At 36.6% G+C, this 288,358-nt stretch overlaps 1 long non-coding RNA gene across 1 annotated transcript; it reads right to left on the bottom strand.

The window, feature by feature from the left end:
* Window positions 1–92,247: 92,247 nt before the first annotated feature.
* Window positions 92,248–204,718, bottom strand: LOC147823516 (uncharacterized). Its single transcript, XR_015443714.1, has 10 exons — window positions 204,625–204,718; window positions 193,848–194,010; window positions 168,572–168,673; window positions 167,209–167,384; window positions 164,271–164,328; window positions 155,978–156,057; window positions 154,192–154,252; window positions 112,572–112,675; window positions 112,190–112,437; window positions 92,248–95,225 (listed from the first exon to the last, which is right to left on the bottom strand). It is a non-coding gene; the product is annotated as an uncharacterized LOC147823516 (long non-coding RNA).
* Between the last annotated feature and the right edge of the window lie 83,640 nt (window positions 204,719–288,358).

The raw sequence follows: 288,358 nt of genomic DNA, 5'->3' as shown, positions 1-288,358 counted from the left end.
TTATTTGCATTTTTTCCATTTCTCATCATTTTTCCTTTCCCTTCTTTCCTTTCTCCTGACCCTCCCACTGCCCCTAACCCTTTGGACCTTTTCTTCCTATTTTGCATTATCGATTATTCATTCTAATCATTGGTACATTTTAGATATACAATATGACATTCATCATTGGAAATTTGCACCTTTACATAGTCTCTCTTGGTTCTTATTTTTCACCCTTGCCCAGCCCTCCCTTCAACCCCTCCATTCCTCCCTATTTACAAAGATTTTGTTCGTATTTTTCCATTTTCTCATATTAATCCCAATCCCTTCTATCCTTTCCCCTAGCCCTCCCACTTCCTTCCCCTTTGCCCCTTTTCTTCCTATTTCATATTACCTATTATACATTTAGTCCTTATTTACACTTTCAGTTTCTCACACCAGAGAAACTATTCGGTATTTACACATGTGTGTCCTATTTATTTCACTAAGAGTATTGCCTCAATGTGCATCCACTTAGCTATAAATGTCTCTAATTTCTCATTTTTTGTGGCTGAGTAGTACTCCATTTTATAAAAAAACCACATTTTCTTTATCCAGTCTCCAGTTGATGGGCATTTGGGCTGTTTCCAAGTTTTAGTTATTACAAACTGTGCTGCTATGACCATGGGTGCACATATATCACTATGGTATCATTCTTTTAATTCTTTGGGGATGATCCCCAGCAGTGGAATTGCTGAAGTCTAATGGGACTTCTAGTCCTAGTTCTTTGAGGTATCTCCATACTGATTTCCACAGTGCTTGCACCAGACTACACTCCCACCAGCAGTGGAGCAGGGTTCCTCTTTCCCCACAGCCCTGCCAGCATTTGTTATTGGTTGATTTCATGATAGCAGCCATTCTTTGTGGAGTGAAGTGGAATCTCAGCATTGTTTTCATTTGCATCTCTCAAATGACCAGTGATGTTGAACATTTTTTCATGTATTTATTTGCTATTTCTACTTCTTTGTCTGAGAAATGTCTGTTCATTTCAGATGCCCATTTTCGGATTGGGTCTTTAAATTTGGGAGGTCTGATCTTTTTAAGTTCTTTATAGATTCGAGATAGTAGACCTTTGTCTGAGGAAGAGCAGGTGAAGATTTTTTCCCACATTGTGGGTTGTCTCTTCACACTGCTGGTGGTTTCTCTTGTGGTGCAGAAGCCTTTTAATAAGAAGAGATCCCACTTGTTGATTGTTTGTGCTAGTTTACGGGCAACTGAGGTTTTGTTCATAAAATCTTTTCCTACACTGATGTCTTCAAGGGTTCTACCTAACCTCTGTTCCAACTGGTTCAGAGTTTCTATTTTAATATTTAGATCTTTAATCCATTTTGATTTTAGTTTAGTGCATGGTGAGAGACATAGGTCTAGTTTTAATCTTTGGCAAGTTGAAGCCCAATTTTTTCAGCACCATTTATTAAAGAGGCTATCTTTCCTCCAGTGAGGGTGTTTGGCTCCTTTATCAAAGATGAGATGGCTGAGTGGGTCTGGAGTTGTTTATGCATCTTCTAATCTGTTCCACTGGTGCTCAGGTCTGTTTCTTTGCCAGTACCATGCTGTTTTTATCACAGTAGCTTTGCAGTATGGTTGCAGGTTGGGGACTGTGATACCCCCTGCCATGTCTCTGTTACCTAGAATTGCTGTTGCTATTCTGGGTCTCTTCTTGTTCCAAATGAATTTTTGTATTGTTTTCTCAAGGTCCATGAAGTATGCTGCTGGGATCTCAATTGGAATTGCATTAAATCTATATAGCAGTTTTGGAAGTATGGCCATTTTCACTATATTAGTCCTTCCTACCCAGGAGCAGGGGATGTCTGTCCATTTTCTGATATCATCTTCAATCTCTCTTTTCAGAGTGCCATAGTTTCCATAGAAGAGGTCTTTGATTTCTTTTGTTAGGTTGATTCCTAGGTATTTCAGTTTTTTGGATGCTATTGTAAAAGGAATTATTTGCCCTATTTCTCTCTCAGTGAGTCTGTCATTCATGTAGAGAAAAGCTGTTGATTTTTGTGTGTTGACCTTGTAACCAGCTACTTGACTGACTTTGGTTATTAAGTCTAGAAGACTTTTGGTGGAGTTCTTGGGGTCTTTTATATAGAGTATCATGTCATCTCCAAATAATGACAATTTGACTTCTTCATTACCTATCTTTATTCCTTTTATTTCTTTCTCTTGTCTAATTGCCATAGCTAATGTTTCCAGAACTATATTGAACAAGAGTGGTGATAGTGGACATCCTTGTCTTGTTCCTGATTTGAGTGGGAAAGATTTCAGTTTTTGACCATTTAGTATGATATTGGCTGTTGGTTTTTCATAGATGGCTTTTATCAGTTTGAGGTAGAGACCATCTATTCTAATTTTTTGTAGGGTTTTTATCAAAAATGCATGTTGGATTTTGTCAAATGCTTTTTCTGCATCTATGGAGAGAATCATATGGTTTTTGTCCTTGGCTCTTTTGATATAGTGTATTACATTGATTTATTTGTGTATATTGAACCCTCCCTGCATCCCTGGGATGAATCCCACTTGATCAGGGTGTATGATCTTTTTGATGATCTACTGCATTCTGTTTGCCAGTATCTTATTAAGGATTTTTGCATCTATGTTCATTAGTGAGATTGGCCTATAGTTCTCTTTTTGGGTTGGGTCTTTCTCTGCTTTGGGGATCAAGGTAATGCTTGCTTCCAGGAATGAATTTGGGAGTATTGCTTCCCTTTCAATTTCACTGAAGAGTTTAAACAGTAGTGGCAGCAGTTCCTCTCTAAATGTCTTGTAGAATTCAGCAGTGAAGCCATCAGGGCCCAGGCTTTTCTTAGTTGATAAGTTTTTAATTACATTTTCAATTTCATTGGTTGATATTGGGTTGCTCAGTATTTTTAGGTCTTCTTTGTTCAACTTTGGTAATTCATATGTATCTAGGAATCTGTCCATTTCTTCTGTGCTGTCCATCTTATTGGTGTATAGGTTCTGGAAGTAGGTATTGATGATCCTCTGGATTTCTGCTGGGTCTGTTGTAATTTCACCCTTCTCATTCCTAATTGCTTGGATTTGGGCCTTTTCTTTCCTTTTTCTGACAAGGTTGGCTAAAGGTTTGTCAATTTTGTTGATTCTTTCAAAGAACCAGCTCTTGGCTTCATTGATTTTTTTGTATCGTTCTCTTAGTCTCCATTGCATTGATTTCTCCTCCGATCTTTATAATTTCCTCCCTTGTATGAGCTTTGGGGTTGTCCTGCTCTTCTTTTTCTAGAAGCTTGAGGTTCAGCATCAGGTGGTTTAATTGGGCTCATTCTGTTTTCCTAATATGCATATTCACTGCTATGAATTTCCCTCATAAGACTGCTTTCATTGTGTCCCATAGATTCTGATATGTTGCATTGTCATTGTCATTTAATTGAAGGAACTGTCTGATTCCTTCAATTTCCTCTGTGACCCATTGGTTATTCACAAGTGTGTTGTTCAATTTCCAAGTGTTTATGAAATTTTTTGAGTTTCTTTTGCTATGGATCTCCAATTTCATCGCACTATGGTCTGATAATATACAGGGGATCACTTCAATTCTTTTGCACTTACTTAAACATGTTCTATGTGTGAGTATGTGGTCTATTTTTGAGAATGACCCATGTGCAGCTGAGAAGAATGTGTATTCTGATTTTGTGGGGTGGAAGACTCTGTAAACATCTGTTAAGTTTATTTGTTCAAGAGTGGGATTGAGCTCCAGTATTTCATTCCTTACTTTTTTTCTAGTTGATCTATCTATTTGTGACAGTGGGGTGTTGAGGTCCCCCACTACAATTGTATTAGTGCATATATAACTTTTCACGTCTGTTAGTATTTGTTTTATATAGTTGGGTGCACTAGTGTTTGGTGCATAGATATTTATGATTGCCATCACTTCCTCTTGGATTCTTCCCTTTACAAGGATGTAGTGTCCTTCTTCGTCTCTCTTAATCAGTGTTGGTTTGAAATCTACTTGATCTGCAAAGAGGATAGCTACTCCTGCTTTTTTTTCTGGTTCCTGTCTCATGGAGTATTGTTTTCCACCCTTTAACTTTCATTTTATGAGTTTCCTTTTGAATGAAGTGTGTTTCTTGTATGCAGCATATTGTTGGATTTTGCTTCTTGGCCCATTCTGCCAGTCTATTTCTTTTGATTGCTGAATTGAGACCATTAGTGTTGATGGTTATAACTGAAACGTATTGACTTGTCATTGCCATGACCTTTTCTTTTTGTTGGGTTCTCCCCCTTTACATTTAATTTCTTGTCATGCCAGATGGGTTCATTCTGCTTTGCTTCCTGGGGTTGTGATTCTCATTGTCTTTTCCTAGTCTATTATGTAAAATTCTTTGGAGTGCTGGTTTGGTATTCACGAAGTTCCTGAGGTGCTCTTTGTCATAAAAGTATCTTATTTCTCCATCAATTTTGAAAGATAGTTTTGCAGGGTACATCAATTTGGGTTGGAGGCTGTTTTCTTTTGGGGCTTGGAATTACTCCAAGCTCTTCTTGCCTTGATGGTTTATGTTGAGAAGTCCGCTGTGACACTGATGGGCCTTCCTTTGTATGTGATTTATTTCTTTTCTCTAACTGCTTGGAGAACTTTGTTCTTCTGTTGAGTTTCTGGAATCTTAACAATTATATGCCTATGTGTAGATTTTTTTTGATCAAGGCTATTTGGAGTCCTATATGCCTCACTTATCTGTATGTCAAGCTCTTTTCCTCTGCTTGGGAAGTTTTCTGCCATTATTTCTGTGAAGAGATTTTTTATGTCATCGCCACTCTCTCCTGTTTCTTCATTGACTCCCGTCAGTCTTATGTTATTCTTCTTTGCATCATCTAGCAGCTGCTGGATTGATTTCTCATGTTCCCTTAGAATTTTGGAGCAATTTTTCTTTTCCTGGTCACTAATTGCAATCTTATCTTCTATATCGAAAGTCTGTCCTCACATTGGCTCATTCTGTTGTGTAGACTTTCAGTGGAGTTCTTCATGTCCTGGAAATCTATTTGCACCTGTTTTATGGATTCCATTTGTTTCTTATGTTGGGATTCCATGATGTTCCTGAGCTCCTCTCTAGATTTATGAATCATGTCTTGCACTAGGGCACAATTTCTCCTGTTATCTGAGAAATTATTTGTGATTTCATTTTTTCCAGATCCCCTTTTGTTGCCAGTTCAATGGGTCCAGGTGGTTGAGTATCAGAGTGTTCCATCTCATTTCCCTTTAGGGTTGCTTTAGGTGATCTGGAAGTCTGGTTTTGAGACTTATTTACATGTTTTCTCATTTTAACTGGGGGTGGGGGCTGTTAGCGCCTGCACAGATTACCTCCTCTGAGCTGGGAGAGGTGGGACAGGGGCCGGGAGCAACAGTAGGGATGGTGGCCCAAAAGCCCTTTCCTGTGGGGTGGGAGCAGTGAGAGGGATGGTCTCCGGGATGTCCCTTCCTCTGGTCCAGGAGCAGTGGGATGGTGGCTCAGAAGCCCCTACTTCTGGGCCAGGAGTGGTGGGAGAGTTGGTGGGCCTGAAGCCCTTTCCTCTGAGCCAGGAGCGGTGGGACAGAAGGTGGCCCAAAAGCCCTATCATCTGGGCTGTGAGCAGCGGGTGGGATGGTGGCCAGGAAGCCCCTTCCTCTGGACCAGGAGCAGTGAGACGATGGCTCAGAAGCCCCTACCTCTGGGCCAGGAGCAGTGGGTCTCAGCACCATGGTCTGGTGATCTGGTCCAGTGTCCTCTGCGTCTTTGTTGTGTGGAACTAGGTGGCTGCCTGTCTGCAGAGGGCTGATTCAGTTTGTTCCGAGTGACTTGGGACCTCCGTAGGGCTTGCGCAGACCTTCCTGTCTGCAGTGGGCTGATTCAGCGTCTTCTGCCTGTTTTTCCATTTTATTAAGCTTGTCTAAATGAACTTTGTTGTAAACTACTACAGATTCCAATTATTATTTTAATCCATCCTTTTTGGGCTATAAATAAATATGGTAATCTAAATTACTATCAACTCCATTAATGACTTATAGATTAACTTATCACATACTCTCACCATAATAGCCTAATTTTTATCTACTTGACATAAAAATAAGTTAATTATTTTGGTGCCAATTTTTTTTTTTGGTACTGGGGATCAAAATCCAGTCCTTCTACTTGAGAGGCAGGTGGCAGAATCACTGAGCTAAATCCCCGGACCTTGGTGCCAAATTTTGAACTCATGTGTTTTCTAATTTTGATTGTAGAACTAAAATCAAAGATGTTATTGGATCATTTATGTTTTTCATTTGCCTATATGCATAATTTCTTATATTCCTTATAATCCATTTCTTTATTTTCTTTTTGATGGTTTCTATGTATACTAGAAAGACCTATTTTCCATTTACACTTTTTTAAAAATCCAAAATGGATGCATCTGGTCTGTTATCATCAGTTCAAGAGTAATTATTTTTTAGGCAGCAGATTGGAGAAAAGGAAGAAAAACATTATAACTTTGTTTTAAAGTTGGGTGTGGCTATGTGACTAAGTTGGAAGAGCACGGAAGTGAAATTACTGAGTGAAAACTTTTGAAAACATTTTTTAAAAAGGAAGACTATCCATATCTTTAGCCAATGTTTTTCTTTCTTTTCTCCAACCTGCTGCATAGATTTGATGGCAGGAGCACTGGTTTCCATTTCAGTCAATTAGTAAGAACCTGCTGTCAGGCACAGCCAAGAGGAAAGGTTAAACTCTGTCAGTCCTAAAGACCATTGCAAACAGTGTGGCCACATCAACCCTGACCTGTCTCAGATTTATATAAAAGAAACAAATTTGCATCTTATCTTTTTCAAGTCACTGTGATTTGGTGACCCTGTTATTCATACGGGGACCTGGTACCAACTTACACTGAAAAGTACCCATTAAACTCAGGAAAGTCCATGTGATTTAAGTCTAAGTCACACAGTTGTTCACACTCTTTATCAGCACTAGACACTCACTATATCACTGCCCTGCACACTCACCATTCCCTCAAGATTATTTCTGTGGCAGAAAAAATTTAGTAAATGAGGGACCAAGATGCTGTAATTTTGAATTCCAAAATCTTTAGCATATTTTATTTTAAAAATAAAAACCCATGTGAACATGGAACAAAGTAAAATCTTCATGAGAAGACTGCATATGGTTTTAAGAGATAGCCCTGAACAAGCTCAGGTTTATACAGTTAAAACAGATATTAAAGAACCATATTTGTTTTGCAGGTTTCAACATAATTACAATATTTTGATGTATGCCTAATAAATGCTGAAGTTTCTAGAAAAAAAGAGTAATTATTTTTTGGCTAAGGTTACAATTTAATCTATTTTATTATGAACTGAATCACATTTCCCAGGCAGTGTATTTATTTGGGGACTTAATGTGTGCCATTGACTGCTAGTGTAAGATTCAATAGTTAATTTATTCCTTTTGAGGAATTGCATGTCTACAGCCATTGGGGTTTGCACTTCGTTTAAGAAGGGCTAATGTGGGAAGACTTTTAAAGGTAAGATAGATTCACAGAGCTGGAGTTTCATTGTAACATCAATTAGATTAAAAAGTATTTTATAAGCAAAGTTTATTTGCATGGCTCCCAGTGACAAGAATAAGCATTATTCTGAAATTCTCTTTTTTGGTTTGTTCAGCAGAGTTCCCTTCAGGGAATGAGCATTAGTGGAGACTAGATTTAGTGTAGGAATCCTTTAATGAGAGATGGGAATTTTCCTGAGATTGATGTAAAATTTAGAATACTTAAAAAAATTGATGGAAGAGTAATTTGCCTTGTTAAAGACTTTCCTGATTAAAGACAAGTATGGACAAAAGTGACAAAATTGCAAGACCCCATACAAAGAGGATGCTTCAAAGAAATCTCCTAAAATGTGAATATGGAAATTCTTGCATAGATCTTTTGTCTCTATCTCTGTATGGGATGAGATGAACATAATTGTTTGTGATTCCAAGGCCCATCAGATTTCCAGTTATGCACATTCATTATTTAAATACATTATTTTAGAAATAAAAGTCCTGGACCCCATTCATATGATCAGTTCTTTGTTTCATATGGGTCTAAGTCCCCCTTCACTGGCACGCTCGCTCCTCTGTTCCAAGTCCCAGTCCTATGCATCAAGGACTCTTTCCACTGAACAACATTATTATAACCCAGGTATCTCTGGTATTTCTTGGGAACAAGGAGAAAATAATTCAGTATGTGTACTGTTTACTGTATTAATTAGAATTCATTGCAGTGATGTTTCCCAGTTTGCCTACTGTTGCAAATAAAAATTCAATATGGGAACCCCAAATTTAAAGCTGAGCTACTTTAGCTGAAAATAAAACATATATTCACAGAGTAGGGAAAGGAGACAACAGAACCTATTTTGCTTCTCACCTGGCTTTTTTATGCTCCTGATTATATGTAATCATGGACAAGAGAAGTGTTTAGGCCTGGAGTTGGAGACCTAAATTTAAGCCTGACTCTGAGACTTCTTATTCCGATGACCTTTGTTGTATCACTCAAAGGCTCTGAGTCTCATTGTCCTGACCTGTAACATGGAGACTAAAAGTCTTATAGCCTTGGATGACTTGAAGATGAAATGTGTACAAGTTTTTGTAAGTTCTAATGTGGGCTGGTTCTATGAAGAATATTAATAATTATTACATAATGCCATGATTTATGTCTTATAAGATATTCTGATAAAATTTTGGAAAGCAACCGATCAGATTTATTTCTTTCAGAGGTGTTCTGGGTGCCTATAGTGGTAAATAAGTAATGATGATAATAAATAAATCCCAGAATTAAGTATTTATGTATAATACTTTACAACTTCATTTGGTGGAGCATCTTTCATGCCAACTATATCCCCAAACAGATTACATTCAATAAAGACTCACAGTGATAAGCAATAAATACTCACAGTGAGAGACAGACATTGAGATAAACAGGCAAGGGGAAAGTGCTTTTCAGCTAAATTCTGAAAAGATATGAAGAAGTTAGAGGTGAAGAGACCCAGGAGGGATGTCACAACAGACAGACTCTATTGGAGATCAAGTTCTCACACTGCATTTTCTTAGTGAAAGCCCTGAGGCACAAAATACCAAGGTCTTGAACCTCTGCCTGGGTCATCTTGGAGGCAGCAAGTCTTCACTGTGGGAAAAAAGAAGATATTAAGTCTGAGAGAGATGAATTCCAACTTCATGAAAATTATGAAGCAGGAAAAGCCTTTTGTAAATGGTGTTACTCTGATCTGTATGGATGGGAAGGGAACTTGGTGTTAGTATTTTATTGTCTGTAACATACTAAGATGTGCAACCATGAAGTACATCACTGAAAATCAGCTAGAAATCTGATTTGCGGACTACAGGAAAGATTTTCAAATTAATTTAGAATAAACTAATTTCTTCCTCTTTTTCTTGCTTTGGTGCAGGTGATTGAACCCAGGGCCTTGACTGCTGAGCTACACCCCAAGCCCCCAGAACAAATTGATTTCTAAACCTTCCATATGTTTGCCTTTAGCTCAGCTAGTTTTGACAATGCATAAGAGGGATTTTCCTTTATATTAAGTAGGCTTTTAGCAGTCATGCAGATAGCATGAACTCTTTGAGTAACACTGTGTTGCATGTTGTATTGTGTGTGTGTGTGTTTGTGTGTGAAGTGTAAAGTGGGGAGTATATAGAAAAGAAAGGAAACAGAAGGAATTGTCACTAAAGTCTTGTTTTTAACATGCCTGTAGTCCTAGCTGCTCAGGAGGCTAAGGCAGGAAGATAGCTTGAAGCCGAGAGTTTGAGACCAGCCTCGGCAATATAGCTAAAAACATGTCAAACAAAATAAAACAAAAGGAAGGAAAAAAAAAAAAGAAAATATTGTGATCTATTTTTTAAAAGACTAATTTTGTTCTGCTCTGATTTGGACCCTTCCACACATAGACGATTTTAATTTTCACTGATTGATCTCACATAATTTAGAAAATACAAAAGAGAACATGTTCATATGCTTTTATTGTGTAATTTTAAATTATAATATGTTTGGTTTAATAAAGATATAAAATCATAAAGAAAAACTCATTATAGGAATATCTATGTGATTTAATTGTAATGTGCTCTCTTTTTATATGGGAGATTAAATTTATCTTCATGAAAGAATTATGGTTGTTCTCCTTTATCTGCAGTTTTGATTTTTCCCATTTTGGTTAACCACAGTCAATAGCAGTATGAAAATATTAAATGAAAATTTTGAGAAATAATTAATAAATTTCCAATTGTGCATCATTCTGAGTAGTGTAATGAAATTTCACCTTTCCTGCTTTATTCCACTGGGAATATTATCTCTTTGTCCAGAGTATCCACACTGTATACACCACCTGCCTACTAATTACTTATTAAATGTCTTACCAGATTGACTGTCCTGTAATATGCTTATGATTAAGTGACTTTTGCCGAATAACCTAATGCTACCTCACAGTGGGTATGACATTCACTTCATTTCATCACTCAGGGATTATATCATTTTACATCATCACAAAATGGGTGAGTACAATATGATAATATAAAAAATTAAAATGTGTTATATACACATACCAACTCCCCATAATGAATGTAATCATTATGAACTGCAAACATACTAATAAAAAATACAATAAAATTTTTTGAGAGGACTGCATTCACATCAATTTTATTACAGTATTTATTACAGTATATTATTATACAGTAATTGTTATATTTCTTTATTATTATTAGTCTTACTGTGCATAATTTAAAATTAAACTTTATCATCGGTGTGTATGTATAGGAAAAAGTAATATATATACAATTTGGTGCTATCTTTGCTTTCAGGTGTCCACTGGAGGGTCTTGGACTATGTTTTCTTTTTTTTGGGGGGGGTGTTGGTACTGGGGATCGAACTTGGGTCCTTGCGCTTGCACAACAGGCGGCAAAACCACTGAGCTAAATCCCCGGCCCTTGGACTATGTTTTCTAAAGATAAGAGGGAACTCCTACATTTGAGTTCCTCAATATTCTAAGACATTTACATTCTTAATGCAGTTTATTTTCTTTCACTTAATGGAAGGTATGCTTATTTTTGAAGTCCTTACATTAACCTACTTATTGCAACCTTAATTTTAAATAATATCAATATACAAAATTTTACCAACAAATAATGAATTTTACCAAGGAATAATGGATTACAATTCAGGACTATCATATACTTGAGGTGGTTAAAAGAAAATGCCCTTGACTATTGCTTGAACTTCAGAGTTTAAGGTCACTTTTTTTGTACAAGAAAGTAAGAGAATATTGTGCTAAATAAAATTAGGACAATAAATCAGATTATTTATTTATTTATTTAATGAATGCAAATCAACTAGCACCATTGGTGCTTTTCAACCATTGTGCTCATCAGCACAAGTGTTATGTAAAGTGGCACAGTAATTGATATATATGCACAGAGAATCAATGCCTTTGAAAAAATTTCTGCAGTCTGTGAAATTGTTCTTGTTTGGCAAATGGAGACCAGAAGAATAATGTAGGAAAAGTTGAGGGCACATTGGACTCATAAAGGTCTCTAAAAGATAAAGCATTTAATAAGCATTAGTGCTCATCTTCATTAGTCTGAATGTGCTGTTGCCTTGGGACTCAGAAGGAACAAGAAAGAAGCCTCTTCTTTTTATCAACAGTTATTCTTTAGATGTTTTTATTTTAGAAAATATTTTATATTACAGAAAGAACTATACTACTGAAAAAATTTAGAATAGACAATTTAAAAATCTCTTACATTTGATCTGAAAATGCATTTCAAGATTTTTTTTTTCAGTGTACTTTTCTCTGTTAGGATAGGCTGGTACTAAACTGAGGGTATTTCTATAATTTACAGACTGAGCTTGGTGGGGTAGGGAGGTAGGACTGGGGACAGTTGGGCAAATAACTGAATACTTTTCATATCAGGGAATCTTTACTTTGTTTTTCTTAACCAAACTCAAGATGTAACCATGAAATAATCTGAAAGTGTACTGTTGGTTTGGACTTTTGATTTTGTTTCCAAGTAGAAATGTTTGTTACTTCCATGAAAATTTAAGATCATCAATTGATTCCAATATGTACATCTGACAGGCTATATCTGAAGTGTTCCCTTCTTTTTATTGTACCTTTAAGCCAACTGAATGAAAATCATTCGTGCTGTTATTGGTTTATAAAAGGTTATTAAAATTGAAAAAGTTTTCATTTTGATTATTTTATTGTGGTGAAAATGCAAAACATAAAATCTTAACCAGTTATTTCACTTTTTTATTATTACTTAAATTCTTTTATTGTACATTTTAGGCATACCACACATTCACATTTCTCATTGGGATCTTGTACTTTTACATGATGCATCTTGGTTCTTATTTTTTCCCCATTCCTAGACCTCCCTTCACCCCCTCCACCCTTCCCTATTTACAAAGACTTTGTTTCCATTTTTTCCATTTCTCATCATTTTTCCTTTCCCTTCTTTCCTTTTCCCTGCCCCTCCCACTGCCCCTCCCCCTTTGGACCTTTTCTTCCTATTTTGCATTATCGATTATTCATTCTAATCATTGGTACATTTTAGGTATACAACATAATAACTTTTATCATTAGAAATTTGCACCTTTACATATTCTCTCTTGGTTCTTATTTTTCCCCCTTCCCCTGCCCTCCCTTCAACCCCTCCATTCCTCCCTATTTACAAAGGTTTTGTTCCTATTTTTCCATTTTCTCATATTAATTCCAAACCCTTCTTTCCTTTCCCCTAGCCCTCCCACTTCCCCTTCCCTTTTGCCCCCTTTCTTTCTATTTCGCATGACCTATTATACATCTTAGTCCTTATTTACACTTTCAGTTTCTCACACCAGAGAAACTATTCAGTATTTACACATGTGTGTAGTCATCATGCTCTCATTCATCCCTGAAATTATTTCCTACGTGTTCTTCAAAAATGTTCTCTTTCTATTCTTATGTTTTGTTCAGCCTTCTAGAACATCTCTCACTTCTTATTTTTACAAGAAAAAAATCATCTTTCTGACACATGTGAGTCTTCTTTTTTCCTTTTTTATTGAGTGTGGACCATCAAGCACTATTCCATCTAATCCCCAAATACTTATGGAACATCTCTTGATGTCAGACTGGCAATACAACAACTCAGACACTGCTTGGGTTCTGGAGGAGTAGGGAAATATGTACATTCCAAGGAAACATGGAAATGGGAGGAGTAGAGCCTGTGGCCTTTCTGGAGGGCAAAGGTGAGGAAGAAACTTTCCATATGTGGAAAAACGGAAACATAATTTATCAACAAGGCAACATTTAAAGTCAATCTTCAGGCATAACTATAAGTCAGCTGGAAATATATTCCTTTTTTTGTTTTTATTTTTGTTGTTATTGTTGTTATTGTTGTTTTGGTACCGGCGATCGAACTCAGGTCCTTGCGCTTGCACAGCAGGTGGCGAAACCGCTATGCTAAATCCCCGGCCCTGGAAATACATTCTTTACCTACTTTCTTTTCAACTCTTTACATATTTTGGTAAAAATATTCTTTAAAATTGATAGACTTTAGGTTCCTTTTCACCACATAGACTCGTTAGATAAAATCAGTTACTTTTCTTGGGTGCACTTGTTATATCTGGTTACCCCAGTGCCATTGCTTTTCCACAAGACATTGAGTTTGTTTCTTAGTTCTTCTGAGTCTGCTATGTTAAAGAATTCCATTATGAGTCATTTATACTAGGTGTGAAATAAAGCAAACAAAAGAAGTCTTGGCTGGGTCAGGGAAGACAGTAAGGGAATAGAGGAGTTTAAGAAAAGGATGGCTGGAGATTCACAATTGGAGAGGTGAGTTTGCAGAACAAGGACCTTGAAGAGGCTCAAGAGCTGATTATCTCCAGAAGTAACCTTGTTGATTGAAGAATGTCCTCTCAGTCATATTTTGTTTGAACAATGAAGATTTAAGAGATCTTCATGGTGGTCTCTAATAAGTAGCTACTCTCCCACTTGGTTTACAAGTAAGTGAGAAATTAAACAAAGAATAAACATGGAAGACAATCTGGTTGTAACTGATAAAGTTCAGGTTCAATGACATTTTAGACCTGTTGATCTAGTGAGCTTGCTGATTTGAATCCAAAACTGAACAAACTCACTTCCCATTCCCGTCTTGGTAGCACTAGACTGGGACAGGCCCCTCTACAGGGTGAGTTCTCAAACTCTTCCCCAGATTTACCAAGAACATGTAGCATTCCTTCTCCCCTAGACTGGAGTGAGGAAGGGGGCAGAGAGAAGCTGGATTGATGCTAATATGTTGGTTTTATGGGAAGGAAAGAAGAGAAATAAGCAGAGCATTCCCCTCTAACAAGTCACCCTACTTAATTTTTTCATCTTTTTCTTGAGAGTGGAACTCATTATTAGTATGGATGGCATTGTCTTTCAGTTCTTTTTACCATCAAAGTTTGTTATTGTGGTTGTTGTTTTTTGGTACTGAAACTTTCTGTTTTCACAGAATAAATCCATTCCTTTTCGTAAAAGTCTCTTCTCAGTTCTCCCAGATATTTTTCATTTTCTTCCCCTTCTTGTCCCTCCCTCCCTCCCTCCCTTCCTTCCCATAGAGACATGTCATTCTTTAAAGCACAATAGAGAAGAGTGTTAAAATTAGACCTATATAGGCCTTGATACTGCTGTTGCTGTCTTCCTCACAGGCATTTTCTAGCTCTTTGGTACTCAGAGCAGGTAGATTCTGTCAGTTGCAATGCTGATGCACCCAGCTCTTAACACAGTAAATGTGAGAGCAGTGGCCTGTTTACCTGTTCCAGTATTGTGGTGCAGCTGCGGTGTGGCCGATTGTTATGAGAGACTTAATCCAGGTTTTACACTTATTTTAGGAAGTTACTTCCTTTTTCTTTTTAGTTCCCTCTATATAAGCATTGCCTCTGTGAGATTTATGGGAGCTGCAGCAACCAAAAAGTGGAGTAAATGGCTGTCCAAAAAAAATCCCCCTAGGAGGTGTGAACAATTGGACTCTGTGAATGCTTTGAAGTTTGATTGTCATTATAAAATATAAATCAATGTAAGATAGTCACCTTGTTCCCATGAGTAATGTCAAATTGGTGACAATTGGGTATTCTGATAGTAAAGTTTCATAATCTGGATTGATTTGTAAAGAAATTTAAAAATCATCAATTGTTACAATGCTATGAATATGTAAAAGCACCAGGAGAGGTGATTCTAATCTAAATGAAAGCCAGTGCCATCAATGCTAATTTGCTTTCTGTTTCGTACATGACAGAACAAAGCATCTGAAGATACCTTTTACTGTTGTCACTCATCATTTAAATGAAAGGATACTGGTAGTTTCAGTATTATGTTTTTAAAAAGTAATTTCTGCATAGATGGTATATTCAATATTTGTAAAGCACACAGAGCAGATAGTGAGTACAGTTTGAGGATTTAGTTAAATAAATAAACTACACTTACCCAAATTCACAAATGAATTGGCATTATTTAGGTAATCATCTTAATAGGAAGGCCTCTTCTGTTACTGCTGGGTTAGAGACTCTTCTACATTATCAATTAAACATCCACAAATAGTCTCCTCAGAATGACTCAAACTTAGAAATATTGTAAATAAAAGGAAATTATAGAAAAGACTAATGAAGGTTTGTATATTGATTAATAAAGGATTAGAGTAAATTACCCAAAGGCAAAGTGATTTAACTTGTAAACACAGACCAACATGTGGAAAGAGGAAATCATTTCTAATCTAATGTGTCTTGTGAAAATTTTTAATTTTGGCTTGAACAATGATTAGAACTGCTTTACAAAATCTGTTCATTTATAGCATGTCTAATTGGTCCTTTAAATCTCTTCTTAGGAAGTCCTGAAATTTGAGGTAAAGGGAATGTTTTCATTTACTGTGGACAAAGCCTGGTTCTATGATAAGAGGAGTCATTTAGAGATGTTTGCAGAAGGTGATAAAGATACAATGAGAGAAGATGGAAGAATGAAGGGATATGAAAGGTGAGTTGCAATGTCTTACACTGGAGAACTTTGATCTGGTAAGAGCACGTTAGAGGCTCAAATCAAATTTGGGAATACTTGGCATATATAAATATTTAGACCCCTTGATCAGAATGGCTTATAAAATCTTTTTGGATATTTGACAAAAATACTTGTTTAGCTTTTGGATCTAAGATAGGGCATGTTCTTGTCCTAGGCAAATTTGAAGTTGGTTTTCATAACCTTAAGCTAATAGAATTTATTTACTTTTTATTAGAATTTAGGTTACCCAAACCTATTTTATCCCCATCTTTATGAAACCTGGTGTCTTTTGGTAGCCCACTACTTCACACTTGTATCCACCCCCTGGAAAGGAAAAAAATAGTAGCTAAGAGATTTTAAGTGTTTTTTTTTCTGTGCCTATCACCTCCATGTATATTATCTCATAATTTTCATATCCCCCTCATGGGAGAATTCTATCATTTCCAGTTTGCCTGTGAAGAAACAGGAAGTCAGTGACATGAAATGTGAATTTGGCAGTGATGGGTGATGGTGATGCTGCGAATCAACACACGTGCTCACGTCTAGACTCCACGTGTGTGCTCTTTCTGCAGTTCCATTCCCCGCATACCATTCACCATTATCTCCATGTTGCCTGGTGCTCTGTCATGCTGCTGGTAGCCAGCAACGCTGACTTCTCTTCCTTAGCACATCTCTTTCTGTTGGCATTTCTAGTAATCAAAATTATGTTATCTTATTAGTAAATATCAATGACTTTTAACAAAAGTCTATGTCTTGACCCTGATGAAAACTTGACCCTGATGACAGAAATGCAAAACCTATCATCACTGTTTACATTGCCTGTATAATGCTTGTGCATTGGAAAACTTTTGGTGTATTTTATTTTAAGAGTCTAAGGCTAAACCACACTGTAGAATCTGTGTATATAGCAGATTTTAAAATGAATGAATGTGTTGATGAATAGCATTCAACCTCAACAGAGAAGCGATTGAAGTAGATTTCTGCTTGTTATACCTTTCTTTTTACTCTTCATGAATAACAATGTTACCTGTACAAATACAAGTTTTGAGCTAATTAGAACAAGATGGAATCTAAGAAATCACACATGGTGAATGTGTTCAGTGCTTCTTAAACTCTGACCAATTTATAAAGCTGTATTTTGCTGATTGTAGATACATTTTTTGTCTTTAGAGTGCATTTTGATATTTGAATGAAGATCTTAATGTAAGGTGGTTGTCGACCTTAAACTATGTTAAACTGCCTGACCGTCCTGCTTTATTGTTTGTGATGAGTGGTGAAGCTGGGTGATAGCAAAATAAAATATTGATGAAAATGCACTGAGACTGTGTTAAAGTAACATATTTTGAAATACATATATAGAGCTCTTTGAAGTGAAATAATGGTTTTAAGTGAATTCATAAAGATGTTAGCACATCTCTTTAGTGATAAAATTGTGGTGACATTGAAATTTCTAGCATCACCCAAGAGCATAGATTAACTATATGGTTTATTAATTTTACAAATTTAAGAATAATTTAATAATAACAATGTAAGAAATATACACTATAAGGACTGAATTTTTTGTAAATCTCTTTAATATTGGCATGACCTAATAAAGATGCATGTGGCTACCACAAGAATTACACAATGCTAAATATTTTTAGATTGATTTCCACAAGAGAGATTGGAGAACATTCCTTCAGAAGTCTCAGGAGAAGCGTTTTAGCATTTTTTTGATAAAGATCCATATGCACACAATAGACAACCCCAAAATATAATGTCATTTCAACACTTAATCTGGTTATCTTTTGACCTTCATGAAATGTTAAACCTAGATTTCACCATTGTGTGTGTGTGTGTGTGTGTTTGTGCGTATATATATGAAGTATGTATATCTGTGTATGTTTTAATATAATGGCAATCTGAATCTTTCCTCAGAATAATTCCATCTATTTTCAAATAAGACAAAAAGGAAACATATGATAGAAACAAATGAACATGTATCAATATCTTTAAAAGTATTTATGCATGAGGTCTCAGATCTATCCATTTGGCAAGGTTCTACTTTAGAAGAAATTGGATTTTGATGATAGCTCGTCCACACTGTTTTATGTTAATGAACGTGGACAGAGGAATGGTACAAGATGGGCAGCTAGATGGAGCTGGCTTTCTGTTAGTCACAAGCTTTTTCACTTCTGGAAAAAGCAGATTCTGATGGTTAAGATTTGTTCTGAAGAGAAAAATAAAGAGAACTCTTAAGGGTTCTCCTTGGTGGACCAGTAATGACGGTAAATGATGAGTCTCATTACAAACAAAAACAATAAATTGTCACTTAAGTGAACACAGTGGTGCGAAGATTGCCAAGGGGCTTGCTTTCCCCCAGGAAGTATTTTGTGAGCAGCACTGGAAGATCACAACTGAACCCTAAATTTCCATCAACCCTAAATTTTCAGTGTGTAATTGCCTTACTACTAAGTAACTAGACTGAGTTGGTGAAATACTTTAACTAGAATATCTAGGGAAAATTCTAGTTAAAATATATATATATATATATATTTATATATATCATACTCAGTTTCCTTTATTAAATTAATTTATTTCTGGTTGTCTTCTATTTCAATAGAGCATCTATACATTTCTTTTTATACATATTAATAGTGAGATATATTTTCTGAACTTAGACCCAGAACTGCTATATTTAGATTTAGAGAGCAAAGACCTTACATGTTTTTGCTAAAGATGAAATTACCGGTAAAATTTCCTATCTCCACTTCCTCTCTGTCCCCAAATTTGAATTATATTGGGTTTCAGGTTCTAATGATTTCTGTAGGTTTGATAATTTAGCACAGATGATAACATTTCCATGGTTTTCCCCTGAACCCACACTGCTTCTAACCCTAGAGGAGAATCTCAAACACGTGAGGACTTTCTCTGGAAAACCTACAAAGGCAATCCCTTTGAGAGAGGAAAACAATGAGGATAATTGCATAATTTAATACTTCAGGACACTTGCATAATTTAATACATTTCTCATGAGTAGTTTAGGAGGGAAATACAGTGTCAAGTGTACAAGAAGTTCAATGGGCTCTTAACTCAGGTGTCCAGTTTATCACAGTGACTTTCTCTGCCTGCCCGTGCTGGGTTTTGGCTATCTCTTAGGTGTTGTCAAAGCTTGGTCTGTGAGCTGCTGGGGGTTCCTTGAGATCCTCTCAGGTGTCCATATGGTCAAAAGGCTTGACATAACAATACTAAAACATCATTTGCCCTTGTTAATGTGTCGATATCTGCAGTGATGGTGAAAAAACAGAACAAAACAAAATCATGGTGTGTCAAAATGCAGTTGTCTCAGCACAGATACACTCAGCATTATCAACTGTGGAGCGGTCTTTGTGTTCTCCACTGTCCCTCACTTGCAGGATGTCATTTATGAAGAAGTAAAATTACCTATATTATTGTCTTAGTAACTTTCTCATTGCTGAGACACAATACCGAACAAGCACAAGTTAAAAGAGGAAAGGTTTATTTTACCTCACAATTCGTACAGGTTTCAGTCTATAGTTGGCTTGCTCCAAGGCAGGGCAGCATGGCAGAGAGGCATGGAAGAGGAGAAAGAGCTCATGGGGTGGCAAGGAGGATACAACAGTGCTCAAGGGAGTAGATGATATATATATATATATCTCCGGGCCACGCCTACAGTGACCCACCTCTTTCCACCAGGCTTCACTTCACAGCATTACACCCAACTATAAACACATCAGTGGACTAATCCAGTATCACACATCCATGATCCAATCACCTCCTAAAAGCCCCACCTATGACTGCATGAGGCTTTGGAGAGACATCTAAATATAAAGCATAACAATCATTAAACCTTAATCCTAAGTATTCATTACTATTCTATTGATGAGGTGGGAAGCACTCATAAAAGCCTTGATGCTGTAAGTCAAAGTATAATGGGCATCTCAAGAAAAATCACAGCTGTGATGGTGATGATTTGCCTTGAGAGCTGAATTAGCTCCTTTTACATGAAATACCATTTCACTTGCAAGAATTAGTGACAGATGCACCATGGCTATTGGGACTTGGCTATCTGGCAGACATTTCTTGAAAATAAATAAAATGAACCTATGCCTTTAAGCACAATAATTGATTATTTTTGTTTCCAATGATAGAATTCAAGTCTTAAAGCAAAAAACAAAACAAAAACCTTACAATTTTGGAAAACTTGCATGTGCCACCCTTAGCTTGACAGTTTTCTAAAATTTAAAAACTTTTCTGAAGAGATTTGTAGGAACATTCACAAACATAATATTCTGATATATTACCGCATAGGTAATAGGTTTATACTGTTAATTGAAAACAGCTGATAAATATTTTAAAATTTTATGTTTAATTTCTTTTAAGAGAAATAAAATTCATATTAACATTCCACAAGGGTCCTCTATAGCTTTTAAGAGTGGAGGAAGATCTTGAGACCAAAAGGCTTGAGCCCTGGAATTTGTCTTTAAACAGAGAGATAGTGATCTTGTATCTGCAGATCATTTACATGTGGGTCACTGTGATACACTGCCCAGATTCTCATTCAAGGGAGGGCAAATTGCCCAAGTTTCTGGGAGTGCTGCCTGGTGAGAGCTTTCAGTTGTCAGTCCCTTCAGAGGGTGTCTCTGCCATAGAGTCACCTTTCTGAGGTCACATCCCATATATGATGTGGGCCCCACATGTGATGATGGATGGAAACAAGAGTAAAAGTCATGACCTTCTGCATCCAACCCAGTACAACTCTGGAGTCTAGCTTCATAGCTCCCTGTAGGGTCTGCTGAAATGTGAATTGGCTTATGTCAATTCTTGACTTCTCCCTTTGCCCACCTTTATTTTCTTTCTCTTTCTTCCTCATGTGTTAATCCGGAAAGCTTTCCTTGGTAAACATCTGCACAACCAACTCTAGCTGAGAGCTACTTCTCAGGAAACTCAATCTGCAACACCATGGAAGCTTGGAAATAGGTTCAAGTTAATTTTCTTTACAGCACTGAGTAAATAGGGCTCCTGATGTACTACTTCAAACAGGTCCTAAATTCCTTGTTGACAAGCCACACAGATCTGTTGGCCTATAAAGAGCTTCATGCAGCTGGAGTACTGAGAGTTTGCAATGCTCCCAAAATGCATATGCATCTGGTCTGAAACAGCTAGTTCTGAATCCAGTTGGGCTAGTTCAGGGATGTGTGAACAGGAAAGGTAACTTTAGCTCCTGGAGGACACAGATGAGAAAATTCGATGCCCTATCTTATTTTATGCTCTGCATTTTAGTTATGTGATGAGGAGATGAGATGAATAGAGTAAGAAGCCAGCAGAACCAATTATCTGTTCACTTAGCCAATCTTCACATTTGGTAAATGCTAAGGGGCAAAGCTAGATCACTTTAGTAGTGGTCTGGAAGATTGTTATTGTTACTTAAAGTGAATGTTTGTTCCCTGTCTGTCTTTCTCTCAGGCCTCACTACCTGATCTAGCAAACGGAACCTGAGAATCTGCTTCAACTGGACTAGGGAGTATTTCAACTTTAACTTTCTAAGAATAAGGAAGCTTGGGTGACCTTTCTGGAGCTCCATCTACAATGTGAATTGATCACAACAGAACATTTGTTTCAACTTTGATAAGGTTAACTTTCATACCGTAGCTAATGAAAACTGTAGATCCTGTATCTACAAAGGGCCCATGAGTTAAAAAAGAAGGCAAGTTTTACATTGTACCATTTGGAAATGACCCTGTATTTACATGAGCTAAATAATTAATTGTTGATTTCACAAACACATATTCAGCACCTACCGTGTGCCTTAGAACCGTAGATTCTGGAGAATATATTGATGACTAAAATGGAGTCCCTGTCATGAAGGGGCCTCTTAACACAGTGTTTCGTTGTCTGGATCTTAACCAGTCCATTTGCCTTGGAGGCATAATTGATACACTGAAGAACAGAAAAGGGTTAAAGAATTTAAAAGTGGAAAAAAGTTTTTCTGCACAGAGTGTATGGACACAGCTTGACCTGACTGCCGCCATCTTAAATTGCAACTGCTATGACTATGCCTGAGTAACTCCGGTCTGTTTTCCTCACATGCTTTCCCAGCATAGTATAGATTAACAAAACCATTTGAGTGGAATGGCACAACTGAAGCCTAGAGCTATTCCTGCCAAGAATATATTTGCTCTCTGGTTAGCTTGAGATAAACCAGATACGTTCTGGTTTGGATGAAACTCACTTTTGTCCTGGTTGCTATGTAAGTGCCCTTTCTCTGACCCAAATAGTGAAGATTCACTGATCTAGCTGCTCCCTTTGACCATACTTCTGCCAGTAAGTCTCCAATAAATCGCACTCTCTGCAACTCCTCTTTCTTCAGTTTCATGATATTTCAAGGTCAGTTCACATTCACTAGCGCTGAATTTTCCCAGAACAGAGAGAAAAATGTTGAATGTAAGTCACATGGTTTGCATACTGAAGGCACTGCAGATACAGTGGTGAAGAAGATATTTTGTCCCTGCCCTATATTTTATGGGAGGAAGTAAAAAATTAGGACAGTGTAAAATAGATATTTCTCTAAAACGTCAATAGATCCAGAAAATAAAAAACAAGAAAATGAAATGTTTGAATAATAATAAAATAATTGATTTATTTTATATTTATATGAAGGCAGCATATACATTCTTTCAAAGAATATTCTATACAAAGAATATTCCATGCATTTATCACATATTACAAAACAAGGAAAAGCATGAAATGTTCTCCAAAGTTGAAATCATATGGGTCATTGTATTTTTCCACAGTGCAAATAATACCAGGAATAGATAACAAAAAGTTATTGTTTAAAAAATCTTAAAACTTTTTAAAGAGGGAACCAAAATTTTAGTTATAAATAATTTAGATATAAAAACAGTAAGTGGATTGTATATCAAACCTGTGAGATACAGCCAAAATTGTACTTAGCAAATTTTATAGACATAAATGCATCAATTAGGAGATACAAGTTTTAAAGTAAATACGCAAGTTTGGAGAAAGGAAAACATACTAAAGAAAGTATAAAAAAGACAATGAATGCATTTGACATATAAAAGTAAGCAAATATAATAAAATGTTACAATTAATACAACCTAAAATTTGTTCTTTAAAATAATCAATAAAATAGTTTAAAGCATTTGACAAGTTATATGAAGCAATAAGAAAAGAGAAGACACAAATAACACCAGAGATAGGAAAATGTGATAAAATCACAGATACAGTAGAGATTTGAAATTTTTAAGAGACTCCAATGTATAACATTATATAAATAAATATGAAAGTCACATAAATTAAATGATTTTCATAGACTAAGAATGACTGAAGAGATCAGAAATGTAAACATCCCAGTAAAGACAGAAGAAAATGAGGTTTGGATGAAAAAAACCTTACTCATTAAAAAAGTACTTGAAGAGGATAATTTAGTATCTGAAGTCTACCAATCCTTCATGAAAAAGATAATTCCTAAGTTCAAATAAAAAGACATTCTTTTCCAGAGAAAGTTAATAGATGAAACACTTTCCACCTAACTATGTGAGGATAGCAAAGCCTTGGTGCCAAATTATACAGATAAAGCTCCTAAAAGAAAATTGTGATAATTTGACTTATGAATACAGAACAAACAATTACATTTTAAAAATGCCAAATTCTGTTGGTGGGAATGGAAATTAGTCATGAAAAATCATATAGAAGTTCTTTTAAAAATTAAAGACAGGAGTATTATATCGCTCATGAATCCCACTACTGGTTGTTTTTCCAAAAGACAGGAAATCATCACATTCAAGAGATGAGAATGCACTCCCATGTTCATTGTAGCACTATTCACAACAGCTAGGACCTGAAATCAGCCTAATGTCCATCAATGGATGAATGGATAAACAAAATGTGCTGAATATACACAGTGGAATACTATTCAGCTATAAAAATGAGGAAATTCTATCATTTCTAAAAATATAGATAATCCTAGAGGATATTTTGTGAATTATCAGGCACAGAAAGATTAATACATGATTTGTATGGGGAATCTAAAAAAGTTGATCTAATAGAAGTAGAGTAGAATGGTGGTTACAGGAACTGAGCTGGTTCAGGGAGCCCTGGGAAATGTTGGTAGAAGAATACAAACTTTCAACCAGATGGGAGGAACAAGTTAAAATCTATTGTATAACATGGTAGTTATGGGTAATATTATATTCTTAAGAATGCTAAGTGGATGTAAAGTGTTCTCACACAAAACTGACTATGTAAGGTGATACATGTACTAATTAGGTAGATTTAGTCATTCCATAATATCTAAATACTTCAAAACATCATGTTGTACACAGAAAATACATATACTCTTTTTTGGTACTGGGGATTGAACTCAGGACCTTGCAGTTGAGAGGCAGGCATGGTGCCACTGGGCTAAATCCCTGGCATACATATAATTTTATCTATTACTACAAAAAATTTTAAAAGTGCTACATTAAATTTAGCAACGTGTCAAAAACCATACAGCATAACCATTAGGAGTTGTCCTAGATATGCAGATATGAGTTGCCAAAAGAGCTTTATCAATATAATTAATCACAATCAATAAATACTTTATTCATTAGTATTTATGTACTTATGTAATATTTTTAAAATGCCAGTAATGAGGAAGAGACTATTCTATGTATTAAGGTAAAAGTGTAAACCAGACAGGTAGGATCATATATAACTTGCATGAGATGAGTTTAAAAATCCATATAAATCATCTTGATAGATGTCCCAAAAATATCCAAACATGATAAAGTTCAATATTCATTCTTTTTTTTTCTTTTGGTACTGGGGAATTGAACTCCTGACCTTGCACTTGCGAGGCAGGCGCCGGAACCACTGAGCTAAATCCCTAGCCCTCAATATTCATTCTTGATAAAAGTCTTTAGCAAGAGAAGAAATGTCTTCAGTGCAGAGAGGAATGGCATGATAAGGTCAAACATCACCCTTAATTGAGAAACATTAGTAATGCCTCCTTTAAATTTCAGTAAAATTAGTAATGCTCCTAATGTTCCAGAGAACAACTGATGTCTAACCAGATCAAATAAAAGAAGGTAAGACAAGGGAGTGTGTGTATGGCTAAAAATACACTGTTAAGATACAATAATAAAAAGGCGTGATCCATGCGTTCTGGTTATTTTTCTGCCATTCCTGTCTTCCAACCTTCTTCCTTTCTCTGCTCTTCTCTGTTCCCTGGGAGGCATCATTTGGGCTCTCTTTCAAGTTACATGCAACAGTCCACAATGGGAGGCACTAGCAGGAGGTCAGAGGGCAGGAGGAGAAAAATGTCAGGGCATTCTTGCTCTCTTCCTCACTAGTTCTGGCTCTGTCAGCAGTTCAGTTCCTCTACAACCTCAGTTCTGACAAAAGTGTCTTGACATTCCATGGTTCCAGCTCTCACCGTGTTCCAGGAAGTGTGTGTTCCACTCTCCCATAAGAGCTTCCTGGTTTATGGATGTCTCCCTTTTTTCTTGCCTTGGCTCTGCTCATACGTCTGAAATATCTTTACTCCAAACATCTGTGTGAATTCTCTTTTCTTCTAGGATTCTAATAATGTAGTTGGTAACAGCAATACTGTGGTCTCACTTAGAGAAGCTTTACGTCTAGTCTCTGTGATTTGGAGTTCAACAGTTTTGAAGTTCTAGTTCTCAAAGGAGAAACTTTCCATTTAGTACAGGGATGCTCTAATAATACAGAAGTTGAGTCTACTCCCTTGATATTTTTAGTTTCTTATTGCATGAAATCCTCAGGCAGAGAAAGTGGGGCTTGCTCTTCTTTCCGGGTGCTTGATCCTTATTATCTAGGGAATTTTGATTGCTGTTATGTTATGAAAATGGACCATTATCTCTACAACTCAGAGGATTCATTAAGGCATTTCTTACTATCACAATCCCCAGTGATACCCTTCAGTGGGAAATTTTGGAAACCATTAGATACTTAGGACTCAGCTCCTAAGATAGTGAAGGTTTGGTTTGCTTTGTGGCCAAAATAGTAACAGAGAAAATGAGTGATGTGAAGGGGAAGTAGCATTGGTCAGCTTTAGCCTGATGATCAGATACAGAGTAGGGACAAAAGCAGCTATGAATGCTTGCACTACTGATGATTTCTCTTTTAATCTCCTTTCTTGCTATTTGTTTTTTAAATTAAGCAAACAAATGGAGTCTAAGTTAGGTTTGCTTTGGTCAATCAGCAAGAAGCAAGAATAAAAGTTGAGTGGCAAAAGAGGGCTGTGATGCTGAAGCCCACCCCATTTTCCATTCTCCATCTACCTTCCACGTAGCTTTATGCTTTGGGAAGCTGATATCTCCGGACTGTCTTACCCGGCTCCCTAATGTCTGGCTTCAGTTTGGGCCTAACTGATGGTTGGTGCCTCCAGACAATCAGGAGGTGGGAAGAGATAAGGGATTGAGTAGTAGGAGGCAGCAGTCTGGCTTCTCTATGGTTGTAGCTTTTACTGGGCACCCCTCCTTCCTTACTGTGCTTTCAGTAAGATCCCAAAACATCACTAGTTCTTTCTCTTTTCCCTTCAGTGCTGAGATGGAAAGGACTTCTTGCTGCCCTGTGGTGCCTTTACTTCCCTGTTCATTTTTCTACCACTGCCCTTGTCCCATTGTTTTATCCCCCTTATTAAAGATTTACTTAAACCATCAGAGCAATAAAATTGTCAACATTTTACCATGTCCTGAGAATTTTCAGAAGACTTACATTAAAGGTGGTGAAAAAATTATTCTGGTAGAGGAAATTTCAAGGCAGCCCAACATTCAGGCTGCTTTTAGCCAGATTTATTGGAGAATTAGGGACAAAAGGCCCAGAAGAAAAATTGGAAAAACTTAAATTTTAGCCCTAAAGGAACCACATATAAAATTGGGGCAAAAGTAGGTGTGATTGCCAAAGAGATTCACACCACTCAAAAGAAACGAAGTAGTTTGCATTAGGATAATACATGTTAGGAAACGGCTACATTCTACCAGTCACAGGCCAAGGAGGTAAAAGTTAAAACTCTTTTGAAAGATGTTGGTTTTAGAAGAAAGTTTCAGGGTACTCTGTTTACTCAAAACCACGAAGGAAATTGTTTTCCCAAGTTCAGCCATCCAGACACTCAGAGATCTTTGCAGCCATGGTCCAAATAGGCCAGGCTACTGCCAGAGCTGGTGGTATAGTTTAATATCATCCATGAGGTGCTGTTTTTTCAGGCATGTAGAATGCAAGAGTTGTGGGTTCATAGAAACTTCCACCCGGAATTCAAAAGAAAGCCTGGGAGACCAAGCAATGTGCCTGAAAGGGCACTGCATGAAACTGTGAGAATGAAGCCAAAAGTGCACTGCAGACCCTAGGACACTGGTGATGCTAAGCATATGAATTATTGGCTGAGGAAACCTGCAGGCATTGAGTGGAGCCAGCTCAAGAGCGAGGCCATGTGGGCTGCAACTAGAAGGGCATAGCAGCAGGGTTTGCCCAAGCCCTGTGGAGTTCACATCTGGCCACAACCTGCTTTGTGTGCTGTACATGGAGCTGCAGGATTTAATGTTTACCCTGCTGGTTTTGATCTTGAATTTGGTCTGATTACTTTCTATTTCACTGTCTTTCCCTTTTGGAATGGAAATGTTCACCCTGTGCCATTGTATGCTGGACCTCTTTAACTTTCTTTTTGAGTTTTATAGGGGCTTCCAGCTAGGAGTTTGCCTTGAGACTAAGAGAAGACTTCGGGCTTGGACTTTTCAGCACTGATGGAATGTTAAGACCTTGGTGCTTCCTAGAAGTGGACTAAATACATTTTACACAGTGAGATGGGTGTAAGCCTTTGGGGTATAGGGATAAGATGTTATGGCTTGGATCTAGAATGTCCTTTCAAAGTCTCATATATTCAGAGGTGGGACTTTTGGGAGCTTTAAAAGTGATTGGATCATGAGAGTGCTCTAATCATCAGTGGATTGACCCATCAATGAGTTCATAGCTAAATGTGCTATTAAGAGGTAGGACCTGATTGGAAGAGGTGTGTCACTGGGAGTATGCCTTTGGAGAGTATATTTTCCTCCTTGGATCCTTTCTTCTCTCTTTGTTTCCTGGCTGCTGTGAGGTCAGCAGCTTTCCTCCACTGCGTCCATCCACCATGTTTTTGCCTTGGAGCCGGCTGACCTTGAGCTGACTTCCCTTCACTGTGAGCTAAATTAAACATCTCTCCCTTTAAATTGTAGGTGTAGGCTAATAGAGAACTTTTAAAAAAGAAAGTTAGAGAACTATGATAAAGTCAGAAAACTCCTTACCTACTATGACAGGAAGTTAAGTCGGGAATGTCTGATAAATAATAAATTAGCTTATTATCATGTTAAATCATCTTTTTTCCCCCAAGACTTATAATCTTCATTTCCAGGTGTCTTCATACCTCAAAACTATGGTTTTTCTCTTCTAAGATTCATGAAAATGCTTAATGCTCCAAGTCCCTGCTTTTTACTCAGGCCTCGGAACTTATGTCACAAATCAGCAAATATTTCAAGGGAAAAGGTAGCAGAAATCACTACCCTCTTGTAGGGACTGAATTGTTCTCTCCTACCAGTCCATAGGTTGAAATCTTAGTGTATAATGTAATTATATTTGGAGATTGGCTTTTAAGAGATAATTAAGATTGAATTGGGTTATAACGCTGAGGCTCTAATCTTTAGGATTGGTAGCCTTATAACCCTCTCTCTTATTACATTATGTATACCCTTGGTGATGTTTCTTCTTATTTGTTAGAGCTTTCTGTTGCCTTTTTGACAACTTTTTGTTGTTTCTTTACATTGTACAATGAATGTATTTATAGGGACATATTAATTTTGACAAGTAACATATTATCATCAACTTGTAAATATTTTGTAAATTCTCTTATTTTATTTTTAGTTGTAGCTAAATATATTAATATCTTAATTTCCAAATATAGAAGATATTTTAGATGTTTATCTGCTGTTCTAATTTTATTATATTATGGTCAGAGAACCTGGCTTATGAGATATTCCATTTTGAAAACTTTTTAAAGTTTCTTTGTGGCCTGTACAAATCACACTTTTGGAAATATTTCTGTGTGCTCAGAAACAACATATCTAACATTTTTCCAAAATAAGAAGGTAGAAAGAGTCAAGACTTTATAACTAAAACAAAAACAAAAGATTCACATAATAGTGAAATCAAGGGATAATATGCTTTAATTATATAGGAAATAAAAGGAAACTTATTTAATATTGTGGACAGCAAGTGTTCAAATTTTTAAACTAGGGGATGGCAGGGGTTGAAAATATAAATGGATATAGGAATAGTGTAGACAAATTCATAGATGATTAATTCACAAATTATATATAAAAATGGTGTCTGGGGTATAACTCTGATAATTTCCAAAGATAAAATATGCCACTAGGTAAAAATACTAGATAAAAATGGGATCTGTTATTTACTATGGTAGTCTTATCAAAATTTAGAAATAGTGTCAGGTGTGGAATGAGGTCTGGAGATAGGAACCTGGGTTTGAATCTAGCTCAATAGCTACTAAATTATTTCATTTCTCTGGACTTGATTTCCTCACTGAAAAATGAAGATAGTAGTTATATCTACACAATAGGTTTCAGGTGAAGATTAAATGAGAAAAGGTATATAAACCAGGACTTCTTATGAAATTTGGAATATTTGTCTTTCTGTGCTTAGCTTATTTCACTTATCACAATGTACGCTTTTTAAAAATTCTTTTTCCAGTTCCCTCTTAAAAGATAAACAAATTAGGACCTTCCAGCTTCCTTTTCTTTCTTTTTTTTTTTTTTTATTAAATTCTTTTATTGGTACATTGTAGGTATACAACACAATTACATTTCTCATTGGAGATTGTACCTTTACATAATGCATCTTGGTTCTTATTTTTTCCCCATTCCTAGCCCTCCCTTCACACCCTTCACCCTTCTCTATTTACAAAGACTTTATTTCCATTTCTCAGCATTGTTCCTTTCCCTTCTTTCCTTTCCCCTGCCCCTCCCACTACCCCTATCCCTTTGAACCTTTTCTTCCTATTTTGCATTATCGATTATTCATTCTAATCATTGGTACATTTTAGGGATACAATATAATGACATTCATCATTGGAAATTTGCACCTTTACATAGTCTCTCTTGGTTCTTATTTTTCACCCTTGCCCAGCCCTCCCTTCAACCCCTCCAGTCCTCCCTATTTAAAAAGATTTTGTTCTTAATTTTCCATTTTCACATATTGATCCCATTCCCTTCTATCCTTTCCCCTAGCCCTCCCACTTCCTTCCCCTTTGCCCCTTTTCTTCCTATTTCATATTACCTATTATACATTTAGTTCTTATTTACACTTTCAGTTTCTCACACCAGAGAAACTATTTGGTATTTACACATGTGTGTCCTATTTATTTCACTTAAGAGTATTGCCTCAATGTGCATCCACTTAGCTATAAATGTCTCTAATTTCTCATTTTTTATGGCTGAGTAGTACTCCATTTTATAAAAAACCCCCACATTTTCTTTATCCAGTCTCCAGTTGATGGGCATTTGGGCTGTTTCCAAGTTTTAGCTATTACAAACTGTGCTGCTATGAACATGGGTGCACATATATCAGTGTGCTATGATTCTTTTAATTCTTTGGGGAAGATGCCCAGCAGTGGAATAGCGGGGTCAAATGGAACTTCTAGTCCTAGTTCTTTGAGGTATCTCCATACTGATTTCCACAGTGGTTGCACCAGTCTACACTCCCACCAGCAGTGGAGCAGTGTTCCTCTTTCCCCACAGACCTGCCAGCATTTGTTATTGGTTTATCTCATGATAGCAGCCATTCTTTCCAGAGTGAGGTAGAATCTCAGCATTGTTTTCATTTGCATCTCTCAAATGACCAGTGAGGTTGAACATTTTTTTATGTATTTATTTGCTATTTCTACTTCTTTGTCTGGGAAATGTCTGTTGATTTCAGATGCCCATTTTCAGATTGGGTCTTTAGATTTGGGAGGTCTGATCTTTTTAAGTTCTTTATAGATTCGAGATAGTAGACCTTTGTCTGAGGAAAAGCAGGTGAAGATTTTTTCCCACATTGTGGGTTGTCTCTTCACACTGCTGGTGGTTTCTCTTGTGGTGCAGAAGCCTTTTAATAAGAAGAGATCCCACTTGTTGATGGTTTGTGCTAGTTCATGGGCAACTGAGGTTTTGTTCATAAAATCTTTTCCTACACCGATGTCTTCAAGGGTTCTACCTAACCTCTGTTCCAACTGGTTCAGAGTTGTTATTTTAATATTTAGATCTTTAATCCATTTTGATTTTAGTTTAGTGCATGGTGAGAGATACAGGTCTAGTTTTAATCTTTGGCAAGTTGAAGCCCAATTTTTCCAGCACCATTTATTAAAGAGGCTATCTTTCCTCCAGTGAGGGTGTTTGGCCCCTTTGTCAAAGATGAGATGACATCCTTTAACTTTCATTCTATGAGTTTCCTTTTGAATGAAGTGTATTTCTTGTATGCAGCATATTGTTGGATTTTCCTTCTTGGCCCATTCTGCCAGTCTATTTCTTTTGATTGGTGAATTCAGACTATTAACTTTGATGGTTATAACTGAAACGTATTGACTTGTCATTGCCATGACTTTTTCTTTTTGTTGTGTTCTCCCCCTTTACATTTAATTTCTTGTCATGCCAGATGGGTTCATTCTGCTTTGCTTCCTGGGGTTGTGATTCTCAATGTCTGTTCCTAGGATATTGTGTAAAATTTCTTTGAGTGCTGGTTTGGTATTCACGAAGTTCCTAAGGCTGTCTTTGTCATGAAAGTATCTTATTTCTCCATCCATTTTGAAAGATAGTTTTGTAGGGTACATCAATCTGGGTTGGAGGCTGTTTTCTTTTAGGGCTTGGAATCTGTCACTCCAAGCTCTTCTTGCCTTGATGGTTTGTGTTGAGAAGTCTGCTGTGACTCTGATGGGCTTTCTTTTGTATGTGATTTGTTTCTTTTCTCTAACTGCTTGTAAAACTTTCTTCTTCTGTTGAGTTTCTGGAATCTTAACATTTATATGCCTATGTGTAGATGTTTTTTGATCAAGGCTATTTGGAGTCCTATATGCCTCACTTATCTGTATGTCAAGCTCTTTTCCCCTGCTTGAGAAGTTTTCTGCCATTATTTCTCTGAAGAGATTTTTTATGTCATCTGCACTCTCTCCTGTTTCTTCATCGACTCCAATCAGTCTTATGTTATTCTTCTTTGCATCATCTAGTGGCTGATGGATTGATTTCTCATGTTCCCTTACAATTTTGAATCAATTTTTCTTTTCCTGGTCACTAATTGCAATCTTATCTTTTATATCTGAAATTCTGTCCTCACATTGGCTCATTCTGCTGTGTAAACTTTCAATGGAGTTTTTCACATCCTGGAAATCTATTTGCATCTGTTTTATGAATTCCATTTGTTTCCTATGTTGGGATTCCATGATGTTCCTGAGCTCCTCTCTAGATTTATTAATCATGTCTTGCACTAGGGGCACAATTTCTCCTGTTATCTGAGAAATTATTTCTGATTTCATTTTTTCCAGATCCCCTTTTGTTGCCAGTTCAGTGGGTCCAGGTGGTTGAGTATCAGAGTGTTCCATCTCCTTTCCCTTTGGGGTTGCTGTAGTTGATCTGGAAGTCTGGTTTTGAGACTTATTTACATGTTTTCTCATTTCAACTGGGCAGGGGGGCTGTTGGCGCCTGTACGGATTACTTCCTGTGAGCTGGGAGAGGTGGGACAGGGGCTGGGAGCAGAGGTAGGGATAGTGGCCCAAAATCCCTTTCCCGTGGGCTGGGAGCAGCGGGAGGGATGGTGGCCATGAAGCCCCTTCCTCTGGACCAGGAACAATGGGATGGTGGCTCAGAAGCCCCTACCTCTGGGCCAGGAGTGGTGAGAGGGATGGTGGCCCAGAACCCCCTTCCTTTGGGCCAGGAGTGATGGGACAGAAGGTGGCCCAAAAGCCCTTTCCTGTGGGCTGGGAGCAGCAGGAGTGATGGTGGCTGGGAAGCCCCTTCCTCTGGACCAGGAGCAGTGGGACGGCAGGTCAGAAGCCTGTACCTCTGGGCCAGGAGCAGCATGACTCAGTACCATGATCTGGTGGTCCGGTGTCCTCTGTGTTTTTGTAGTGTGGAACCAGGTGGCTGAACAGAGGAGTGGGGGGTGGGGGTGGGGCCCAGCTTCCTTTTCTTAGAGCACTTGCTTATTTCTTTGCAAATTCTCTACCATTAGTTGCTGACTTCCTTCTCAGTGGGAAATTTTCATTTTCAGAGGTCAGCTGCTAGGGCAGGGGAGCTAGTCTTTGTAGCACCTATAGTGGGTCTTGAGAAATACTGTTCAAAAATACACTTGAAAGGTAAAATGTTGGCTTTAATTGCTGAGCCAAGGAATTTTGTGAACTGAGGCTGTGCAAAGGATGAAAATCTTGTAGGGACTTGGCATATGGAGCTTTTAAAAATTATGTACATCTGTGATGAAGATGTAGCATACGTGTACTGAATAGCATGACCCACAGGTGGACATCATAAATGTTGTCTGACTATATCTTTAACTTTGAGCTATGACTCATTTCTTATTTTTCTGAGTCCTCGAGTTTGGTTTTGCATTTGTTGGGGATAGAAAAAAATTATGATTTTTTTCTAGAGAACTCTGTTGATTAATGATTTTTTTTAAAGTTCCATTAAAGTTTTACACACTTATAATTGTTAAGAATTCAACAAAATAGAAAATTTAGACTTTTATGTACATTTTCTAAATTGTATTTATGATGGGAGGATTGAAAACAAGTGGCTTGGTGGCAGTGTGGCAAGTGTATTCACAGTGCTTAGTCTCTTGTTTACTTTGTGATCAGTTGATAAAATATGAGTAAATATTGAACATAATGCCATAAAAAAATCTCTAAAATGCAACTTCTCTAACTATGTGAAAAGCTGTTTACACTTTAGCCAATAAATGACCTAAAAGAAGAGTTGCTTAGTTTGGGTTTTTAAAGCTGTGTTCATTTGGAAATTGGTACCTGAAGAACAGATTTTACTCATATGTACTACTGCCTCAGGACTCTGCCAAATTGGAGTTTCCTACTTAGCCACCAGAAATGTCATAGTTTTGCTAAGTATGGAGAAAGTTACAGGTTTGTTTTCGGAGTGTTATTTGTATTTTGTAAATTTAGTTGACAAATGATTTGAAATTGAAATAGTGCTTTCATAATTCAAAAATATTTTATTTCTATTTTGTATTTACATTTAATTGACCACTAATAATTGTATACATGTGCAAGCTATGTTGTGATGTTTTGATCTATGTATGCATTACAGAAGATTCAATCACTAACATATCCATTACCTTCCTAGCAGCATTTTGTTTTGATGAGGAGGTTAAAATTCTATTTTCTTAGTAAAGTAAAAATATACAATAAGTATATTACCATTAATAACTGTGGTCACTATGAAATATAGTAAGTCACTAAAACTTGTTCCTCCATTGCAAATGTAATTTTGTAACCTTTTGAGTAATATCTTCCCTTTTCCCATTTGTTTTTCTTCCTGCCAGCCTCTGTCTTTCTACTCTTTGTTCTATGAGATCACTGTTGTTAGGTTCCACATATAAGTGAGATGATATAATATTCGTCTAGAGAACTGTATGCTAACTGATATAAGGCAAGCACAGTAAGTACTTCACATGGATTCTCTACTCATTATGAATGCATGGCAGGTTAAGTTTACCCACATTGACTTAAATGACTGTGTTTTCTTCTTTTTAAAGGTTGAATAATATTCTATTGTGTGTGTACACCTATACTCCTATGTATATACATACATGTCACATGTATAGCACACATATGTATATGCACACATCACATCACATTTTACCCATTCATCCACTGGTGGACACTTAGGTTGATTTCATAACACTGAAGAAAGGTGTTTGGAAAACTGAATATTCACAGAAGAATGAAATTGGACCCTTACTTATATCATATACAAAATCAACTCATAATGGATTAGATCTACTTATAAGACCTAGAACTATAAAACTACTAAAATAAAACATAAGGGAAAACATTATGACATTAATCCGGGCAATGATGTTTTGGATATGACCCCAGAAACACATACAACAAAAGCAAAAATAGAGAAATGGGATTGTAGCAAATTACAACTTCCAGCCAGCAAAAGCAATAACAGAGAGAAGAGACAATCCATGGATTGGGAAAAATATATGTGAATGACACTTCTGATAAGAGGCTAATATTAAAAATATATAAGAAAAAAGTATAGGGAATTCAAACAATTCAATAGCACAGTAAAATTGGGCAAATGATCCAAACCAACATTTCTCAAAAGAACAGAAATGATCAATAGATAGATAAAATATGCTTATCATTTCTAATCATTGGCAAAATGAAAATTAAAGCCACAGAGAGTATTATCTTACCCTGTTATTATAAATAAGACAATGATAGCAAAGATACAGAGAAAAGTGAACCCTTGTAGATACACTGTTGATAGGAATGTGAATTACTATAGCCATTCTGGAAAATCATCTGGTGGTTTCTCAAAAGACTGAAAATAGAATTACTGTATGATTCAGCAATCATACTTATGAGTATATATCCAAAGGAACTGAAATTAAATGTCAAAGAGATATCTGAATGCCATGTTCTTTTCAGTAGTATTCATAATGGCTAAGATATAAAAACATCCTGAGTTTTCATCAATAGGTGAGAGGCTAAAGAAAATGTGGAACATATCCATCTCTCTCTCTGTATATATCTATATGACTATCTCTCTATATCTATATGATTGAATACTGTTTAGCATTTTAATTCATATTTATTTTGTGATTATGAACTTATTCATAATTACTATCAGGTAAAAATATTCTCAAAGAAAATACAAAAGAAAAAGGAAGAGGATGAAGGGATGGGTGGAGGGGGAGTGAAGGAAGAGAAAAGATATGAGAAAAGGAATTAAGATGTGTTATGTACATGTACCAACTTCCCACAAGGAATGTACACATTATGAATTACACACATATACTAAAAAACTAAATTTTAAAGAAGACTTAAAGTAAAAAAATGTCAATATTTCCCTGAAAACAATACTTTCATTTTTGGTATTATTTGAAATTAAATTATTTCTAAGTAATTTTAGCAAGCCTCTCCACTCTGATTTGATATTGTATAACATACTAGCCAAAGGTATTGTATTGCATATATTGTAAATGCCATGGATAGTAATTAATTTAAAGGACTAAATGCTAAGCATTTATAATAGTAGGCTTATTTTTTTAAGTTGAAATGTGTTCAAAGTAAATTCAAAAGTTTTCAACAAACTGACATATAAGAAGAGACAGAAAGATAAAACAAAAAAGATGATACTCATAGATTACAAAAATCAGTTTATATTTTAAAATCATATTTGAGATGAAGAAGAAATACATAACATAAGATTGACTTTTATTGAGGTTAAAAAGTAAAGCAATCATTTGGAATCACGAGCATCTTTTTGAGTCAGAAAACACATAATTTATGAATCACTTGGTGGTGGAAAAGGAGTCCTTACTTATTTGCCTTGCCCCTAGGCTGTGAGAAAAGTGCTGCAAAGTAGAAAAGATGAGCCAGAAAGACAAATGGAAGCAGAGCACTAAGTTCTTTTCAGATCTGGTCTTGATTTTTGTTTCTTTGGAATATGTTGACTCAAGGTATCTGATACTTTTCATATTTTTGCTTATATGAACCAATATAATGCCGAGTGTTTTCCTGATTCCTTCTTTCTGCCCTCCTCTCTCCCACTAAATCTGGCATAAATAGTTTGGGGCAGTTATTTCCTTCATTATCATCCTTGATTCCCCAAACTTCAATTTTCATAAAGATCTATAATAATGGCAATGCTGAAGACATAACAAGGGCCACTCACATGCTATGTTAAAAATTGCTCTATATTCACTTTGATTACAGGCATAAAAAGTAATCTGCTAAACAGTTCCATATCTAATTATTATATCACAAATGAATTCCAGAGTTTCATATTTGTTTATTTGACGTGAAGATATACCATTTAGCAGGACAGCATCCATGAACTGAAGAAACTGATTTACAATATGTATTCCCAAAATCAAACACCATTTTCTTTTGAACAAATAAAATTTCTCACCTTTTGCTTTATTTTTATATTTAGATGATATTCATTTTTGTTTTCAATATGGCATGTCCCCTTGATGTTTTATCTATAGTTATAAGCATAATATATAAATTGTGATGTTAATAAATTTTTATTTTATTTTCATTTAAAAAGAAACTATTTTAGAGCAGTTTTAGATTTATAGAAAAATCACAAGAATAGTATAACACAGTGCTCCCATATCCCATGTCCAACTTCCCTTTTTAACATCTTATGTTAATGTGGTATCGTTCTGGCTTGTGTCTAGATATCCCCCCAAAGCCTCATGTGGTCACAGATGGAGCTTTTTCAGAGGTGGTTGGATCTAGGGTGTGTGATGCTGGAGTCAATTCATGGTGCAATGCTAGGATCAAGGGCACTAGGATTAAAAGTGTGATTGTTGGGGCCGGGGATTTAGCTCAGTGGTTCCGCTGCCTGCCTTGCAAGTGCAAGGACCTGAGTTCGATCTCCAGTACCAAAAAAAAAAAAAAAAAGTGTGAGTGTTACTCACCCTAAGTAGCCTGGATAAGATATAAGGGATAAAAAGAGCTGTGGTCGACCCTAGTTGCTTTGCTACCTTCTGCCCACCATGAACAGTTTCTCCTCTGAGATGTCTGACTGCCATGACACCTTGCCTTGGAGCCAGCCAATTATAGATTGAAACCTCTACAAACTACAAGCTAAATAAATCTTTCCTCCTTTAACTTTGGGTGTTGGGTATTTTGTCTCAGCAATGAGAAAAGTAACTAACGCAGAATTATTTATTATACTAAATGAATCAATATTGTTATATTATTATTACGTGAAACCAACCTATATTTTATCCAGATTTCCTTCATTTTTTCCTAATGGGCTTTTTCTGTCCAGGATCCTATTCAAGGATACCATATCACAATTGTAGTATTTTGTTAAGGTCCTTTTAACTGTGACAGTTTCTCAGACTTTCCTTATATCTGATGATCTGGACACTTTTGAAAAGTACTGGCCAGATATTTTGCACAAGGTTTTAACTTGGCTTGTTTGATGTTTTTCTCATCATTAGATTTAGGTTATGTGTTTTGAGGAGGACATAGATGTGGAATGCATTTATATCACCCCATATCAAAGGTTCATACTGACAACTTGACTTATTGTTGCTTTTGGCCCCAAAAGTAGTGTTTGTCAGTTTTCTTCACTGTAAACTTCTTCAGTCCCATACTGCATGTATTGGAAGGAAGTCACTGAAGCTCACACTGAAGGTCTAGCAGAACTTGGGAGTTACACTTCTCCTCCTTGAGTGAGGAGTGGTTACATAAATTATTTTTAATTCTCCTGGCCAGAAAACTGACATTAACAAAATTTTTGGTGCTTAACTACTTTTCCATACATTTAATCATCACTCTGGATTAAGAAGCATATGACTATGATTACAGGTCATATTCAGCCTGAAAGATAAACGTTCCAGTATGTTAGTAACAAATATTCCACTAGCATTCTGAAAATCAAACTACTTATTTGATGTCTATTTTAAACAGAAAATACAGGCAACAAAACAGTAGAATTGATAATCTCTATCTAATATTAATTATTCTCTAAGCAAAGCTGGGTGATTAAACAGTAAAAGAGTCAGTTCATGGTTTCTGTATTATCTGCTTAAATACAAAAGTGAAACAGAGCTGCTATACACCACCCTTTAGGCTCTGTACTGAACAACTCCAGTACAATGGAGCATCATTTCTATAAGCAGTAGTGTAAATGGCATGCCCAGAATTTGGACGTGATGGTGTCCTGAGTTAGAGGTTTGAATAGAATGACCAATAAAGAACTTGCTTCCCAGGAAAAATTATAGAGCTGTATTCCTTTAAACTCAGATATAAAGTTGATTTTTGGTAGTTTTAATATGACATATTTAGGGCTTTTGTTTATGTTTTAGTTATTCTTTTTGTTTCTAGGAGATTTTGTGTCAGTGGTTTGATATGTTTTATTATTTTTAGAAAACTCTCAGCTACCATCTCTTCAAATTTTTTTTTTACTTCATTCTCTCTTCCTTCCTCTTGTATGATAGCTCCATCTTTCCCCCATGATCTGCTACCAGAAAGCCAGGACTATTGTACCAGGTTTCTTGGAGATATCTATCTTTCCTTAGATTTCAGGCTAGTTGATGCCCTCCATATTCTGTTCTCTGATAGAAGTAAGTAAAATTATGATTTGTATATTAGCTAGCTTTTCTTAGGTAGGAGGGAAACTCTTTCCCATTTTTAATCTCTTAGATTAAAGCTGAAATCTCTTTAAGTGAATTTGGGGAGGTTATGACAATAAGGATATTTCCCTTAGATGACCTGGAATCCACTGTGAATATTTTGTCAGAATTTTGATTGCTATCTGTGGAGAAAAAGGTCTGGTTGGTGTGCTACTCTGGCATCTACTACAGCTACTTACTGGTTTTCCTTCCACATCATTACCAATTACATGTCAGCAAACTCAACAGCTAGTGGCTGCTCAGTTATTTTTTTCCTAAGTTAAACCTCAGATATTTTGCATATAGTGTGGTCAAAAAACATGACAAATACCTTTCAGAATGACTACATGACTTCTCCATTTACAAATACTGCTCAGTGCAAATACTGAGCAGTACACATACTGCTCATGCAGTATTTTATCTCTCAATACCTTCTAACAATGGAAGAAATTTCCACTTGAATTCATCTGGAAGAAGCTCAATTTATTGTTATTATTAGTTCCTATGTAGAAGAGGATTGTATTTAGGGTCTTGAAAAGGTGTCTTGAAAAGGGTGTCTTGAAAAGGGTGACCTTATAGTAGGTTTTGAGGAAGTGCAGTGTAAAGATTTGCTGACATTCAGGAGTACTGAGGAGAATATATGCCTGATAAATTTTTCTGTGGTTACTTTTTTAGGACTTGGATTAAGGACAAAGAAAAGTTTATCATGTGCTTTCATTCTTGAGCTTGGAATATAAAAAGTTCTTATTCTCTCTACTTATTAAGATGAAAACAATTTATTAGACAGCTAATTATTTGATTGCTTTTACTCAGTTGAGAAAGTTCTGGAAGATCAATGTTGTACAAAAAAATGTGGAGGTAAGTAGTGACAGAAAGCACAGTCCATTATTGTATTGTTGTCTCTTCTTTCCTGGAATTTTCTTTCATGGCTTCAAGTTACTCACTGTGGTCAAGCCTAGTCCAAAAATTTTAAATGGAATATTCTATGCCCATTTTTTTTTGAGTCAGGATCTTGTTGTGTAGTCCAGGCTGCCCTTGGACTCAGTATGTAGCCCAGGTTGGTCTCAAACTCATGGTGATCCTACTGCCTCAGCCTCCCAAGTGCTGGGATTACAGGACAAATGGAATATTCTAGAAATAAACAATTCATAAGTTCTAAAGTGCATGCTATTCTGCTTAGCATGATGAAATCTTGTTCTGCCCTGTTCCATGTTATCTGGGATATAAATATCCTTGTGTTCCATGTATCCATGCTATAGGCTACCCACTCCTTAGTGACTTAGTAGATGTCTTGGTTGTCAGATTGACTATCATGGCATTGCAATTCTTGTGTTCAAGTAATGATTTATAAGTTCAATGGAATACCAACCATAATCTCAACAAATTATTTTGTGGATTTCAATCAATGGATTCTAAAGTTCATATGAAGAAGAAAGAGGCCCAGAATATTTATACCACATTGTTGGAGAAGAATAAAGTTGCAGGCTTGATATTATCTGATTTCAAGACTTAATGTGAGGTACGATAATCGAAAGTATAGTTTTGGTGAATGAACAGGTAGGTAGAGCCATAGAATAGAAGAGAGAGCCCAGAAGTAGATATGCATACATGTTTTCAACTGGTTGTTGATGAAAAACAAAGGCAACAAAAAGGAGAAATGCACTTTTCAGCAAATGGTGCTGGAGTAATTGTGCATCCACATTCCAAATAAACAAACAACCCCTCCAAATCAAAGAAACAAAGAAACAAAAAACAAAAAGAGAAGAAAAATGACTCTAGATAGACATTGTACCTTTCATAGGAATTAACTGAAAATGGGCCATATACTAAATGTAAAACATGAAAACTATAAAGCTTCTAGAAAATGACACAAAAATATAGATTATCTCAGTATGGCAGTTAAGTTTTAGATTAAATTCTAAAAAATCCAAGAAAGCAGTAATTGATAAATGGAACTTCATTAAAATAAAAACTTCTACTTGTGAAACACAATGTCAAAAGAATGAAGAAAAGCCACAGACTTCAAGAAAATATTTATGAAATATATATTTGACATGACTTTTTACCCCAAATATAAAAAGTAATAAAACTGAGCAAGAAGGTAAAAAGGAACGTGATTAAAAATAGCCAAAAGATCTGAACCTTATCAAAGAAAACAAATAGATGCCAAATAAACATATGAAAAAATGCTCATATCATATGCTAGTAGAGAAACAATAAAGAGATGCTGCTATGCACTATCAGAATGATCAAAATTGAAAACACTGATAACACCAGATACTGCCGAGTATGTGGAACAACAGAAACTCTGCCATTGCTTGCAGGAATGCAAAGTGTGCAACCCCTTTGGGAGACAATTTGGTGGTTTCTCAAACATACTAATTCACATAATCAAGTGGTCACATCCCTGGATAATTTATGTTTATAGCAGCTTTATTCATAATTGCCAAAACTTGGAAGCAAACAAAGTGTCCTTTAATAGGTGAACACATAATAAGTAAACTATGGGACATGCTGTCAACCCAGTATTCAACGCTAAAAAGAAATGTGTTATTGAGTCTCATGAAAAAAAGGAAACAAAGTCTTTGTAAATAGGAAGGGATGGAGGGGTTGAAGGGAGGGCAGGGGAAGGGGTAAAAAATAAGAACCAATGATGTAAAGGTACAAATTCCCAATGATGAATGTCAGCATATTGTATAATAATGCAATGCAAGTGATTAAACCCATAGAACTGATTGCATCACAAAGGGATTACCCTAGTCCCATTCTAGGAATGAAACCTACAGACAAGAAGCAGACAACTGGGTGTCCTGCATCAATTTGACACTGGTTATTCACTGCAGACACTAGCAAATAGTGGCCACAGTAGAACCGCAAACATTCTAGCTATATTTTCAAGACCTTGTTTTAAAAATATTAACATTCTTCAGTAGGCTTTAAGTACTCAATAATACAATTAAATTCACAACTGAAAATATAGAAGGAAAACAATAAAAGTAGAAGGGCTTTGAATTTTAAAAGACCTGTGGTTGGTAAGTCTGAAGCTTGCAGACCCTGAAGTGAATCTTGACAAAATCTGAAAATGTTGTCTATAGTCTTGTACCTGCTCAGCCTAAGAACTTTTTCCTTTCCTATAATTATCATTTGTAAAAATTGATTCTGTTAAAATTGGAATTGTGGTAAACAACATCACTATTTTTACTTCTATTTCCTGGTTGTCTCATAAGTATTTGAACAGAAATTCATCTATTGAAGGGTTTCTGCTTTGGAAATATAATAACCAAAGGGAAGATTTTCAGATCTGGTCCTACTTCATGTGATCAGAATTTAGCAAATTTACACATTTGCATACAAATATTAAAGCAAAGTTTTAAGATATTTTTGTTTTTGTCCAGTGTGAGACTCTAAACTTCTGAAATGCTGTCAATTCCATGCCTTTCCAAGGTGCTGCATCTATGTGCTTTAATCACTTTTCAGATTTAGGGTTTTTTGAACCTCCTTGTCAAGTGGGATTATATATTCAAAAGGGCTACATTTGAAATGCCTTTCCAAAATAACACAATTTGATGGAGCCCATGATATGCCTGGCAGCTAAACACGAATCTTATTTCAATTGAACTCTATTTAGGCCTGTATTCAGGATGTTACACAATTTGACTTTAACACAATCAGTCAAATTAGCCTAGTCCTAGAGGCAGGACTTGATAGATATTGGGTGAGAAAGAAAGTAAATCATGTTAAGAATAGCAATAATAATGTGAACAGATAATTACACTTAAGTTCTGGAGTGAATTTAGATAGTCTAAAATAACTGTAGACATAACTTAGACCTAAGTTAGGCAGTGCACATTATTTGTGACATTGATAAACAAAGAAATAAATTTTGAAGACTAAGTCCAATAAAACTTTTCCTGGGGCTGAATGAAGATCTTTTGAAAACTAGATAAGCCTAAGGCTAATTTAAGACCCGTATCAAAGGAGAGTATTGAATATTTCATTAAGAGTTTGTTAGAATTTTTTAGCACAGGTAGTGAACATAAACTGATTAAAGATATTAAGTTTTATTTGTGATATAAAAGACATTCTGGAAAAAAAGACAAACATGCACTTTAGTGATAATGTCATACCAATAATATCAAGTGCAATTTTTCTTTTATTTCCCAGAATTCCTTTACTTTGTCTTGGTTGTAAGGGATGGTCCTCAATTAGTTGTGCTATGTTTCCTCTTGCTTGGTAAGCATTTTTGGTCAAACAAGGAATGGCAGAGTTCCACAATTAGATCAAAAGATCAATCCTAATGTACCATTTTCTCCTCACCCTCCTGCTGTAATAAAGTGGCTGCAGTTCTCCAGGGGACAACTCAAAATCCTAGGACTGATATTTCTAAATTAGCTGACTCTCTGACCTTGTTGGTAATTGCGTTAGTTTATCAATGTTCAACACAATTTATTACTCTCCAATATGCACCAAAGTGTTTATCTCTCTACACTAACAATATTAAAAAATCTAAACTATCTATTGCAGCACAAAGAGACATCCTTTCATTAAGGAAAAAAATAAATAAGTAGGAAACATTACAAGACCTGGCTTAGCACAGAAGAGGTGCAACTCCTGGAAGGAAGAGGGCAGCTGCCTCCTGCTCTGAATTAACAGCCTTATGTTACTAAAATCTGGAAGAAGAGAAATTAAGCTTTATTTAATTTGCATGTGTGATGCAGGAATAGAATGATTTTTCTGCATTACTAAAGTAAATGGCTTTTCTCCAAGCCTTATCAAAGCATTGGAGGGTAATCTGGATACTGATAGCATCTCACTCCTACTCTAAGCCTGATGCTCTTTGATGAGGAAAAGCAGTAAGTTCCTGGGTCCTATTTGGGAGGAAGAAAATCAGTAGTCTTCGTTCACTTCCTTCATCTTAATCATTTTATTATCCATTATTTAAAATTTATGTTTGATTATGGTGGTGATTTACTAAAAGTTGTGACATTGCAGTTTTGCCAAAGAAATGTGTGGTTTTAACCTACTGTGGACAAGAATATGTGGATGTGAACAATGCTAATAACCTGCTGGGCAGAAGTAAGGTGATAAAGATCATGATGTCCAACTTTAAATAATGAGTTGCTTTTTATCTACCTTATTCCTTCCCCAGTGCTGGGCTGTTTTGTACCATTTCTTCACAAATGATAGAGAAGTTAGAATGAATGCAGCACACGATCGTCCACTCACCCATCTACCATATTATATCCCTTTAAACTGAATCCTTGTGGTCATTCTTTACTCACGAGGAATGAGTTTCAGAAGCAGCCTGTATGCAAGTAACATTAGTCCTAAGACTTGTAAAGCACTTTGTATCCTCATTTTAAAGTCCCAGAATTAAAAAATTATAGATCAAATGATTATTACTGTTATTATTATTTTGCTTTATAAATAATCATCAGGCAATGTTCTTTCAAAGGTGGATATATTTTCACTTCTTTTGTTTACCAGATGCTCATATCAGTGCAAAACATAACATTTCTTTGGTAAGGAAACTGTTAGATTTGAATCTTCTACCACTTTAGAGCTTTCTACAGTTTTCCAAAATTCATTTTTGGAAAATATCATTGTTTTAATTACATAGCAAAGTCATGGAAATTCATGTAGTTTTAAAAAGTCCTCAATGTTTCAGATAGCCTCCTAGTGTTTGGATGTTATTTATGTACTTTAACATTGCAACCCCAAATAAGAGACCTCCCAAAGTTTTTTTTTTTTCCTTTAAAAACTCAGTTTGTAGAAGCTTTCCCTGTATTAGGGATATCAATCTTTGATACTGGTTAGGGCTTCCATTGGTAAGAGTAGAAATTGGCTGGGTTAGATAGTCAGGAATTTGTTGAAGGATGCTGAGCAGCTGACAGAATTGGTGGACAGAGACCAGTAAGAACAAAAGTCTCCAGAAAGAACACACGGAGCAGCTTAGAAGAAGCAGTCAGAGAATGCTCACCAGTACATCTACACTGAGTTGCTGTCCTTCAGGGACATGAACCTAGGTAGCTCTTCTCTCAGCTGGTTTAGACTTGAATTCTGTAGCTGTGCAAGTGGCTACACTTGGGCACCAGGGCTGTTCCCTTTCTGCTAGGGCGATTAGGGGCACTGCTTTCTGCCTTCTGCTGTGGGAAGGTGGGATCCAGAATGCTGTAAGCAATCAAACTGTAGGGTGAATGTTCAAAAGAGTTCATACACCACCAAATACAGATGTTCATTGTGTCTTCTACTTGTTTTGTGAGTGGCAAATAGTTTTCCCTAGTGTATGTTTTGACTTTGTTTATGATGTCACTGTCATGTTATCACCAAAAAGGTTCATGTTTCTCTTTTTCTACAGCTTTGGAGTTTTCTGTCTTAAGTTCCCTACCACACCAAGATTTTACAAATAATTTCCTAAATTTTCTTGTATTATTACTTTGCTGTTTTACACTTAGATCTTGAATTCATATGAAATTTATTTTTGTGTATAAATTAGCCTTTAAGTGTTCTTTTTCAGATTAATATCAGCACTAAAAGAAACCTTTCTCCCGGTGAGTGGAAATGCCAATCGTGATCCATTAAGTTCCCTTATGAACTTGGGTATATTTCTTCACTCTTTTCTTTCCTTCTTTTTTCTATGATATTGTTGAATTATAAGTTTTTAATACCATTTATGTCATGTAAGATGCTCTTCCTTGCTCAAGGCAGAAATGTGGAGTTTTCTTGATTCCTCTACTTGCTCCCTTACCTCTCATTCCCATGTTCTAAAATATTCCTCAGAGCCATCCATTACACCCATCTCCAGTGATGCATCTCTATTTTTTAGGAACATTCATAAGACCATCCTTTTAGTAAGGAGTTACTTCTTTGAAAATGCAAATGTAATGACCCAAGGTTGTTAGTGCAGAATAATTTTTTGTCTCAACCTTCTAACTTGTCCTGTAGCTATGGTGAATCACTCCTAGTTCTTTGAACACACCATACTCTCCCTTGAGTGTATTTTTGTATACTAGAATCCTAATTGGAACACTTTCTCTTGTTTATTGCCAACCTTTCTGCTGTACATCTTTCAAGTCTCTGCTGAAGAGAAGCAGTATTAGCAATAACATCAAAAAAAAACAATGATAAGAGCAACAAACTGTTTCTATGTACTTACCATGTGCCAGGTACTCTGCTACATTTTATTTTCATGATAACTCACAAGTTAGGAACTCTTATTATCCTGTTCTCACACATAAAATCTGAGCCTCAGAGAGTTTAAGTAAATTTCCTAAGGTCAGAGAGACCTGTATGTGGAGATGGCATGGTTTCAGTCTAGGTGTTTCTTACTCTGGGACTTGTTCTCTTAGATATCATCTACTCCAGCAGGCATTCCTACCTAAGTGTCTTTTCTCCTTTATGTTCATCTGTGCATTATACAATTCTATTCTCATACTTACCACAGTATAATGTAATCATTGTTCTATTTCACATTTCCCACTAGTTTGAAATGCTGTAAAATAACGAACTGTTTGTCTTTGTGTTCCTAGCACCAAGCACAGTGCCTGGCATGTGGTAGGTGCTTAAAGAATATTTGATAAATAACTGCCAGGGAATGAATGTTTATGTCTATCCAAAAATCATTTGTTGAAATCCTAGCCCTCTAGATGGCAGTATTAAGAGGTGGAGCTTTTGGAACAGAGTCTTGTGAATGAAATCAATGGCTTCATAGAAGAGATCAGAGAGCCCTGGCCTCTTCTCTCATGTCAGGACGCAGTGGAAAGAAAGAGTCAACCATGAACCAGAAAGTGAGGCCTCACCAGACACCTGATCTGCTAACACCAGCCTCCAGCACTGAGATAAATAAATTCTTGTTGTTTATAAGCCACAAAATTTATAGTATTTTGTTATAGCAGCTGTAACAACTAAGACAGCAACCTACATACCATTGGGGACTCAATGTTCCGTTGACCATCCTTGGAGTTTGGAGATCTAGCGCTCTTCCTGGAGCTCCTTCTAATCCTAGTCCTTTTTATTTGTGGTCTCTTCTCTCTGTGTGTCTGCACTGTAGCTTGCCTTGTTGGTTAAGTTTTTCCTATCATTTGCAATTTTCTCCTAAATGCTTTTACCTTACTTTATGACTTCACGAGCATGTCAACTTTATTGAAGTCTTGACTTGTGGGGAGGCACCTGATGCTCACTCATAGCCTTCCAACTTCTGTCTTTATAGTTTTCTTCTTTGGTATGACCTGCTGCCTAGAATCCCTGGATGCTTAGCATCCAGGTAGGTATTTCTTTCTCCAATCTTGGAATTCTGGTAATAAACACTTAACCATTTCATTCCATTTGAATGAGTAAAGGTGTAAATTAGTGAATAAGTTTAGGGTGAAGAGTTGAGCTTTATGATTTTAACCTTCCTTATGAAACTCCCTCTAAGGCTGAGTCCTTGAATATATTGGCATATTTGGTAAAAACATGCCTTTCATGAGTGATTCTATTTAGCTATCTTTTAGATATCATACTTGTGTAATAAGAGAGAATTTTTTGTTTTTTTTAAAGTGTATGTTTATTTACTTTGAGCTTTGAAACTGTGAAGGAAGGTGTCCTCTACTTTGAGTCTATGGCAGGATTTAGCAAAATGCCCTGTGCAGAGTAGGCACTCACTTAATGTGGAGTTGATTGATTGAATAATTATTACACCTATAAACACTCTGTAGTACATTACCTTGTGAGTGTCTATTTCAATATGACCATGGCTATGACCTTCGTGTAGTTCATTAGCACATGAAAAGTATGTTCATTTCCAGGGAAGGAAATGAGAATGTAAAAAATGTGGTTCTATTTGTAGTGCCATTACTGTCTTACTATTTGATTAAGAACAAATTCTTAACCTTTTAATGCTACCACTTACCTATGACTAGGATCTCAAGGGCCATTGCAATACCCAAATCCTGGGGAGAATAATATAATAATGCTGACCTATTTGAAGGGATAAAAATAGGCCACAAATGAAGGAGCTCATTGACCAGAATTAGTTAGTAGTAAAGGAGAGATGATGTCTTTGGAAACAAAGAAACAAATAAGAAGTTTCACAGTCATTTTGTAATCATAACAATTCCCAGTGAAAGTATCACCATTTTGCTGATTAGAACATTGGGGCTGAGAAATTTTAAGTAACGTGAGCCCTGATATGTAACTAGGAGAGGCAACCTTTCCAGCTCCAATATGTCTCCTCCCCTGCACCCCTCCCCACATCAACTCACTGTTCACTGTCACCATTTCAGTTTTTATTTTTTTTGCAACACTAGAATCAGAAAAACACTAATCAATATAATAACAAGATAATATTATACACTCATTAGGGAGATGAAGTTAAAAGTTTTAAAAGAACAAATGTCAGCTTAGGTTTGAATACTGTTAATGCAAATATAGAATGATAAAACCATTTTGGAAAACAATATAGAAATTACTTGTATTACTGTTAAGAACCAACAGTTCTGTTCTTAAGTTTTTACTTAAGAGGAATGAAAATACATGTTCACAACATATTTGTACATACAAGTTGACTATCCCTTATCTGAAATTCTTGGGACTGGAAGTGTTTCAGATTTTGGTTTGAAATCCACTTGATCAGCAAAAAGGATAACTGCTCCTGCTTTTTTTCAGGTTCCTGTCACATGGAGTATTGTTTTCCACCTTTCAACTTTCAGTCTATGAGTTTCTTTTTGAATTAAGTGTGTTTCTTGTATGCAACGTATTGTTGGATCTTGCTTCTTGACCCATTCTGCCACTCTATTTTTTTGGGATGGTAAATTGAGATCATTAACATTGATGATTGTAACTGATACATACTGACTTATTGTCCTGACTTTTTCTTTTTGTTGGATTCTTCCTCTTTGTGTTTCACGCCCAACAGATTCATTCTGCTGGGCTTCCTGGGGTTGTGATCCTCATTGTCTTTTCCTACGATATTGTCAAAAACTTTTTGGAGTGCTGGTTTGGTATTCATGAAGTTCCTAAGGTGCTCTTTGTCATGAGAGTATCTTATTTCTCCATCAATTTTGAAAGATAGTTTTGCAGGGTACATCAATCTGGGTTGGAGGCTGTTTTCCTTTAGGGCTTGGAATACATCACTCCAAGGTCTTCTTGCATTAAGGGTTTGCATTGAGAAGTCTGCTGTGATTCTGATGGGCTTTCCTTTGTATGTGATTTGTTTCTTTTCTCTCACTGCTTGCAGAATTTTGTTCTCTGTTGGGTTTCTGGAATCTTAACTATGATATACCTCTGTGTAGATTTTTTTTGATCATGGCTAGTTGGAGTCTGATATGCCTCATTTATCTGTATGTCAAGTTCTTTTCCCCTGCTTGGGAAGTTTTCTGCCATCACTTCTGTGAACATTTTTTTTATGTCATCTGCACTCTCTCCAGTTTCTTCATTGACTCTGATCAGTCTTATGTTATTCTTCTTTGCATTGTCTAGCAGCTGCTGTACTGATTTCTCATGGTCCCTTAAAATTTTAAAACAATTTTTCTTTTCCTCATCACTAATTGGAATCTTATCTTCTATATCTGAAATTCTGTCCTCATATTGGCTCATTCTGCTGTGTAGACTTTCAATGGAGTTTTTAATCTCCTGGAAATTAGTTTGTATCTGTTTTATGGATTCCATTTGTTTCCTATGTTGGGATTCCATCATGTTCCTCAGCTCTTCTATTTTTTTTATCTGTGTTCTCTCTAAATTTATTAATCATGTCTTGCACCATGGGCACAATCTCTGCTGTTATCTGAGAAATTATTTCTGATTTCATTTTTTCCAGATCCTCTTTTGTTGCCAGTTCAGGGAGTCCAGGTGGTTGAGTATCAGATTGTTCCATCGTGTTTCCCTTTGGGGTTGCTGCAGATGATCTGGAAGTCTGTTGTTGAGGCTTGTTTATCTGTCTTCTCATTTCAATGGGAGGAGGCTGTGTGTTTGCTGCTGGCACCAGCACAGCTCACCTCCTCTGTGCTGGGAGCAGTGCTATGGTGGCCTGGGAGCCTCCTCTTGGGTGCTGGGATTGGCTCACCTCTTCTGCTGGGAGTGGTGCTATGGCATCAAGGCACCATTTCAGTTTTGAAATGCCTGTGGTAGGATGTTTAAAGCTATCTCATCCTAGTTCTTTATGAAAAAAGGAAAACATAATTAACTGAATGGAAGTGGCAGCTGAAACTAAAAAACCTATTAATAAAGTCTTTGAACATTACTTGTGGTCATGCATCTGATGTAGGATTATTGATGCCTTTTCTGTGTCAGGCACCTTGGTGTGCCTAGTGGTGTGCAAAGAAATGAAAAGCAAAGTTTTGCCTTTAGAAGTCTCTGAGTCATGAAAGGTGAGAAGATTCCCATGTAGACAAATGGGTGAAGGATGTTCTAGGAAGGAAGAAAGAAAAGCAGTTACAAAGGCAGAGAAGCTCCTGTAATTTAGGGGTTATGAATATTTCAGTTTAGCTGGAGGGCCAGGAGCCACTGCAGAAGAAAAGCAAAGTAGGGCAGAAAGGCAAATAGAAGCAAAATCAAGAAAAACCTTAAGTTGAAGAATTTAGCTCCACTGAGGTTTTGACTTTGGACAATGGAGATGCAGCTAAAAATTTTAATCAGGAGACTCTTAGGACCAAATTTGGGTTTTACAAACAATTTGCCGATATTACAAAGGAAACAAATTAGATATAGGTAGGAGTAGGGAAGAGAAAATGGAGACTGCATGTAAAATGCTGTTGCTGTGAACTGGTGACTACAGCCATTCCTCCTTTGGCAGGTGAGTGGGAAATTCTCATTGTTAGCTTTGCTTAATGATTTAATTTGAGTTGTAGTTATATGAAATTTGGTACATTGATATTTTAAAGTTATCACTGAGTAGTAATTCCAGTTGTTCTTTCTTCTAAATTAAAGCTCAGGCCAGTGATTTTATAGCTGTTTTTGTTTTATGGTGTAATGTTTCTTTTCACTAATGCCTTTTCCTTATTTGCTTCCACTGACTTTTAAATCCTTTTTTGCCCACTTACCATTTATATCGTAACCCTCCTGTGTTTGCTCTTAATGTGTTATACTTCTTCATAATCTGGTCCTCACCTGATCCTAATTCCCTCTAATATTTCTTTTTCTTCCCTTGAGGAAAGTATATCCATTTTTGGTTTCAAATGTTCATCACCTTTTGTAAATATTAAGGCACCAATTCAATTTAATTTTAAAAATAATGTTTTTCTATTTCTTTTTCTGTCAATAAATTACTTTTGTCATCTTTTAAAAGCTGTATCATCTCGTAATTTTCTTCTGTGCTCTTGTTGTTTCGTTTTGTTGTTCCCTAGAGGATGCAAGAATATATATTGATATAATGAATAATGTGGAAATAAAAAAAATACAAGAAGAATTTAGGGTCATATTCATACTCTATAGTGTTTACCAGTGATCTATTTCAAAATAAGACATATATATCAGTCCTGATGAATCAAATATTTAAGAAACATTCTTTAAGTGGGGAAATATACATGGAAAAAATCACTACTGACCCTGAGAGGCCTCCTTGAAAGATTCGAGCTGTGGATGATTTAACTTCAATTTTAGTCCTGCTTCTTCTACCAATGTTATGATAGCGAACATTGCTCATGAGGGTTCTGGGAGTATAAATGGGGGTCAGAGATCAAAAAACATAAGGTGTAATATTAGATAAAATATTAGCAGCACTGGAAATATTCACAAAGTCATACATTATGTTAGAGCTGCCGTATTCCATGTAGGAAAATAAAAATAGGAAATTGCTCAAGCCATTTTCTTTTTTATTACAGAAATTAAAGGTTTAATTTAGAATTGTGAATTTATGTAAATAGCCATTAATACCACTTTACTGGTTCAGGTACTTGGGATATGAACATATAAATATAACGGGATTTTTATGCAGTTGTAGTAGTAATTAGTAATTCAGTATATATATATATATATATATATGTTAAAAAAATTTATAGAACTACAAAGATGCTCTGAGCAGCCCTTCAAGTTCATATTACATGTTTCTGAAAGTTCTTTAATAAACGCATTGTCTTCATTCTCTCTGCTGATCACGTGATAATATGTGATGATATTGATGATAATAAAGGTGATGATAAAGACTATCAATTTTTTGTATCTTATAAGTACTTTGGCACTTTCTGCCATGTATATATTGTGGCACTGAACCTTCCTAAGCCCTGCACTTTAGACATGATCCTCACTTTATAGATGAGACTCATGGGAAGAAAGAGGCACTTGGTCAAGGTTGCATAAACATATAATAGAACTGAGAATAAAAGTTGCATAGTTATTCTGGAGCCCTGAGAGTGATCAGGAGTAGAGAGTGACTGGATTAAATGCATAGTAAGATAGTAGTTTTTTTCCACTGGGAGCATTCACATTCACAAAGAATCCTGGAGGTCATTGTGGATAATTTCCTTCTGTTATAACCTGAGGTGCAGTTTTATATATTTTGTAAGTACCTAAGTCTTGAACAAAATGTAACAATTTTTTTCTTTCCTTTTAACATCTTCCTTGAGCTTGTTTGGGAATTATGCCTCTATTTGTAAAGAAGAAAAATTAAACCTTTATTGATTCAGTAAACTTGATCAACCAGAATTCATTAATGATTTTCTTTCCTTGTTGTACTTGTATGTTTAACCTCAAAAATTGATAAATGTAATATATATAAACAAAAATTATAAATAATCTAAAGTAATTTTAAAAAGAGGAACATTCATATACTTGCCAACCCAGTTTACCAAATAGGAAATACTGATACCTTCAAGGCACTGTAAAGCCACTTTTTGTTATCTTCCTTGTACAGATAACCTTATCCCGTGGTGTGTACTTAACACTTTCTTGCTTTCCTTCAAGGCTTTATCATATGTATAGTTATTCTTCCTTTATTATGCTTATTCATTTGGTCATACAGGGAATTGAACTCAGGGTCTCCTGTACGCTAAGCAAATACTCTCCTACTGAGGTACACTACTTGTCATTCTATTTCTTTCTTTCCTTTTTTTTTTTTTTGGTACTGGGGATAGAACTCAGGACCTTGTGCTTGCAAGGCAAGCAGCGGCACCACTGAGCTAAATCCCCGGCCCCTTGTCATTCTATTTTTAAATTCAACATTAGTGTGAAGCTGATGGTATGTTTAATGACTTAAAAACACTGTGGAGGGCTATAAGATTAGGGGGTGAACAAAGTAAGTACTATTGCTCTGCTGAAGCTCGCTGTCTGGTGTGGATCAGAATAACTTTGGGAAAGAGAACATGATTGCCTAATTTTCTTTTCAGGTACTTGGTAGAAATTTGGCAATGTTGATTGTGGGGAATATGGTTTAAAAGACTGGTCACCTTAGTCTAAATTTATTTGAGAGTAAACATAGAAAGAAGGCTAATGTGGTCTTCTATGTCTCCCATATCTGCAAATTATACTTCTCTGTAAATGAAGGAAATGAACCAATTGAATGTGAATTTATTCACTATCACATACTGATACGGCTAGTTTTAGCTGCATCATAAGTTCATATGTTAAAGATCTCACTAGAATTGTGGCAATAGAATGAATATGTAACTACTCAATTTTCAGAAGCTAATCATTCAATATCAGTGAGCATGGCTCTTCCTGATACTCATGTTTTAATTTCAAAAGAATACTAACAGAATTAAATGGAAAACAAATAATAGTTTGCCACTTACAAATTAGTATGGAGATAAAGTAATTTAAAAGTATCTATAAGGAGAAATTATTTATAAATTAGGATAATTAAAGTCCTGAAAGGTAAAATTATGGTAGCATCAACATTAGTGAAACAATGCAGTTAGGTGTGTACTGTCTGAAATCCCTTTGGAGGTGAGTTCAATCAGAATATTAAATTGATGTTTTGAGCCAGATACCAAATTACAATATTTACTACATCTTGTGGATGTGCAAGGCCATATGCAGAAATTACAAAGGAGGCATCAGAACACTGGTTAGAGGTCCCTTGAATTACTTCACCCACTGAAGACATGAAAGTACTAAGAGATACTATATAGAGATAGTGAAAATCACTTCAGAAGTATTTGTTTGTTCATTTAGAGCTGTTCAGTGTATCCTACGTGCTGTAAATGGGAGGAATGTGGCTGAGCCCAAGCCTGAGAAGACCCTAGCAGTTAGCTGTGCGCTCTGAAGTCTGGAACTGCAGAGGGCAGAAGAGGTGGACCATGGAGCTGTTTGGGCAGCAGATTGAAGAAGAGTGTTTTAGGGTAGGTTGGTAAAGATACAGGGTTTTTTGCCAGATGAAGTCATTTTAGAGAAAGAGCTGATCTGGAGCTATTTTAAATTCTAGTCAGTGAAATATGGAAAAATCTTGGTGGAAAAGCATTGAGTATTGCTGAAGCTGGTTGATAAGTGCAGGGAAGTTCACTATATCATTTTCTCTGTTGATAATGATCACCCTTATAGAAAGTTTTAAAATTCTGCTCAAGAGGATGTCTATGTAAAGGCAATGGGACTCTAATGGAGAAAATCTGGCACGTACCACGCAGCCAGCTACAGGAGCACAGTAGCTGGATATGAATGTGAGGTCCTTGTCAAGGGAATTTTAGGAGAGGTACCAAGGGCTGGCAAGTTCTGTAGAAAGTGTGGTGCTACCCAACACAGCAAAGTGCCCTTCAGACACTTCATGACTCAGGCACCGAGAGACATCATCAATAGGTAAATAATAACTATCCTAACCCCCATTCAATTTTCCTTTGTGTAATTCAAAAACAGATCTGGCAAATGGAGGAGATCAGCAAAAGAGAATGAGAGAAAACATGAGAAAGGAAGGAAGATAGAAGCAGAAGGTGAAAGAGAAGGTGAGCAAAGCAGAGAGAGAAGCTACCTGGCTCATTTCAGTGGAAGAGAATACTTATGCGTGGTCAGCTCCACTTAGGAAAAGTGAAAACATATGACAGTAAGGACCCACATGATCACATCCTTCTACTGCTTCAATAACTTGCTGCTACAGTGTCTTACTGGAGAGAGGAAAAATGTTCAATTCTGAATCAAGTTCTAAGTTTTGATTAGTAAAGGGAGCTACATACTTCATACTTCATGAACTGACATTTTGTTTGTGAGTTAAAGTGTTTTCAAGATAGTTTTTTGTATTATCTAGGAGTGACCTGCAAAGTCATGAAGTTTGTCTAAATTTCAGCCAATGACAGGGAATGAGCTACTTTCATTGTTCATTGAGAGGTTTCAAAGGGGTAGATTGAAAACAAACACATAAGAATGAAGCAGATGCTTTTGGCTTACATTGCAAGTTTCTGCTTGTCCAGTTCATTGTACACATGTATTCTCATTCTCTCTCTCTCTCTCTCTCTCTCTCTCTCTCTCTCTCTCTCTCTGGTTTTTTGAGACAGAGTCCTGTAGTTCAGGCTGGCCTTGAACTTACTATGTAGCCCAGGCTGGACTTAAACTCACAGCAATCCTCCTGTCTCAGCCTCCAGTGCTGGAATTAGAGGCATATGCCACTATGCCCTGTCCCCATTTTGATTTTATAGTATAGTATCACTATGGATGACCAAGGGAAGTATTAGTGCTGCATTTTACCAGTAAAGAAATTAAAGTAGAAAGACAGTTGAATGATTTGCCCAGGAGTACATGTTATTAAGTGATTGAAGAAAAGCTAGAACTTGAGTCTTTACTTACTTTTCTGTTACAAGATTTTGAAACATTATATGTAAATCCACATTTGGAGGAATTCTGATGAACAGAGTGAAAGAGTTAAGGACTAGGACTAAGACTCTCCTAGGCTAATGGAGAAGCACTGAGGGTGATGTGGGTTCACTTGTCCTGGGACCTGTCTCCACCCTCCACCCCTGCCCTGGTCCAGACACCAGGGGCCTTGTGTTTCCTCCAGGGGACTCACTGACCAAGAGTTGATTCATGTTCAGAAGTGTTGAAGTAACAAACCTTGTCTTTATTCCCGATATTAAACATCTGAGGAGGCCTTTCAAGTTTGTAATTTCCTCCTAATGGCCCAGGATTGATCAGTGAATCAATCAATCAATTATACAAGGTGCATTAATTAAACATTTCACATAGTCAGTATTCTACTAGGCTGTGAATGTGTATATGGGCTGTGTAGTGACTCCCCTTTTTATGAATTTATTTAGGTTTTCAAGGTGGAGACACTGACATTCATTAGTTAATTAATATGTGTATAATTTTGGATATATTAATCATTACCCACAATATACTACAACTCTGGTTGGCATTGAATATGGAAAAAAGAAAAGAAAGGATGAAAGGGGGAAGAAAAGAAAAAAAGTGCAGACTCTGTTCCCATGGTTCTTCTAGTGGGAGGAGGAGACGATAAAGTTAAATATCATCCGGGATGCTGGGAGAGCAGAGGAGGAGGGGGTGCGGTACGAGTCCAACACAGGGCCGTGTCTCGGTTTTGGAGTCAGGCAAGCTGAAGGAAGCTAACACTTCACTGACAGAGATGAACTTACTACTTTCTGTTGGAGTTGGGGAGGGAGAAAGGGAGATGGTTTTCTGAGACTTCCCTTCTAGAAGTGTTATTTTTTTCTTCCCTGAGAAAAATAGACTATTAATATAAATAGAGTTAAAATTGAATTAATTTCCGTGGGGAGAGTGTCTTACTTTCATTGATCTAGGAAACGTGACAACCCTGAACTTAGTGCTTTTGTAACTTCTGTGCTTTTAATTTTTGTAGAATAAGCTCTTTGTTATGCTCTAGGCTTTAAGGGAGCAGGAATGAAGTCTTGGACTTAATTTCTTTTTAATGAACATGGTGACAAAAAGAAACTTTAACAGGGCTCAGTAGAGTCTCCCCTTCCTGAGGCATTGGAGGGTTGGCGGGGGAACAAGAGGGTTGTGAGTCAGGTGGTGAAAAGTGGGTTGCCCACTGCAGCCTCCCTGGCCCAGAGATGGTAGGGAGTGGGCAGAGCGGCAGTAAATCAGGGGACAGGGAGAGGCAGGTCTCTGGAAAGAGGCTAGAGCACAAAAAGACCATTAAAAGAGCATTAAAAGGGATACTGGTGACCCAGGGGCAAAACTTCAACACCGGGATCTTCAATGTTTTCTGTTATTTATCTCTATGCTTAGCACAGTGCATTCTGGGACACAAACATATTTACTAAATGAATGATGAAATTATTTTTAAAAGGCTGGAAACCAAGAATTCATATAAAGTGAAGTCATTAATAGAAAGTAAGGGCCTTGGGAAGAATGGAGAGGAGCGATCAAGTTGCACAGTCTCAAATCTGGAGTTTCGATTCAGGGCTGCCGTGAGCTGGTGAGTCTCTGTCCTTCCTTTGCAATAGTGTACATAGTACTCATGCGGTGGGTTTTGGAGATCTGGAAAACTCAGCTCAGTCCTCAGAGTGGGCAGAGTGTCCCGAAGACATCAGATGACGGCTGTCAGCTCTGAAGGGTCAGGGTGGGGAGCTGTGTTGGGTTGCTGCCCTGGAGACACAGTGTGGCTGGTCATTCTCTTCCACTCCAGCTAGAGGGGAAAAGGAGGGAAGGCCACAAAGGGGGAAGGTTGAGAGCATTATGTTCTTCTTTTGGTGTGGGTAGGAGGAGTGATAACTTAGCTTCATCACTTCCACTTTTGGTATGTGTTCATTATATTTTTAATTATGAGTAGCTGTCACACAGTGGTACCATTCAGTGACGTGTCATATGTACTCTGACCCAATATCATTATATCAAATCACTTATTTTACTCAGAATATTCCTGACTGTGCTGTAGCCTCACATCAGATGCATTAATCAAATCATAAAAATATATTGTGATAAATCAAAAGGCAAATTGAAAAAATAACAATGTAACTATGAAAAAGAGGGAGAGAATTGTTGCTCATTCAAAAGTTTGCAACAAACCAGAATCTCTCAATTCGTTGTTGCCACTTGAGATAATGTTGATGCCTAGGATGGTGCCTGACATATTTTTGTATTCAATAAATATTTATTTAATGAAGGAATGCATTTTCAGGTCACACCAACACTCATTCTGTGCCCTTGTATGCATTATTATAATTATTTTATTGGAGGAATAATGAATTCATGGAAAATAACTTCTAATTTGTAAATCTAGTAAAGGCCATAGGTGGCTTGCTAAAAGTGGTGAATGGAATAAGTACTCGAGGTGCTTGATTTCTTTGTTCTTTATTTACTCTCATTTTTGTTTAGTGGATTTGGTTGAGGCTAGTTTGAGTATTAGAAGAAAAAATTCATGATATCAAAAAGTTACTTGAATGCATGTATCTGGGCCACTAAGATAAGCAACTAGAACAATCTACTTCTGATCCTGATCTAAAAGTTGGGTGGACAGGCTCACCCACTAGGTGAATGCCAGACTACTGGGTCACCCTATTCCACATCCATATTTTTTTCCCCATTAAGTTTATTGGTACATTTCAGGTATAAAATACAGTTACATACATCACTGGGATCTTCTACCTTTACATGAGTATCTTGGTTCTTATTTTTTCCACATCCATATTTAATTGCAGATGGATTATGGGGCTTTGGGATGACCAGGTGGAAAGAGTAGCTACACTGAAGGGGTCCTCACAATTTGCCTCCATTGCTGTGTCTGAAAAGAAACTTTCAGAGAAGTGAGGGAATTTGTTTCCCTAAGGTGACATAAATCCACTAAAGCCCACTTTATCAGGTAAAACTGAACATGACATAAAAATATCTGGCAAAGGCCTAAGGGTTGAAATAAACCAGAAGAGGCACATTGTGAAAGGACAACTGAAAGAGGGAAGGGACAATGAACTACAGTATTTTCCTCTTTTTTTTTCTTTTCCCTTCTTTTCTTTTTTCTCTCATAGGTTTGCCTGGAGAATAAACCTCAATTGTAGAACCACTTGGAAGAACTGGGTGAAACTCTGGCAAACACCCTGTGTTACTGGCTAAGAAAAAGTGTGAGGAGAATTTCAGAGAAGAGAGCATAGACGAAACTATCCCCTGGGTCTGTGTATGAACCCATGCTCATCTCAGAGTAACCTCTAAGCTGCACATGCATGGTTCAGACCCCAGCTGGTGTAACACAAGCTCTGAGACCTAACTGAAATTGAACAGATGCTCATGGAAGATGGGACAGAATTTTTAACACGTACCTAAGTGAGTTGGTTGTCTGCTAAATCAGAAACATTAACACTCTTCAGGCAATTATAATAGGACTTAGAGTGTACAGAACATAATGTTCAAAAAGTACAGCCTGCTGTTGTAGTCAGTGTTTTGGCAAGGGAATACTTTTAATACAGGACACATAATTTAGAGGATTATTTTATGATATTTACTCAAGAAGCCAAATAGAGGACTATAAGAGATTAGCCACACACTAGAGGCCTAAAGAATCCAGCCAAGTGCCTGGATCCTTCAGCAGTGTCCCACACAAGTCCAGCTAAAGGCCTAGATTCTAAGGCAATGTCCTCCACCAGTCCAGCCAGTGGCCTAGGGCCCACTGTAATGTCTCATGCTTGTCCGTATTGAGGATCTGCACCTGGAAGGCCCAAAGACCAGTGGTGGAAGCCAGAAAATCTACACTGGTGAGATGGAGGATTTCTGCCACCAAGCTTATGGATCCACATTGGAGCCAGGAAGTGATCCTCATGGTGAAGATCAGAGCTCCTTTGATGAGAACAGCAGCCATTCCCAAAGACAGTGAGGCCCAAGATCCTCCTCCCATGAGAACAGCCAAGTTTGCATCAGGAAAACCATCCCCAGCATGTTTCTCCTAGAAAATCAATAGCCCACCTCATCTGCATGAGTCTTTGGGGGAACATCTAAACACAAACCATAACACCTGTTATCCACAATTACTCAAAACACAAACAAACAACAGAAAAATGTAACCAATTTCCAAGGGAAGGGACAATGAACCAATGACAAAAACAAGAAGATTCAGATGTTGAACTATTAGACAAAGACTTTAAAGAAGTTAGCACATCTGTGACCTACAAGGGAAGGGAAAATAAACATTTCAGCAGAAAATAGAAAGTACAAAAGAGAACTAAGTAGATATTTTAGAACTGAAAATTTAATATCTGAATTAAACATGTAACTGAGTTGACTCTGTAGCGCAATGAAAATGACAAAGGAAAGAATCAGTAAATTTGAATATTGATAAAAGTTATCTAGACTAAAGAACAGAGAACAGAATAAATTGAAAGAAACAAACAGAAATTCAGGCACCCAGGGGAGAATATAACCAAGTCCAACAAGTAAAGAATAGAGTTCCAAAGGTGAGGACAAATATTGAGGCAAAAAACTGAATAAATTAGAGCCAAAGCCAATTTAGTGAAAGGCAGAAATATACAAAATCGGGCTCAGTAAGACTAAACGAACTGAGCCCAAAGAAAACAATGCTTAAACACATCATAATTGAACTACTGAAAATCAAGAATAAATAAAAAACCCTAGAAACAGCTAGAAGAAATAATACCTTGTATAGAGGTAGGCAGTGATTTGCACTATCATGGATATCTCATCTGAATCTAGGGAACTTTGCCCACTGCACAGGAAGTACTGTGAACACTACGTACTTCAAACATGCACAAAAAAAGGAAGGGGCTCAAGGGATGGGGGGCAGGAAGAAAAGGGGAGAAAAAAAGGAATGAAGATGGGTTATGTGCGTGTACCTACTCTCCACAGGGAAAGTAAATATTACGTGCTACATACATGTACTAATAAAGAAAATAATTTGAAGAACACTTTTTTTAAAGTGTTGAAAGAGAAGAACTCTTCGCACCAAATTCTAAGTCCTGTAAAGGGTCTCTTAAAGTTTAAGGGGAACATTTTTGGGTGAAGAAAACTAAATAAATTTGTCTTAAGCATACTTGGTCTATAAGAAATGCTTAGATTTTTTTTTTAGGCTCAAGGGAAATGAGAGAAGATCAGTAGGAATGGTATATAGCTAGATAATTAAAAAGGACTATCGTTTTTCCTCTTAGATCTTTAAAATATATATGAATGATCAAAGCAAAATTTACAGTGTTGGGTGGGGTTTTCAGGGTAGGTAATATACATAGCGAATTGTTTTTTTATTTATATATTTATTGGTACATTTTAGGTACACAATATGTTTACATTTATCATTGGGTGCTTGCACCTGTACATGATGTATCTTAGTTCTTATTTTTTCCCCATTACCTGTGCGCCCTTCACCCCCTCCACCCTTCCCTATTTACATAGATTTTGTCTCCATTTTTTTTTCTTTCTCATACTTTTTCCTTTCCCTTCTTCCCTTTCCCTTCCCCTCCCACCACCCCTCCACCTTTGGACCTTTTCCTATTTCAAATTATCAATTATTCATTTTAATCATTTTCATCCTTATTTACACTTTCAGTTTCTCACCCTATTCAGTATTTACACATGTGTGTCCTATTTATTTCACTTAAGAGTATGGCCTCGATATGCATCCATTTAGCTATAAATGTCTCTAATTTCTCATTGTTTATGGCTGAGTAGTACTCCATTTTATTAAAAAAACCCACATCTTCTTTATCCAGTTTCCAGTTGATGGGCACTTGGGCTGTTTCCAAGCTTTAGCTATTACAAACTGTGCCACTATAAACATAGGTGCACATATATTGCTGTGGTATGATTCTTTTAATTCTTTTGGGAAGATACCCAGCAAGGGAACAGCTGGGTCAAATGGGACTTTCAGTCTTAGTTCTTTGAGGTAACTCCACACTGACTTCCACAGTGGTTGCACCAGTCTGCACTCCCATCAACAATGGAGAAGGGTTCCTTTCTCTCCACTCCCCTGCCAGGATTTGTTATTGGTTGATGTCTTGATAGCAGCCGTTCTTTGTGGGGTGAGGTGGAATCTCAGTGTTGTTTTCATCTGCATCTCTCAAATGACCAGTGATGTTGAACATTTTTTCATATATTTGTTTGCTGCTTTTACTTCTTTGTCTGAGGAATGTCTGTTCATTTCAGATGCCCATTTTTGAATTGGGTCTTTGAATTTGGGGGGGTCTGATTTTTTTCAATTCTTTATATATTCTCGATAGTAGACCTTTGTCTGAGTTACAGTTGCTAAAAATTTCTTCCCACATTGTAGGTTGTCTCTTAGCTCTGTTGGTGGTTTCTCTTGCAATGCAGAAGCTTTTTAATAAGATGAGATCCCAGTTGTTGATTCTTTGTGTTAGTTCCTGTGCTACTGAGGTTTTGTTCATAAAGTCTTTTTCTAAGCCAATGTCTTCAAGAGTTCTACCTAACTTATCTTCCAGCAAGTTTAGTGTTTCTGTCTTAATATTTAGATCTTTAATCCACTTCTATCTTAGTTTGGTGCGTGGTGATAGGTATGGGTCTAGTTTTAATCTTTGGCAGGTTGAAATCCAGTTTTTCCAACACCATTTATTAAATAGGCTATCTTTCCTCCAATGAGGGTGGTTGGCTCCTTTGACAAAGATGAGGTGGCTGAGTATGTCTGGAGTTGTTTTGTGCATCTTCTAATCTATTCCACTGATACTTGGGTCTGTTTCTTTGCCAGTACCATGCTGTTTTTCTCACTGTAGCTTTGGGGATTGTGATAACCCCAGCCATGTCTCTGTTGCCCAGAATTGCTTTTGCTATTCTAAGTGTCTTCTGCTTCCAAATGAATTTTTGGATTGTTTTCTCTAGTTCTGTGAAATCTATATTGTTGGAGTTTCAATTGGCATTGCATTAAATCTATATAGTAGTTTTGGAAGTATGGCCATTTTCACCATTTTCACTATATTGGTTCTTCCTACCCAGGAACAAGGGATATCTTTCCATTTTCTTATATCCTCTTTGATCTCCTTCTTCAGAGTTCTGTAGTTTTCAGTTTAGAGGTCTTTTGCTTCCTTTATTAGGTTGATTCCTAGATATTTCATTTTTTTAGATGCTATTTTAAAAGGAATTATTTCTCGAATTTCTCTCTCAATGGGTCTGCTATTTGTGTATAAGAAGGCTATTGTTTTTTGAGTGTTAACTTGTATCCAGCTACTCTATTGAATCTGTCTATTAGGTCTAGAAGACTTTTGACCGAGTTTTTTGGGTCTTTTAACACATAGCAAATTTAATATAAACTTCAGTTAGGGGGTAATGGTAAAGGGACTATTTGATTTCAAGACTTTTCTACTTTATAGGAAGTAATATAATATTAATTCTGTATAGACTGTTAAAGTTTGGATAACTATGTTATAACCCATAGAGTAACTCCTAAGTGTAAAGCAAAAAGATACAGCTGAAAAGCTAATAGAGAAATTAAAATGAAATATTAAAATATTAAAATAAAATAAGAAAGAGGAACACAGAAACAAGAAGGGAGAAATAAAATAAAGTAAAATTGTAGGCCTAAATCTAATCATTTAATACTAATAAATAATTACATTACATAAATAACTACATTACATTTAATAAAAAGAAATAATTCCATTAAATGTTAATGGCTGAGAAACTAAAATTGAAAGGAAGGCATTGACTGTTCCTATTACATACTCCTTAATAAGAGCTATACATTAAATATGAAGACAAAAATAGGTTGAATTTAATCAATGAAATAATGTGTATCATGAAAATGATAAGCATATCAAGGCTATAGTGACTTTTAAATTTTCAAATTAAAGAGACTTCAAGACTTACAATATTAAACATAAAGAGATATTATAATGGCAAAAGAGATAATTTATCAGGAAGACAAGGTATATGCATCCAACAATAGAGCTCCGAAGGTACTTCCAGATCCCCTTGTCACCTGGGAAAGATGATACCAAACTTACTTTCTTCCTGCAAGACATCATTGCTCAGCATGGCTTCGGTGACAATAGTTGTGGCTCCTAAGTCACAATTGGGTCTGGTATAAAGGCTTGGTGTTCTCTCACCATTTACTGAACCATGGTCTACATTTTAATTTTCAAGTGTTTTAAAGTGATGACTACCAACACAATACAAATAATTTTTGTGATAAATTAAAATCTATGATAAATAAATAAGAACCTTTGAGTCCATTCTGCATTATTTTATATACTCAGTAGGTTTTGTGTTTTTTTTGAAAAAAACACTGTGCCAAGTGACCTAAAGACAAACAATATAATTTCCAGCTGTTATGGACTGGTTTATGTTCCTCTAAGATTCCCTTGTTGAAGTCCTAGCTCCCAGTATCTCAGAATGTGTTTGGGACAGCATCCTTAAATAGATAAGCTAACACAGGATCACTGGGGTGAGGCCCTAAGCTGATAGATTGGTAACCTTCTGAGAAGAGGAATTTGGAACACAGACCTCACAGAAGGAAGACAATGTGAAGACACTGGAGATGATGGCCATCTATAAACCAAAGGGAGAGGCCAGAGGAGAAACCAACCCTGGTGACAACTGATGTTCTAGCTTCCAAGAGAAAATAAATTTCTGTTATTTAAGGCACCCAATCTTTGGTACTTTGTTATGGAGATACTAGTGAACTGATGCATTTGCTGATTAAGGCAAATACCAGGGATTAAAGTGGGGTCTTTGGGGATTAAGTGACATCTAAACAGCCTGCAGCACAAAGCATTTTATGCTCTGCAAAGATGGTCACGCATATGCCAGGATTTTATTATTAATATTTGTGAAGTTTTTCAACACAATGTACATATACAGGACTTGCTTGGGTAATGAGAATAATAGAAGTAATAGTAAATGTTGGAGTGGATGTAATTGTAGCTGAAAGGATGATTCTGTTATGTGGAAAGGATACTGTTGGCTGGAGCCAATTCATTAGGGTTATCTGGCAGTCTGTTATGATTATTATTATTATTATTCCTAGATTTCATTCTTTTAGATAAAAACATGCATATCAGCTTTGGAGTTTGATTGCCTTATGGGCATAAAGCTTTGCATATTTACTGCCCATGAATCATACCGGTATGTGAAATCTGGAGAAGATTCAATCTTTCCTGCTAGATGCACCTCCAGCCGTTTAATTAAAATATGTATTATTAATAAAACTATATTTAAGTCATACTTTTAAAGATATGACTGAAACATTAAGTGCAAATTGTTTCATACTTTCACAGTAATTTGCTTTTAACGTTTTGTGCCTTAATCAAGGTAGCACACTAGTTGAAGGTTAGTAGTGCTGCAGACTTCTCAATAGTGAAATTGAGGAAAAAGCAAGTGGAAAGTGGTGATTAATGAAGAGGGATATTTGCTTTTCAGAAAGATTTTATGCTTTTATTGCAAAAGGAATCTGTAGGATTTCCACTTAGGAAAGTGTAATCAAAATAGCAGAAAAAGAGAATTTGGTCTTTATTTTAGTGCACAGCAATAACATTTGCCTTTTGCCCAAGTTCTTTGCATGTTTCTGAGCTGATGCTGTGTTTCAGCCTGGCTGTCGGCCTTTAGATGTCACAGTTGTTCTTCTGCTGAGCTGGATGTACTTTAGCTCTGTGCTTTCACAATTCTTCCACTTTCCAGGAACCTTGTATCACCAGTAACACTGCGTAGAGGGACTGTAGCTCACTTACCTAATGCTTAGCACCGGAGTTCTGGTAAAATAGGTAAAGAAACTAAAAACTGGGTGACTCTATTAGATGCAAGCATGTGCTACAGAAATGTGCCCATGGTCTGTAGAGTTTATTAACACTCAAGATAAAGTTTCCAGACTCTGGCATTTGGTACAAGTGGTTCTGAAGGTAAGTGAGGTAGAGGAAACAGAAAGAAAGTTAATGTGCCAGGGACACTAACTGTGTGTCAGGCACTGTGCTGGTCCAATTGCCAAGTTTGGTATTTAGTATTCACAACAAAGTTTCAAGGAAAAAAATGTACAATTTGTGTGTTTCACATGAGTGAATATAGGCCCTACAAAGTGAAGTGACTGGCCCAGCTCTGAGCGTGACAAGTGAATTGAGTTTGAGTTTGAACCTTCAGCTCTTTATCTCTGAAGCTCAATCGAGACTACTATATATTCTCTTGGATTCTGGGTCTCTACAAATGAATGCTTTTATGTCTGTCTCTAACATACTAAATGAACATCAGGACCACAACTCCTACTAGAAGCTCTCTGAACAACCAACGCAATCCTTTTCCTTCTGCTTTATTATACTTGTTCTTTTATAATCTTTTATAATCCTGTAAACCTTTTGCATGTCTCTCTATCCATGCCTGGGAATTCTGAGGTACTCTGAGGCAGAGTAATGATGAACCCTCTGTTTTGACATATTCCTTAACATAAGAATCTCACACCCATCATGCTGTTTAATAATTTCAATTAAATTCCATTATAATAATTCTTTTCTAAGTGGGCTCACTGCTAAAATTTATTATTTTAAATTAATTTATTTGTGACACTAGAGACTGTAAGTACAAAGTTCAAATTAATAAACTCTGTCCTTTAAATTGAGCTAGATTAGAAGTTATTAATTTAGCTAAGCAGGAAGAGGAAGAGGAAGAGACAAGATTTTAGTGTTTTTCCTTTCCTTAGGAGGCTTATACATGTATTATATGATCCTGACTCCAAAACATCATTTAGGTGGTATTTGCCTGGAAAGTTCTTAAAAAAGAAAGAACAATTTGGAGCTGATTTAGACCATGAATAAAAACTCTTCCTGAAACGTGTTTGCTGTGGTATAGAAACTTTCTCTGACACTAAGTTCACAGTATAGAGATACTTACATATGCCTTTTGCCTTCAATTTTCCCATTCTTTATACTAACCATAGAAATTGAACTAACATCATATTGCCAGAAAAGTGGACACTTCCCTCTTTTTCCCTAATCAATGGGAGAGCTAACTCATATTTAAAATAACAATGATAACCCTTCTTGGAATCCAAGGGAAGCCAAGCAAAATCAGATCTAGTGTCCAACAATTGCAAAAGAACGCTAAGGCAAAGAAACGGAGCACTCCCCAAACTCAAGACGAAGTAAATTCCAAGAAACAAGAGGCCATTTCTGAGTCTGGTTTTGCAGGGTTCTGGTGAGTTTTGATGTGCTTTCTGTCTCTATGTAAATATATATATATATGTGTGTGTGTGTGTGTGTGTGTATATACGCACACATCACATGTATGTATGTATGTATGTATTTATTTATTTATTTATTGTCTTTCACTGAGTGTCCTTGGAGAAAATTCCTGTGGCTTCCCAGAGGAGGTGCTGCTGTTGACTCTTCAGAGCTCTTGACATTGGAAATGAGCCAAACTCCAAAAGCCCTTTGTGTTCTGGAAAACAAACAAAACACACTCTAAGGGAGTTATTATTTGGAATACTCAAATTCCAAACACATGTGCATGCACGTGCACATCCTTATACATATTTCAAAGTGTGATAACATATCCTGAGAATGTTGTAACAAGTCCCCCAAAGCAGCATGATCCCTCTCAAGCTAGCCTAACGCACACAAAGTAGAAAATATTTAAAGTACATAAAATTAACTGGACACCAGAGCTGCATGAACACCAGTCTTCAAAGAAGAAAAGTCTGAAAGGAAATAGCTACAGAAAGCCTTGACTCTGTCAGAAAAGGGCAACGGAGAAGCCCTTGATAGGACAGCAGCTGTTAAAACACCAAATCTGCCAGATGGGCCAGTTGAGTAAGGGTTGGCCTCTAAAAGTATTGCAGACTTACGTGATGTTGTTTTCAATGTGCCACATAATTTTTCAGTATTAAAAATGCCCCAGGAGCCATGGAAGCAAAGTGACTGAGATTTGTTAAAATAATGTGTTGTCTATGGGTCCTCTTATTTATTATTTCATTTTGGTTTTGGAGCAAGGGGAAGTTTAGAAAGACTCATTAAGGAACAGATACGAATGAGATGAGATACAGAAAATTTACTTGAGTGAATTTAATCAGTTTTTGTTGTTAAAATTACAAACGGTTCGATAAAAATTCAAATGCCTTAGTCACTTTCTTTTGCCTTGTAACACTCAACCCTGAGTTCTTGATCATTTTCTATTTGTACTCTCCAGGTGCCTACCATTGTGCTTAAACTGAGGAACAAGGTACAAAAGACATTGTAACATTAACCTACAAAACTCTTCTTTCCAGTAGGAGAGTTAGAATACTAATGTTTTGGATTGGAAAAAAAAAATATTGTGCTCTCTTATGCTGGTGCTTACCTGACAGGGGTGTTTCCAAGATCTCTATTCAGTTTTAGGAAAAGCCTTATAAGAGATAGCGCTGTTCAATTCTTATATTAGTTTTATGGCTATTACTGTAAGTGACTCTAATTTTTTTCAAATATTATTTTATTGGTACATCTTAGGTATACAATATAATGACATTCATCATTGGAAATTTGCACCTGTACATACTCTCTCTCGGTTCTTATTTTTCCACCGTTCCCCTGCCCTCCCTATTTACAAAGACTTTGTTTCCATTTTTTCATTTTCTCATATTAATTCCATTCCCTTCTTTCCTTTTCCCTACCCCTCCCACATCTCCTTCCCCTTTGCCCCTTTTCTTCCTTTTTCACATTATCTATTATGCCTTTTAGTCCTTATTTACACTTTCAGTTTCTCACACTAGAGAAACTATTCAGTATTTACACATGTGTATCCTATTTATTTCACACAAGAGTATTGCCTCAATGTGCATTCATTTAGCTATAAATGTCTCTAATTCTCATTTTTTATGGCTCAGCAGTACTCCATTTTATTAAAAAAACCCACATTTTCTTTATCTAGTCTCCAGTTGATGGGCAACTGGGTTGTTTCCAAGTTTTAGCTATTACAAATTGTGCTGCTATGAACATAGGTGAACATAAATTGCTGTGGTATGATTCTTTTAATTCTTTGGGGAAGATACCCATCAAGAGAATAGCCGGGTCAAATGGGACTTCCAGTCCCAGTTCTTTGAGGTATCTCCATCCTGATGTCCCCAGTGGTTGCACCAGTTGACACTCCCAACAGCAGTGGAGTAGGGTACCTCTTTCCCCACAGTCCCGCCAGCATTTGTTATTGGTTGATTTTATGATAGCAGTCATTCTTTCTGGAGTGAGGTGGAATCTCAGTGTTCTTTTCATTTGCATGTCTCAAATGACCAGTTAGGTTGAACATTTTTTCATATGTTTATTGGCTATTACTACTTCTTTGTCTAAGAAATGTCTGTTCATTTCAGATGCCCATTTTTGGATTGGGTCTTTAAATTTGGGAGATCTGATTTTTTTAGGTTCTTTATAGATTTGAGATAGTAGACTTTTGTCTGAGGAAGAGCAGGTGAAAAGTTTTTCCCAAATTGTGCGCTGTCTGTTCACTCTGTTGGTGGTTTCTCTTGCTGTGCAGATGCTTTTTAATAAGAAGAGATCCCACTTGATGATTGTTAGTGCTAGTTCATGGGAACTGAGGTTTTGTTCATAAAACCTTTTCCTACCCCAATGTCTTCAAGAGTTCTACCTAATCTCTGTTCTAGCCGGTTCAGCGTTTCTGTTTTAATATTTAGATCTTTAATCCATTTCGATTTTAGTTGAGTGCATGGTGAGAAATATAAGTCTAGTTTTAATGTTTGGCAAGTTGAAACCCAACTTTTCTGGCACCATTTATTAAAGAGGCTATCTTTCCTCCAGTGAGGGTATTTGGCTCCTTTGTCAAAGATGAGGTGTCTGAGTATGTCTGGAGTTGTTTCTGCATCTTCTAATCTGTTTCACTGGTGCTCAGGTCTGTTTTTTTTCCAGTACCATGCTGTTTTTATCACAGTAGCTTTGTAGTATAGTTTCAAGTTGGGGGTTGTGATACCCCCTGCCATGTCTCTGTTATCTAGAATTGTTTTTGGTATTCTGGGTCTCTTCTTGTTCCAAATGAATTTTTGGATTATTTTCTCAAGGTCCGTGAAGTATGCTGCTGCGATTTCAATTGGGATTGCATTAAATCTATATAGCAGTTTTGGAAGTATGGCTATTTTCACTATGTTGATCTTTCCTACCCAGGAACAGGGGATGTCTTTCCATTTTCTGATATCTTCTTCAATCTCTCTTTTCAGGATGCTATCATTTTCAGAGAAGAGGTCTTTGATTTCTTTTGTTAGGTTGAGTCCTAGGTATTTCAGTTTTTGGGATACTATTGTGAAAGGAATTGTTTGCCCTGTTTCTCTCTCAGTGAGTCTGTCGTTCATGTAGAGGAAAGCTATTGATTTTTGTGTGTTGACCTTGTAACAGCTACTTTACTGAATTTGGTTATTAAGTCTAGAAGACTTTTGGTGGAGTTCTTGGGGTCTTCTATATAGAGTATCATGTCATCTCCAAATAATGACAATTTGACTTCTTCATTTCCTATCTTTATTCCTTTGATTTCTTTCTCTTGTCTAATTGTTGTGGCTAATGTTTCCAAAACTAAATTGAACAGGAGTGGTGATAGTGGACATCCTTGTCTTGTTCCTGATTTTAGAGTGAAGGATTTCAGGTTTTGACCATTTAGTATGATACTGGCTGTTGGTTTTTCATGATGGCTTTTATCAGATTGAGGTAGAGACCATTTATTCCAGTTTTTTAATCATAAGTGCATGTTGTATTTTGTCAAATGCTTTTTCTGCATCTATTGAGATGATCATATGTTATTTGCCCTTGCCTCTATTGATACACTGTATTACATTGATTGATTTGCGTGTGTTGAACCATTCGTGAAACCCTGGGATGAATCCCCCTTGGTCAGCATGTATGAACTTCTTGATGATCTTCTGCATTCTATTTGCCAGTATCTTATTAATAATTTTTCCATCTATGTTCATTCATTAGTGAGATTGGCCTCTAGTTTCTCTTTTTCTAGTTCACTATTTCCCTGCTGGGTATCTTCCCCCAAGAATTAAAAGAATCATACCACAGTGATATATGTGCACCCATGTTCATAGCAGCACAGTTTGTAATAGCTAAAACTTGGAAACAGTCCAAATGCCCATCAACTGGAGACTGGATCAAGAAAATGTGGGGTTATTTTTTTATAAAATGGAGTACTACTCAGCTATAAAATATGAGCAATTAGACATTTATATCTTCCAATTTTAGTATATGTGCTGCCAAAGTGAGCACATAGACATTTGTATCTAAATGAATGAACATTGAGGCAATATTCTTAAGTTAAATAAATAGGACACACATGTGTAAATACCAAATAGTTCTCTAGTAGGAGAAACTGAAAGTGTAAATGAGGGACTGAAAGGTATAATAGATAATGTGAAATAGAAGAAAAAGGAGCAATGGGGGAGGGGAAGTGGGAGAGGTAGGAGAAAGGAAAGAATGGAATGAAATTAATATGAGAAAATGAAAAAATGGAAACAAAGTCTTTGTAAATAGGGCGGGATGGAGGGATTGAAGGGAGAGTAGAGGAAGGGTGAAAAATAAGAACCAGGAGAGCTTATGTAAAGGTACAAATTTCCAATGATGAATGTCATTATATTGTATACCTAAAATGTACAAATAAAATGAAATTTTAAAAAATCAAATACAAAAAAAGATCTAATGCCACTACTGTTCAAATTCTTTAAGAAAATTTAAAGGTAAGCAATACTCCTAAATTCATTGCTGGAAGCAAGCACTACTGTGATACCAAAACCAGAGAAGGATCCAACAAAAAAAAGAACTACAGGTCAATCCCTTTAATGAACATAGATGTGAAAATCCTCAATAAGATACTGGCAAACAGAAAGAAGTATATCATCAAAGAGGTAATACAGCATGACCAAGTAGGATTCATCTCAGGAATGCAAGGATGTTTCATCATATGCAAATGAATAAATCTAACACACTAAATTAACAGAATCTAGGACAAAAACCACATGATCATCTCAATATACAAAGAAAAAGCATTTGAAAAAATCCACAACACATTCATGATGAAAATCCTAAAGAAAATTGGAATAGAAAGTCTTTATCTTTTTTTTTTTTTGGTACTGGGGATCGAACTTGGGTCCTTGATCTTGTGCAGCAGGTGGCGAAACCACTGAGCTAAATCCGAAGCCCTAGAAAGTCTTTATCTTAAGCTGATGAAATCCATCTATGACCAAACAACAGCAAACAACTAATAGTCAAAATCTAAAAGCTTTCACTATAAAATCAGGAACAAGACAAGGATGCCCACTATCACCACTCCTGTTCAGACCAATTAGACAAGAGAAAAAAAATAAAAGGAATGTGTATAGGAAAGGAAGAAGTCAAATTATCATTATTTGCTGATAACATGATGCTCTACATAGAACACTCCAGAAACACTAAAGAACTTCCAAATTTAACAACCAAATTCAGTATCACAGAAGTATACAAAGTCAATTCTCAAAAATCAATAGCATTCCCATACATAAATAACAAAATCACTGAAAGAGAAATCAGGCATACACTTTTCACAGTAGCATCAAAAACAAAATATTTAAGAATCAATTAAATGAAGGAAGTGAAAGACCTATACATTGAAAACTATAGTACTTTGGGCAGAAAAGCCCAGCCGGTCCCAGAACCCAGAAGGAAGCTCCCCACCTCCATCCCAGGCTCCTAGGGCAGAGAAGGTGAGCCGGTCCCAGCACCTGGGCGGAAGCTCCCCCACTGCCATCCCAAGCTCCTAGGGCAGAGAAGGTGAGCCGCATGGGCGCCAGAAACACCCCTCCCCCGTGGAAATGAGAAAACACATAAACAAGCCTCAAAAACAGAGTTCCAGATCACCTACAGCAACCCCAAAGGGAAATGAGATGGAGCACTCTGATACTCAACCACCTGGACTCTCTGAACTGGCAACAAAAGAGGATCTGGGAAAAATGAAATCAGAAATAATTACTCAGATAACAGCAAAGATTGTGCTCATGGTGCAAGACATGATTAATAAATCTAGAGAGGACACAGATAAAAAAATAGAGGATCTGAGGAACATGATGGAATCCCAACATAGAAAACAAATGGAATTCATAAAACAGATACAAACAGATTTCCAAGAGATTAAAAACTCCATTGAAAGTCTGTGCAGCAGAATGAACCAGTGTGAGGATAGAATTTGACATATAGAAGATAAGATTGCAATTAGTGAGGAGGAAAAGAAAAATTGCTTTAAAATTGTAAGGGAACACGAGAAATCAATCCAGCAGCTGCTAGATGATGCAAAGAAGAATAACATAAGACTGATTGGAGTCAATGAAGAAAGAGGAGAGAGTGCAGATGACATAAAAAAACTCTTCACAGAAGTGATGGCAGAAAAATTCCCAAGGAGGGGAAAAGAACTTGACATACAGATAAGTGAGGCATATAGGACTCCAGCTAGCCTTAATCAAAAAAAATCTACACATAGGCATATAATAGTTAGGATTCCAGAAATCCAACAGAAGAACAAAATGCTACAAGCAGTGAGAGAAGAGAAACAAATCACATACAAAGGAAGGCCCATCAGAATCACAGAAGACTTCTCAATGCAAACCCCCAAGGCAAGAAGAGCTTGGAGTGATGTATTTCAAGCCCTAAAGGAAAACAGCCTCCAACCCAGATTGATGTACCCTGCAAAACTATCTTTCAAAATTGATGGAGAAATAAGATACTTTCATGATAAAGAGCACCTCAGGAACCTCATGAATACCAACCTGGCACTCCAAAAAATTGTAGACAATACCCTAGGAAAAGACAATGAGGATCACAACCTCAGGAAACCCAGCAGAATGAATCCACTGGGCCTGACAAATTAAATGCAAAGGGGGAGAATCCAACAAAAAGAAAAAGTCATGGCAAGGCTTTTAAAACTTTTAACTTCTTCTCCCTAATGAGTGTATAATTCAATCTTATTATTGTACTGATCAGTATTTTTCTGATTCTAGAGTTGCACACCATTCCTTGTGGTATACTGTCTATTTATCATCTTCTTATGTCTACATTTTAATTGGGTTGTCTATTAATGAGCTCTAAGAATTCTTTATATATTCTGCTCATAGGTTATATGCATTGTAAATATGGTCTGTTTAAGGACTACTTTTCATTTTAATGATGTCATTTAAAGTTCTAAATTTTGATGGAATCTCATTTATCATATTTTTTCTTTTATACATCATGTTTTTTATATCCTAGGTAGTTCTTGCCTACCCTGAATTCAGAAATATTTTCCCTTATAATTTCTTCTTAAAGTTTTATACTTTTAGGCTTTCATATTTAGATTCATAGATCCCTTCAAGTTATTTTCATGTACAGAAAAAAAGGGTTGAGGTTAATTTTTTATATACAGATATCAGGTGTTCTAGTGCCATTTGCTGAAAACACTATCTCTTCCTTGGTTCTTGAATTGAGTTTATATTCTATAAAATGCTAATGTTAAATAATCTTTCAAAACTCAGTGGACCATATATGTGTGGTTCTATTTCTAGATTCTCTGTTTTATTCCAGTGATCTATATGTCTTTCCTTACATCAACACTGCCTTCATTACTGTAGCTTTAGAAGAAGTCTTAAAATTGGGTGCTAAACGTCTTCCAACACTGTTTTTGTTTTTGTTTTTGGCTTTTCTGGGTCCTTTGTACTCCTACATAACTTTTAAATTTCAACATCCAGTTCTTCATTTATAGAAAGTATACACAGACCTGAAGTTTTATATATACCTTGTGTTTTCTAATCCTGATAAATTCAAGTACAAGTTCTAGGGGCTCCTAGAGATTTCTTAATATTTTCTCTGTAGATGATCATTTCATCTACATATAAACATTTTGCTTCTACCTTGACAATCCTATCCTAGTTGTGTCATTTTATTGCCAGACTATTTTGGTGGGGACTAGGTTTCAAAGTTTAATGGGCAGATAAAGAGTAAGCAGATCTGCCCTTGTTCCCCACCTTAAGGAGAAAGCATTCTATCTTCTCCATTCATATAAGGCCTTCTTGCTGGAAGTATGGAGTACATGCCTTTAATCTGTTGAGAAGTTTCTGTTCTACTTCTAGTCTCCTGATAGCTTTTACCATGAACAGCTGTAGAATTTGGTCCAATACTTTTTCTCCAACTAGTGACAGGATCATATGGCTTTTTCCTTTCCTCTGTTAAAATGATGACTTTTGGGGGCGGATCTTCCAATGCTGAACCATCACTGCCATCCCTATAACAAAACCACTTTCTACGTCCTGCCAGATCTGACTTCTAATAGTTTGTTTTGTTAAACAAATTTCTATCTATGTTCATACTTTTTTCTTCTATTGTCTTTATCCAATTTTAGGATTAGCACAATGTTGAGTTCCTAAAATGAGGGGAGAAGTGTTCCTTCTTTTTTCTGCTTTAACTGTTTGATATAATGTATCAGTTAAAATGTTTATGAGCCTGCTGTTGTCATATAGGTAGGTTTTCAAGCTAGGAATATACTTTCTTTAATAGGTGCTATTCAAATTTTATATTTCCTCCAGAGTTAGTTTCATTAATTTGTCTTCTAAGTTACTTCTTAGAAGTTGTCAAATTTATTTCAAAAAAGATTTTTGTAATGTGCTTTCTATATCTTTTTAAATTCTGTAAAATCTGTGGTAATGTCTCCTAGATCTTAATATTGTAATTTAAAAAATGTATAACTGATATTGTGTAACAGGAAGAAAAGGTCTAAAAGAGCAGGGGAATTGTGAGGGGTAGGGGAAGGGAAAAAAGGAAAAGGAAAAAATATGAGAAGAGGAAAAAAAGTGGAAACAAGGTCTTTGCAAATAGGGAAGGGTGGAGGGGGTGAAGGGAGGGCAAGGGAAGGGGAAAAAAAATAAGAACCAAGAGACTCATGTAATGGTACAAGATCCCAATGATGAATGTAACTGTATTTTATACCTAAAATGTACCAATAAAGTTAATGGGGGGAAAAAAAGAAAACTATAGTACTTTGAAAAAAGAGATCAAAGTGGATATCAGAAAACAGAAAAATATTCCCTGTTCTTGGATAGGTAGAATCAATATAGGGAAAATGACCAAATTTTCAAAAACTGTTACATGTATTTAATGCAATCCTAATCAAAATACCAATAGCATGCCTCACAGAACTAAAGAAAACAATCCTAAAATGCATATGGGTACAGAAGAGGCCTAGAAAAGCAAAAGCAATTCTGGGCAACAAGGACAAGGCAGGGGCATCACAATCTCTGATTTAAAGTTATACTACAAAGCTATTGTGATAAAAACAGCATGGTGCTAGCAAAGAAACAGACTCAAGGGCCAGTGAAACAGAATAGAGGATGGAGAAACAACTTGAAGCACACTCAGCTACCTCATCTTTGACAAAGGGACCAAAAACCTTTAGTAGAAGAAAGATAATAAATGATGCTTTGAAAACTGGCTTTCCACATCCTAAAGACTGAATGTAAACTTATATCTCTCATCATGCACTAAACTAAAATTGAAATGGATTAAAGATCTAAATATGAAAATAGAAACAAGCTGCTGGCACAGTTTGTAATAACTAAAACTTGGAAACAGCCCAAATGCCCATCAACTGGAGACTGGATCAAGAAAAAGGTTTTTTAATAAAATGGAGTACTACTCAGCCATGAAAAATGAGAAATTAGAGACATTTATTGCTAAATGGATGCACATTGAGGTGATACTCTTGTGTGAAATAAATAGGACACACATGTGTAAATATCAAACAGTTTCTCTAGTGTGAGAAACTGAAAGTGTAAATAAAGACTAAAAGGTATAATAGATAATGTGAAATAGGAAGAAAAGGGGCAAAGGGGAAGTGGGAGGGGTAGGGGATTGAAAGAAGGGATTGAAATTAATATGAGTAAATGAAAAAAAGGAAGCAAAGTCTTCGTAAATAGGGAGGGATGCAGGGGTTGAAGGGAGGACAGGAGAAGGGGGAAAAATAAGAACCTGGAGAGATTATGTAAAGGTGCAGATCTCCAATGATGAATGTCATTATATTGTACACCTAAAATGTACCAATAAAAGGATATACACACACACAAAAAAGAAACAAGCTGCTGGAAGATAAAACAGATAAAATTCTTGAAGACAAAGGTGTAGGCCAGTGATAGTGAACCTTTTAGAGCTTTCAATTGTAACAAAAAGTTGGCTGTGGCATGTGTGCCATGTGTTCACCATTAGTTTGGCAAAGACTTTATAAGCAAAACCCTAATCACACAGGAGGAAATTCTTCAAAGAATCAACATCTGGAAACACACTAAATTAAAAAGCTTTTGCATAGTACAAGAAACCACCAACCGAATGAATAGACAACCCATAGAATAGGAAAAAATTTTTACCAGCTAGTTTTCAGACAAAGGACTCACATCTAGAATACATAGAGAACTTTTTAAAAAAGAGACCTTCCCAAATTTAAAGACCCAGTCCAAAAATGGACATCTGAAATGAATAGATACTTCTCAGATGAAGAAGTACAAACAGTAAATAAATGCAATATGAAAAAATGTTCAACATCTCTGGTCATTTGAGAAATGCAAATTAAAACAACACAGATATTCCACTACACTCCAGAAAGAATGGAAATCAGTATGGAGATACCTCAAAGAGCTAGGACTGAAAGTCCCATTTGACCCAGCTATTCCTCTGCTGGGTATCTTCCCAAAAGAATTAAACGAATCATACCACGGCATTATATGTGAACCCATGTTCATAGCAGCACAGTTTTAAATAGCTAAAACTTGGAAACAGCTCAATTGCTCATCAACTGGAGACTGGATAAAGAAAATGTATGTGTGTGTGTGTGTGTGTGTGTGTGTGTGTGGTGTGTGTGTGTTTATAAAATGGAGAACTACTTAGCCATAAAAGATGAGAAATCAGTGGCATTTATAGCTAAATGGATGCACATTGAGGTGATACTCTTACGTGAAATAAATAGGACACACATGTCTATATACTGAATAGTTTCTCTAGTATGAGAAACTGAAAGTATAAATAAGGACTAAAAGGTAGAATAGATAATGTGAAATAGGAAGAAGAGGGCCAAAGGGGAAGTGGGAGGGGTAGGGGAAAGTAAAGAAGGGAATGGAATTAATGTGAGAAAATGAAAAAATGGAAACAAAATCTTTGTACGTAGGGGAGAGGTGGAAGGGTTGAAGGGAGGGCAGGAGAATGGGGAAAAAAATAAGAACCAAGATAGATTATGTAAAAGTACAAATTTCCAATAAAGAATGTCATTATATTGTATACCTAAAGTGTACCAATAAAATTAATTTAAAAAGAATGACTATTATTAAGAAATCAACCAATAACAAAAGCTGGCAAGTCTGTGAGGAAAAAGGGATCCTTCTCCATTGTTGACGGGAAATTAAATTTGTATAACCACTATGGAAATCAGTGTGGAGATTCCTCAATAAACTAAAACAAGAGATTCCATTTGATCCAGCTCTATCCCTTCTAGTTATCTTCCTAAAAGAGCTAAAAAGTCATACCACAGTGATAAATGCATACCCATGTTTATAGCATCACAATTTGTTATAGCTAAATCTTAGAAAAAGCCCATATGTCTATCAACAGATGAATGAATAAAAAATATAGTATTTATATACAATGGAGTACTATTCTGCCATAAAGATGGACAAACTTGAATCATTTTTAGGTAAATGGATATGCTTTGAGACATGTTAAGTGAAAGAAATCAGACATACTAGTTTAATTATCATATTGTTTCTCTTGTGTGACAAACCCAAAGGATACATTAGATGCAAAATGGAAGCTAGATATCAGGAAGTAGAAAGAACATATTGAAATGGGAAAGGGAACAAGGGATGGAGGAAGGAAAGAAATCAAATAGGAGAAAAGAGAGAGAATGGAAGGGAAAAGATGGAAACAAAACTTTTGTAAATGAGGAGGGGAAGAAAGGTTGAAGGGCAGGGAGGGAAATAGGAAAAAAGAAGAATTAAGACTTATAATGTAGGAGTAAAACTTCCCTATGATAAATTTGATCAGTATAGCTATAGTAAGGCAAATATGTACTAATAAAAAATAAAAAATAAAATGGTATTTTGATCTGAGTAGAAGTAGGAAAAAGTAAAACATGATTGATTATCTCAGTAAACTATCAAACTTGTAAGGTGAATAAGAAAAGAATGAATAAAATATATTCATTACAATAAAAAGAAGACTAACAAAATATTTGGAACTCATATATTTCTTTCAATAATAACCCTAAATATAAATATCTGAATTCTCCAATTAGAAGATTAGACTAGCTGATTAGATTTAAAAACAAGCATTTTCTATCTATAAGAAACTTACCTCATTGGCAAAGACATATGCAGACTAACAGTGGAAGGATGGGTAATGATATTCCAATCAAGTGGAATCTGAAAGCCAGCAGGAATAGTTATACTCATTTCCCACTAAATAGTCCTTAAGTGAAAATTGGTCAGAAGGGATAAAAAAGGTGATTACTTATTAATAAAAAATACATCAAAAAAGTATAATGATGGTGAATATACATTCACTTCACATAGGAACACTGAATTCTATAAAATAAACACTGAAGATAGGCTATAGTACAATAACAGGGGTTGAGCTCAATACCCACCTCTTGTCAATAGACATCTTTTCCAGACAAAAAAGCACTAAAACACTGAAGTTAAATTACACTATAGATCAAATGGACACACCCAACAATTGCAGAATATACATGCTTTTCATAATCACATGGAACTGTTTCCAAAATAGATCTAATTTTAGGTCATAAAGTAGATGTTAACAAATACAAAAAAAACAGTTTTTTGTCTTCAGATTTTAACTAGAAATTTAAACTGGAAATTTAACTAGACATCAACAGGATTCAACTCGAAATGAAGCAGAATGTAACTAGAAATCAACAGGAAGAGAAAATACAGAAATCATACATAGAGATTGAACAAAGATTAAACAAAGAGTGGATCATTGAATAAATAAGATGTGAAATTAAAATAATTAAAAAATTCCTAGATCAAATGAAAATGAAAACACAGACTATCATAACTTATGGGGTGCAGCAAGACTAGTTATAAGAGGAATATTTATAAGGACACATGCATATATTAGAAAAAAATAGAGGTTCCTAATAAATAACCTGATAATACATCACAAGGCCTTGGGAAAATAAGAACAAATCAAACCCTAAATCAGGAGAAAGAAAGAAATACTAAGTATTCTGAGAGCAGAAGTAAGTGAAATAGTGAGGAATAAGACTATCATGACTTATTCAATATGATTCTAGAAACTAGCCAAAGTAACCAGGCAAGAGAAAAAAAATGAAGGGAATATAAACAGAAAAGGGGGAGGTCAAATTATTTCTGTTTGCAGATGATATGATTCTATACCTAGGAAACCCTAAATAAAACACCAAAAGTCTCTTGGAACTGGTAAACAGATTCAGTAAAGTAGCAAGACACAAAATCAACATACAAAAATTGGTTGACTTCCTATACATTAATAATGAACTTGCTGAGAAAGAAAGCAGGAAAATAGTCCCACTTATAATACTTGAAAAAAAAACCCAAAGTAAAATACCTAGAAATAATTCTAACCAAGGAAGTGAAAAACCTCTACAATGAAAATTATACAACACTGAAGAAAGAAATTGAAGAAGACAATAGAAGATGGAAAGACATCCCATGTTATGTATTGAGAGAATTAATACTGCTAAAATACTCATACTACTAAAATCCATCTATAAATTCAATATAATTTCCATCAGAGTACCAGTGATTGTATTCACAAACATAGTGAAAAAAATCTTAAAATTCATATGGAAGCACAAAAGATACCAAATAACCAGTGATTCTGAGCAAAAAAAAAAGTTTGAAGGTTTTACAATATCTTGTTTCAAAATATACTTTAAATCATTGTAACAAAAAAAGCATGATGTTGGCATACAAATGGACATGTGGACATAGGAATAAACACCCAAACCATCTGATCCTTGACAAAGCAGCCAAAAAGAAACATTAGAGAAAAGACAGACTCTTTCACAACAATGATGCTTTTGAAAACTGGATATCCTCTTGTAGATGTGTCAAAGATCTAGATATATAAATAGAAACTTTGAATCTGCTGGAAGAAAACACAGAGGAAACTCTTCAAGTTATAGGATTAACTATAGGAAAAGTTCTTGACTAGGACTCTAATAGCTCAGAAAATAATATAATTGATTACATGAAATTAAAAACATTCTGCACAGCAAAAGAAACAACTGAGTGAAGAGACAGCCTATAGGATGAAAGAAAAATCTTTGTCAGCTAATTCAACTGACAGAGGATTAATAGCTAGAATATGTAAACAACTCAAGAAATCCAGCACTGAAGAAAAAAAGAATCCAATCAACACACTGGGAAAGTAGCTGAACAGACAATTTTCAAAAGAACAAATGCAAATTGCTAATAAATATATGAAAAAATTCCTACATCTTTAGCCACCAGGGAAATGCAAAGCAAGCTACATTGAGATTCCATCTTACTCCAATCATAATGGCTATTATCAAGAAAACAAAAAATAAACCAGATGTGGTGCTCCATGCCTGTAATCCTAGCACTTGGGAGGCTTAGGCAGGAAGATTGCCACAAATACTAGGCCAGCCTGCACTACAGAGTGAGTTCAAGGCCAGCCTAAACCACCCAGCAAGATCCTGCCTCAAAAACAACAACACAAAAACCTAAAAGAAAAAAAGAATTGCAAATACTGATGAGAATATAGGTTAAAAGGAACCCTGTACACTGTCCATGGAAAAGGAAATTAGCAAAGTCACTAAGGAAATCACCGTGGACATTCCTCAAACAACTAAAAATAGAACCACCATGTGATTCAATTGTACCACTTTTGGGTATACACTCTAAAAAATCAAAATTTGTTCATGCACACATACACACACACACAAATATTATTTAGCTATAAAGAAAAACAAAATCATGCTACTTGCAGGAAATTGAATGGACCTGAAGATCATCATGTTAAGCAAAATAAGCCAGACTCAGAAAAACAAATATTACATGTTGTAACTCATAAATGCAACATAGAAAAAAAAAAGTCAAGATGAAAGTAGAAGTGAGATTTTTAAGAGAGGGGAATGCCCTTGAGTGTAAAAACAATTTACTGATATTGGGGCCACAAAGGGACTAATTGAAAGAAACTTGCTCTTATATTACATTCTTGGAATGGAGAAGGAAGGAATATATTATTCCTTTTTCATTTGTTTTCTTTTAATTTGTATTTGAAATTCTTAGCTATATTTGCTTCTAGGGATTGTTCAAAGAATTTATTTTCCAACTCATGCTTATTATCCTAAATTCATGCCTATACTTAAAATTCTGCTTTTTAAAAAATCCACTAATTCCATATGTAGCAGAGTGCATGGTAGATGATCAAGAAATATGTTTTAAATACCATTGCATAAATGAATTGATATTCTCATGACAATTCTGCAAGTACAACAACAAATATGGCATGTAAATTAATTATTGCTGGAGAAATGTTGCTTCGAACACTGTCCCATCACTCAGTGGTTTAAAACAACCATTATGTTTTCCTGCATTAGTGTGGTTTGGAGAATCTGGGCTCACACATGTGTCCGTGCACGTGGCTGGACTTAAGCATCTCTCTTATTGTTGGAGGATCAACAATGAGTCCACACGTGTTCTTTTAAAGTCAACTGCAGAGGTGAGGAAAGCAATCCAACTGCTCCATTGCTTCAAGTCTCTATTTGCCTATGTGTGCTAATATCAAATTGGCTATCTCAAGTAACAAGATTAGGCCCGACCTTGATGAAATGGAAAGTATAGCTCTCCTATTGGAAGCTTCTGAGTAATAATTCAATTTAGTTCAAATTTGAAAAATTGAAACCATACTGAAGTCTGTAACCAAAGTACCTTTTCTCTGTGAAGGGTTCACAATTGCTTTGGGATCCTCTAACTTTGAGAAATCTGCACTATCTTCTCTTATTCTTATGCTTGTCTAATTTTTTCTGGGTGTCTACCATGTGTCAAGTGATTTATGCCTACTATTTAAATCTTTCTAACACTTCAATAAAAAGCTGTTTTGTTCATTTTTATTTTCAGATTTAAAAATGTATCAGTATTCTTAAGTAACTGACTCTAGTTCTGTGGTAGAATAATCATTCATATTCACTTCTGCCTGGATTCAAAATCCATGCTTTTTATTCCATGCCTTATTTCCACCAATACAATCAAATCTGTTTCAAAGCAATGCATTCTGAGCCCTGAATTAAAAAAATTGATAAAAGACAAGACTTTTTTGAGGGTTGTATTTTCTTAACAACCAAAGTAAGCATTTTTAAAGTACAATTATCTTTGATTTATCATTGGCTAGAATAGCAACAACTCCTGACCTTTTTTATAGCTTTTTCAAAGTAAAATCAATTTGTCACCTCATTTCTTGATATAATGTCATTATTAAATATTTGTACTTCTGATTACATTTTCTCTAGAAATCTGGCTTGCATTTCTCAAATATAAATCTATTTTGTTTTAAGGTGTCCTGGAAACTCACATTTTCATATGTTTTAAAATGTCAAAAATACATTTGTAATTTGAAAAAGTAATTTTCTGAGCATTCAATTATAATATACATATTCTCAATATTTTCCTTATTGGAAATATCCACAATAAACAAATGTTGTCTGACTGTGGTACAGCTCCAGGAAAAAATAAATACAGAATTACCAGTAGAGGCATAGCTATAGTTACCTTTAAAAAATGGTGTAAATCTTAACAATTAAATTAATTGTTGGACTTGAGCTGGACTTGAATGTGAGCAGACATGTGTGAATTGATGGTGCAATAGGGTTGTGAGTATGGAGTGATAATTCTAGATATTTTGTCCCTGCTACCATTGCTGCCTTCAACTAACTCTACAATCTTATTAAAGCCATAGTATCCCTTCTGTAAACTATTGATTCACTGCCTTCTCTATGATCTAGAGATACTTTTACTTTGAACTTACTTTGAGCTTACTTTGAACTTTTCACTGCTTCCTAGCATTCTTATTTTTGATGTAGAAAAACTTGCCATTGAGAGTTTATTTCTTCTTTTTCTTGTTCAGAGTGAACTATGTTGATAAATGGGGAGATTTTGTCATGGTTTTGCAAAGAGCCACGTGGATTGGGGATGTAGTGTCAGGCATGAGGAGTTTATTTATTTCAAATATATGCTTATGAGAAAACATTTTTAGAAGACAGAGTATCTTTAGCTATGCATCTGTCTGTATGGTAGCCACTCTCTTCTTCTTAGTAATGGATTTCCATTATATTTGTACTACAATATTAAAGTACAATATTGAAGATTTTTCTTCTCAGACTATTCTTCTCTGTGTGAGATGCTTGGAGCCTAAGTAGCCCTATTTTTATTACAAGTACAAGAACCATAGTGTCAGACACTGTGCTTTCTGACTTATCAGGGTCTTGAGGCAATTCGGGAACCACTCACCCTGAGACTTCTTATGGAAGATAATCGAATGCCACTCCTTATTTTAGTTTTTTTCAGCTGAGCTCCTTGATATTTGTAGCCAAATGTATCCTTAAAATGCTTCATGTGCTTCATGTCATCACTGAATACATTTCTGTGTCCTTTTTTTTGCTTTTTGACTGCATCATTACTTTTTCCCTTTTAAATACACATTTTTACTTGAGTGTGACATTGGTGTAAGTAGTGGAAAAAACAGTAGCAATTCTGGGTCTTCCATTCATCTTGCACTGGACAGTGGTTTTGTGCCATAGATTTGTAATCAAATAGCCTAATGATTATAAGAGTGTCTAAAGTACAATGAGGAGTTTGAATGGAATAACTTGGATAATAATATATTGAATTTTTTGAAGTTTCAATTGAAGATGAATTTATTCTTTTGTTTTTCTGCTTTTTTTTTTTTTTGGTACCAGGGATTGAACTCGGGTCCTTGTGCTTGCGCAGCAGGTGTTGAAACCACTGAGCTAAATCCCTGGCCCAAGATGAATTTATTATTTAAATTCCTCATCTGTCTGTCTGTCTGTGTAAATTGGGGTGCATTTTTAATTGCTTTTGTATTTTTCCTACTAGTTAACATACTTTAAGTACAAAGAGTTGTTAAAATATACCCAAAATATTACAGAGCCACAATAACCAATTAGGTGGTGTTATGGAGAGTTTGCCTTTGAGGGATATTCCTACTCATTTAAATCTGTGTGGAACAAATTTCTCCAGCTATGAAATTTGTATGAAGATGAGTAAATGTATCTGTCTGACGACCATCTCTTTCAGTTGGCACAAATTGCCAGTTAGCAGGTCAGGTTTTGCTGAAGAAAGCCTAGATCTGAAAGCAATGGGAATTGGAATGACCTCTGTATAATCACCCTATAATTGTACCTAGTATGTTTCCTGTGATTATATACTTGTTAATATTAAAAAATTATGGCTTGAATGAGGTTTGGGGTTATGGCCTCACTTATTTGTGTCACCTAATGGCACAAATTTCATGAAAATCCTCTCTAGTTCCATATGGCAGTTATGGAGTAGTGACTCAGTCTTCCCCAGACAAGTTATCACAATTATGCTCATCTTACCAAACTGTTCCCTTGTCAATCAAAAAGTAATCCAAGGTACATTATCTTCCTTAAAATATTTCATTAGATTTCTGCATCTTGCATATTAGAAGGATCCTGATATTCAAACACAGTGTTTAGTTCAAAGCTGTTCATCTTGTGTCATTCAATAATCAAGCTTGAAAGTTGCACAATTTTGCAAGGGTGCTTATATTTGAGAATTCATTAAATTGATTACCAGGTCTTTTTCTTGTGATTAGATAGCATGCAACATTAGGCATAAAACAGCTCTATCAAAAATCTCTCCAGCAGTTGCTGCTTTTGTGAAGGAACTATCATCAGAAGTGTAATGCCAAGAATTTCCACACAGATTATGAGCTGGAAATTTTCACCAAATGAAGTTCAATCATTCCTGTTGCTGTAGGAAGAAATGGATGCTTCTGGTCTATTAATGTTTAGATTTAGAATATCCCCTAAAACTCTCATGCACTCAGAGGCAGGCTTTTTGGAAGGTGATTGGATCATGGGGGCACCACATTCATCAGTGGATTCACTCCCTAATGAGTTCAATAGCTGAGTGTGTTGTTAGGAGGTGGAGCCAGATTAGAGGTGGGTCCCTGGGGCCATGACCTGGGAGGGTATATCTCCCTCCCCAGCTGACTTCTTCCCATTTGGCTTCTTGCTCACCATGGTGTGAGCAACTTTCTTCTGCCAGACCCTTCCACTACACCCTCTTAACCAACTGTAAACTATAACCTTATGCTGTAATTTGACTCTCCTCCTTTAATTTGTGAGTATTAGGTATTTTGTCATAGTGATGAGGAAAGTGACTAAGACAGATTTTGGTATCAGGAGTGGGATCATTGCCAGGACTATATCTGACTATGTGGTTTGGAAGCCTTTGGAACTGGCTTTCAGGAGGAGTTTGGAATTGTTTGGCTAGAAAAGCCACAGAATGCTGTAAGTATAATATGGTGCACAATAGTGGTCAGAGTTCAGAAGGCCAGAGTGCTGATATAAATGCATATCATCAAGGCCAGGCTCAGGAGGTTTCAAGTAGGAATAAGAACTCAATGGCCACTTAGCCTCAAGGCCATATGTGTTATGCTGTAACAAAAATTTTTTTACATTTTATTCATGTCCTGAGACTTGCATGAGACTGAGATTAAGGGTAGTGGACTCATGAATCTTCCAGAGAAAATTTCAAGACAGTCCAATGTTCATTATATAGCATGGGTACTGCCTGATGCTTTAATAATATGTACAAGGAGAATTGGGAGCAAATGGTAGTGATAAATGATTTAAAAATTTTGTAGTTTTATTAGAAAGGAAATAACTACAAAGTTGGAGCAAAGAAAAGCAGTGAAAAGATTGTCATGAAAAAGAATCCAAATACTTCGCATCAGGTCAATGGGAAAGTTGCCATGATGGCATCTCAGAAATCAAGACTCCACCAATTTCATACTCAATGGTATAAAACTGTGAAGCTTTAATTTGAGAAGAGAGGTGTTGGGCCTCCTGCTTAAGTGGGGCCAATTGGCTCTCCAGGATTTGGTTCATGGTGCTCAATCATCCAGGCACTCAGAGTCCTCTGCAGCCATGACCCTAGGGGGCTGACTATTGCTCAAGATGGTGCAAAACCTTGGTTCATGTAGTGCCGATTTTAAGGTATGCATAATGCAAGAGTTGTGAAGTCAGGAAGGCTTCCACCCAGATTTGAAAGAAAAGCCTGGGATGCTGGCCAGTGTGTTTCAGAGAGGGCAGTGTGTGAGGCTGAGAGAATGAAGCCAAAAGTTCAGTGGAGATCCCAGAAAGTTGGTGAAGCCAGAAATATGAAATATTTGCTAAGGAAAGCTACAGGTAATAAGCAAAGCCACCCCAAGAGAGAATCCATGAGGGCCGCAGCTGGCAAATGCCATAGGAGTGAGGCTGCCCAAGTTCTTTGAAACTTACATCTCATCACAAGTTGCCTGGGGTGCAGGACACAGAGCTACAGGATTTAATGTTTGCTCTGTGGGATTTTGGTGTGGCTTTGGTCCCATTCCTTTCTATCACCCTGTTACTTCCTGTTGGAATGATAATGTGTAGCCAGTGCCATTGCACAGTGGAAGTGTTTTTCATTTTCTTTTATATAGGACTAATAGCTAAGAGCTTGTCTTGGGTCTCAGAGGAGAGTCTCAGTTTGGACATTTCACCAATGAAGGAACTGTTAAAACTTTGGCAACTCTTAGTGATGGACTAAATGCATTTTGCATAAAGAGATGTGCATGAATCTTTTGAGGCCCAGGAGTAGAATGTTATGGTTTAGCTCTAGAATTCTCCCAAACTCCCATGCACTTAGCAGAGGGACTTTTGGAAGCTGATGGATCATGAGTATGTGCTGTATTCATCCATGGATTCATCCATTACTGAGTTCAATAGCTGGGTGTGCTGTTAAGAAATGGGGTAGTGGTGGGTCATGAAAGGTGTGACATGGAAAACATATTTTTTTTCCTGGCTATTCTCTTTGCTCTGCTTCCTGGCTGCCATGATGTGAGCAGCTTTCCTCTGCTATGCCCCATGCTATTTTTGTCTTGGAGCCAGCCCACCATGGATTATACAATAAGCCAAAAATAAATCTTTTTCTTTAAGTTGCAGGTGTTGGGTATTTTGCCCAAGGATAAGGAAAGTGACTAAGACATGGTATCTGGGGGAATTTAGGCTGGGTCACAAACTTTGTTAATGAATGCATGAATTTAGAGAGAAAGCCAGATAGCTGTGGCACCGCAAGCCTGTTCTTCAGCCCTCAGAAAGAGAGGACAATAGTTTGCAAGCATATGGGGAAAAATGAAAGTTTAATGAAGAGAGAACTTTTCTAGAAATCTAATCAATATAGACTAATGACATTTCTTTTGAACAAGTGCTTTAGCTGAAGTTAAGAGATATCTACAGTCAGTAATTGAGATGCAAGGAGTACATATCTCAGTGGAGACCAATGAGGGGTACACAGCATTTTAGTTCTGACAGAAAAGCTTTCATATGGGACTAACACTGGCCAAGGGTCATCAACTCTCTTTTGTGAGGACAGAAAACTTGCAGCTAACCCTATCATATGTGCTTCATATTTTGTATATAAACATCATAAGTGAAGTATATATCATCAAACATTGTGGGTCCACTTTGCGGAAAAATGAATGTACTTGCAACTATGAAATGTGGACTCTATCATCATATCTTCACATAATACCAGTAAAAAGACCATTCAGTTATGGTTTTGAGACTTACCTGGGTTTCAGGTAATGCTGATCAGCTGAATGCTAATGTGGCAGAGAATGGAATACTAAATCTTATAGAAATCCCAAGTCTAGTTTTAAGTTCCATTCTATTAGCCTGGGCTACATTTCTAGCTCTCCACAACCATGCAACTGTATACAATAGCACATTCCTCATCTTGTATTTAGGCAGTTAAATTCTCTACTCTCTAGTTTTAACATTCATTGATTAATTTGTCATTAATTTTACTCTTAATTCATTAAACAAATACTTTTTAAGGTCCTATTATGGATCTAATATTTGGTTAAATGTTGTATGTTTAAAGGACTCCATGATCTACTGTGAGAGATAAAAATTCACTAATCATTATGCTATAGGGTCATATGTGCTGATTAATGTGTGCATAGGGTCAGACAAACTTCTCAGAGGAAATAGTATTTAAACTTAAAGTAATGGTAAGTTTTCAAGGAGAACATGGAGGCAAAAGGGCACCAAGCAGTATTGGAGACAGATTGGGAATGGAAAGTTGCTTATTTTGGTTTAGATGTTGGTTATCTGTGGAGGATGCAGTGCTGGATTTGAACTTTATCTCGCAGACAGAGAATCTTTGAAAGTATTTTAGTGGAGATGAGACACATTTTACTTCCATCATGGAAAGCTGTCTCTGATGGCAGCATGCAAACTCACAGCTACAGGAGGCAGGCAGCTTATGAAGATTTTATTATCACCCAGATAAGATGAGGGCTTAAAGGAAGGCAATAGAAATAGGGATTCACTCGCTGCCTCATCCAATATATTATACTGAGCTTTGCTCCCTCCTTCCCCAGGCCAAACACTCCCTTGAATCTAACACTGTATTTTGTTAATCTTTGCATGATCAGTAATGTGTGATCTTTGACTTGCTGAAAAGAGCGTGGCTCTTTTGGATAAGACAGGCTCATTTTCAAATACCACCTCTGTAACTTAAATGTGTGACTCTGGCTCAGTCATTTTGACTTCTTTTCTATGAAATGGGAATAATAATACTTCTTCTTTTGAATAAGGAGAAGTATGTAAAATAGAATATCTACACATATAATTCTTAATATGGTTATAAATATGGTAAATTCCATGAGCAAGAGAGAATAAGGATTGAAGAATTTTTAGGAAACTCACTCATTGTCCTTCGCATACACTTTACTACTCAATAAAGCAGTTGTTCCACTTTCCTACACAGAAAATGTCTTTTGCCTCCATCTCCACTTGTCCAGTGCTGCCTATACCTCATTTCCAAATTCAAATATCACCACCAACTTTTCCATACACCAGAATTTCTGCCTCCTTTGAGCTTTCATGGATCTTGGCAGCTTTTTCTTACTGTGTTTCTCACCTTTACAAGAAAGGTATCTTAGAACAAGAGTCATCTACCTCACAATTCTGAAACCACATGAGGCTTTACCAAGTTTTCTCTCTTTTTATCTTGGCTCTTAATCTAGTATTTTCATAGCAGACACTTATTAAGTAAATATAGGATAAATTAAAAAATAATTAATCATTTCTGGCCAGAGAGAGCAGGGACAGCAACATGAAGGTACACTATTCAGCTGCCCTTGGGGAATGGGTAGGATTTGGGTGGACAGAAATGGAGAGTGGACACTTCAAAATTGGAGTGTAGAGTCAGGGTTCTTCCTCTTGGGGGCTAACTGGTGAGGTGAGGTGAGTCTAGGGAAAGGTGTAAGACGAGGGACAAGAATCTTGTGGAGAAAACTGAGAGGAAAGCACTTCATGTTAGCTGGGAAAGATGGGAGTCAGATGGAATCAGATGGGAGGGTCTGGAAGGAGGTTTTTGTATTCTGTAACTGAGATAAAATCCTGCAGGTATTTGCAGAATAGACAGAGAGGCTGGAGAGAAGATTGGAATCTGGTCTCTTGGGACATTGTTTCTTTGTGAAGTAGTGATGCTGAGTCGCATTGGTGTGGCAGAGATACATATACAGGGAAATATGCTGGTGGTCATGCAACACTTAGAGTTGGTATTTGATTGATTGTGGGGAGAGAGCAGCCTGGAGGAGTTGAAGTGAGGATGATCATGCCCCTAGGAGAAAAGGAGAATTTTCCAGAAGTCACTTATTCTGTAGAAGGTGATGATTTCTGTTTCTAATAGGTTGATGTTGAAGCCATCTTAATAGAAATAATAATAATTTTTAAAAAGTGATGGCGTATCTTGGGAGAGAAACAAGTGCTCAAGTTGCAGTTTTGAAAACCTCATACATTCAATTGTTGTAGTGGGTGTATCTAGGAGTAATCAGAGTTGTACAGTGGAACAAATAGCCCATATGTGATTATTCCTGAACCTCATCCAAACTTTTCCTCTTTTTTTTAGTATTATAGGTTGTGAATGCTAAACCTCAATTCGCCAATCTCTATAAAATCCAGCTGTAATAAGAAGATGAAAAAATAATTTTTATTTTCAGTTATAGGTGGGACTAATAGGGCTACTGAGAGTCAGAAATTGTCTTCAAATCCCTCAAATCTTAGCTTCCATAACTTGGGTCTTCCACATATAAGGAAGATGTATTACCTTTGGGGTATTAACAATTTATAATGTAGCTCCCATTTTAACAACAAATTCCCTTTGCCACTTTGCTTGTCTCTGGGAAAGTGCTCCTCAGGCATATCTGTAGGGTGGTGTTCCCTTAACAAGCACTTGCTTCACCAGAAATCTGTGTGTGTGGTCTTCAATTCTCACACTGAGTAGTTAGTTCCTGCTGACTATTATGAATTGTGTGGCTTGAGCACATAAAACTATTTTTGATGGTTTTATTTTAACGTTGTGATTATAAATGAAATAGTGCATGCAATGGAGTCTAAAAGCAAAAGATTATGGATTGGCAACTAATAACTGAATTTTGGAAAGTGTTTTTAGCTATTCAAAAAATGTGGATGATTTTAGTGTCTCAACATTGAGGAAGCACTGAGAAAAGTACAAAATAGGAAACAAACATCTCAGCCTATGTCATTTTCATCCATTTAAATTATATTTTCAGATGAGGCTAAAATATTTCTTTAACTTTTTCACTAAGAAATGCCAAGACCTTTTCTAAGACAAAATTAATAATTTTCAGATATAACCAAAACATACAGACATTTATTTTGTTCTTGTTGTGGGAAGTTATTTACTTATTTATTTTCTACAAAGGATTTGAAGCAGCTAGGCCAAATTTTTTAAATTAGTTTTATTGGTACATTTTAGGTATACAATATAATGACATTCATTATTGGAATTTTGCAACTTTACGTAATCTATCTTGGTTATTATTTTTCCCCTTTCCCCTGCCTATTTACAACCTCTTCCCCCACTCCCTATTTACAAAGTCTTTGTTTCCATTTTTTCCTTTTCTCATATTAATTCCATTCCCTTCTTTCCTTTCCCCAATCCTTCTAATTTTTCCTTCCCCTTTGGACCTTTTCTTCCTATTTCACATTATCTATTATACCTTTTGATCCTTATCTACACTTTCAGTTTCTCACACTAGAGAAACTTCAATATTTACACATGTGTGTCCTACTTATTTCACTTAAGAGTATCACCTCAATGTGCATCCATTTAGCTATAAATGTCTCTAATTTCTCATTTTTTATGGATGGGTAGTACTCCATTTTATAAAAAAACCACATTTTCTTTATCAAGTCTCCAGCTGATGGGGAATTGGGCTGTTTCCAAGTTTTAGCTATTACAAATTGTGCTGCTATGAACATGGGTGCACATATATCACTGTGGTATGATTCTTTTAGTTCTTTGGGTAAGATACCCAGCAGGGGAATAGTTGGGTCAAATGTGACTTCCAGTTCTAGTTCTTTGAGGTATCTCCATCCTGATTTCTACAGTGGCTGCACCTGTCTACACTCCTACCAGCAGTGGAGGGTGGTTCCTCTTTCCCCATAGCCATGACAGCATTTGTTATTCATTGATTTCATGATAGCAGCCATTCTTTCTGGGGTGAGGTGGAATCTCAGTGTTCTTTTCATTTGCATCTCTCAAATGACCAGTTATGTTGAACATTTTTTCATATGTTTATTTGCTATTTCTACTTCTTTGTCTGAGAAATGTCTGTTCTTTTCAGATGCCCATTTTTGGACTGGTTCTTTAAATTTGAGGTGTCTGTTTTTTAAGTTCTTTACAAATTCTAGATAATAGACCTTTGTCTAAGGAATAGCTGGTAAAATGTTTTCCCATGTTGTGGGTTGTCTCTTCACAGTTGGTGGTTTCTCTTGCTGTGCAGAAGCTTTTTAATACGAAGAGATCCCACTTGTTGAGTCTTTATGCTAATTCATCTGCAGCTGAGGTTTTGTTCATGAAATCTTTTCCTATGCCAATATCTTCAAGAGCTCTACCAAACCTCTCTTCCAGCCAGTTTAGTGTTTCTGTTTTAATATTTAGATCTTTAATCCATTTTGATTTTAGTTTAGTGCATGGTGAGAGATATAGGTCTAGTTTTAATCTTTGGCAAATTGAAACCCAATTTTTCCAGCACCATTTATTAAAGAGGCTACATTTCCTCCAGTGAGGGTGTTTGGTTCCTTTATGAAAGATGAGGTGGCAATTCTGTCTTCTGTATCTGATATTCTTTCCCCACATTGTCTCATTCTGCTGTGTAAACTACCAATGGAGTTTTTAATCTCCTGGATATCTGTTTGTATCTGTTTTATGGATTCCATTTGTTTCCTGTGCTGGGATTCCATCATGTTTCTCAGCTCCTCTATTTATTTTATCTGTGTCTGCTCTAGAGATATTAATCATTTCTTTCACTATGGATGCAATGTATGTTGTTATCTGAGAAATTATTTCTGATTTCATTTTTTCCCAATCCCCTTTCATTGCCAGTTCAGGGAGTCCAGATGGCTGAGTATCAGATTGTTCCATCTTGTTGCCCTTTGGGTTTGCCTTAGGTGATCTGGGAGACTGGTTTTGAGACTTGTTTACATGTCTTCTCATTTCAACAGATACAGCCTGCTGTGCCTTTGTTGAGGTGACTTTTTGCTCGCCCAGTGGCCTTCAATTCTCAGCAAGCCACTGAAAGGCCTTCTCTTGGCTGCTCACCACTGCACTAATTCCTGGGTTCAGAATGGTGGCCTCCTGGATCCCTGCACTGCCCTGTTGTTCAAGTAGGGTTCTGGCTGGGGCCTGTGCACACTTGGGATGGTATCTGGGCATGCCTCTGTCTGGGGCCTGCCTCTCTACATAGCTGTTGTCTGGGAGGGCCTTTGACTGGGGTCCATGCACTGAGTTGCTTGTGTCTGCACAGGCTTCTGGCTGGGGTCTACATGCACTTACCAATGGTGTCTGGGCAGGCCTCTGGCTGTTGCTTGCCCACCTTTGTAGCTCTTTTCCAGGCATGCCTTTGGCTGGGGCCTGTGGGCCCAAGCTGCTGGTGTCTGGGTGGGGTCCTGGCTGGGATCTGCCTGTACCTGCTCAGCTCTGGCCCACGAAGGCTTCTCACTGGGATTTGTGTGCACTTACTGATGGAAACTGGATGGGCCTCTGGCTGTTGCTTGTGGACCTGTGTGGCTATTTTCCAGGAGCAACTTTGGATGGGGACTGTGAGCCCAAGCTGCTGGTGTCTGGGTGAGGCCCTGGCTGGGACTTGTGCCCACTAGTGCAGTTCTAGTCCATGTGGGCTTCTTGCTGGGATCTCGAAGCTAGATCAAATTTAAAGACAATTAATTGAGGTTTCCTTCCTTCCTTAACAAGCAGTTGCTTCTTTCCTTCTTTTCATCCTTCCCTTCTCCTCGTCCTCCTTCTGTTCCTTCTCCTTCTTCTAAGAGTTTGGTAATACTGGGCATTCTTATAAGTAAGACAAGATGTTTTTTCCAGTTACTCATATGCTGTTTGGAGGGCAGAAAGCATTTTGCATTTGAGTAACTCGGTCCTTACTTTTTTAACCAATGCAGACAATACTGTGGGTACTTTTGAGAACACCATTGCCTATATTTTGAAGCAGGAAGAGATTCCTATTTTGTCTGTGGGAAGCAGGCAATACTTCCTCTTTTCTTCTGATATTTTAGGTCAAGGGACTGTGTAGTAAGATTGCTGCCATGGGAGGCAGATGATTTGGGGGCCAGTTCTTACATAGACACTTTTGAAGATCCCAAGGCAAAGATTCTCACACTTATGCTGGCTCTGGTTCCTTCTCTGTAAAAAATGAAAAGATCAAATTCAGTGATGATCTATGATCCTTGTCCCTTTTAAAGATTCTGTGAAGTGATGATTTCTGTGATAGCCAGATCACTTCAAAAGTTTCTACTCTCTTTTTATTTTATTATTATTATTACTTTTAAGATTAAAGCATTTCATTGAGAGAGCATTTGTGATTCAGAGGAAGGACTCTGGCCATTTGTAGGTAAAGCATATTTTGAAGCCTATTCTGAGAAATCTACAAGACAATGGAATTTGACCCATGTATTGTAAACACTGCTAAAATTTACAGGAGGAGGAGGAAAATTATTGCCTAGGCAAAGTCTTCTAGGTTTGTTCCAGTATATTTCACAGTGTTTGTGTGCAAACATGAATTTTAAAGCAAATATTAACATTTAGAATCTAGCTTTATATCTGGTAAAGAATGCTGTGAAAGTTACTTTCACAGTAGAGAAATGAAAAACTTGCTTCTCCTAGTGTTTGCAATTCTCAAAGATACAGCTACTGGAATTTTGAAATGGGTCAAACTGCTTTGAACCTGGCTACTGTTATTCAATTTTATCAATTCTTCACTTTCTATTAGCAGAAAATCTGCTTCATGACTTCAAAACATAAAAGATAGAAAGATCACAAAACAACTCGAAGCAGATAAATATTGACCTAATCAAACATGAGTGTTGCTAGAATTAGAATAATTCGAATTTTTGCTCTGGGACAAGCCAGAATGTTGAGGCTATTCATGCCTAATACTCTTCTGGATTTATCTCACTTGCTTCCATTTTTTTGTTTAGTAAACATCTGCTTTCCATTAGATTATTTATCCTCTTAACCTTTATAAATGACAATTAAGTCCATCTAGCCTGTCAATAACATGTCATTTATTTGTTGCTACAACTAAGCCTGACCTTCATTGATTTTATTGGAGTAATTTGCTGGAAATGATTTTTTAATGTTAGATTTATTGCCAAGACACTTCATTGTCAGATAATTGAAGTAAATTATAATTTTTTTCAAAACAAATGCAAGAAGTATGGGAAAGGGCTACATTATTTTCAAGGGTTATTTCCTAGTGGCGGAAAGACAGACATACATCATAAGTGATGCTACATACCTTACCAAATTGCAAGAATGCATGACCCTTGAGTGGTGCACATTTTTTTTCCTTTTTGCCCTTTTCCTTAAGAACTGCTGACATAGCAATGGGAGCTGGTAATGAATTAACATTCAAAAATGGGGTTGCAAATTAGATTAGATATAAACAGACATATCAAGTAACTACATCATGCCTTACCTAACAGGCCTTGCTATTCTGATTGAACTGCAGAGTCAGTTATTAGTATAGTAATATTTGAAGTTAATCTTAGCTTTTATATAGGTATTATCTTATTCCCCAGTATCAGTGTTAACAAGCGTTTCATTATATTGGGTTTTTGGCTTTCCAAACACTTTGATTGTCTGCCCAGATAATAATGAGCATTTCAGTCCCTGAGATCTCCTTAGTTTTTGCTTATTTATCTTATTAACATTAAGGATGACCATACTGCTGTCATATCCATGTGTTCAAGTAGAAACTGAGCCATGTCTTATACACTTTGAAAAGTGTTTGTGATTCTGTGACTCCTTGATGTGGTGTTGGGCCTCAGTGTCAGCAGAGCTGGATCAGAAAGGTTTGCCAGCAGAGCTGGTACTCTTCTTCTGGAAATGATTTCTGGCTTGATATAAAAAATATAGACTTTTGAACTCAGCTTTAAATAGTAGCAAATGAAATGTACTGTTTTTTCCACTCTAAATAATAATGCATTTCTGAAAGAAAGATTTCCAATGCATTGGAATTAGTTAAGGAAAAATGAAACAGACCATAAGTCTTGTTATTTAACTGAACATGTCCATTATTTTACTCTCATTAGAGCAGAATCAAAGAAAATCATTTTGTAATCAAAGGTAAGGAGAACACTGAATTGGAATGCTCTGGAAATCTTTTAATTGCAGCAATTTCTCCATTCATAATACTCTGAAGCAAAAGAAAATGTAGTGAAAACTAGAATTTTAAACTTAAAAAATTTTTATCTAGTTAAGAGATTTCTGGAAATGATGACCCTACTCCAGATCATACACTAAAACATGACAAACTGAGTGGATATTGGTAATAAAATAGTTTCCACTCGTATTAATAATGTCTTACTCTCCCATGATATACAGTAAATTTTTAGTATTAATTTTAACAAACAGAATATCATATCACCAGGATTTTAAAATGCAAACACATTGTATCTTGAAAGGCAAAAAAAAAAAAAATAGTTTCAAAATGAAATGAAATTTTAAAAAGTAGAATTTACTTTCAAAGTAGGAGACAGGAAAAAAAAAAAAGTAAGAGACAGATGTAACAATGACAGGGCAAGGAGAGTGTGCAGGCAACAGTGTCCTCCAGGACTGGGCTCTGAGATTCAATTTTAATTTAAGCAGAAATTTTGGGGAAAAACTCTGACTTAAGGGAGAAGCTTCTTGCTTTTAAATTGACATGCCTCTTTCCTGTCCCTGTTCCTGTCACTATTATTGATATAAAGAATCTGTCAACATATTTTTATGGCTGATTAAGAAAGGCTGACCTTTCTTTTGCAGGTACAAATAGGTAGTTCTTCAGAGGCTGGATCTGAATGACAAGATAATTCTATCCATTTAATATTGAAGTGATGTTGATAGTATCATTCTTCCCGGCTTGGAAACAGGACAGTACAGAGGCCCTGTCTGCCTCAGCCGGTTCTGCCATGGGTGATGGATTTTCCCTCTGACTAATCGCTGTCACATTAACCCACATTATTTCATCCTTCAGAGCTGTCAAGATAACGACGATAATCCAAGTGGCTCATTGTAGGTAAAGGAAATTATATGAGCAAAGTAATATCATAAAACAGTGTTTAAATATTTTAATTTCATTTGTCAGGGCTGCCCCAACACTTCATTACACATATAACCATCTCTCATCAGTGGAATTAGTGCATTATTCATTACTGTTAATTATTTTCACATAATGGCTGCCCTGATATATTTAACCTCCACATTATATCTCAGATAATGGGTCTGTAAAATTGAATTGTGTGAAGAGTGGAGTTCTAAAGCTCATTTGCAGAACATCAAAGAACAAAGAAGAGGAAAAGAATTCTAAATGGGACATTTTGCCCAGCTGGGGCCAAACATTTGTTTCTGTCTGATTTGCATGCAGAAAATACGTGGTATAGAAGTGGCTTAATACCGTGTTGGCTGTCTGTTTCTATTACACAACCAATTAGGATTTGTTAATATTACACATGTTAGAAACAACTTGAGAATTATAGCTCAGAAAACAGAATGATGCAGAGACTATTCTACATGATATAGGCAAAATGAGATTCTTTTGGGGGACAATTGGACAAAAAATGGAGGTGGTAGAAGAGAAAAATGCTACTGAGTTTCAGTTTAATGGTTCATTTTAATAAATAACTTAATAAAAGACACTGTTTTTAAAAGTAGTAAAAGCAAGGAGTAACCATAAAAGTCATTTAGACATTAGTCATTCATTTCTATCATGATTGGTGCAAAATCTGTCACTCTTATAATAACACTTTCACAGTGACTTAAAGACTTCGACATTCATGCAAACAAAGCAACAGTTTAAAATCACCAGCACCCTAAGCACAGGTGCCAAGACTGCAGTTTAATTCCTTGTGATTATGCACTGTTGTCTTTTCATGGAGTATTTGACAAGCTTGATAATCTGACCAGCAATGTCCAAACTCATCTGTAGCAAAGTGTACTCTCTTTACATTTTTAGAGTGTGCAGGTAGCTGAACCAAAAAGCCAACTGATAATGATAGAATCTGAATCTGAATCCTCTGTTGTTAGGATTTAGACATGCATTTATTTTTAAAGCTGAGCAAGTAATTCCCAGGGATTTCCTGTGTTCAGAGTCTTGGCCTTTGTTGTTAGGAGAATGTGTGGCTCATGGTAGGCTCATAGCTTCTTTTTAAAGATTTCCAGTGACTCTATAGTTTTCCAATTAAAAAAAATAAATTTTATTTGTACACATTTGAGGTTTACAACATGATGCTGGGGAATAAATATACATAGTAAAATGATTACTGTAGTGAAACAAATTAGTATAGCTATCATCTCGCATAATTAATTTTTGAACCAGAGCAGCTACAATTTACTAATTAACAAAAATCTTTAATCCAATACCCAAATCAGTAGATTTTCAGTATAAGAAATTATCCAAAAAATAAATTAAGAAAACAATATTACTTACTTTGAAAAAGCAGGAGTAAATTTTTTTCTTTCTTTTTTTCTTTTTAGCACTGGGCATTGAATCAAGACATTCACATTGCACATTGAGCTATCCCCCTAGCCTCAGTCTTCACTTATTTTTTGAATTTGGAAACGGGGTCTCACTGATTTGCTTAGTAAATTTCCAGGCTGGGCTTGAATTTGTCATTCTCCTGCCTCAGCTTCCCAGAGTTTTGTGATTATAAATATGTGCCACCATGCTTGGTTTAATTTTCATTTTTCCAATGATGAGTGATCTTGAATAGCTTTTTATGTATTTATTGGCAATTTGTATGTTTTCTTATTGGAACACGTCTATTCAGGTTCTTTTCTCATTTTTTAAATCAGCTTGTTTTCTTGCTGTTGGGTTGTTTGAGTTCTTTATATAGTTTGGGTATTAGCTCCTTATCAGATGTATGGCTTGCACATACTTTCTCCTCATCCATGCGCTGTCTTTACACTCTGTTAATTCAGTGTTTGCGGCTGGCTGTGTGGAAGTTTTTCAGTTTGATGCAATCCCATCTTTATACTTTTGCTTTTATTGCCTATATTTTTTAGTACTATCCAAGAAATCATTGTCCAGAATAATGTCATGGTAATTTTACCCTATGTATTATTCTAGTATCTGTGTGATTTCAGGTCTAAAATTTAAGTCTTTTATCCATTTTGAGTTGATTTTTTAATACAGGACAAGAATGTGTATAATCCTTTTGCCCTCACACTATTTATTGAATTTACTGTCCTTTTCCCAATATGTGTTCTTGACACTTTGTTAAAAGTCAATTTACCATAAGTACTTGGGTCTACTTTGGGATTTCTTTTCTATTGCATTGGTCAGCATATCTATTTTATGCCAATATCATGATGTTTTGAATATAATAGTTTTCTTATATATTTTGAAATTTGAGACTGTGATCTTTCTTTCTTTCTTTCTTTCTTTCTTCTCTTCCTCTTCCTCCTCCTCTCTCTTCCTCCTCCTTCTTCCTTTTTCTCTTCCTCTTCCGCTTCTTGATCAACCTTGGTTTGCCTAGTTGGGGTCTCTGTTGATTCTCTCCATTATTTTAAGATTCCTCTATACCTTTGTGGAAAATGACATAATTTTGGAAGGGGTTGCATTGAATCTTTAGATTGTTTTTGGTATTATGGATATTTAACAACCTTAATTTTTCCAATCTATAAACATGGAATATATTTCCATTTATTATGCACATGGAACATTCTCCAGAATAAATCATACATTATTTTTTTAAAAAGATCTCCAAAAAAATTTTAAAAATAATAAATAAATAAAAAATTAAAAAAGAAGATCTCTTTATTAATCTAGGCATAGTCAAAGAACCTTTAAATGTGGCCTAGATCTAAAGAAACCTCTTTACCTGAGTGTGGTGGTGCACAGTTGCAATCCCAGCACTTGGGAGGCTGAGACAAGATCGCCGTGAGTTTCAAGGCAGCCTGGGCTACATAGTGAGTTCAAGGTCAGCCTGAACTACATAGTGAGGCCCCATATCAAAACAAGGAACTTCCTTAATGGAAACAAAAAGTTGCCAATATAAAAATCAATATAGCCATCTCTATAGAACCAAAGGAAATGTTCTTCAACAGGAATTTCTTCATAATCTCTTGAATTCTAACACTTTGAGTATCAGTTTATTTTAGTTCTGTATATCCAGGGCCTGTTAGATCACAAAACTTGTCTTAACAAATTGCAGTTATGGCTTGGATATTGAAATGATGCCCATCATATATAATACATTTGGAAGTATTCTCTTGCGTTCTGTATTTTGGAAGGGTTTATAAAGTATTAAAAACAATTCTTTGAATATTTGCTAGAATTCAGGCTCAAAGCTATCTGGTCTGGATCTCTTCTGTTTTGGAAATTTTAAAATTACTACTTCAGTCTCTTTGTTATTGATCTACTTAAGTTTTTTAAGTTTTTTCTTATTCCATCTTTGTAAATTATATTTTTCTAAGATTTTGTCTATATCCTCTAGGTTATCCAATTCTTTGTCATATAAGTGTTTATGTTCCTTTTAATTTCTAAGGAATCTTTTGTAGTGTCTACACTTTTCACATCTAGTTTTATTTGAACTTCTCTCTTTATTATTTCAAATTTAAAATTGGTTCATTTTTCTGAAGAAACAATTTGGTTTTACTGACTATTTCTGTTTTTTTATTGTCTATTTGATGTATTTTTGTTTCAGTCTTTATTTTTTTATGCTAAATTTGGGTTTTTAGTTTATTATTATTTCTCTAGGTCCTCAAAGTATAATTTTAGGCTATATGGGACCTTTCTTTTAAATATAGGGATTAATTGCTATAAACTTTTTTCTAGTACTGATTTTCCTTCATTTCATAAATTTTGGTATATTTCCGCTGTAGTTTATTTCAAGATATAATTCAATTTCCTTTTGATATCTTTTTGGCCTATTGGTTGTTCTGGATCATGTTATTTGACTTTCATATATTGGCAAATTTTTCCAGAATCCTTCTGTTATTGAGTTCTGGTGTCATAAAAAGAAAAATACCAGATATGATTTCAGTCTCCTGGAATTTGCTACGACTAGTTTTGTGGTCTAACATATGGTGTATTCTGGAGAATGTTCCATGTGCACTGAAAAAGAACGTATACTCTACTGTTTGATGGAATGTTCTCTGTATAAGAGGTGATCAGAATATATGGTGAATGTTTAAATTAAACAAATTTCTTACAATAAAAACACATTGCTATTAGTCAATTCCTTTTAACATTACTCTTCCCCTGTTCAAATGCATTTGTCCTGTATTTCTTGCCACCTTCTGAAGCAGTTCTGAAATTTTTCTTTCATGAGTGTCTTCACAAGGTATGATAAAAACTATGGTGAATGCTATTGTTGAGTGTCATTCAATGGAAAGGGACACTTGTAAAAAACATTACAGTGTGTTCTAATCTACCTTATTCACTGGATCTGGCACTGTGTGATTTTTGGTTCTTCTCTGAAGTGAAAATGACCAAGAAAGATAAACATTTTGGATCTATTCAGCACATCAAGGCAGTCACAACAATGTAACTAAAGACACATACAAGTCTTGGAGTGAGAGGGAATATTTTGAGGGGGATTAATGATAATGTTTCTATTACTATAATAAATTTTTTAAAAAATGTTTATACATTCACCATAGTTTTTGATCATACCATGCATGTATGTTTATTTTAGGCACATTTGGTATAACATGCAGCTCAAGTCCAGAATGTTCTTGTTAATTCTTTGTTTGGTTGACCTATCTATTGTAGAAAGTGAGACACTAAAGGCTTCTATTACCATTTTGCTACCAATTTTTCTTTTCATATCTGTTAATAATTACTCTATATTTTAGGTGCTTCAATATGCAGTAAATATACATTTACATTTGTCAAGTCGTCTGGATAAATAGACCCTTCTAAATATAAATAGTGATCTTTGCCTCTTGTGATGTTTATTGACTTGAAATCTATTTTACCTGATGTAAGTATAGCTTTCCCTGCTCTCATTGGTTAGTATTTGGGAATATCTTCCTCTATCACTTCACATTCTGCCTACATATATTCTTAAAGTTCAGATGAGTCTCAGGCAGGTACATTTGGATCTTTTTTTTAAGAAAATCCATTCAGCCTCTTAATGTTTTAAAATTAGAGTTTAACACATTTATATTCAATGTAATTATTTACAAGTGAATATTATTGCCATTTTGTAATTGTTTCCTGATTGTTGTTTAGATCTTTTGTTCTTTTGTTTCTCTCTTGTTTTCTATCTATGTAGTTTGGTGTTTTGGTGTAGTGCTAAGCTTTTATTCCTTTTTCTTTCTTATCTGTGTACCTGCTGTCAATTTTTCCTTTGTGGTTACCATGTGGTTACCTTCACAGGAAGGTTGGTATTTGAAAAGAAGAGTAAGTTCTGTTTTGGATGAGGTTATGATGGCAGTAACTATTTCTCCCGGGATTCCTGAATGGTTATGGAGGGCAATGTAGAGAGTTACTCAATAACTGCTTGTTAAATTTTCTTTTCTTTTTCAGATTTTCACTGTTCTAACTGCCTTGGATTTAATTTCTTCAAATCTGTATATTTTCTTTCTTTTGGATTTTTAAAATCTTACTTATTAAAAGCTTTCATACCATTTAAAAACTTATTTCTTTGTACTTATTGCACCTAATTGCATGATCTCATTATTACATCTTTCATGTTTCCCACTTACAACATTTTAAAACTGCATGTTTGCATTTTTAGCCTGTTTTTACTTGAACCAAACAAGTATTTCCATTACCATCTAGTCAGATGAGTTGGTCTTTCCTGGTGATATTTTCAATGCCTATTAAATCATTATCTGAAAAGTTTGATGATGCAGTGGAGAAATAACTGCAGAGTTAAAACCACACTATTCTTATATTGTAATGAGTCAGGTAAGCTCCTCTCTCCTGAAGGACCACCAAAAGAATGGGCTCCGTTGGTGGGAAGTAAACAGAAGAGCGATTCATCTCTGCCTCTTCCTTCCCTCTTGCTTTCATTCATTATGTGTCACATAGTTAAGTTGTTCTATACCATCAATTTATCACATATTACATTTGGAGTCAGGTCTGAACTTTTGGCTTGGGCATTCAAATATATCTTTTCTTTTTTGTGTGCCTCTATGTAATCTTTTAATTGTACAACCATTACCCAATACCACATCAACATTGGACAATTTTCACTTAAGTAACATTTATAAGGGTTCTACCCTGTACTCACAATTTTGGAAGTAAGCAAAAGCAATCCCTTGCTTCAAAGAGCTCATAGAATAGTCAGCCCTTTCTTCCTGGAATAGTCCCTGTGATCTACTTCCAGAGCCTTCCTCCTTTTGCTCAATCTATTTGGACATGGTTAGATATAAAGTACTTAGTACTGATTCTTGAAGGCTGCCATTCAAATCTTACTTTCTCCAATAAACCTTTTTCGTTCTCTCTACCCCCTATTTAATTAAGTGAATTATTGTGTTCTAACATCCCCAAAGAATGATGTTTTACATCTAGTATGATGTTTCCTCTTTATGAGTTTAATAATAGAATTATTGATGTATGCTTCTGTTGCTTCCAAAAGATTATGGCACTCATGACAATAACAATTGGGTCTTATTTAACTTTGTATATCCCACTGTGCATAGCAGGGCTTGTGCCTATAGTAGAAAGTATGTAAATATTTTTAGTGTTTTCTGCTTAGCACATTGAAAGCTCAAAGGCCCAGATTTCCTTCAATATAGAATTATAATTTCCTTCAATACAGAATCATAATTGCAATGACTTTTGCTTTTCTCAAGCTTGTATATATATTATTGAGAGATTGTTGAGATATTATGCTTTCTATATGACTCAAATTTAGTAACCAATAAGTACTCAGTAAGTATTCTTGATTGGCATACTGAAAGAGTGGCACTAAATCTGGGTAGAGAATCGGCCCATATAACATTTATTATATGCTTTGCTTTTTATATTTCTAATTTTTAAAAAGTAAAAATGGCACAAAACATCAATTAGTTGTCAACTGGTATTTGATAAACCAGTTCTAAGATTGAAATCTTGCTTTGGTATTAATTTACATAGCTTCCTGTTTTTATCATTTGATAAAAAGGTTTATTTCACAACTGCCAAGTGGGAAAGGGGTTTTGGCTCTTTCCATTAAGTATTAATAAAGCATCCTGTAATACAGATCCCCCTTACCTGACTCATCTGGGAGTTGTTTGGAAGAGATCCATTTATTTCACTTAAAGTTTGCTACATACTTCCATTTCTGAGACAAATCCCAGGGTACCTTCTTGGCCCAGAAAGGTTGATGTTCATTTGTTTAGAGACTCGAGCACGATTACTCCTTGCTGACAGTGTCAGGATATGTCAAAAATAGGGTCCCTCTTTTATTTTTACTTGGCAACCCTATGAATGAAGACAATCTGATATTTCTAATGAAAGTGACTTTTAATAAACAAGCCATCTCCCAGTGTTTGCCTGTCAAAATACCAAGATCAATTCTAGGAAAAATTGGGCAACTGAGAAAGTTTTCTTTTAGTTCCTGCCTGACATTGTTTTGTAAGTGACTCTGCTGTCTTGGAAATCCTCCCTTCCCCTGTGACTTGCCTCTTCATTCCCTCTGTGTCATTGTACCCATGCCTCACCTCCAACTTTCACTCCAGGGCCTTCCCTCTACCCTCTTCTACTTTTCTCAACTCTTGTCATGTTGATAGGGAAATAAAGAGAAAACATTTCCTAACTTCTTACTATGACCCTGGCACTGTATTAAGCACCAAATGTGTATTATTTCAGTCCTCAAGGTAATCCAGTGACGTGACTATTTTGATCACTATAATCTTCAAATGAAATAACACATTTGGTGAGTTTAAAAGAGTCTCCTCATTCACATAGCTAATGAGGCAGATATAATTACCATTGATGGCCCCAGCACTATCTCTTCTTCTGCATGTTCTTCCAGGATGTTATTTTACCACTCCTCCCTTAAAAGGCTGGTTCTATGTCTTCCTTTTGATGACTTCATCTAACAGAGTCTGGCTAATGTGTCTTCAGCTAGAAGATGAGAGGCATTGTGGATTCTTCCCTGATCTCTAGATCTCTTGTGCTCAGAGTACTGAGCTGCCATGCGAGGAGTTTGATTACTCTAGGGTTGCTTATTGTAAAGGAGCCGAGCCACATGGAGAGGTCATGGTACCTGCTCTGATTGGCAATCTTAGCCTTTAATCTCCAGGGTCAAATGTGTACAGGTGAACAAAACTATCTTAGACCCTCCAGACCAACTTATCCATCAAGAGAATCACTGAATTAATTACCTTACTCAATGCTAGAAAGAATCACTAATGTGCACTTCCACAATTCCCCACCTTCTGAATCTGAGAGCAAAATACAAAGGTGATATTTTGAGTCTTTACATTTTGGAGTATTTTGTTATATAGCAAAGGTTACCAGAACAGACCACAAGTGGTAGAACCCGAATGTGAGATGAGCATTCAATTCTCCCACTCTAAGGATGAACCAGGCTCCAGTAATCTGTGACACACTCTCTATCAATATTTGCAGATAACAGGGTCTTGTGTTAGCCACAAGGGCCAACGTTCTAATGGCAAAATTTCTGACACACCAGTGGAAATGTTAATGGAGCTCCTTGATCACATCAAAATATTAATGATCTATTGCATGTTGAGAAGCATTTGCTCTGATCATAGATACTGACTATAATTTATTTTATTTCCTACTAATTAGAACATATGTTTCTCAACTTTCTATTTGAATGTAATACAAATGCAGAAAAATGCATGTCATGCAGTGTATCTTTTAATAAATTATTGTAAATTCAACTCCCCCATGTAATCACTACTCAGGCAAGAAACAGGATGTTGCCAAGCCTTAAAATCCTGCCTTGAACATCTAATCCTTTCTCTCTTTTTCAAGCTTCTTTCCCAACTTTGCCAGCCTGTGCAGCTGTTCATGTTTTGATTATTGTTCTCTTGCCTGAGGGCAGGTAAGAGGAGTAAGTGAAATCATAATTTTGATTTCAAATTTTCCCAAAATTTTATAGCTAAATTACAGACTGAAATTGAGTCTTGGTTTTTTTCACTTTTTGGCTTTTACCTTTTGTGTTAATTGGATTTGAATGAGAAGTACCTGTAAAAAATAAAACTTAACTGGAAATTAGCATGCCTGGGTTCTGGTTTTAGTTTGCCACCCTATATTTTGCTTAAGTGGGGGGATTTTCAGACAAAGACCAAATCTGGATTTTATTGCCTCTTTCCCAAAGTGTCATCAAGATACGTGTGTTTAATTGAACTGCCAGTGCAGTTCAGGTCACAGACCAGTCTTAGAGTCTATGCTGTGTTACTGGGGATTACGATTGATTGCTCCAGGTATCGGTTTCTTTACAAACATTAGAATTTACATTAGCCAGATAATGAAGATTTAAAGATATCTCAGGGGAGATTTGATTCCATTAACAGTATTAAGGCATCAGAGTTCAATAGGATGGGCCAAAGATCTAGAATATTGGGACTGTGGATTTAATCACGTTTCTTCCATTAACTCGCCATGGGTCATATCTTTCTCAACTCTTCAAACGTAGTGGGAAAAATGTTGACTTTCTTCATTAGGATACTTCAGATAAAAGACATATAGTGGATATTTTGTCCAAGAGAAATATAATGCATTTCACATATGTAATTTAAAATTTTCAACCAGTCACATTAAAAAACTTTTTAAAAGCAGATGAAAATAATTTTAAGATATATTTTGTTTAAACTAACATACTCAATATGTTATTAAGAGCATGTCTGAAGTTGGAGGCTTCATGAAAAACATTTGCTCTATATTTACATATCCAAATTTTATGTTGAAAAATTTACCCAAGTTATACTAAACATAGTTAAAAGCTTTCTGTCATTGAATTTAGTATTGGCTTTTAAATTTAAATTTAAGTCAACCAAAAATTAATAAAGCTAAAAATTCAGTTCCCTCAGTTGCACTAGCAATATTTCAAATGCTCAATAGCCACATGTAGTTAGTGGCTACTGTATTGGACAGTGCAGGCCTTGACTATTTACATAGAAATTATATATATATATATATATATATATATATATATATATGCTCACACAAAATCCAGAAGGGTAAAACCTTTGGTTATGTAAGCTTGTAGTGGATATATTATTCTTCCCAGATGTCTTGTCCCAAGCAGCACAGTGTTTATTTCTTAAGTTCAAGATTTCTTTCTAGTTTTAGATAGATTGTTTCTAACATACTCTACAAATTTTCCTGGCTTGTTAAAGAAAGAACACTGGACATACCCAAACTTCCTGTTGAGCTAAGACCATAACTACAAGCATCAATTATAGAACTGTGTTGAAATACAGCACTGTCTTCAGGGGCTACTGCAGTATCTGATGCTACTGAGTAGGTCAAGGATTGGTGAACCACAGCCAAAGACCAAATGTGGCCCTCTATCTGTTCTCTAAATAAAGTTTAACTGGTGCAGAGATACACAGTTTCATTTGTGTATCATCAGTGTCTGCTTTTATTTTACAACAGCAGACACCACCTGATTTACAAAGTGTAGGATATTTACACCCTGGGCCTTTACAGAATAATCTATGGAGAGACTCTACTAAATTACTCAAACTGCAGAGCACTTATGTTCTTAGGTTCTGTTTTTTAATATCCTCTTTTCCTCATTGTTAGCCAAAAGTTATCTCTTTATTAATATCAGTTGTCTCTTCCTATGTATCACAAGACTATTTGTTTATTTACATTACTTTCACCATTCCCAGTGATACCAGGGTGATGTAGTGCTACCTTCCTCTGGATTTCTGAACATTCGATTATCTCAGTTGTGATGTTTGCACCCTGTCTTGCAATTATCTGTACACATTTCTGTCTGCAAAAGCTATGGTGAACTCCTAATGGACAGGACTTAACTGATTTATTTCCTGCCACAGAACATGGCACTAACAAATATTTGTTGAAGTAGTTGGATAACTATAGATAAAAATATATTCTTTTTAAACAAATCACAAATTATAGAACAACTGATTAATGAGAACCTTGATTCAAACAAGTTTTTAGCTATTTTACAACATACAAATCTACTGTACCAACGAGAATCTTTTCTTTCTTTGGTATGTAATGGTATGTATTGAAGTTTGGTCAACAAATGAGAATAAAAAGTATAGGTATATTTAAGTGAGGTTACATTTCCCTTAATACTGAAATTATAAAGATTTGAGTGCCCACTTCCCAATGAAGATAATCAAAACATTTCTCCATGTCTTAATGTCTCTTCTGAAAACAGATCCTTCTTCAGCCTGGAGATTTCCTGTCAGCCTCTCTTTCTCTTTTTTTGTCTGTCATTTCTTACTCTCTCTCTGTCTGTCTCTCTCTTTCTCTCCTTCATCTTCCTCTTCCTTCCTCTTTCTTCCTCCCTCCCATCATACCCACAGACTCCCAGAACAGGCACAGGGAAGACTGAATCCATATTAAAAAAAATATATATATATATATATACACACACACATATATATATGTGTGTGTGTGAAGAAAATATAGATGCAGAGATTCAACACTTCCTACTCCAAAGGCAACTTTATAGTATCACCTAGAGCAGTTTACTTCTTTGTAGCCACTGGCATTAAATATCTTCTTTCTGTTGCATGGTAAGTACTCCACAGACTACTACTAGGAAATTATGACAGAAAAATATAAGCTAATCCCTTGGTGATTTCATCAGAAACTTTTAAACTTTTAGAAAATCTAGTTTTTTTTTTTGCATGGGGAAGAGATTCCAGCCACATGAAAAAAATACAACATCAAGTTCTTGATTAAATGTGCGTTACAAAAACCAGTTGAGATCAAGAAGTTGTAAAATAGGTTCTCTAAGAATGGTGAGAGCCGAGTATTTTCTACCTGGAGAGGCAACTTCTAAGAGTGGATCTTAGGATTCTACCCAAATAAGTAGCATTCTCCTCCTCAAGTCTCTACAGATGGTTAAGCATCAAAGCCAATGCTCAGAGAAGACTAGTGACATGAATATCGCCGTTTTCTGTTAATAAATAATTCCTTATTTAGATCAGAAATATAATAGGACAAAAAGGTTAGCACTGGTGAGCTCTGTAATCTGACACAAAGAAAAACCTAATTCTTTAAATTTCTGCTTACCTGTCTTTTAGATGAAGCTTGAAAGATTTTGTTTGCAAAAAGTGGTTGAGAGGTTATAAGGCCATCCCTTCCTACAAAGCTTCTTAGGGTTTTCAAAGTACTTAACCATTCCTTGAAGGTACCCTTTTTCTGAGCAATGTTTAAGCTGCCTGAGAAGATTCTTCAATATTTTCTTTTTGTACAGTCAAACTAGCCTCATTGTCTAGAAGGAGTGGATTTGGTGAGTGCCTTTGAACTACATTCTGAATGGAATGTAGTCATGAAGTCAAGAAGCCTTAAACAGATACATACAAACAATTTAAAGTGAAAGAAAGATTTAAAGATGTTACCTATCATGATACAGCAAGAATGTAGTTGAAGGGGAGATGTATTATGACAGTTAAAAAGAAAATTTGTTTTCATGAGAGAGTTGAGAATTAGGTTTGATCCTGCATTTTCCATAACTAGTTTGATTCTTAGGCCCACTCTGTCTTTTTGAAGTTTAGTGTTTACATTCTAACAGCACCATGGACAGAGCAGAGATTTAAAGCAAAAGCAGGATTAGGCAGGCAAAATATTCACTGCTATGAAACAACTAGCAAATATTTATTAAGCACAAACTATGTGCAAGACAATGGTGTGTTTTAAGGACTTTTTATCTAAATCAAAGTTTAATTCTATACTTTCTAAGGCTTGCTAAAAGAAAAAAAATCTTATTTCTAGAGTTACAGACAAATAGGGACAATTTGTTCATGACCTCATTGAATAAACTGGTTCACAGAGTTGAGGCAGAGCAGCGATTGATGTTTGTACCCGCAGCTCTTGAGAGTCACAGTCATGTCATGTCTCTTCTGTGCACTGAGGTTATTCAGAAAATGTCCATCCCTTTGTTACTCTAATTAGTGATTAGAGCACATCTCCATTCATTGTAAATGGTGAAAGCTAAAGAAATACATATGATTAACAAAAAGCTAATGTTAAGTGAATCTCTATCTGTACTATTAACAATTGGAGAAGATGAAAAAAATTATTTTACTATTCCAAGAAGCCTGGACACAGTTTTAAAATGTTTTTCTATTTTCAAATTTCCCCATCATTTGGAGCAGACCTTACTCACATGTACAAATTATGGACAACACACATGAATGTGTTTGTGTTCTCTTTCTCAACACTTGCTATGAGACAGGAGATGGCAGGGAAGATCATGACTAGTAGGCTTGTCAAGCTAGATATCATTTGTTCCCATTGTCATTTTGATGATGAAGAACCTGACCTATGCAAAAGCAGCCAGTTAACCCAGGGACAGAATTAAAGTCAGAACCCAGGTATCCTGATAGCCATTAAAGTTTTATTTTTCTATGCCACTTCTCATTTAAACCCAATTCAAACAAAAGGTAATAGTGAAAGGCAAAATAAAAAGCAAAACTCTATTTCTAATTTTGTCCAAATTGAAATTTTAGTAAAAGTTTTTTGGATAAATTTATAGTGAAAGTTATAATTTCACCTACACTTCTTTCCTGCCAAAGTCCAATAGAGATAGTTAAAGTATCTACAGGTGGCACACACTGAGCACCAACCAAGCAGAAAGATGTTTGTACAGGGGGGAAAGAGGTTTGGGAAATCACTTAATCTCCAGATCCCATTACTCCTCACTTTTTGCCATGTTTGGTTTATATTCCTTGTCTAGAATTCCAGATAACCTCTAGATAGCTGTACTGAACCTTTAGTCACTTGGGCAAAGGCTCTGGAATCTTTGCTAGTTCCCCCAAGGTCCCCTTCTCACGGTATTGGAGCTGGCAATCACTGTTCCACACTTAAAGTGTCATTTTTTTAATAAATTACTAAAACCACTTATAATTTGTACATTTTCTGTATTTATACTCCAGTAACATTTGAGAAACTCGTGTTTTCTAATAAATAGGCAATAAGAATAAGTTATGTTCAGTGCTCAGTGTCCAAGTTTCATGTTTCTCAAGTGTGAGATCGGTCATGGTACCTTGATTTGATGTGAGGAAATCCACAAACACTTTCCCTGGTGGTAGAAATCTCACCATCAAAAGGTTGGGCTTTGTGGCTGAGCAAGACATATTATGTGCAAATAGCTTGATAGAAAGTGCGCCACAGACTGATGGGGATAGTCAAACTTCAGAGTGGAGGGATGAAGCATGAGTCAGAATGCCCAGCTTGTGCTTCTGTCATTTCGAAGGCTGGTCTGGAAGTTCAACTCTACACATCCTGATGACACTGGGAAAAAACAGTAAGAACCAGATTTGTGTTCTGTTTGTCTGAAAATTCCCTCACATAAGCAAAATGCATGGCAGGAAGGCCCCTCCCCCCTTTTTGGTTTGTTATAGAAGAAAAAAATTGTTTCTCCTCACCTTTCTTTCCTGGTAGTTTGCAAATTTTAGTCATAGCTAGATGTATAAAAATTTAATATTCTTGCTGATAAATTTAGCCAATAATCTGTCCATTTTCCTGGGTCCTGTTGCAAGTGTGAAAAAATAAAAAAAATGCACGATTAAATGTATCCCAATTTCATGAGGAAACAAGTTTCACTGTGCCATTCATAATCTAAACAATAATAGTACCTAGAAAATCACAGGGACACAGTACGAATTTTCTTTTTTTTTTTGGTACCGGGGATCGAACTCAGGTCCTTGCACTTGCACAGCAGGTGGCGAAACCACTGAGCTAAATCCCTGCCCCACAGTACGAATTTTCGATGTGATGAAATGCATTTCAGCATAAAGCCTTTTATCACTTTTTTATCTAAAACTATGTGAAGATATACAAAGAGTATACAAACACGCACGCACACACACACGCGCGCAATCAGATCAAGTTTGTGACTTACACCTATTGCCTAGAAATATTTTTCCAAAACTTCTCTTTTTATATAAATCTTTTTCATAGGTTTAGAGATATGTGGTGACACAACTTTTATTTGAAAGCAATTTTTCTAATTTTTATGCCATACGTTAGTACAGAAGTGTCAGAAACCAGAAATGGCAGAAATGTCATTTCCCCTCCTCACCTTCAGAAGTTGGTAAGATGGTGAAAGGAAGTTTTGGAGAGTGATGACAAGTTTTAATTCAGATCAGCAGAGAGAAAATACAAAAAGAATATGACTGGACATCATATTAACCAGGAATTGATTAAAAATATAATATCACAGAATAATATATGTTTAAAAATAATAAATGTTTATCTTGAATTTATTTAAAAAATGTAGAGAAGTCAAAAGAAAATAAACATTATTGGAAGTTCCTTTGAGATTACCACTGTGGACATTTTGCAGTATTTTATTTTAATCTGTTTTCCTCATTCTTATATACAAAATGTATGTATGTATCATTTACTGAAATGAATTCAGAGTCTACATAGAGTTTTATATTTGGCTTTTTCTCCATTACACATATCATGAGTATTTTCCTTTTTTAACGTTTAAGTTTAACTTTTTCCCTTTATGTAACATAATTGACAAAAATAATATATATTTAATGCACGCATCATGTTTTGAGATACATATACATTGTGAAATTATTACTATAATGGAGCTAATTAATACATCCACAGCCTCATATACTTTAGCAATTCTTAATTTCTTTGCTTAAAAATATTTTGAAATAGCACAAATCAAATGCTCTTAAACAAAAATAATAATGTACTTAGCATCTCACTCCCAGAGATAAATTGAAATAGTTAAAAGTACTCCATTCCAGATGATTTCTTGATATCTTTATACGTTAATGCATTTTTGAAAAAAAAACAACCTTGCAGTGCCGTCTGTACTAGTTGGTAAACTGCTGTTTCATTAAATAGAGTGTAGTGAACACATTTTCAGCTCAATAAATTCATGTCAACATTATGATCCCTTAATGATATAATTAACAACACTTTTTCAATCTCCTCTGTTCCCCCTTTTCCCTCCCTTGTTATGTCTTGTCATTCAACATTTCTAAAAATATGATTTTTGTTTCCTATATTTTATTTTTGGAATTCTATGACCAACCCTTTTCTGTATATAGAAGGGATAAGAAAAGGGATGTCTTGCATTTGGTATACCTTGCTTAGTAATAGTCCATAAAAGGAAAGGTATTTTATTTAAGTAAAAATTTTCTGTAGCACACCCTTAGAAGTGACAGTTATGCAGTGATTCTATTAGCTGAGGATGAAAATAATCAAGTCCCCATAATGGTGACCTAAACTGTAATTTTCTCTGATGAACTGGATAAACCTCACCTGCCCCTTCTTAAACCTCAAAATCTTCCTTCAGAGCACTCTGTACACCAATTGTTTTTCTTTTCAAAATCTCATGATGGAGCAATCCCGCACCTGCCTCTTAAATCTCCCAGATTATTTTCTTGCTTCATTAAACCAACTCCTCAATTTCTATCTTAATCAAAATGGTTTCCCAAACCCCTAAAATCATTGCAAATTTTGCTAAAACAAAGATTTTAGAACTTCCCTTGTTATGACACAAAATCAGTTTCCTCTTGATATACACAATGTAAATGTTTGCTAGCTTTATGTTTCCATTTGTGTGCTTTTCAGTATTCTGCCTTTCTTCCATTGATAAGTTCGTACTTTTGCATACTTTAAAGTGAACAAATTTGTGCTAGAATTAAAACACTCCTCTGAATTGCTCTCTCTGTGAGTGCGTGCATGTGTGTGTGTGTGTGTGTGTGTGTGTGTGTATGTGTGTGTGTGTATCAGAGTATGTGCATTCATTCATTCTGGGAAGTTCGCTCTTTGTTAGAACTGAGCAGATGTAAACCTGGAGGGAATAGCAAGAATTAATCTAGGAGCTACATGTGGACTACAAAGGAAATTCTTCACTTGATTCAGTGGATATTGTAGATATTGAATGCTCTTTTATACAATGATTATTTGCATGGTCAGTTTCATCATATGACAAATCACTATTGATTGATATTGGGTGAAGGTGTTGAATGAATATATTGAATATCCCATAATAAACACAATATAATAGGTTAATCCTGAGTTGCTAGCAAGAAGGGATGGGGAGATGGTCGTTGATCTTAAAGAGCTTAAAAGGTACAAGATTTATCTGGAAGAATAATACATGCATCATTTATGAATGAAAAGTATCCTTAATATACAAGAAACTCCTCAGCATTAAATATTAAGAATAGGCAGAATAAAGCCAATTCTTAAAAGAAGATATGCAAATGAATAATGAAGAAACTTAATTTCACTAGTAGTCAGAGAAACAGGAAACAAAATACTGCAAGATACTATTTTTCACTTTAACTTTTTGTATTGATAAATCTTAAAAAGATTGATAATATCCAGCATTGTCAAGGGTATGGGAAACACATTCAAAATACAGCTGGAGGCTGACTTCAGAACGCATCAGGAAAGTAAGATAAAGAGATCTTTAATAATTAAAATTTGTAACATAACTTTTAACTCTGCAGTCCTACTATGGGAATCTATGACAAAATAAAAGCACAAGTACCAAAGGAAATAGTTTTATTTTATATAATAATGGTTATCACATTATAGTAAATGTTACCATGCTAGATGCCTATCAAGAGGGAAATTACTAAATAAATAGTGGTAGGACTGCACAGAGGAGTTTTATGCAGCTATTAGAAAAAAATGAGTTGAATCTGTATGGTTGTTCTATAAAAAGTTACATAATAAAGTACATAATAAATAGAAATGTACACTCATGTCCTTTGTTGTATACGTTTATGTTCATTGTGAGAACATTGGAAAAGATGTGTAGATGCAATATGACAGAAGAAAAATGGAGGGAGCTTGCCAGAGGCCAAAAGTAACTTGATATTGACTCCATGATGGAGTAATTACTGAAACTTTTAATGTACATGAAGCTGTGCTTGACCCTGGGGAAAACACAAATATGAGTTGTAGTTACTGGCCTCCAAATAGAATTCAAATTTAGTTAGAATGAAACTGAGCATGTAAAACAATATGAACAGGACAGAGAATATATAGTTACATGCTGATTATATAGTAAGGACTCCAGGCACATTGGAAATCTGGATGACAGGTTGATCCAGAAGGATGGAGGTGGGAAAGAGGCAGCTTGCAGTGTAAAGAAACTTAAGATGTATCCAGAGACTTCACAGCTTGCATTCTTGTTCTTTTTGCTCTACCTTTCTTTGCCTTAGACTTTCATGGTTATGCATCTGATCTGGTTCTTTGTTTTTAGTTGCCACTTTTGTTAATAGTGTTTAGTATTTTTAACCCTGAGCAACTCATACGCTGTTATGGCTTGTGTCTAGATGTCCCCCCAAAGCCTCATACAGTTGTAGGTGGAGCGTTTCAGAGGTGGCTGGATCTAGAATGAATGATACTGGGATTAAGGGTCCACTATTGGTTTGGCACTACCCTAATTCAGGTAGCATAGGTAAAGTATAAAAGGGGGCAGAAAGAAGCTGCTAAGGTCCCTTGCTTCCTTTTCCTGTCTTCTGCCCATCATGAACTGTTTCTCCTCTGCAGCGCCTGTCTGCCATGCCACTCTGCCTTGGAGCCAGCTGATTATGGGCTAAAACCTCTACAAACTGAGCCAAATAAACCTTTCCTCTATTAACTTTGGATAACGGGTATTTCTTAGCAACAAGAAAAGTAACTAACACAGACCCCAATTAATTTTCAAGGGTGCTTTTGAGCCTTTTTCTAGTCTTAGACCCTTGGGATAGACATTAAATAAACTTTAGTCAACAACGCAAGCTCAGTCAACTCCTTCATTGATGTGGGTAAATAGGACAAGCTCCATAACATTTAGCCATCATGGCTCATCTCTGGGGTAGAGCTCCAGGTCGGGCCCCTTTTGTTTAATTCTTTCTCCTTAGGCTGTTAGAATGAGTGAAGGTAAATTACAGTGGTCAAATTTTGCTATTCTCCACTCAGTGCACTATGATTACACAAACCCAGCCTCAATCAAGTAATTTTCTCTGCAGTGGGATGGGGTAATTTTCTGAGTGAATTTGAATGTCTGCATAGATCAGCATTATTGTTAATCACATCTGCACTTACATATATTTATATGCACACTCACAAGTGCAAAGATGCAGTTTCAAACTTAATTAAAAATAGAAAGCAAACTAAAGTGTGCTAGTATTTCCCCTGACTTCAGCATGATCTACCACTTTGACAAACTTTCATAAATCTCCCGCAATAGAAAATTCTACTGCACAGAACCATTTTATGCAGCAATATAGGTACTTAAAATATTCAGCAACTTTCATCATGTTTTGCCTCTTGGTACATGAGATTTTTATGTATTTAATAGTTACATATGTTATATATTTTAAACAGTATTTTTTACTAATGGTCCCCAACAGCACATTTCTCTGAAACTCTAACATCTGTGTTTTGTTCTTGTAGCTTATGATGATAATCTTAAACTGAGCACATCCAACCATAGAGGGCAGGTTAACAGATATTTTTAAGAGATGGCTGGATCCAATGATGAAGGCATCAAAGTTGCTGAGTCCTGGTGATAGAAATTCCTCCTTCCTCCCTCTTTGAAGGGCAGTTCCGGAGCTGGCATCTAAGAGGTTTCTGCTGCTGCCAGGCCTGCAGCAGGTACATGGAAACTCAGAGGAGAGGAACCATGGGGAATGTTCATTTGTTATTTATTTATAAACTTGCAGTGCCACATCATGTAAAATTAACACCCTTAATGGGCTCCTGCCTTAGTGGCTCTGAGGACAGGTGTTTGCCAGCCAAGGCCATCTACTGGCTCCCAGACAATGTGATTGTGCATTTGCGGCAGGCGTTGACTTCAGGGGGTCTGGTGCTGAAGTCAGCCTTGTGCTCAGCTGGTCAGCAAAGGTCTGTCCCCTGGGAGAGAATGTTTAGGAAGTGCAGTCTTCAGGGGCTTTTGCGGCTGCAAAGGCAAGTGATTACTTTGGAGTGTAAATTCCTTTTTCTATGTGCTTAATGAAGAGATTTACTTCCACATTCATTTATTATAAACTGGGGGGAGGTGGCTTCTCCCACATGCCAACATCTGGAGGGTCCCTTTCCTGTAAGAGTTCATAAATAATCAACATTTACAATGAAAAGGTTTTGTAAGCATTATCTTTGCCTGTCATAAAAAATCCCTCATGCTTCTAAGGGAAGACCAATATAATTTGTGGACAAAGATTATGGAACCAAAATGGATTTATGCATGGAGCATGATGTAAGTGTTTGGGAATTAAGGAGAAAGGTTTCACCTTCCACTCACCCATACCATTGCTCCTGCTTCTGTGGTGAAAGTTTCAATTTAATCTTATAGCATTATTAAGTACAAATGATGTCTGGTAAAGAGAGGATGCGTGGTAAGTCACTCAGCAGCGCACTATGTACTGAATATTGCCCTTGGTAGGTATACACGTTCTTGAAGAGCTCATGGTTTAATGTAGATGAGAAACACGTGGCAGATCAATGAAATGCAGCTTAAAGTATTCTAGTTGAGGCCAGAGCTGAGTGCTGGGGAATGCAGAGGAAGGAGAAATTAATATTTCATGAAGAAACCAAGACAGCGTCATAGAGGAGGTGATATTTGAGTTTGAAGAACAGATAAATACTTATCAAGATGAGAAAACAACTGCAGGTAGTTTTCAAAAGAGCAGTCTGCACACAGGTATCCCAGTCACTTGTATCTGAATCCCTGCCAGATGGCAGCAGCCATGCCAAGTGCCAGGCACTGTGTGGGGTGCTGCCAACAGCGGAGATCTTCCAAGGGAGGAGCATTATCGGCATCTCCATGCAAGGGCAACATGCCCCACTTAGGAATACAAACGTAGGTCTGTCTAGTGCCCAGCTTGTGTCATTGCTTAGAGTCTGGGGAATCCGTGGCTGTCTTTTCCAGGACTATGGGAAGCTCAACCTGTTGGGAGAAATAGGAGCTATAGCATAGCTGTAGGGAGAGAGGAGTGCAGTGGAGTCTGAGTTCGGCCAGACTGCAAACAGCAAACAGTCTTTGGGCAATGGGAAGCCAGCTATCTCTGTGTGTGTGTGTGTGTGTGTGTGTGTGTGTATGTGTGTGTGTGTGTGTTTGTGTGAAGGAGAGAGAGGCCTAGACAAGAGATAGAAGCAGGGCTGGGTGGGATGGTGCACTCTTGTAATCCCAGCACTCTGGAAGGTGAGGCAGGAGGATCACTAAGAGTTCAAGGCCAGCCTGGAGTACATGAGTGAGGCTGCCTCAGAGAGAAGGGGGGAGTTTTGTGTTTCTGAGAGGCAACTATGGTGACATACACAGATGACCTTCAAAGGAGGGGGTGGGGGTGGGTAGAATGGACAGTACAATCATTCGTTCTGTAAGATAAAATAGGCCTAAGTGTAGGTCTTCCATTAATTGTTATGTAGAAATCTAGGATTCAAGAGTTTATAGACTTTGGAGGTACACAGACTTACAAATTACTAGCTGTGAAGTCTTGGGCAAAGTATTTAACCTGTCCACGTAGTTGTGATGCAATCAAACTCCTTGCCTACAAAAGAGGATGGTAATAGCTTCTTTTTCATCAGACTGTTGTGAAGTTTAAATAAAATAGTAATCCACGTGAAGCATTTGTGCAGTGCTTGTTTCATTGCAAATTCCTAATCATTGGTCACTATTCTTCTCTGAATACCTTCTAAGGACAGCTGCTTCATGAACCTGTTTGGTGAGCTTCCTGGGGAGGCCGAGTACATGCACTGTGCCCTCTCACTGATGTGCACAGGGAGGTGGGCAGGATGAATGCACAGGACAGGAACAGAGGTCTCCAGCATGTTCCCTGAGAGAGCTGGGCCTGGAAGCTGTGGAATGATGCTCTTGGCACCGGAAGGACAGAAGGATGATGGGAAAGAGGAAACAAAAATCAGATTGAGTATAGTCCTTAAAGCAGGAGTCAGGATGACCTTGCAAGTACACAGATGAATACTTAATTTTGATACCGTTGAGCTTGTTGTGTTTAGTACCAATGATGAATTTTTCCCATTGTCTTCTATTCACTGTGATAGCTTAAAGTGGGTCTATTCTATGAATATTAAGTAAATTATCATGAAGGTTATATATGGATATAGTAGAAATTGTGAATATGCTGTGAAGTTGGGGACATACCACGCTAAGGAATGTGGCCTTCTCTGGAGTAGACCTTGCCTGAGGAGCATGACTCTCTCCCTGGTGTGGAGCAGGGTGTGTGGCAGAAGAGAAGCTCTGTAGACATCTGTTGCACCAATCCATGTGCCCTGTGGCACCCTCAGAGCACTTAGATTAAGTTTGGCATCGAGCCTAGCGTGCTGCTCTCATGGTACAGATTTCCTCTAACACTGCAGATTCTAAATTCCTACTGAGTATAATGTGCACTTGCTGACTTTACCCTGAATGTGTGAAGGAGGTATGCAATCCTCTATGCATTATCAACATTGGTTTAATAAAATGAGGAGGAGCCTGGGGGAGTCACACCGACCTGGGTTAGATTCCCCATTCTCTGTTAAAGGCCACTTAACCTTGAGTAATTCATTTCACCACTCTAATCTTTGCCCCCTCATCTGAAAATAAAAGGGCATTATGGATACAAGCACAATAATGGAAAATACCAGTAATACAAATGATGGAAATTACCGGGCATAGGGATGGTCACAAATATATGGCAAATATTTATAATTATCATATCAATATCATGTCAACTATGTGGCCTGAAAGCTTGTGGTTTTTGTAGGAACATTGCAGGAATTTATGTCTATCTTTAGAGAGACTACATGGTTCATCTCTTGCCCAGCATAGTGCCCGGCACACAAAACTTTGCTGATAAAAATTGGTAAATCCAAAAGACTTAGAAGAGGAAGTAGAGAGGGTTGAGTTTAGGCAACTTGAAGGCATTCCAGCATACATTCTTTCATGAGCTTTTTAGGCAAGGTGGCTGTGTTTATTGAAACAAAAATAAATGGCCACTATCATTTAAAAGGGTGGATTTAGCTCAGTGGTTTCACCGCCTGGTGTGCAAGCGCAAGGACCTGACTTCAATCCCCGGTACCCTAAAAAGGTGGAAGATTCTCACAAGCACTTCCGCCAATACTACCACTGCTTTTTTTGCATTGCCAGGGTTATCTCAGATTAAACTAGGATAGGATTAGACCATTTTATAAGCAAAAAGCATGTGGGGTAGTACAGGACATGGCAAGTATAACAAAGTTCATACAATTTCAAATTCAGAATCTGAGAGGCTGGATAACTGATAATTTTACTTACCTAAGAAATGCACCCTGGAAAGTTGCATTGTTTGTAAGATGAGAAGTATGCCTTGACAAAGACACCCATAATGTTCCTTTCATATTGAGAAACTTTAGGTTTCCTCCTCACTCTAGGCCCCCTCCTCACTCTAGGCCCCTGATTTCCCTTTTCCTAGAGTATTTTACTTTTAAAAAATGGCAATTATAAATTCTTTCTTTGTTTTATTGAGATGTAAATTTCCTACAATCCAGCAATTTTTTTGAGGGCTTGGGATCTGCTCATTTTGTTTGTAGTCACAGAAGGAGTTGACACTCCTATCTTCCATGCTCTGTGGGAGCAGAGGAGCCTAAGGGTGAATTAGCAAACAGAGATGGCCCAATTACACTGACCAACTTCTCCACTAATGTCCAGGACTTTTCCATTAGTTCACTGCAAGGTTCAAAAAAATCTTTCAGCCTTTGTTTCAGTGGAGCTGAGTTCAGTCTCTCTCCAGTTGCAATAGTCTTGATCCCTATTGTAATAGTCTCAAATAAAGTCTTAATTGCCATTTTTAGCACTTATCGGGTAGACTTTCTTTTGCAATTTCAAGAATTAAATTACAGGTGAAGGCCCATCCTATCAATTTACTGGCTGTCATTAAAGTGGGCATGGCACCCATCACAGTCAATCAGAAACTACCCAATGCTGGGACCGAGGATTTAGGTTAGGGGCACCTTACCTGCCTCTCAAGTGCAAGGTCCTGAGTTCGATCCCCAATAACTCCCTCCAAAAAAGAGGTACCCAATGCCTTTTGACACTGAAGTTCCATAATTAATTAATGAGACATAATAAGGTGTGGATTGCTTGGATTTAGTCCACTTTGAAGAGGAGGATGATAGGCCTTAGCTTGAAGACCTAGCACTGAAGGGTTGGCCAATATAAAACAGATTTCGCCCAACTTCTCCATTTGGGCTGTGAGTAATACATAATTTTGCGGGGGGGTACCAGGGATCGAACTTGGGACATTGCGCTTGTGAGGCAGGCGACGGAACCACTGAGCTAAATCCCCAGCCCAATACATATTTTTTTAAAAGAGTGTTTCTCTAGAAGAATTTAGTAGTGAGACTCAGAAATTATCTAGAACTAAAGACAAGAAATTGAAGGTATTTTTGCCAAATTAAGCTCAGTCAATCCTGAAAATTAGTCAGATAATTGATTTTACCTCTTTTGTTTTTACATATTGTTTAGATCTGACTTCTTTCTGAATTGACTTAAGTTTTAAGGGTCATGTCAAGTTTTTCCATACCCATGTTTTTTGCTTTCTCTTTCACTTCTAGAACTATGCGTCTTTCCCGAAAGGCTTCATGGTTCTGTCTCCATCTCTTCATTCTCTTGTCTTACCACTCTCCTCTCATGCTTTGTAACCCAGTCAGTCTGAAGTCTTCTAGACAGGCCATGTGCTCTGTTCCCTGTTGCACTCACCATTATTTCTGTCTTAAAGATACTTTCTCAGTTCTTCTTCACCTGGCACCTCTAGCTGATCCTGGTGGAGGATGGTGCTAGGGTCACCTTCTTGATGCCTTCAATCACCCTGGTTCATATTCCCTTGACATGAAACTTATAAGATATATCATCATTGCCTTTTTGACTGTATTCTCTGTGAGAGTGAGGATTTTGTCCTACCTATTCTGTATATTCCTGGCAGAGGTTCTGGATGCAGGAGAATGCCAGAAAATACTCTCTGAAGTAACTTACATGTGAGCACCATCAAGACTTCAGGCTGAGTCTATGAAGTGAAGAGAAAGATAGGCTTGAAAGGAATACCAAATGCCCACAGCAGCCACCACAAGGGAAGCAATTTCTCTGGAGCTTCTGGAACTTAGCTAAGTTTTAGTAAGCCTTTTCTTACTCCAAAAAGTCAGATAAGTACTAGTCATGAATTTCCTAGAGGAGGAGAAGGGACAACTCTTTATGGGCCTTAGAGACTCTGCAAGCTCCTAGAAATTGTACAGAGAGGGTGTGCTTTGAAGGAACAGGGGCTAGTCACTGTGGTGCTTGCCTGGTAGAGATCCATTTTGCCAGAACAGGGAGATCTTCTCTCAGGTTTTCATTGTTTCTTGGCTGGTCTTGGAGCCAAACTTGGCCATCATGCCCTATCTTGCCTTGCCTAGTGGTCTGAATTCTAGTAGAGGTCACTGCCTGGAACATTTTTTCTTTGATATTTTAGTTTCTTTCCTTTCATCATTGGCACTCTTGCTTCTATAGACTTACCCTTGTCTTCTATTCTTTCCTTCCTACAGACTCTGGTGAGCTCTAGTTACAGATTGGTAAACAGCTGCCCACCACAAGTTGGCCGTCCTTGCTGAGAGAGAACACACAGATTTCAGGTGCGATGGTCAGATTTTCTGTTACATACAGGCTGGCTTGGGCACAGCTCTGCATGTGTGATTGAAACTCTTTAAGCCTAGGGATGGTTTAAAAAGAAAGACTGTGTGTGTGTGTGTGTGTGTGTGTGTGTGTCCAACAGTGAGACAGTGATGCTTGAGCTGGCACTTGAGATGTTCCAGAACCTTGTGGCACTTTCTCAATTCAGTTTGTTTGGTGCTTGCTAGATGCCTCCAAAGTGATGACTGGGGAATTACAAGGAATATTCATGATACAACACTTTCATTTTACAAACTAAAATACTGATTTCTTTTTAAAAAATATGATTGATGCCCTAAGTTCTGGTTGTAACTTTAGATCAGACGTACCCTGATGAAAATGAACTTGAGGAATGAATATCAGTTCCTCTTCATTAGAGGCAGATAGTGAGTCCAGAAACAGAGTTATTGAGGGTTAGGGAGTGTGATAGCTGTTCTTCTGTTGATGCCTGGTGCTTCCATGGAGAAAAGGCAGAGTCTTTGGCATGATGCGAAAGGCCCTTGTGATGTGGTGCTTGTCTACCTCTCCGGGGACAGTGGTAAATGAGTCCTTCCTTTTGACCCACCTCTTTACCTGCCAAGTCTCAGCTCCTTGCCCTCTCCCTGGGGCTCCTTCCAAGAGAGCCTCATGCTGGTGCTGAAAGCACGATTTTGTAATTGTGTATTTACTTCCCCGTCTCTTCACAGGACTGTGAACTCACTTGAGAGCAGAGGCTTTAATCTTATTTATTTTTTAATTTTCTAAAACTACCACTGTTCTTGGTTTAATCTTAGTACTGACTGAATCCATTTCCTAGATTCATGAATAGGAACATATTATTATTTTAAATTCACCAATAGCTTTATATTAAGGTTTTAATAGCATTTCAGACATTTACTTATCAAGTATTCACAAATGAAGAGTTTTGTCACAACTGTTTTAAAACTCACAATTGCTTTTTGTAAAATAAAAAATTACTTATATTCTCCTTCTTTTAGCATTATTTTAAAATACTTTTTCAGATCAATTTCAGAATCGTTTTGTCAGATTCTCTTTCTAAAACCCTCCCACCAGCACTAGAAATGCATTAAATCTGTAATGGATATGGGAAGAACTTTCTTGTTTACCGTTTTTAATTTTTCCATTAGACACATAATTGCTCTTGGCCATTGTGAAAGGAAAGGCTTGCATACTCTCCCATAGTGCTTGGAAGTTTTCTTCACTGAGATTATTCCAAGCAGTATTATTTTTCAGTCTTGAGTTGCGATTTAAAAATCATGGTCTCACCCAACACACACACACACACATACACATACACACACAAAGGTTCAAATGATCAGTAGCTTCTCCCTGCCAACCCTGCTACTGAATTGCTGTCTTGTCCCTCGTGCCTTTCCTCCTCCAAGGCCCAGTTTCCCTGTGGAAGCACCTGGACCCCAGAGGAGGTGGGACTCCTGTTCCTTTATCAATACTGTTCCATATAAGTGGGTGTCCTAGTGAGCAAGAACGCGGTCTATATTGGGAGGATCAATAGGGTAAAGAATAATCAATACTTCTCTACTTATAAGGCTGGGAAATAACAGTAGTTAAAAAATGAGTAGAAAATTAGTGTCTAAATTTTGACAACCTAAACTGTTTTTCCCCTAAAGCTCTCTCTCCAATGTGTAAATATAATTTTTGTTTTAAAGAAAGAATTCACTTCATTAAATAGATTCAAGTACAGGCAAGTACAGTGGCATTATTGTCAGATGTCATTTGCATCAAGATCTTAAGAAATTATGCTTTGACTCAGTTGAGCTTTTCTGATAAAACTATTCAACCTAGCCCAAACTGCCACTCTGCAAGCCTTGAGCAAATAAATAATAGTTTTAAGTCACTTGGAATTTTGTGGTACTTTGTTATGCAGCAATGGCTTATACACATTACTCATGATTAATCACCTTCTGTAGCCTATGAAAAGACAACACTTGGGAAATAATGGTCATTAAATAAATGTTTATTGAATAAATAATTGATGAATGAACAGCTGAGTGAATGAAATATTATAGACATTTTTTCCTTAGTCACATTTCAGCTTTTAAAAAAGTACATCTTGGTTCTTTGCATGTTGGTTTTCTTCTCCAATGTTGTACCACCTGGCATGTATCCTTTTAATAGCAGCCACCTTAATTTCAGTTTTTATGCATGCATTTCATTAGATTATGTGAAACTTACTAGTTATCTATGTCTTTAGTATGCATATTCTCAATGTTCCCAAAAGATTGCTTTTTTGGGGATTTAAAAAAATCTGAAATTTTAAGCTTGGAAGCCAGATGAAAGCTCTATATAGTGTAGTGTTTCTAAATTCTAGGTGAAAATTAAAATAATCTGAAGCTTTCAAAAAATAACAATGCCCAGTCTCATTTCAGCAATCAATTCCGAAGCCTGGGGTGTGTGTGTGTGTGTGTGTGTGTGTGTATGTATGTGGTGTTTTAACTAGGTTGTGATTGTGAAGCCAGGGTTGAGCATCTCTGATTTTAAATATCTGCAAAATTTATTAGTATTAACACCTGAGAAACGATCCTCTCCAGCAACAAGAAGAACCTTTGAGGAAATAACTTGGTTTCATTAATATTCAAAATTTTCCTAGTTAAATATCTGTGATAATTGAAATGCTAAATGTACTGTAATAAGAATGCACGAGGCTGTATACATTTCATAGAGTAGTTCATAACAAAATTGTGTTATTATTTTGAATAGATTCACTATCTTGTATCTTTTCTAAACCAAAGCTATAAATGTTCTTGACAAATGCCAATTTCATTTTCTTTTAAGTTAAGAATTGTAAGATATTGTAGTGTTTGCACCTTTATGCTGAATTTGAACATTTTAAAATGTCTTATTTTTGTTCAAGAATAGAGCATTTAGAACAAATCACTCAAGATTTCTTCTAACATGAGTATTTACATTCTAAGATCTCAATTTGATGACTTTAAGCTCTATATTCTTATTTCATAAACAACCAAAAAACATAGATTGATTTTAATGCACCTTTTCCCCACTTGAATTCACTATGATTAAAAGTTCCCAGCCTTGGTTACATCATATAATTTGAGAAATAACCAACAATGTCCCTAGTGATTAAATATTCAAGTTTGCAATTATTTTGTAACTTTTGTTCTGCTCTTCGCTCACTCTAAAAATTATCATAAAATTTTGAAAGATGTCCTCAGTGTAGAATATGTCCATAAAATATTAAATATTCAATTTTCCTCTATCATGGCTTGAAAAATTCATAATTACATGATGATCCACATAATAACTCATTCTGAAAAGTCATATATGGCACTCCCTCTGTGACTGAGTTAATAATTTACTGCTGTGTGGGATTTTTCACTCTGCACTGTTAGTCTTGGGAACATTTATTAAGCAAATGTTCATTTGCAAAGATCAGGATGTGAATGAAGAGGGTAAGAATTTAATGAGGAGTGACAGACAGGTGAACTGATTCCATATAGAACTTTGTACAAGGAAAAGCAGAGAGCTTTATCTTCTGTTGCCTCGATAGACACCTGAAATGAAATATAGAAGACAGAGGGCAGGGGGGAAATGATGCTCTCCTGCAGGGGCCAAAAGAGGGATAAATCAAGGGAAGGGAGGAATACAATTCAGGTCATTTGAAAAGATGCCACTGAATGTGAAGCTTTGAGCTTATGTAGCAAAGGGGATGCTGCCTTTTGATTTTAAAGCCACAACATGCTGCCAAAAATAATATTTCATGTTTTTCTTTTTTCCCATTTTGATATTACAAATTTTCATTGACAATAGCTTGAGTGACCAAAGCATGTAATTGAATGATAAGCAAAGCTCTTTCCACCGAACTGGTTTTTTTGGAGCTCAGACTTGCTTATAGGAAATCCACCTTACTTAAAGAAAGACCTAAAATTGTCATGTAGCAATCAGAAATAAACTTTAGAAATGAAAAAATCCCTATCCCCTTATTTGGGTCAGTTCTATGGAGATATAGGTAATGTGAGTGAAGTAGTTTGTTTGATTTATTGGTAATCACATCAAATAGGTACTTTGTGACTTCATCTTTCTATGTTACCATGGGACAATCTTGGAATATTTACAGCAGTGATGAGGTCATCACAGGGGACCCCCAAGGAAAACTGACCAATGATCTTATTGTTGCATTAATTTTGGACTGACACATGTTGAGATTTAATAACATGAATAGGTAACTTCTATATCATCTTGAAATTCATTTGGAAATATACTGAGGGTATTTAAATACATAAATGAATAAAACTAATATAAATTTTCAGTAAAAAATAAAATGCCATGTTACTTACTTATGACTTGAAATTTATTAAAGTTTTATCTGCGGTCATAGGTTCTAGTATCTCCAAACTGCAGTTTTTTCTCATTGGTAAAAATAAATTATCCATGACAACTATAGTATGTCTCCTTTTAACACCAAGGAGCATGTTAAAAATCATATAATTTTCTTGACTGGAAGTAGATTTGATTGGGTTTTTTCCCACATTTAAACTTTTTCCTTAAGTTACATTTCATGTCCTAGATAATGTTGAACTTTGCCTGAGTCCTGTGCTCTTGCAAAACAGCAAAGATTATATATTACTATAAACATATTTATACATGCTGATGTAAGTGGACCCTGGTTAACTCCTGGATTTGTAATGGTAGGACATGTAACCTTAGATGTGCTACAATGACTCCAAGTTTGCAAGCTCATTTTCAAAGAGTGCACTGCAGGCTACAGAAACTTTTTAAATTCTTCCACCTTCCAGTGAAGAAGGATTCAGAACAAAGTTTTGTATGTCATAATGAGTCAATTTCCCCATCAAAAATGTTACTGAGGTCTAAATGAGGTCACTTTCAAATGGCAAACAGAAATACAGTGCACAATGGTCTATTTTAAGTAATTCCTCCAAGTATAAATTTCAAGTTGAAACAAAGCAGAATTTTAATCATAGCACTGAAAAAAACCAAACTCTGTATCTACTTAAAATGGTTAAAATGTTAATAACATTAACAGAGGATGTTGGAGAAAAAATTTTCTCAGATATCAAATACCTGAGCACATCATTAATATTGTGCTTGCATGGTAATACCAAAAGTATGAATATGTATATATAAAATAGTCTCTACACATATATCATTAACTCTCCAACAGCACAAAGTATAAATTTGTTACTGCAGTGAAAATATTTTGTAGGATATGTAAACTAGAGACTCTACTGACTTGTTCAAAAATTATTTGGTTAAAGGGTAAATACACCTTGTACATCATAATGAAAGTCTTATAGGTAGGGGTGGAGATTAACACTTCAGGCTGTCTCCAGAATATTAATAAAATTCAATATATTTTCTAAAAGGTATAATTTATATTTTGTGGAAATGAGACCCTTTTCTAATAAAATTCTTCTGTCCTTCATTCTGTTCATATAATTTTGCTATAAATCATCCTGTAGGAATTTTCCCCCCTAAATATTCATCTCAGGGAGAACCTATTTAAATAAGCCCTCTTAGCAAGATCTTTCAGAATTAAAATTACACCAAGAGCAATACTTCATCCAATATATTTCCTTCTATAGAATTTTCTTATGCCTAAAATAATATTTTTGTTGAATTACATTATGTTAAAATTGTGGATTTGAGGTGACTTTGATGTCAAAGAAGAAATTTAAAAGATCAACAAATCATCCTTTATCTTTTTAATTGCACTGTCTTTGAGTCTGTACAATTGCAGCTCCTTTCTGCTCCTTATCTACATATATAGTGAGAAAAACCTAGGGGCATTATTCTCAGCTTCACCACAAAGAAAGAATAAGAAAGAAGAAAAATTACTGCAGGATATACTGGGTTTGCTTGGTTTCCGGTAAACTACAACATTATGCTCTTTCATACTCATTTGAAGCTAATTTTACTTCTATGTCTGGTAGTCATTAGAATAAATTCTTTTATTTTATTCACCATATGAATATAATAATTTGATTTCTTAGGATGCAAGGTATAATTTGGAGAATAGACAGTTGTATTAGACATTCACACATGTGTACACATATGCACATGCTTGTTAACATATATACTCACACATATTACATGAATACCAAATCCTACATAAGGTCTCTTATACTAGGGTGTCCTGTAAGGATGGCTGCTTGGGTCAAACTTGCTTGCAGACCTCAAAGAAGTTTTCTGATGGTGCAATTAGCAAATCTCTAGTTTTGAAAATGGTTCTTGCAAAGGGACATTCCTGTGCTCTGATTTATCTATTTCACATATGTGACCTCTGAGCTAAGTAGAACAGGCTTAGTACTCCATTTTCCACATGAATCTGAAGTCTAGTGCAGTTTGGTGACTTTCCATGATTATATGGCTCAGAATACTGATTTCCGATGCAGAGGCCAGGACTCCACATGACTTTTACATGACATAACAAAAAGTTCACTGTCAACTAATCTTTTTATCCTCTTGGGAGTGAGTCCTTCCCATAAATTCAGTATTAAGCTCAAGATGAGCCAGGGCCTTGGATTAAAGGTATGCACTTGTTGTTTGTTGTGGGATACATGTGAGACATGTGAGAAGAGTTTTCTGGATGCCCAAGCCTTCATTATGTCAAGAATGGTGAGCTTTTATTGTGTAAAAGCTTTTATTTAAGCTTTTTAAAATTTCCTTACACTTTTTATTGTGTAAGGAAATTGACTCCAGACACTTGGAACATCACCTAAGACAGCAAGAAATGACTTTGTGAGTTCAAGAACTGTCCACTTTGGGCTGACTGAGACACAGAGCATCAGACAGTAATTGCAGAAACTGAAGCTGAAGGATTGGGGCAGCCACGTCATGAACTCTGTAGATCAGTAGGTTGAATTTCGTTGTGGGGGTAAGAGAGAGACACGGAAGTTTTCAGAAGAATCACATGAAATTTGTGCTTTGGTAAGAGAGCAGAATTGATAGCAGAAGGTAAGAGTCAGTGGCTACAATGGGGCAGGCAGGGCAGTTACTGCAAATCCCTGTGAGAAATGATAAGAAGGTCCAAAACCAGGGCAAGGGTGGTGAGCATCTAAGAGAGGGAAGTACCTCTGGATTTGTGTAGCTGCTCTTCCAAGAGTTAGTCTTATCAATACCAATAGTTTCCTTTAATATTTTGCTGAAATTAGCTAGGTTATTTATCTGTCCTGAGAAAATTAAGTACATTACCAGTAGATAGAACATCAGTTAGGAGACTTTCAATTCCACCTAACAAAAACTCAAGTAGAAACAACTTAAACAACAAGGTAAGATTATTATTTTGCATAAGAAGTTCTGCGTTAAGGCACTAAGTTAATTAACCAAGATTGGATAATTAAGGAGCACGCTGATGAAATCTAGATTTTAAAAAATGTGAATGGGGGTCTATCATCTTTACATGTGGGGAGGCGGATCCCAAGCACTTGGAACGTCACCTGAGAAGCACAGAGGCATCTTCCATCCTTAGTGTCATCTGTCTCTTCTACGTCTAAGTCTCCTCCTGGTCTCAGGCAGGCTGCCACAGTCCTAGGAGTCACTGGAAGAAACCAGCAAATGAGGCCGGGGATTTAGCTCATTAGTGCCGCTGCCTGCCTTGCAAGGACAAGGTCCTGAGTTTGATCCCTGGTACCAAACAAAAACAGAGAAGAAAAGAAACTAGCAAACTTATGAGAGAGGAGTCTAGCCTTTCCCAGTGTTAATGGTTGTGATACAAAAATAGGCTTCTTGTGTCATGGAAGAAGGAAGGAAGCATTTGAAGAGAAAATGAATAGTACTAGCATAGATGTAAAAAGATTAAAGGTCATGCTTGATTTCTTGTATTAAATAGGGTTTTAAAGAAAGAAGAGAGCCACACTCTTCTTTTTATTCCTCCAGTGGGTCATGAGGAGGATCATCAGGCTCTCCGTAAAGGAGGTTCAAGCTGAAAGAGGCAGTAGGGGCCTCTGGGCTCTAGGAGATTATGGGGAGGAGAGACAGGGAAGAGTGAAATGTCGCTCTGTTTTCCCTTCTTAAATTTGGTTTTGGGAAGTGGCAGTGGTAGAGTGCTGTGGGGAGAGCAATTCTTCAAGGAAACTGATTTGCAGCACCTCACTAGGAGGGAGCGCTAGGATGGTCAGAATGAACAAAGGCCTAGCTGGCACTTTCGAAGCTTTCTCAATCTCCATGCACTGCAGAATCTTCATTGACACACAGATGGCAAACAGATGACTTAAGTCAGGTGCAGCGTAGAAGAGGACCGAGTGTACCGTGAGTCAAGGGACTGGATAGTGGATATGGTGGACATGCAGAGTTTTACCATGAGCCCAAGTAATAGCTGCAAGTTCCCCACCAGCAGGAGACTCTTGGCTGACAGGTGGCCTTAGGACTTCTCATGAGAGAGAGGCAGGGGCCAGCCAAGGCCCACCAATGGGGAGCATGTCGGCTAAGGCGGATCTTTACCTTTCACCATACCAGGAAGCCCTAGATTTGGGATAGAAGCAAGTGAAACATTTCATTACCAAGAAGAAATATGAGTTAACATTTCAGCACACCATGGTCTAAATATTTGCGTTCCTTTGAAATTCTCATGTTGAAATCCTAACACTCAAAGCGATAATACTGTATTAGGAGGTGAAATGTTTTGGAAGTTATTAGGTCAGAGGGCAAAAACCTCAGGAATGGAATTATTGCCCAGAAGAAAAAGGAGACAGACAGACTCTTCACCCTTTCTGCCACCTGAGGTTATAGTGAGAAGATAGCCATCTGTGAAGCAGGCAGTCCTCACCAAATACCAAATTTGCCAACACCTTGATTTTGGAGTTAGCCCCTAGAACTTTGAGAAATAAATTCATGTTGTTTATAAGCCACCCAGATTGTGGTATTTTGTTACTGCAGCCTTAGTGGACTAAAACACACAGCTTCCACATTGTTTACAGGCTGTGATAGATTTCTTGTTTTCAAGAGGAGTTTTCATTGACATGTTTCTTGGTCCCTCTAGGGTAGAATAATATGTGAGATGTAATGGTATAGGAGAAATATAATACCCAACTTTCTAGATGTCAAATGTGCCGAGATCGTGTCCCACAAATATCAAAGAATGAATTCTAAGGGATAATGGAGGTTAAGAACAGGAAAGGTTTATTGAGAGCTAGCTCGTGAGAGACAAGAGGGGTCCTGAAAGTAGGTTGCCACCAAAGCCTGTTATCAGCAAAGTCACAATGTGGGTACAATGGGGGTTAAACTATAATCAACCTATAAGATTGCAAGTATAGTTGCTTTGCTAATACTGATCCAATAGGGAAATGAGTCAAGTAACAAGGTACTTTTTGAGAAGGGATGGGTCCAATGCTCTGGTCACTCACCTGGATGACTGATGCCTATGGACTTACTGGACCAGGTGGTGCTAATTACAATATAATCTCAACTTACTGTTTATCCCCCAGGAGGCATGTAGGTCTGGTCATTGCATCTTTATCTTGTGGCCTGGGCTTCTTCAGATGAGCCTCCAGCCACAATTCTGATGTCTGTATTTTTGTGCTGAGTTCCTTGAGAGCCAGTCTTTCTCTGAATGTATATTAATTTCTATCTAATTTAGCTGCCTATAATAGTAAGATATGTATCTATCTTAGAAAAAGGAGAAAAAAGTTTAACGTGTCTACATGATCCCTACACTGTCCTATAAAAATGTTTATTCCTATGTATAAGAAGGGAATACCTATTACTAATGAATTACTAATAAATATTTATTACTAACTTATCTAAAGGATGTATTTATACCAAGGAAGTCTTTACTGGGAGTTATTTTCTGAGATAAAGACTAATTCTTTAATTGCCATTAATTTGTACTCAGTGAAATAGCAAACACCAGAAACCATGGTGCGTACAAATGAAGGAAATCAAGGGCCAGGAAATTTTGGGGAGTTTCACCTGCAGAAGCTAAGATAAAGTTAAGTTTTAAGTTGTGACTAAACTGCTGCCTACAGATATACAAAATGTTATGTTGATAAGGATCAAATTATCAACATAAACTTGCCTTAAGTTCTAAAGTTTTATGGAAGTGTTAGCTCTTTCTATTTTATTTATTCTCTAGCATCAGATGGCATACGTACATCCAATGGATTGAAAGTGTTGTACCAGCCTCTTCTGAGATGTTCCCAAAGCTGAGATGAGGAACTTTGCACACCCTAAACATAGAATGTGTAGAGGTTTGCAGACTCCTATTGTGCAAAAAGAATTTTCGGGATATGTCAGTAGGCACTGGAAGGGTTTATTAGGCAGAGAATTTAGTACACACTTAAGAGTGCAGGTGCTCAGAGAAATGAGATGCACTACAGTGTGGAACTGGGAATCTCTTTGTGCTTTTGGTGGTATACATTTGCCCAATTTGATAACCTATAGACTTGGTCTTGGTTGGGGGGTTCACCCACAGTAAGAGAAGGGTCTATCCAGAGGGGAAAGTCTGATTTACAAGCAAAATGATGGTCTACTCCCAGGTGAAGGAGGACAATTTGTAAGTAAAAAGGGAATGGCTGAATCCTTTCATAGGGGGAAAGGAGCTGTCCAGGCTCCTTCTGTTCAGGGAGAAAGAGGAAAAACAATTAATTTGGGCTCCTCTCCTGAAACTTCAGTTTTTATTTTTTAAATTATAATTATTCTTGTCTCTTTTCTGCCTTTAAAATTTTTTTTCTAGGGCCGGGGATTTAACTCAGTGTTTTTGCCGCCTGCTGCTCAAGGGCAAGGACCAGAGTTTGATTCCCAGTACCAAAAAAAATTTTTTTCTACCTTACTTTAATATGAACTGGCAGGTTGCATATCCACACAGATGGCGATGAATTACCTAACAATGGAGTGTGCCACCTTAACTTTAAACCTACAAGGTTCAAGGGCTGATTAGATCTCCTTTTTGGAGCTAAACTAGATATTCCTTCAACATAGATAGTATGACCAGGACTGATGAACCACTCCCTTATACTCACTTGAACCTGGGAAATGTCCCAGGGACAAATCCTGGCCTGACCTTTGTCCTAAGACCTACTACCTGGAGAAAGAGATAAGACCCATGTGTGCCAGATCCTCCTGAGTGACCTACAGTGACCTTTCTTCACTTGGACCTCATTGAAGGTTCATGCAAATGGACTGAATCTTATATATCCAATTATAACACAGTGAATTATGGGAAAGGACACATGCTTGTATATAGCTGACATGACTCAGCACCTTGTCAATCATGTTAACAATCATGCTCTGGAAGACCACTGAGGGACAGTGCCCTAGTCTAGAAAATATTTTAAATTCTTAAGCACAAAGCCATCAAGCACTGGTATCATTTTCCTTTTCCCTAGCATGAACCTTCTCACTGTGAGAAAACTGTTGCCTGATTGTAACTTTGCTACTTTGTCCTTACTGTCCCATGCTGCATCCAGTTCTTTGCTCATGCAAAAAAACCTAGAAACTTGTTTGTAATGCCCTCCCCTACAGTAACCTTCTGATCCTCTGTCAAGGCTTGAGGTGCCCACTGCTCTGAGAAGCACATTAACTTTCTTAGTAAAGCTTTTGTTCATTTATGGCATTCCCCCCCCACCACCAAGGGAAAAATAAATAAACAAATAGGATAAAAGATCACCTCCAAGGTGTGTACCTGGTAGGTTGGGTTTTACATGATGAGAATTGGATGTCACCAAGCATCTGCAGTTTTCCTCACTGAGAGGGTGCAGAGGCAGCCTCTGAAAGTGGGTTAAGTACAAAATCTGGCCCCTTCCTTCTTTCCACTTTCCCAGGACTCCTGTGATCCCTACATGCATCAAAGTTAGAGAAGCACTGAGCTAGACACTGAGGAACACCTGTAATGTCAAACTGGCAGCCTCCAGATTCTCTGAAGCAGAGCAGCTTCAGTGGAGCCTTCTGCTTGGGCTACTGTCTAGAGAAGCCACCAAAGCTCAGGAAACAAAGTATAGTTATTTTGGTTTAAAATCAGTGGTGTCCATTTGAAGGACAAATATGAACTTAAAATAAGAAGACAAATTCTCCCTGCTTAAAATGTGGGGAAGAATTTACCCTGCCCTCCTCTTTCTCAGTGCTTTTACCTGCACATACCTTCTCTTCCCTTCCGAAAGCCTGTGAATCCTTTTGAAAACCATATAGGCCTTTTGTAAGCTTTGTGACCCAGGAATGTCTTTCTCTAGGACCTGGCAGCCAATTTTTTGAAATGTAATCCTGAAGGAACAAATGCTTCTTTCCTATTTTTGTTGGAAGGTAAGAGCCTGATTTAGGCAGATCTTGTTCCATGTTATAAAACCACCTCATGTAATAAAAATAACAGTTTACTTTTCCTTTGGATTAAAACAGCTAACCGAGCTGGTGACCCCAGTTATCAGATGAAGTCAGGGTAAGCAAGGGGACAAATCCTCTTACTTGAGGACTATTTATTGTTTATCTTGAGAATATGTATTCAATGGGTTATATCTGGTTAGCTATGTAAAAGGGAATAATTCTTAACTGTTCCTGCAATCTCTTATGGACTATGTTGTGCATCACATTCTAGTTTAATATTTATTCAACAATAATTATTTTGTTTCTACCACCATTGTGGAGAGATTTTATGCATGAGAGAAATTTTTTTAAAATTATATTTCCTCAACACCAAACTGTTCTAGTCATAAATTATTAAGTACCTTATTTATTCTTCTGCATTGTTGTGGTCCCTTCCTTCCTTCCTTCCTTCCTTCCCTCTCCAGATAGCTTGCATCTTTACTTTTTGTCTTATTTTTTCTTTTTTCTAAATTGGCATCTAAATCCACTCCTTAGCCAATTTAGCCTGTAGAGAAGGCATAGAAGATTTTGTGAGCAGATATGAGTAACAAATGTTCTGGGGAAAGTGACAGCACAGACCTAAATAACTAAAACACTAGTTTAACTCCAATTTTATTTTTCTTTATAGTGAAAAAGTTTTAGGAATTGGCCCTCTGCTGTCCGCTCTCCTGTCCAATCTTGTGAGGTTGGAACAAAGGAAATTTCTGATTCACAAAGGTATATATTTATCTGAGAAGACTAGAAAATGCAAAAAAAAAAATATTTGTGGGGTTTTAATTTAGGGAAGCATTAGGTCAGCAACTGTAAGAAGTCATTAATTATATTATATGATAGTATATCATAGCACAATATAAACCAGCAACTATGTGTATAAATGCATATAGATTTATATCCATCTATCTATCAACTGTCAAGCTATATGTCAGGAGCCATTTTATTTGTCCTTTTTAGGATGGGAAAGCATTTATTTGAAATACTGTGACAAATTCCATGTGCCAGTAAACAAGGGAAATGCAAATTATTACCATTGTTCACTTCTAAGCATTGTTCTTTGGTTATAAAACCTACTCAAAGAGCATATTAGCAAAACAATGTATTTAAAAATACTTATTAAAAACACAAAATCTCTAAATTGATTTAAGGGTGAAACATTATGATTTTGTTTCTATTGCTACAATATAGGAATTGATGAGCTAATGCTGTTCCCTAAATCTTTGGTAGAGAGGAAGTTCCTGGGGAAAATACTAGAACTAACTAGTGTAACCTAAGTCTGCACAGCACTGATGCCCTCCAGCTTTTTAATAAGCAATAACAGCAGCATTTCTGACCGAGTACTAGACTTTGTCAGTATCAATACGTACTTAACCTTTTGAAGACACAATACATATCTCAAGTAAACAATGAAATATTTCCTCATTCTTGCAGAAGGCCAAGATTCTGAAATTGTTTGCACACACTGTGACTTAATTTCTGAACATTTTCACCCTTGTTATTTTGACCCTGTGCTTGCCAGAGAGCTATGAAGCACTTTCTGACTTAAAAAATATGTACAAGCAAAAGCCTCACATTTTGCATAACCGCAGCTACAGTTCCACATTGGAAAGCACTACTATCCTAGCCCTACTGAAAAATTCTATTTTCTTCCACAATTTCAAAGCTAGCTAGTGTTACTTTTCTTAATTAAGCTAGGCCGCTCTCACAATTCAAAAAGCTTCATTTTTTTTCCTGCTTAAATTAAACTCCCTGTGCAATGCAGTGACCAAAACAAATAATCTATGACCTACAAACAAGACACTTGCATTCCCTGAAGAATTACATTCTTGTTTCCTCTAGGTTATACATCTCTGAACCTCTCTTTGCTGTAACGACCTTCTGGTGCTCATTAGCATGCTGATTACCATTAACACAGCTATAATGTAGCAATTTTCTTGGTGTATGTCGACGAGAAATGCTCATCTGAATGCAGTCAGGGGACAAAATTAACTGCATAAATCTACAGCACAAACTGGATCTTGTCCAACTTTGCTCGAGTCGTCTTTTCTCTCCTGGTTGTGACATCATCATCTAGATTCCCACTGACGGCTTAATAAGTATCTCAGGGTTTCATATTTAATTTCCTTTCATCTCTGTATATTACATTTCAACTTAATTTCAAGAGTGCCTGACCACCTTATTACTTTGCCTCATAATATATATTTACCTTTAATCTTTTAGCAATGTCCCTTAATGGCTCCCTTATGAGATTTCTTCCTACCTACTCTACTTTTTGTGTCTTTTTTCCTCCCACATTTGTATCTTTAAAAAATATTGGCTAATAGAGTATGATTTAAGTTCATGCACTCACACACAGTGATACATCTATGAAAGCAAGTACAAGGCTGGCATATGAGGAAGTTATAAATATTATTCTTTTGCAAGACAGTATTCTATGAATAGCCATGAAAGGAGGGTAAGTCTTAGTGAAGACATGATGGATAGATGAGACCTGATCGTCTTCATACACTGGTTACAGTCAATTGGCGGCTTTCTGATCACAAAGGTCTTCAGTAAGCTGGGGACTGCTAACTCTCAACTTGCAGGCAGTGAAGCTGATGGGAAAGCACATGTGCCACTCTGAAATTTTTGTCCTAGCTTGTTTGCTGAGGGTGACTTTGTAAAGATTATAGGTAACAAAATGAACCAATAGCAACAAGAAGATTTTGAAATTTTTCCCTTAATGCTTATGAAACTGGAATTAAAAGAAATGCAACAGAATCACAAACACTATTAAAATAAAACAGGATTTGATGTGATTACAAAAGAAATAACAATGTGAACAATCATTCTAAAAAAGGGAAAAATATTGTGTGTGTATAATTAAGAATGGATTTAGGGGCTGGGGATTTAGCCCAGTGGTGCTGCCGCTTGCCTCGCAAGCGCAAGGTCCCAAGTTCGATCCCAGGTACCAAAAAAAAATTAAAAAAAGAATGAGTTTAAATTCAAATTTATATTCTTCAAAAATGCTGAGCTGTAGTCATTTTAATTTTTAATAATATAAAATAATTTCTATTTTGCTATTCCAGATTTAGATAGCTAAATGGAAAGCCCCATGTGGTGGGTGGCCCATGACAGTAATCCCAGCCCAGAGGGAAGCTGAGGCAGGAGGATCACAAGTTCAAGGCCTTCCTGGGCAAGTTAGTGAGACCCTGTTTCAAAATAAAAAATAAAGGAACTGTGTGTGTGAGATACAGCTCAGTGAGAAGGGCCTGGGTTTAATCCCAAGTACAGGAAGAAAAAGAAAAAAAGAAAAGCCAAGACAAGACTGAAGCCAGGCACAGCGGTGCATACCTACACTCCCAGCTACTCAGGAGGCTAAGGAGTAGGATTGCTTGAGCCCAGGAGTTCAAGCCCAGCTTGGGCAACATAGTGAAACATTATCTAAAACAAAACAAAACAAAACAAAACAAAACAAAACAAAACAAAACATATCACCTCCTGGTCACTTCCTAGCATTTTCCAGTATGGATGGACCTGAGAAAATGGTGGAACAAAGAAAAATAAATGCTACTAGAATGTTACTTCTCATAATGTACTCTGATTTATTCTACATTAGCAATAATACAAAAGTACTGTGAATACTCATAGAAGGGAGGGACTAATTTTGGTTCTTCTCTGTGGACTCAAAGTTGAGAAACATGACATAGATGATATGGAGCTGTGTGTTAAGAAAAAAGGAACTATTGGAGTTGAGTTTTGTAGACAGGGTAGAATTGTATAAGACAGAGAAAGAGGAGGCAGAACTCTTTCTTCATACTTTGCCACAACTATAGAAGTAGAATCCCTGGGTATAAAATCTTAAAAGAACCTCAAGGTTGGTTCTCTGCTACTGACCCCTTCAATTTATGGAAGAGAGAAGTGGGATAGATGATAGGTCATTGAGTTTGCAACAGTATCACCAATGCAAAGGATAAAGAACCTGTTAGTATTCCAAATCTTCATTATTATATATAAATTTAAAAATTATAACATAATGGAGCAAAGAAACTTTATCAGCCACAGAAAACACTTGAATTTAGTATATAGAAGCAGTAGTTTCAGAACTCACCTAAGACTCAAGTTCTGCTGTGAATAAGATTCTTTAAGTAAAATGTTTAATACTTATTGCTCTATGTTACTCTCCAAGTATGATTTCTGTAGTAAAAGTAGCTAAACTCAAAAGGTTACTTGAGCTTCCCAGACTTCCCACCCTATAATAAAAGAAAAATTTATCTGGTTGAACCAAACAGTTCCACCAATGCCCATGACATCCTGGACACTGTCCAGATCATACAGTAAACTCTTTACCATTTAGATAGTTACACAGATTTACTACATGACAATTAGAAATGGTTTGGCCCAAACAAAAACTTGTAAAGTACAATAGAAATTAATTTTTCTCACCATTCTGGAAGCTGGCAGTCTGAGATCAGGGTGCCAATACAGTCAGGTTCTGGAGAGGGCTCTCTTTCTGGCTGCTTTCTAGTTGCTGTGCCTCTTCTTAGAAGAACACTGATCCCATCATAAGGATCTCACCCATATAACCTCATTTAAATCCAATTACTGCCCCCAGGCCCCATTTCCAAGCACATCACCTTGAGAGTTAGGGTTCCAACATACGAATCTTGGGAGGGTGCAATTCAGTCCATAGCCACAGCGGTGCTACTTCAATAAAATTAAAAAACCTCTCTGAGACTCTACTTCCTGCAGTGTAAGATGAAAATAATACTCTATGCATTTGAGATTGTTTGACAATAACATAATAAGGTAGATAAGTAAAAGCACACATAAAGATGGTGCCTTGGCTCCCAGCACAGAGGAGGAGGCTTTGGGGTTGATGTGCCACTGCTCCCAGTGCAGAGGAGGAGGCTTTCAGGCCAACATACCACCATTCCCAGTGCAGAGGAGGTGAGCCATGCAGGAGCCAGCAGCACCAACCCCCCCTCCCCCGTGGAAATGAGAAGACATGTAAACAAGCCTCAAAACCAGGTTTCCAGATCACCTACAGTAACCCCAAAGGGAAAGAAGATGAGGCACTCTGATACTCAACCACCTGCACTCCCTGAACTGTCAGCAAAAGAGGATCTGGAAAAAAATGAAATCAGAAATAATTTCTTAGATAATAGCAGAGATTGTGCCCATATTGCAAGACATGATTAATAAATCTAGAGAGGAACTGTGGAACATGAGGGAATCCCAACATAGGAAACAAATGAAATCCATAAAACAGATGCAAACAGATTTCCAGGAGATTAAAAACTGCATTGAAAGTCTACACAGCAGAATGAGCCAATGTGAGGACAGAATTTCAGATATAGAAGATAAGATTGGAATTAGTGACCAGGAAAAGAAAAATTGATTTACAATTGTAAGGAACCATGAGAAATCAATCCAGCAGCTTCTAGATGACTCAAAGAAGAATAACATAAGACTGATCAGAGTCAATGAAGGAAAAGAAGAGAGTGCACATGACATAAAAAGACTGTTCACAGAAGTGATGGCAGAAAACTTCCCAAGCAGGGGAAAAGAACTTGACATAAAGATAAGTGAGGCATGTAGGACTCCAAATAGCCTTGATCCAAAACAACAACAACAACAAAAAAACTACACATAGGCAAATAATTGTTAAGATTCCAGAAACCCAACAGAAGAACAAAGTTCTCCAAGCAGTCAGAGAAAAGAAACAAATCACATACAAAGGAAAGCCCATCAGAATCACAGCAGACTTCTCAACACAAACCATCAAGGCAAGAAGAGCTTGGAGTGACAGATTCCAAGCCCTAAAAGAAAACAGCCTCCAACCCAGATTGATGTACCCTGCAAAACTATCTTTCAAAATGGATGGAGAAATAACATACTTTCATGACAAAGAGCACCTCAGGAACTTCGTGAATACCAAACCAGCACTCCAAAGAATTTTACACAATAGCCTAGGAACAGACACTGACGATCACAACCCCAGGAAGCAAAGCAGAATGAACCCATCTGGCATGATAAGAAATTAAATGTAAAGGGGGAGAACCCAACAAAAAGAAAAAGTCATGGCAATGACAAGTCAATAAGTTTCAGTTTTAACCATCAATGTTAATGGCCTGAATTCACCAATCAAAAGAAATAGACTGGCAGAATGGGTCAAGAAGCAAAATCCAACAATATGCTGCATACAAGAAACACACTTCATTCAAAAGGAAACTCATAGATTGAAAGTTAAAGGGTGGAAAACAATACTCCATGCAACAGGAACCCGAAAAAAAGCAGGAATAGCTATCCTCTTGGCAGATCAAGTAGATTTCACACCAACACTGATTAAGAGAGATGAAGAAGGACACTACATCCTTGTAAAGGGAAGAATCCAAGAGGAAGAGATGACAATCATAAATATCTATGCACCAAACACTAGTGCCCCCACCTATATAAAACAAATACTAACAGACATGAAAAGTCATATATGCACTAATACAATTGTAGTGGGGGACCTCAACACCCCACTGTCACAAATAGATAGATCAACTAGACTAAAAATAAGTAATGAAATACTAGAACTCAATTGAACTCTTGAACAAATGAAGTTAACAGATGTTTACAGAGTCTTCCACCCCACAAAATCAGAATACACATTCTTCTCAGCTGCACATGGGTCATTCTTCAAAATAGACCACATACTCACACATAGAACATGTTTAAGTAAGTGCGAAGGAATTGAAGTTATCCCCTGTATATTATCAGACCATAGTGTGATCAAATTGGAGATCCATAGCAAAAGAAACTCAAAAAATTTCATAAACACATGGAAATTGAACAACATACTTTTGAATAACCAATGGGTCACAGAGGAAATTAAAGAAGAAATCAGAGAGTTCCTTCAATTAAATGACAATGACAATACAATATATCGGAATCTATGGGACACAATGAAAGCAGTCTTACAAGGGAAATTCATAGCAGTGAATATGCATATTAGGAAAACAGAACGAGCCCAATTAAACAACCTGATGCTGAACCTCAAGCTTCTAGGAAAAGAAGAGCAGGACAACCCCAAAGCTCATACAAGGGAGGGAATTATAAAGATCAGAGGAGAAATCAATGCAATGGAGACTAAGAGAATGATACAAAAAATCAATGAAGCCAAGAGTTGGTTCTTCGAAGGAATCAACAAAATTGACAAACCTTTAGCCAACCTTGTCTGAAAAAGGAAAAAAAAGGCCCAAATCCATGCAATTAGGAATGAAAAGAGTGAAATTACAACAGACCCAGCAGAAATCCAGAGGATCATCAATACCTACTTCCAGAACCTATACGCCAATAAGATGGACAACACAGAAGAAATGGACAGATTCCTAGATACATATGAATTACCAAAGTTTAATGAAGAAGACCTAAAAATTCTGAACAAGCCAATATCAACCAATGAAATTGAAAATGCAATTAAAAACTTATCAACTAAGAAAAGCCCGGGCCCTGATGGCATCACTGCTGAATATTACAAGACACTTAGAGAGGAACTGCTGCCACTACTGTTTAAACTCTTCAATGAAATTGAAAGGGAAGCAATACTCCCAAATTCATTCCTGGAAGAAAGCATCACCTTGATCCTCAAAGCCGAGAAAGACCCAACTGAAAAATACAACTATAGGCCAATCTCACTAATGAACATAGATGTAAAAATCCTTAATAAGATACTGGCAAATAGAATGCAAAAGATCATCAAGAAGATCATATACCCTGATCAAGTGGGATTCATCCCAGGGATGCAGGGATGGTTCAATATACGCAAATCAATCAATGTAATACACTATATCAATAGAGCCAAGGACAAAAACCATATGATTATCTCCATAGATGCAGAAAAAGCATTTGACAAAATCCAACATGCATTTATGATAAAAGCCCTAGAAACAATTGGAATAGATGGTCTCTACCTCAAACTGATAGAAGCCATCTATGAAAACCCAACAGCCAATATCATACTAAATGGTCAAAAACTGAAATCCTTCACACTAAAATCAGGAACAAGACAAGGATGTCCACTATCACCACTCTTGTTCAATATAGTTCTGGAAACATTAGACATGACAATTAGACAAGAGAAAGAAATAAAAGGAATAAAGATAGGTAATGAAGAAGTCAAATTGTCATTATGTGCAGATGACATGATACTCTATATAGAAGACCCCAAGAACTCCACCAAAAGTCTTCTAGACTTACTAACCAAATTCAGTCAAGTAGCTGGTTACAAGGTCAACACATAAAAATCAATAGCTTTCCTCTACACCAATGACAGACTCACTGAGAGAGAAATAGGGCAAACAATTCCTTTCACAATAGCATCCAAAAAACTGAAATACCTAGGAATCAACCTAATGAAAGAAATCAAAGACCTCTTCTATGAAAACTATGGCACTCTGAAAAGAGAGATTGAAGATGATATCAGAAAATGGACAGATATCCCCTGCTTCTGGGTAGGAAGGATTAATATAGTGAAAATGGCCATACTTCCAAAACTGCTATATAGATTTAATGCAATTCCAATTGAGATCCCAGCAGCATACTTCATGGACCTTGAGAAAACAATCCAAAAATTCATTTGGAACAAGAAGAGACCCAGAATAGCAAAGCTATTCTAGGTAACGGAGACATGGCAGGGGGTATCACAATCCCCAACCTGCAACTCTACTACAAAGCTACAGTGATAAAAACATCATGGTACTGGCAAAGAAACAGACTTGAGGACCAGTGGAACAGATTAGAAGATGCAGAAACAATGCCAGACACACTCAGCCATCTCATCTTTGACAAAGGAGCCAAACACCCTCACTGGAGGAAAGATAGCCTCTTTAATAAATGGTGCTGGAAAAATTGGGCTTCAACTTGCCAAAGATTAAAACTAGACCTCTATCTCTCACCATGCACTAAACTAAAATCAAAATGGATTAAAGATCTAAATATTAAAATAGAAACTCTGAACCAGTTAGAACAGAGGTTAGGTAGAACCCTTGAAGACATCGGTGTAGGAAAAGATTTTATGAACAGAACCTCAGTTGCTCGTGAACTAGCACAAACAATCAACAAGTGGGATCTCTTCTTATTAAAAGGCTTCTGCACAGCAAGAGAAACCACCAGCAGTGTGAAGAGAAAACCCACAATGTGGGAAAAAATCTTCACCTGCTCTTCTTCAGACAAAAGTCTACTATCTCGAATCTATAAAAAACTTAAAAAAACCAAACCTCCCAAGTTTAAAGACCCAATCCAAAAATGGGCATCTGAAATGAACAGACATTTCTCAGACAAAGAAGTAGAAATAGCAAATAAATACATGAAAAAATGTTCAACATCACTAGTCATTCGAGAGATGCAAATGAAAACAACGCTGAGATTCCACTTCACTCCAGAAAGAATGGCTGCTATCATGAAATCAACCAATAACAAATGCTGGCAGGGCTGTGGGGAAAGAGGAACCCTGCTCCACTGCTGGTGGGAGTGTAGTCTGGTGCAGCCACTGTGGAAATCAGTATGGAGATACCTCAAAGAACTAGGACTGGAAGTCCCATTTGACCCAGCTGTTCCCCTGCTGGTTATCGTCCCCAAATAATTAAACAAATCATATCACAGTGATATATGTGTACCCATGTTCATAACAGCAGTTTGTAATAGCTAAAACTTGGGAACAGCCCAAATGCCCATCAACTGGAGACTGGATAAAGAAAATGTGTTTTTTTATAAAATGGAGTACTACTCAGCCATAAAAAATGAGAAATTAGAGACAGTTATAGCTAAGTGGATGCACATTGAGGCCATACTCTTAAGTGAAATAAATAGGACACAGATGTGTAAATACCAAATAGTTTCTCTGGTGTGAGAAACTGAAAGTGTAAATAAGGACTAAATGTATAATAGGTAATGTGAAATAGGAAGAAAAGGGGCAAAGGGGAAGGAAGTGGGAGGGCTAGGGGAAAGGATAGAAGGGAATGGGATTAATATGAGAAAATGGAAAAATAGGAACAAAATCTTTTTAAATAGGGAGGAATGGAGGGCTGAGCAAGGGTGAAAAATAAGAACCAAGAGAGACTATGTAAAGGTGCAAATTTCCAATGATGACTGTCATTATATTGTATACCTAAAATGTACCAATGATTAGAATGAATAATCGATAATGTAAAATAAGAAGAAAAGGTCCAAAGGGGTAGGGGTAGTGGGAGGGGCAGGGAAAGGAAAGAAGGGAAAGGAAAAATGATGAGAAATGGAAAAAATGGAAATGAAGTCTTTGTAAATAGGGAAGGGTGGGGGTCATGAAGGGAGGGCTAGGAATGGGGAAAAAATAAGAACCAAGATGCATTATGTAAAGGTACAATTCCCAATGAGAAATGTAATTTTATTGTATACCTACAATGTACCAATAAAAGAATTTAATAAAAATAAATAAATAAATAAATAGATCAAACCTCCCAAATTTAAACACCCAATCCGAAAATGGACATCTGAAGAGACATTTCTCAGACAAAGAAGTAGAAATAGCCAATAAACATATGAAAAATGTTCAACATCACTGGTCATTTGAGAGGTGCAAATGAAAACAGTGCTGAGATTCCTCCTCACTCCAGAAAGAAGGCTGCTATCATGAAATAAACCAATAACAAATGCTGGTGAGGGTGTGGGGAAAGAGGAACACTGCTCTACTGCTGGTGGGAGTGTAGACTGGTCCAAACACTGTGGAAATCAGTATGGAGATACCTCAAAGAACTAGGACTGGAAGTCCCATTTGTCCCAGCTGTTCCCCTGCTGGTTATCATCCCCAAATAATTAAACAAATCATACCACAGTGATATATGTGTACCCATGTTCATAACAGCAGTTTGTAATAGCTAAAACTTGGGAACAGCCCAATTCCCCATTAACTGGAGCCTGGATAACGAAAATGTGGGTTTTTTTTTTTAATAAAGTGAAGTACTATTCAGCCATAAAAATGCAAAATTACAGGCATTTATAGCTAAATGGACTCACGTTGAGGTGATACTCTTAAGTGAAATAAATAGGCACACATGTGTAAATACTGAATAGTTTCTCTAGTGTGAGAAACTGAAAGTGTAAATAAGGACTATAAGGTATAATAGTTAATATGAAATAGGAAGAAAAGGGGCAAAAGGGAAGGGAAAGTGGGGGTGGTAGGGAAAGGAAAGAAGGGAATGGAATTAATATGAGAAAATGAAAAAATGGAAACAAAGTCTTTGTAAATAGAGAGGGATAGAGGGGCTGAAAGGAGGGCAGGGGAAGGGAGAAAAATAAGAACCAAGAGAGATTATGTAAAGAGGCAAATTTCCATGGATGAATGTCATATTGTATACTTAATATGTACCAGTGGAATAATGCTGAATAGTTTTTCTATATTTTTTCAAGAATTTCACACCTCTTTTTGGAAAAAAAAGAATAGCCTATGATATGTATGTGAAGCTCATAGTTAGAATTACAAAAGATTTTGTAGATAAATGTTGATGCTTTTAATCTTTGGCTCTGCTTTAAAGTGGTTTGATAATAAAATTAAATTGAACTCTGAAAAAAAAAGAGCCTTTACGTCTGTTGCAAATTTTGCCTACAATGGAAGTATCTCATAATCATGGGCTATTGTGCATCCCCCACCCCCCCAAAAAAGATGGTGCCTGATGAATGGTAGAGACTGGATAAACACTAGTGTCCTCTCCCTCTTTTTCCTCTCCTTTCCCTGCTAAAGATGCAAGGACAATAAACTGGCAATCATCTAACATAGTGTATTATGATTCATTCTGTTTTAGCAATATGGCAAAAGTATTGTGGATGCTCACAGAAGGAGGAAATTAATTCTGATTCTGCCCACTAGGCTGTGTGAAGCTGCAGGGGAGTGTCTACAAAGGAGGAGATATTTGAATTGGGTTTTGAAGATGGGGCAGAGTTACCCTAGGCTGAGAAGATGGGAAGACCTTACAGGCTGAGCAAAGACATGTATGCGTGATCAGGCAGAGTTTGTTTGGGGATCTGCTGGCATGACTATAAGTACTTTTGCTAAGGATTTCAACATACTCTAAGGCACCTTTGCTTTTTCCTCTCTAAAGTTCCTACACCATATGGATGAGCTATAGCTTACTATCTACACGTAAGGGAAACATATGCCATCTATTACTAAGGACAACTTGGGAAGGCTGCAGCATGCTGGCTTTTGGAGTTTCAGGACTAAATCTCTTCACCGGCATGTCCAAATGTGAGCAGGCACTTGTGGCAAGTTTCAGCCTCTCACATAGCCTGTCGGATCTCTAAGCAGCTGCTCTTTAATGTCCTTGAAAAGATGTCTGCTAAGAAAAATTCTTTGCACATTGTTTTGAATGGTAGCTGGTCCCTATCTAGATGAGAAAAAGTTTTATTCCACAAGTGGAGGCTAAACTAGTCACTTACATTCATAATTTGGCTACCTTAAGTTGTAACCTTTCTTCTTGAAATAAAACAAAATATCAAATCCTCTTTTTTTCTTAGAATAAAACAAAATGTCAAACCCCCTTTCATTCTTATTACAATGATAGCCCAAAGTGACATTAAGAACTACAAAATGCAGATAAACAAAGGAGAAAAAAAATTTTTATTACCCAAGAGAGTTAATGTTTAAATTCTAGGGGATTATACACTCATTCATTTTTATTTTATAAGCATAATATTTTACTTTTCTACACAAATAATCATTGGACTTTATCGGAAATAAAGTATTTCCCAAATATAATTTTTTTTTTGGTACTGGGGATCGAATGCAGGTCCTTGCGCTTGCGCAGCAGGCGGTGAAACCACTGAGCTAAATCCCCGGCCCTCCCAAATACAGTCTTAATGACAATTTATTATGTTAGTGTAAGACTGTACAATAATCAATTCCATTTTTTGTTCATTTTAGCTTTCTTAAAACAATTCTATGACACCCTCTCATAAGTTGTGAGTTTTGCACAAGTTAATTAAGGCAAAGATTTAGACATACAATATTTTAGTTTACAGAAATATACATTTTAAAGATAGTTGATAAATGTTACAAGTTACTGACTCCAAAGTACATACCAACATAAAATTTTACGGAACATTTTTTTGGGCAAAATCTGTTTCTAAATTTTTCCAACACTGGACACTAGTAGTTTTCCTTAAAATTGCTGGTTTGAGATATTCTTTGAAAAATAAGCTTCACTAGGGAAAGACTACTTGAGCTTTAGACATTGGAGAACTGGAGAGAATAGAAAGTCCAAGCATGTAGCTTGTCTAGGTTATGTTTTTGCCTGGGGTTAGCCCTGAGTAGCAAGACGTGTATGCTACATTTTATTGGAGAAGTCATGGCATTTTGGAAATCTAAAATAGAACAAACAAGAAAACAAAAACATTTCCCCATTTCTCTATTTTTCTACAATTAGACTATTTTTTTTCTTATTGGAGTTGCCTTCATTATTGCAAGAATTACAAAATACATTGCAGAAGTCAGTCTTTGGCCTCTCTGCCAGGGGTATCCATACCCTCCCCCAAGATTTCTGTGTTAGTGGGACCAATGATATCTATTCTGCAGGCAGGATTACATGACAGATTTTTGAGATGTTGATTTTTTATTTATTTGATGACAGAAAATAATTGGAAGTTTTAGGAGATAAATTATTGAGGTGATAATGGAAATAAAGTCAACAAAGAGGAATTTTAAAAATAATGGTAGGTAACATCACTTCATTCACTCATGATTTACTAAATCATAAATGTGGACAGTGTGAGGAGCCAACGTACAATGTGGGAAAAAATCTTCACCTGCTGTTCCTCAGACAAAGACCTACTATCTCGAATCTATAAAGAACTTAAAAAAACCAAACCTCCCAAGTTTAAAGACCCAATCCAAAAATGGGCATCTGAAATGAACAGACATTTCTCAGACAAAGAAGTAGAGATAGTAAATAAACACATAAAAAAATGTCCAACATCACTGGTCATTCGAGAGATGCAGACGAAAACAGCGCTGAGATTCCACCTCACTCCAGAAACAATGGCTGCTATCATGAAATCAACCAATAACAAATGCTGGCGGGGCTGTGGGGAAAGAGGAAACCTGCTCCACTATTGGTGGGTGTGCAGACTGGTGCAACCACTGTGGAAATCAGTATGGAGATACCTCAAAGAACTAGGACTGGAAGTCCCATTTGACCCAGATATTTCCCTGCTGGGTATCTTTCCCAAAGAATTAAAAGAATCATACTACAGTGATATATGTGCACCCATGTTCATAGCAGCACAATTTGTAATAGCTAAAACTTGAAAACAGCCCAAATGCCCATCAACTAGAGACTGGATAAAGAAAATGTGGGTTTTTTTTTTTTTTAGAAAATGGAGTACTACTCAGCCATAAAAAATGAGAAATTAGAGACATTTATAGCTAAATGGATGCACATTGAGGTGATACTACTAAGTGAAATAAATAGGACACACATGTGTAAATACCAAATAGTTTCTCTAGTGTGGGAAACTGAAAGTGTAAGTAAGGACTAAAAGGTATAATAGATAATGTGAAATAGGAAGAAAAGGGGCAAAGGGGAAGGGGAAGTTGGAGGGGTAGGGGGTAGAAAAGAAGGGAATGGAAGTAATATGAGAAAATGAAAAAATGGAAACAAAGTCTTTGCAAATAGGGAGGGATGGAGGGGTTGAAGGCAGGGCAGGGGAAGGGGGAAAGAATAAGAACCGAGAGAGACTATGTAAAGGTGCAAATTTCCAATGATGAATGTCATTATACTGTATACCTAAAATGTACCAATAAAATAAAATTTAAAAAAAGAAAAAGAAAAAGAAAGAGGACTTCCAGAGCTGCTTCAGAAAGTGGCAAGAACAATGGGATAAGTTTTGAACTGAGAGGGTATTTTGAGGGGGTTCAATGGCAGTGTGTCTTAAAAAAATCATAAATCTGGAGCTTAATATAAAGAAAAAACTTGTACCTTGAGGTTGACATAAGTTATGAATAGTGTAATGTAATCAAGAGGATGTTTATGGCCTGGTGTAGAGTGAGGAAGGAGACTAGTTACGGAATAGGTAAGATCATGAGACAGAAATCTGATCATGCATGATGGTAGTTTTATAACTTTAACATGTGGCTTAATCCCATACCTCACTACCTAATCTTAAAAATAAAGACAATCAAAATCCCCTCAAAGTGTATAGGGGATTAAATAACGTATCTGTTTAGTGCTTAGAAAACATCTGGCTTATAGTAAGTGGTCACGAAGAATAGATGTTTGTAGTTGTAGCTGAGATCCCAACTACGTAACTACACTAAACATTACACTGTAGCCTTATTGTGGTTAAACTTAATTGTGTCAATTTGATTGGCTTGGGAGCTGCCAAGGGAATTAATAAAGTACATTTCTGGGTATGTCTAGGTGGGTCACAGAAACATGACTTTTAGTACTATAGCTGGTCCCTGGCCCTTCTTCTTTAGCATTGTTTCTCTCCTCCACTTCCCCGTTACCATGGACTGAACATCTTTGCTAAACCATACTGTTTCTCCATGTTTCTCCTTTGGAGTCATCTGACCATGGACTGAATCCTGAAACCATGAGCCAAATTAAACCTGTCCTTTAGGTCCTAGGTGTCAGGTATTGTGTCCTAGGGACAGAAAAGCTGATTAATATATGCCTGATGTGTCAACAGTAAGTGAGACAAAGTAGCTACATTCTAATAACTGTTTCTTCATAATTTTATGTTCACTAATTATAAAAAGATGCAAACAAAACTGTTAAGTTCTCAAGTAGAGGGAAAGATATAATGTCAATCATAGTCCTTCCTTTATTGAGTTTGCTTGAGCCCATTTCAGCCAGAAAATAGGTGTTGGCAGAGGCAAAAATTAAAGACTGTTTACCATTTAAGGAAAAATGGGATTTCCTATTGGCTTCTCAGACTAAGATGAAAGATGGCTGATTTCTTTTTTTTAGGGAACATATTAGGTTTCATCAATTATACAATAAATTTTCAGTCTTATCCATTGATATCTTAGGGAGTGAGTATTCTGGACAAATGGCAAATCAGATCCTAGAAAGTGAATCCAGATACAAAAAGCATTTAACCAGAGGCTGGAAACAATTGATGCATGAATCAATAATACCTATCTCTAGCTTAATGAGTCAAGGTTGTTGAAGATGGTATGATGAGTGACTAGATTCCAAAGTTACCCTTCTATCCTTTCCAATGTCTAGCAGGGCTCACATATATAGTGCTCCAGAGCTACTCATTTCTAATTAATTCAAGAGCATTACATCTCATTTTGTTACCATATCTTTAATATAATACTCTATAATGCTTCAGAATAAAGAGAGTGTAATATTTTTTGTGTACCAACCAGTTTAATATGTAGTTCCAGAAGCAGTGTATTGTTTTCATCAAGAAACCATTCCCCAAAGATAGGACATTAACATTTTAATAGATAGTCCACATTCCAGGGATAGCTACCTCAATGTGTATAGTAAACTATGCTGAATTCAACTAACACATGAGATAATGTTAATTCACATAATGAAAGTAAAGAATGGGTTGTTATTGGTGAAATTAGCAGCTTGTTATTTAATATGTTTAATGTCAGAGATGGGCTCTTAGTGTTAAGTTAATGCATACAAAACATGTGAACTGGCCAACATATTTTTTGAACATTGCTTATTTATTTATTTATTTAGTATTCCACTGTCCCCCCCCTTTTTTTTTCATGAACAAGGATTAAGAATCCTGTATTGTCTGTAGATATTACTTCTAGGCACAGGTTTTGCAGTCTTAAATGGCCCTGTGCTAAAGGTTTAAGAGGACTAGTATTTGCCTGGAATGACTTGCTAAGATGATAGGAATTTGCTTCTAGAATGTGGTCCATCTCAGAATTGCCTAGAAGGACACTGAGTTTACAGGATAGACTAGGAAGTGTTTTGAGCCTAACTTAATAATAAATACTTATTTAATAAATGATAGGATGTGTGGAAAAATTGGTAGAGTGGTGTTTATTGGCAAAGTTGTGTTGTGTAGGAGTAGCAATGGAATTCTCTCACATCAAGTTTTTCTGAGACTGTCATGCCTACCAAAAATAAACTATGAATTCTGTGTGATCAAATTTGCTTAAATAGAATTCACAACATGCTTACCTACTCTGTAAAGTGCCCTTTTCAGTACTTTGTTTTGTTCATTCTACTTGCTCAGAAATGTTCAGAGTAGAACATGTAGATCATCTTTCTATCTCTGATTAACACTGCTATTATATTTAAGTTTTTGAAACTTTAATATTGTGTTCTTTCTTTCCTCTGGGTGCACTAGATCCAGTGACATTTGATTATGATGAATGTGGAATATGCAGCCTTTGATTTTCCCCAAAGGAAATGTTGGTAAAAGGATAGAAATGGCTTCCCTTGAATGTGCAGATGCAGTCGTGCAGGAATAAAAACCTGTCACAGGGTCCAGCAAGGGAAAAGGCCAATGGAAGGGCAAAGGAAGGGTCATAGTGCTGGTCATGGGAGAGACTTGGGAAGGGCTAACACGAAATCTCCTTTTTAAATAGTAATTGTTTTTATGGTGACTATTTACTGAGTGTTTAATATGTGTGTGGCACTGTGATAAAAGTCTCAGTAAAGATTGTGATTTAGCTACTTAAAAATCTCTGCAAGGTAGTTATTATTGTTCTCATTTTACAGAAGAGAAACTGTAACTCAAAGATGTTAAGAAATTTGCTCCTAAGTGGTGGAGGCAGAAATCAAATCCAGGTCTGCCTGTTCCTAAAACTTGTAGTTCTACTATCCAGATATCCAGCTGGATCCCTTCAAGCTCTCTAGATTTGCTTTTCTTTTCTTAAAAAAAAAACTGCTTAAGAATAGAGGTTTGTATTTACTTCTGAGACAATGCTACATAATTTCACATGCACTTTTACTCAATTTTATATTCTTGCAGTAATTTGTTTACTGAATCCGATCTTCTGCTGACACTTTGGAAGAGTACAATTTAGGAAAAGAAAAGAGCTACTTTTCCCATTTTTTCTGTGTCCTTTGTCATAATATCCTAGCACAATTTTGAGTATTTTGGAGGACTCTTTATAGAAATATGGAGGTAGATCCTACCATCTCAGAGGCTGATGAAAGTATTTGCCTTTTTTCCTTTTTTGAAGACAGGAAATCCATGCTTGTGATACACATGTTAGAAAACAAAGCAAAAACAAAAAAAAATGATATTAATACTGCCATTCAGAGAATACATCTCCTAAATTTTTGAAATATGAATCTTTTAGATTAGTTTCCCCCCATCCATCCGCAGTAGAAAAATAGAATCACATTATGAGTAGCATTTTTACCACTTGTCAATACATTTTTCTGTGTCACTAAATATAAATATGAAATATACACTCTTAATTGAAGAATTAAAATTGTTTTCAATATTACTTTCCTTTCTCACCCCTGTCCCTATGAACAGCTCAAATTCTTACTGTAACTGTGTTGTGGGAATAAGTATGACATGGTTAACCAAGAGAAAATAAGAGTTGTTTACCAAATGTATCTGTACTATTCTCCCAGCATTCCTTTGACAGGAAATGTATTATTTTCAACAAAAATAATGTATTGACACAACCCAAAAATCAACTTCTGTTTGATGGTCGCAGACAGCATAACAAAAGCCATTTGATGCTGTGTTGTGTAAATTTTGTTACATTTTGTTCTGGGAATGGGGTCAATATGGTCATAGATCGAAGCATGGGCACTTTGGCAGCAGTGAAATCAATGTTGTTTTGCATTTCCTTTATTGATAAGCTTTAGAGGGCCACACTTAAACCCAACTCTCCATTCACATTTTGGTAAACACATCTTTAAGAAGTGAATGTTAACCATTTGACATTAGATAGAAGTAGCCAGTAAAGCATCCCTCTTTCAAAGTGAAATAATGATAAACTATCAACAAAATTTTCCTTATTTTATCATTTATGTCTGTGTGGTATTCTACCCCCTTTCCTCTATTTGTGTACCTAATAGCTATGATTGTTAGTATTTAGTGATCACTATGCAATTATACCTATATCATCTATACATTACAGGTGCTTTAAATCATAGTTCTTTACTGGTGATAGCGAGATAAGGTAGATAATTCTACAAATTAAAAACAGACATAAATAAACCAGATCAAACAAGAATACCAAGAAGAATTTAAGCTTTTTATTCCCCGTCTTGAGAGGAATGCAAGGCACTAGGTCGATCTTGGCTTTGCTGCTGTTTAGTCTCTCTGGCCCTCCTCAGCTGTATGAACCAAAAGCCACTAGAGGGAAGTAGGAAGTTGAAACACATTTATATGTCAAAGAGTGGAAAGGTGAGTCTCAGTATTTCCCAAGTGGCTGTGTTTTGATTTCATGTCAATTTGCTTATTTTCTGTCTTACCTGGAGCTTCAGAGGCTAAAACTTAAAATGCAGATCCTGACTGAAATACTGTCCAGAGGCAGTGGTTTCAGTATTTAGGCCCCAGTATTCAAAGAACCTGTAGCAAAGAGCATTTTCTTTATTTATCTCCTTGCTTTTAATCCCCAGTCTATCTTAGACTGCTATTTCCATAAAATACAGAACCACATTTTTGGTTGTCATGGCAATACCAAATCGCTATGAAAAGTTTTAAACATTCAGTTTGCATACCAGTTACAGATAGTTTGAGTAGTTCCAGTTTAGTGAACTATGCATTTAATTTGGCAGTTTAGAGAGTTCAGATGAACCAGTGATATCATTTAACTTTTCTAGGATTTCGGTGTGTTTGTTTTAGGTTTTAAGTGTTTAGGGTTGTTTTAGGATTATATGAGTTGTAAGATGATAACTTTGATTTAAAATGTCCCAAGCATTGCATAATCAGATGAGATAATTTGTTATTTATTACCTGCTCATTTGGTAACAGGGGGCAACTTTAATGCATCACTTTCAGCCTTTTCTGTAGACATTCACTTCTCAAAGGAGCCTCTGGGAGAAATCATAATTAACATGTAACATGAAACTAAGAACATACACATTAATGCACAAGGAACACAGTCACTGTAAATATGTATAAACCTTGGTGACAATTGGTGAGAATTCCAAATGATTCTAAAAAATACAAGATTTACTAGGTCTTTTAATCATTATAGGCGTTTCAAAGGAAAGTAAATTTTCCCACATAGAAAGTGGCTTGAAGGATCCTGATTGTGCTGACCTTAGATGTACATGTATCTATGGTTTTTTTCTTACTTTGGAGACAAGGGCTTTTGGAAGGAGAAGATATATCTTTGATGAAATAAGTTTATTATAATTAACCATAGGAGAAATCTTTTTTTATTAATTGGGGGAAAATTCCAATACATTTGACTTTTTGAACCTATCTCTATGATTGTATTATAAATCCATGAAATGTTTATATACATATTGTTCCCACGGTGTTAGTTTTCGGTGGGTCACCACATTTTCTCTTCCCTATTTTTATTCTACAACCAAGCCGGAAGTTTGCCTAAGCTGAGTCAGAAGAAAAAAGGTGACGAGATCCTATCCAAAGGCACCAGCAGCCAAACAGATGTGGTAAGAGTGATGGTTCTGATGTCGTAAGGCACCTGGCTATTGCCTCCCATTCAGGAAAATGGCACCCAGAGAGATGCTTTGGAAATGAGTCAAATGATCCATGATGGGAGAAGCTGATTTATTTGTCTAAATACAGGCAAGAATCATTGCAACTACTCTCACTCATCAAGGTTTATGCAAGGCCATTATAATATTTCCACATTATCTCTCCCTTTATTAATTCATCCAAGCAGTCTATTTGCTTTTTTGGCCCAACGGAGCCCGTTGAGTAGACATCTTAATTGAGCTGTTCATAATGGTGCCTAGATCTTTTTCCTGAGAGGTGCCAGCTAACTCAGAGCCCATCAGACCCATTAGTGTGGAAACTTTAAATGGTCTTTTTCAATATGCATTACTTTGCAATGAACTACTTGGGAGTGCATTGGCCATGCTGAACCTAATCAATTTCTCTTGTCTTCTTTGGGAATAGTATAGAATCACCCAGTGTTTCAGCTAGCCTTGAAAGTAATGCTGTGATCTTCTGGTTAAAGTAGTTGGTCAAATTTCAATTCTTTTTAAATTTTCTTCAGGAGCTACATATTCAGAGTTTGGCTGTCAAAATCTTATGGCTTTTATTTCCAACCAAAGTTATTTGATATATTTTTCCTTTTTTATTTCAGAAAGCTCTTTCTGAAAAAATTCTGTGAGCATTAACAATCACCAAAGAATGGGGAAATCATTTTATTTTTTTTGATTAAATTCTTTTATTGGTACATTGTAGGTATACAACACAATTACATTTCTCATTGGGAATTGTACCTTTACATAATGCATCTTGGTTCTTATTTTTCCCCAGAATGGGGAAATCTTAATGAACATGCCTCATAAGGAACTCTCACATAAAGGAAAAGGCAATGGATTCTATAATGTAAACCACATCTAATCATTCTGCATATATTTGAATCTAGTAAAGCACTGCTTTCTTATATTTTATAATTTGAATGTTTTGAAATGAGTTGAAGTTTTGGGGTTTTCTTTATTTTTTTTTCTTTTACTTTAAATTCTCCATCAATTTTGAGAATTTAAAGGGGAAAATAATATCTAGGGTCCACCCTGCCAAGAGTTGTTTTTTGTTTAAGTTTTTGTTTTAAGTCATCTAATATATTATAAAAGGACAGTTATAATCTATGATATAGTCATTTTTTAATTTCATCTTTAGTTTTACAAATAAAATTTATTTATTTATTTATTTATTGGTACCAGGGATCAAACTTGGGACCCTGCACTTTTGAGGCAGGTGGTGGCACCACTGAGCTAACTTCCCGGCCCAACAAATAAAATATAAATAAAAGAAAATATTTCACCTCTTGACTAGAATACTTAGATAGTTATAAAGCTAGCCTACTAATTAAATCATTACTGTTTCAATATTAAATTGAGAACATTTCAAACTACATAGAAAATAGTTCGGGATATTTCACAATCATGATGTGATTATTATAGAGGTGAAATCTTACTACTTGTGGTGAAATGCAATTTGGCTATAGTTCTTTTGAATAGCATTCCACCACCCATCATCTCTAGGTCACAATACTAGGTGGGTTCTTGATATTCACCTTATTTTCCTATAACTGTATATAATGAAGTAAGTAAACATTGGTCATATGACATCTCTGTTTAGGCTAAATCTAATTGGCTTAGATTTAAATATAATAAGAAGCAGCAGTAGTAATGATAATATGCATTCCTGTCTACAATGACATGAAAAACCAAATATATTTGTATTTTGAGAGTAAATCATTTTCCAGGTGATAAGTAAAGTCAGATAGGAATCATTTGATCACCTCCAAGCTCTTAAATAGAATTTCAAACTGAAGTTTGAAAAGAAAATCATTAATAGTCCATGTTTCCATGACAAATAATGCTAGAAATATATATCTTCAAATTAAGACATCCCTCTTAGTCACTGGGAAATTATTGGTCACCAAAGATGATGACCAAGTGAGAAGCTGTTTATTGACAAACATAGAATCTAAACATGATGCTCAATTGGCTGTTTACTAAGTGGTTCCAGTTTTACAATTTTACATCTTATGAATGTCACAATTTTTAAAGTAACTTTGGCAATTTGCCTGGTCACATCTTTCTAGTTTTATCAATTATCTAGATCCCTGGATTCTCTCTAACTTCCTGGTGAATGACTGCACCACTGGCAACTAGTAAATTAGTGTCATTGCAAAGGAACTAGCAATAAGGTACATATAAAATGATATTTTAAAGATTTGATTATTTAAATAGAAATCTATGCCATCATATATATATTTAGGCATTGATGACTCTCAAAATTATATACAAAAAGGAGACAAAATATTTTCTGTAATGACATTTTGGTCCACTTTTCCTCAACTCAGAATTATGCAATTAAAAATAAAATAGGACCTAAGAATCTGTCATTTCAGTAATGAACACAAATGTAGGTTTAACACTTCATCTCCGATGAACCAGAAATATAGACCCATGTCATTTTTCATATTCTGAGCAGTTAAGCCACTCGAAGGCAAACATTATTTTAATGTATTTTATAATAATTTAATATATTTTAACATATTTTGTAACTGCTGCATAAATGTGGGTTATTCATAAACTTTTATTGGAAAAATGTATTGACATACACAACACCTATTGCCCTAACATCAGATGTCTGAGTAGGGTTATTCACAGACATAGTCATCTCATTACTTCCTTCTTTAGACCAAGGATTTTAATATTGCATTTGGAGTATTTCAGTAGTGCCCAGAGTGTAGTGTCATTCAACTAGCTCAGCACAAATGTTTGTGGAATAAACTACAGCAATATATATTTCAAATACAGAGTAGAAGAAAGTAGATAACATAAACTAATAGAAGTTGTGGAAGGGAAAAATGGGAAGTAAGGAAAGAAAATCTGATGTAGTGCTAGAATTTTTTTTTAAAAAAACAAACTCAAGAATTAAAGGAATGTCATGAAGAAAAAAAATCAAGTTGGAGAAGCATGTTCTAATATTTATATTTTGGATTTGGTCATTAGGAAACAAGGAAAAACTGATCCAATAAATGTAATGGAGATAATATTTCAATGTCATTCTATATGTGTATGTGGGTTGTACATATGCATAATGTCTTAGTTACTTTTCTTGTTGCCAAGACAAAACATCTGAAACTCAAAGTTAAAGGGGGAAAGATTTATTTAGCTTACAGTCTGTAGAGGTTTAAGTCCATAATCAGCTGGCTCCAAGGCAAGGTGGCTTGGAAGAGGGGCATCACAGGAGAAATAGTTCATGGCAAACAGAAGACACCAAAAGCAACAAGGGACCTTAACAGCATTTTTCTCCCCCTTTTATCTTATCCAGACTACTCAGGGCAGGTAGCACTCACACCCTTAATTCGAGTGCCCTTGAGCCTAGCATTGCACCACAAATCAACTTCAGCACCACACACTCTAGATCCAGCCACCTCTGAAAAAGCCTCCACCTTGACTGCATAAGGCTTTAGGGGGCCATCTAAACACAAGCCATAAATGTATGAGTTTGTCTGAATATTTTCAATACACTTGTTTGAGGTATTGACTTCAACAAGTTTTGAAAATATGTGCCTCTTTGTAACCTCCACACGACCCATATGTGGAATATTTCCTTTGAATTTAAGACCTTTTCCCTTACTGCGAGCAGCAAATGGAATTATTTCAAGAAAAGAAGTGACAAACATAACTCTTTAGAGTTCCTACATTTTAGCAGAGGCTTTCAGTTTCAGAAGGGAGCTTAGGCTGCAAAATTTGAGCACCAGAGTATGAAAGTTAAAATTACGGTTAGCCAAACAATAAGCTTGGAAGAACTCTCAACGAGTTTTCTGTAGGAGCTTTTTCATCATTTAGTCTTGCTAAAACAATCCCTTGGACTGTGGAGATGAAAGTGAGTTAGAAAAGACAGGCAATTTGCTCCAGTGTTGTGGCACAGTAGGGTGATATAAATAGTGATGCATTTTTTAGTATAGAAAGTCAGTTTCTCAAATACCAACAATGCAGGAGTGGTATAGGAAGGCATCCAAAAACTTTTCATCTTTCAAAAAAAGGAAAGGAATGTTGGAGAGAGAAGCTGTAGCCCTGGTGTGGAGGAAGCTAAATGTATCAAATATAGCTATAGGCTGGTGGGAATTCAGGCATCAGCAGAAAGAAACCAAACCAAGGATGATATCAGCCAAAAGCCAAGAGGCTCTCTTGCCTTCTTTCCTACGAGTCAAGCTATAAAATTTAACCAGAATTGATAAACCCTGGGGAGAATGGAAAAAGGGAAACCCTTAAATGTCAGAAAACACCAATTTGACAAAAGTTAAATCTTTTGCTACTAGATAGCTTGGATCTCAACATAGAGAGGAGGTTAAATGATAAAAAAAGGTTTTTTTCATACCTAAATTCTGAGAAATTTACATCCACTACATAAGCAGAATAAGTAAAGCTAAAATCATGTTACAAACCAAAAGTAATAAATGCACATTGCTCAACCATATTGAATAGCATGGCACTTGAGAATTGACAGTCACTGTTATGTACTTAATCTTATTTGGTCTACCAGTAGCTTGCAGGGTAAGCAAGTCCAAGACATTCCTTTACATGAAAATATAGAGAGCTATGAAATACCATCCCTAAATATTCATTGATTCAGCTTATCCAAGAAGTTGGTGCAATGCTATTACCTGTCACAAACTTGATGTCCCAATTTCTATGAGTACCTTTCTAAGATACTATAAGGAGTATGGAAAAGGGTCATAAGAGCATTAATTAGGGGTAGGAATATTAGATGACAAAAGTGTGACTATACCAATAAGCAAAAGTGGGAGTAGAGGGAAAAATGGATAGAAGAGTAAGCTCTTGAAAGTTTATGTTAGCATTACAAAAAGGAATGGGAGCTTTCAGGCAGTATTATGATTTAAACGTGAAATGTCTGTCAAAAGTCTCACATTCAAAGGTATTGCATGGTTGGAATGAGTAGGTTACTGAGGGTATGATTTAGAAGGGTATTTTCCTACCCCTAGTTCCTCCTGTCTGTCTCTGCTTCCTGACTGCCATAATGTGAGCAGCTTTCCTCCTCCAGAGCCCTTCTACCATGCCATTTCTGCCTTAGAGTCAGCCAACCATGGAGTAAACCCAATGAAACTGTGAGCCAAAATAATTCTCTCATCCTTTAAATTGCAAGTATTGGATATTTTGTTCCCGTGATGGGAAAGTGACTGATACAGGCAGTAATATCCTCATGGTAATTTAGATGGCATGAGGAGGGAATAAAAGATTCACAGGTGGAATATCCTCAGTTATTTAAGGAGGTATCAACAGCCCTACTTAGTGGTGAGGTAAGAAAAGGCTTGGAGAAATGAAACTGATTTCATATCAGATCTAGTTGGCATACAAGATTCAAAGAGGTATGGCATTCTTGATGTTGGTCTGTGGTTGAATGAATCCAAATGTATGGATCAGGACAGGGAATTTATCATCCAAGGAGAAGTGACATCAAAGCCTTCAAGGTGCCAATGAGTTCATTTGCAGTTAGGACCCTTTCATCAGCTGGGATGTAGAGATTCATCTAAAGCTTGGAGATTACAACATCAAGTGGAGCCTTGCAAGAAAATCAAAGCAGTAATCCAGACTGTAGTCTAAGTTAAAGGCAAGGCAAGCAGGATAATAAAGGAGGAGGAGTCTATGGCAGTAGGACCCATAGACTGAGACTACCACTGGCCTTCTAACAGGCTAGGATGACTATGGAAATAAAGGGACATTATTTTACCAATAGAGATCAATGCTAATGGCTCTGGTGTCTAGAGAAGAAAGACTAAACATCAAGGAACCTATATGTTATGGCTTGTGTCTAGGTATCCCTCCCTCCAAAGCCTCATGTGGTCATAGGTGGGGCTTTTCAGAGGTGCCTGGATCTAGGGTGAGTGATGCTGGGATTAAGGATGTGATGCTGGGATTAAGGGTGCCTGACCGTGGGTGTAAGTGTTACCAGCCTAAGGGCGGGTAGCCTGGACTGAATATAAAGGGACAGAAAGAAGGTAGGCTGGCTGCTGCTGCTTCACTATTTTGTTGCTTGCTACCTTGCTGCCTTCTGCCTCCCATGAACTGTTTCTCCTCTGCAACATTCCTCTGTCATGCCGCTCCGGCTTGGAGCCAGCCAACTATGAACTGAAACTTCTACAATCTGTGGGCTACAATGAAGATTTCCTCCTTTAATTTTGGGTGTTGGGTATTTTGTCTTAGCAAGGCAAAAATGAACAAAAACACCAAAGAAGGAAGAATTTGAGTTGGACTAGAAAGCTTAGTCTAATAGCATATACCTGTCATCCATTTGGCACACTGCTGAGATGGGAAATAGGGAGATATATAATAATGTTTTGACCAGTAAGCCACTCATTAAAAAAATGAAAATAATTTTAATCAGGCAGAAAGCTATTTTGATAATTTAATAGGGTTTAAAGACAAAGAAAAATTGTTCTAGATATAAAACAGGAAATATACTATTTTCCAGGCTAGACATGAGTGACACCAACAGTGAAATCATTTCTGATTAGTTCTTATAAAGAATTGGCCAGGCTAGTCTTACAATTTTAATTTTTTCTTTAAGTTCTGCAAGTAAATTTTGATAGAGCCCTAAGAGAGGAGTTTGTGAAAACTATCCTTCCTTCTTTCCGTCTTCCTTCCTTCCTTCCTTCCCTCCCTCTCTCTTTCCTTCCTTCCCTCCTTCCTTCCTTCGCTCCTGCCTTCCTCCCTTCCTCTCTCCACCTTCTCTCTGCTTTCATTCTCTCTCAGGGCAAAAAAGAGAAGATAAATCTTGGAAGTAGCAGTAAGCTCTTGTACACCTGAAACACCTATAGCATGTAGTAGCATCATTATAAGGCTTTAGGAGAACCCAATATACTAGATATTGGTCTTTGATTTTACTTATTCTATTTGAGAATTTTTAGGAGCATTTTGAAGCAGATTTTCTTGATAAGCACCTCATTTCTTCCCAGCAATAATGATAATGAAAGGATTGCCACCTATAGGATGTGTACTTATCCTAGATATTCTCTGAGGTACTCTACAAGGATTATTTTATTCTATCTTCACAGCAAACTTGTCCAGTAGGCATTGTTATTATCTCCATTTTCCTGGAGTCTAGAGAAACATGCATCCACAGAACTTTAGATCTGTAAAGCAAACATGTAAATAAGCATGTAGCCTCAGGCCACACCAGTGTCTCACACAAATGAAGCTGAGATCTGGAACACTGAAGTCAGTTGCCCTAGGGTATGCTTTTATTATAGTACAGACCTGGGATAAATATAAGCTATTTACATCAATTTATCTTTCAAGTATACCATGTCTTGTCTAAATTATGATTAAGAAAGAAAAGTAGCACCCCTTATAAATATAACTATAAAAAAGAAATATAACTATATAAAATGAATGAGATCTGATACAATCACCATGATTATGTAAGTGAAATTCTAGGGAAACTAACACACACACATGCTCACTCACACACATACACACATATTTTATACACATATTGCCTTTAACAAAACACCAGCAAAGGACATAAAAGAGTGGATAGAGATTCTAAACCCTTGAAAGCTCACCAGACTTCCTGATAACCAAGTTTGTGCCAGTGGTTTGGAGCCACTTTGATCTCAGCTCCTGTAAGAGATCCGAAGAAGGCAACTATTAAAATTTCATAGGTCATAATTAATGATCCTGCTCATAAAATTGCTTCTAATATCTCTGGCTCTGGATAGACAGTTTTTCTGCAGGGAGAATTTTCTTTGCAGCAATGCATGGAAGATCATAAATTGGCCTGGTTCATTAATTTAGTGGGTCTTAGAAAGCTAAAACCTCCTTCTTTCTAAATTGATGATTTCAAAATAAGTTTACTGCTAACAAAAATGGAAAGCTCATTATATACCTGCTTTCTATATCTACAGCCATAGCCTGAGGTTGGAAAATTTTAAGGAAACTTTTGATTTCCAATTTTTTATTGCTGTTTTCCCACTTTCATCCCCTATGTCTGCAGGTAAAGCTTTCACAGCCATGTGGTTGGTACACACTGAGGAAGAGATAGATCTGCTTGCTTTGTGACCTCTGATGCATTCAACATAGTCCGAGAACAAGGTGTACTTTCATATTTGTTGGACATTGAGACTCTTCCTGTCCTCTATTTTGTCTGTTTCCTCTACTATTTCTTCTTTCCTTTTCCCTACATCCACAAGTAAACCTGAATCTCCCTCAAATAACTTTATAGTTATAAAATTGAAAAAGAATGAATACATTTGAGCCAAGGAAAACATTTCATTGCCACAGTGACTTCTTATGATTGCCCAGAGTATTCTGTTTTCTCTTCCACTGTCAGAGGCAGTCACCTCTGTGGACAATGCCTTGGCTGGAGTGTGTTTCACACATGCATATCCACTTCAATATTTGTTCTTAGAATGTAAAATTATAAGGGTAAATCTACTTGAGATAAAAAAATGACATTTTAAACAATAGACAAATTGACCCATTTGGCATTTTGGATCATCTGCACTGATTTCTCTTCAATTTATAGATTGCTGACTAAAACTGACATTTTGTCTGAAATAGTTTTGTATCTTTGATAGATTTTTTGATGGCAATACAGCAGAAGTCATTAATTGGCAGGAAATAGAGCTGTTAAATCTGCTTTAAATAATACACCCAAGTGACACACCATACCAAAAAATGTTGACTTGATTTCCTAGACCTTCAGGAAATAGGCTAAGTAGGAGGGAAGGGACGGTGTTAAGTGCAGAATAGAAGATGTAATTTACACTTGGTTATTAACTTAACCAATGTTGTCAATAGCTATATTTTCCCCTTAGGGCTACCTGAAAATAGTAAAATTATCTCTCATCCAATCAACTGGCAACTATCATTCATGGTGTGAATAATACCGTAATTAAAAACTTGATAGAACAACCCATCTCATGTAGACTTGAAAATCACCACTTGGAAATTACATATCTGAAACTAGAATCAGGTATGACACATTGACCTAAAGTGGGGAAGGGTCAATAGTCCATTAGCGGTTCCCCAGAGAACTTGTGATATAAGTGACCCTACCTTTCTGCTGCCATTCTTAACCAACTGCATGAAAGCTGTTTGGGGAAGAGACAAACTAATCACTTGCATATACTAAATTTGCTGCAGGCCATTGTGTGATAAATTGTCCAATTTCACTAAGCAAGGTAGCTTTGGAAAAGAAAAAATTCAGTCTCACAAAATATAAAGTCATTGTGTGGTCAGATCTTCAGCGGTAATGCAGGACTAAAATTATCTACATCTTCTTGCAACCCTCCAATGATGCTAGGTATGTGGTACATGAGGAGGTATGATTGTTTAGAAAACAGTCACCAGATGTCTCTCCCTAGCCAGAATGACTGGATTGCATTTTAATAATTTTATTCTTTGAAGAACTCAAAGCAAGGTGGATGAAACTTAAGATAGATATCAATTTGGAATATAGTATATAACTAGTCAACCTGAAAAAACTCTGAAATATCTTCCATTGGCTTTAAAATATGAATATTGATTTGAGTTGCAGCAATTTCAATATTTGAAGTGATGAGATAATAAATTTTAATGGAGGTTTAGGATTAAATATCTGGGGAAAATTCTAATGTTATTTTACGTGATATAAGCAGTGAAGCAGAAAATAGAGTAGAGTTTAACTTTTGTTGCTCATCTTGTCCCAACATTTCTGAACAATTGCATTATGAGTACCAACTTTTCAGCTGACCAATTATGAACAGATGGTGAGTAGGATGCTAACATGAGGTTAGCAAATGGGATGCTTATGTTTTGTCTTCCCTCTTGTTTGCTCCCTTATTCCATCTCAAACTTAAGTTCTTTTTATTTCTGGAGTAATTCAGACAGGCTTTGCCAAAAGTGTATCTCAAAAAGTCAGTTATGTAGCATGCAAATAAGTGCTACTCCAAAAATTTAATGTTGAGTTGTTTAGGAAACTCTGGGTTAAATACAATGAAATGTGTACTTTTCTATAAGATTTTTCAAAGCTTCAGTGTACCAGTTTGCACTGTAGCTAACCAAGAAGGACAGATATTATGCATCATTTGTCAAAATTATTTATTCAAATATTTCTTTTAATCCAGGAGGATTTTATGAGAGTGATGTTCTCTGGAGCATATTTGGGCAAACATTTAAATTTGCTCAATTTCAAATAGTTGCATCTGTAATGTCCACCCTATGATCCTACTGAGAGAATATAAATATAATTAGAATGGCAGTGACATACAAAAGTAAAACTTTGATGTGAACTGCCATCATGAAATAGTTTTGTAAAAGTTTTGGACAAGGGTAGAGAATTTCGCATAACTGACTCTTATCTGTCCTCACCTCCCATATACTGCCTGACAAGTTTTCAGGGGTAACAAGAAATTAAGAGATGCTATCCACTGTAAAAGTTGGTGGGAAGGAGGGCATGACAGATGAGACTTTTCATCCTTCTAAGACAAAACAACTCCTGGGCTTGGAGGGAAGACTCACCAAGAAGACATGTGGCCACAGGGACATCCGTTCAGTTTAGAGCACTTTACCCTGCAGGACAGCATTTGTAGCCCTAGAAAGTCCTTTTCTCTCTGGAACTTGCTTGAAAAGACTTCCTTTTCCTTTGGGACCAGATACATCTGTGACCAGTTAGAATTCTCATTAATATGGTTTACCTGGATAGAGAAAATATGCACATAAACTAGTTTTTTGTTATTTTTGGGCAAACATGAGTAATTTGCAAAGCCACATAACTAAGATGTTCAATAAAGCAATTAAAGCTATTTGGTGACTTATTTAAATATTTATTATTTTATTTATTTATCAAACTTCTTTTAACAAGAGGCTAGTCCTTGGCTTCTTTCTTTCTACATTTTCTATCCTTCAAATTTCTCTGCTTCTGGACCCTGATGTACAAATGAATTTGGAACTAAGTTACTTAAAAGCTTTACATTAACAAGAACACAGAAAAATGTTCAACCAAAAGAAGAGAAAAATGAAAAAATTAATGAGGTATATTCTACTTCTCCAGAGAATTAAGGCTTTCTATTGAAACACTCAGGTACTCTTGCAGAGAAACTTTTCAGTCGTCATGTTTCTAAAAATGAAGCTGATACACATTAGTAACCAAGTTCCAACTCTAGATAAAACAATATCTTGCGATTCACAAATCAAGAAAAATTCCATTTTAAAGCATGATTATGCAATGTGCAAACAGTATTTCTAAGCTACAGGTACTTACTTTTAAATATAAATATCTATATTTTTAAATTGCATGACTGAATCAAATTTTTATATTTTGTTGATCTAATTGGATATAAATACGTTTTCTCCAAAACTGTTTTTGTGTCCCGCTTAATATAGCAATGAATTGTGATGAGTCTTGTGAGAGTGATATGTGTTATGTTCCCTGTCTCACAGGCTAAGCAATAGAATTTTTAGATCTTTTTGTCTCAAATTCAGGATTCTATCTGTCAATATATACTGCTACTTTAAAGCATCTAATGTTCTTTAAATACAGAAGCATTTTGTGTATTCATTATTTTTCACCAAATGCAAGAGTTGCCACAGAAATGCCTAGCTTTTACATTTCCATGGCAGAATTAAATAAGCTTAAGACTAAGCAGAAAATAAGAATAGTGAGGCTGGAAGAAGACAAGTTAGTATAGTTTCGCTTGTTTCTGCTGACAGGGTGACTTGTAGCCTTCTCTTTAGGTAAGAATATTCTCACAAAGCTGGATGCTGTGAAGTTGGATCTCCAGCCTCAACAGCTAAACTGGTGTGGGGTTGAGCACATCTCAACCAAGAGGAAATAACAATTCTCTCTGAACACCCGGGGGATGATTACTGTCATGGCAAATACCTGCTAAGCCAAGGCCTCTTTGTCGTTTCAAGCACAGGGAAATGGGGCCAAGTCACAAGGGCGCTTGCTCAATGTGGCAGAATCAACATGAGCCTTCAATTCCTGAAATGTAGACATCTGGAATGTTAATATGGAAGAGAACTTCTTTAAGAAGTGCAGATTTTCACATTGAACTTTTTTTTTTCTTTTTTTAGACAAGGTCTTATTATGTAGCTTAGGCTAGCCTCAAACTCACTTATGTAGCTTCTGCCTCAGCCTCCTGAGTACTGGGATTGCAGTTGTGTGTCATCACTCCCGGGTTGACATCCAACTCATTCTGATAAAATTATCTTAGATTTCCAGAAGCTACATAATAAATCCCAGATGGCCTGTATTGAGATTGAGTTGTTAATTTTAAAAGAAGACACTACTCAAGAACAAAATCTTCTGAATGAAAGTACCTTCTAGGTAAGTGTAGACTACTCATTAACAGTTAATAAGTTGGTAATTTTGTACAATTTCTATTCAATGCCATCTTGTTAATGTTCTAAGTGTCCAGCGCTTCCTGAGACAAAACAAGCAAGATTTTATAGATCTAATATTCAAGTAGCTGGACTGTCTTAGCACCTAGATATTATTATTTATTAATAAACTTTTTTCCTACCATTCTGTGAAGAAGCCTCAGGAGTCATGATCCTTTTTTGCAGAAGAGGAAGGTGAGGACTGATAAGCTTAAGATGATTTGTCCTCAGAATCAAAACCACGTCCTTGACTGGGCTAGCATAAACCACAAGTCCTTAGTCACATGAAGTATTTATACTTTTTAAAGATTTTAAATAAAATTTTTTTTGCTTCTCTCCACAATATTCATTAGTTCTAATCATATTATGGTCCCAATGTAGCTATTTTAAAGTGAAATTAAAAGGCAGCCCAGCCTTGGAGGGTAAGAGTTATTGAAAGAGGTGTCTGGAGAGCCATTTAAAATTTTCAAGTAAAAAAGGAGAGAGAGAGAGCGTGTGTGAGAGAGCTATTCTTTTCCTTTTAAAAATTAAGAAATCAAATATAGAAAGAGCCTAATTTACATTAATGATCTGCAATCTATGAAACAATTTTTAACCATTTTAAAATGAAAGGCTGGTGATTATGTGGCGAGTAGATGGCAATAATAACCATAAATCTTTGAAAGCTGTGGAAGTGTTAGGTTATAGTATATAAAAATGAGTTTGCCTTGGTTCCTGGCCTGAGAGCCTTTATGAGGAAAGCCGGAGCCATCATCCTGAGCCGTGGGATTTTCTGTTTCTTCTTGTCCTTACACAGGAAGAGCCAGTGTTTTCCTTTCTGAATTCCTAACTATCCTGTGAACATTGTATCACTTACAGTTAGGTCCCCAGCTGAGCACTGCTGGGTCTAAGCCTCACTCCCAGGGAAGTATGGCCAAGGGCAGTTTAAGAGGTGGGGACAGCGCTGAATGTGCATACTAACACTTCTGTAGAGCCACCGCTCTCCTGAGTGGACTCCAAAGGACGGATTGAATTTCCCCTTGGTGTTGCTGGGGATCAGTGCTCTCTTCTCATTCGTATCACAGGAGCATAGTATGTATCCAATGCTGAAATTCTATTCTTTCTCCTACTAGGCCCAGTGACACTGAGAGAAATAAATCTTTTGCATCATAGGGGAGATAAGGGCGAAGAATGGAGAGGGCAGGCATAGAAGATGGAGATGGAGAGGGAGATATTTCTAAACCCAGCAGTGAGTGAAATGAAATCCAGTTTACATGCAGAGGAGAGGAGTGACCATCAAATGGTTTGCTAAGAGGCAGAGGCAGTCATGAGTTGTGTGCAAATTGCCCAGATAAACAAATTAAATTAGAGACTCCATAGAGCCTACTTTCCCTGTTTCCCATTTCTAGGTTCCTGTCCTCACTGGGAAAGAGCACATCATGGAAATCTATATATACAGCAACCAGAAACAAACTGATTCTAAACATGCTCCGTGATACTTTTCAGTATGTCATGAACAAGCTTTTAGGAATTCCGCTCTATCACTTAGAATAGAAAAGCACACTGATTGTGCTACAATAAGCTGTGCCCTGTAATAATTTTAATATCTTCTATAATCTCAAATATCTTAAGATAGTTAATAGTAATTATGTGTAGAACTCTAAGGGAGGTCTGTTGCATAGATTTGGTTTTATCTGACAGGTCAATACTATGGACCGAAGTTTAAATTTCAGCCTAAATTTTAAAAATAAAAGTGGACATAAAAAAGAAAGTGCTGTGGCGAATTAGGTCAGGCAATGCCAATATGTGTTATACATATTAGAAAAGGGGGGCATGGTATGTACTCAGAGAGTTTTAGAGGAAATTAGAATACTACAAATGATTCCTTTTCTTGAACCCTGAAAAATTCCACTTTGATTTAGTACCAGTGGAATTGTTAATAAAAACTTCTTTGCACATCATGTATAAACAGCACATCCCAGGCAGTATCAACTTTATGCTCCAATAAACAAGACAATAATGACAAATTATCAAAGCAGGCCTCAGATGTGACCCTCAATTGGGAGAGCAGCAATTTAATGAAGACAAAAGCTAGGTGAAAGCTGCTAATATCATTTACTGATAAACAGATTTTCTCAAGAGGCTCCTAGCTGAATCCCCTAAGGACCCATAAACCTGCATAATTCCATTTAAAATATTGTGCAATTCACTAAATTAGTCTTTGAACATCCTTACTATCCAATTACGAAGCCCCAGCATGGACAGAATAATGAAATTTTTCAAACTGTGGAATGCATGTGGTCTTAACAAACTTATGACAAACACCAAAATTAGCTTTCAATTTTGAGGCCAATGTAGCTCCCTTTAATACCTCAAGTCAGAATGGCAACAATAAAACACTATTGCAGGGCTAAGCAGAACAGAAAAAAAAATAAATCCTGACTTGCTCAGAATTCTGAACACGTGTACCTTCAGAAAAAAAAAATCATAAGAAGTTGAATGATGTTTTGCATTTGCAAGCTATTTGGTCGCTTAAAATCTAGTAAAAGCTTTACTGAATAAAGGGTAAAAATACCTCCTGGATAGTTCTATCTTCCAGGCAGGCAGAAAAAGGCGAGAGTTTGAGGAAGTGAAATTTATTTCTGTTCAAGCATTGCAAGCTGCATTATTAAAGTCATTTGTCATGGTTTGAATATTTCTGCCTGATTCACCATTAAATTGGCCTTCTAATTACCAACTTTGTCATGAAAAGTGGTCTGGCTGTTTCATTCACCAGAAAACTTCAATTCTTTAATCATCTCTCATTTCATGAAAAAAAAAAAAGGAAAGGAAAAAAGAAAAAGGTTAAAAAATAAAGCAGAGAACAAACTATATATTTTTATCCTAAAATCTAAAAAGAAATGATGTCAACAAAATTATGCTTAACTTACAGCTACACATTACCATTTCATTTTTGTATAGGAACTTGCTAATGTAAACCTGTTATCTGGTTGCATAACTCTGTCTAGCAGTTGACTGTATGACCTCTCGTGACGGCTGCAGAACCAACAGGTATGACCTATAATCATAATGTGTCATTTGAGATATATCTTCTTCATACATTTTCTAGTTTCTTGGCTTCTTGATGGCTATATTTTACCAACAGAAAAAGCTCTGAAATCCATGGCTTCTCCCAGGGACTTTGTGAAATTTTTGAGTTGTTTATTAATAAAGTCAGTCAGCTTTCTGTCCCTGAGACAGAATACCTGAGATAATCAACTTCAAGGAGGAAAGATTTTATTTTGGCGTGTGGTTTCAGAGGTTTTAGTCCATGGTTGTTTGGCTTTGTCACTTTGGGCCCGCAACAAGGCAAAACATCATGGCAAGGAAGGCACGGTAGAAGAAAGCGGCTCACTTCATGGCACCTGGGGGAGGAGGGAGAGAGAGAGAGAAATCCCAATATCCTCTCAAGGCTGGGAATTTAGCTCAGTGATTCCACTGCCTGCCACACAAGTGGAAGGACCTGAGTTTGATCCCTGGTACCAAAAAAAAAAAAAACTAAACCAATATCCTCTCAAGGACACTCCCCTAAGGACCTAATTTCCATTCACTAGGTCCCACCTTTCATAAATTCCTACTGGCACCACAGGCTGTGACCAAGCCTTTAGTATATGGGCCTTTGGGAGACATTTAATATCTAGATCATAACACTTGTAGCCCATGCTTTGAGTTAGATTGACATAAAAAAGTGTGATTGACAATCACATTGTTACAATGGCTGTACCATATTCATTTCTGTTGGCTGTAATAATATTACAACATGTACTCATATTTTAAACTATACAGTAGAGCTTCCTCCACTGTTTGAGGAAAAGAAGATTAACCTACCAACATTGTAAAGAGAATCTCACCATTATACTCCATACTTGAGGAAATTCCATATAACAAAACAGACTACCAAAAATAATTACAGTTGAGAAAACTGAAGCAGAGGGGATTTTGTACATTTCTGAATCACACAGTTAGTAAGAGGTAGAATCATAATTTTCATCACTGTCACCATATTTTCTAGAGCTCATGAATGTGACCATTTCTCCGTGTACTTAGAAAATTCATAGCATAGCACTTGGGATGGACATACACATTACATGTTTGAACTAGTTATGTCTATGTTTAGGCTGTCATTAAAAATGTTTCCATTTTAGGCATGTTCATATTTAGACTCAAAATCAAGAAATTACTGTCTTTTGCAAAGGCAACTGACACTGAACCCAAAGGACTTAAAAATTACATGATTTGGATCGATATATTAGCATTTCATGGCCATCCTTATTGATGTCTTCTATGATGAAAGTAATCTTTGGATAAGCATTTTCTCCTGACCTACATGAATAAGAAAAATGAGGAAAATAACATGAAGTTTGAGTGTTGAGAACATATTTTTATGTGTTCTTATTTTGTTTAATTACTGACTTTACTTAGAGGGAAAATTCATTTTGTTAATGAAAAGTTTCTTTGTAGCATAATTATCTCTATTCAGGATATCTGTAATTTTCTGATCTGTTTTTAGAATGTATATAATTTGATTCACTGGTTTTGCTGTGTTTTTTCACATAGAACCAAAAATGAGGAAACTTGGTTAAGAGTCTCGAATATCATAAAATATGGAAATAGATATCTATCTTTTGAAAATAACTATACGCTTTTGAACAAAAGAGATTCTACTAAAAGTTGTGTTAAAAACAACAAAGCTAAACCAAGTTTATTCCAAATAAGCCAGGACATCTTTTCACCCTAATATTAAAGTGTTTATATTTTGGATTTGTCTTCTTGATTTATCCCTGACTTGCAATTATAACTTGAAGTGGTAACTATAAAAAGGGTGATGGTAGTTAAGATTTTTGGAGTCCTGGTATGTTTAAATATATTTTTATTCTATTCTAAGACCAAATTGACAATGATAATAATATAAAATTAAGGAATGTACAATAATTTTACCTTAGAATTTTGAAAGAAGTTTTCACACTTCTAATTTCCAGTGTTGATTTTGAGAAATCCAATGCCATTGTGACCTTGTGTACTTGATATGTGATGTTTTGTCTTTTCCTCTTTTTCTTAATCTCTCTTTTCCTTCCCTTCCCTTCCCTTTCCTTTCTTTTCCTCTTTTCTTTCTTTCAGGATGTAGTTAAGATTTTGTGTTTATCCTCAGTGTTCCAGTGCCTTCATTTGTTTTTTTTGTTTGTTTTTTCTTTTATTGGGCTGGGTACTAAAATATTCTTTTAATGTGGAGACATATGTCCTTTGGTGATGAATGCTCTTCTTGTGTTATTTCTGTTTCCTTTACTCTGTTCCCCCCTGTTCTTTCTAGACCTTTCAGTAATAAAATATTGTATCTTCTCTAATTAAATTTTGTAGTCACTCATTTCATTTCCTTGCCTTTTTTATATAGATTTGGGAAAATGTGCTTTCTTATATCAGGCTTTTTGTTGAATTGTGCTATCCTATTCTTGATTTAAAATATCTATTTCTTGTTCTTTGATGTTCCTTTTCACAACATCGTGTTCTTGTTTTTTGGACACAGGTCAGTTCAGTTCCTCCAGAGAGAAGTCTTTCAGTTTCTTGCTTGCAGGTTGATGGGAACATTCTACCAGTGAGCCTGCTTTCACTGTTTTCTGTGTCATACTCTGACAACTTTTGTTCATGCTGCATCTGAATCTGGAAACTTTCTGTTGAGTTTCAGAAAATGAAACTCCAATTTCCTTGAGAGAATCAATAGCTACAGAGACTTCTATCTAGCTCATCCATGTTTCCTTGGCTTTGGACCCATCCGATGCCTGATGTTTCCCAGTACAGAACCTCTCAGGGGTTTATGGCACAATCTAGCTCATCTGCAATGTGGCCCCACTTCTGCAGGATTTATGTCCCAATTCCTTCCACTCTGGTAAACCTGTGACTACCCTTAGCTAACTCCACTACTATTCTTCTATATGAATATGATCAAAACTCTCCTCACATTGTTACCACTTCAATCTCAGTGGAACACATACTCTAACAATCAGCTGTTACCTTGGTACTAAATTCAGTGAATAAACAGCATAATGGGATGGAGATCTGCTCATGCTCACATGTCAGTGATTGTTTCAGAGATGACTGAAAATCCAGAGTTCAGGCAAAAATCCAGGTCTGAGATCTCATGCTAAAGAATACTTCCAACTTCACAAGATCCCTGTTAAAATATCAAAGCAAGCAGCCTCTAGAAAATACAAGGTTGCTGATCTTGAATTAGAAAAGGAACTGGAATAGAGGTTGTGAGTGTGCAGGGAAAACACATTTATAAAAAAGTAAAACATAGACCTGCAATGTTAGTAGTTGACATTAAAAAAATTTAAATGATGAGCTTATGATTTTAATATCACTGCTTTATCCAATCCTCTGAATCTTTCTATCATACCTAAAGAATTGCTCATTTGTCTTTCAGGAATACATTAGAGCAGGAGAGTTTTCCCATAGGCAAAAGCATTATACATATTTGCAAATGTCTTACATAATGATGTGAATACTATGCATAGAGATGTTTTCATGAAAGATAGAAACAATGCAGCAATTTGCATTCTGTTTCATTAGCTCTCATGGACCCAAATAAAGGTAGTTTTCTTTGTTGTCTATGCTTTTTCAAATGTTAAAAAGACTAGTATTTAGAATTCATGATACCAGCTGTAAATAGGAAACCTAGTTATTATCTAATGGAAAATATTTGTTTTAATACAGATATTTCAACTCATACTCATATTTCTGGTCACTATTTCTAATAACTTTATTTAAAGTCAATTTATTCAGGAAATAATTCCAGTTGTTTTTTTAACCTTCAAAAGTGTTTGCAATGTATCATACTGAGTAAAATAAAACTGTAAATCCCAGCTGCAGGTACAAATAAATAATCTTTTTATTACACTGGTTATGGTTAACTCAGGTTTAAAATTATATTTTTTGCAGGAGAAACTGAAATACATGATTTAGATTAGGGCCTTTTTGTCAATATAAAAAAATTAACAAAAGTCCCAAATATTCAGTGCTTTCTTTGTATCTACAGGAGAATTCCCCTTTCATTATATTCCAGCTACTGGGCAGCTTATTATGGCCATTGTTTAATTTGTGCTCTGTTTTTACAAATGACACTTGTACAGGTCTCTTGGGGCAGTTGATAGAAGCCAGGCCTGTGTCAATTCTTTTGTGAACCTTTATAATTAGCCACTTAACAAATTGAGGGAAATGAACCTTTGGCTGCAAAGTATATCCTGAAGTTAAGTCAACCATATGACAGGTAAAACCGATACATAAAAATCTCCTTAACTCAATTGTTGAGTTGCCTCAAGGGTTGAGACGCATTCTACCAGTAATAGCCTAGAAGAGAAGGCTTAGAAGAAATGTTTTTGATAGTTCACTCTCCAAATGCCTATTAGTTTTCTCAAGAAACATCACACATTAGGAAAATGCACAGATCCCAAAGAATTCCAGCTACTTTTTAAACATTTTGCTTTTCAGGAAAAAAATGTCAGAAGTCTGATTTTGAAAGAAACAAGATCTCCGGGCCTGAAATTTATGGATTAAATGTAAATAAATAAATGTGTGGAGCTTACGTCTTCTGGGCTGCGGTATATAAATGCAGAAGATGACATCATGTAGATTAAGATATTAATGAATTTGTTTTCAGAATCTATAACCTGGGACACTAAGAGAAGGGTGCTATCATTATGAACTCTTCCTTTTTCATTACTAATTAGACTTCTAAATGTGAGCATAAATGTACCTCAGAGAGTATTATTAAAAAGCTGCATATGCATAAGAGATCATTTCAAATTCATTTTCCAACAAAACTTCAACTTTGATATTTTCTCATGTTCCTACTTATACTAAATTAGCATAATCTTTTGTATTTAATTTCTATATTCCATAGTGATCATTCTATCATTTACTTTTGGGGGTTCTGTGATATCTTAATCCCAGTTTAATAGCCAATAGTCAAATATTATCAACTTGATGTATCCTATTTCTCATTAGTGATTCTTTTTCAAACTATACATGTATTGTCTCTAATGTGTACAATGAAATTTATCCAGCCTAGTGACATAGCCAAGTCAAAAAAATGTATATGGTACCTTTAATACAGAAGTGGGGAGACAAATGAAGTTTACATTCAACGAGGGTTTAGAATATTATAATATTAAAAGATAAAAAATTTTAAGATGCTGTAACATCAAGATACCACAATCTTTTATATCTTGAGAGTAATAAAATGGAGCACAGGAATGTCTCTGTAGTGGTCAACGTGTTAAAAAAAAGCTTTACTTCACTTCACATAAGCTAAAAATGTTAGCGTAAACCAATATTTTATTATCATTATCATAAAGGCTCATAGCAATGTCATTTGTTTTATAGAATTTTTAAAAATTGTTTTAGTCTGAAGTGGTTTTTGATATTACTTAATAAGTCTGCATCTATTCTAGGTCTGTTCTTCCATGCCTACCTTTTTGTTCAATTCTATAGTGAGATTCCTTATAATGCAACTGAACATGAGCCATGTACTGTTCTAGGGTTTATTACATATAGTTATCCATAAAATCATTTCAACCATCTTGAAGGTATTAGAAAGGCAGATACTCTTCTCATCCCCACTTTATACATGAGAAACTTAAACCAGGTTGAATAAAGTCACATGAGCAGGAGGTACTGAGCTAGGATGAAAAACTTGACATCTTGGCTACAGAATCTGTGCTCTTGACCACCAGACTATGGTGACTCATTTCCCTGACTTATCAATTGTCAATTTCCAAATTGGCTGAAGTCAGCTAGTATTTATGTGACCATGTATTTTACTGTGAAAGTAGGAGACTTGCAAGAAGAAAATTAGATTTTAGTAGTAGTTATACACCTGAACAATTGGGAAAAACTAGGATTGACTCAGGAAAAACTAGGACTGACTCAGGAAAATCTGGGCATGGTCACCCCAGTACATTATCTCAAAGTCCAGAAGCTTAACTTCCCTGTGGATCACATGAGAGAAGACTTGGTAATCCTTGCCAATTCTCCCAATGCTATTGCAAAATGACAGCAAATAATATCACCACTGATTTTCTACTTCATACATCAGAACCTTGTTTTTAAATCAGTTTGAGAGTCCTAAATAAGCCTAAATTTTAGAAATTATCAACATAGCTATCATTAAAAGCAGTTTTAGCTTCCTAAATTACCAATGGGAAGCCATCTAATAATTTTTGCAACATAACAGTCTCAGTAGGGGTCAGTACCTTGGTCAGCTTGTCCTCGGCTGCTCCTTATTACACCACCACCATCCACCACTTGCTGGTCATGGCTTCCAAAAATTGTCTTAATCCATTAAAGTCATCATAGTCATAAGGTAACAAGGAATACTCAGCAGCATTCCCCTCAACTCGCTGGAGCTCCTTATGGGTTAGTACATGCATGACTTATAGTAGGTGCTTAATCTGGATTGCTGATTGAATATATGAATGAACAAACGAATGCTGGGAAAGGCTATTACCACTCTAACATTTTTTTACTAGTGGTTATTCTCTTAACTGCTAATGGGATTATTGGTAGTGTTTTCATAGCCCTTCATGTTGTAGGGAATAGGTCATAAAATATTCTAGCTGAAAGTCAAGTTGCCTTATAAAAAATAGAAAATCTACAATCTTTATGCCTACATGGCCTATTACAAAAGATTAAGTATTGTGGTATTGCTGCTAAGATACCAATAATTCGATGATAATATTCCTTACGGCAAAATGTTGCTCCAACTTTGTTGGCTTGAATAAGGAAAGTGCAATTCCAAAAACATGAGCTCACTGGAGCTGTTTTCACCTCTAAACTTTTGTTTGTTTCTACCTGCTTAGAATATTTTGGCCCTACTCTGCCATTTAAGACCTGATCTTCCTTGGCAAGCTGCCCTCACACTCGCTATTGTAGGTCAAGCTTGTCTTGAATATACAACCCTATGGCCTCAGCCTCCAGAGTATTAGGATTATAGACCATGCCTGGCTCAAGTTCAGATTCTTTTGTGGTGGCTTTCTCCACCACAACCCTTGGTGAACCCTTGTTCACCTGGGCTCTGTCACATACTCTGTTCCACAGTAAATGACACAATGTGTGCTGCTTGAATTGGTAGGCATATATATATTTACAGAGTGAGTTATGTAAGAATGAGTTTGCAGAGCAGATTGTGTGGCTATTTTTACTCTTGTTTACTAATAGATGGTGTTTTATTAATTAAGTTTTGTTTCACTATAACATACCATCAGGTAGTGATGCTGGAGGATTTAGTATACCTATCTCTTTTATCATATCATATCCATATCTGTATCTAGAAGCTATGTGCATCTACCCAAAATAACCTAGTAATTGTGAATGTCCTACTAAGCCTTGATCAGTAACAAGAATATTAATAAAAGATTTGGGGACATCAATGTTATAATTTTCTTAATAATGTTATGTGATTTCTTGGTTTATAATGGGTAACAACATATGTATAAATAATATATTTATGGCATTTGTTATATAATTAAATGCAATTGTGCATAGCAGTTCAAGGCAGCCTGTGTTCTATTAATCAGAATGATATGGGCAATAGGTGATATAGGAGTTCAGGTGATTCACTGTGAATTTTAAAGTTCTTCCTAAGCATTAAAGCAACTCCCAAGGATATAGGAATCTTTTTCCAAACACCCACTTAATGTGAGAATAAGTACTGTCATGCTGATTATAGTGTGTTAAATGTAGTCCTAGTGTTCTAAAAGAGTTAAAGCATCCCTATGTGAGTCCAATAGGTACAGAGTCCAGTGAAAATGATCTGTTAGGTTTTTGCTTGGCTCTCTAGCTTTGCTAAGTAAGAAGGAATAGAAAGTTAAACAGAGGCACAAGGATGCTTATTACTGTCATATAGGAAACACAGTGTTCTCTTTTTTAGCATGTTACATGATGAATTTATATCTCCCCGTGAGGTACTCAGAAGACACTGGCAGGAAGGTGGAGCTCTATGTTTCATTTTCTTGGTCCTTTTGCGCTAGTTGTCTCTAAGCGGCAATAGTCAAACTCAGAACAGAGTGATGAGAGTGGATGTGATTACAGGCCTTTTGCACATCTCCACCATGTTTTGCACACAAAAAGGCGATCAGTAGATATCTTCAGGTGCTGCTAGTGAAGAATTCATATTCAGAAGAAAAGTGATTGCTAAGGCATAAGTGAAAAGCATTCTCTTTTCTCAAAGAACTTGCTTTTCTGAATGCAGTTGCATGGAGCAGTGAGAAGTCTTTCAGCCTGGGCATGAAAGATGGTTTCTTTTATGTTGTTAAATAAAGAATATAAGTGTGTGGGTGTTTTGCGCAATCAAATTAACACAAGTGAATAATATATCCAAAGTACAGCGTGTTCATGGGAAAAACAGGATGCAGGTATATGTCACATTTTTTCCAACACAACTGATGTCCTTATAGCACTTTTATAAATTCTTTTGTCAATTTTACCTATCATTGTTCCCCATGACAAGTGGAGATTTTTAAGCATATTGTTCTTAACTACATGGTCATGATGAATAGAAACGAATTAGACATATTACTCTATGTAGCAGGCAGTATTGACCTATTCTAAAATGCATTATTGGACCAATTTTAAAACAGAAGAATCAAAGTAATTGATTGGTGGCTGTGGGAATATTCTTCCATCAATATTTAAGTGTATTTTGAACACTCTCATATGCAGTTAAGCAAACCTAATTGAAGTTGCATAAGCTTGATTTTTTTTAATGCAATAAAAAAGTAAAGTACATTTTGAATGGCAAATTTTAAAGTGATGCGATATGATCGAAATACATGGTGAATGTTTAAAAATATTTATTACAGTAAAAGGAACACTGCCATTAATCCCCTTCAGAATACTCACCATAGCTTTGAACACACCCATCCTATCACTCTTGGCATTTCTGAAGTGATACTAAAAATTCTCTTTTGTCAGTGTCTTCACAAGCTGCGGTGAAACGTACAGTGAATGGTGCTGCCGAGTGGCACTTGACAAGGCACGATTGTAAAAACATTACTGTGTGCCCTAACCCATCTTATTTATGGGACCCGGCACCATATGACTTCTGGTTCTTTCTCAAAGTAAAAATGGCCATTAAAGGAAAGGGCTTCTAATCAGTACAGGACATCAAGGCAGCCCTAACAGTGTAACTAAAGGCACTCATGGAAGAGGACTTCCAGAACTGCTAAAACTGGTCTTACATATTGGTTATTGTTCTTCTAAACTCATGTTGGCAAATTTTCTGGAATACATTTTTTTGAAGGTGGCCAAGAAATTATTTTACAAATTATTTTATGAGCTAAAAATACTCTATACAAATGGAAACAAGAACTCTTAATTTTTATTTGAATAAAATATTTTAAGAATTCAAAAGAAGAATGTAGGAATGTAAATTTTAAGAGTGTAAAAAATTGGGCCATAATTTTGGCAACTTTTATAAGAATAATTACTTTAAATCTGTGTATTATATAAAATGGGCAATAAGTTTATTATTTCTACTGCTTTTTCAGCGTCTTACTTCTGACACATCATGGTGCATATATCTTGATTTCCTTCTGATTTTCAAGTTATTTTGTCTAAAGTGTCACAAAGAGCAAGTAAATTATTTCTTCTCATTTGGTTGATTGTTTCCAATCAAGACATATTTACTTGCATGTTTCCAGTCTTTTATGCACTTGCATAAAAATGGTCATGAGGCAGATTGAGAAATGAAGTGAAGCTTCACATGAATTGCATGGAAAAATGCTCCTCCAATGAGAACTCACTGATTACTGTCATGGTTGTCTTGCTTCTCAATTGCCCCTGTATTGTGTTCATGACTGGGAGGTACTCATCATCCGAAAGCAGATTTGGGGGCCCACTGAGCACACAGCGATACAATTGACACATTCGTCTGTCTGCTGATCTCTTAAAGCCCAGCGCACGCTGATGGAAGTCGTCCAAACTATTGTTCTCCACCCTTCACTTAACAAGCATAAGAATAAATGAACATTTAAAGTAGCAGCAAATATATTAACTGGAAACAAATAGGTTTCATTTGTAACAAGTGCACACAGGTTAATTAACAAGAAGGAGCTTTTGTGTTGAAACAAGGCTCCCTGATGCTGTTCGGGCAGGTGCTGTTAAGGGCCAATTGAGCTCTATAGGATAATTATGAAATACCAGCGTGCTCTTCCGTTTGTTAACAAAGTGCTGCCCACAATTTGCCTAAACCTATAAACCATCATCTGTGATCCTCAGCAGCAATTAAATGACAAACATCTCCTGATCGGAGACTTGGGAAAACAGAAAAAGACGTGATAGCATTTAAGGAGCCAGATGGATCTTTTTGAATATTAACTTTGAAGACTTTTTTTCATTAACAGAGTATTAGACTGAAACATATGTGAACTATGTGAAAGGGGGAAGGTCATAGCATTTTTTAAAAAGAAAATTAAAACGAGCATATTGAATAATCAAAGCAACGCTTATCTGAACAGCTTTGGTTGTAAAATCTTGCAGGGTATCCCAAACTTAATAAAAGATAGACACCTAGCTGTTCTCCTTTCAGCACTGTTGCAGTCACTTTTTCCCCTATTTTACCCACCCACTCACATTTGAGGAGGGGCTATGAAGATTCCTCACAGAATAAGGGTGAAACCCTAACCAATATAATACATTTTCTCCAGGGCATGAGGTACTAATTAGTTCTTTTTTTAAAAAAAATGCTTATTGCTGAAAATGATGTATCAGCACAAAAAAGTAATTTTAGACATAAAGACTGCCTTTTATCACAAACTAATTGATCTAGAAGGTTTGAGGATATAACATTTAAAATGCTTCTGTAAGCAAAGTGACAGTGCTAGGAGCGATAAGCCTTACAAAGGCACCACTGAGTTAGTTCAATTAATTGTCTGATTGGAAGAGTGTCCAAAAGTTGCAGAAGCTCTTGTTTTATCGTTGTTTCTTCTGGGCATTTAGTTGTCTACATTAAACAATGTTGTCTAACTGGCGTGCATATTGGGGAGAGCTAAAAGGCTATTCTATAATAGTATAAAATATAATTATAAATGTATGAATTTCCCTCCGATGGAAGGCACTGATTTTTTTCTTCAATGCCAAAATAACAGCATTTACAAATGTTTTCCTGAACTGCGAGAAGCTACTTCTCAGTGTGTTTTACTGTTATATTAGGTCAACAGCTCTCTTGAAGGAACAAAACCAACCCAGGGCCAAACAGGCAGGCGGGCCTAATTAAGCACTCTGGAGTAAGAAGAGCTCTCAGAGAACTGCAACCAACTCGACCCCTGCTTTGTGCTTCACTGGGTTTCTTTCTACCTTTGCCACTTTCCTCTGGATTTATTTTTTTAATGAATTATTTAAACATGGCCATTTCACATCTACAATTAATTTTCAAAGAAAAGGCAACCAGAGAAATAATCACAAGTTAAACAGCTTGAGAACGACTCCAGTTCTGGCAGACCGTGAAAGGCCTGCCTCCCGTCTCAGTCTCAGAGCCTGCCTGTGGTGGTGGCTTCTCAAATCCTCTTTTGTTTTAAGTCCCTTCGATTCAGTCTACCTTAGAGCTCCAACTCCTATTTCCAACAGGGAGGACATGTAAATATCAGAGAATCTCTCTGCTAGGTGACCTGCTGGTGTTTCATTCATGTAAATGAATGGGAATTAATGATCACAATTTCAATAGGAGAAAGTGAGAGCCTGCAAAGAACAGGAAATTTTTGTAAAGATTAAAGAGTAACAACCTATGGAAAATAGATCTTGGCACCAGCAGCCACTTGCATAAATGAAAGTACGTAACATGTTTTATCTTAGTTACCCTTTTCCATCGGCACTCAGAACTGGTCTGTTGTAGTAGGGAAAGGCTTCCAAAATTCACAAAGTCCTGACACCTTAATTCCTTATCATAGAATCATTCAACTGGAATAGACATCAAGAGATCATTAAATTCACCCTTTTGCCCCCAGGTACGGCTACACTGTGCTGGAACTCATCATATTGAAATATAATATTAATATGATATGACATGGCACGATATGGTATGATATAAAATAATACAATATAAGCGTTTCATCTACCAGACTGAAAACCTTTCCAGAGTAAGTCAGTTATTTGTCAGTCCCAGATCTTGGCAAATAATAGATCCCCAACACATCTGACTATGAAACATTAAAACTCTAAATATGCAAAATATATCTTCTTTTGGAGAAAAGAAAATATTTGGGGGAAAAGACTTTAAAATTCTCCTGTCCATCTTTTCCTCTCATTTGGATATTTCACAGCACTCCTCCGGGAGTATTCTTTACAGCTAAACAGCAATTTCAACTTCATTGTTTTCAGCCTAGTGAAAGAATTATCTTGAAAATTATTTTTTTAAATGTGGACTTAATAGTGCTACCTATATTTAAAATTAGTAAAATGTCATTAATCTCATATCTCTTAAAAGCCAACTGCTGAGATACATAACTAGGAAGAATTCTGTCTGATATAACATTAAAACTATTTAAGATTATAAATTGGTATTTACTAAAGAGCTACCATTTACCAGGTTGTCAATAAGACCATCACTAAAACTCTCACAACTGTATCAGAGTAAGTTTTATCATCCTTCACTGACAAAGATGGAAGTCAAAGTTCAGGAGGTTGGATGACTTTCCCAAGGTCACTCAGCAAAGTAGAGGAGCAGAGGAGCTAGGGTCCTGAGGCTACACCAGATGTTGGTTGACTAATTCAAGGCCTGGATCACAGAAATCAGTTTCTTTTGTGAGATTGGGTGAATTCTGAATTAGGAATGGACTTTTCTTCTCTAATCTAAAGACTCAAGTGCACAAGTGGTTAGTGATCATGTCTAAGTTCACCAGAATGGGAAGGGTAGCACAAGTTCCAAGCTGGCTCACACAATCTTACCTGTAGTACAGTAGAGTACCTGAATAAACTATATCAGGGTCAGAGAACCATAAAAATGGCACCCACAGGATGCTAGGACACTTTGGGATCTCTACAAGGGGACATCTAAAGGACCCTTTCCTCAGTGCTGGGGGATGATCTGGACCAGGGAAAGGGAGACAATGAGTTCTTCCCCACCAGCTACCACCATTGAGCCAGCATACAAACTCCTGTTACTGCTCCCTCAATTTCTTCCTCCTGGTGACAAATCTTTACTCAGTACACTGCTCATTGATACTTACACAAAAATATATAACACGAGAGGGGGGAAATTCAAATAAGCTCAATTTAAAACACCTCTAGTTACTAGTATACTATCTCTGATGAAAGTGACATAGCCATAACTAGAGTTTTAAAACCACTTCCATGAGACTTTCATGAAATACTAGTCATGACTCAACTATTAGCATTACCTTATATACTAACAAGATAAGGCAGAAATATTTCATGTTGTCAGAAGCTATGTGAATGTGATTGCTAGAAAATCTAAAATTTTAAATTAAATTTCAAGAATATAGGCTCTGTGATTTGTGGATTATAGGACAAGGAAAAGTACAGATTGCTGCCTCATGGCATGATAGGAAGTCGGAGCTGCTGGTAGGACAGTATGATTCTTTGTCTGGGACATTTTGGTTGCTGTCATTTTCTGAACAAAAGAGGATTAGGAAGTCCTGATGTGTCGCTCTTCTCTACATTCTATATGCAAAGAAACTGAACGCACAGTGGCGAAGTAATTTGCTTGAATTTCTATAGCTGCAAAGTAGCAGCATGAGGACACAACTTTAGGCCCAAAGGTCAGGGATCTCTCCATTAAAGAAATCTGTGTTCTTTTACTAATTACCAAATACAGTTTTCTAGGGGAGCCCCTCTATCCTTACTGCATCAAGGCTCTTTCTTTAGTGTCATCTGAGAGCTCTGTATTATGTACAGTTGATTCTTTGGTTGAATGGCATTCTTTGAGAAAATCGATACTAGCTGGTGTAGTTGTCCTTTGCTGACCTTATGATAAAAATATACTTTAAAAATAATGATGAGATGTGAATTTATTCAGTGAAAATTATGTTCTGTGCAGGATGGCCTTCAAACACCATGAAATAAAATACTACCATACTTAGACCTAGAGGCTATTAACCTAATTAGTGAACTAAGCAGGAAATATAAATGATCATACTATATTGTGAAAAAATAATTGAAAAGAATGGCTAGTCACACTTCAGAATTATACAAATGATACAATTATTTTATCTTATAAACGTTAAGGTGACAAGAATATTGTTAAGTAAATGAATTAAAAAATTACTTTTAGGGAATCCTATAATTTTGATATTGTCTGCAAGAATTGAGTATAAAGCTTTGAGTGTAGTTTAAATTGGCTACTGGAGGACTGGCTAGGAAAAAGCAAACTTTGTTTTACATGGCATTGTAGTTTACTTCAAGTACTTTCTGCTTCTTCTAGCTTAATAAGGACAGAAAGGCTGGGAGTTGCAGGAAGAGGTTAAGAAGCACAAATAAAAGACAGATCAAGTACAACATACAGGGGTCTTTAAATGTGGCCCAGATTCAAGTTTTGAAAAGAACAGGGCAAAAATGGATAGAAACATTCTGTAAGGACAGGAAGCACCTCTTTTTTTGTCACCTGTGCCTGAAACTAAGCCAGCATCTGAAATAAGGTGGTTATTCAGTGAGGAAAGTCAATAAATGAATAAAAGAATTAGAAAGGGACATTGAGCAACAAATATCCTAATACTCAAATGTAAGACTATCCTGTCTTGCTGAAAACCTTCAGTGGCTCTCCATCAACAAATTAATAGAATTCAAATTTTACTGAGGGGCACACAGGTTCTGACCCAGCCCCTGCCTTGGTATCGACTGGGACAGGCGGCCGGCAATAACAGGTCCTTGGGAGATCTCTCCACAGATGCACATCTGCTACCCCTGTAGTGGCTCCAGTCTCCAACTCTTGCCTGCATGGTGTACTTCTGTTGCCTCATCAAGGCTCCTAAAAGTCACCCAAGTTACCATTTTTCCCCTATGGTTTTTCCACTTTGGCTATACTTAGGAATTATGTTCCACTGGAATTTGTTGTGTGTGTGTATGTCATACACTGGGAACTGAGTCTGACTTGTCTTTGAGTTTCCAGCAATTCAAAAAATGGACAACCATTCAACAAGTCATAAAGGTTTTTTGAATGAAAGAAGAAACAAAGTGCTGAAAATAAGAGAAAGGGATGGGAAGCTCAAAAAGAGAGAGACTCTGCTTTGCAGCTGGGTGTGCAGGGCGAACTCTGAAAAGACATGGTTTCCACATTTTTGAAAGAAAAAAATAGGTTACCTGATATTTGGCAAAGTAACAGTTCCCTGGTATGAGCCAGAAGATATGGTAGTTTTATTGAGTTTTAGTGAATTTTTTCCTTTTGAAAATCTTAGACTTGTAGATACGTTTTAAGAACAATACAAAAATTCTCATATATATAATACTCTAATATTAATATTTTATTAATATTTACATTTTAACTTAGTAATTTAAGAGTAAATTGCAGAGACAAATTCCTTTTACTTTTTGTGTTTTCTAAAAGAATCATTTCATACAACCACAAACACAATTAACAGAATCAAGACACTAACATTGAGAAAATAAAATTATTTAGACAACAGATCTTTATTCAAAGTTTGCCAATTGACGTAATTTTTTTCCATAATAAAGAAACACCAAAGTCCAGTGCTGCACTTAGCCATTGGGTCTTTTTAGTCTTTGCAAAGTTTGGAAAAGTATTTAAGTTTTTTATCTGTATGTCATGAAATTGACATTTCTTTGAGGGTAAGGAAATTATTTTATAGAATGTTCCTCATTTTGAGTTGGTCTAATGCTTATTGTGAATTTACATTTCAATTTTGGCTTTAGGACGCAGTACTGATTTCTTTTCAGTCATCGTATTAGGATACTCCAACTAGATTTACACATTTTTTGGTGATACTAGCTTTGGTTACTTGGTTAGAGGGAGGTTTACAAGGCTCCTCCACTTTCAGGTTTTATTTTGAGATTACATCAATGATTTTCCTCAAACTTTCACCCACTGATTAAAATGCCCATTAATGTTTCTTCTCCAAATCTGTTATCAATTATTTGATGGTTGCCAAATGGTGATTTTCTGATTCATAATTTCTTCCACATTTATGAGTTGTCTTTCTACCTGAAAGGAAAGCTTTTCCCTTTTCACCCATTTATTTATGGATTGCAAATTATCATGAACTCAAGGAACTTTATCTTATTTAGCTGATTACCAACTTTTATTCTCGTTGTTCTTAAGTGATCCCAGGTATGATGGGTAGGAATCCAAGATTTTATTCTTCATAATCAAACTTTACATGAAGTAAATCCCAGTGCCAGTTTAGGGCAAAGATTAGGACAGTGGCTCAATTTAGGGTCTTTTAAGTAAACCTGTATGTCCCGCAATTACTTCTTGATTTGATCATTTTATTTATAGATTCAGAAATGATTCACACTGAAACAAAATTGAGTTTTGGTCAATAGAGAGAAAATAAAATAGAAAATTGAAGAAATCATCCAGATTGTTGCAGGGAAGCTTTACTTTTCGTTTTCCCCCATGGGAGGAAGTATTATTGACCTTCTGTTCCATTTTCAGGGCTGAGACTTCATACATGGGAACAGAGGGGTGGGTGGCAGGTGGAAATTAGGTGGAGAATAGAGGGGCATTGGGTTCTTTCTCCAAGAAATCTTGACAGTTGACATTGTTAAAGTATAAGAAAAATTATTCTATTAAGCTTACTCTCTCTCTAAAGATATATGTGCCTTTGTAAATATATTTACAAATATTACATGATTTCAAAGTTCCTAGGACTAATTTTAAGACACGCACTCATATGCAACACACGTAGAGAAAATATCTTTTCCTTGTGACTATCTTTTCAAACACTAGTGTTCTCGTGCAAATTATAGTAGATGCAGGCAGAAAATTGGTGATCATGGATTCTCCAAAAGTCCCCTGCCCGATGTGCCCGATTTAATGCCAAAGGTATGTCATTACTGACCTCGCCTTTCCACCCAAGACTCCAAAAGCCATGGCATCAGCCTGGGTACAAATGCAACTGTAGAGGAATTCGAAGCGAATGCAGTTACCTAAATCATCATTTGGCCACAGATGTGTGTTAACGGCTCTCAGAAATCGATCTACATGTTTGTGATTTCACAGCTTTGCGGGCACAGAGGCATCTGCCCCTGCCTGGTCCCCCTGACTGGTAGGGGTCTTACTTCCACTGCAGAGCACCATTTCCCTGGCTCTAAGAAGTTCAGAAAGCGGCGCCCAGGAAAAAGGTGGACAACCAGACCCTCTTGCTTCCACAATTGCAGTCCTATCTGCGCTTGTGTATGGCTTGTCATCTACCATTACAGTTGATCAAGGTAAAAAAGCAAACTTGGATTTTTCAAGCACAGCAGTCGCTGGAGTAGGTTTATGGAATGTGTTCTCTCTCCGGTGCAGTCCCCAAGGGAGAGCGTCAACAGCACAACTGGTGCTGCTTTCCTTCAACGCAAGTTTTGCATAACACAGGAATGTTCCTCTTAACCAATACAAGCGCTTGTCATACACATGGCAACCAGAAGGTGGCGCGGTCTCAACATTGACCAAGAGCTGTCAGCAGCGCAGTTGAGTCCAAGCAGATTTATTTGTGAAAATACCTGCCTCTTGCACGGTGGACATTCTTTTATATGTTTGCTTCTGTTCACAGCTACAGGCATGCAAACCCTTTCTTATGCCTGGGAACAGAAAACTATTAGCTTGTTTCCATTTTATTTTTATTCTCTTTCCTCCTCTTTCAAATGATTATTGCTTTGCTTTATGCTTTAGAAGACTTAAATATTGCTCAATACTTATCTTTCTGTCAGAAGCATTGGCTAATGAAATCTAAATGGAGCTTCATGATTTGAATCTTGCTTATGCATGATTTGTCAACAGTTTTCATCATATGAAAAAGTCCTTCATTTTATATTTCATTCATTAGAAGAGTTTAACTGAAATGGCAATTAACTCTTTGATCAAAATTAATAAATGAATTACTCATGGAATGATGTGCGTGTATATTATTTAAAAGGACAGTCTAAATTTCAGATGTGGTAAACATTGGATTTATATCACAGATTTTATTATAAAGAAAAGAATGGGCCATGAATTTGCTGATATTTTTCTTTCATTAAGAGAAAAGAGAGCATGCTTTTGTGTTTATGAAACTGGATTTATTATGATTCATCAGAGGCCTTAATAGTCAAAATGAATAAAGTTTAAGCGAGTCAGCAATATTTCATCACAACTTGTGAACACTGGCAAACAAGGACCATTTTGATACTCAAAAATTTCTCCTTCAGATCACTACATGAACCTCTAAAATTATAGTATGTAGCCAGTTGTGAATAAGACCAGCTTCCTTGATGTGATCTCTTGTAGCATTTACTATTTGTTTCATAGCCATTCAGGTGGGAAATCTAGATTTAAAATTAAGCTTCCCATTTTCCAATATTCTCCTATACATCTCCCTTTATTCATTATACCTCCATGTTTCCACACTCATACTCGCTCAACAAATGAGGATTTCTCTGAAAGCTGTACCTTTTGCTCAGCCTTCCAGGCATTCCCTCCTTCTGCCTCCACCATCTGGCAGCCTTCCTGCCCCACACGACTTCCCCATGCTTTCTTTCCCCTATGCCTGTCAGTGTGCTTACTGAGAGGGGAAACATACTTAGCCCTTACAAAATAGGAAGAGTCTAAAATGAATTGAACTGAACTGGTATAATAACAGCGTAAACACTGAGTCAATGATTCATTCCTATAGGCATTCTCACCAACTAAGTACCCCTGAACAACAACAACAACAACAATAACAACAACAACAACGGCATCAATAATCATGATTCTAGATGTTTCCTTTTCATGGTGTGGGAAAACAGGCTTGACTGAAGCCAAATATGTCAAATCTGTAAAATATAGGAAAGTTTTTTTTTCATATTTAGTCTATTTTATAGGCAATAACAAATCATACCTTAGAGAGTCCAAAAGTTTTATCTTACACGTGTGTCTTAACCTCACCTTCCATATTTTAGAATAGATAATGGTATTTTCTACTTCCTCCCTGGTTCCATTTCTCCTCATGCCATAAACAAGAGAAATGGAAGCTTAACCTCATACTGGCTCTATGACATTTTGACTCTTCCCCGAGGGTCCTGAAATATCCCAGCATATGCCCATTCTGGCATAGATCAGAGGACAGCAGGCTCAGGGGACACCATATGGCCGAGAGCCTGCATGTTACACAAGGGCACACTGGGGCTGCAGGTACCCCAGCCAGACTTAGATCTGCTGTTGGTTTCAAGGGCCAGAATTGGATCCTAAAAAGTCCTTTGGGGATGAAAGTCCAGTCCATAGAGTGCTGAGAATAGTTGCTTCAGCCTGGAAATGTTTCAACAGTCTGCATTAATTATGCTGAATTGTCATCCTCTCATGTGAATTATGAATTATAGACCTCTTTTGCTCTGCAGTGAGCAGTTAGGAATGCTCACTTCTGCAAGAGCAAAGTGGAGACAATCCCCTACTTCTCCCTAGTACTTTAGGACCCAGGAAGGTTTTCTCTTCTGTAGCTGTATAACCCCAAATAGGCCCTAATATATGAAGGATGAAGTCTCCAGATTCTTTTCCTGGCATACATTAGGTGCTCAATAATTTTTAAGTGAATAAACAAACAGGTTTCCTGAAGTTACACAATACATATAGAATTCCATCCTGAAACTTCCCTTCTGTTTCCTCTTTCCCCCCTATATCCCGTAGTTTCTGGCTTTCTATTTCACTCCAGTGTTTACACCATTGCTGTCCTCTCTGTACTTGAGTACCCTCATCTGTAAATATGCACCTTCTTCTGAAAATGGTTGTGGAGATTACACAAACTGGGGAATGAAAATACCTTGGATTGGCACATGGCATATGGCCAGCCCTGATAGTGGTTAGACACTATTTTTTCCCCCCATGGGTAAAAAAATATTATAAAGATGCCATAGTTTTATAAATTAATGTTTAGATTTAGCAAAATAACAAGATCCCAGTGGAATTTGGGGTGGAGGATACATTAATGACGTTAATCAATTTATCCAAACGAATAAAACAAATAAGAACATTTCAAAAAAGAAAAAAGATTCATGAGACTTCTTAGCGTAAAACAAGACTAACAAAACATCAGCAGTGGAGGAAGAATTATCAGAAAATCAGCAATTTGAATATATACACCTAGTAGAGCTAGTATAACTTCTTTTACAATGATTACACACCAAATGGTATTTAAAAATAAGAATTTGGATGCATTTTGGGGATGATATCTTTTTGCCAATTTTCAGTCACTTACTCTATCCCAAGCATCATGGGAAGTCTCGTAGCCCTCAGTTTGCCGTGAGCATCAGAATCCTCAGGTGAGATGCTCTCCTCTGTGAGGCTCCACCTGAGCTTGCCCTCAGCGGGGCTTTCCTCTTGCAGATTGAATCATTTTAGTTAGTACTCATTCAGCACTGTGAGCCATAATGAGTATAAAAAGAACTGATGATTTAAAAACTGAAACCAGAAAGTTAAAAAAAAAATAGAGAACTATTTAACTATTGGTTTCAAGCATGTGAAGGTTTTTTTTTCCACTAAGTTTATTGCTACATTTTAGGTATACAGTACAGTTACATTCATCATCAGGATCTTGTACCTTTACATGATGTATCTTGGTTCTTATTTTTTTCCCCATTCCCCTGCCCTCCAGTTTTTAAGCACTAAAGAAAGGGAAAGGAAAATTAATAGGCTATGCTAAGTAAAACATTAACTTTTGTATGTAAAAAGTTATGAAATATAAAGAGACTAATGACAAATTGAGAGAAGTACTTGCAGCAGGTATAACAGGCACAGAATAACTATGCTAAATGTAGTATAAGGAGTATTTGAGGGTAGTTAGAAAGTCTTCAATGTGCCAGTAGAAAAGTGGGTAACAACTGTTAACAACTACAGAACAAAGGAACTATCCCAATGGATAAGAAACACATGAAAAATTACTTGGTAGTAGTTAAATAAATACAAATTAAAATTATTTTTAAACAAGCAGATTTAACAATTTTTAAATGTCATAGTGTAGGTGAGACAGCCCTGTCTTCTGAGGGCCAGCAGGCAAAAATGCAGTAAGAATTCACTTTCTAAAGGTGATTTAGCAATAGATGTCATCATATTGTTTTGTAAACAAAATTCTGGCCTGGGGATGTAGCTCAGTGGCACCACAACTGCTTGGCAAGCACAAGGTCCTAAGTTCAATTCCCAGTACCAAAAAAAATTTTTTTTAATACTTGAACCAGTAATTTATTTTTGAGATTAGAAGTGGTCATATTCTTTTTACATAAAATTACAGTAGTTCATAATTATTCTTCTAACAAATGATTATTCTTTTTATTCCACACATAATTCTTAGGATGTATATTGCCAGATTGGGACTTGATTTCCATTTCAAGGCCTCCCTCAATGCTAATTTTAACCTGAATTCATCTTGATAAAAACATCTTTGGGACAAAAAAGAAAACACATGCAAGATTTTCCCTGAATACTAGTTCTCCAAAGGGAAAAAAAATACCAGTAGCAAAAGATATTATACTGGTCAGAATAGGCTAAGTTATGTGGTACTAATAAATAATCTTAAAACCTCAGTGACCTAATTTAATAAAAGTTTATCTTTTATATTTCACATGGCCAAGTTTCCATTCATACATACATTCTGGATCACTCCAGGGAGGGAGTGGGGTGTGTAGAATCATGTACAGTTTCATAAAGCCTCTGTCCAGACATGATCCAATAACTTCTATTTCCATTGCTTGAAGCCAAGTCCTGTCCACATAACTTTGAAATGGGCAACAAAGTCCAATCCTACAATACACCTAGAAGGAGAAAAGAACTGTTGTATTTATGAACAAGTCTAATTGTTAACATAAACATAGTCCCTGGTGAGAGAAATTTCCTCTTTAGGTTACTACAAAGTATGAGCTAATAGCTACCAGGAGATGAGAGTAGTCATTTGATCCATACCCCAAGTTATCATTCATGAGGAGACGTGAGTTAGGGGTATAGAGATGAAAAGATCATCTTTATTCTCAAGAATCTTGCAGGGCAGTGGCAGGGAAAGAGGTAATGATATGCACATAAGTAGTCACAGTGTCTTGTAATAATTGCTGGAGTGGAGGGAAGCAAAAGAACAATGGAATCATGGAGAAAGGGAAAGATTTAAGGTACATATAAAGGATATAACTGAGAGCGTTTGGTGAGTGATTAATTTCTGAGCATTAGAGACAAATCTGGGATGATTCTTAGGTATTTGATTTGATTAATTGGACAGACATTGATAAATTAAGGGATTTCAGGGCAAGAATAGTCTTGGGAAACAGAAGAGAGAATGTATGGATTCCATTTCATCCCAGTTATCTTGAATACTGATGGGAAATTAAAAACAGCGATGTACAGTAAGTGTTTAAGCACAGAAGTCTGGGAATGAATGCTATTTACATTTAGCTGAACATCAACTTATAGAGTGACTACTATATGAAGTACTTTTAAATGTGCTTTAGGTACAAAACTGAGAAGTTACATTTAGTAGATGCAAGACACCTATCAATAGACAATTATCTTGCCGCATGGTTCTTATTGTAAGAGATGTAAAGAATGCCCTGGGAGACCAGCAGAGCAGGCTGTAGCCAACTTAGGAAGGTAATGGTTTTCACTACTCAAGGAAGTTTTCTGGAATGTGATGTCTGAATTGAGTGTGTAAAGTTGGATAGAACAGTATGAAAGTTTGCAGTCTTTGGAGTTAAATTCCTAGATTAAGATCCTGGTTCCAATATTTTCTTGTGCAAATCATTAAATCTTTCTGGTCCTAATCTGTTTTCTAATCTCTCAAATAATGAACATAGTTGTTCTTTAATATCTATCTCAAGGTACTTCTGAGGATAAAATGCAACAGCGCCTATCAAGGGCAAGGTAAAACCCAGGCATACAGTACATGCTCAATAAACATCAGTTATTATGATTATTCACAGAGATGGGATGGGGGAGGAGATATTAAAGACAACTAATTTAGCAAAGCAAATGTTGATGAAGTCATAACAGCAGGAATATTCATATACAGTTTTCTATTGCTAGAGTTTAAAATGGGAGGCAGGGATTGACATCAAAAAAGCCTGGAGAGACTTCCAGAGGGGAAATAACAAAGCCTTTGGAATTATTTCACAGACAGTAGTAATTGTTTACGGGTCTTAAGAAAAGGATGACCCTTTTCTGTGGTTAAACACTCTTACCAAAAGCTGTTTGGAACTGTAAAGGAAAGTAATGAAGGCTGATACACCCATCAGGGCTACATTGAAAATTTGTAGGTCAGAAATGGATTAAGATGGAATTAAGTAATAATAGTATGGCTAGAGCTAACAGGTTGGACTTAAGAAATATCAGCCAATTTTTGTGAATGGATAAGGCCAGGCTAAGAGAGAAGGGGGGGTGGGGGTGGTTCTACCAACTGCATTTTAGAATGCAGGAAGAGAAACTTGTTTGGAGGTACCATTCTGTATTTCCAAGATTTCTAAGTGGAAGTACTCGAATAGAGTTTGGGAGAAACTTACAAATAAATAATTTGTGTGTCAATAACATGTTGTCTTCAGGCAAATTACAAAAATAAGTGAACTACAGAAACAAGTATTGAGAGGGAAGCTCATTGAGCTGAGGATAAAACGGGTGATTTCCTAAAGCATGAGGAAAAGGAGAGAAACTCATATAAGAAATTAGAAAAATTACCAAAGAGTTGTATTTTGAAGGGGAAATTCTGTTTATATGGAATCCAAGGGAGTAGTCATTTATTTGTTTACATAACAAATATAGTAAGCATCTACTTTCCCTAGCAGTATGCCTAACAGAAACATACTCAGAAAAAACATCAAAAATGTGTACTAAAAATTGTCTCTTACATTTAGCAAGAATGAGGTGCACTGACACCTAAGTACAAATGACTTCAAGATTGCTAAAAACAAAAGCTTGAAAGCAATAGTATAAAGAGTGAATAGTAGATGAAGAGAAAAAAGCAGTAAGATATGTTATGCATAAGTTTACGTATAAAAATAAGTTACAAAAAGAGAAGAAAGACAAGTACAAAAGTGAGAGATAGGTAGAAAAGAGAACTATGAGAAAGATAGAGGATTTACCAGATTTAGATTCAAAATGTGAAAGAAGTTGCACAGTACAAGGCAAAGTTAGAAAACTTTTACAAATAAGGAAGCCCAGCATGATGGTGCATGCCTGTAATCCCAGCTACTCAAGAGGTTGAGGCAGAAGAAGCACAAAATTAAGGTCAGCCTGGGAAATTCAGTGAGTCCTTGCTTCAAAATAAAATGTAAAAAAAGTGTTGGGGATGTAGCTCAGCGGTGGGGCAGAATCAGTTCAAGCCTCCATACTAAACAAACAAACAAACAAGCAACAATAAAAGAGTAATAAGATTTATTTTAGATATTATAATTTTCAATTTTAATTTATAATTTCTATTTCTCTGCTAAGAGCTTCTATATTCCCATTTTTTAAAATTTATTTATTTATTTATTTATTTTTTTATATTCCCATTTTTAAAAACTGTTTACCTTTACCTTATGGGGCGTACTTATACTAGCTGCCTTAAATTCTTTATTTTGTAATTATAACATCTGGATCATCTGAAGATTAGCACTAGTTGACAGTCTTGCCTTTTGGAATTGGCCATGTTTTTCTAGCTGTTTGTAAATTGAATATACTTGATTATACCCTATACATTTAAAAACATTATGTTGTTTAGATTCTGGACCCTATTAAAATCTTTAAGTAAAGTGTTGCTTTTTGTGTTATTGCTGTTATTTGGCGTTCACAGACTACAGTGTCTGCCCTGTCTTCTGAGAACGGTTGTCTGTGCCTGTGGCAGTTCAGTTGGCAAAGCCTTTGACACCCTATTTTGGGTCTGCTGTGAACATATAGCATTCAGGGCTTAGTCAGACCTGGATGGTGTGTTAGATTAAATTCTAGTTTTCAGGGATTTTTTGCTGTGCTTTTATGTGTCTATCCTGAGCAAGTAGAGTCAAGAGTAAGCCCTGAAGTTATATGGGTTCTTTCATAGAATCAGGGTACTACTGCCTTCTTCAACCCACTCACCTTGAACCCTTCAACCCTGTCTGGTTGGAAGGAACCCCTTTTCCTATTCTGGTGGCCAAAAATATGGAGTTTATCTTGGAGTTTAGGTGTCCATGCTAACATTACACACTGTAACTCTTATCAATGGGACAAGGCAAATTAGGGAGAGAAACAAGAAAGAAAACAGGATTTCTTTCCAGTACTCTCCTGATTATAGCAGCCCCTTTATCTAATTGTTCATGCAAAAAGGATCTATTGGAATTTAAGCTGAAAGCACTGTCCACTGATTGGGCTGCACTGGGGACCCGTCCTTAACAAGTACTGAGAGAAAAAAAAAATGACAATTTATCCCCACATTCTCTGGTTTATAGAAGTTGTGTCCCAGTCTTCTAGACAGAATGACAGAATTTATTTGTTTATTTATTTTTGGTACTGGGAATTGAACTCAGGAGCTTGCACTTTCAAGGCAGACGCCAGAACCACTGAGCTGCTTCAAGTCTACTGTCTTGGTTCAAGTCATGAGGGGAAAAAAGGGGGGAAATGGGAAACGATTTCTCATACACTTTTTACATGGCTTGACTCCCTGCTCACTCTGCCTGCTTTTCTTTATTTTTCAGAATCTTGAGGCATATGATTTTTGTATTTTGAATAAAGATTTCAGTCATAGCAGTAGGACTAGAGTGAGCTTATTTCATCTTGGCTGCCCTGAAGTCCTAAGAAGGAGTAAGCAAAAAATAAAGAAACGCCAAGTAGTGTTGAAAATCTGAAAATGATTTGTTTGACCTGGCTCTTAGGAACTTATTTGAGATTTACACACATTCTGTGGAATACAGGGCCAGACAGGACTGCAGTGGGGGTGAGGAGTGAATGGGGAGTGGGAGTGTGAGGATAGATATAAATTATCAGGTTTGGCTGTAAAGGAAGTTAAGAAGAAGAGCAAGAGTCAGAAGGAAACAAGAGGAGAGATCTCCTGCAAATGGATGGAGTCCAGGAGGTGGAGGGCGAGGGGAAAGGGGATGGGAAGAGGAAGTAAGATTTAAGATATGCCACGTACAGGTACCAAATTCCCACAATGAATGTAAACATTATACATCGTAAATGAGCTAAAAATAATAACAAGAGTGAAAATGGCACAAAAGGGGATTCAGAGAGGAAGGGAGGGAAGTGAGAAAGGGACTTTAAGAAGAAACAAGCTATGTCACCTACATGTTAGCTACATGTACCTACCCCGCAAGGTGAATATAAACTTTATGTGCTGCAAATATGTACTAATAAAATAAAAAATCTTAAAAAGCATACATGAATATTGCAGACCGTTATAAAAGGAGGAAGGATAGAGTATGTGCCCAAAGATAAATATTGGTTGGTAGATTTGTTGGTAGCAAGATAAGATAGCTGTTCTGGATTTTCTATTTCCCCCTGCAACATATTACATGAAACTGAGAATCAGAAAGAAGAGGAGTTAAATTTCAAGAAGAGAAATGTGCACTGATCGTCTTGCTAAGAAATACATTTAACTTCCCAGTGAAAGACGGTATGGTTGAGGAGCAGTGTAGAGGCCCAGCTTGCACCATGTAATGCTGATCTCAAAATCAAGGTCATCTAATCCTCAAGATCAATAATTTCTTGACTTTCTGTTCTCTAGTGCCTTTTGCTTATAATCTATGTCTACAGTCCACGGTTGTGGCCACTTGCTTACCTGTGGTCATGCAGGAGTGAATCCTATCAGAGACAAGCTAAGGATGAGGGGTACCAGAGGTTAGGTCTAGTTAGAGTTTAGAGAGATAGTACACTCAAGGTTATATAGAGTCTTCTGATCACAGAGGGAAGAAGAAAGCTGAGAAAGCTGCAGTTAATAAGGAGACAAGTTTTTTAGAAGGCAGTTAATCCGTCATCAAACTGAAGCCTCTTACAAGCTGAAATGGATGATGAGTTAAATGGTTGTAATAAATCAGATCAGGAATATAAAACTGAGTGCAGCAGGATAAGTGAAGGGATACAAAGTCTAACCCTATGGGGATCTACTTGGTCATTCCTTCTCCATAAATTCTTGTACAACTCAGTGAGAATACATACTTATAAATAACAGACTTGAACCAGCTTCTCAGAATTGCTGTACTTCTAAAATCAAACTTCAGTATTCCATTCTCTGGCTATAATCTGCTATTCTTTACTGCTAGTATATATGCAATTCATCTTCATCAATTTTTTTCACTCCTATCAATTATGTCACTAAAAATTGTTACTAACCGATCAGCCTGTTCTGACAACTCTTGCTTTGTTCCCATCCTGAAACAATGGCCCTTTGTTTCAGTGTCTTTTCTTTGGCACCCACAAATGTCACACTTACACATATAGCTGAAATGTCTTCAAAACAAATCACTGGTGGGACCGTTACTCATGTCTTCCACCTAGCCTCTAATTCCCACAACAACTTCACCCTCAAGATCACTGAGGCAGCCTCCTGACTAATCTCCCTCCTCATACTCTTGGTCATCACTAATATATTTAGAGTCAACTCTCCGCATAACAGCCAAAGTGAGCTTTAGAAAACAGAATAGATCCTGTTACTTTCCCGGTATAACCATTCAAAGACTTGCTGTTTCCACTAGGACTATGGCCAGACCCTCTTGACCAGACCCTGCTCAGCTCTTCCACTTTTGCCAAGCTAACCCTGTCCTGATTTATACTGACCTTCTTGCCATTTCTTAAAAATGCCATGCCCATTCCTACCTCAGGATAGTCACACTTGTCCTCTTTTCCCAGATCCACATACCTCCATCTCATAGAAATCAAGGTCCAAGCTCACCTCTTAGACCCTCTGTGTAAAAAAGCCCTTCCCTCTTTATTACTACCTTTGCCTTTATCCTGCTTCGTTTTTATTTATTTATTTTTTCACAGTACTTCTCACTCTCAGAAACTACATTTGTTTGCTTGCACAAGCCCACACTAAATCAGACACTCTCAAAGGCAAGACCTTATCTTGTTTGGCTACTATATCCATAAAATATAAAACAGTGCTCGGTATGCAATAGACACTGGGTAAGTATTTGGTGGAGCTGCTGAATTATTAGTATGAAAGCTAACATCCTTTAAGAACATAGAGGGAGTCTGAAAGAATGTCAATGTCACTTGATGAATAACTCTACCATGTGAGGTGAAAGATGATGTATTCCGTGTTGTTACATTTAAAAATTTGCAAGAAATCTATATTAAAAATGTGCTGTACAACTGATTCTAGAGTTGGAAGTCAATTCAACTCATGAATAGGGTGTGCAAATATCATTTGTGTTGTACTCACTTTTGCAAGAAAAATACTGTGCTATTAAAAGATAAATGTAGGTAGTTTAAGAAAAAATAATTATATATATATATATACATATATATATATATATATATATCTCCAAATATGGCATGGTTCTTAAGGATGTGAAATTAGGGACAGGAGCAAAAAATCCAAATATATAGCTATTTTGAAAATTTTTTTCACTAAAACTATGTTGCTTTATGCAATGTCCAGCATTTTAACCCACTCCATATATTCCAATAGGAAGGCCCCAAATATATCCTGTTCTTTCTGCTTTCTAGAGAGAAAAGAAGAAGATTTAGCTGGTATTAGGTAGCAGATCTTGGAAAAATGTGATATAACTGGAAAATGAAGGGGCTGATGACAGCCTCAGTTTCTCTATTTAACTAGATATCTGTGACCATGAAGGATTCTCCAAGCTCCCTGATTTTACAAATACACAAAAGTCTCCTGCGAGTGGTTATGTGGATCAGCCAGTGCTTTCCCATTGCCATTAAGCCTATGCACATTAGGTTGGCTTGATAAAGAAGCCAAAGTGACTGCCCTTCATATCATTAAGTTTTAAACTCTGCCAGCTCTGAGGATCCATCGATAGCGACACATAACCTTGAGTATAAGGCAGGGCTTTTCCAGTTGTGGTCGCCAGGCTATCATCATCTTGCAACCTATTAGAAATGTAAATTCTTGAGCTCCACTGCACAGCAGTCTGGTTGTAACAAGCCTTTCAGGTGATTCTGATGTAGAAAGGCATGTATTGTTGTACACAAATAAATTCGGCAGTTCAGGTGCTGACATGTAGATCTGAAGTAAGTGCTAAAAGGATACAGAGGAGAAAAGGCTGAGTGTCTGGGACACTTGGAGCTCATCTCATGAACAGGCATTCAGACAACGTGAAGGTCTTCCCAGAGGTGGCCAGGCAGGGAGATCCATCCCAAGGCAATGGTCCAGTGGGGCAGAGGTAACAGAAAACCTTCTCTTCCTAGACATCCTCCCTTCTCCACAATGCCAAATGTGACTTTGGTGCAGAAGAGGACTGAGCAAGTGTAGAGATGGAATAGCAAAAATTAGTGCCCAAAAGATGTCTGACTGTGCCTGTAGAAGGGCTATATTTGCTTAGCCCAGTATTAGAAAAATAGTTTTTTGTTTGTTTGTTTGTTCATTTGTTTTTTGGTACCAGAGATCGAACTCAGGACCTTGCACTTGCGAGGCAGGCAGTGGCACCACTGAGCTAAATCCCGGGCCCTAGAAAAAGAATTTTAAGCCAATTAAATTAACAATTAGTAATTTAGACATTTAAAAAACTTAATTTCAGCTTTTTGTCCTAATTTTTTATTTTTTAAAGAAAAGAAATGAATAAATTCAGCAACATTTCCACATGACAATAATTTACCGATGCTCACAGCAGCTGCTGCCTTCTGTTGGGTCACATTTTGCCCACAATCCCCACCACTCCTTTTTATATCCACAGTAACCTTGGATTATTCTTTTCATACAGTAAATAAATTACTTTCCATTTTCATGTTGAAACCAAAGGTGAGGAAAATTCAGGAAGAACCAAGTGTTCTGTCTTTCAAAACAAATGAGAAAGAGCATATTGGAGAATAGGGGGGTGTTATTTATACATGTTTGATAATCATTACAAAGAAACAAACAAAATGTAATAGGAGAGAAAATTAAAAAATGATCAACTTCAAAAGACTTCATGAATTAGGTAAAAACATAAAAGGTATTGAAGAATGAATAGGAGTTTTCCAGATGCAAATTTACCTCTTTGGCAGTCATCCATTGTATAAAACATGGGATGTGAAGCAATTTATCATTTTGGACATGTGTGCCTTTTTCTATAATTAAAATAAATTGATAATCTCTCATCATAGGGTCACATATATGGCTATGTAGTTTAAGGCTACATTTTAATTACCCAGGCCTGAGGCTCTCCTCGAGCCCAAGGGTACCAAGAAGTCCTTTTAATAAGGAATTAATGCTCAGGGCCCATTGCAAAGCTACAACCACTCATTTGAAGATGAAGAGTGGGAGATGCACTCCATAAATCAAAAGCCTCAGGAAAAAATAGTTAACCCAACATGTTCTGAATTTTCCTATGCTTCCTTAAGGGGGCTCATTATGAATGAATACTTTGCTAGGTCACTGAAATATTTAAAGGAAAGAAGCAAGACATCAGAACCTAACTTATGTGCATGTATATGTGTGCTTTTCAAACCAGCACGTTCCTTAAAAAGGGTAAGGCAAAGTAGCATTCCTTAAGAATTGTCACTAGTCAGAAGCAGAGGCGCCTATTGGTTCTCCTGCCAGCAGCTAATTGAGTAGTTTTCCCCTCCAGGGCCAGTCCTAGCTGTCATCCTAATGTGGGGGTAGCAGCTCAGACCTAGATGTGGACAGATTCCCCTCGGGGTGTCCTGTGATGGGGCTGCACAGTCCAGGCCAAGGGCGGCATGGGAGAGTTGAGGCACAGCTGTGGGAGAGGCTGCTGTGCCAGAGACACTCACAGCTCCGCTCAGCCTGGTCTGCCTGTGTGTTTGTCCTCAAATGCTCTGTGACCAGACAGAAAGTGTGACGGTGTCCCCCATAGCTGGAGGCCTGGAAAGAGGATGTAAGTGTGATTACTACCGACAGTGAACGGAGTATCCCTGTCAGAGCTGGTGGTGGAGATGCAGCTTTTAGATCCCAGGTACCTTGGTTCCCATCCCAGAAAATTTCTCCTCAGGAACTGATTAGTCTTTCAAACAAAATGTCCTTACTGGCCAAGTTGTTTCTCCCTCTTTTATTTCAGTTCCTCGACCCTAAAACACAAAGACAGATGGTAGTTTAGATGTGAAATGTTTGCTGGACAATGTAAAGGAGGAGAAAGAATGTCCAAAGGTCTTTGCCAGCATCTTCATCTTTGCTTGTGCAGACAGAGCAGGGACTGACTGGGAGAAGAGAAGGTGAAACTATGTGCGCCATCACCTGCGATCTGCATGTAGCCAAAGATAGACTACTGTTGGAGATTGTGCTGGTGAATCCCGATTGTAAAGTTAACTGGATCAAGAGACTGCTGGAGAAGTGACTGGATTGTTAGGGCACTAACTTCATGCACGGATTAACCCTAGTAGCTACTAAGGGGGTAGGGCCTAGTTGAAGAAAGAAGGTCACCAGGGGCATGACCTTGAGGACTACATTTGATCCCTGACCTAGTTCTCTTGAGTTGTTCCCATGCTCTTTGCTTCCCAGATGCCAAGAGGTGGATAACTTTCCTCCACCATGCCCTTCTGCCTTGGAACCAGCTAACCGTGGACTGAATCCTCTGAAAACATGAGCCGAAAATAAACCTTTCCTCCTTTAAGTTGTGAATTTCAGATATTTTGCCACAGAGACAGGACAGCTGACTTACACAGAGGATAACCCTAACTTCACTCAAAGTGGTTCATGAGAAATGCCCATTAACCACCAGAATGGCATCTACATTTATGTCGATGGAGATCAGACATAGATCCAGGAATAATATAAGAATACAAGATAACATTAAAATTTAAAATAAAAAAAAATTATATAGCCCACTAGGCTGCAGTCCCAACCTTCTTGTGCTTGTCTCCTGAACCATCCTGGTTCATGCATCCTTCATGGTCCTTTGGTCTGAGAACGCACACACTGCTCCAAATGGAAGCCTGTATTTAGCAATTTATTTCAAGTTGTCAGCTCTGAAACCTTTCCCTGAGTATGTGTAATATAATGCAATTATCGAACTATAATTATCTTTATATGTAACCGAGTCCCCAATAAAATCTCTTCTTTTTCCCCATAAGTTCAACCCATATTCATTAAGCAGTTATATGCCAGGCAATATTCTAAGTACAAGGAGTACAGAAGTAAGGGGAGGACACAGGGAACAAAGAAACAACGGAAGCAATAATTCCCATTACCAACTGCTGTGATGTAATAGTCAGTCAGAGGCAAAGCAGAGTCAAAAGTGGCTCCAGAGGGAGCTTTGGAGGGCTGGACCTTAGGTAAGAACATCCTAGAAAAGAAAATGTTAAAAGGAGAAGAGAAAGCTCACCTTCATCATCTACATCCTTCCTGTTCATCTGAGCAAGGGGGAGGTCACTGGGGACCATCATGGGAATACATCAGTGGAATAGTGCAACAAAAGTCTTTCTGGGGGATGACAAAATAAAAACGCACACTTTCTGTTTTAGTCATCTTGTACCAATTTTTCCTTTCATTGCCTAACATATAATAGATATTTAACAATCATTAACAGAATATATGAATTCCTTGGTCCTCTAGCTCAGCCCATGTAGAATGGAGTTTAGATTTGTACACTGTTACAACCTATGTTAGCATCTTTCACAGCAATTGCAGTATCAATTTATTTACATGAATATCTCTCTCTACCAGACCAAATGTTCCTTGGGGGAGGTGGGTTTATCATATTCATTTTTACACTGTTTTTGGAACGCAGTGCTCATTTAAGAAATAAGTATTAGACATGAGTATTTATTAGATGATAACATTAGCTTCATTTGTCCCCAAAATTTGCTAGAATTTTTAGGCCATACAGATGAATACTCGAAGCAGAGGTCATAGAGAAAGGACATTTAAAGCAAAGCTAGACCTTGGACAATACATTAAGAAATTTGTAAATGAAAGACATAAAAGTAAAGTTTAAAGTGGTTATTTTCAGGAATCAAATTCACAAGCTGAGATTTATCATAGGAATAGTATCATTAGCATAGGAATAGTATCTAACATTTAATAAATGCTTCTTTGATAGACATTGTGATAAATACATACATGAATTACTTCAATTTTCAGAAAAATTATACTAGGTAGCTAACATTTTTATTCCCATTCTAAAGATGAGGAAACTAAGGCTTGGAGAAAATTTAAACTTGCCAGAGTTTACACAGATTATCCTATATGTGACTTAGGAACTTGACGTTTTCTTATTGTGCTCTTCTGCTTTTAGCTAGAACTTTTGAAATATAATTTTTAATGATGTGGATGGGTAAAATGCTTCACTCAATCCTTATTACAATTTTTAATATTTATTTTAAATTATATTTATTTATATTATTTATAATATATAATATAGTTATATTATATATAACATTATATTATATTTATATTATTTTTTATCATCTAAAATTACAGTCTCAACAATAACAATAACAAGTGAGGCCTCAGTTACTGTGCATTTATTAAATACCATTTATTTTTGAAGACCACTGCGCTTGGTACTTACATCTACTACTTCTAATCCTCGTAAAAGAGTATCATGCTCACATACAAATGAGAAAAACAAGGCTCTGGGAAGTTATCCATGCTGCCCAATATCACAGGGATAATTAGGGTTAGAGAGGATTTTGTTTCAGCTTCCAGGCTAGGGGATTTCTACTTGACATGTTGTCTTCCCTTACATCCAATACCAATGGTACCACTAGTACTAAATTCAAAGCAAAGCAAAACACTACACAACAACTGCTTCTTAACTCAGATAAAAGTATAGCATCAATCAGAGCTAAAGGCCTTCCCCATGAGGAAGTCCAGAGGTGTCTTTTAAGCAATCACTTCTGCAAAGGAACTCAGGGTGCCCAAGAAGTAATATAGTTTTAAAAAGTAGTGCTATGCATAAAGTAATAATTGCTGCCTCTACCTCTGCTTCTCACCCTCCTTCCCTCCCTCTCCAACAGCCAGCTTGGTTCAAATATTTATTTCCCATGTTCTGGACACCTCTCATGAGCCACCCAGCACTGACTCAGCGGAGCTGGACCTTCACTTGGGGCCCAGTTCTCGGCAGCTGCTGCAGCTCCACATTTGCCTACAGCGATGTGCCAGCTGTCTCCAACTGCATTACACCACAGTAATGTGAACAACTGGAAGCAATAATGTGTCTCCCCATTTGCCTAACAATACCAACATGGACAATAACTCAGAAGACTGAAGATTTGTGCTGTAATTTAATAAACCCCATGCACATTTCTACAATTGAGTATCACATCTGTGCAATGGATCCTAGAAGTATAATATTCTTTTATAAGGGACCATTAACCAATCTTAAGTTTATAGGTTTCCTTAAATCTTTTTCATCAGCTGTTAAACTACAGTAAAGAGAAAATTGCCTCTTATGAGACAAGGGATAGTAAAATACAAAGACTGTGATTAAACGTCAATCAATTAAGGATTATAATATAATAAAATGCTGACTGATGATTAAAATGAGCTCTTTCTGGAAGAATTTTATAAGCAATATTATGAAATATTTTAAAAAGTCAATAGAATAAACTTCAATTAGATCACTTTATATATGAGTCCTTTATCTATTTAAAAATTTTTATAAGAATTATTCCTCAGGTACAAGATCTCAAAATTGGTGTTGAATTTCAAAGCACTAAAAAGTATTTTTTTAAGCTTCTCCTTTTACTATTCCCCACTACAGAGGGTTTTAAATTTGTTTCTGAACAGAATAAATAATGACATGTTTTGTTTCAGCTAGTTTTCCAACAATGTGTGCAGCTGGGCAGCAGTTTATGAAAATGGGTTGTGCAGTAAAACCACCAAACAAACAAACAACATTACAATTGAGGTAACAAAACACTGCCTGGAACTTAGGGCCCTGGAAAGAAGCTCTGGGACTGTTTATAAAACTTAGCAATCTAAGCCTTTCTGGAACAATGCCTTGTAGAATTTCTTTCTTTGAAATTCCTTTTGAAGGTCAGAACACTTTTCTGTCTAGGGAGAGTTACAGGTAATCCAAAATGGTCCACTTTACTCACTCATGCCTTCCATCAGTCCCACATGTCTTTAGCCATCAGTGTCTCTGCTTTAGGCTAGAGTTACGTTAGATGATATGGACTGATCACATTAGGTCTGGCAGCCTTGCATGTCAAAGAAGACCGAGGTTGGCTCTTCCTTCTATTCTCTTGCTACCATATTTTTTCACCAAGTTTTCCAATTTTTTCTCTTGCCAATGTATTGGCAATGTTATTGGCAAGAGGCCTTTTTTTCTGCCCTGTACTGAGCGGCTTTTTTTCTCAGACCTTCTCTCCCTCATTGCCTTCTCCAAGCAATTTTCCTGCTTCACTGTTTGTACCTGGCCTCTTTGGAGCTCTGAGGGCATTCAGACTCCTGCCAGTTTGCACAGAGCATTTTGAAGCTTGTTGGAACAGCTGGCTTATATGAGCCTTGAAGGAAAAGCATGTGTACACGTGGCAGCACATTTGAAGCACTGAAGCATCTGGCAAAGCTGAGACCAAAAGGTGTAGGTAACTCACAGCTTTGGTAGAAACTGTACTGGATGGCTCTTTTGCAGAGCGCAATGACAGAAGCATCAGTAATGAAGAAGTCCCAGGGTAGCCCGGCTCCTCCCCTTATTACTCTATGGAAACTACTCTGGTGAGGGTCACCAATGACCTTCTAATTACCCAATTCAGGGGGTACTTTTCAATTCATGCTTTTGTAGGCAACTCTGCTGGACTTGGCAGGACAGCTGAGTGGCAGGCAGAAAATCACACACTCCCAAAATGGCAAAGCTGGAATTTAAAACAGATCAATTTAACTCTGATTTCAGGATCCTCTCAGAGAGCTAGGCAGCCTCCCAATGTTTCAGGGATATAAAGAGTAAGTGGAGAAAAAGGATAGATTGACTATTGACTCTAACTTTTTCTCCTTTGTGGAGCAGATCTAACATGACAGAAGTAGTATTTTAAGGAGGAATATAGCCACAAGGACAAAGAGAATTAGAGAACAGGCAGTGGAGAAAAAGTAATTTAAGAAAGATGGCAAGAGGCAAAAACCCAAGCGCATGCAATGATCAGAAGAAAATCTTTTAGAAATCCATGATAAATATCCTAAGAGAGAAAAAAATTATATATGTCTATATTAGGAACAGAAAAGACACAGACCAACTTGTCCAGGAGAACAGGTCCAGAGGACATTGAATCCCATGGGGAGTGGGGATGAGACTCAGGAAAAAAATGAGGATCAGTTGAAAGCCCATAGACAAAGGAATCTCTGTACTCATTCCCCATCACGTCCCTGCAAAACAACGTCAGTGCTTCTCTTCACCACAGTATTAGTCAGCTTTCCTGTTACTGTGACCAAATACCTGACACATACAATGCAAAGGACAAGAGGTTTATTGGCTCACATTTTCGGGGAATTCAGTCCATGGCTCCAAGGGAATTCACTCAGCTGGCTCCAAGGCAGGGACATTAAGGTGGAAGGGCATGATGGAACAAAGACATTTAGTTCATGGCAGCTGGGAAGTATGGCCGGGGAAAAATGTCAGAGAGGAAGGGGACAAGGACCAGACTTAGGACCTGAGATGATGCGTCTACAATCCCCCAATCACAGGCAGAAGTGTTTTATTAATCCCCTGAGCGGCTCCCAAGCCTATAACCATCCTAAGATAAAATTGGAAATTTGGACACTGAACAAATACAGCTAAAAGAACTTCAAAGTTGGGGTATAGAGATAGGAAGAGTAAGTAAAGCTCATAGCTGATATAATGAGTAAGTAAATTCTCTTCAGTCAGTGGTAGAATACCTTGTCTCTACCCATGGTCTGTCTCCAGTCCAATTTCTAAAACCCCTATAGTCAGGGTACACTGCTCTCTCCTCTCCATTCCTGCCCCCAATTCCTAGATTTTTTTTTTCAGGAGACGTGAAATGCCACAAAGTGAAAACTTACAGACAACGACATAAGAAAGCTAGGTTGCTACTTAGTCACTAGGAGGTAAAGTTGACTCTTTCATGCAGACAGAGCTTCCAATCACCTTTACCATTCTGCCTAATGATTATAAATGAATAACTACCGACTCATCCAATCACAATGAAAAAAAAAAACAAACAAGCAAATACAGTCAGAACAAGGAAATGCCTATCAAGGCAATGAGAAGAAATTTAATGTTCTCAAAGTAAGATAAAAATATCTTACTCATGTAATAAAATTAGATAACAAACAAGAGTTCTGGGAAATCGAAAATCAAGTGGCCAAAATAAGAAATGCATTAGAAAGGTTGAGATATAGACAAATACACAGAAAAATATGAGAATAATTAAAACTAGTATACTTTATATATAGGAGATCCAAAATAAGCAAAATAAACTATATTGAGGACAGGAAATCATCAAATTAATGTTTTTCCCTCAAAACTGTTAAACTCATGGTTTCTTAATTAAAAGGGTCCATACACTCATTCTCCAAAACATACATACACCCATACAAACACACACACATGTGCATGCACACACACACATACACACACACACACACACACTGGATAAATAAAAGCATCCTAACCTAGCACTGTGGAATTTTAGAACTCTGGGTATAATGAAGGGACAATAAAGTGTAAAGCACAAGAGAAAAAAGATAACATACAAGGATCAAAAATCTACACTGCATCAGACTTCTCAACAGCAACTCAAGAAACTCATAGACAAAATACTTTGAAAAATCTGAAAGAAAGTAAGCTCCAAATTACTGTTTTATAACAAATCATATCTAAGAACAAACTGAAGACATGTTTTAGATGTCATCAGATTTTCTTAGTAAGATGCTGAAGAAATGCTTCAGCAAACTGAGGAAGTAGGTCAAGACTGCACACAAAAGAAGGACATCAGAATCCTTCTAGAATAAGGAAAAGGAAAGAGCCAAGAAATAGTTTTGCACCAATGTCAGAAAAAAACCTGGGGAGAATACAGGTCTGTAGGAGAGAGATAAAACAGAGAGAAAGAAAGAAAAAGAAAGAAAGAAAGAGAGAGAGAAAAGAATACATTGCCCATTTTACTATTCTAAGACATTAATAAACATTAGATAAGTTTATTGGAGTACCTGATAAAAATAAAAAGTACTGTACTTATTTTAAAGAACTGGACAAATGAAAAATAATGTACTTGTTTCTCAAAGAAAACAAAAGTTAATTTAGAAAAATAAAACATTACCAAAGTAAATTCCTTGGCTCAGGAACTATGATTATTAACATTTCATAATAATATTACATTGTATATGGATTTTGACAAAAATGTATGATATGACAACACCTTATCAGAGAATGCCTCCTCTAACATGATGGGGAGATATGTAGGTGTTGTCAGATAAATACTGAAAGCCATATGAGTATGTTAAAGCTCCCTTTTCAAGTCCTATACACTTTGTTTCTGATTCCTTATTATACAGATGCTCCTCCCACTATAGTTTATCCCTCCCAAGCTCCAAGAGCCGGCCGAATGCTTTAAGCCACTTCTCTTTGCTCAGTCTTTTGAACTCATGCTACAAACCCTCAAATGTTTCAAGGGGAAAGGAAGTAAAGGTATCCTCTGCTACCCTACTGCCATCCCATAGGTTAAAGGCCCAACTCATAATGTGATTGTATTTGAAGATTAATTTTAACAGATAATTAAAGTTAAATGAGATAATAAGGATGGAGCCCTAAGCCAATAGGATTGTTGGCCTCATAAGAAGACTCCTTTCCCTTCCTGCCCTTTTCTTCTTGCTCACTCTCTCTGCTCCTTGAGGTGAGTGCACCATATGACTGCAAGGTGCAAGGTAGAAAAAGAGTCTTTGTTAGGAACTGAACTGGCCAGCACTTTGATCTTAGACTTCCTCGTTTCTAGAACTTTGTGGAATTCAAAAGTTGCCCAGTCGATGGTGATTCACAATGTCCTGGCAACCTCGGTTGCTGTATGAGTCCTTCAATTATTTCATTGTACTTTTGTAGGAAGTTTGGCCTGTTAACCGCTCCATCGAAGGAGTTAACACAAATTTTATAGACCTATTACAATAACAAAGAACAAATTTTTTAGGGAAAAGCAAAGAGTAAGTATAACTTTGGGGCAAGAACCTCCTCAAGGAATGGAAGAACAGAAGTATGGGCAAATGAAAAGGGGAATTGTGTAAATTGAGCTTGAATAGTAAGAGTCAGATCTAATAAGTTTGCCAGGGTGAAGGAAGATGGATATTATGGATAATATCTATATACACATAACAAAATGCATGTAAGTACAATGTATATTATGTATTTATATATGTATATATTAGCTATATTATACATGTATAAAATATTATATATGTATATAATATATTTTATAGGTTGTATGTATATACATACATATGTATATATTTCTGACCTCTGACAATGGATTTTAAAGGGACTATTCATAATTAGAAGGTGACTATTAAAATCTAGTTGACAACATATTTGACTAATGTGGTAGCTGCTACAGTTTGCATCCGGAATGGCCTCTAAATACCTGCATGTTAATGGCTTGATCTTCAGCTTGGTACTAATAGGTGGTGTGATTTTTAAGACCTGAGGGCTACTGAGAGGTCATAGGTTCCTGGGAACATAACCTCAGAAGGAATAGTGGGACTCCATTCTTTTTTATGCTTTCACTTCCCAGCTTCTGTGAGGCAAGTAGTTTTATTTTGCCCTGCATTCCCTGACATGACATGCTATCTTGCTACAGACTCAAAGCAGTGGGTTCAATGAATCGTGGACTCAAACCTCTGTAACCAGGAGTCAAAATAACTCTTTTATAAGTTAATTTTCTCAAGTACTTTGTTACAGTAAGAGAAAACTGATGACATAGATGTCAAGATAGTGGTGAGCACAGGTTAAATCTATGATATCTTGAATGAAGCAGGACTTGCTGATAATTTTAATATTTATTGAGAGAACAAAAAAATGCAAGATGACTTGAACATTTTTTCAACTTGAACAGATAATAGTAAATATTGGGAGAAACTTGTTTTGAAAAACTGACCAGAGACTGTTACACCTCAGATGTCTATTAAAGACCTATGATAATTCATTTTATGTCATAACTTGATTAGACAAGTTGTTTAGCCAAATACTAGCCTAGATACTGCCATAAAGTTATTCTTTTAGATATAATTAGAATTGATAATTGGTTGATTTTAAGTAAAGCACATTACTCTCCATAATGTGGGTGGACCTCATCTAATCAATCAAAGGCCTTAAGAGCTAAGGTCTTGCTCTTAAGAAGGAGAAATTCAGCTTCCTAAATGCTACACAGAAATTTTAACTCTTAACTATATCTCTAGCCAGTTGGCTTGTTCTGTCCGTCAGGCTTGACACCTGTATTAGTCAGCTTTTCTGTCACTGTGCATAAAGTCCAATACCCACAATTTAAAGGATGAGAGGTTCAATTTGGCTTATGGTTTTAGGGGATTTAGTCCATGGTTGGTTGCCTCCATGACAGAAATATCATGGAAGAAAGGCATGACAGAGAAAAGCCAAGATTACACCTCCATAACCCATAAGATACATCCTGAAGGGTGCTTTACTAATTCCCTAGGCAGCTCCCAAGCCAGTCAAGTTGACAATTCAGCATAACCATCACACCTCCCATAATCATGAGAGCCAATTCTTTTTAAATAATCTACACATGCACATATATATATATATATATATATATATATGCACACGCACACACACACACACACACACACATGTGCATGCATGAAATATTCTGCCTGCTTTGTCTCTCTGGAGAATCTTGACTCTAGCATAGTAACCAAGTAGAAGTATCACACAAACAGTTGGACATATGAATCAGATACTTAGACAAAAGGTAGGGCACAAATTTGTACTCAAATGACTACTATGAATGCTATGTGTAATGTTATGTGATTGTGTTAGTTTTCTAGGCCTCCCGCAGCAAATTTCCACACACTGAATGTCTTTAAACAACAGAAGTTCATTTCTCTTGATTTTTCTGAAATCAAGATGGCAGTAATGTCAGTTCCTCCAGGAAGCTCTGATGAGGAATCTGTACTGCACCTTTCCCTAACCTCTGGCTGCTGGCAACCTTTGGTGCTCCTTGGAGTGTAGATGTGTCACTGGGATTTCTGCCTCTGTCTTCACTTGATCTTCTCCCTTAGGTCTTTGTGTGTCTTCTTCATATAAAGACACCCACCCTTGGACCTAGCGACCATTCCTAACCCAGGATGATCTCACTTTGAAACCTTTATATTAATTGTATCTGAAAAAGCCTTATTCCAAATAAAATTACATTCTAAGGTTACGGGTAGACATTTATTTTTGGAGGCATTATTCAACTCATTGTAATAATATAAAAAATATAATGTTGATACTATCTCTACTATTAAAAACTGATATAAGTAGCACTACAAGATTCTGTTTTCTGAATACCATCACCTTCATATAAAATTATACTCATCAAAGAATTATACTTTTGACCTAAGCTATTGTCAACAGTCATTCTTTTATAAATCTCTTAAGTATTTGGTGCTGCTACTTACATTTGTACTTTATGCACATAGCAAAGTTATATCAGGGCGTATGTTCCAGAGATTAAGAGCTATGTCACTTTCATTGGCTTTGCTATAGACACAGTGAAAGCTTTTTTCAATAATAATGTCCTGATCCATAAAATAGACCCAAGCACCTGATGGACTGATGGGTGTATAGTTTGTTTCCATCATTCAGAATGTGAGGAAAGTTAGATGATCCATAATTTTGACCCCTCCACTCAGCTAAATTTCATGGCTGCCCTCCCCTAGAGGTATGCCATTTTCTTGCACTCAATGATCAGCAAAGTGTCTGGACCAAAGTGACTAAAATTGTCTTCATTCACAAAAGGCCTCCGAGAACAGAGTAAAGACCAATTATCCTCCTCTGCTGCCTCTGCCTCTGACTCTTGTGGTCATTTCTGCTGATGTCAGCTGCACTGTCTCCAGCCATCACCATTGTTTTCCTACAGAGATAGATGGCTAGGCAGACTGCTGGAGTAGCTATCCATCACCCATGCCCATGGATGATCAAGGCCATTTCTGCGGTTCCAAATTTGGCAGCAGTCAAGTGTGGGTTGCATCCAGCAAAACAGCCTTTGTGCCACCCACAGAAAATCATGGAATCTGAGAGATTTCCTGCTTATTTCAAAATGCTGCCACATAATAAGATTCAAAAGTAGAAGCAAAAAAGAAAAGAAGAGTTGGAAAATGGAGTGGAGCTATTAAAAACTGAGGTAGTAGGATCTAGTGGGTCTTTGAGCTTGCTATATGTGCCAAACCTTACTATAAAAGCCATAAAAGCTTTATGGGTCAAAGGAATCAGATGTGTTTAGTTAGGTGTATATTTGAGAGTAACAGAGGTGGATTGCTGCTCACAGACGTGGAAAAAAAATAGGTTTTCTTGAATGACTTTCCAATGTTGAAAACCAGATAGAGTAATAGCTTAATAAACATTTCAATAGCACGTATTTGGCTCTCTAGAGCAAGAATTTGCTGCTGTCACTCATTCAGCACTTGTTAGGCAGGAACTATTACAGGCTCACTTACGAATTAAAAGAAATCACTGAGTGTAATATGCAAGTTTGAGTTAAGGACTACTTGAGAACAAGGATTCAGATTTCTAGCCCTTTATCACTTTAGACCCACTTAAAAATAGAGAAAATAATAGTTGTGGGAAAAAAATGGTTTAATTTAACGTACAGAAAAACAATGAATTTCTTCTTGTAGATGGCCAGGAAAATTCTTTTGGACACATAGGAGTCACAGTGCTCCCTGGGGCTTTCTCTCTCTTCTTCAAAGACAATCATTCAGCCAACACTAATTTAGCTCTTACTATTTGGGTGCAGACAAAAGATGCTGTCTGTCTGGAAGCACTGATCTCACTATCCTCATTTTACTTTCCTTTCGGAGTATATTGGCTTATGCCTTCTCCCCATCCTCTCCACTGGGAACTTTGTATCCTTAAGGTTGGCAAATAGAATACATAATAAACTGATCTATGTTAACACTGGGAACAGAGGGAAAACGCTGACTGCTTCATATTCTTTGAAATAATGGGAGCCATTTTGGCAAGATTCCTTTCTTCCATTCCTTTCTCCCTCTCTTCCTCCCTCCTTTCCTTCCTCCCTTTTTTTCCTTCCTCCCCACCACTACAGATTGAACCATGGCCTTTCACACTTAGCTACCTCTCCAGCCATTCTCTCATTCATTCATTCATAAATGATGAGTTCTCACTAAATAGTTGAGTTGCTCAGTCTGGGCTCAAACTTATGATGCTCCTGACTCAGCCACCCAGAATTCTGGGATTATAGGAGTGTGCCACTGTTTTTGTTTTTGGTTGTTCTGGGGTTTAAAAGCGGGCCCTGCACATGCCAGGCAAGTGCTCCACTGGTGAACTACATCTTAATTCCTTTGTACTTTATTTTACTTTTTTAAATTTTGAGATATTATCTCCCTAAGTTTCCCAGGTTGGCCTTGAACTTGTGATCTTCTTGCTTCAGCTTCCTTCATGACTGATGTTAAGTGTATGCACTCCCCCCACTGACTGGGAGAAACTTCTGGAGGAAGTATACAGCCTGCCTTTGGAGCATATCTTCCCTATGGTTTGTTTTCCACTGCAAAGAGATAGAAGGGCCAGTATGAAGCAAATCAAGGAGGGTGGCTCATCTTCTTCCTATTCAGTTGTCTGCCACTGGATCCCAAATAACTGTTTTTAAATTTGATTTGATGTATTTAATATATGCTACGTATTGCATATCTAGTATATCATATAAACTGAACTAGTGAAAGTCACGTCTATATTCACTGAGACTCATTAAAGAAGGAAATATAAGAAAAACAATGACATTACCTTATGACTACAGCCAGCACCATTTTTCATTCAATATAATGCTATTCTGATTGGAAATCCATGGTCCACTGTTAACCCTGAAATTTCCTTTCCAATAGTGTGACAAACCAAAGGAGGGTTTTTTTGGCCATCAGAATGACTATTCTCTAGAGCCCCATATTGTGAAGTGTGCCAGCTTCTGATTTCAGCCAGAATATATAGTGTCTGCAAGAAGTTCCAGGATGGAAGGCTCACGGTAGACATGTCTGTCTGCAGCACAAGCTGCTGCCCATTGATTGGCCCACACATTTCACCTGAGACAAGGAAGAGAGTTTGGGGCATCTCTAGCTTTTTACTTTCTCCAAATAAGCTCAGCACATATCAATTCAGCACATCCTGAAATTAGATGAAATAAATCATTGGTACTTTGTTACAGCTATAGAACTTGAGAACTCAAAGCACACAGCTGTGAGGTGAGCTGCAGTGAAGTCAGCCTATATGTTAGTCTTTAAGCTGGGTACACTGGCATGAAGCTGAGAGTGCTGACGAGAAAGGGCCACCCAATTCTGCATTGCACGAAGGCACCAGAGTGGGTGCTAGCAGCTCTGTACATAGCAAGATCCACTCCAATCAGGCATAGGAGGCCAAGTCAACCTTGAGCCTTCTTGATACTTTTTTGCCTTCCTAAACACGTAGCTCTTTCCTGCCATTGGTAGTAGCATACTTCAAGTAAATCTGCATGAAAATTTAAAATTTCAATTCATTTGGAGGAGTATAAGAAGTTTTTATATCCTCCCTGCTTTTAAAACTACTTTTGATTACCTAAATTTGTTATTATGCTATGACATGAGTTCTCCAAATCCTGTAGCACCCCAAGTTAGTGACAATAATTGTAGCTTGGCTAGTACTAGTTTGGATGCTGTTAGGAATGGAAAAATACTGTGGGCATGTGTATTTATTTATATTGTAAAGAAGCATATTTCAGTGCATACTTGGCATTTTTGCTCTGACTGTTGGTTAATTGTTAGTCTAATTAGGATAATTAGAATATCTTCCCATCACCTTCATTTTCTGCACAATAAATTATTTATTCTTTAAGTCACACCTTGAACGTTGCGTCTTCTGGATGGTCTTCTCCACCACCAGGCAGGATCCTCTTTGGTCCCATATAAGCATATACATTTATTGAAGCCTTTTAACAGAGGTAGTTTGTGTTTGCCTGCTCTATTAAGCCTGCCTGACTCTGAGTCAATTCTTTGAAGGCAGAACTGCACCTTATGCATTTTTATTGCTTCAGAGCTAGCACAGGGTCTTATAGTTTAATCATTCAGGAAGTGCTAAATGAGCTTATATTGAGTGACATAGTCCCTGCACAATGATCATTAACCTTTGAGGGTATGGCTTCAAAAATGTAATAAACACTCTTCTAAACCTAAAAGGAAGGTGGCATATATACTTTACACAAAAAATTTCATAAAATTGTAGGCTCTTCTTAGACCTTGTAAAGTCCTTCCATGGACTCACCTAAGGGTCCCCATAGAACTCAGACCAGAAAATACTTTCTAACAGCCATAGAAAATATCCTTGGTACAATAAATCAGCATTGTTTGCTATTTCCTTCATTTTAATATTTATCGTGCTATATGCTGAGGAGGCTATGTTGAATATCACAAAGTACTCACAGTCCAGAGACACTGACAAAGGAGTCAAATGTACTACAGCATGGTTTGTGTTGTTGTAGTAATAAATATTGGGCAACAGGATAAGGGGAGTATTTTCAGATTTGTGATTTCATGGATCGAAGATTTTCAAAAGAAAATATTGGGCAACTGATATGGGTGATTAATTTCCTACTTTCCCATGTAAGTACATTAAAACAAATGTTCTACTGTATTATTACCCTCTTTTTGTAAAATGTTACGACCCTAAAAGAAGAAATGTATAGTTTTGAAAGAAATGAAAATACTTGAAATTAATTGTATATACATTTTTGAGAATATATTTTTCTCATTTCACCCCAGAGCTCTAAAAACTTCTCATGTATTAGTTAGTACTAGGCAGTTAATACTTGAATCTATTTTCAGGCATCACTGAAACATTCCCAGAAGATCTGTCCAACTGAATATTAAGAAAGAAACAAAGGAGAAAATAAGAAGAGAGAAGAATCAGAACAAAGAGTCCAAGCAGATGAAATTGTTGTTGAAAGGCTCAGATATGATGCATATATAAAACTTGTGCATGTAGGGTAGTAATGAAGTGAGTTCAAGTACTAGGAAATTTCTTATGGGAAAGGTGAAATGGGCCAGTATTGAAAATTATTTGGAATTGGACTTGAGCAAAAGAGTGTTAGATGCTGATGGGATCTAGAGGCAGTAACTGATGCTGGTTGGAATAGAGGGAGCTGTGAGAAGCTTGTGTGAAGACTGATCCACGCTGAAGCCATGTGTAAAAGAAAATTAAGCAGCGAGGTGTCCCTACTATGATGAGGACCTGGCAGCTTCACAGAAGAGGAGTTAAAGTTGACAGATAGTGAGTCCCTGTGTAGGAAGGATGGTAGAGGCCCCCTGGGAAAGGCTGGTTGTGAAGCACCATCTGCCCAGCCCACTGACAGGAAGACAAGTGGGGAGGCAGCTTTCAGGAAGACCTCTCCTTCGAGGAGATCTTCTTTCCTAGGTGGAAAGCAGGTGGAAATTGAAATTGAGTGTAATGGTGAATACAAGATACAAGGCAGAAACAGCGGAATTTGAGATAGATGCACAAACATAAAAACCTATAGAGGCAGTATTACCTTATTTTAAAAATAACTTGAAGATATTCTTTGAGGCACAAGAATCATAAGTTTGAGTCCAGCCTAGGCAACTTAGCAACTTCATGAGACTTTATTAAAAAAAAAACAAACAAAAAAGCCTGGTATGGAGCTCAATACAATGGCCCTGGTTCAATTTCCAGTACTTCAAATGATAAAATATATATATATATATACATATATTTTTCTCTTATCTCTGTGCCATGATTTTCTTTAACCAGTGTATCAAGATAGTCAAACCTTAGCAAATACATAATACACTTTTTAAAAATTTCTTAGAACTGAATGAATACTATTGGTTGGAATTTGCTGACAGTGATTTTTTTAAAGTTTCAGCTTTTAAATAACTTATTAATAGATTAGTTACCTAGACATTCACATTCTGGGCAATTTAGAGTAATTCACGGTGTTATACATTCTGAAATTACTTCTTTTTTGTGTGGTCCTGGGTATCAAATTCAAAGCCTCAGACATGCTGTGCACCAAAATAACCTCTTTCAGATAAATCACAAATCTATCTGCAGAGGAGACTTCTCTTCCAATACAGGACTACTGCTACTGAATAATCTGCTATCAAGAAAAACAAGACTTTCGACAGAGAACTGTTAATATGAGAGTAGATGTAGAAAAACCATTCTGACGGAAAATTCTGACCATGCCACAAGTATCCTTTATAGTTGGATTCTATTGAAAGAACAGTGTGCATTATCAACAGCTCGCTTTCAGATGCTTTCTACTTTGCCATGTGAATATTTAAAAGCCACTTTCCCTGGAACAACTATTTCCTACCTGCCTTTTCCTCCACCCAAGATTCTCCTTTTAAATCTGTAGCAAATAATTTTAGATACATTTCTTATTATAGCATTATCAGAATGTGCACAAACATCTCCTTTTTTCTTTCTCCTGCCATGTGTACACATAATGGAGTTTCTTATTAAATATACATGCAATTCCTCGTTGCATATAAATGTAACTCATCCAAGAATAAGGGAGGCCCTGCAACTCTGCTATTGATTGGTCATAAGCGCAGTGTGATATCTGAATGGTGTTCTTGGGCTTTCTTTTAAAAAAAGAAAAGCTGAAAGAATCATGTAACTTTATCAACCATCAGGAACAGCCGCAATGTGGCTTCCTTCTTACATATTTATTAGGCTGCTTTATTACATATTTCTGAGACCACAGAAAGCGGAAGCTGCTTTTTGACTTTGTGAAGACAACTTACAGTCATGGGACTAGGTCTTCATCAGGCATATTAATCACTGGAAAAAATGCCAGTTGGATGAAAGCCAGACTACTACTTTGGAAGTAAAGGGAATAGGAAGTTAAAATTAACCAGTAGTGAAATATTTTGTGGTTCAAGTGCCTCTCAGAGAAAACACCAAGAAGTACCATGGATGACATCCTTTGAATAAGCCAAGCAAAATAATATTTCTCACATTCAAACAATTTCACTTTAATGTTAGGTATAAATGACTTGAAATGCACAAGCAAGAATGTTATGTAGGGAAGAAGGAGAAAATCAGAAGCTTGTTAAGGGACAGTAAAAAGGACTTGGAAGGACGATCTGTTGTTTTGTTGAAGGTGCACTCTTCTCAGAAAGCTTTTCTCCCTCCGTTTTGGGAGTGCTAAATTACATTATTGGAAAACACACTTGGATGGGTGACTTAAGCCAAGTCTGCACACACTGGTTGAAACCTGTATCTATTGACTTACAAGCTGGATGCATGTGTCAAAATGCAATCCAGTATTTTTGCAATAATAGCTAGCAGTCATGGCTGTAAATTATTTATGGAGAGTATTCAGTGCAAACAGGTTAGTGCACACATCCTCTTCAGCTTGACTGCCCTGATTTTAGATCACGCAGACATTCAACTCCACGGAGATCTGCTCTTATCACTGCAAACCCTAACAGGGGGCTTCAACTGCAGTCAGTTCAGCGACTCAAAGCTGCCTGGACACTTGCTAAAGCTCTACCTCAAGGTTCACCGCATAAACATGGTCCCTCTGCCCTCCTACCACACACTCGCCTGGCCCCGGCGATGTATGGTGGTATCAGACAAGAAGGCAGATCGATCTCCGGAGCAGAGGCAGGGCCGTGCTCCCCTATCTTTGTGCAGAAACATGGAAGAATGTGCCCAGCAAAGGCCACTGGTGATCTTAACACAAGCTGACATTTCACTAATGCCATGATGCTGAGGCTGGGAAAAAGCTGGCTATCCAGCCAACCCCTCAGTTTACGTTTAAAGAAACCTGGTGCCCTATTGCAATGCGGAGCATGGATTTCCCCTTCTGCCCTGGACTGTTTCAACTGTGGTCATTTCCATTTCTTCTCGGTGATCACTATAGACAGGTAGGCCATCACATAGATGACCAGAAAGGTTACAATATCTTTTGTGTTTTAAGAATTAAAGCCACATGGGAAAGCAAACTCTCTGTAAATATTTCAAGAAGGCTACTCTGCCTTCCCCATCAAACAGGCAATTAATGAGATATGGACCATGGCTGTCCCAGGTCAGAGAAGTATACATTTCACTATATCTCCTTTGTCCTTTAAGATGGAACGATACTGCAGACTTTCCACTGTTTAAGATAAAGAACTTTGTCATAAGAGATCACAGCTTTTACTTGTGGTAGTAGAACAGGATGTGGGTTAAACTATGTGTTCACCAATTAATAAACTGGATAAAAGAGATGCTAGCACAACCCTGGAGCAAAACTTGGTAATGTAATGAGTACTCCAAAGTAGGCACAGTAGAAAATAAAATCTTTGGGTTCTAAAATTAACCTCCTTCAGGATTAAACATCAACTCTCTATCTCCCAAATGGTTTCTCAGTGTTAGGAATCAAAAGATAATATCTCCACTGGTAACAGACCATTGTGCTGGGAGTCAGGTGCGCTGGATCTGCCATGTAAAAATGCACACGACTGTGGCCCATTTCTTCAACTTCTCTGAACACCAATTTCTCCATCTGTAAAGTGGAGGAGATAGAATATTTCCTAATCCTCATGCTGTAAGGACAAAATGTCACAAAGTCAGGAGGTTATTGTAGTAACCTCTCGTAGGCTGAAGGCCTCTGAAGATATATTGCTGTCTTAATATCTGAAGACTGTGAATGTATTAATGTATCCTTAATTTGAAAGAAGGGGGTTGTACTCACAGGCATAATTAAATAAAGGATTTTGAGTGGATGTCATTCTGGATTATCCAGGTAGTCCTTAAATCCAATGGCAACTGTCCTTAGAAAATAAGCAGTCTAAGTCCTTGGAAAAGATTCAGATCCTTGGAAAAGATTCAGATCCTTGGAAAAGATAGTCCAAAGACATTGGCAAGTGTCCCTGGAAAAGACAAACCTAAACAAAAACCCATCAAGATAGAGGCAGAGATTATATGAAACCACAAGAAATGTCTCAGCTTGCCCAGAAATGCTAATGGTCACCAGAGCTATAAGAGGAAAGGAAGGATTCTCCACTAGAGACTTTGGAGGGAGCATGGGTTGCCTGACACTTGATTTTGGACTTAAAGGCTCTAGAACTATAAAAAAATGAATTACTACGAAGCCACCATGTTTAACCCACTAGCTATCTTAGCAAAATTCAAATTATTTATTAGAATTATCCCATGATCTAGCTCCACTTTTATTCCTTCCAGTCTTCAGGTGTGGCTGCACCCCCCACCTCTACACACCCTGCCTCTGCTTTGCTCCCTTTTGGCTTCCACACACCTGGTGGAAGCACTCAGTCCAAACTCCTCGGTTTCCAATGCTTCCTAAAACTCCAGGCAGGCTGACCCTTCTGGGCCTGTTCCAGACTGCTTTCTAGTTATTTCTTGTATTTTATTATAGAACATGCCACTTGTTTACTCAAATATTTCTTCCACATAACTCTGAACTCTCTGAGATTATAAAAAGTCTTATTCATCTTGATTTTCGCAGTACTTAATATAGTGTCTGACTTCTCATCCATGCTCAATATTCATTTGCTAAATTAACTAGTTTATTAACAATGTTTTAACATGTAATAATTTACCTAATCTTTTAAAAGACAAGTGAAATGAAGGCTAATATATATATATATTTTCAAATATATATATTTGAAATTAGAGTTTCTAGATTTGACTTCCAAAAGTTTAATTCTTCTCTTTCTCAACTTTCTCTTATGCAAAAAGAATAATATCAGCCTTCATTTCACTTGTCTTTTAAAAGATTAGGTAAATTATTACATGTGGTGGTATCAAAAATAAAGAGTCACTGTGAATCCTCTCCAGGAGAATGTCCATGGTACTGTCTACACTAGCTTTGACTAAGCTTGCTTCTAGAACAAAATTTTATCTGTCATTAACTTTCTGAAAAAAAGTCAATGGAAAGGATAAGGCCAGCTGAATCACCAGGGCACCAGGGAAACATTCAGAATACAATACCAGTCCACTATCTCTTGAGGCATGGCAGAAAATAGATATGTAGCAGACAGGGAAATCCATGTTTATAACTTGTAGTAAGGTGGTAACTTACAGCCTTATTGTCTAATTTTTTTGAAGCAAGGAAGAAATTTTAATCCAATGTAGTCACTGCAATGAGTCATTAAAATTTATTCAGCAAATATTTTAATGAGTGTTATTTAGAAAACAGTATGGCAAAAGTATTAAATAAAATTTGGACTCTTTATTTTTGATAACACCATGCATAAGGACCATGTTAATTAGAAAGTGAGACTTCCAGTTACTATCAGAACAAAAGAAACTTTTACTCAAATTCTAATTATACTCACTAATAGAAAGATGGAGACAGGGTCCTGGATCTAAGCAATGGAAGATGGATGGAATTTGTAGAAAAGGCTAAGCAAGGTTGAAAAAAAGCAGGCAGTGGCTGTGATTTGGAAAGAGATGCAGGATAAGAAAGAATAGAAGGAAAGAAAGAAAAAGAATAGAAGCGAAGTAATAATGGCAAGATCAAGGAAAGAGAGAAAGGGGAGAACCCAGGAAACTAGAAGAAGCCTTGATGCTACCCTGTCTCTGTCATCAGTTTAGAAAGTGCCAGCAAATATTTATCAAGTCAAATGTGTGATAATTTAATAATCATCTCTACACATTTCCTAGGCAAGTGGTAAGGATTAATTTTCATGCAATTAATGAAATATTTGGGACAAAATAGCTCTGAAGAGTAGCAAATAGATCACATTTTAAATGCTTTGAAAACAAACAGCAGATAAACAATAGCGATTCGGATGCATGGGTTTATGGGTGTTCTCACTGTGAGAAGGTTTATCAGTCAACTGCAAGGACTGTCCTAAGTCCCCTGTCATGTATACAATATTCTGGTGGTGCACACACGTGTAGGCACATGAATGAAAGTCAAATTGTCACTAATTACGATTTCCCATTCTAAAACAAACAACCAGCCTTATTTTATATGCAAGTGATATTTACCTCTATAAGTAAACCACTCCTTAAAGAGGGTTGTGTCTTAAAGACAACTGTTGACATTTATTGAAAAAGTATATAAAACATTTTTCATAGTTATACTAAGTCCATAAGTTTCAAGGCCAACTTATTACCTTTGTCATGGGGAAAAAAATCAAATCCCGTACCAACAGTAAGCACATAGTAAGCATTAAGCTGTTAGGTTAGCGACAGGGCTCTCGGTGGGAGCTGGAGAGGCTCTGAAGACAAAATGTGGGTTGGAGAGCAGGACTGTGAGGGAGATAGAGAGTGCATCCTGGAGATTCTGGGTCTTCCCTTCTATTGTCTCCCACTTGCCTTCTTTGCCATTAATAGCAGCAGTTTTTTGCACCAGAATGTTCTAATATGGCCTACTGACTATAGGGTCTGAACTCAGTCTAACAGTTTTTTCTCAATTTACCTGCCACTGAAGGAAAGCACAAAATGAAGAATGAGAATGATCAAAGGATTTTTGTTATTTTAATTGTTTTTTCAAATTCACAAATAAAAATAGTATATATTTACTGTGCACAAGATGTTTTGAAATTTGTATTCATTGTGGAATGGCATGATTGAGCTAATTAATGTGTGTATACTCTCACATAGTTAATATTTTTGTGGTGAGAACACTTAAAATCTGCTTTTATTAAATTTAAGAATACAATACATTGTTTTAATTATAAAAACAAAGCATTAAAAGAGGTTTTTTGACCTTATACTTCATAACTGAAATTTTGTGTCCTTTGATCAACATCTTCTCATCTTCCCCACATATGCAGCCTCTGGTAACAACCGTTCTACTCTATACTTCTAGAAGAGCCACTCCTTTAGATTTCACATATGAGAGACATCATGTGGTATTTGTCTTTCTGTACATGGTTTACTTCACTAAACATAATGACCTCCAAGTTTATTCATGTTGTTACAGATGGAAAGATTTTTCTTTCATTGTTTTAGGCTAAACAGTATTCAATTGTGTGTCTACCACACATTTTCTTGATTCATTTGTCCTTTGATAGACACATAGGTTGATTCTATGTTTTCAATACTATGAATAACAATGCAATAAATATAGGAATGCATGTATGACTTCAATATCACAATTCCATTTTCTGTAGTTATATACCCAGCAGAGGGATTGTTGGATCATATGGCAGTTCTATTTTTAATTTGTTGAGGAACGTCCATACTGTTTTCCATAATGGCTATACCAGCTTACTTTCCTACTAGCAATGTGCAAGGATTCCCTTTGTCCCCACATTTTGACCAACACTCATTAACTTTTGCCTGCTTGATTTTAGTCATTTGAACTTGTGTGAAGTGATAGTTTGTTGTGGTTTTAATTTGAAATTCTCTGATCATTAGAGATTTTGACAACTTTTCACATACTCATTGATGATTTATATGTCTTCTTTTGAAAGGTGTGTATTCAGGTCATTTGTCCAATTTTGAACAAGGTGTTTGTTTTCTGTTATTGATTTGAGATTTTTATATATTCTGGATATTACCTTTTGCCAAACATAAGATTTGCAGAATTATTCTCCCATTCTGGTGATTGCATCTCCTCTCCTGTTGTTCACTTCCTTGGCTATGCAGAAGTTTCTTATTTTGATAAAATCCCATTGTCTAGTTTTGCTTTTTTGATTGTGCTTTTGGGGTCATATTCAAAATATCTTTGCCCAGATGAATTTTGCAGAACATTTCCTGGCTCTTTGTATCTATCTAGTAGGTTCACAGTTTCAACCATACATGCAAGTCTTCATTGAATTTTGAGTTGATTCTTGTGTAGTGTGTGAGAAAAAGATCCAATTTTACTGTTTAAGCTCCATGTGAATATCCAATTTTCTCAATACCATTAGTTGAAGAGACTTTCCTTTCTTCATGGTGTGTTCTTGGCAATACTGACAAAAATCAATTAATTGTAACCAGATGAATTTAATTGTGAGTTCTCTATTTTGTTTTACTGGTTTTTGTTTTTGGTTTTTTTTCCTTAAATTCTTTTATTGGTACATTTTAGGTATACAGTACATTTACATTTATCATTGAGTGCTTGTACCTGTACATGATGTGTCTTGGTTCTTATTTTTTCCCCATTTTTAATGTAAGTACTATGCTGTCTTTTTATTGTAACTTTGTGTAAACTTTGAAGTCATTTTTTTGGTCACTTTTAACAAAAAGACAGGATAGTAAAAATTTACCTATGATATAGTTTCTTATTTACTTTTAATTTTTAAAAACTTCCTTAGAAATTCAAAGCCCTACCCAGAAGCTATGAAAAATTTGGGAGAACTATTGAGAAATGAAATAATATTATTGTGCATAAAAAACCACTAAGGCTCCAGGTACTTGGGATATTTCCCTAAAGGTACTGGGATAAAATGATGGGTATGGAATGGAGAAGAATTCAGAAACAAAGAGGGATATCGACAGTGTAACGCTAGGGCTGAGAACACGGTGATGAGTTACACTTCTGCAACCTCAAACAACAAGGGGGAGAGAAAGCACTGTTCCCTCTTCTTGCTCCTGACTACTCACTCCTTTACTTTCTGCCACTGCATTTTCATAAAGCCTCTGAAGAGAACATGACATCCTAGGGAGCAAGAGGAGGGAGAAGGTTGGGGTGCAGCTGGGAGGTCATCAGTGCATCTTCAGTTTCTGATATACACAGGCAGAGGCAACCTACAATTAAAGGAAACCTCCACTGAGACCAAGTGGCAGGAGTACGTCAGTTAATCAAGTATTTTGTCCTCAGACATTCAGAAAGGATATACACTTTCAGAGAATCCCAAGGTTTAAATTTTAGACTCATTACAGAGAGCATAGCTTGACCTAACAGAAAAACAGTACACTGGGCTCAGAAGACCTGTGGGTTTTTCTTGCCTCTTTCACCTTCTCATCTATGACCATAGGCAAGATGCTTTGCCTGAACTCGAGTTTCTTCACTCTAAAGGGAAGGCAGCACTATCTCACTTACAGAGCCTGGGAACATGAGCCGAAGCAATGTATGTAAAGTGCCTAGGCCCTGGAAATATGGGGCTAAACAACTATAAATATTACCTCCACAAGTAAACCTTTTTGGTTCCTATAACTGTATAAGAAATAGTCTTGTGCTTGTTATCCTAATATCAAGCAATTTGAAAGCTTGAAAATACTAGTAGAACCAGAGAGCCCAGATCTATGACTGCATATGCTTATACATATATATATGGAAATGCCAGAAACGTAAGTATTTGGGGATTTACATATGTTTCTAATTTAAGAAGATTATGGGGCATGAGTTGATACTATAGTTTCTCTCATAAAGATCATCTTTAAATGAAAAACATCAATGTTTCTGAGAACTAGATATATCTAAAATATTATATGCTTGGGCTATTTAATCATGGACTATCAATTCTTTCAGTACATGAAGAATTACAGAGGGAAGTTGAAGCAATACCTCATTCATCTAAACATGCTGCTAGTAGCACAGGGAAAATGGGAATGCCTGTACCTTTATGTGCATACAAAATGAGATTTTGGTAATCTGAAATATTTTCCATAAAAACTTACGTTTGACTTAAAGCTGAAAGTAACAGGAATGATATTCATCTTCTGAATCAGGTTGCCAGATAAAATACAGAACACTTACGTGACAGCAAATAATTGCAAGAGTACATAATATTTGGTACATCCTTACACTAAGATCTCATTCACTGGATTTCTGAAATTCTAATTTAATTGGTGTCATGGGTCTTTATTGGCTAAATCTGGTAGCACTGTTTGAAGAGGTGAGCTGCTCCATGAATCTGTATCATAGTGATCTCACCATTCTCAGTTAACCTCATGAGGCAAACAGCTCTGCCTCTCTTGATTTCTGTGCACCTTGGTATTTTGTCTCCCATTCTTCCTGACAGGAAAAGGGGAGATCACATATCCAGTCATCAGACCAACTATCTGTGCAATAATAGATATGTATTAAACCACATGCTTGCCTAAAATTGCTTAGAATTCTTCAACCCAAACCATACTTCTATTAAAGAGGTCTAGAAATAAAAGTCCAGGTGTTTTGGAACAACTAAAACACAACCTTCCTTTTAATGAGAGAATGGACCAAAACTCCTGGAAATTCCAGATTTGAATTCTATCTGCACGAATACATGTGGTCATGGTTACTGCTTACATCGTCTCGTTCTGACATTTCTTTGATTGTTTTTAAAGGAAACACCATCTCTATAAAGATAATGGAATCCAATTATTTCCACATAGATTAGTGTTCTCAAACCTCTGTCTCAGACAGGTCATGAGATGGTGGTCTCAGATCAGCTTCTTGTTTGCATTAGTAAGAAAAAAGAGGGAAATGGTATGATTCTGCATAATTAGCAGCCTTAATTAAAAACAAGAGCAAGATATTAGTTGTAGTACTGGCTTGATAAACTCCTTAAGGCTAGCTCAGATTCTTCTGCCTTCTGATTAGATTGAATGAATCTGGGAATATACACTTGCATTATCTCCATTAAGACATGATGCTTTCAGACCTCTTAATCAATTCACCCCTGGGAATCATTTTCAAGTCTGATGATGAGGGGGAGAATGTAAATAACTGGTAAACAATACCAGTTTTATGGCTTCATATAATAAGCTTGTATTCAAGTTACTGTTAGAACTTGAAGGGGATCTGCAGATTCCTTACGTATGGATATGATGTAACATTCTTACACAAAGTAATTTGCAATTCTCACAGCCATTACATCTAAGAATTTTCATGGGAGATACATTATAAGTAGTTTTTTATATTTAAAACAAATAAAAACAATTGATTTGGCTTTTATTTAACTCTTCCTTGACAGAAGTACTCTATGATAGAACAAAAATAAAATTCAAATTATTCTTTCTTGACTGTTCCTTTCACTAAAACAGGAAGCTAAAATTATCCAGTTTTTGGACAATTGCAAGGTAATTGTACCACATGAAAGCTGTAGGGATTAAAGGAGTAATTTTTCTTCCTATAACTTTAATGTTGCATATATGTATTTTCTGGTATAAAAATCTATAAAAATAAGTGAGGATATCCTAATTTTGTGTACACAGTTATTCTCATGGTTTTGATGGACAGCTGACAAGTTGAAGAATAAATGAATGAATCTTATGAGTTATTTAGATGCAGTAACTTCCAGAAATGCTTTGAGATGCTTATAATAAAATCACAGAATTAGAAATTACATGAAGAACCAAAACAGAAATTAAATAAAGTAGTGTATTTGGGGGAAAGGAGGGAGTGGTAATCAGGTAAGGGCAATCAGGGGAATGATAAAGATGCCACATGGCTGTGGGACACTCAGTAGCGTGCTAAATGCAGCTCTCACTTGCCAATAACTTGTTGCTTTTTTTGCAAATAAGTTACAGAGTTTTCATTCCAAATGGAAAATGATACTCCAGTTTACCAGCAGAATCAAAATTTGTCTTTGCTTAGATGGAAAGGCAAATACCCATAGGTGGAAAAAAGAAAATGCTGCAGTGTTAGGAAGGATGTATTTATGTGTGCTCTTGACTTGAGCCTGGCATTTCCAAGCAACTTTTAATACTGGATCAGAACTAAAATCCCTGAGTGGCTTGGGGTTCTTAAGTCTGCTCTCTCCTAAGCCTCTCTAATACAGTGCTCTTCTAACATGTGGAGCACCAATCATGTATGATAAAACAATACTTCTCTTACTGTATTACTCGGAGATTTTCTTTTCTATTTTTATTCATTTAAAAAATTCTGACCAAAACCACTAATTAATTTTGAGCCACTAATTAATGAAGAAGCACAATTTGAATAGTCACTGTGCTAGTGAGCTAACTTCTTAAAATTCAAGAAATGGTAAAATATAATGCACATATATAGATAGTATGTGATAAATCTAAGTCTGTATACATCCACAATGATTATGTCATATCAAAATGGATATGTCAAGTTTTACAGACCTAGTAATGACTTGCTTAAACTTATGAGAAATCTCAAAATGTGTTATCTCTTATTAATGCAGTTGAGTTAAACTCATTAAATGCTGAAGTGATTGTAGCTTTATCTGTTTCATAGGGTGTAGCTTGTCTCTTAACACAAAGGTATTTTAACTAACCTAAATAAACAACCTAGGTGATCATTATGGATTTTTATTACCTCAGTTTCTCCTACTCTGGTAGGCTTTCCTCAGGTAGTCAGTGTATGCTGGGAGCACCGCGCTGTAGATGCACTGTAGACGTGCCTTCCTTCCTGTCCATTCCCCATAAAACCATCAAAGCATGATGTTCTGCAGACTTTAGCTGCTCTCCCGGTTCTGGTTACAGACCAGCCCCTTTTACATCCCCCTGCACTTTCCTTATCTCTACACTATAAATAAACACACTGCAGTTGCCAGCCAGAGCTTTTCTCCCATCAGGAGGAGAAGCCTCCACCTAGCCTCAGCTTTTGTATCTCTTTGTCTTTTCTTCATTCCCCACTGTTCTCCCTCCAAGGACCCTTCAGCCACACAGGCCGAGGCACAGGTAGTCAAGCACGTGGGTGAGTCATTTGTACATGTCTACTTATTATTCTAGCACACAATGTTATTTAGATATGATTTAAATACTATGTGATAATTACCTTTTGTTATTGGTATATTTTTCCAAAGGAAGTATTTGAACCTAAAATCACCCAGTTAGATTTCTCTTTACATCTGCATTCTACTTGCTGATTTCATTTTTCTCTCTGACACCACAAAAGAAATGCCAATTCTCTTAGATTAAGTTATTAGCCCACACTCACCCAATAATGTTAGCTTTTCCCCTGTTTCCATTTATAATAATTGAAAGAGTCTTCTTCACAAAGCTCCAGGAAAGGCCTCCAAAAGTGGCAGAGATTAAACTGAGACAGGCAACAGGAAGCAGACAGCGTCCGTGAAGGGCATTCCTAAAAGAGTGAAACTTGCAAGAAGGAGGGCAAAGTTATTGGGAATAGCTAAAGCAGGATGTCAGGCTGAAGAACTAAAGAAAGTAATGCTCCAAGTAAAGGTAATGGCCAGATCAAACATTTATTATTTATTCATAGAGGGGGGAAATCTTGTAATTTTCCCATGCAGAAGAGTGACATGATTAAATTTTCATTTTGGAAAGATCACTTTGACAAAAATGTAGAAAATGGATTGAGACACAAGGCTGAGAAGTCACTTACCAGGCCATGGAAATAACCCAGAAGAGAGATGACAAGGCCTTGATTCAGATTATGGTATAAATTGAAGAGGAGGGAATACTTCTTGACTCATTTTATGAGTCTGGCATTACTCTGAAACCAAAGCCAGATAAGGCTACTACAAGAAAATAAAATTACAGGAACATACCCCTGATAAACATAGATGTAAAATCCTCATTATAATACTAGCAAACAAAATTCAATAGTACATTGAAAGATCATTCACCATGATCAAGTGGGATTTAACTCAGGATAGCTCAGGATATACAAATCTGCAGATGTGATACATCATATTGACAGAACGAAGGACAAACACTATATGATCATCTTAATAGACAAAGAAACACGTTTGACAAAATCCAAGATCATTTCATGATAAAAAAAACTCTCAACAAATCTAGATATAGAAGGAATGTATCACAACATATAAGGCTATACATGACAAGCCCACAAATTAATCACATTCAACTACGAAATGCTAGAATCTTTTCCTTTAAGATCTGGAACAAGAAAGGATAAGAACCATCATCAGTTCTTTTCAATATAGTATTGAAAGTTCTAGATACAATAATTAAGCAAGAGAAAGAAATAAAAAGGATACAAACCAGAAAGAAAAAAGTAAAATTGTGTATCTTTGCAGATGATATGATCTTATAATGTAGAAATCCCAAAGAATCAGGCAAAAAAATATTAAGATTAATAAGTGAATTTAGTAAAGTTGGGGAATATAAAACCAACCAACAAAACCCAGTAGCATTATTATACAATAATGATGAACTTCCCCTAACCCCATATCCAGAAGACAATCCTATTTACTAGGATTTAATAAAAATTGATGCTACTAAAATGGTTAGAATGCTAGTAAAGTACTTAGAATACTTACAATAAGTTTAGTTAAGGAAGTGAAAGATAAAATTGTAAGACACTGGGGCCGGGGATTTAGCTCAGTGGTTCCGGTTCCTTCCTCACAAGTGCAAGGTCCTGACTTCGATCCCCGGTACCAAAAAAAAAAAAAAATTGTAAGACACTGATAAGTAAGTTGAAGAATGTTGTTAAAATGCCCTAGGGTTTCAATGTAATGTTTATTAAATGACTTAGGGTTTCAATGTAATGTTTATCAAAAATTCCAAAGCCATTTTCACAGCAGTAGAAAATAATCCTAAAATTCATAAGGAAAAACAAAATATAAATAATCAAAGCAATCTTAAGCGCAAAGAACAAAGCTAGTGACACCACACTCTCTGATTTCAAAATCCATGACAAAGCTATAACAATGAAAATAGCATGATACTGGCAACAAAACAGAGATGTAGCCAATGAAACAAAACAGATGCTTCCAGTAAATCAAACTTCTGTAAAGGAATCAAGAATACATAATGGAGAAAGAAAAGTCTGTTCAATTAATTGTGTTGGGAAAACCAAATAGTCATATGCAAAAAAATGAATTTGGATCTTATGGCACATCATATACTAAAATTAATTCAAATTTGATTAAAACTAAATGTAAAACCTGACGTTAAAAAACTACTAGAGGAAAACAGGGAAAGATCATCATGATATTACCCTCTGTCATGAATTTTTAGATGTGACCCAAAGGCACAGAAGAGAAAAGCAAGGAGGTAAATAAGGTTGCATCAAACTATAAAGCTTCTCTCTAAGTTACTTTCCTTGTTGCTGACACAATATCGACAATCATGATTTAAAGGAGGAAGGCTTTATTTTGTATTATAACTTGTAGAGGTTTCAGTCCCTAGTCAGCTGGCTCCAAGGCAGGACAGAATGACACAAAGGCATGGTAGAGGAAAACTGCTCGTGACATGATGGACAGGAAGCAGAGAGACAAGGGAGGAGCTAGGGAGAAAGGTGAACCCTTCCAGGCCACACCCGCAGTGAGCACCCTCTACCACCAGACCCCACCTCCTCACAGCAAGTCAGCTGCAAGCCCCCATAATCCAATCACTTTCCAAAATCCTGCCTATGTGTTCATGAGGCTCTTGGGGGACATCTGGATACAAACCATAACAACTTCTACACAGCAAAGGAAACAATCAACAAGTGATGAGACAACCTAAAATATAGGAGAAAATATTTTTAAACTATTCATGTGATATGAGGCTAATTTTCAAAATATATAAGGAACTCAAACAATTCAACAGCAAGAAAGTAAATAACCTGATTGAAAATTAGAAAAGTATCTGAATAGATATTTCTCAAAATAGGATATACAGGGCTGGGGATTTAGTTCAGTGGTTCAGGCGCCTGTCTCACAAGCTCAAGGTCCTGAGTTTGATCCCCGGCACCAAAAAACAAAAAAAACCAACAAAAAAATAGGAAATACAAATGACCAAGAGGTGTATAAAAAAATGCTCACCATCACTTATTACCAGGGAATGCAAATCAATACCACAATGAGACATCATCTCATTCCAACTAGAATGACCATTATAAAAAAGAAGAAAGTTAACAAGTGTTGGCGAGGATGTGGAGAAAAAAGGGAACACTTGCACATGGTTGATGGTAATGTAAAATAATAAAAATTTCCATTATGGAAAACGGCACTGAGGTTCCTCAAAAACTTTAAAATAGAAACATGATATAATCCAGCAATCTCACAACTGAGTATATACCCACAGGAAATGAAACCTGTATGTTGAAGAGACATTGAGATTCCGTATTCATTGCTGCCTTATTCATAATAGCCAAGATGATACGGAACCAATTTGTTTATCAACAGATGAATGGATAAAGAAAATTTGGTTTATATATACAATGGAATATTATTCAGCCTTATAAAAGAAGGAAATCGTTCTATGTCCAACAAAATGTACCAACCCAGAGGACATTGTGGAGGACACTATGAAATAGACTAGGCATAGAAAGACAAATACTGCATGATTTCATTTGTATGTGGAATCTGAAAAAGTCAAAATCATAGAAGCAGAGAGAATGGTAATTCCCAGGAGCCTAGGAGGATAGCGGCACAGATGCAGCTTAAGTGGCACAAGGCTCCAGTTAGTCAGATTCTGAGATGTTTTATGCAGCATGGTCACTATAGTAAATAATAAAGTAATAATGCAATTCAAGAAATGTAAATTTGAGGGCTGGGGATTTAGCTTAGTGGTGCCGCTGCCTGCCTTGCAAATGCAAGGACTTGAGTTCGATCCCCAGTACCAAAAAAAAGTAAACTTGAATATTGCTAAGAGAATAGACTTTTTTTTAAAACTGTATATCCTTTTATTGGTACATTTTAGGTGTACAATATAATGACATTCATTGTTGGAAATTTGCATCTTTACATACTCTCTTGGTTCTTATTTTTCCCCCTTCCCCTGCCCTCCCTTCAACCTCTCCGTTCCTCCCTATTTACAGAGAGATCTTAAATACTCTTATCACTTATAGAAGACAAATATATGAAGTAATGCACATGTTAATTTGCTGTATTATATGGTCACATATAAATTTATATCATGTAGTACACCATCAATATATGCAATTTGTGTCTTTTGTATTTCAATAAAGTTAGAAAAAACAAGAAGATGACAGTAGATTTGAAGGAAAGGATATGGACTCCCTAATGCAGGCTAAGTATCTGGGTCTTTTAGAAACTGTAGAAGCGATTTGGGTATGGGGGTTGAGACAGAGACAGAAAAGGGAAATTCTGGAGTGATTGATTATTGCTTCTGTCCTGCTGACAATTGTAACATAAGGTTCAGTCTAGAGAGAAAGACGAATTCACATTTGAAATCCTGAGTTTGAGACTAAATTCCCCTGGGAACTTATTTTGTGCTAGACACTTTGCTAAATATTTAAGCCATAGAACAACTTCAAATGACACAAAAGTAACTATTGTCATTCTCATTTTATATACCAGGAATCTGAGGCTCAAAGAGTGAAGTTTTGGCCAAGGGTGTGGGCTGTCTGTCTGATCGCACACTTCTGTTCCAATCTTCATGCTGCACAGATCGGTGAAGCAGAGGCTCAAATCAGAGAGGCCCCAGTGGTACTCAAAGTTGTTGTTGTGGGTGAGGCTGTCAAATTAAACAAGTAGGAAGAAGAAACCCAAGAAAAAGCTGCAAGAAACGCAACATTTAATACACTGGCTACAAATTAGTGGTCCCCACTTGGCCCACGGACAGTTTGTTAAGCTAGCACAGCTTTTTTTTTTTAATTCTTTTATTGGTACATTGTAGGTATACAACACAATTACATTTCTCATTGGGGACTTGTACCTTTACATGATGCATCTTGGTTCTTATTTTTCCCCCTTCCCCTACCCTCCCTGCAACCCCTCCAGTCCTCCCTATTTACAAAGATTTTGTTCCTATTTTTCCATTTTCTCATATTAATCCCATTCCCTTCTTTCCTTTCCTCGACCCCTCCCACTTCCTTCCCCTTTGCCCCTTTTCTTCCTATTTCACATTACCTATTATACATTTAGTCCTTATTTACACTTTCAGTTTCTCACACCAGAGAAACTATTTGGTATTTATACATGTGTCCTTTTTAAAAAAAATTGGTGCATATCAGTGCTACAGAATAGTGAGATTCATGATGGTACACTGGAACCTGCATATAGAATATTGTGATTATATTTGTCCCTCTTATCCCCCTATGCCTAATCCCTTCCTGTAGCACTACAAGATTACCTTCTAGTTTCTTGTCCTTTTCCTTTTGTTTTTGTTTGTTTGTTCACGTATAGATGTCTTATGTGAGAGAACGCATGTGATTGGTAGCTTTCTGAGACTGGCTTTATTTCACTTACCCTGGTATCAATGCCTTTTGGGGGAATAAGGCACAATCCCCACTCCCTCAGGTCCCCTTCACCCAGATAATTATCTGCAGCTCCTTCACACACATACATTCCCCGCCAGCCCCACAGCTACACTTGAACTGCAGTCCCTGAAAAACACATAATAGAAGAGAAATCCATGGGCAAAAGGGCAGAAAAATCAATAAAGATAAGTTTTAAAAAAGGAATACTAGGAGCATATGTTTGAAGAAAGAAGGAGAGACTTCCAGGAAAAGGGGATCATCCATCACATCAACTGAACATCCCAGATCAAGTAAGATGAGGACAGAAGAGTGTCTGCTGGATGTGGCAGCCTCACAGTCATGGATCATCTTCACAAGTGACATGGGGAGTTGACAGCAAAGTCAAATTATAGTGGAGTGGAGTGAAAGGGCCTTGAGGTCCAGGGATGGATGGTTTAGTGACCCCTTTAAGGAAGTCTGGCTCTGCAAGGGAGGAAAGAGACTGTCAGGCAAATAAGGGAAAATGTATGGTCAGATGGGAGTTTTTGCTTTCAGACTGGGAAATACTTGAATATTTTCTCCTAAACAGAAAAAGAGAAAAAAGAGAAAAAGAAGAAAAAGAAACCACAGGGATGATCAGATGGGCATACAAGAGAGAGGAGACAGTGGGCTCAAAGCGGTTTTAGAAATGACACTGGCACCAGGGATTGCCTTAAAATTGAGGCATAGAAGCAGAATAACAGCAAGATCTCTGTTCTCATGGAGATTCCATTTGTTGGAAGAAGACACCTAATAAAAAAGGAGAATAGGCTTCATCAACAAGGTAATTTCAAACAGTGGGAGGATGAGTATGGAAGATCTCCTTTTCCACTTTTTTGTGTCACAGGGGGATTTTCTCACAGGTATTCAGAGGACTCTTCTATGAGGGCTGACATTTGAGCTGAGACTTAAATGGAAACAACCAGCTGTCCATAGATGCTTTGGGGAAATGTCCTGGGCAGAATGAATACCAAGTGTCTCATTAGCTGGGTGAGTGGACGTGAGTTCGGTGTGATTGGGAAATAGTAAAAGTTACAGTGACTCAAGAACTTCATGTGAGGAGAAATGAGGTCAGAGAAATAGTCAGGGGTTTAGGTCACTGCACCTTGTAGTCCCCAGTAAGAAGCTTGTATTTTATTTAAGGTGCAGTGGGCAGCCATGCATGAAGTTCTCCTTGTCTACTAGATGTCTTCATTCAATAAATAGAAACTCCATGAGGGAAATTTTGAGGTATTTGTTGAAGAAATGAGAAAGGGAACTGATTAAGAATGGATTAAGGATAAAACTGGAGATTTGGAAAGTTAAATATCTCAGTTCTTCCTTATGGGACAAATCTATAATTAATTAACTCATAAAGTGAAGGAGAGATGACAAGAAACTAGGAGGTAAACTTTTGGAGATCTGGAAGGGAGCCAGGGAAAAGGGAGAGAAAAGAGAAAGGGGGTAATTGTATTGAAAATGATCAGATATGTTAAATGTATATACCAATTTCCAAAACAATCATCACCATTCTGTATACTAACATGCACTAATTTTAAAAAATGAATTTAAAATAATGTCTTCTCATTTCTTATTTATCTGATTAAGGCAAATTATTTCTCTCTCCATGCTTCTAAAGTTTTTGTAGCAGAAAAATATTTGGATGAAGACCTCATTTCCCTTAATATGCAATCTCCCATTGACTTAGAAATTAGGTGAATTCTGGTAAGTGATGAATTCTTTATTTGGAAGCAGATGAGGCAGATTGGCATGAGAACCTGGACCTGAATCAGAGCTAAGGCAGTCTGTGTAAAATCAAGACAAAGATAATACAGAGAAGCAGAGAGAAGATCCAAGAGCCAGAAAGACTTACAGAAGCCATAGGCATGGCACAAGAGAAAGGAAAAAGAAGATCCAGTGACCAGCAGCCAGAGGTGTGGGGAAGAACATAAATCCTCGAGATTTTTATCAGTTTCTTTCTGATGCAAACCTATGATTCCTTTTCCATAAGAAATCCTGAACCAAACCTGTAATGTTCATTACTACTGTGTGGAATGGTTTTGCTTTTACTTTGAGGGAGAAGAACAGTGAGCCCCATTTTGAAATTAGCACATAGAAGACACTAGAGAAAGACAACCACATGTTAAAAACCTGCAAATGCCCAGAACTGCAAACATAACATAAAAACTAACCAGGGTGCAAAATGTTAAAGTCAATTCCACAAAATATTTAATTTTGACTAAGGATCCTGTTGAATATTTAATCTTCCTTGCAGATAACAGATGTTAGGTCATTTCATAGCACTCTTACAACTTGTATGACAGTCCTACAAACTCTGACACCTGTAATTTTTTCATCACAGCTTTGGTTTTAAGCATTGCTGAGTCTAGCCCTGCTTAGTAACATTGGCTACTGTTTTTCTAACTATTCCTTAATGAAAAATGACAAGGCACATAATAATGCCTTTCAAAAAGTGACGTTAGAGCAACTCCAGGCTCTTCTAGTTTACTTTGTCTCTATCAGGATTAAGTTAGCCCATGCAGATTTCTCACTTAAATTGAATTCCCTGGCACCAGTAAATGCCACCCTGCTTATGTCTTACTATGAGATTTTCCCCCTGGATCTTTGCTATAAGAGTGCTGCTCTATACTTCCCTTCTTTCTTGGGTCTCCATTTAGGCATTATGCCTAAAGTGGTCCATCAATCAATGCTGGTAGAATTGATGAGCATACGAATAAATGATAAATAATGACCATTTTGACTCACCCAAGTGCTTATATGTTCAGCTGCATTGTTGAGGCAGCAAGGATATCTATGACTTATAGAAATATTTGCCGATTGAGGAACCCACTGATCAAAGCGAGGAAGTGGCTGCTTTATTTCAAGGTTTTCCCGAAGTGTCAGAGTAGCTCAGGGCTTTGTGAGTTTCCACTGCAAGTGATTATGGGAGTGGCATGTGGAGAGGGAACTGGGAGGCAAAATATATGCAGGAAAAGTGGAAATCACCAAGGAAAACGACTGAAGGGGAAATCAATGAGAGGTGAAAGGTCAACAAGCCTCCTGCTGTTAGTCTGTCAAAATGTATTTAATGGGTTCATTGGATATTTTTCACATTTAAGAAATTGACATGAGAAAGGCTTAGGCTGTAATAACTTTTTATCTCTACTTATAAAATAGCTCTGTTTTTATCTTTTGAGAATATTATCTCTGATCTCAGTATTGTGTGCAAAGCTAGGAGTTTGAGGCTTCCGCAAAAGCATACTGGCAAATTTTCAAAATAAATCAAAATACCTAACTTCTAAGTAGTAAATTCTATAATCATAGTCACATTAATTTATCAAAGTGTAATTTTAAATGTATACACTAAAATTAAGGAAAGATCCAATATAGGACTTGTTATACTCATGGGTCTAGTTTCTAGGTCTGAGTTTATCATACTTATTAAAACTATACCTTATTTATTCTCTTTTCTATCTCCTGTACTATCAGATTGATCAGTAATTATCTCTTCTCCAAGCAAGAATATGTTCAAGAGTAACAGTAACAGATCAAAAACGTTAAACTAATTTCCAGCAATAGATTTTTGCCAAAGGACTTTAAAAATAAAAAGTATCTCTCCATAAAATCACATTTGTACTATCTTTTTAAACTTTCTGTACTCACTTGATGAATATTCTCACTTGTTTCATGCTCCTCATTTTTAAGACAATTCTGGCATCATCTTATTAGAAGTTCAGATTTTTGTACTGTATCTTTAATCAAAGTACCTTTAGGTATATTAGAAATATTAATTCATTCAGTGGTTCCTGAGCTATACAGGGAGATTAAGCATTAAATTTTAATATCTGGAAAATTCAGTACGGTGTACTTATATATGATAACCATTATCTCCCTTTTAAAAAGAGACTAAGGATTTGTGTTCAAGATCTAAAATCTCCTTCAGTTTTCCATTTTGAGCGCCTGACACCAATTTGGCACAGTGACCAGAGTCTTGGATTTCAGTGAAATCTGCTTCATTAATTTTGGTGAGCAGTGCTATTGAAATGAAGTATGGCTTGGGGGTGTTTCTTGAAATTGTCAATACCCCGCAGGACCTAGCACATTTGTTTGCCATGGGTAGTATTAATGGGGCACACATAAGGTTTATGTACATGAAAGAATTTTTAAGACTAGATGTATTTTATGATTTTTCTAAGACATATTGAGATTTGAGGTTTTAAAGGATTAATATAGAAAGCCACTATAAAAGTCTAAATGAGTATTTTTATACTTTTCATTTCCAGGATGTTAACCATTGGTCATTTATTAACAAAAGTCTATTAAATATTAGCTATATTCAAAGCATTTTTCTAGATATTAGTGAAATCAAGATGGAAAGAACATGGGCACTGCCCTTTAGGAACACTTTGCAGCAATGGAGAATTAATGTAAAGGAAAATGAGAAGTGCTATGTATTATTTTTCTATTGCTATATAACAAATTGCCCAAACTTAACCACTTGAAACAACATACATCTATTATTATCATAATTTCTGTGGGTCAGGAGTTTGGATACTGCCTAACTGGGTCCTCAGCTCAGAGTCTCACAAGGCTCCAATCAAAGTGTTGTCCAGGGTCAGTGTCGGTTTCAGGTGAGGCTCGGATCCTCTTTAAAACTCATGTAGTTGTTGAAACACACAGCTCAAAGTCATCTGACTATGAGTCTTTAATTACATCTGAAAAATTCTTCTACTTTTTCCATATATATGGGAAGAATATATATTTATATATATGCGTGTGTGAAAGAATATATATATGTAATTAGAGAGTAATATTCTATGATATTTATACTTCCTGCCATACTTCAAGGGAAGGTGTTATTAAAGGAGATCACACCACAGATGTAATCGAGTTGAAATTCAGATGCCACAGTCACTGGGATCTTTTAAAGGAAGGATTTGGACAATATGGTACCCAACTGAGAAACACTATGGGTTCTAGGTACTGGATAATACTTTTTAAATCATTGGTTGTCTTATTTTAGGGTCCCCTTCAGACAAAACTTATTTGCCAATAGCTGATTTGAGAAAGAAAGACAGATGAAGAAAGGATGAAGAAGGAAATGGGGGAAAGTCAACACAAAAAATGCATTTTCAGCTGGCTACAACTTGATGCCTAAGGAACATTCTGAGGAACTTTCTGAAATGGAAATCTGAAATTTTTCCTTTGGGAATAAAACAGGGAAGCATTGTCCTATTGATTCCTGGACCCCACTAGTTAGCAAAAGCCAATGCCACCTGGGTATGATGGTGAGAGGAAAGATCCAATGAAGAATGTAAGAAGTAGGGTGAAGTGTTTTCAAATTACACAGGCAAAAAGCTGATCAAAGTGTACGCAGAACCGTTGAGTAGAGGAGGAATGGAGCACATGGCAGGTGTGGGTTACAAGGTGGGGCTGAAGGGATTTGGAGGAGAATAAAATAGGCATTCAATACATCGATCTTTTGCAAACATTGTGGAGCTAATGTCCAAAAAAATGCAAACGTGCACACACACAGATGCACACACATACATGCACATAAATGACTCATGTCTACCCTTGAAGCCTATCCATGTGCCCACAAACAGGAGCCTATGTTTAAGGTACTCACCATAAAGGAGTAATTTTGACAATATGATATTCATGTGGGAAATTATGAGTTTGTTTAAGATAAACATGCTTTACTTGAATATTTATTACTATGAAATATTCTTTTTAAATAGTTTGATACTCTTCAGACAGCAATTGTCAATTAAGTGGCTCTCTTTAATATCTGTTGATCTCTTTAAGTGTGAGTGTAGTCCAAATTCAAATCACTATTTGTATCGGTGGTCAAAAAGCAGTAAGGGGCAATGTTGAAGTCTGTTAAGAGAACAGAATCCATGTTATGATTAAGGATACTTAAGATTTGACAATTCTTGTTTGAAGAAGCTTTCTGTGAAACAAGCCTTATGCCAATGCATACCATGAATGATGATAATTTAATTTCTAACTCTGATTTTAATAACAAAATTTACCACAGGCATGAGGACCAGTAAGATGAAGGTTATATGTTTAATTATTATTTATCAGTTTTATTCTATACACCAGCCATGGTCTAAGTTCTAGTCTAGGCAACCAGTGCAGTTACACTTGGGAAAGAGAACGTGTAGATGGATCAGTGCAATCTCATACAATTAAAAAGGCAATCAAAAGGCATTCTACTTATTTAAGAATGAATAAAAAGAACTGCACAGTCACTTATACTTAGGTTAAATAACATGTAAGTTTGACTAATAAAAGAAATCACTAACATTTCAAATAAAACAAATGGAGAATCATGGAGAAGGCAGAGTGAAAACAACACAGTAATACAGCAGTCAATAACATAAAAGTAGAGGCACACACACAAAAGAAAACTATAAAGAAACAATTGGATTTTCTCTCAAGACTCTCATTAGATGTCTACTAAAATACAGTAAGAGAGAAACAGTGCACTTTGACATCAAATATAGATTTGAATATAGATTTGTTGTGGTTATTTGCTTTTTGTTTCTTTGGTGATGGATGAAAACATTGAAAATTTTAAGATGCAAAAAAAGCAGCTCAACTATTGGATGCATAATGATTTTGGAATGCATAAGAGAGAATACGATAATTACTATCCAAAATCCTATATGAATTTCTAGGTGAATATTGAGAATGTCAAAATTTGTACCATTAATAATGCTATATAAGTCTCTTTGCAATCTAATTCACCATTCATTGAGTTTATAGTTACTTTTAAAAAATCAGATATCTCACCATGACCTTTGAGGATTCATTTTCAATCTTCTTCCTTCTTTCTTCTTATTCCTCCAGAACTGAGATTGATGAGTCTACACTCTTTGGTGGGGGATGGAGGAATATATAATAAATGCCTGCCTTTGGCTTGCTAAATGTTAAAGAACCACCCTGAGCATTCTGGGTTAATATATCAGTTTCCAAACAAAGTTATAGCCAGCCATTCTGATCACCTTGTCTCTTCCTTGAGACCAATCTTCAAATAAACCTACTGCTATGTTAGAGAAAAGTATTGCCATCCACACCTTTCAACTGTCTACAGTGGTGGAAGAGCTCCATTAAACTGTTTCTTATTGGAGATAAACTGAAAAGACTTACTCTCTAATTGTTACAGAGGGAGAACTAGAGCCCATAAGTGAATCAAGCATACTGAAGATGTCAGACATCATATGGGACACTCAGGTGTCTTGTAGCTTGGCCAATTAAATAACAAGAATACTATTAACAATTGACCATTCAGATAAGGAAAGAGAGTTAGGTTGTTTTGAAAGAGTTCATGTGTGCACTGATGAGGAATGAGATCATGGGGTGGCAGGGAATGGGAATGGATTTAAGGGGCATACTAAATTGGAGTTAAGGGATGGAAAGAGAAGAAAGGAACTTTCTTTACTTTCACCCACATCATGGTTGCCAGTGAAGAGAAATGAAATATAGAAAATAAAATAAGTAAATTGCTTTATTCTATGATTTACTAAAGAAATATATTAATTTCTTAATATGTTTCTGATGGTTCAAGTATTTTTATGTATTGCGATATCTAATTCAATGCTATTCACACCAACCTGGTCAATGAATGTCAAACTGTAATCATTTCCTGATGGAACAAGTTAGCTCCAGCATTTGAAAGATGGAACTAATTCACAATAATTTATGCAATGTTAAATTTTTCATAGCTAACATTTATTAAGCCCCATTGTCATGTAGGTAGAAAATAGTAATAATATAATAATACAGCTAATATTGATTGAGCACTTACTTGGTTAGAAGCACTGTGGCAAATGTTTTTCTTTTTCGTTTTTTTTTGTATTAAATTCTTTTATCGGTATATTGTAGGTATACAACACAATTACATTTCTCATTGGGAATTGTACCTTTACATAATGCATCTTGGTTCTTATTTTTTCCCCATTCTTAGCCCTCCCTTCACCCCCTCCATCCTTCCCTATTTACAAACACTTTATTTCCAGGTTTTCCATTTCTCAGCATTTTTCCTTTCCCCTCTTTTCTTTCCCCTGCACCTCCCACTATCCCTACCCCTTTGGACCTTTTCTTCCAATTTTACATTATCGATTATTCATTCTAATCATTGGTACATTTTAGGTATACAATATAATGACATTCATCATTGGAAATTTGCACCTTTACATAGTCTCTCTTGGTTCTTATTTTTCACCCTTGCCCAGCCCTCCCTTCAACCCCTCCAGTCCTCCCTATTTACAAAGATTTTGTTCCTATTTTTCCATTTTCTCATATTAATCCCATTCCCTTCTATCCTTTCCCCTAGCCTTCCCACTTCCATCCCCTTTGCCCCTTTTCTTCCTATTACACATTACCTATTATACATTTAGTCCTTACTTACACTTTCAGTTTCTCACACCAGAGAAACTATTCAGTATTTACACATGTGTGTCTTATTTATTTCACTTAAGAGTATTGACTCAATGTGCATCCACTTAGCTATAAATGTCTCTAATTTCTCGCTCTTTATGGCTGAGTCATACTCCATTTTATAAAAAAACCATATTTTCTTTATCCAGTCTCCAGTTGATGGGCATTTGGGCTGTTTCCAAGTTTTAGCTATTACAAACTGTGCTGCTATGAACATGGGTGCACATATAACACTGTGGTATGATTCTTTTAATTCTTTGGGGGAAGATTCCCCAGTAGTGGAATAGTGGGGTCAAATGAGACTTTCAGTCCTAGTATACTTTGAGGTATCTCCATACTGATTTCCACAGTGCTTGCACCAGTCTACACTCCCACCAGCAGTGGAGCAGGGTTCCTCTTTCCCCACAGACCTGCCAGCATTTGTTATTGGTTGATTTCATGATAGGAGCCATTCTTTCTGGAGTGAAGTGGAATCTCGGCATTGTTTTCATTTGCATCTCTCGAATGACTAGTGATGTTGAACATTTTTTCATGTATTTATTTGCTATTTCTACTTCTTTGTCTGAGAAATGTCTGTTCATTTCAGATGCCCATTTTTGGATTGGGTCTTTAAATTTGGGAGGTCTGATCTTTTTAAGTTCTTTATAGATTCGAGATAGTAGACCTTTGTCTGAGGAAGAGCAGGTGAAGATTTTTTCCCACATTGTGGGTTGTCTCTTCACACTGCTGGTGGTTTCTCTTGCTGTGCAGAAGCCTTTTAATAAGAAGAGATCCCATTTGTTGATTGTTTGTGCTAGTTCACGGGCAACTGAGGTTTTGTTCATAATCATAAAATCTTTTCCTACACCGATGTCTTCAAGGGTTCTACCTAACCTCTGTTCCAACTGGTTCAGAGTTTCTATTTTAATATTTAGATCTTTAATCCATTTTGATTTTAGTTTAGTGCATGGTGAGAGATATAGGTCTAGTTTTAATCTTTGGCAAGTTGAAGCCCAATTTTTCCAGCACCATTTATTAAAGAGGCTATCTTTCCTCCAGTGAGGTTGTTTGGCTCCTTTATCAAAGATGAGATGGCTGAGTGTGTCTGGCATTGTTTCTGCATCTTCTAATCTGTTCCACTGGTCCTCAGGTCTGTTTCTTTGCCAGTACCATGCTGTTTTTATCACAGTAGCTTTGTAGTACAGTTGCAGGCTGGGGACTGTGATACCCCCTGCCATGTCTCTGTTACCTAGAATTGCATTTGCTATTCTGGGTCTCTTCTTGCTCCAAATGAATTTTTGGATTGTTTTCTCAAGGTCTATGAAGTATGCTGCTGGGATCTCAATTGGAATTGCATTAAATCTATATAGCAGTTTTGGAAGTATGGCCATTTTCACTATATTAATCCTTTCTACCCAGGAACAGGGGATGTCTGTCCATTTTCTGATATCATCTTCAATCTCTCTTTTTAGAGTGCCATAGTTTTCAGAGAAGAGGTTTTTGATTTCTTTCATTAGGATAATTCCTAGGTATTTCAGTTTTTTGGATGTTATTGTGAAAGGAATTATTTGCCCTATTTCTCTCTCAGTGAGTCTGTCATTGGTGTAGAGGAAAGCTGTTGATTTTTGAGTGTTGACCTTGTAACAAGCTACTTGACTGAATTTGGTTAGTAAGTCTAGAAGACTTTTGGTGGAGTTCTTGGGGTCTTCTATATAGAGTATCATGTCATCTGCACATAATGACAATTTGACTTCTTCATTTCCTATCTTTATTCCTTTTATTTCTTTCTCTTGTCTAACTTGTTTCTTTCTCATGGCTAATGTTTCCAGAACTATATTGAACAAGAGTGGTGATAGAGGACATCCTTGTCTTGTTCCTGATTTTAGTGTGAAGGATTTCAGTTTTTGACCATTTAGTATGATATTGGCTGTTGGTTTTTCATAGATGGCTTCTATCAGTTTGAGGCAGAGACCATCTATTCCAATTTTTTGTAGGGTTTTTATCAAAAATGCATGTTGGATTTTGTCAAATGCTTTTCTGCATCTATGGAGATAATCATATGGTTTTTGTCCTTGGCTTTATTGATATAGTGTATTCCATGGATTGATTTGCGTATGTTGAACCATCCCTGCATCCCTGGGATGAATCCCACTTGATTAGGGTGTATGATCTTCTTGATGATCTTCTGCATTCTGTTTACCATTATCTTATTAAGGATTTTTGCATCTATGTTCATTAGTGAGATTGGCCTATAGTTCTCCTTTTCGCTTGGGTCTTTCTCTGCTTTGGAGATCAAGGTGATGCTTGCTTCCAGGAATGAATTTGGGAGTATTGCTTCCCTTTCAATTTCATTGAAGAGTTTAAACAGTAGTGGCAGCAGTTCCTCTCTAAATGTCTTGTAGAATTCAGCAGTGAAGCCATCAGGGCCCGGGCTTTTCTTAGTTGATAAGTTTTTAATTACATTTTCAATTTCATTGATTGATATTGGATTGTTCAGAATTTTTAGGTCTTCTTCATTCAACTTTGGTAATTCATATGTATCTAGGAATCTGTCCATTTCTTCTGTGTTGTCCATCTTATTGGTGTATAGGTTCTGGAAGTAGGTATTGATCATCCTGTGGATTTCTGCTGGGTCTGTTGTAATTTCATCCTTTTCATTCCTAATTGCATGGATTTGGGCCTTTTCTTTCCTTTTTCTGACAAGGTTGGCTAAGGGTTTGTCAATTTTGTTGATTCTTTCAAAGAACCAACTCTTGGCTTCATTGATTTTTTTGTATCTTTCTCTTAGTCTCCATTGCATTGATTTCTCCTCTGATCTTTATGATTTCCTCCCTTGTATGAGCTCTGGGGTTGCCCTGCTCTTTATTTTCTAGAAGTTTGAGGTGCAGCATCAGGTTGTTTAATTGGGCTCGTTCTGTTTTCCTAATATGCATATTCACTGCTATGAATTTCCCTCGTAAGACTGCTTTCATTGTGTCCCATAGATTCCAATATGTTGTATTGTCATTGTCATTGAATTGAAGGAACTGTCTGATTTCTTCTTTAATTTCCTCTGTGACCCATTGGTTATTCAGAAGTGTGTTGTTCAATTTCCATGTGTTTATGTAATTTTTTGAGTTTCTTTTGCTATTGATTTCCAATTTCATTGCACTATGGTCTGATAATATACATGGGATAACTTCAATTCCTTTGCACTTACTTAAACGTGTTCTATGTGTGAGTCTGTGGTCTATTTTGGAGAATGACCCATGTGCAGCTGAGAAGAATGTGTATTCTGATTTTGTGAGGTGGAAGACACTGTAAACATCTGTTAAGTTCATTTGTTCAAGATTTCGATTGAGTTCTAGTATTTCATTACTTATTTTTAGTCTAGTTGATCTATCTATTTGTGACAGTGGGGTTTTGAGGTCCCCCACTACAATTGTATTAGTGCATATATGACTTTTCATGTCCGTTAGTATTTGTTTTATATAGTTGGTTGCACTAGTGTTTGGTGCATAGATATTTAAGATTGTCATCTCTTCCTCTTGGATTCTTCCCTTTACAAGGATGTAGTGTCCTTCTTCATCTCTCTTAATCAGTGTTGGTTTGAAATCTACTTGATCTGCCAAGAGGATAGCTACTCCTGCTTTTTTTCAGGTTCCTGTCACATGAAGTATTGTTTTCCATCCTTTCACTTTCAGTCTATGAGTTTTATTTTGAATGAAGTGTGTTTCTTGTATGCAGCATATTGTTGGATTTTGCTTCTTGACCCATTCTGCCAGTCTATTTCTTTTGATTGGTGAATTGAGACCATTAACATTGATGGTTATACCTGAAACATATTGACTTGTCATTGCCATGACTTTTTCTTCTTGTTGGGTTCTCCCTCTTTACATTTAATTTCTTGTTATGCCAGATGGGTTCATTCTGCTTTGCTTCCTGGGGTTGTGATCCTCCATGTCTGTTCCTAGGATATTGTGTAAAATTCCTGGGAGTGCTGGTTTGGTATTCATGATGTTCCTAAGGTGCTCTTTGTCATGAAAGTATCTTATTTCTCCATCCATTTTGAAAGATAGTTTTGCAGGGTACATCAATCTGGGTTGGAGGCTGTTTTCTTTTAGGGCTTGGCATCTGTCACTCCAAGCTCTTCTTGTCTTGATGGTTTGTGTTGAGAAGCCTGCTGTGATTCTGATGGGGTTTCCTTTGTATGTGATTTGTTTCTTTTCTCTGACTGCTTGGAGAACTTTGTTCTTCTGTTGTGTTTCTGGAATCTTAACAATTATATGCCTATGTGTAGATTTTTTTGATCAAGGCTATTTGGAGTCCTATATGCCTCACTTATCTGTATGTCAAGTTCTTGTCCCCAGCTTGGGAATTTTTCTGCCATTATTTTTGTGAAGAGTTTTTTTATGTCATCTCCACTCTCTCCTGTTTCTTCATTGAGCCCAATCAGTTTTATGTTATTCTTCTTTGCATCATCTAGCAGCTGCTGGATTGATGTCTCATGTTCCCTTATAATTTTGAAGCAATTTTTCTTTTCCTGGTCATTAATTGCAATCTTATCTTCTATATCTGAAATTCTGTCCTCACATTGGCTCATTCTGCTGTGTAGGCTGTCAATGGAGTTTTTCATGGCCTGGAAATCTATTTGGATCTGTTTTATGGATTCCATTTGTTTCCTATTTTGGGATTCCATCATGTTCCTGAGCTCCTCTCTAGATTTATTAATCATGTCTTGCACTAGGGGCACAATTTCTCCTGTTATCTGAGAAATTATTTCTGATTTCATTTTTTCCAGATCCCCTTTTGTTGCCAGTTCAGTGGGTCCAGGTGGTTGAGTATCAGAGTGTTCCATCTCATTTCCCTTTGGGGTTGCTGTAGGTGATCTGGAAGTCTGGTTTTGAGACTTATTTACATGTTTTCTCATTTTAACTGAGGCAGGGGGCTGTTAGCGCCTGCACGGATTACCTCCTCTGAGCTGGGTGAGGTGGGACAGAGGCCGGGAGCAGCAGTAGGAATGGTTACCCAAAGGCCCTTTCCTGTGGGCTGGGAGCAGTGGGAGGAATGTGGCTGGGAAGCCCTTTCCTCTGGACCAGGAGCAGTGGCATGGTGGCTCAGAAGCCCCTCCCTCTGGGCCGGGAGTGTTGGGAGGGATGGTGGCCTGGAAGCCCCTTCCTCTGGGCCAGGAGCAGTGGGACAGAAGGTGGCCCAAAAGCCCTTTCCTCTGGGCTGGGAGCAGAGGGAGGGATGGTGACCGGGAAGCCCCATCCTCTGGACCAGGAGCAGTGGGATGACAGCTCAGAAGCCCCTACCTCTGGGCCGGGAACAGCAGGACTCAGTACCTTGGTCTGGTGGTCTCGTGTCCTCTGCATCTTTGTACTGTGGAACCAGGTGGCTGCCTGTCTGCAGCGGGGTGACTCGGCGTCTTCCGTGTGACTCAGGACCTCGGCAGGGCATGCACAGACCCTCCTGTGTGCAGCGGGCTGATTCGGCATGTTCTGTGGGACTCAGGACCTCCCAAACTTTTTTCAATAAGGAGAAAGGCCCAGAGCCAAGGTTCAACCACATCTTGCTCTAAACCTCTGCTCTTTTATGATCTGCTATGCCTTCTTAGTAAAATCTTTGTCTGTAGCTATCACCTGGATTATATAATTGGGACTTACAGAATTTAGGAAACACTGTTATTTTTACCTAGTGAATCGTTCTAAAGACATTTATCTCCAAGCTGAAATCATTTTTTGTCTTTGAGAAGAAGAACTGCTAAGGTCTTTCCTACAAGAACCCATATTTTCTATCATTTTCCCTCAGAGAGGCATTCCATTGTCACCCTGTCCCTTGGGCCTGGCTTGCCCTCTGCCTGTCCTCTTTCTGGTCTTCTGCATGCCGCCCCTCCCCATCCTTAACCTAGTCTATTCTCTTAAGGTGTCTACAACTCTCTACTTGCTTTCCCAAGTACTCTTTAGCTATCCACACCTTGCTTCAAACCTCTGCATGTTGCTGTCTCGGATATTTCCCTAGAATTACTGAATACCTTCCCATTTTGAACCTCCAAAGAACATTAAGCCTGCCCCCATCCTTCTACTGGTTTGTGAAAATACCTGTTTTAGGGCCAGGGATTTAGCTCAGTGGTGCCGCTGCCTGCCCCACAAGTGCAAGGTCCTGAGTTCGATCCCCAGTACAGCCAAAAAAAGGGAAAATACCTGTTTTACTCACTAAATTATTATCTTCTAATGGGCAAGATTGTAATTTAGTTGTCCTACCTTCATTGTTGATGATCTTTATAGCTGCAGTGCCTAGTGTAATACCTTACATTGAATTGGTGTTTTAAAAGTAATCCTATAGGAAGAAACTATTCAAAAGGAAAGGGAAACTGGGAAGGAGGAGGGGGGAAAAGGAAGGGAAAAGGGAACAAAAGAGAAAAGAAGGAAAAAATAGAAACAAAGCTTTTGTAAGTAAGTGGGGAGGAGGGCTAAAGGGAGGGGAAGGGATTGGGAGAAAAAGAGGGATCAAGATATATCATGTACAGGTACAAATTCCCTTTGATGAATGTGATCATGTATATTTAAATTGTACCAATAAAATTAATTTTTTAAAAAAGCAATCTTGTGTTTTGTTTTATTTTTTTTTCTTTGTGTTCTTCAGTGTATCTACCATGCAGTTTGCTTGGGCACTTTAAACCTTAGACTGTTTAATTTCAATTTTTGACCAAGGTCTCGATAGGGGAACTGTCATTCTAAAGCAGTAAAAAAAAAATAGCTCATATCTTACCTGTATGATCATGACTGGCAGGTTCTGTGGCCTGAATAACACTGTCAACATTTCCAGATTCACACAGCAAAATCATACCTAATTTTGGGGGGGATTTCATCATGATTGTATTTAAATCTCTTTAAGTACTACTCTCATCCACATGCTTCTTCCCACATGTGCTGCATTATTAATGGAATGGAATTAAATACAGAGGTTTTAAAATGAACTTGCTTTCAAATATATTAGACTTCATTTTCCCATTTTGACATTCTTTATTTCTTGATATTGCTATTTTTTTCTTAAGCCCTTTTGCAACATTTCTTTATCTTCTTTTGTATTCTTAGAATCTAGCCAATTAATACCTCTTGCAATTTATTCACTGCCCTATTTATAGCACTTCTAATATCTCTGGTTAAATCTTGTCTTAGTCCCTTCAAGATTCTATAACCAAATATCATAAACCAGTAGCTTACAAATACCAGAAATGTATTTCTCACCGTTCCAGTTTGTCACTGTATTTCCCACTGTTCCTGGAGCTGGTAAGTCTGAGGTCAAGGTGCGCAAAGGTTAGTGTCTGGAGAGGCCCCGCTCCTTAGATGACCATCTTTCCTCCATAACCTCATGTGATGGGAGGCGGAAGGAGCTGTCCGGGGCTTCTTTGGGAGCCACTGATCCCAGAGTAGCAGAGAACGGGAATGTGTCATCTCCCCTCCTCATCACAACACCATCAACTTGAGGTCTAGGATGTTAATATATGAGTTGAAAGTGGCAAAAACACTCAGATCAGAGCAGACCCTAAGGTGTAACTCCATACGGATCTTTCTGGCAAGTCCCTGGGTGACTCTTTCTAAACGAATAAGCTGCTATTTATTGTGATTGCAGGTTCTCCTCTACTCCCCCCACCCTGTCTCTGTTTTGTTTTTTTCCCCTGAGCAGGGCTCCAGTCATATTAGAAACCACTGTCATTATTCATTTCTCAGCTATTGTAAATTAATTTTCTATCCAATCTGGTCCTGTCAAATTATTTACTCTACTTAGATGTTTTCCCTTTCTGTGTAGATAAACCTTAGGAGATTACTGGGCAGCCTCAGAGACTCCAGGTGTTTGTGAGTGGGAATGGGAAGTGATGAGGAGAAAAAAGAAATGTAATCTAAAAAATGCAAACTCTCACTCTTTAACTGAAATAGTTTGACCTGGGAATAACCTTAATATATTAGTTCAACAGAAGGTTCTGGAATAAGTTTTTTAAAAGCAAAATAAATCTATAGAGTATATTCTGTAAAACACAGTGTTCTTTAATTCTTTATTATCTAGTGCAAAGCAGATAATTACATATAGAAATGGAAAAACCTGGTTATGACAGGTTACCTTATTATTCCTAATTTGTCTTCTTTTAGGAAAAAATATTATGTAGAATAATCTTATAATACCATAGGATTTACACTTCCATTTTAACATCTGAAAGGGAGGTCTGAATTGGGAAATGAAGATTTTCTAAATCTATACTTTGTAATGTAAAATACATAGACAGTAAATGAAAAATAACTAATATACCTTCTAGGCTTGCTACATAGTGGTACTCTGCTAAATGATTTTCATGTAGTATCTTTCAATCTTAAAACAGCCCTAAAAGGTAAATATTATCCCTATCTTACAGATGAGAAGACTAAACTTTAGAGAATTTAAGTAACTTAGCCAGTGTTGTATAGTGTCATCAGCATGGAATCGGTAGAAGTCAGGGATGCTGTTAAACATTCTATATTACATAAGGCAAATTTCATGGTAAAGAATTTTTCATTCCAAATTATCAATATGTTGAGAAAGAGACTTTGTTCTATACATTTAATTTTAGTGCCCTAGGAAGGATGGGGAATTGTGAAAACAGCAATTTCACTAACTTTTTTTTGGTGTCATGGAACTATTTTGTTTTGGGAGTTTTAAAGGTATTTTTATTAGGACATGTTTGCTATACATAATGAATACATTTATCTTGGGAAGTTGGCACATATACACATCAAATATTAGTACTTTTTACTTCTCCTTCCCCCTTGTTCCCTCCTCTCTTTCTCCATCCATAGATCCACCTCCAATGTACAAAAGGTCTACCTCCCACTAATCAGAAATCAGGGAATCCAAATTTAGTAAGTGTATGTTTTCTTAGGACCGCTACAGACCTGGTAAGACCTGGTTCTTGTCTGTGAATGCTTATCACTGAATCCTGACTTTTCTCAAGCATTTGTCCAAACTACAAGCTTTAAAGTGAAATCATTTCATCACTGATTCTTATGACAGACTTGGCTTTTGTCTAGTGTGCATGGCAAAGTATGGAAGAGCCCTCCCTAGCTAGGCTGAGTCATGTCTGGGGTCTTCCTTGTGGACCATTTCGACTTGCATAGTCTTTGCCATTTGGTGCTACAATGGGTGTGGGTGGTCAGAAGCTGTACTGTCCCTTGAGGGAAAATTGTGGTGAGTTTTTTTTCCAAAATAGTGTCAAAACTTAAAACCAATCTTACATTTGGGAAATACCATGTTATTTACTGAATAAGATCACCACACTCTCTAGTCAGCAATAGCCTTGAACAACACTGTTAAAGATTTCTCTAGCAGTGCCTTGTGGCCAGCCTTATCTCCTCTTCTTAATCTGTTTCTTTCTCTGTTACACTCCTCCTGATGGAATGATCCAAACATAGAACAAATCAATATTGTAGGCTTGAAAAATGGTTTCACAATGGCTTAAGAAAGGAATAGGAATGCAATGAAAGTCAATAAATATGTACAAGTACATCTTCTTGTACTTAGCCTCTTGGAATGGAAACTACCTGAGAGTAGAAATTGAAGTTTTTGAAGGTCATGTGTAGAATTAAAGGTGATGAAGCCTGGGGAGTGTTTAATATTAGCAGTATTTTCATCAAAAATGATCAGATTATTTTTATAACAGTTTGGGGCATTTAAGTAAAAGAAATATATTGACAACTTGGAGGGAGTTCAGAGTGAAACAATAAAAATGAGTGAATGTTTAGAGGAAAGAGGGAATCAGTTATGTGCTGGCTAAACAAGAATGAAAGAAGGAATGACCTATGATAAATGAAAGTTAGATGTGTCAAACAGCAAATTGCTTAGCTGTTGATAGGCTTAGTCCGACAGCTACTACCTCTGGAGCTATATATTTTGGGATTAACTGAGTATTTTCCCCCCCTCTGTATGGTTGAATTCCCTTGCCCCAGTGCTAATTTAATTGTTCTACAAGGAGTCATTTATTGCTGTTGGTAGGAGTCAAAGCATTACCCAAGATTTTGTGAGGCTGTTTCCTTTCTATTCTCTGAAGAGAATTCAAACACTAATACAAATAAAATATTTCTAATGATAATTCAAGTTCTTTGGTTTCCAATAATAATTCTATGAAATCTTAAAGTTTATATAAGGACCCTGTGATAGAACAAGGAGAAGGTAGTAAAGATAACCTATAGTATCAACTACTGTCTGGGAGGGCAAATAGGTAAGGCCTTGAGATATGCTTATGTATTCTGGCCTGGTGTCCGGAAGTCCCCAAACCTGTGCTGATGTGACCACCTCTAAAATACTGTGGTCTTTGCACTACAATATGATAAGGGCATTGGCACTAGAGAAGGATAACCTGAATAAAGAATTTGAAAATGCAAATAAAGAAGCTGGAGATGATTAGCCAAAGAAAATTTAGTGGAGAAATTATAATGATCTTTAAATAGCTAAAGAATAGCCAAGCAAAATGGAATTTAGATTCTTGATATGACAGATAAAAAACCAAGGATCAAGAAGGTGGAAGCTTTATTCAACAAGATAAAATTTCTGATTAACACAAGGTGAAAATAACTAATAACATGCTCTGTACAATGATGGAAGGACTGGGCATGAAGAGAGGTGACAGACATTTGAAGGATCAAATCATGGCTAACTGATTCAGACCTGAGATTTATACCTACGGAAAAGAGACAAAACTGAAATATTGCTATGTCTTGTTTAATGATTACTTTGTGTTGAATACATCTGTTTTCTAATAAAACCCAAGTAAGATGATTGAAATATTTTTAGCCATTGCCAGTCCACATTTATCCATATTTTACTTATATTGATATGCATTAAAACTATTTATATATGGGGGTTATTTTGAAGAATATAAATAATCTTAATTTTAATTCTGAAATTTTTATTAGATTTCTCCTCACACTCCATTTACCACATTCTATCAACATTGTCTTAATTTAGCCCTTGCCAGCTCTCCCATGGATGACTTCATGTATTTTTTTGCCACACTCTACCTTTCAGTCCATCCTCCCAGGGACTATTGGTGTGACAGAGTTGGTCCAGTGAGCCCTCCTCAGTGAAGGCATGTTGATGGCCTTTCTCTGTTCATGGACAAAGACCATAGCACATCCTTGGCTTTTGGGCTCAGTTTCTCACACCTATCTTATCCTCTGTTGTTCTCCCTTAAAAATGTCCCCTCCAGAAGTGTAATCTCCTAAGGGAAAATGCCGCCTCACATTTTTAAGACTTTATGCATAACGTTTCAATTGTTTTCACTGCCTTGTCCATTTTGCCCAACTCTAATGTTTGATAATCAAATTCATGATGTTTTATTAATAATTCCATTGAATAATCCACCTGTTGTATTTCCTCAACAATTTGCTCTCAGGGCTAACTAAGAATAATATGGAAAAAAAGAAACAATTACAATTTAAATTATGTTATACACAATCTATGTTTCAAGAAGTTTCTCTTGATTTTCTTGAATTGTGTGTGTAAAGTCTAATGCCAATTTCAACAATTTATATCACAGCAGTTTGAGCATTTTATGAAAATATATTGTTCTTCATGGCAATTATTACGTTTTTTCATATTTAGTAAATGTGTTAATATTGCACCTCTTCTTTTAAAAAGCCATTATCAACTCATAAATATTAATTTTGCTTTCCTTTTATCATACAGTACACCTCATCTACAAACCCTCATCAAACACAGAGTGTGTTTTCTAATATCAAACTAGTGAAAATGTTCTGCTTCTAAAATACTAAAAGCAGACTTTTTGCAGCTAAAATAGGAAACACATAATTTTATTTATAATATGTCCCTGATAGTGTGTATAATTCAAGTACTTTTAAAATACAAATCTTTGCAAAATAGATTTAGCATCCTTTATGTAAGCCTATGTATAGGTGTGGTGTCTTTGGTGATCTACAATAAAAGAAATTCCATAAAGATGAATTTAGTCTGATAACTGGAACCCCCAATAGTACATATAATAATCAAAGTTTTAAATGTAATAATGTTAAGAAATTGAGCTGGCACCAGGGAGACTAACTTCTTATGTCAATATTTGAAAATTAGAGTTGTTGTGTGAAATGAAGTGCTAAATTGGAGAGCTGCCAACAACTGAAAGTTCACATGCAGGAGATGTGCCTGAGAAAATACAGTTCCCAAATGAAGCCAAGGCACAGATCCTAAGGAGAGGTTGTCTCATTATCATGTCTTGCACTTGTCCAGTCTTTGGACCCCAGTTTTTCTTTCTCTCTTTTCCTCCCTGCCCATGTATTCTTTATCTCAGAGTTTGTTTCCCTTAGTGAACTTATTATTTTCTATTAGTACCTCTTTGGAGTCAAGAAAGAATGAAAGACACAACTATTTGGGGGATGGTGGTGATAACTTGGTTTTCACCTCAACTCTACTAAGTTAAACACTACATCATTGTACAGGATGCAGAAATATATTCAAAACAATTGAGAAAACCATGTCTGTTTCAGAGTTGGAAAAGCCTTAGATTAATTCATGACCAAAACAAAACAAAGCATTCAGGTGGAACTATTGGACACAATCTAAATTTAGCACATAGACATTCATTAACTATGTGTAAGGTTTTTTCTTTCACCCAGTGCAAATTCTTAAGCTCAGTGTCCTTTTAAGCACCTTTGTATATTTCTCTCAGACATACCAAAGTGCTACAGTGCTTTCTTGTGGAAGAAAGGAGATATGAGACCCTGATATGGTTTCAGTCGCAGTTCAGTCAGGCAAACAGACCCTGTGCTAGGTAATTCAATAGAAGAAATTTAATATGTGAAATTAGATATAGAGGTGTTGGGAGAGCCAAAAAGCCAAGCAAAGGACTATGAAGCAACCAAGAGATTATCAACAGCAAAAATCTAAAAGACAAAAATATATGGAGATGAGAATGTATGGCCAGATCTTAGAACTGGGCAATGATGGTGGGACTTTGAAACAAGAGGGAAGCCACCCTGCTTCAGCAGGGAACACAAAAGAAGATGAGGTTTGATAGGAAATGAAAAAATGGACAAGATACTGCTCTGTCAAAGACATTAGCCCAACAAAGTTGGGTTTGCTGAGGCATGTTCCCTTCCTCTCACTCTATTCTCTCATCAGTGGCTCCCACTGGCCAAGCCTGGCAGAAAGTCAGAAATAATAGGAAGTGTAGTTTTCAGGATCCTTTCCCATGAATGCAAAGCAAACCAGCAAAAGTGGAGACCTGGATCAAAGAACAAACTGGAAAATTACTGACATAATTATATACTCAATCAGAAAAAAAAATTATAACTTGATTTGTAGTTTTCTTTCCCTAAAACTGCCTCCAAATATAAAAACATTAACCTCATGGTGAAAGACTGACAAGGAATTTAGAGATGCAGTGTTAATCTACATCTCAATGACCCTCCTTTGCTCATATTGAGTTCCTAGACTGGTGTGAATGTCAATCAGCCTGTCAGGCAAGTTTTGACAAAGGGTTTACAGTGTGCTCCGGAGGGAAAGTTCTTAAAAATAATCTCAAAGGGGAAGGGGCAGTGGGAAGGATTGGGAAAAGGAAAGAAGGGAATGGAATTGATATAAGAAAATGAATGGAAACAAAGTCTTTGTAAATAGGGAGGGGTGGAGGGATTGAAGGGAGGGCGGGGGAAGGGGAAAAAATAAGAATCAAGATACATCATGTAAAGGTACAAATCTCCAATGGTGAACATCATAATATTGTATACCTAAAATGTACCAATAAAATTTTTAAAAATTTCACCAATAAAAAAGTCAAATTAGGTAAGTCTTTACAAAATAAAGTGCTTTGTTTCATTGTGAAAACTATACAATATAGACTTAAATACACATGAGCATACACACATAAGCTCACACACACACACACACATGTGCACAAACGCATGCATGCACATGCACACATAAAAGGAAATTCCCAGAAAACAAGACAGCCACAAGAACATATAATCTGGAAAGACCTCAAAAAGAAGCAGTTTGTGAGCATAGTGATTTTTAAAAAGTAGGTTAAGTTAATATAGAAGAGGAAATTTTCAAGGAAAGAGCAAAGAAAGAATGAAGGCACCAATAAAGCTGGTCTTTTTTTGAGTCAATGACGTAACCATTCTGATTAGAAAGAAGGATATGAGTAAGTGATGCTGGGAGAAAAAGGCAATGAGATATTCGAATGGGCCTAGAGGATTATTAATGTAATTAGTAATGTAACATTACATAGCCAGCAGCTCTTACCACATTTCTGCTGCCACAACACAAACTTCAGTAACAAGGCCATGATTCATGGGTGGGAAGGCAAGTGAGCCCCTTCTACAGCTTCCTCTTCTCCTGTCTCCCACACCAAAAATCACAATCTAAGGCATTTTCCGGCACAACCATTTGAACCCTTTCCAAATGTAACTGACACAATTCTTTTAAAGAAACTTTGGAGAACTAATGGGTGATGGGTGGATAGATGAATCAAGTAAAGTGAAAATGGTAAGTCTTTAAACTTCATGTTTGAAAAGCTTCATAATAAAATTGGGGTGTAGAAGGGCACAAGAAAGGAGTATTTAACCTCCTTCCTTGGAAGAAAATTAGGAAATTCTTCCTATGATTTACTTCTTAATGCATTTAAAATATGTTCCTTTTAGTAACTCTTTAACTCTATGGTGAATTCCCTACAATTACAAATATATCTGTACATAGTTATATGAGTCTCTTTGACTTGTATAATTAACTTATCATTTCCTTAATAAGAATAGGAGTTACATCTTATTTTTACCACCAGAATGGTCAAAACAGACTCTACTTTTTCCTTGTTATCTTAAAAGCTTCTTTCAAATTATTCAATTGATGCACAGGGGAAAGGTTTGTCACTAATCACCAGATTCTTACATTTCTTAGAAATTTCTTTGCTAATCAACACACTTGATGCTTTAGCCCCTCTGGAATGCACTCTATTTTTATTCCATGTGTGTTATTTATTATATGGTAATGGCAGTCCACTGTGTTTGCATGTTTCTATTAAACATTTCAATTTACCCCATGAACATGCATTTCATTTTCAGAGTAGAAAGTATTCATTTTATTGCAGTAGAACAATAGGCCTAGTAAGCCTAAAATGAAAATGACATATTTTATAAATAAGTAATAATATCCAAAGACAGTTTTACTGCCTAAAAACCTCCAGATTTAAAGTTATATAAATAAAATATCTATTTTCTATCAATGCTCTACCATCTGTAGTCATGAGAACTGAATTTTGCAACTGATTGTCCATGCATTGATTTAAAAACATAGACTCCAGGGCCAGGGATTTAGCTCAGTGGTTCTGCCACCTGCCTTGCAAAAGCAAGATCCCAAGTTTGATCCCCGGTACCAAAACAAAAAAACTGAAAAAACCCCAAAAAACATAGACTCCAACTACCTAAGCAAAAATACCTGATCGCAAGTCAGTTATTCAGCTGGACAAAAAGGAAAACAAACATTCATTTGAGAAATCTGATCTCACAATCAATCATCAAATATTAGTACACACTTTGACACTTAATATTTGGAATATTTTTAAACAGTAATAACCCTCAGACATTATTTAGCTCAATTTACTACTTCTAGGCTTGTTCACCTACTGTAAGTCAATTGATAAAAGAGAATGAATTGTTCATCTACACAGCTGCAGAGCCCAGTATATGATAAAATGGACAATTTTATAATTTACAAAACACTCTTCCTGAACTCTGAGCTCCCAGATATGTTCCCCTTTCTTCTTACTCTAGCTGATTCTAGTAGACAAAATAATGTTCTCCTGTGTTGTTTACAAACCAATCCCCAGAAACTGAATATGTCACTTTATATGGCCAAAGGTACTTTCCAATATGATTAAGTTAAGGGATTTGAGACAGATTATTCTGCCTCGATCAATCAAAGTGGTTCTTATAAAAAGCAGACAGATGAGACAGAGAAGAGATACAATATTGGAAGCAGAGGTGAGAGAGAAACAATTTGAAGATGCAACACATCTGGACTCAGAAAGGGGGAAGGGGCTACAAGCCAAGGAACAGGAATGCAGCAGCTTCCAGAGGCTGGAAAACCCAAGATATCAGATTGTGTACTAGAGTCCACAGAAGGAATGTACCCCTGTGACACTCTTTTTTAAGATTTTGAATGTTCCAACTGTAAGGTAATAAATGTGTGTTGTTTTAAGACACTAAGTTTACAATGGTTTGTCATCGCAACAATAGAAAACTAATGTATCAACCACTGTGAAAAAAAGTGACACCCACTGCATTTACTTTACCACTCCTGGTCACTCTCACCTCACCACCATCTCCTTTCAGTAACGAGTATATAATGAATAAAATGTATTAAATGTGATAGGTTTTTACATCTGAAATTAGATTACAAAAATATAGAGACTTCTATATTTCCATACACTTTTGCTATCTTTCTTGTTTGTTTTGAGGTCAGCTGTTGTGAGTACTTTTCTATGAAGAAGTCTACTTGGCAAGGAATTATGCAGCCCCCTGGTCAATAGCCATGGAGACTCTTGGTACAACAACCTTCAAGAACTGAATCCTGTCAAACACAAAATGAGTGATCTTAGAGTTGGATCCTCCTCCTGCTGAGCCTTGAAATCATTCCACAAATGATTCCCTGGCCAATTTCTGGTCAATAACATGAGGAATTGGGGCATATGTGCTCAGCTAAGCTGTACCCATATTCCTAACCGTACAAACTATAACACATAAATATTTCTTATTTAAAGTTTGGGAGTATTTGTTAGACAGTGATAGATATCTCATAGGTGCTTTCATAAAAAGTTTAATACTTAGACATGAGGAAGATGGACCGCTTAATTGTGAGGCCAGATCTCAGTTAGAAAATGAACAAGGAGGCCCCTTAACAAGAGGAAAGGAAGTATATTGTAGTGTCTCAGATTAAATACAGTTCAGGGACCAAAATGAGATCCTAGATTTAATTCGCCCCTGACTTACCAGGTATCTCATTTCCCCATCAGCAGCTGAAATCTGTTGACTTTCCCCCTCATGCTCCATGAGGGGGCTCCAACCTTTTCTTTCTTCTTTCTTCTTGCTTGTCCAAGATTTTTTTTTATTAAATTCTTTTATTGGTACATTGTAGGTATACAACACAATTACATTTCTCATTGGGAATTGTACCTTTACATAATGCATCTTGGTTCTTATTTTATCCCCATTCCTAGCCCTCCCTTCACACCCTTCACCCTTCCCTATCTACAAAGACTTTATTTCCAGTTTTTCCATTTCTCATCATTTTTCCTTTCCCTTCTTTCCTTTCCCCTGCCCCTCCCACTACCCCTACGCCTTCAACCTTTTCTTCCTATTTTGCATTATCGATTATTCATTCTAATCATTGGTACATTTTAGGTATACAATATAATGACATTCATCATTGGAAATTTGCACCTTTACATAGTCTCTCTTGGTTCTTATTTTTCACCCTGGCCCAGCCCTCCCTTCGACCCCTCCATTCCTTCCTATTTACAAAGATTTTGTTCCTATTTTTCCATTTTCTCATATTAATCCCATTCCCTTCTATCCTTTCCCCTAGCCCTCCCAATTCCTTCCCCTTTGCCCCTTTTTTTCCTATTTCACATTACCGATTATACATTTAGTCCATATTTACACTTTCAGTTTCTCACACCAGAGAAACTATTCAGTATTTATACATGTGTGTCCTATTTATTTCACTTAAAGAGTATTGACTCAATGTGCATCCACTTAGCTATAAATGTCTCTAATTTCTCGCTCTTTATGGCTGAGTCATACTCCATTTTATAAAAAAACCACATTTTCTTTATCCAGTCTCCAGTTGATGGGCATTTGGGCTGTTTCCAAGTTTTAGCTATTACAAACTGTGCTGCTATGAACATGGGTGCACATATAACACTGTGGTATGATTCTTTTAACTCTTTGGGTAAGATCCCCAGCAGTGGAATAGCAGGGTCAAATGGGACTTCCAGTCCTAGTTCTTTGAGGTATCTCCATACTGATTTCCACAGTGCTTGCACCAGTCTACACTCTCACAAGCAGTGGAGCAGGGTTCCTCTTTCCCCACAGCCCCGCCAGCATTTGTTACTGGTTGATTTCATGATAGCAGCCATTCTTTGTGGAGTGAAGTGGAATCTCAGCATTGTTTTCATTTGCATCTCTCGAATGACTAGTGATGTTGAACATTTTTTCACGTATTTATTTGCTATTTCTACTTCTTTGTCTGAGAAATGTCTGTTCATTTCAATGCCCATTTTTGGATTGGGTCTTTAAATTTGGGATGTCTGATCTTTTTAAGTTCTTTACAGATTCAAGATAGTAGACCTTTATCTGAGGAAGACCAGGTGAAGATTTTTTCCCACATTGTGGGTTGTCTCTTCACACTGCTGGTGGTTTCTCTTGCTGTGCAGAAGCTTTTTAATAGGAAGATATCCCACTTGTTGATTGTTTGTGCTAGTTCACAGGCAACTGAGGTTTTGTTCATAAAATCTTTTCCTACACCAGTGTCTTCAAGGGTTCTACCTAACCTCTGGTCCAGCTGGTTCAGAGTTTCTATTTTAATATTTAGATCTTTAATCCATTTTGATTTTAGTTTAGTGCATGGTGAGAGATATAGGTCTAGTTTTAATCTTTGGCAAGTTGAAGCCCAATTTTTCCAACACCATTTATTAAAGAGGCTATCTTTCCTCCAGTGAGGGTGTTTGGCTCCTTTATTGAAGATGAGATGGCTGCGTGTGTCTGGCATTGTTTCTGCATCTTCTAATCTGTTCCACTGGTCCTCAAGTCTGTTTCTTTACCAGTACCATGCTGTTTTTATCACAGTAGCTTTGTAGTATAGTTACAGGTTGGGGATTGTGATACCATGTCTCTGTTACCTAGAATTGCTTTTGCTATTCTGGGTCTCTTCTTGTTCCAAATGAATTTTTGGATTGTTTTCTCAGCTGGGATCTCAATTGGGATTGCATTAAATCTATATAGCAGTTTTGGAAGTATGGCCATTTTCACTATATTAATCCTTCCTACCCAGGAGCAGGGGATGTCTGTCCATTTTCTGATATCATCTTCAATCTCTCTTTTCAGAGTGCTATAGTTTTCAGAGAAGAGGTCATTGATTTTTTTCATTAGGTTGATTCCTAGGTAGTTCAGTTTTTTGGATGCTATTGTGAAAGGAATTATTTCCCCTATTTCTCTCTCAGTGAGTCTGTCATTTGTGTAGAGGAAAGCTATTGATTTTTGTGTGTTGACCTTGTAACCAGCTACTTGACTGAATTTGGTTATTAAGTCTAGAAGCCTTTTGGTGGAGTTCTTGGGGTCTTCTATATAGAGTATCATGTCATCTGCAAATAATGACAATTTGACTTCTTCATTTCCTATCTTTATTCCTTTTATTTCTTTCTCTTGTCTAATTGCCGTGGCTAATGTTTCCAGAACTATATTGAACAAGAGTGGTGATAGTGGATATCCTTGTCTTGTTCCTGATTTTAGTGTGAAGGATTTCAGTTTTTGACCATTTAGTATGATATTGGCTGTTGGTTTTTCATAGATGGCTTTTATCAGTTTGAGGTAGAAACTATCTATTCTAATTTTTTGTAGGGTTTTTATCAAAAATGCATGTTGGATTTTGTCAAATGCTTTTTCTGCATCTATGGAGATAATCATATGGTTTTTGTCCTTGGGTCTATTGATATAGTGTATTCCATGGATTGATTTGCATATATTGAACCATCCCTGCATCCCTGGGATGAATCCCACTTGATCAGGGTGTATGATCTTCTTGATGATCTTCTGCATTCTGTTTACCATTATCTTATTAAGGATTTTTGCATCTATGTTCATTAGTGAGATTGGCCTATAGTTCTCCTTTTCGCTTGGGTCTTTCTCTGCTTTGGAGATCAAGGTGATGCTTGCTTCCAGGAATGAATTTGGGAGTATTGCTTCCCTTTCAATTTCATTGAAGAGTTTAAACAGTAGTGGCAGCAGTTCCTCTCTAAATGTCTTGTAGAATTCAGCAGTGAAGCCATCAGATCCCGGGCTTTTCTTAGTTGATAAGTTTTTAATTACATTTTCAATTTCATTGATTGATATTGGATTGTTCAGAATTTTTAGGTCTTCTTCATTCAACTTTGGTAATTCATATGTATCTAGGAATCTGTCCATTTCTTCTGTGTTGTCCATCTTATTGGTGTATAGGTTCTGGAAGTAGGTATTGATCATCCTGTGGATTTCTGCTGGGTCTGTTGTAATTTCATCCTTTTCATTCCTAATTGCATGGATTTGGGCCTTTTCTTTCCTTTTTCTGACAAGGTTGGCTAAGGGTTTGTCAATTTTGTTGATTCTTTCAAAGAACCAACTCTTGGCTTCATTGATTTTTTTTGTATCTTTCTCTTAGTCTCCATTGCATTGATTTCTCCTCTGATCTTTATGATTTCCTCCCTTGTATGAGCTCTGGGGTTGCCCTGCTCTTCATTTTCTAGAAGTTTGAGGTGCAGCATCAGGTTGTTTAATTGGGCTCATTCTGTTTTCCTAATATGCATATTCACTGCTATGAATTTCCCTCGTAAGACTGCTTTCATTGTGTCCCATAGATTCCAATATGCTGTATTGTCATTGTCATTGAATTGAAGGAACTGTCTGATTTCTTCTTTAATTTCCTCTGTGACCCATTGGTTATTCAGAAGTGTGTTGTTCAATTTCCATGTGTTTATGTAATTTTTTGAGTTTCTTTTGCTATTGATTTCCAATTTCATTACACTATGGTCTGATAATATACATGGGATAACTTCAATTCCTTTGCACTTACTTAAACATGTTCTATGTGTGAGTCTGTGGTCTATTTTGGAGAATGACCCATGTGCAGCTGAGAAGAATGTGTATTCTGATTTTGTGAGGTGGAAGACACTGTAAACATCTGTTAAGTTCATTTGTTCAAGATTTCGATTGAGTTCTAGTATTTCATTACTTATTTTTAGTTTAGTTGATCTATCTATTTGTGACAGTGGGGTTTTGAGGTCCCCCACTACAGTTGTATTAGTGCATATATGACTTTTCATGTCCGTTAGTATTTGTTTTATATAGTTGGTTGCACTAGTGTTTGGTGCATAGATATTTATGATTGTCATCTCTTCCTCTTGGATTCTTCCCTTTACAAGGATGTAGTGTCCTTCTTCATCTCTCTTAATCAGTGTTGGTTTGAAATCTACTTGATATGCAAAGAGGATAGCTACTCCTGCTTTTTTTCGGGTTCCTGTCACATGGAGTATTGTTTTCCATCCTTTCACTTTCAGTCTATGAGTTTCCTTTTGAATTAAGTATGTTTCTTGTGTGCAACATATTGTTGGATTTTGCTTGTTGACCCATTCTGCCAGTCTATTTCTTTTGATTGGTGAATTGAGACCATTAACGTTGATGGTTATAACTGAAACGTATTGACTTGTCATTGCCATGACTTTTTCTTCTTGTTGGGTTCTCCCCCTTTACATTTAATTTCTTGTCATGCCAGATGGGTTCATTCTGCTTTGCTTCCTGGGGTTGTGATCCTCAATGTTTGTTCCTAGGATATTGTGTAAAATTCCTTGGAGTGCTGGTTTGGTATTCACAAAGTTCCTAAGGTGCTCTTTTTCATGAAAGTATCTTATTTCTCCATCCATTTTGAAAGATAGTTTTTCAGGGTACATCAATCTGGGTTGGAGGCTGTTTTCCTTTAGGGCTTGGAATATGTCACTCCAAGCTCTTCTTGCCTTGATGGTTTGTGTTGAGAAGTCTGCTGTGATTCTGATGGGCTTTCCTATGTATGTGATTTGTTTCTTTTCTCTAACTACTTGTAGAAGTTTGTTCTTCTGTTGAGTTTCTGAAATCTTAACAATTATATGCCTATGTGTAGATTTATTTTTGATCATGGCTATTTGGAGTCCTATGTGTCTCACTTATCTGTATGTCAAGTTCTTTTCCCCTGCTTGGGAAATTTTCTGCCATTACTTCTGTGAAGAGATTTTTTTTATGTCATCTCCACTCTCCCCTGTTTCTTCATTGACTCCAATCAGTCTTATGTTATTCTTCTTTGCATCATCTAGCAGCTGCTGGATTGATTTCTCATGTTCCCTTAGAATTTTGAAGCAATTTTTCTTTTCCTGGTCACTAATTGCAATCTTATCTTCTATATCTGAAATTCTGTCCTCACATTGGCTCATTCTGCTGTGTAAACTTTCAGTGGAGTTTTTCACATCCTGGAAATCTATTTGCATCTGTTTTATGGATTCCATTTGTTTCCTATGTTGGGATTCCATCATGTTCCTGAGCTCCTCTCTAGATTTATTAATCATGTCTTGCACTAGGGGCACAATTTCTCCTGTTATCTGAGAAATTATTTCTGATTTCATTTTTTCCAGATTCCCTTTTGTTGCCAGTTCAGTGGGTCCAGGTGGTTGATTATCAGTGTGTTCCATTTCATTTCCCTTTGGGGTTGCTGTAGGTGATCTGGAAGTCTGGTTTTGAGACTTATTTACATGTTTTCTCCTTTCGACTGAGTCGGTGGCTGTTGGCGCCTGCAGGGATTACCTCCTCTGAGCTGGGAGAGGTGGGACAGGGGCCAGGGGCAGTGGTAGGGATGGTGGCCCAAACGCCTTTTCCTGTGGGCTGGGAGCAGTGGGGGGGATGCTGGCCAGGAAGCCCCTACCTCTGGGCCGGGAGTGGTGGGAGGGATGGTGGCCCAGAAACACCTTCCTCTGGACCAGGAGCAGTGGTACCGGGGCTCAGAAACCCCTACCTCTGGGTTGGGAGCAGCGGGACTCAGTAATGTGGTCTGGTGGTCCGGTGTCCTCTGCTTCTTTGTAGTGTGGAACCAGGTGGCTGCCTGTCTACAGTGGGCTGATTGAGCATGTTCCAAGTGACTCGCGACCTCAGTAGGGCAGGTGCAGATCTGCCTGTCTGCAGCAGGCTGATTTGGTGTCTTCCTCGTGACTCAGGACCTCAGTAGGGCATGTCCCCAAGATTTTGATTTTTCGCTTTCTTATGGTGCTTCCTGCCCACTTTCTTTCTATGCATTTGTCAAGTATCAATGCTTGTATTAGTTTGCTAGGGCTGCCATACCAAAGTGCCTCAAACTGGCTTGTACTATAGAAATTAATTTTCCACAGTTCTGTAGGTTTAAGGTGCAAGAGAGGTGCTGGCAGAGTTGGTTCCTCCTGAGGGCTTTGAGGGAGAATCTGTTCCATCTCTATCTCCTGGCATCCTCTGACAAACTTTGGTATTCCTTGGCTTGTACGAGCATTACCTGAATGTTTGCCTTCATCATAACATGATGTTAGTCTATGTGGATGTCTATGTTCAAATTTCCCCCTCTTATAAGGCTCCAGTAATATTGGATGGGGGCCTTATTTCAACATGGTCTCTTCCTCATCTAACTAATAAAGGTAAGTTATTTGTACTGAAGGTTAAGTCTTAACCATATGAATTTTAAGATGACACAACTCAATCAATAATAATACTTGCTGCCAAGTTTTTTTCCTGAAAACTTTGCTCTTGGTGTCTTTATCTAAACTCATGACTTCAGCTGTCACTTTGGACTTCTAAAGCCAGTTCATAGCCTGTGGAATTCTACGTGCATTTATTTAATTGCTTGCTTGGTTCCTCTAACTAGGTATCACATAGATTCTTTAGACTCTGCAGGCACAAATTTGAACTCATCATCTCACCCCTCCAAAACATACCTCTCACCTCTCCTCTGTCTCCTGGATCCTGGGATCCTTCCAGTCCCTCAGATAAAGGCACTGGCAGTACCTCCCTCTCACCAGTCCCCTGACACACTCCATCATCACCAATGCCTATGGCTTCTCTCTACATATTTCTCCAATCTCTCTCCTCACAGCCTTTCTTCCTTTTGGCACATCCACATCAATTCACATCCTCCTCACTTCTTTCCTAGATGATACCAATGCTCTGCGCAGCTTTCAGAAAACTATATTACAAAGTACAACCACTTCTCAGCCTTTTGGCTAAGATCAAGTGTAGAAAACTATATTACAAAGTACAAAAGTCATTTCATTATTGCCCTGCATATAATCACTTAGTAATATCTGACATTAGGGATAAATTTGAAGCATATTAAATACCAAGTTTCCAGGATTCTGTATGCTTTTCTAGTCCTTCATCTCCTGATTTGCAAGCTGAGAAAAACTCCCTGAAAGACAATCATAGAGACCATATTAAAAGGATTTTATGATCAAAAGTAATCCGGTGTCATCTGCCTTTGAAAGCTCCCTCCTGTAATTTTATTTAGATTTATATTTATATTGGCATTTATCTGAATCCTGTATGAGTTCTTACCACATTGTACTTTAATAATCAATTACTGAATTGTTTCCCCATTACAAAATAAATTCCTTGAGAGTAGAATCTATTTTGCTTTATCTTCAGAACCTAGTGGTCTGCTCAATAATGTTTTTTAAATGAATGTATGAATATGTTAGATGGTATAGGAAACACCCTGAAATTCTTGCCTGTAAAGAATCATGTTGAATAAAAACATATTGTTATAAATTATATTATCAAGTTGGATATCTGGTAAGCAAATAATACTAACAAAGTGAAAGGTTTGGAATGAGAGAGAAATATCTTGCCAAAACTTGAAGAGTTGAAGAAGATGAAGTTTCACATTCTTATTAAGAGACTGGCACAAGGTGAATCCAAGTAACCATTCATTATCCAAATCCTGTACCATTGATGGTTCACAGATACCTCCTTTTGGAAGAATCATGCCTTTACATGTTGCAATTAGTTTATGTATGCTCTGTCCTCATCAAAACTCACGTCAAGGATTGGTCCCAATATAAGAATGTTGACAGATAGGCCTTTAAGAGGGAGTTTGGATCTTGTGATCACTACCCTCAGAAGGAATTCATGCCCATTTCTCAGGAACGGGTTAGGTCTCATAGGATTGGATCAGTTACTCCTAGAATATGTTGCCACAAGGCAAGATCACCTCATGTTCTTGGTCTCTTTTGCATATACCTGCCTCCTCTTCCACTTCTTTATGTGTGATACAGTCAGGGGGCTTCACCAGACTCGGGCACCTTGTATTTGCACTTTCCAGCCACCAGGATTGTTAGTAAAAGAAAGCCCTTCTCTTTGTAAATCTCTCATTCTAAGGTATTTTGTCATAGCAGCACAAAACAGATGAAGGCATATACCTAACCATTTGAGCCTTTGCTTTTAATCTGAAAAAGTCTTTACAAATTCACAAAATTATCTTTCCAAATCTAGTAACCTGGTCAAAAAATTCTACAGTTTATGGAAAGAAATTGAAGCAGAGCTTGTTAACAAGGTGAAGGGGTGCTTTGTAAGATAGTGAATTCCTTATCTCACTGGGGATGTCCCACCAAGAAATGGACAGCCTACTTTTGGAAAGCTTTCTAAAAGGCTTCCTCATACTAGATGAAAAGAGAACTAGTTTTATCATAAGGTCAATTCCAAGCATAATATTTTGTTTTTCAGATCTCAATGATAGAAAATACATTTGATGTGATCATTTTATTATTTCATTTTAATGTCTGTATTTCTCAGGCTTCATCTCATACAGCATATAAAATACATTTTCTTTCTGTTTTTCCATTAAATATCCCAAATTATATTGACTTTTTTCTTCTACATCTAGCACAATTTACTGATTACAATTAGCATTAGTTCTGTTTATAGTTTGTATGTGTGTATGCTTATGTATGCATGTGTGCACACAAGGGAAAGAGAAAAAGACAGAACACTCCTAATTTCTATGGGGTTTAATGTCATGAGAGATTTATTTTTATTCATTCCAAATGCCTGGTCGAAAGGGTTATATTTGCGGCAGAATACCAGGGTTAACAAAGGACTTGAATCTTGAAGTATCATTCATATTGAAGTAGCAAGTGCCCAGTCTCCTGTAAATGGAATGTCATGTTATTTTTAGATGAGGCTTTTGCCAAGAGAATCCAGGACATGGTGAACAATGTACAGTCTGATTAGCAACCTTATTTAAACACGTGAATGGCTGCGGTTCCTTAATGTTACTTGCAATAAGTCTGTGGCAAGCTTATTCCCTTGGCGAGGGTGCATTATTTAGTTCATAAATTTTAAAGAGAGAGAAAAAAGGCTTTAAACGAATTCAGGCTTGTTTACTAATAACAGAATATGGAAGTTTGAAGTGGTAGTTCTATTTAAGTATAGTTCCTGTTAAGTAGAGCACTAAGGTGTATTTCCAACCCAAGGTGTCTTACAGGGTTCTCATGGACTTCTTTTTGTTGTTGTTGTTACTGGGGATCAAACTCAGGACGTTGCACTTTCGAGGCAGGCGCGGTGCCACAGAGCTAAATCCCTGGCCTCATGGACTTCTGTTGTGTAACATTTCCTAGATCCAGGGACATTCACCTGGAAGTTAGAGTCCAAAGATCGACCACTTTGACAGATTACCCTCAAGACACTCAGGAGAGAAGAGGAAATGCATAATATTAAGTAGGAAGAAAACAAGTGATTGCTACTTTATTAGACCATTGCAGTAGAGAAAATCATGTCATGAAAAACAACACCCTAGGTATATACTAGAGATGCTTATGAGTATGTATGAGGAGAAATCTGTAAGCAGGGAGTCTTGTGTGGCTATAATTCTCTGTCACTGTGTGGGGAGGTTTTGGAAGGTTCATCTGCTGCACTATAAAAGATGCACTTGGTGCCAAATAAATGTTCCATTGGATTCCATATCTGGGTTCTTCCTTTCTTTAAAGCTTGCTGCTGAGGGACTATACAATTAAAAACTACCATCTTAGCAATAAGCTTTAAAAACTAAATACTTTCTCAAATAATATTCCATTTATTTTTTGGTCTTTCAGTTTTGAAAACTGAAACTTGGTCCTTTTATTTTTAAGTAACCAAACTCACTAATCTTAGGGCTTCAATGCAGCTCCTAAATTTAGACAGAGGACTAATTCATACAAATCATTGCTCCAGGCATATATAGAAGGATTTTTCTTGGAAAGGACAGTGCTCTCCTCCCCAAGGCAAAAGCCCATAATGTTCTTCAGAGAAAAGAAAAAGAAACTTTTTTTTAGCACAAAAGAAGTTTACAATAATCTAGAGTTTATTAACTCTAAATGGCAAGTAAGCTAACCCCAAGGAGGATATCCATTTATCTAGATCTATCAGTTCTATCAGAGAAAACCAAAGGAGTCAAAATACACTTGAATCTCCCAAATGTCCACATAATGAACAATTTTCTTGGGTAGTCAGTCTATATTGTGGTGTCTCATCTTTAGCCAGAATCCTCTTCTAATGTGAATATGGGGACACAAATGAGTGAGAGATTAATTAGGAGATGAAGTTTCCTAAAACTTAAATAGAATTCTATCTCAGCAGGACTATTCTCTAACTGGCTTTGGCACAGTTCTCTGATGGTCTTCTAGATCTTCTCACAGGAAATTCTTGGGTTGCTTTTCCTTTTCATTTTTCCTTTTTAAAATTTTTATTAGTACATATGTATAGTGCATAATGATTACGTTCATTACGGGGAGCTGGTATAAGCATATAATGCATCTTAGTTCTTTTTACTTCCCCTCTTCTCCTTCTCCTCTCCCTCTATCCCTTGATCCTCTTTCCATTTGTAAAAGTTCTATCACCCTGTCTCATATCATTATCTTTTACTTTACTCTTTAAACTATGTATATTTTGGGCTTCTCATATAAGAGAAACAGTGCAATAGTTAAGCTTGTGTGTCTGATTTATTTCACAGCATTTTTGTCTCAAGGTGCATGACAGTATAGCACGACCATTGTTCTCTGACCTATCTAGTCACTTAGAACTTAAATTTTCCTCTGAAACTACTTCATGTTCTACTTCTATAGGCCTTGCTACATTTTTTAGAAACATAGAATACAGCCAAAGTTCAGAACATTTTAATGAATACAACTTAGGAGACAAGTTCTACTGAAACCAGAAAATGGTTGTTTTTTGTTTGTTTGGCAAGATAGATTATTCCCAAGAAGACTTTTCATATCATTTTCACACATAGTTGATAAAATAAGATTCTTCTCTTGGGAATTAAAAGAGAAGGTAAATTTGAAATTATTTGAGGTTCTCATACCTAATCAGCATATAGAAAGATAGCATTTCCTTAGCTGGCAATAACAAAGAAAGTGACTAGAACTAATTTAATTAATTTGTTAGACATGTGTATTAAAAAAATTCCTATTACAGAAATCCCAGAAATAACAATGATGAGTAGCTTTACAAGATTATATATATATATATATATATATATGTGGAATATTAGTATGTATTAATATACATACTATTATTAGTAGTATGTACTAACATTAGAATATTAGTATGTTCCCTTGTTTTCATTCAAAAGATCCAAGCACAAAGAAATGAACTGCAGCCCATTAACCCCAGGAAAGTACTGGCCTGGAATGAGATGCCACTTTGCCATCAAGGCCTTTGATTGCAAAAAGTAACTGGATAGGGCACCATGACACGCTGTGTAACCCATCAGAATGGGTGGTTTTCCCCACACTCTTTCTCTGGGTCATGCTGGAGGCCTTTGTGACATGAGCTGCAACTGCTGTGGGGTAATTATGTGTAGTTATATAAAACAGACTAATGCCAGCCAAGCAAATTGTGTGAAAGGACTGGTTGTGTTTCTTGTTAAATGTTTTGTCAAGCTGACCATGCCCTTTATTTATCTCTAACACAACATGCTTATTCTGCCCCATCTACTGTATTCACTCTGCAAATTTATGAGGCTCTATTAATCTTCTGCCCTGCTGACTATCTCTGTTGCAAAGTGTCAGCAGACTTTTGTACCTTGCTAATGTACAAAGGGCTTCCTATGAGTAATATCAGCATTTTGCCTTTTAATTGCACATATAATTTTTAGGTCTTACAGCTAATAAGGGAATTGAGACCACAGTTCATCACTGTCTCGAATGGTACTCCAGGGGTGTGGGGACTGAGGAAGCTGAGAGAAGAATATAGCTGTTCTGGTTCCAAGCAATAGTCTCTCTCATTATAATGGAACCATCACCACTACAGTGTTAAGGGTCTGCCACTTTTTCCATCATATACCCCACTTTTCTGGAGCTTTACAACTCTATAGTTAAAATGCATTGTTTTCAAAAACTTTTGGGGCTGGATCTTCACTCATGAATATTTTTATCACCCTTCCTATCAGTTCCAGAAAAGATCAGCTGTGTTATTTTTAAAATCAAACAAACCAATATTGTCTATTGGTCAAATTCCTGAACTTCTAAGGCTTTCAAATGGGTGCACTTTTGCCAGTCCTTCCACTGACCTTTTCCTGTTGTTTTTAATTTTTTTTAATGCAGGCCTAGTTTTAAGTACTTTCAAGAAAAAAAATGTTAAAATAAATGGGGGATTCGTGTTTGCAATGTGGGCATTTTGCTTTTGCATTAATAGCCTTTCACAAACATTTTTACTATGCCTGAAAAATGTGCATTATTGATGAATATACTTCTTACTGTGCAAAAGCTATTAGGAGAGAAATGAAAGGGTTGTGGCAAGAAGTTGATGCACAGAGAGGCCCTGGGTGGACAGTGTTTTTCAGTGAGCAGTTAAGGGTGCCCATAATCATCTTCCCAGACAGGACTATTTCATTTGTGTTTCCTTACAGTCACTGCATGAGTTACTGCATACATCTTTTGGGCCCCTGGAAAAGAGATAAATGTGAAACTGTGATTATATGACATCGAAAGCAACTTGTTACTTTATCATACAATTAATTTAATTAGGGCAGGAAATCAGGCACTCATATATGAAAAGACAATTTTGAAGATGTGAGAGGCCTGGATTGTTGTCTTGACTAGTTATGATCCTAAGTATTTTCCTAGGCCTCAGCTGCTTTTGCTGTTAATATCTTTCCTGGCTTTATTCAGGGTAATGGGGGGAAAAGCACTGGGTTCACTCAACTCCAACCTGATCCCATCAAGGAGAGAAGCTTCCGGCAAAACCAAATGTCACATGTGACAACCTGAGCTTCCTGTTTCTGTTTTCTCACGAGTGGCATTTATATTTCTTCCACATTTGAACATTAACCCATAGGGTTAATTCACCTCATTGCTAGGTGGAGACCACTCCTTCTCTTGAGTTGTATGACTGGGAAAATCTTCAGTGTGACCTTTGTTCATTCCTAGTAGTTCAGAAATCTAGGCCATTCTCTGGCTAAATTCTTCAACAATATCTCAAGTAGAAAGATGTCCTATAGTGGTCATAGGTATACAGTACAAGTCCTGAACTAAAAACAGATAGCAGCACTTCCCCATAATTACGACGAGAAATCTAAAGAAGTCTTTATTAGAAAGGAATTTAGAGAGAAAAATTAACTTAAATGACTATTACATGTCATTCACTCTCTCATTTAACTCACTAACTTAGATCACAGATTGTCAGGAGCCATTCTACATAATTTTAGGAAAAAACCATTTCACAATTAAATTAAAATTAGAGCTGTCTGAGGCCTCAATAGTCCTATGATGCTGTGACGCTCAAAGGCAAGATTACTGCAACTGAAGACATCCTCCTTCCTTGACAAGTAGCAACACAAAAAGATAAATTTTCACCCAGGGAGGGACAAGTTCCTTGCCAGCTTAACTCATCCCACCTACTATTATAAGAGTGTTTTGTTCATCTCACCATCCTAATCAACATAAATTCCTAATAGACCTAAGATCCTCATCAGCATGAGATCCTCAGCATGAGGATTACTGCCACTTCCGAGTCTGATACTCCCCCTGATTATAATAACCTCATCAATTTAGAATTATTGCTGCCCTCTGAGTTGTCTGTTACTTCCTATGAGCCAAATAAATAGTGGCAAGCTCAGAGTGTCTTGGTCTTTGCCCGCTCTGAGGCACTGACCACATACTTTGAAAATTCACAAGTCTCTATTGTCTTTTTTTCTTTAGCCCATGCCATCCTCCTTTCTAGGCTGTGAGAGGATTGATTGACCTCTGATAATGGATATTATCATCAAGCTACAAATGAGAAAATTTGGAATCAGTGGAGCTTAAATAATCTTTCTTAGGTACTAGTCTCAAATCTAACCATTTGAATCCTGAGTCATCACTTGTATCATGGAGTCACAAAGTCTGAAAGAAATCACGAGTATATTCTGGGATTTATCATTAAAGTCTTGATTTAAAATATATTATCTGTAGTCACTCTCCATCTATACCTTTGCCTTGTTATTTAATCATTTAGTCATTCATTTTAAAATGGTAATAAAATGTCAACTGGGTGTCAGATTCTAATATGCACACTATTCTTTCAGTTTGGCACACAAAGGCGAGACTGCTTTGGGGATTGCCTCTTTCATAAACAGTGTGGTCCTGGAGTCTGGTGAGTGAGTGGCAAAACTTCCTTCATGAAAGGGCAGATCTGTTCTATTGGGCTGACGTACAACAAGGTCTTCTATGTTCTTTTGACCTCACTGTCATATACTTTTTGCCTTAAGTTTGGGGTTTTTAAGAAAATAACAGTCTCTAAATTTTACATGAATTTCTGTTAAAAATAACTTTTGTTAACTCTATCACATTAATCGTGTCACTAAGAGAGCTTTTTCACTCAGGCAAACAAATATTTACATGCATTATTTTAAAAATGAACACTAGTTTGATCAAAGAATAAGATGTATATAGTCAAAAAAGTCCTTGAAAAGAATAACAAAAATTAAGAATATATTTTAAATTCTTTTTTAACTGTTTAAAATCCTTCGAAAGGCTAAAATAACTTATTTTTGTTGGTTTTATCCTCAGTAATTCCAACCAGTAATATTGATTAAGAACTCATAAATCATTCCATAAACTGTTTATCAACACCGAAAACAAGACTGTATTTTCAGGCATCTTAGTTCCTGAAATCTTTGCTTTAAACAGTGAGAATTCTCTAGGGACTATAGCAGTCAATAAGAGTATAAGGTATAAGGGATAGGCTATAGATCTATATAAGGATATTGATTTAGAATCAGAAAAAAGTAGGCACCTTCCTAGGAAAGCACCTTTGAAGAAGCAGAAATAAATTTTCATTGCCTGCTTTTTCTCCATGATATTAAGAAGAAAACCAATAATATTAAAGATGCAGGGCTGGGGATTTAGCTCAATGGTGCTGCCATCTGCCTCCAAAGTGCAAGGTCCTGAGTTCCATCTCTGGTACCAAAAAAAAAAAAGATGCTATTCTTTCCATTAAATTCCACTGTGACTTGGGCCAATGCCCACCTTAAACTATTTTTCAGAAAAGTTTTTAATGCAGCATTCTAGCTGACATTGTGACATTATAAAGAAGATTACCATCATCCATTTATGTTTGTATCATCGGATCAAGGTATGTCTCAAAGATAGTAAGGTTGTTGTGGCCAGAACATCATCTGTTAGCTCTATAATTTAGATGGAAGTGCTTATTCCTGCCTCAGTTTCTCCATCTGGTAGGGATCAAATTAAACTACTTCAGATGGTTTTTGTAAGGGTTAAACTAGATTATGCCAGGAAAACACAGAAAGCCATTCAAGGCACTAGTGATAGCACTTATTGAAAACCAATTCCTAGGTCTCATTTCTTAGTTTTACTGCCACTTCCATGAATACTTCCTAAGTCTACTGAATAGAGAAATAATTTCCTAATCTTTAAAAATTTAGAAAGAATTTTTGTGTAATAATTGACTAGGAAAAAATGAAAATTCTTAATGTTTTTTTCAAATTTATCTTCACATACATCGTACTGTTGCTTGCCATAGTGACACAATAATCTATTGTACAAATCAGGAGGTATTTCAGAATCAATCATAACTGGCTGATTCATATTCTTCTGGAACAGATGGAAAGAGACTTGGTTACTGGGATAGGCAAATTCAAAGAGAGCATCCAATAACTACTGGCTTCTAGTATTTAAGTCCCTGAGAAAACACTTCCCTTTGAGTATAGGCAGAAATAATTGACTGGTTTCTACAGCAAACATGATGGGACCTGGCTTCTGGGATCAGGTGATAAAAATGCTGTGCTTGTATTTTGTTCAGCTTCTGTCACTCAGATCACTCACTGTGAGGGAAATCAGCTGCTATCCAAGAAGAAGATTCATGGAAAGTCCACACGGCAGGAGGCTAAGGATTGCCAAGAACTCCACGAGTGATCTTGGCAGTGGCTCCTCCCTACCAACAAAGACTTCTGAAGGGGCAGGAGCCCTAGCTCTCAGCTCTGTTGATTCTCATGAACCGAGGGCCAGAGGCACCCAGGTAAGCTGCACCTGATTTCTTCCTCAGAACTGTGGGATAATAAATGCTGCTTAATTATCCAATAAGTAAGTTTGAGTGTAGTATTTTTGCACAGCAATAGATAACAAATATCAATACTATTGAATAGAAAAAGACCCAGGTTCCTAGTTAAAGCAGGAGATGAATCAAGGTTTGATAAGCCATAGCTTGTAGGCTAAATTCACCCCACATCCTTTGTAGGTAGCTACTAAACTGAGTTATTGGCACATGTTTAAAGAGCTGTAAAAAAATAAAATAGAAGAAGAATATGTAACAGATACTATATTTGCAAAGCAAAATATAAAATATGTACTATCTGGCCTTCTACAGAAAAGTTTAGTGACACTTGAAAGAAACCACAGCACTTCTGCCAGGACAGCCAGCCTTCCCAAGTTACTAGAAAGAGCTTCAAACTAGAACACAGTGGTTCACTGCTCCAGATAGTGGACTCATAAATGAACTATCCTCTAGTCTGTGCCAAATGTTGTGTGTATTCCTCTGCACCGGGTTATAATATTAATTATCAACCATCTCTAACTATATAAAGTTATCCAAATAGAGAGTACTTAAAAATAAACAGAGAACCAAAGCACCTTACATGACTACATATACATATTAAATTTATTTTTAAGTGTATATTGTCAGTAGTGTTCTCAAAAGTCCAGGATTTGGATAAAACATGTCTCCCAGAACCTCAGAAATTGGTGCATAGCAATTCCATGTGCCCAGATGCCAGGAATTGCCCAAGCTAGAGCGTGAGAACAGTCAGGCAGTCGCACCGACCATGGGTATGGAAGCAGCAAAACAAGCTCTAGGCCAGTGCTACTCAAACTGGGTTCTATGGGCCAGTGCCACCCTGGGAACTGTTTTTAAACAGTCTGGGATAATTACTGATGCAGAGGGAAACCACTCAGAAACCAGAGCAATTGAAAATGAATTGTGTTTTATGAATATGCTTATTTTCAAAATTGAAGCTTGCATTCTATATATCTTTAAGTTTTTATTTCATTTTTTCTAGTAATAATTGTTTATTGTATTTTACAAAAGTATCAATCCACAAAGGATTAGAAAATTTTTAGAAAGTGGTCTTCTATCACAGAAAGCTTTAGAATGTTTTAGAGGGCTAAAATAACCCCTTGCAATATCCTGGGGGTTAAATCAATGTTTTATGAAAAGGTCTATTTCTACCAATACTACAAATATTTTGGGCAACATAGGAATGAGCCAAAGTGCACAAACTGGAAGACAAACATGATTTAGGATGATCATATACCAGTCAAGAAATGAGAGAGAGAGAGAGAGAGAAAGAGAGAAAGAGAGAGAGAATATGCCTGCTTGCCTGCCTCTCCTTTCCAGATGTTCTTTCCTCCCAAAGTTTAAGCATAATAAACAATGATATACAGTACTAAAAAGAGGTACTGCCCATCCTCTATTTCCACAGCATAAAAGCCCTAAGGATGAGAGGGATTATCATGGGGAAGTGAACAGAGCAGCACTGGGTAACAAGTTTGCCAGTCCTGTACACTGTACACTTGAGTCTATCTCCAGCTTGGACATTGATATCAGTCAGCACATTCTCTCCTGCCATGTGCAGCCTCAGGAATCTTCTCAGTGATTATTTCAGGAAGCCACCACTGATCTATCAGAGTGGGCCTATGGATGGACTGAATCCTCTTTGCTGTCTCTAGTACAATGAAGACCGCAGAGATATCACAGGAATAGTTCTAACAGACAGCCATTTTGTTCACTCGTCACCTCTGTACGTCTTTTGAGTGGCAGCTGAAACACAGAAATTTGGACAAGATACAAGACTCTCACATTAAAGTACAATGCAGCCTCTAAAAAATGCCTATGCTTCAGACTCAAATTTTTAGTCCTTTTTAAGGCTGTTTAGTAGTAATTTTTAATGTACTTCGGTTATTCTAAAACACAGCCAGACTTGAGCACCACTGGATTAGAAGATGTCTATAGTCTTCCCCAACCCCAAATAGTCTAAGACTCTCTGCTTATTTTAAGCAAGGATATAGCCACACTTAGAGTCTACCTATTAAACTGGACTGGCTAGGCCTTGAAAAGCCAGCTTGATCCTGTGGGCAGCTTCTAACTAGAAGGAATAAAAGGCATAGGGATTTTGAATTATGAGGCAATAACTGTGTTAGGTGTATATGGTCACAACCACTCAAGCTTTGCTCTTGTGGTTTTTATTGCACCCCTCAGGATGCTTTGCAAGAATTATTATGATCTCATAAATCACTATTGGCTATTATCACAGTTAGGTCATAATTTATAATATTAACTACTCTTAATAATAATATGAATTGTAATAATCTAAGTTATTTTATTTGAGAATATCAATCTATTTTATAGATCTTAGCTCATTAATCTTATTATCTCTGTGAAAAGGGCATATGCCTGCACTCCTCCCATTTCATAGGTAAAGAAATTAAGTCAACTAATCAAATGATTGTATAAAATATGCAGGCTTAAAATTCAATCCAAAATCTCTGAACTTTACTATTATAATGGTCAATATGTAGAGCTTTGAACATCTTTTTCTAAAATTTCCATAAAGGGTTATCTAACTTTACTTAAGCATCCATACCTGGTATTTCCCCAATACTGAAGATAGATAAGGAAATGCTACAGTAGAGGGTTGAAACAGAGACCCATGAATAAATAGGCACAATGAGAGGTGACTCTTTGTCTAAGGGAAATACTTCTGTGCAGCCGGGATGGCAGTGGGAGGAGGTGGGCTGACTCCAGTGCTTGGACCAGATGCAGAGGGATGACTGGAAAGCTGGGTTTGGGAGGCGTAGAAGGTGGAGGAGTGTGGTCCACAGCAGAGGCCTGTGCTGAAATACAGAATGTGGTGGCAATGTCTGCTTTGAGGGAGTGCAGGAGCAGGTATAACTGAAAAAGAAGCTTGGGAACCAATCCTGAGTTTTCTTGGATAGCCTAAGGATTGTGTTTGTTTGTTTGTTTACAGGCAATTTGTATTAATGCTTTATATTTATATGTACATTATTCATTTAATATGAGTCTTTCATAAGCAAATATTATAGTTTAACAATTTATACTTTAAACCTTTATAAAAATAATAGAAAACATGTCATGGATCTCTATGTTTTAAGCAAAAGTCTCTTTGTATTTCATTCGTCACTTGCCAATTTTCTGTGAGAGTTAAGTGAGTCTATTTAGAACTGCAGAATTTTAAAATAGAGGAAGACCTTAGAGGTCAAATTTGGAGCACCCTCTGCTTGGATGAAGGCTCGGATCTTAGCCTTGTCCGATAGCTCTGGGTGGCATTTGTATAGTGTGTTCTGTGGAACTACAACCTCTCCAAGTGTTTGCTGGAAAAAAAGGAAAGGCTCATAATAAACTTTAGGAAGGCTTACATATTTTTTTTTCCAGTACTGGGGATGGAACTCAGGGCCTTGCGCTTGCGAGGCAGATGTGGTGCCACTGAGCTAAATCCCCAGCCCAGTAAATCTCACATATTAATGAGCACTGCCTCAAAGAGTTTTACAAATGCAATTGAATTTTAAAGATGAGGAGAACTTTTGTAAGAAACAGTACATTTAAATTTTGTTTAAACCCGTATCTCTCAAATTTATTTCTAATTGACAAATAAAAATTTATACATTCACCTTATATATGTTGTTTTCAAATATGCATACATTAAGGATTGGCTATGTTGAGCTAATTAACATATACATTGCCTCAAATACTTATTATTTTCAGTGAGAACACATAAAATCTGTCAGCAACTTTCAATAATACAATATATCGTTATTAACTAGAGTTGCTATGCTATACAGTAGATCGCCTCTCTTTATTCCTTCTTATCTGAAAGTTTGCAACCTTTCACTAACATCACCCCAACCCCTGGCCCCAGTGCTTGGAAATCATCTTTCTACTGTCTACTTCTATGAGTTCATTCTTTTTTAAGATTCCCCACATAAATGAGATTGTGTGCTATCTGTCTTCCTGTGTCTGGTTTATTATACTTAACATTCTGTTTTCCATGTTGTCCTATTTTATCCGTGTCACAAATGACAGAATTTCTTCCTTTCTATGGCTGGATACTATTCCATTGGGTATATATACCACTTTTTTAATCCATTCATTTATTGATAAACATTTGTGTTGGTTTCATATCTTGGCTATTGTGAATAATACTGCAATAAGCATAGTAGTGCAAATATATCTTCTATATACTGAATTAATTTCTTTTGCTATAAACCCAATAGTGGAATCACTGGATCATATGCTAATTCTATTTATATTTTTTGAGGAACTACTATATTTTTTCTATAATGGATGTACTAACTTATATTCCCTCCAACTTTGTATGTTTCTATTCTTTCACATCCTTGCCAACATTTGTAATCTTTTCTTTTTTTGATAATAGCCATTTTTAACTGGAGTGAGATGATATCACATTGTGGTTTTGATTTGTACTTCTAAGATGATTCATATGTTGAGCATGTTTTTCATATACCTATTGACCATTTGTTTGTCTTCTTTTGTGAAATGTCTATTTGAGCTTTTAACCTAGGTTATTTCTTTTCTTGCTATTTACTTGAATTTCTCATATATTTTAGATGTTATTATTTTATCAGTTATAAAGTTTTCAGATATTTTCCAATTGCATAGGTTGTCTCTTCATTCTACCAATTGTTTCTCTGGTTGTGAAGAAGATACTCTTTTTTTTTTTTTTTGGTATTAAATTCTTTTAGTGGTACATTGTAGGTATACAATACATTTACATTTATCATTGGGTGCTTGTACCTGTACATGATGTGTCTTGGTTCTTATTTTTTCCCCATTACCTGTGCACCCTTTACCCCCTTCACCCTTCCCTATTTACATAGACTTCATTTCCATTTTTTTTCTTTTCTCGTAATTTTTCCTTTCCATTCTTTCCTTTCCTCATCTCCTCCCACCACCCCTAACCCTTTGGAGCTTTTCCTATTTCAAAGAATTAGTTATTAGTTATTAATCCTTTTAATCCTTTTATTTATACTCTCAGTTTCTCACACTAGAGAAACTATTCAGTATTTACATGTGTGTCCTATTTATTTCACTTAAGAGTATGGCTTCAATACGCATCCATTTAGCTATAAATGACTCTAGTTTCTCATACTTTATGGCTGAGTAGTACTCCATTTTATAAAGAAAACCACATCTTTTTTATCCAGTTTCCAGTTGATGGCCACTTGGGCTGTTTCCAAGCTTTAGCTATTACAAACTGTGCCGCTATAAACATGGGTGAACAAATATCTCTGAAAGATATTCTTTTGATGTAATACCATTTGCTTATTTTTCTTTCATCTTTCTTTCATTGGGAGAGTCATACTGAAAAATTCAAATCAATGTCATGGAGCTTTCCCCTATGTTTCCTTCTAGTAGTGTCACAGTTTAGTTCTTACATTTAAGTCTTCATTCTACTTTGAGTTAATTTTTTGTATAGGGTATGAGATGAGGGTCTAATTTCACTCTACATATGGATATATATATGTTTCTAAATTTTGTTTGTTAATGAGACTGTCCTTTCCCCCATGCTATGTCATTGGCAACTTTGTTAAAAAATAAATCAGCAGTAAATGTCTGAATTTTTTCTAGTACAATACATCTATTCTGTTACATTAGTCTATATATCTAATATTATGCTGGTGCCATGATGTTTTTATTATAATAGCTTTGTAGTGTATTTTGAAGAAAGGTAGTATGATGTCTCCAGCTTTGTCCTTTTTGCTCAAGATTACCTTGGCAATTCAGAGTCTTTTGGTTCTACATAAATGTTACTATTTTTTTCTATTTCTATGAATAATGTCTTTAGTATTTGATAGTGCACTGAATCTGTAGGTTTGCTTTGGGTAGTAACAGATACCCAAATAATTTCAATAATATTAAATCATATTTTAGTAATAATTTAATAATATTAATTCTAGCTCATGAATACAGTAAATATTTCTATTCATTTATACCTTCAAATTATTTCACCAATATTTGAATGTTTAACATATAAGCCTTTCATCACCTACTCCTAAATATTTTGATTCTGATTTTCATAGCTATTGTAAATGAGGTTGTTACCTTGACTTCATTATCAAATAGTTCATTTGTTAGTGTATAGATATTGTACTATTTTTTTATGTGTGTGTGTGTGTGTGTGTGTGTGGTGTTTTGAGTGGATCAAGGCCCTTTGCACTAGGCTACATTCTCAGCCCTTTCTCTAATTTTTTGTTTTGAGACAGGATCTCACAGCTTCAGTTGTCCAGTTAGAGTTCAAACTTGCAATTCTCTTGAATTAGTCCATCAGGGTGCTAGAATTATAGGCATGCACCACCTCTCTGACTTGGTACTGATTTTTGAATGTTGATTTTATCTTGCAATTTACTCAATTTATTTGTTACTTCTAATAGTTTTCAGTAGATTCTTCTGAGTTCTCTATACATATGATTATGTCATTATTGGTATTTCTTTATATGCCATTCACTTCGTTTCTCTAGTTATTTCCAGGAACCTCTCTTTGTCCTTGATTATTGACATTTTTAATATAATATATTTTGGCAAAGACTAGTTTGGATGGTGCCCTTGACCTTTCTGTATCTGGATACTTATCTTCCTTCACCTTTGAAAAGTTTTGTGCTATTATTTCTCTATCTTTTTTTTTTTTTTTTTGCTTTTGTGTGTGTGTGTGGTACCGGAGATTGAACTCAGGACCTTGTGCTTTTGAGGCAGGCTGCAGCATCACTGAGCGAAATCCCCAACTACTTCTCTAAATAAACTTTCTAATCCTTTTTCTTTCACTTTTCCTTTATATGCTTCTGTAACTCAAAATTTTTATTTTTTATGCTGTCACAAAAATCTTACAACTTTATTGTGGTTCAATCTTTTTTCTTCTATTTTTGAATAAACTGTCTCCAAATTTGCCTCTTCTTTGTTCTACTTCATCAGTTTCACATTTTTAAAATTCATTCCATGTATTTTTAGCTCCATAATTTGTTTGATTTTTAAAACATATAATTTCAGCTTCTCTGTTAAATTTCTAATTTTGGTCACTCATTGTTTTCCTGGCTTATTGGGTGGAGTAGGAGAGTCTTCCGGTCAGCACCACGTGGCCTTCATGGCCCCAAGGTTCAGGCCTGTCCCAGCACCAGGCTGAATACCACAGGCCTAGTCACTGGACTGCACAAATAGTCCCTGTCTCCAGGGCATCTGAGATGGTCCCACCCTCCAGCAAACCTAGGATTCAAGCCTGTCCCCTTAGATTCTACCACATTCCTCTGAGGTCAAGCCATCCTGCAGAGTTTCCCCTCTTACCTAACTGAAAGCTCACCATGATGAGCAGTGGGCAAAATGCTAACCACTATGTTATTAATACTCTCACCCAGCATCCAAGAGAATCCTTCATTCCTAATTCAAATGGTCCAAAATACCGAGTAAGCATTTTTTTACATGTGGTCCAGTTCAGGAACTTTAAAAATATTTTCAAGCTGCATTTCATGAAAGCATTTTATATCATTATAATTAATAACATTGCTTTATTAAGTAGGAAAATAGTAATAAACAAATGACACTGCTTTTAAACCACAGAAATGTTGCCATCTGGTCCTTTTGAGATGTAGCCTTTCATGGCACATCTCCATTCATAGCATGCATTTGTGATGTTCTTTACAACTCAGAAAGGGAGCTCACAGTCATTTTCTGATTTAAAACTCAATACTATTCTGCAAATACACACCATCATCATATCCACTTTATGGTTAAGGAAAATCATAGCTCAGAGAAGTACAACAGAATTGCACAAGGTAGTTTCTTCTGCACTTCTGGATTAAAATAAGTTGAATCCATTCACCAGCATGTTAGTGAAAACCCCCAATAAAGAAGATCCCTTCTTGGCTTCACAGTACTCTGATGAGAGACCGGGGACCCCAGACACTTTCCATCCCAAGCCAGACTCACTTGTTTATAAAATCACCTCCATATTCCAGATGGAAGGCCAATATATAACTTTATTAGTTCCAGTGTATCCATATATTCTCAAAAAGTCTGGACACTCTATGTTTACTTTAGAGTAACTCAGGTGGTTGCTGATACCCAAAGAGCCTAGCCTACTTTTGACCTGGGTCTGGGCCTAGAAATGATACTTTCCACTGTACCCAATCTCTACCTGAACCACCACAGGCCAGGAAACAAAATTTCTAAAGGAGTTTTACATGTTCATGGGGTTGAAAGTGTTTTCCTAAGTCTGGCTGTGCTCTTCAAGCTAAAGCATGCATCAAAATCCTCTAGAGGACTGGAGGATTTATTAAATCACAGTTGACAGAGTCTCTGCCCAGGAGTATAGGTCTGGAGTAGGGAGGGGGAATTAACTTTTTCTTTCTTGCCAGTTGCCAGGTAACACTGATGCTGCTGGTCTGGGACCACACTTTGAGAACCATGAGATCTTCATTTGGTCCTATTAGTTCTTCCCTTGCTTTTTCAAGAGTTTAAATGCTTTGAAATCAGATCTTAGGTTTTTCTAGAAATTGGGTACTTCATCCACTCATAAATCTGAAGTTTTTCAACTACAAAACAAAAGAAGAGTACCTCATTCAAAAGTTCCAAAGCTAATAATTGATGCCAGTCAATTATAGCCTTTAGGCTTTGAGCAAAAGGCACATTAGTTCTCTCATCTATAAAAGGAGATGATATGTCCATTTCCTTTCAAGAAAGTTAAAATTATAACTTATTTTTTAAAACTAGATGGATTTTATTTTAAAAAGAAATAATGTAGATGTAAGAAGCTAAGTTAGGCTTTCTCTGTTTTGGGACATATTATGTACTGGTGTTAAGCTGCTTATCTAAGAATATACAGCAGGGAAAGGCAGATTCAGATGTAGAAGTCAGGCCTATCCATTCCTCTTACAGATTTCCCCCAGGTACACTACTCCACAACAATAACAATAGCAGATAAATACTCAAATGGGCTTTAGAAATCCTAATATAGAACCTGACAAGAAATAAAGTGATCCATCCACTCCTCCAGGTATCTATTTCAATAGTTTCATTAGCAATAGAATTTCTTTTCTAGATGCATAATTGATAACCAAATGAAAATAAAAATAGATCTTTAATCTAAGTATCTAAGTACAATATATATTATGGTGCAGCAATCATTTCTGCAGAACTCAGGGGTGTGATTTCATTATGCCAAGTTTCAAATTCCCTTCAAGCTCATTGACAGGGCTTTCAGCTAAGTTTAGCCTGAGAAATGTTTATGTTTGCATCTGACAGTGGTGTGGCAGTTAGTTCCTTCCTTGATCTGTAAGGGAGAGTATCCTTCATTTTCAAAATAATCCTATGAAAGTAAATATATTTCATTACTCTTTGTCTTGGTCACTTTCTCATTGTTGGGACACAATACCCACCACCCACAACTTAAGGGAGGAGAGGTTTATTTTTCTCACTGTTTGTGATGGTTCAGTCTATAGTCCACTGGCTGCAAGGCTGGGCAGCATTGCAGGGGTGTACAAAGGAGGAAAATTTGCTCAGGGCATGATAGACAGGAAGCAGAGAGGCTGAAGGAGGAGTTAGAGAGGGAGATAAACCCTTCCAGGCCTTGCTCCCTGTGACCTTGCTCTTCAGAGCAAATCCCACCTTTTAATAGCAAGTCCCTTTCATGTACCCTTTTCATCTAGCCACCTTCCAAAAGCCCCACCTATGAGTACATGAGGCTCTTAGAGGACATCAACTTACAAATCATAACACACTTAAAACAATTTAACACTTAAACTCCAAGAATGATAGCAAGATGGGAGAAGACCTGTGCTGATTCTGAGAATGAGGCATATAAACAAGAAGTCATCTAATAGGTTAGGTAGAGCCAACTGAGGAAAGAGCTCTGAGGTGAATTGTTTTCTTCCCAAAAATGAGAACATAAACAGTGTAAAGTTGTTGATGACAAAATAAAAATAAAAGTAGATCTTCAAGTATATCAGTACAATGCATATTACAGTGCAGCAATCATTCTGTTTTGGAACACGTCATGTACTGGTGTTAAGCTATAGCATATAGTTTACATGAAGCAAAAGTCAGCACAGATATCAATGAAAGGTAGTGTTTAATTCAATCCAATGAGCATCAAGTAAGGGCTTATTGTGCACTTAGCAATATTTTAGTTACTGAGAATACAAAGATGAGGAAGGGATCATCTCTGTCTTCAAAAGATTGAAAAGTAAATGACTGCAAT

The sequence above is a fragment of the Heterocephalus glaber genome, unplaced genomic scaffold (assembly GCF_053883595.1).
Source record: "Heterocephalus glaber isolate CG9 unplaced genomic scaffold, H.glaber_assembly_v1.0 deba00001577, whole genome shotgun sequence".
Classification (NCBI taxonomy): Eukaryota; Metazoa; Chordata; class Mammalia; order Rodentia; family Bathyergidae; genus Heterocephalus; species Heterocephalus glaber.
The sequence above is the reverse complement of the archived record's forward strand: the minus strand, read 5'-3'. Positions and strand labels throughout refer to the sequence as shown.